Here is a 239448-nt window from a genome sequence, read left to right on the forward strand (position 1 = left end):
AGATTGAGCTTTATCTAGCCGTATGAAATTAAGCTTTGATAAGAAATAAAGCACAAAAGTACTTTGCTTAACATGTGATTTGCGAAACGAATTTTAGGGTTTTAAACAGAGAGCAAAGTAAAGAGACCAACTTTAAATTCACGAAAACGTTTGAATGAAAAAATCTGTATTTTATAGATACTAGTCAGAATAAGAACCACACTTCTTGTCTAAAAGCACCAAAGAAAAGAAGCACTTTTGACGAAATATCTATATGTGACGACACAAAATTAACTACTGTTCGGTTCAGTAGGCCATAGTCCGAAGAAGGGCATTGGGCATTTACCTCAAGAGCAGCGTAGCCTACTGTTCATAATCATGAGAGGAATTAAGGACTATGGTTAAAGGAACACTCTGCAATCGACCGCATGCTTTTAAATGTATTGCCAGGGACGCAACCATATGCTCTTGAGCGGTGTCGAAGCGGTGACCTTTCGATCGTCAAACTATGGCTCTCACCACTCGGCAATGCAGCCGAACTGACGAGCCAACTACTGAAGACAAAGAAATGCAGTTGTTGCCACAAAATTGTCATGAAGTCACATTAAATTTTATATAAAATTATCATTTTAGCTAAACTGAAACTGCTCAGTTACATCTCTTCAATACATAAAACTCCTACATCGTTGCTTTTCCTGACATCATGTGTCAAGAAAAATGTTGTTTATTGGTCTATACTCTATATCAAGTAAAACTAAATACTGAAAAGTTTGGGTGTTCATCAAGACAATTATCGTTTTTAGCACTAGTTGCAAAGTTCATCTGATAACAGTGAAAATAAAAGCAACGACAAATAGATTAAACATCAGTGAAGCTATAAATCAACCTGTTTTTCGTTGGGTTAATTTCACTTTCATCAGATGAACGTTGCATCAAATGAAACTGTTAAACTCTGAATCCCTTTTTGATAGCACTGATACATCAAAAATCTTTAGAAAAGAGTCGTTTGCTTCTGCAACTTGCGTATATTCTCTCACCCTTCTGTAGTTTTGAGAATTTAATATTAAAAGGACTTCGAAAATATCCTATTGCCATTATATTCAGACTGCATTTTTAATTCCGGTTGTATGTCAAAGCGCCAAAACATGTCAACTTTGTGCCAAAATGAAACTTCTCTATTTTTCAGCCAAACACGAAAACACTGCAGCCGCGTGAATTGCTGCATTGAGCTAAGAGAAAATTGACACAAATTAAATTCAATACCGTACAAAAAACGTTGAAACTACTTTCTTAAGTTGGAATGACTGCAAATAACTGAGAGGATTAAGCTATTTCAAATCGTAAACAGCAGCAAACATTAGCAAATCGGAAAAACTCCAATTCCAATAGGAAAACCAAAGAGAGAAGTGCTTCCAAGTTTAAACCTTGAATTTTTATCGCATGACCGTATATCGTGACAGGCAACAACAGATAACAACCATCCTTTAAGAAATATAGTTCTATTGCTAGAACGTTGATCTGACGTTACAAAATGACATCCTGAAAATAATGCTACATTGTTTTTCACTTGGGGAGCAACCAAAACTTACAACAACGTAATCATTGAGAAATTTATCATAAACAGTTATCTTCGACTTGTTTGCATATATTATCCAAATTTATAAATTATTTCTGTCTTACAAATGCTATACTGAACATGCAAAACAAATTGACAAAGCTAATTTCACTTTTCGATATGTTACTGAAATACCATAGCTATTGCAATACGACTTACACTCTATCACATTTCAAAGTTTTCTAGAAAAGGTGGTGTAAGAAATTTTGCACATCTAATTACTTGATCAGCCATTAAGAGCAACTCTTTATACTACAGCTATGGATTGATTGCAAAGTAACAGCGAGAGATCATTATAAGTAGATGAAGTTAATTCACACCGTTAATCAAAGCTAGACTATGTGTTGCGTTGAACAATAAAAGTGAGGAGGGGATTAACTTTCAAGAATGTTAAACTGTAAACACTTTAAAATGATGTAGCCGTGCTGCTCTCTTTTTCTTGCAGAGGATTAGTTTTAGCAACAGATTTTGTTTTTATCTTTTTCCAAAAACATAACTTTAGGACTTTGATTTAAATGGAAATCTATTCATTTGCATGTTTCTTATGGATCTGTTAGTATTAACTTAAAATCTATCGTAGTTCCCAACCCATTGTGAATTGGAAAGTGTGTAGAATATTGGAGGTAGGCCATGTCGGCAAGGAAACTATACAAGTCAATGCAAGTTAAGTTTCCTACTTGGCAGATGTAAATCTTCAACGGGACTTGACGAGATAAAAAAGACTTAACCCTACCTGGCAAAGGCATTGCTGTTTTTGTTTTAAGAATTTTCAATATTCCATACAATGATATAATGTTCCTCTTTTCGACATTTTATTTCTGAATATAACAAAGGAGAAAAATTATAAGACTAAAAGGCAAATCTGTTCAGGTAGCGTTGTCCTCTCCTTTATAAGTTTAACATTTCCTTGTTAGTTTTTATGTTAATGTTTCGCGCTCAAAATTTTAGCGAGAGAACGAGAATATCCTAAAATTATCAGTCGAACGAAAAACTTTTACTACGGATAAGCACATCCGAAGCAGGAATAGCGTCTGTTGATTGATTAATGCTTTATTGTTTCTGCCAAGACACGCTGCGAGAAGCAAAATTTTTTTAGTTTTAAACTACATGAGAGATTATATCCAAAACGTGATCCGATTTTAAGCAGCAAGACATAGTTGTGGGTCGTGGGCGAGATAAAATATTTATTTGCATGCTGGATAGCTCGTTGATGGGTTATTATATCATTAGCCTTATTAACATTTCAGACTTTCATGGACATTCTTTGTGTTATATAAATGCTAAACAAAGCTATTTTTCTTCCAATTGCAATGCCACATTAAATCCATTTGAATCTCCCTATTTCTACATGTTGAAACGTGTTGCAAAGCATTGGCATTTCAATTTTTGCTTTCAAGGGCTTGTTTTGGGAACTGGAGTAGCCTACTGTAGCCCTCAATCTTTAAATCATAAATATTAAAAACATAAACGTAAAAAATAACTCAGTGGGGTATAATAATAATGCTTGTTTTTATATATCCATTGCAGAACGGGTTGCTCCTCAGCACTTTACAAAGCAGACAGTGTCAAAGCAGCCTTATAGAGGCGCAACTGAGTACATTATTTCCAGAAACCATTCCGTTGCTCAGTGGCAAGCAAAAATTAGATTCAGACCATCTTTAAAAAGTCTTTGGTATGACCCGACAAGGTATTGAACTCATGCTTATCGATTCAGAGGCGGGCGCACTAACCATTCAGCCACGAGCCGGTATCAGAATAGAATGTACTGCATCAAAATTCCTTACCACCTACAATCCCTACATTGTGCTGTAGTTGTGAAATTCGCTCAAAGTTTCGTGTTATTGTACAAATGTATGAGACTCTGCTCGACGCACAAACAGACGTTGTTTCGACACCACAAGAGAGCAACATGCAGTTGTTTTTTGGTAAGACATATAAAAGAATGCCAAAAATGGGAGCAGCCGACTCAGTGAATGTATAATTGTATATTTGCTACTCCCGAGTTGATTTGTATCTGTAACTCACAACGTACAATAAGCCTGATACTGCGTGTTATTATTATAACAGTAAAATAAATATGATTGTTATTACAAGATATTCTCAACATGAATGCTTTCTGCTATACTGACGCTTTTGTCAAATCGTCGTAATTCAGTGGTGCTATGCGCAGTTTACTCATTGACAATTTGCCGCATCAGCACTGTCTGGTAATGACGTCATGGTGATGACTATGTTTTATGATGTAAATGTATTGTTGTTTTTTTATTTTGCATGTTTATTTGTAAACAGCATGAACTTATCAGTCTGATGCAAATAAATAATACGATAATCATAATAACTTTCAGGTTCTTTTTTTGTCTATGAAAAATTAGAAGCAGAACTTACTAAAATAAAGCGTTGACTTTCCAACAATGCGAACATGGTTCGATACTGGCCTAAGCTGGTTGTTGACAAACACCGCTTACCTCTAGCCAAAGTGTACTGATTAAAGTGGGCGTAGTTGCAGAAGGAAAGGCGGCCAAGAGAATTGAATTGGCCGCGATATTCTCGCTAGTTTCAAAGGCCTAGTGCAGGAGTCACCAAACTACGGCCCGCGGGCCGAAACCGGCCGCCACATGCTGGCTGCGGAAATATCAACTGCACTACAACTGCTCAGAAAAAAAGTTACCAAACTTTTTGTAAAGGACTGACGTTTCTGTTTATCATTAGGCCACCACAAATAGGGACAGCTTAGGCCAACTTTGGAAAGATGTAATGTTTTTTCAAGAGCATGATGCCCAGTAGTGTATCACAACAGGGGATAATTTTTCCAGCAACCTTTCGATTTTCATCACAACTTTGCTATTCCACCGCTGACTTTATTATTTATTGTGCTCAATTCAAGTCAATGGAGATTCTAAATAGTTGTATATCTTTTCGCACTTTGCATCCGGCCCGCAGCTGTTAATCTCGCAGCAATCAGGCCCTCAGAGAAAAACGTTTGGTGACCCCTGGCATAGTGTGATGAGAACCTTATTGTATTTTCTCATTTCCCGAGGCTTAGTAACCGAGTATGGAAACTATCGATCTACCAAAACGTTTCAGACTATGCAAGATTTTTTATTCAGTGGTGAACGCACCTATCCCTTACGTTGTGAGCTTGTTACGCGCCGCCTATAATCAATGTGTTGTGGCCACACGTCTTTAATCAAAACGAGTTTCTTAAGTTCAAACGTCTAGCCTAGCGTTTAGTTCCAGAGTTTTTTGTAGATCTATAATATATCAATTCATTATGTAATAGTATGGATGGGTAAAGGCAACCAGAAAGTATGCTTCCGTGTATCTACATGGCAGTAGAACTACTGTATATCACAGTATATCAGCATACTAGCCTGTCTTGGTATGGGAATCAGTTTAAGTGTGATTTCTATCAGCGTTTTGCAGTTCTGTTCTATTCTATTAGTACTTTAATTTTGGGCGTCAGACCGGTCATTCCCTTTTTGTTCTGATGATGTCAATTCTTCTTCTTATTGCAATAAACTCTTACGCAAGAGTATTGACGTTGTTCACAGGCCATCCCCACCACTATCGTGCTTGGAATGTTGTATTGTTGTACTAATCACAGACATATATGAGCGGATTACTGCTCACAATGCGGCCATATTTGCCTGTATGTTCTTAGGCTCTGTGATTTGTTCACTGTTCGTGCAAAACGTATCATCGTGTGCAAAACGCGTCATCGTCCTTGGGAGCTAGAAACCATACTTCTGGCTATTATTGTATTGTAGGTCCAAGTCTTTAAGCAATGGCACTAGTCCGCTGGTCAGCATGGCTGACAGATAACAGTGTCCGTTTTCTGTTTGTGATAAAAATGCTGTCATTATTAAAATCTTTCACTAAGGCCTACTGGCTGTCGCAATATACAAAGTTTTGTTGTTGTTGTTGTTGTTGTTGTTGTTGTTGTTGTTGTTGTTGTTGTTGTTGTTGTTGTTGTTGTTGTTGTTGTTGTTGTTGTTGTTGTTGTTGTTGTTGTTGTTGTTGTTGTTGTTGTTGTTGATAAATTATTAAGATAAAAAGCGTTTGATAAATTATTAAGATAAAAAGCCTTTGATAAATTAGATAACATAAAAAGCCTTTGATAAATTATTTCTGGCAGTTTTGCAAAGTTGTAGAGGCTTTTAGTCACCAACGCAGGGCCGATCACTGATATTGACAAAATGACGTTTTCTGATAATGATTTTTGAAGTGTTGTTGCTGGGGAATTATTCCGTCCACTAGATGGCGCTGAAAAGAAATCAACCCTGAAATGCTTTGCATAAGCGCCGCCTGACTTTAAGGTTCTTTGTGAAAAGCACTCAACCAACGTGGCTACCGTGGTGGACATTTTTTTATTTCACAGCTAACGGTCAAGCACAGTGCAGCCTAGGAGTTGAGCCAAAGTTATTTAGTTTTACCACTTGTTTATTCACAAAACCGGCTACCTTCATCCCAGTAGTTAATCACTAAAAAGTGAGGTGAATTTGCGTCTCAACAACTCAACACCAAGTGCGCCGGTGTTCACCTACTTGCTGTTGCATCAGCTTTGTTAATACTGGCCGTTTTATAAGTGGTTGCATTTGACGACTACATAGCTGAGTGGCAAGAACTCCAAAAGAGCGCTGGTTCAACGGTACTAAACTGCATAGCAGTGGTTTTCAAACTCCAGTCCGCAAAGTATCTTACATTCTTCAAACTAATTTTAATATGAAACAATATGCATTGCCAAAAATTGCAATCTTCTATAAAACTTATTTCTAGCTTGGCCGAATTACAGCAGTTACTGTATACTGAAGTATCTAGCTTTCGTTCACACAGCAAAATTGTTTCGCTATAAAGTAAGTGTAGCTTTCAAAAAGTTTTTAAGTAATATAATGTCGCTAGATGGTGAATGTTGTAAAGAAATTTCTACATCATTTTGGAAAAAAATATAAAGTTGGAGAAATTTTGAGGTTCCAGAAAGAAGAAGCGGAAAGTAAAACTTGTATGCTACTTCCTGCTAGATCTTGATTTTAAAAGGCCGATTTTATTAGAGATTAAGCAAGAAGTGGTGGGAAAACCGCACTTTGGAATGTAAAGTTTTTTAAAGATAATCCATGAGTTGGCAAATTTACACCAGAAGCCGATTTGTGATGAAAAAATGTTGATAAACTAGAATTGCAGCTGGTGACGAGTTACAGAGCATTCTAAGTCAACATTTGAAAGAGTTGACTAACAGTTTGAAAGATTAGTTTGGGAAGCATGATATTCCTCGTCACGGAAACGTTTGGATCGAATATTCCATTCATTGAAAATTTAAACACATGCGACCTTAATCTTTATAAAAAAAAAGTGTGAGGCACCTGCAGCTAATAAGGCCCGGTCAGTAATAAGGCCCACCCCCGGGATCTCCATTGTTACAAATATTTTAAACAAACGTGGAAGCTCTGGTTGGTGCTATATGATGAATTGAAATTGACTGGTAAATTTTTACAGCCTAAAGTTCATAACTTTTTGAGTTACGGAAAGTTGAAGTTTGTGGTGACTGAAATTGAGTGGTTTTATTAATTTTTACATATTTTAGACTGCTCTGCAGTTAACAAACCGCTTTGACTTCCTTTCTTTTGCATTTTATGTGAATAACATATGCATGTTGATGCAGTAAAACCAATAAATTTGAACTTTTTTTCTAATTAAAAAAAGACTGATAATGATGATCAGACTAGGCTAATGTTGATAATAAGGCCCATGGGCCTATGAGGTAGAAAAATTGTACCATTGTGCACCCCTGGTTAAGAAAGTGTATGGTTAAAGACTTGAGTGACCTAAACAATTCTTGTTACACCATTAATCCAATTTGTTATTGCAATGCAAATATCATAATTTCAGTATCAAAGTACTTTATCATCCCTAGCCTATACCATATCCAAAAACACCATACCGCTTTGAAAAAAATGGAGCATGGGGGAAGGGAATAGTTGTCTCTGTGTATTACCTATTAGTTATGTGCCTGTGTTGTCGACAAGAAGTTGTTTTGTGGTGTTGTTAGTGTGAAAATAAACCTTTTCGAGCAGTTTTGGTGCAAATTCAAACCGGGCTTTATTCACAACACATGCATCTAATAAGGCCCGTGTGAGATTTTTTTTAATATTTTACAACTTCTTTTACTTAGAAACTTGTTTTACAGATATGTTGTTTAGATAGACCCAAAGTATCATCATTTCAAGTTTCGTTCAAAATTATGCAGTATTTAGAAAAATATTGATGTTTGAAGATTAGTGGGCCTTATTAGCTGCAGGTATCTACAATTCAGAATATCTCTTCAAAATCAATGATTTGTGTCTAACTTTTACAACAATCCAACAATTCAAAGAAAATGAAAAGGTGTTCCATCAAACATCTATAGGATTGGCTCATTATACAAGAGAAGAATCCATAGAGGAAAAAAACTGATGTGCATAAATCAACAAGTGAATAAAAAAAAATAAGAGTAACCTCTCAAGTAGGCTACACGTAGCTCCACACAAATTGAAATCTACATGACTGATTGACACTTTTTAATAAGCCAATAAGAACTGATTTACTTTTTAATTTCGGACTTCAGTGAAACGTAATTAATAAAAATTTGCATAAAATTTAAAAAAAAGTCTTTAAATTTTTAGTTAAAAGTGTCTGTGTAGACATCATATCTAAAAAAATTAAAAGTGTCAATAAGTCATGTAATTTTTACTTTGTGTGGAACTACATGTACTTGAGAGGTTACTGACTTTTTCTATTCACTTGTTGATTTATGCATATCAGTTTGTATCATTTATGGATTCTTCTCTTCCCCCATGGGCCAATCCAATAGATGTTTACTGGAATATCTTTCATTTATTTTGAACTTTAATACATATCTGTGCTGCTAGTTTTCAATTTCTTGTATTTTGGATCCATCTCAGATGATTGTTATGTCCTAGTTTAGTGATAAGTTTTTGTATTTTTTTCAACTTTTTAATTTTAACAAATTCAGATCATTTCTTAGCAATACTTTCACAAAAAATCACACAACTGGTGGTAAAATTACGTTTCGTTGAAGTCCGAAATTAAAAATTTAATCAATTGGGCTTATTAATCATCACTCTTGGAAACCATCATCTCATCCTAAACTTCAAGACAACTCTCTACTTTCATTTTACTGCGCTGAAGAGATTCTTGTTAGTCTCTATGCAAAGTTAAAAATGTTTTATTAAACATTATCTTTTAAAAAAATATAAAAGTGTCAATCAGTCATGTAATTTTACTTTGTGTGGAGCTACATGTTCTTGAGAGGTTACTGATGTTTTTGATTCCCTCAAAATTGTTAGTGTTTTTTCAACCAGTTTCTTATTCGAGAAATCGTTTTTGTCTCTAGCTGAATCAAAGAAAACGATAGAATAGGCTACCAAAACAGTGTTGTATGTTTCAGAAACTTCTTTACGTCTTATTTTGCTTGCATCGCATAGTCTTTTGGCAGCAAAACAGCGAAAAATTCTCCACTGACAGTGATTTTGTATGTAAATGGAATGACATTTTGTTGTTAGAGTTGATTTGATTGCCGTTTTAATGTAATTCTTATTTTTAAATACAAAGCCGATGCCAAATCTTGCATTATGGCACGCAACGACAACTTTAGTCCACAAAAGATTACAAATGTTTGATCTATTCACTACGATCGTTTGTTACCGGTCTGCCAAGATTTTTTTTTAATTTTTATCTGCCCCAGGTGAAGAAAGGTTAAGAATTATTGGTCTAAAGAACACCTGTTTGACACTGCTCAAAGGCATAGGGAGTCTCTTTGCCAAGAAACTTGATAAAATGCTCTCGAAAGTGCACACGAAGATTTTATGGCTTTTCTGTCCACTCGGTCTAAGTTTTCAATAACCTTTTGTAAGTCCAGTCACGCTAAAACGAAAATAGTTAGCTCCGTATCTAATCCATGAACAACAGAAGGTGAAGATGCTCTTGAAGCAAAACACTTTAAATTGCAAGTTAATTTGTTACGTTCAATGAAGTTAGTTGCAGAATAACTTTGTTTGGCAAGATTTCGAAGACAAATTAACTGTGTTACCGATGTTTAGAAAAAACATCTTTCTGGCTTTATCACAGTGAGATCGCTCCATCTAAGCATTGTAGGCTATATAGCTTTATATCCCTGGCAACAACTGATTTAGCTGTTTACTTTGCACAAAGAAGCAGCGGCCGAAAACAGTGTTTCATGAATTAGTGCTGCGATATTGATGTGCCTAGCCTGATGGGAGAAAGACTTGTCCAATGCTATCAGTTCTATAGTCACACTTGACTGCCAAGAAACATGGCTAAGTCTACAGATTTTAATTTGATTTACTATCTGCTCAATGATGAACCAATAAATCACGTACTCAAACGTTTACGTTGAACATAAAAGGTCACAACACAGCAGCACAGGAATTATAAGGAGTGATTAAAAATATCACAACCAAGTATTTTCGAAAACTTAAGTTAGCCTATATTTAATTTAAGTCAAGAGTGAAAATGAAAGCGATTATATTTTTAATACAAAACTACTAAGAGTGTTGCGATATATGAAAATGCTAACATAACCGACAACATCTAAGTGAAGGGTTGCAAATGAAAACAAACAAAGAACATAATATGCAAAGAGCATAATTTCACAATACATCATTTTAGCTAAAGCTTATAGAAACTGAAATGCTAAATGTGATGGGTTAATTATTATTAAAATTTTGTAATAAAACGCGATAATAGATAGAGTTGCATTATATTGAATTTATTTATTTCGTGTGATAGACATACAAAATACTTTCTCTTCTCTACACACATAGCCAGTGGCGTAGCCAGGGGGGGTTGGGGGTTACAACCCCTCCCCCCCCTTTGGCACGCGTGTGACGTCAAGATATTGAGAATGATGCTTTCAGTCTAAAAATAAATTGCCTAAATTTATACAAACCTGCATTAAAAGAGCGAATTTTGCCAATACTAAACATCTCAGCCAGGAATTAGCAATAAGAAAACATAGAGACTAAGCTTTATTTCCGAAAAATGCCGAAGAAAACATGATCTTATCCTTTTGCTATGCCACCGGACAGCACCATTTTACAAGAATATTCATACCCACATTTTTGTTGAAAATGCTCTCAGAATGCACCAAATTCAAAGTAATTTTTCAAAGTTTTCTGGGGGATGCCCGCAGACCCCACGCCGCTGGGTCGTCAAAACCCTTCCCTTGCAAAATTCCTGGCTACACTACCGCACATAGCCTACTTTCCCTCGTTCATTAAACGTCTGAGGGATACCACATAAGCCTATGCTCAACCAAGCGATGCCACATCATTTGCCATATGTCGCAGACATATCACTTGTTAAGGAAAGCAGTGAAAGAAGAGAAAACGCAATTTGTAAATAAAACAATAAAAAGACATTAATAAGAAGAAGATTATTTGGTTTTAAATTGTGTATGGACTACACTGCCGGTGGTTTTTACACAGTTTACCAATGTAAAAACTAGCTACAAGACAACCTGCTTCACGCGTGAAACAAAACTGCTATCACCACATGTGAAAGGGTCATACAAGAATCATGTGGGCTAATGCCATATGAAACTACTAAAGACAAAAAAATATATTGTCACTTAATTATTACTTTGTCACTTTCATCATTTACTAACTTCAGGCACTTGCTCAAATGTTGCTAGCCCAGTTGTCACTTGCTCAGTTATCGCTTGCTCATTTCACAATTGCCAACTTGTAGGAAACTCATTGGTCAAGGAAATTTTATTTTAATTGCAATGATTGTAAGCTAGACAATACTTAGAAAATGAACAGTTACAATAAACAATAGCCATGCTTTCATAAAAAAGGCTTGAGATATTTTGCACCTCATGCAGTCTGTTTCATTGACTACATCAATGTGTTTATCAGCAATAAGCAATAGTAATTCGCTTGACCACATAAGAGCAGTGATTTCGATTGAACTTTGCTTCTTTTCAAGAGTTTTTTGCAGAATATTTCATTACTTGGCTGAGGTTGATGATATTCAAAGAATAGTGGAAGTGGCACTTCCACATCTCAAGATAACACGGCAATAAAGACACTGAACTGCGAATGAAACACAAAGAAATATCACTTAGGAAACAAGTAGGGTGTTTAAACTGAATATAGTATAATACTGTAGACCTCAATATTTTTACATCTTGCAAAATCTTATCGTTTATCAGATTCCTGGCCTAATGGATAGATTAATTATTAATACGATTATACATCGTCAAATCAAAAGTACAAATTTTGAAAATAATATTACTGAGTCACACAAAACACAAAAAGTGACAAGCTACCGTGACAAAGTAACATTTGTCAGAATTCAAAATAAACCAAGTCACAGGTCCTTACTGAAACTTTACTTTTTTTCGAGATTCATATTTAGATTTTTTACTCTGGCTTAGAATTTTTATTCTGTGGAAATTCTTGTGTTCTCTTCCATTTTTTTTTTTTTTCTAAATCTACACCTGACTCACGAGAACAGGATTACATCTTCCTATTTTCAAAAAGTAGTCTAAAAAGTTTGAGTGATTTTGACAAAAGTATTTTCGCAGGAAGCGTTTTCCTTTTTTTAGTGGAAGGTTTTTTAGAGCATTTACATCATATGATAGAGTTTCATCTATTTATTCTAGGAGATAAAATTATCAAACAACAAATGGCAGACTACGTGATATGTGCCCAAAATGTGCTATAACAAATCTTATGGCGATAAATTGATTCTTAGGCAGTCGTCAGAAAGTAAATTGGACCAAAAATGTTGAAAGTCTTTGGTATAAAGAATTCAAAATTACCACAGTGTATATAGTGAGCTAAAAACTGACAATTGTATTCTTGTAAAGAGTTAATTTTATACACTAGAAACTATTTTTTTGATAGCTGATCTGAATTGAATGCACAAAGCAAATTGTTCTTTTTGTGTTTACTTACATTTTTCTCTTGCCCTTGCACATTTGTCAATAATGTAGGTTCCAGATTTACTGTTCCAACTGCAAAACTGTTGGCATTTTAAGACTTGAGGAACCTGGAATATGTGAAACTAGATATGTCACCAATGTATTTCCTATTCATAAATTCAAGAAAAATTTTAAGTTGGCTACAGTAAGTTGATGTTTATGCTGATGCTAAATTGGTATAGCCTACACAGCAAGAAAATCTTTTTTATGGGGTTCAACGCTTGAAAAATTCTAGTCCGCCCCGTTAGCTCAGTGGTTACGCGCTCGTCTCAAGATCACGCGGCGCAAGTTCGATTCTCGAGGTGTGCGCTTGAGCAACGCATTTTCAGGACTGTTCTCCACTCAGCAGCACCTAGTGAATCGAATAATTCCCCGGCAACAACACTTCAACAATCGGAAAACTTCACTCTGCCAATCTCAGTAACCAGCCCTGTGTCAAGAGCCTCTACAAGTATGCGAAACTACCAGGAATAACCTATCAAGGCTTTGTCAGTCTGAGGGTAAAGATTCAAAACCAACCAACCAAAAAATGTTAAACTACTGTAAAAAAAAGGGGTGGTAGTTTTGTATTAGCTTGAAACTGCTTTTAAAACATCTCTGACAAGTTTATAAATTTATGTTTGGACCAACGTCTCATTTGTCTACTTTTCTCTCTTGCTTGCTAAAAATAGTCAAAATATGTGCAGAAAGTTGTTAGTATACTGTAAGATGGTTAAAAACGGTTAATTTTGCCAGTATATGAGCAACTGACATTTTTTATGGTTTACTTCCATAATTCAATTAACCTTGTTACGTTTAAGCAGTGGATGTATCAATCAACAACAACTCATTTTAATTTGTTCAATATGCAAAGTAACAAATGATTTATGTGTATAGAGGCGAATAGACAACCTTTTTTCATTTGCTGCAATCAAACTAATTGTTTTTTTATACGAACAAAGAAACGAAATGAAAGTTTTAAGTTGTTCTCAATAAACGTTCAGGGTAATTTTAAACTATTCTTTTGGAATTGAAAAGTTGTTTATTTATTATCATAAAATCATTACGAGTAATTTCACTTTAGAAACTAACATCTTTTTAGTCTTCAGATTTTTTACGTGATGCGATGCGAGCCCAGTTTTACAAATTATATTTAGTTGATATCTATAGTCTAATTAGATGTCAAGGTTATGATAGACTACAATGTTAAAATTTATCTTAAGAAGATCATTATTCTAGTGATGGCTTACCATCATAAAATAATAATTTATGGCAGGTACCAAAAAACAGCACTCCAATAGCTAATAAGCTATGCTTCGAAACTGGAAAACACTCCGTCATATCAACATGTCCTGAAGCAAGCTCCGATAGCTAACTTGGTTAGTGCCTGACTTCTGGAACGAAGAAGCTTCAAGATCAAGCGGCGCTGGTTCGACTCTCGGGGTGTGCGCTTGAGCAACGCACGTTAAGGATTGCTTTCCATTCAGCGGCATCTAATGAATGGAATAATTTCCCAACAACATGACTTCAACAATCGGAAACTTTACTCTGTCACTCTCGGTGACCGGGCCTGCGTCAGCGATTCAAAGCCTCTACAAGTATGCGAAACTGCCAGGATTAATCTTTGCAAGAAGCTTTCCCAGTCCGAGGATAAAGATTCAATCAATCAAGGATGGGTAATTATTGGTTTTCAGCCAACACGTATCCAACCACAATATTTTCTATGGTCTACGAAAGCATTCAAAACAATATTTCCATTTGAAAATGACTCCAACTTACAACGATTTAATATTATAGCTTACAACTAACTTAAACCAAGACTAATTTCTATCTACAATGTTTTTACTTTTAACAACGTTGCGCATATTTTGCTTGTTAATTAATTTGTGATTGTTTTTTTTATGACGCTGTCTCAAAATTCCCTCTCTAGCTCCATAAAGAGAAAGAGTTCTCAACCAGGGTTCACATTATTTATCGAAAGAGTTAAAAAAAATTACTTTAAATGATGGAATGTTTTTCATTGCATTTTACGTCATCAAAAGTTCTGCAGAATTGCATCAGATCTTGCAGGAAGAGTGGTATACAAGTGCTCAGAGCATATGCGATCAAATATTAACAGTTTTAATCTCTGCTTAAAGACACAGAAGTAAAGTACTGTATGCACATGTAATAGCCTACTGCATACCACAAACCCGCTCTTTGATTGGGAGTTAAAAAGTCTTTAAATAGGTTTTAGACTTCGAGAACGAAATTCCTGTTTTTTAAATATTAGAGAGATTTCTTATGATGTTGCCCATGTTGTTAAAAAAAGAAAAGAACATGAATAGTAATTGAAATACGAAATTTCCGCTTCTGATGTATCGAAAAATGAAGTACTGCGGCCTTGCAGGAAAAAAGATTCTTTACATAATATAAAATGTTGAGGCGTATGGAATGCTTCAAGAAAAATTAGAAAGAAATAGACTAAGTTTGACTTTTAGCAGCAATTACAGAAAATCGTGTAAATTGTCAGAAATTACAGTAAATCTCAAACCTAAAAATTATGAATAATTCTATGTTTTGCACTCTCTTACGTTTTTTGGTGTTGTGGATGGTACATTGGTCGCTAAAGTTATTGTTGACGGTGTTGTTGTTGTTGCTTTTGAAAGTGTTGTCGTCAGCACTGTTGTTGTTGTTGTTGTTTCGATGAAAGTGTCCGTCATATTCAAGTTTTTCAAAGCTTTGTGTTTGTTTAACACGGCTTTAAACGCTGCCAGGATTTTTTCTGCAAAAATCATAACTTTAAAGTGTTTGGAAAACAAAGCGATTAAAAAACATAGCCTACATTAAAAAAAACAAGACATAAGTAAAGATAAAACAATCAAAGTTGTAATTTCTTTATATCTTGTGAATACTAGTGAATGTAGCATTGCACTTGGAGTAATAGGCCAATTACTCACACAGTCAAGTTTCATCTTTATTTTAGAACAAACCGCTTGTAAACTTTGTAACTTAATTATTGACAATAGTTAAAACTAACTTACCATTTGCACGGATGCCATGGACATTGCCAGTGCAAAGAAGCAATAAGAAGCCAGTAAATAATAAAACTTTCATTTTAAAACTAAGGAAAATAAAATGATAAATCTAATTCAGAACAAAAATATAGTTTTTATGATATTTTTTAATAAAACGAATCAAATGAATCGTAAACGCTTCCTAAGTCACTTAAACAAATTCCCAATTTTTACATTATTTCAAAGTAGCAATTTATAATACAGTAGTTTGCTTTCATTGCGGATTAAATTTTAAATCTCTGATAATGAGACAATTCTCAGAACTATTCTGCTCGACTCGCTTTTGAATTTACATTTTCTCGTCTGATTCCGCAGAAACTCGATACAGAGCTGACAACAACTTTTGACTCACCTCTGATTTTTTTCAATATTTATACCCTGAAAACCGCTTTTTTTCTTTAAACGTGCTGCCAAGACATTAACTTCAACTAAACTTCCTATTTTACGTAACATTGATGGAACGGAAAAAGTACCTAAAACACATTAAATGCAGAGTGCAGGAAGAAAAACGTCTATGACGAACTTACGATATTTTTGTTGAGTTAATTAGAAAACCTTACACTTGATTTCAGATCCTTTTTTATGACAAATGCTTGTTTCATGACTGAAGTTCTATGATTGAAGTTTTATGACAGTTTATGACTGAAGCTTGTTTCCTGTACATTTTTATACGGTAATTAATTATTTTGTGTTCAGCATGTAAATAAAATTTAGCTTGTATTTTTTCGCTGTTAAGACGTTTTATTTTTTTTGCTTGTCCCACATCATGGCGATAAAAATTAACTGCTGCAAAAATGTCGTTGTTAAAAATTTTAAAAAAATTAACGAAAAAACTACATACCTCAACAACTAAATCAAACCTTTTTTGAAATTACCAAGACTGTGTTTGTGTGATTAGGCTCCTATATGTTTTGCAAAGTTTATTTGTCATCTGGTAGACGAAAATAAGTTATCACAAATAAATAATAATGTATTATTAACGGCTGCGAGGCTACGAGGTAAAAAGGTGTGTGCAACGTTAAAAATGGTGTCGGTTTGACTCCGCCCCAGAGCACGCGGCTGCATCTCGGCAAAGACCCTCATTACCATGTAAAAAAAAAGGAAGCCGCTGACGAAGACTATGTCTTTTTGCTGGTTCCTGTGGTCTGTTGTGTTAACAAATTATTGTTTGATGATGACAATAATTTTTATTATCATGCATATTTTTTTACCTCACTAACGACATGAAAGCCATAGTATGCATACCGACACCAATGCCCTTTGTTAGAATGAACAGGCCACGTTTTTTTGTACTGCATGAGTCAGCATATGATTCAACATTGTGCAACAAAAGCTATGACAGATACAGTGCCTACCATAAGTTTAAGACCATCACAGCTTTTGTTGTTGTTTAGTAAATATCATATCTGTGGTGCATTCAATGTTTTTATTTCAAAATAAATCAAATTCAACAAAAAGTTAAAGTTTGTAGAATTAATTTGAAGTAGATTTCATATAAATCAATTAATCTTTATCAAAATTCAGTACTTCTTACGTCTTGCTTTTTGATCCCTTTGTTCAGACGCCTTGACCTACTATTATAGTAGACTTAACTTTTTCAGTGGGCTAATTTTTTGACATTTCTTTTACTGATACTTCTTTTCTCACTCTTATTTGCTCTTTACCACTTGATGGTTACTCTTATGTAATTTTATCCTACATTTCCGCCCACAGATTCTCTATTCGGTTAAGGTCTGGGTTATTATCCAGCCATTCCAAGTCCTTGGCTTTGTTTTTAGGGAGCAAATTTGCCACAACTTTTAATGGGTAGAAAGAAACAACTTCCTTCACACCAAAACAAAAAATAAACTGAACTGAACTCAGGGATATCTATAACTACGGGATTGGAAACTCTGTGGAACTGAAAACTATTTTATACACCAGTAGGGTCACTTTTCTTTGTGCGCTGCTGTGATAAATAATCACGTAAATTGACCACAAAGGGCAGCAAGGAGTAGGCTAAACGAACAACCAAAAGTGTAACAATCAATTCACCTGCTGTAAATTGTAAGGTCTACGCTTGCCTGGTTTGTTTATTTGTTCGTATTCCATTAGCATAGTCATGTTGTATTTTGTTTGGTGCTTAAAAAAATTCCAGAATGACTATTGGTTATAGTTCTGATGACATCTTGAACCTATTGGTTTCGTACTAGATTGGTCTGTAAACAAGTTGATGATAGAACAGCATATTTCACTGATTGCTGAACACTCCTCGTTTATTTCAGATCCGATTTGTAGCACGCAAAAAGCTAAAGAACAACAGTAAGTGGTTTTTGGACTCGTTGCATTCATTCATTTTTTGTATTCGTCGTTTTTTTTTCTAGCAGCGTAAATGTACTTTTATAATCAATTAAGTTTTATGAGTGTACATATTGTATTATTATTGTAAAATCGAATATTGTATATCTTTTAGTCGGTATTTTGTTTTGTTAATCTTTCTGTAGTCGTAGTAATGTGATGACCCTACTGATGTATAGCACTGGATAGAGTTTCCAATCCCGTAGTTATAGATATCCCTGACTGAACTTCATAAAGACCGTGCATCTGTGGATATACAGTACATGTGCATTTTCAGCTTATTCGTTTACAGTCCGGGGACCGTTTATTGTCGTTCCAGAAGTCGAAAGACAGAGCCCAACAACACCATTTGCCAACATCAAAGCCCCAAATGATCTAACTTTGAAGAAGTTTCATTTTATAAATTATACAATATATATCTCTTATTGCAACGCTTTCAAAGTGGTCTTAGAATTTTACTTTTCCTCACTATAAATTGCTGAAAAGTGGACTCACCAGGAAGCATAACTTTCCTCCAATGAAGTCCAGTGCTGGTGGTTCTCGACGGAGGCCAAACGCTTGATTTTCATGGCCTGGTTCAGCACAGCTTTTTTGCCAAGTTTCTAAGGTTTCAAGCCCAAATTGTTCGAAAGGTGCTTGAAACAGTTCTATCTCTCACTCTAACCCCTCTAACAATCGACACAGATCGAATATTCCTGACAGAAGGCAGTGACAGCCTTCAGACTATACGTTTCTTTAGGTGGTTGTTTCAAGTTTTCTGCTCCTCTAGGTTTTTCTACGACCCGTACAGTTGAAAAATCTTAGTTGCCTGATGCATTATACTGTCTTGCTGATTTTGATTTTGGCTGATATTTGGCGTTCTGATAATCCTTGGCCATGTGGGATGACGATTTAGGTCTTTTAAACTTCACTTTGAGAGTTTTTGCACCCATTTTTACCATTTTACCATACCCATTTTTACATTTTGCACCCATTTTTACCGTCATTTTTACCATTGCCAAATCAAAAAAAAAGTCGATCAAAAATCAATTTAGGTGTTAACAACAGTGAAAGATTGCGTCTAATGAGTGTCAAAAGTCAGAATACCAAACATGATGCTATCACAAGAATGAGATGATGGCATAATGATGCAACAGTTCGAAATTCCGTTATATTCAAGGGTGGCTTTACACTTTTGGTAGACACTGTAAAAAACGTTTTCTTTTTTCGAAATATGACTAATAGACACAAGTTACATAATCATGCTGTAACCAATTTCATAATTTGAGTTACAAAGTCAAGTTGTTGACAAGCCAAAGTCTAGGTCTGTTATTCTTATAAACTTGATATTGCTTTGTATTTAAGTCTTTCGCTAATGTTTCTTTATCTTTTGAAAATCTCAATAAGCCCGAAGCGACAAACTTTTGTTCTAAGAAATCGAAGTGTGCCATCTAACCTTAAGGCTTAATCTACCCTACAAGTAAGAATTTTTGAAAGTTCAAAGTCCTATGGACCATGGCCACATACATGCATTGTATGGTTTTTCAATTCGCAATATTTTGCGGAGTTTTGTAAATTTTTCCACTATTGTAAATAGTCTTACTACTTTTTTTTCAAATTACTTTGTCTTTTTCTGCATTGATTCGTCATAGAAGGACATAAACTAGAATGACATTAACAGAAAGTAAAAAATCATCACCAGTGGTATTTATAAAAGTTCAGTCAGATTGTGAGAAACAGACTTCAAAATTCTCGTATCCTAGACATGTCATAAATTACGCTGCATCTTCAAGTCGCCGTCAGCAAATTAAAACTATTAAATCAATGCACAAGTATGACGGTACATCATGTAACTTTTCAACAAAAGTCTCAATGCTATAGGGTCTACAGTAAGACTATAGACTCTCATATTTTATCTCACTTTATTTCATAAACGTGTAAGACTGCAAGAAGTTGACAAGTTTTTTAAACGTTCATGGACAGTTGCTTGGACATCAGGGTACTAATGGCTACAGCTAGCAAAGCTTAATCAGGGGGTCCTGGGGGTACTGTACTCTGGACCCGTCTTGATTCGGGGCCCTAGGATTTCATTAGGACCCGACCCACATCAACCTCTTTAAGGTCTTTATAGCTAGCATTTGCATAGATTTCTTTGTAGGCCTTCCGTGATAGATGCTGAAGCAATGCTTGGTTATGGACTTCTAAATAGTAGAATCTGGACTGAAAACGCAGTGAACAACAGTAGGCCAAACAGTTGGTACAACAGTTGGCCAACAGGGTTAGTTACTTGGCTGTTGGCCAACTGTTGGCCAACTGTTGTACCAACTGTTTGGCCTACTGTTGGTCACTGCGTTTCCAGTCCAGATTCTACTATTTAGAAGTCCATGGCTTGGTTCATTCGGAATGCTATAGGCCTATCACAAAACAAATTTTCTAATAAAAGAAAAGTTAATAATTTTCAAAATTCGAAAATTAGAAACAATTCCACATATTTTGATGAAATTTATTACTTTGTAAAGCATTGCTGAGAATTTTTGTCATAACCCTTTTTTTTTTGAGTCTGACTCTGGCTTGTGGAAAAAATAGATAGACTATTTGGCCATTACCTTCAACATTATTTAATGCGATGGGAACACCAGACAGCCGTGGTCAATACCTAGTAAGCTTTACATTTGATGTAATCCACTTGGAATAATTATGTTTACGGCAATGTATCACTGTAAGTATCATTTTCACTGGAGTATGACATTGATTGTAATTGAATGTTGCTACCTTTTGGCCAAAAAAAAGTATTGAAACAAGTTGATTAATTTGATAAGCGACTCATGACCCACACAAAAATAACCCTTGAAGATGGAAGCATGTGCAAAGGCCGCTTAAAGTTTATATTGCTTTGTAAGGCTACATTTTTTAACATTCTTCTTTTGAAATGGTTTTACAGCCGGTACATTAAAGAAAAAGAACTTTTTAATGTCTTTCTCGCGAAGGTTAATTACTCAAACTAGGCAGGTAAGTTCTATTCGTGTCGTAATATGATTTGCATGTTCAATTCCCTACGCCAATAACATTCCATCTTGTCCTAGACCTAGATGAAAATATAGAACGTGTTGTATGCATAAGCGTGGTCTGGCCTAATTCGTTTTTAAATTAATTTCATTGTCTGCATGCTCATTCCTCTTTGTAGGCTACGTTATTAAAAACTGTATGAAATGCGGTTGCTGGCCTCTAAAAAACTTTACAAGTTGTTTCATCCTTAGTTGAGATCATCAAAAGGATCTTTTTCAAATAGAATCTGCTGTAAAAGATGACAACTGCCATGGAAAATGATAAAAAAAACGTGTACTTTGTAACTTTGCCGGTAACATAGGCTATAGGTACTCAAGTCATATTTGTTGAAGTAGATTGGCCTTTGGTGAATAAACAACTGAGAACAAGATTACTCAACGTTGGTTCAACTCTTGGGGAGAGCGCTTGAGCAACGCGTTTCAAGGACTGGTCTCCATTCAGCAGCATCTAATCCTGGTGGGTGGAATAGTTCACAGAGAACACCATTTCAATAACAAGCCGTAACTTCACTTTGTCAAGCTCGCTGATCTAGCCTACCGCAGTGTTTCAAAGCCTTTCCTGGTAGGACATGCAATACCGCTAGAATTAAGCTCCGAGAAAAATTTTCAATCTGCTGATGAAAGTTCCTCAAAATCAAAATCACTCAAGATGACTGCTACGAATGACTGCTTTTCAACTGTGGCCTTGTGGTCATTGCCTTTGGCTTTAGTGCTGGTCGATCTGAGGTCGATTCCAGGTCAGGTCATACCGCAGGCTTCAAAAACGGCACCGTTTGTGTTCTTTCTTGCATAACGCAGTAAGAATAAGTCGGGTAATAATGTGATGACATTTTAAATCTCATACAAAATCAAGAATGAGTCCTGTCGCTAAAAGACCTGCCCGATGTGAGGCGACAATCAATAAATCCATAATCATTAATTTATTAAGCCTAAGTTTAGGACGTAGAATAAATTTACCCAACAAAATCCGAAACAAGTTTTAAATCAGAGTATTGCTTCTGGCTTTCGCAAAAAAAATTTTACTTTGAAACTTAATGAAAACCAGAAAATAACGCGAAGTCAAAAATTAATGAAAAATAATCTTGTTTGAAATCAAAAAGCGCATTAATAAGGTGGGCCACAAGTGACAAGCCGTGGAATGAAGTCAAATGTTATTAACTGGCCGATTGTCGTGATTGTGAATTGGTTGTTCCTGTTTGGTTTAATGATGGTTTAAAACTTCAACAAAAAGTTATTTTTGATATTCGGCGAAAGAGCTGAAAATTGTCGTGTTATGATGTTAATTGTAGAACTGCATTTTACAAAAAGAGGAGCCCATTGTTATCTACTTGCTCTCGCATTTTTGCTAAAAACCTCCAAATGCAATAAAAACAATCAACTAGTGTTTTTATTAAGAGTTTAAGAACAAGATTACTGCAGTTTTAATCAATTGCCACAGGCGTCCCTTGATAAAAGGTACATCTGAGCATGATAATCTAATGATAAGGTAGCCTATTCCTGAAGATATCAAGTGGTCGAAAATGTTCGATGTGAAACTTGTTTTAATGTAGTTTTTATTTTCTGTAAATGATAAAAATAAACGTAGCCTAAATATGTTAAATTTGGTTGCATTACTCGACTTCGGTGCTTATGGTATAACAAGACAAACTCTCCACAGAAGCCCCATCGTATAGATTACATGAAGTCTTGAGATCAAGTCTTCTAATAAGATATCAAAATAACGTTTTCGAAGTTTTGAAATATCATCGAGCAGTTTTTTTTCACCTCATAGGAAACATCATCAAGTTGGTTACAATTTCTATTCTAAACTTCCAAGAAATATTTGGCAAATTGTTTTTTTTTCCTTGTATCACCGCACCAGCTATAAAGTCACCTGGCAGTTAAGCACAACCTAGAATCTTCATCAATGAAGATCAGGCCCACCACTCCGTGGTTTCCTGCACAAGAGTTAGCCTTGATAGTAGGCCTATGACCTAACTTTGACTAGGGAAAAGTGCAGATGGTACTCTTGCTCTTGGTAGTAATTTGTGATTACTACAGTCCTAATTCTTCAGCTGTTCTACTTTTATCATGCCCAGACAAGGTGAGGTGGCTAATGTGAATGACCTCAAGGAACCATTAATGCTGATAGCCTACATAAAAAATGTTAGAAGCGGAAAGAACATTTTATATTATTGTTGGCAACGAAAAATGAAAATATTGCAGCAATTGTCTACTCTAAAGGTTCGAGAGTCAATGCGGTCCAAAGGTTACCAGGGTTGCCAGTTATTTTATTTATATCCAGATTTACGTTAAGTCAGTTGTTCCGACATATCAAATAATAAATTAGAAATAGTTGATCATTTTTTATAAAAATAATGCATTACACTGAGAATATTAAGGTTTTGAATCTTAATTTAACAACCTTTCGTCATTTGATTGGTGCCACCGTAGATTACAAGCGCTACATAACTTTGGTACAGTTAGATGCAAGATGCTTACTAGACAAAAGACGCCAAACAACATGAGGTTTTTTGTACCATAAGCAACTGTGGTTAAGCAGTCAATTATTCCTAAAGCTATTCAATTTTTCTATTGTTATTTATTTTTTTATAGAATTAATTATGTCAATTGTTACTGAATGTGTAGGCCTAGTAGGCTACTGCTCATCTGAACTTTTGGTGGAGTTAATAATTGGTGCTTTTCGAGGGGAATTGATAAAACGTCAATTGGAAACTCTGTTCATTTTTGTATCTCAGTAAATTTTTTCGACCTTGTCACATACTTTGGTGCCTTATTCAGATGAAATAACTTTTATTCTATTTGAATAAGTGCAGAAATGTTTTAGAGACATGCACTGTTTTCTGAAAGATGTGTTTAATACATTTCTATTGAACTGGAAATAAAATGTTGCCATCGATATATCCTTTTGTTGACTTTCTTAGAGATTTCAACATCACGATTATGCATTAGAAAAATCAACTGCTTGAAAATTGAATTTTAATGAGAAAAATATTATAATTTTACTTCAACATTTTACCTGTGGTAGGTTAATGTCTGCTGTAATCATAATGCAATAGCGTGGCGCAAGCATTTGCTATTCACACATTCTTCAATCCAAACAGCAAAACTCATCATTTTTACATTGACTCAACGTCTGAAAACGTTGAATCAATGTAAAAATAATGTATTTGGCTGTTTGGGAATATAGATATTTTCGTAAATTAATATATAACCGGATGTCTAAAGCATAACCAAGTAAGCTACATCCTCAAGAAACAAGACAAAAGTTAATTCCATGCAGCTGCAATGAGCTACAATTTTACATGAAAAAAATTTCCAACCAAAATGACTTTAAAATTTTGTTTTTTCCATGAAAGTTAAATTTAATGCAAAAAAAGTAAAAAGGGTTGTAATTTGTTCTAGTTTAAGGATATGGCCAACTCAGACGAAATTAGAGAACAAATTTCCTTTCTGACAATGAAGAATAGGATTTTTTTATATTAAGTCGCAATCATGGCGTTGATATCTTAAATGCGGTTAATGGGTTCAATTTTAGATCTGTTTCCCATTTTTCAAAAAAAACTCCAAACAATATTCTCAGATTGTGTAGGCTATGCGTTGACGTCAGATCTAAGCAGCGTATAGTTTCCCGAGATAAGAGAGATTTTGCATTTAGGTTTCATGGATACAACCGTAGTTGAGACCGTTTTAAATTCTAAGCGTTATTTTTTTTTTTTTATAAAAAATGTAAAAATAGTAATTTAAACTGGTGTAAAATTTTAAAGTATTTTTGAGCTAAGAATCCCATTTGACCTCAGGTCAACTAATGACGCCATTCAAATCCAACACTGAGCTTTGAATTCAAATAAATGTTTGTACAGTTTGTTTGCATTGCATCTCTTGAGTTTCTTAAACTCCCAAAATTTATCTGACAATGTAATTTGTTTTCGAAACGATTTTAGCTACATAATGGGTTATCATTCGATCGCAAAAAACGACGAGCTACAGTTTTTGTGTTTAAAATCGAAGTTCACGCTAAATTTTTATTTTAATTGTCTAACAGCGGTTGCAATAGGCAACAACATAAATGTCTGAAACTTAACTTGGTGTAATAAAGTACTGACGTAGTAGCCTAGGCTATTTCCTATTCACATTTAGGCCTAGCAACTTAGTCTATTAGGCTACAGCTTAAAAGCTTTACTCAAATTTTTATTAACACTAGAAATATCAAGGTGTCCTATAGGCAGTGATGCCGAAGTAGGGGGAGATGGGGGGGATATATCCCCCCCAATATTTTGACAGCATCCCCCCCCAATAATTCAGAAAAAAAATAGTTGCTATGAAGTTGTACTTCGATTAGTTGTTTGCAAGCATCTCAAATTGCTGTTGTTTTTCTTTTATTGATGTTTGATCACAGTTCTAAATTGTCTTGGATTTGACGCTAGACAATGAAGGACCTTCATTGAAGGTATTAAGGACGAGTTGGACCAGGCCACGGCACTGCAGTAATGAAGAAACTGCAGAAACGTATTTGGGACTTGTGCTGATTTTGAAGCCTTTTGCCCTTATAGAGCAATTTAGTATCACGCTGCAAGGAAAAAAGCTCGACATTGACTCTTGTGAAGAGCTGTTTCAGACCCTGAAAATCACTCGAGAGAAATATTGTGATTTGGGGTTTGAGAACAATTACAAAAATGCAGTTTCACTTCCGGAAAAAATTGCTGCTAATTTTATCACGCCTTTGCAAGCACCACGGCAAAGAAGAGTCTCTAAAAGATTGGGTGGAGGCTCGATGGCAGCTACTGCAGACACTCAACTGAATTAAGTTATAAAATACTTTACAATCAGTTCATGGACAGAGTTATCTCTGAACTGACCGAACGGTTTGAAAGTAGCCTGAATTCCGATTCTGCAAAATATAAAGAACTTGCTCGAATTTTCAAGACCGGCTTAGTTTCTGAAATGGTCAAAAATTATCCAGCGCTGAATAGACAATCGATGAGTTATCAAACTGATTCATTCAGCAAGGCAACAGGAGCAAAATCTCTGTAGGCTACGATGCTAAAAGAGCTTACCAGGCATTGTCCGAGTTGGAAAAACCTCTCTCTATTCTCAAATACTCCAGCTGATTAAGATCCTCTTTTTGCCTCGTAAGCTCTGCTGCTTGTGAGAGGTCATTTTCCGATCTTCGTAGATTGAAAACCTGGCTGAGAAATACTTTGGGACATGAAAGGTTAAATGCTAGCATTGTTTGCAACATTCACCAATATATTTTTAATGACATCAGCATAAATGACAGTGCTGATGTATTTTCAACGCGCACTACCGTAAGACGCAATTCGGTTGTAACAAGTTCTTGTGATGTGTTTGAAAGTTATCATTTTTGTCATAAATTTGCAGATGTTCTTCTGTAGCTTCGATTGTTTTCAATCTCCTGACTAGTGACTTTGTCCTATAGCGCATTAAGTGTAGTGATTCTAGTGAAGGAGAGGGCAAGAAGAAAAGTATAACTTTTGTTTTTTTTGGAAAAACTAAGTATTCATTGGAAGTTCATAGGTTCGAATCCCGCTGGAGGTACCAATTTTTCTTTGCTTGTTTCTTAATGTTGCAGCGGTCATTTACAAGAGCACTGGTAGCGTTTTTATCTCCACGAATTCTTGGCTGTATATTATGCTGTTAGCAGCTAATTTACCGAGGTCCGGTAATTGTTTAATAAACTTAATACCAGAACCACTAAAATTGTGTATAAAAGTATGCATTTCCCCCCAATGTTTAAAATCGTCTAAAATTTGATAAAATTTTGGTTTATCCCCCCCAATCCTCCACTAACTTCGGCACCACTGCCTATAGGACAACGGGTCTTCTTCAATCTGCAATTGCCGCTTCGGAATAAGAGCTTTTGTTCTGAAATTGTTCGACTTTTACCAAAATTCAGTTGGCGTAATGTTACCGTGTTGCCCGAATTCCAAGAATATTTGTTCAAGAAATTATGTCACATTCTTGATTTTACACCCTAGAACTACCACGGTGTCCTATAGGACACCAGAAAGCATTTTACACTGTATTGGCTTAATAACCATATTTTAAATCTAAATCTCTTTTGCTATCAATAGCTGCCTGTCGAAACTCATTCATTATGACGCAACAGCAAGTCTTTGATTTGTAACACAGCAACAGCAAGGTTCTTACGTTTACATTTCAAACACTATAATACCTATGGAAAGTACCAACCAAAAGCTAAAAAACAGTCTGTCTGTTCTGTTATCCACTATGCATTCTACGCCAGATGTCGACACTACCACGGCTGCCAAAAAGCCATTTGTGATCGGTTTCTACAATGAGAACAAAGTTGGCATCGACGTTTTTGAACAAATGGCTCGTTTGTACAATAGCAATCAGTTTCCATGAGGTGGCCATTATGGGGTAACGTCCTCGATATAGCGGCAATCAACGCATGTGCCCTTTTTATAAAGTTGACTGGTAACCGTATATCACGAAGAGACTTTACCCTCGAGCTCATTGAATGTTTGTGCCACCAACTACAAAACAACACAACTATTGTCATGGCACCTGAGTTAAGAAAACGCAGGAAATGCTATAGAAGAGGCTGTAACAATGCAACGACATTTACGTGTTCCAATTGTCAGAATCCTACCTGTGGAAAGTGTTCGCAAAATGATTGAAAAGTTATTTTTGTGAGAGAGAGAGAGAGAGAGAGATATTGTTTATTTGCCTTTCTAATACGACTCGATATAAAGAAACACAATTACATACAAATCAAAATATGGCAATAGAAAGGTCTGGCAGCACCGAACAACCTTGCGGTTAACCAGTCAAGGTGCTGCCTGTCATCAGTCATCTTACATTGCAGCATCAGACATTATAACTGTATCAATAAAATATAATGATGGATGGAACAGTAGCTTCGAAATCGAATTGTATATATAAGGTTTTGTAGAATATTGAATCAAGACCAGCTGGGAAAACATGAGCATATAATGAATCATATCGTTTAAGAACACAAATACGAGGTTACATGAGATAAAATAATTTAACTGAACGATTTTAACGATTTAATAAGAACTTAACAAGGTAATTTTATAAAGTTTTTTAAACAAAGCTAGGTGTTTGCTTTTAATACATTCATCCAATTCACTCCACAATTTAGTACCCCGATGTGTCAGAAGATTGTGTGCCACGGATTTGTTTATTTGTGGAAGAAAATACTTCATTTTATTTAGTTGTCGAGTGTTGTGCGAGTGAATATTATCAAGTTTTATAAAACGATCTTGCAATACAGGCGGTAGATTATTATTGGAAACTTTATGCATAAATTTTGCAATTTCGAGTTTGTAAATATCTTCACGTTGTAAAATATTCAAAGATTTGTATAAGCTAGTGACGTGACTGAATTTTGTACTTCTAGTGATTGCGCGAATAATATTATTGTGTCTTACGTCAACTTCCTTGATTAGTGTTTTACCTGCAGTACCCCATATAGTAATACCGTATTGAACACGACTATATACTAGACTATAATATAACATAAGCAATGTTTCCTCTAACACATAGTTACGAAGGCGATAAAAAATTCCGGAATATCGAGCCAACTGCAGCGACAAATGTTTAATGTGTGAGGACCAGGTTAGATTTTCATCGACATGGATTCCCAGGTACTTAACTGTTTTCATTCTTTCAATCACTGTTTGGTTTATACACAACCTGAAATTAGTTTCAACAGTACGCTTAGGTACTTTGTTTATTAAAATGTAGCTTGTTTTAGAGTAGTTTAAAGAGAGTTTGTTTCTTCGTAGCCAAGCATCAATTTTTTGTAGTTCAGTATTGGTTTCTGTTTGTAAAGATTCCAAGTCTTCACCACGTAAAGCTAGATATGTGTCATCCGCAAAAAGCACGGTAGAAAATTTAGACATTAAAGGAAGATCGTTAATATACATTAGGAAGAGAAGGGGTCCCAATGTTGAACCCTGAGGGACTCCACAAAGGATTTTTTGCAAGCTTGAAGCAGAATTAGACACTTTGGTATATTGGTATCGATTAGTAAGATAACTTTTCATCAGCTCAAGAGCAGTGCCACGTATTCCGTAGCAATGTTGAAGTTTATTTGTCAGTATGTTGTGGTCAACTGTATCAAATGCCTTTGACAAGTCAAGGAATATGCAACAGGTATAGAAATTTTTGTTCACATTGTTTAACAGATCGTCATACAGCGTGCTTATTGCCATTGCAGTGGATGTATTTTGACGAAATCCAAATTGTTGAGCACTCAAAAGGTGGAATTTTTCTAGATATGTGTAAATTCTAGTGTGAAGAAGTTTTTCAAATATTTTACTAAATGGAGATAGCAGTGATATTGGTCGATAGTTGGTGGAATTATGAGGATCACCTTTTTTATAAACCGGAATAACCTCAGCAATTTTTAAGGCATCAGGGAACACTCCAGTAGTGACGCACAAATTAAATAGTTTACTTAGGAAGAAAGAGATCACAGGGCTGGCATATTTTATAAATTTAGTTTCACAGTCAGATTTCCTTGTTGACTTTTTGTCTTTCAAATTAGAGATTAACTTATATATTTCTTCTGGACTTGCGGGATCAAGAAAAAGAGAGTTTTTGACACTGTCTGGAGACGAAGTTATATTACGCTGGTCTTTTGATTGTTTAATTGTTTTTGCCATGTTTGGCCCGATGTTAACAAAAAAATTGTTTAGTTCCTCTGCTATGTCTTTTGGAGACGTCAGAGGTTTGCCATTTGTAGTAATTACTTTAGAGGGCATTGTTGTTTTTTTCTTTTTGATACTGGATAATTCATAAATACTTTTCCATATTTTGTTGAAATCGTTTTTGTTTTCTGTTAGGGTGTTGTGATAATATTTACGTTTAGCAGCCTCGATAGTACGGTTTAGTAGATTACGGTAAGTTTTATATCGTTCATGCATTGCATGCTCAAATTTTTTATGTAGACGCTTAAACATGGAATTTTTCGTTTTAATTGATTTTAGCAGTCCCCGACTGATCCACGGTTTAAGCTTGAGGCGCTTTTCTTTACGGGTAGCTTTTCTGTAAGGGGCATGATTGTTTACTACTTCAGAGAAAATGCTTTCAAATTTATCAAAGCATTCATGCACTGAAAGATCGTTGAGATTATTATTATAATTGAGTTTACGGTCTAATTCGTCAATGTAAAGTTCAAGATTAAAGTTATGCATGTCACGAACATAGTATACATAGTCATTATTCATTGTTTTTATTGGAGTCTGTATCAGGGTAAATACAGGAAAATGATCAGAGAGATCACTCACAAGGATGCCACTTAACATCTGGTTGTTTATGTCCGACGTATAAATATGATCAAGTAATGTTTTAGAGTTCGGCGTTAATCTAGTAGGTTGATTAATAAGGCACTTGCAAGAGAAACTTAAAAGCATATTTGCATACCTGCGATACGAATCGTTTGTTAATATTTGACACAAATCAATATTAAGATCACCTAATACATAAAATGGGCTTTTCTTACAAGTTAAAGTTTGAAAAATATCTGATAGAGCTTCGCAAAAGTTGTCTACATCTTGCACAGTGTACACAGGGTGACGATAAGTTACACCAATCGTTACGTGGTAATTTCCCGTTTCTACGTTTACCCACAAACTTTCAGAGTTTGGTAAGTTTGGATCAAATTGTTTCCAAATTGAAAATTCAAGAGTGTCCTTAATGTACAAACCCACTCCACCAGCTTTGGTTGAACTATCAGAGTGGATAAAAGCGTAACCGCTGATTCCAATATTGGTGCAAATTTGATCTTTAGTTAGTTTCGTTTCGGTGATAGCAATGATATCAGGTCGTTGTTTGAATTCAGATAAATAGTTAACCAGTTTATCAATATTTTTTTGTAGACTTCTAATATTGATGTGTAATAAAAATAAAGCATCGAATTTTTTTAGAACAAGGTTATTGTTTAATAAGTTGGTGTCCCAGTACTTGCTGTCATTGAAAAAAGCATCGAATTGCCCGAATTCGTTTGACGTATTGCCAGAGGAAGCAAGCGATGCGTTTAAATCGATTCTACATTCAGGATTAAGTGTGCCATCTTGACTTAGAGTTTCACACAAATCAAAGTTGTCGTTAGGATTGCAAATGAACGTGGCTGGTTGACTTGAACGCAAAAATTCAAGAGGATTATAATCAATCGAGCTAGACATGAGCAAGCAATTTCAGACGCATTCCTAGAACAACACATTAGTTCAGGGCTAGTCGCTTTCTATTTCGGTGTCAGAGGCAGTTTCCAATGAAGTATTTACGTTTAGTAGCAAAGGTTGATAATTTAGCTTATTAAAGTCAATGTCAATTCCAACCTTAAACAAATCATCATAACTATTAATATGCAGCCATTGTCCAGTACCTTCATCTTTTCCATCTTTTACCGGTCCTGCTTTTTTAGCCGATCTTTTCATACGAATTCTTCCATTGATGGTGTGCGCTAGAACAAATTTACCGTCGCAATGATTTTTTACATATGAAAGCAGTTTGGATTTTAAAGTGGTTAGGTCTTCTGTGATAAAGGCATTGTTGAAATCGTGGTTTGCCTTCAGGTTTTTCTTCGCTCTAATTATTTCATTCCGTTTTTTGCAGTTGGAGAAGCGAACGATGATCGCTCTAGGCTTGCCTCCTGAGCGCTGTTTCCCAAGGCGATGCGCTCGCTGAATTTCATTCTCGTTCAAACTAACGTGTAGTGTTTTTGCAATTTTTAATATTGTTTCTACTCCATCGTCACTGTTAGAATTGGTTTCAGTTACTCCATGGATTCGTAAGTTTTCACGTCTGCCGTATTGTTCTAATTCATCAGTCTTTGCAATGTTTAGGTTCAAGGCTTGTTTTAGTTTCAAATTTTCCTCATTCAGTAGTTTTAGATGGCTTTTGCTCTCTTTGAGTTCCTTTTTTATAATTTTAATTTCTTTAGCTAAACTTTTTACTGTATTGTTTATTTCTTTAAGTTCTTGTCGGTCTTCTTCGCTGAAATTGGTTGAAATTTTCTTGCCAGATGGCATCTTGATGGCGCACAAAAAAAAAAACACGTCCGTTCGCTGGAATGACAGATCGAGAATGAGACATTCAGCGTGTGTTGCAAATGATACTGTGATGCATTATATATATGGCTGTTCACAAGTGTGCTCATTTATGTTTCTTTTATATCTGTAGGCAAGTGTAAGATTGCAAAACCGTGTCCCATAAAGTGCTTATTTCTTATGCTTTTTTGTTCGAAATAGGTTTTCAACAATACAAGTTGCAAGCAAATGTGTTACCAGCTCAGTGGCCGAGTGGTTTCGCCTTCGGTTCTGGTGCTGGTAGATCTGAGATCGATTCCAGGTCGGGTCAAACCGAAGACTTTAAAAACGGTACCGATTGTGTTCTATCCTGCATAGCGCAGTGGGAATGAGTCGGGTAATAATGTAATAACATCGTAAACCTGATATAAATTAAAAATGAGCCCTGTCGCTAAAAGACCTTAGCTGTTGTAGAGCGACAATAAATAAAACCATAACATTATTATTATTATTAAGCAAATGTGTTTCTTGGGAAACTGCATTCATTTTGAATGCATAATAATAGTTAAAACACTAGTAGTTAGACAGAAAAACGCTGCATTACTGAAGGTGTCCTATATAGTATAGGACACCGTGGTAATTCTAGGGTGTAAAAAATCCTGGTAATTCTAGTGTTAAAGGCTTCATATTTTAAAATAATTTTGAACATCATCTTTACCTTAAGATATTTTTGTAAAATGAAATTTGTTTAACTGTCTCATTAATTTCAATAGATTCATTTTCCTTTTGCCTGGACTCTTTAGCGTTTGTTACAGTGAAAGGATTGAAATTCATTAAGAACACTCGAAAGATACGATTGCGTAAAAAGGCAAGACAGAAGGCTACGTTTTCAATTCATATTACTATGGGGTATAATATTCAATCAATTTCTTTGTGTACTATGCTACTACTTTCAACAAACGTACTCGACAACAAGTCAGCAAAGCATAAACAGTGCAAATTATATTTCTAAGCTTGTTTTTCCAAATAATTTATTTTTCAAGTTGTGTTTCATTGAAGTACAATTACATTATTTTAAATTGCCAAAGATTGCGTTTAAAACCGTAATATTTAATGCTCTAGTCCAGGGGTCACCAATCTTTTTTGCATGCGGGCCACTTTGGCACTTAGGAAAGCTGAGGCGGGCCGCACTAATAAAATTTTATGTAGGTTGACTCTTATGCTAGAAAAGAACGCATTTCGTACCCAGTCTTCAGCGTTATAATACGTATTGTTAATATTTATCTTAGAATACCGCAGCAACAAAATTAGTCGAACAACGCTACTGCCAGGCCAAGCTCCTTTAACAACACTTTTGACTTCTTTAACATTGCCTAATAAACGAGGCCACTTGTTTTGCGCACTATTAGCCAGGCGAGCGGTTTCATCAGAATATTCATCGCCAAGCAAGAGTGGTGTTGTCACTTCGTTTCACAAAAGATATCTTGCCATTGACATTTTCAGTAAACATAGAAGTGTTTGACACATCGCAATACAGGCAACAATAGTGACCTGCAAACATATCAGCGAAAAATCGGCTCCAATAACAGAGAGAAAGAAACCAGGCACCATGAAACAAACGCTTGTGGAAATCACCGAAAAAACGTTTCTATCGTAAGTCCCTCTAAAAAAGGGATGAGTTGGTTTTTCATCCTTTTTGTGAGAGTCTATAATACCGTCTTTCTTTGATTATTAGACAAATGTCACTTGCGGTGCTTATAAGCATGGCAAGAATTGTTGATTTAACAACATTTTGCAGTTTTAAGCTAATTATTTTCATAATACCAGAAAAAGTCTTTATTTATATATAATATTATTCCAATTTATAATAAATTGAGTAGGCACATCGACCTATTTTGCCAACAAAAACTTGCATAAAGGAACACTGCTCGTGAAACCCAATAACGGTGAAACGCACACTAGTGTTTACAGGACGTTTACAAACTTAAAATAAGCAACCTTATGCTCACAGACATTTTCGAAATTCGAAAACAAGACGTTTAAAACAACCACTGGAACAGTGTGGCTGGACATCGCATTGGAATAACTTTAAACTACCCCTACCTAGAACTAAGTTACAATTTGATTGGTCGGTCGGTGGAATCGTATGCAAAGCGAAAATATGCTTCCCGGAAAGTAATTTTTGCCTTCATGCTGTTTAACTCCTCAAGAAAAGTATTTTTGGTTATACTTGTGCGCTGATACCTTCCGCGGGCCGCACATAATCAGCGTGGCGGGCCGCCATTTGGTGACCCCTGCTCTAGTCTATTTTTACATTAACTTAGGCTAAGACCCTTCAAGTTTAAACTTTTCTTTTTTCAGCAGTCTAAAAGTAGCTTCGTTTTATACCATTGTTGAAGAAGGTAGCAGTGACGTTGGCTAAATTGACAACCAACGTTTGCCATCAAATGCATGCTCAGGCCCGGATTTAGGGGGGGGGCAGTTGCCCTGGGCCTCCCGACTTTTGAAGGGCCCCCCTATGTGAAAAAAAATGTGATTTTGTGTTATTTTTTACCTTTTGGCCTTTAAAGTTTCTGCAAAATGCTGTGCAGTACTGGACTGATGCTACTGTAGACGTAGAGACGGTTTTTCGCGCCGTAGGCGCAAAAAATTTTTTTGCACGGGGACCCCCCGATCTAAAAGTGCCCCGGGCCCCCCATCAGCTAAATCCGGCCCTGTACATGCTGGTTACATTCACCATCCATTAACAGGGAGGTAGATTCCGTTGCTTTTGTTGTGAAGCTCAGCTTGCTCCTTTAGCTCACCTGGCTCTTCCAGCTCCTTTAGCTTAACCAGTTCCTCCACCTCAGCCTACTCATCCAAATAAAACACTCACAAACCAGAGAAGGTGCAAGTCTAAATGGAAGGCACTGAGCACAGATGGGTTGCCCAATAGGGTGGCTCGTTTTTGAACTTTTTTTAAATTCTCTCGGGGCAGTAGGGAAATGGTGCCAATGAGTGAAAAAACGCTCATGACAAAATTTGAGATTTGTAACAAATTGTCTTTAGCTTCCTCATGGGGCTCAAAAATTGAAAAATGGGGTCAAAAACGCAATTTTTTCAAAAATATTTTTAGTTTGGGTAGATACAATATTGTTTAGATATATCTAATTAACTCAAAAAAACAAAATTGGAGTCATTTGAACTATTTCTTCAGCTTCCTCACAGCTTCTGAAAAATTTGTATTTTTGTTTGTGGTTACATAACTACAAACTTCGTCAGTGACGTAAATTCAAATAAAAAACGTCACTTTTTTCTACCAAATTAACCCAATTTCATTAAAAAATGACGCAACAGCTCAGGGCAGGTCTATAAAAAGAAATGCAATGACGTTTTATAGCTGGCAAAATGTCTAACGCAATTATGTATAATGTAACTACCCACAAAAGTGCGAAATTTTCAGCAAAATGGAAATTTTCAGAAGCTGTGAGGAAACTGAAGAAATAGTTTAAATGACTCCAATTTTTTTTGAGTTAATTAGATATATTTAACAACATTGTATCTACCCATACTAAAAATATTTTTGGAAAAAATTGCGTTTTTGACCCCATTTTTCAATTTTTGAGCCCCATAAGGAGGCTGAAAACAATTTGTTACGAATCTCAAATTTTGTCATGAGCGTTTTCTCACTCATTGGCACCATTTCTCCACTATTAAAAAAAAAAATCAAAAACGAGCCACCCTAATGGCCATGTCGGACGTAAACTCTTCATAGCTCCATTCCACAACAGAAGAGGAGATACGAGTAGCAATCTGTTCTTGCACGGGTTTAGGGGCGTCAAAGTGATTTTTATTTTTGAACCTATTGAATGTTTCGTTTTGTAGACGTGTAGTCGACTTTGGAGCGGACGCACTAATGAGCCAGATATCGATGTTCGGTTTGCAGGCTATGCAACAAAAACATATCAAACTTGAAAGGCGTTACTTCAGGTCATCGACCTTGAATAAACTCTGAGCGTTGCACAACAAATAAAAGGCGTTCTATCGCTATTAGTGATGCAACATCCATACAACTACCAAACACTACACTTAAGATCTTTTATCAAAAGCTTTCAAGTAATTATTGTCTTGTGGTAGATGAGACGAATAGAGTTTAAATCATCGTCTGTTTGAATCGATCAAGAAACCTCACAAGATCAAAGTGTAGCCTAATTGTTAAATATCCTAAGCACAGCTGAAGAAACAAAAATAGATTCTAAATCAACATTCTCAATTTGACAAATCTTTCCGTGAAAAAACATTGGCTCTGATCGCTCCAGGCATTGACTACTTTGCACCTACCACAACGTAGGCCTACATGTTTTACAATAGATTGAGTTAGGAGGAAGTGGCCCTTGATTGTATGTCGTGGTCAGTTTATGTGGCTGGTCCCTTTGTAGTCTTCCGTTTAATCTGTTTTTGTTAGCCTAGAGATAACGTCTCCGCCGCGCTAGCTCAGTGGTTACGCGCCCTGCTCAAGATCCTGCGGCGCTGGTTCGACTCTCGGGGTGTGCGCTTGAGCAACGCATTTCAGGACCGCTCTCCATTGAGCGGCACTTAATGAATGGAATAATTCCTCGGCAACAACATTTCAACAATCGGAAAACTTCACTCTGCCAATCTCGGTAACCGGCCGTGCGTCAAAAGCCTCTAGGCTACAAGTATGCGAAACTACCAGGAATAACCTATCAAGGCTTTTTCAGTCCGAGGATAAAGATTCACATCCATCCCACCAGTCTACGGCGGTACGGCCTTTAATGTCATGAAATAAGTTACCTATCTCTGGCTTTGGATTATTTTTGCTCCGCGTGGTCGAGTTCTTTGTTCTTGATTATATCGTTAAGACGTTAAGTGTGTAGCCTATAGTTCTTTTATTTGGTTGGCTGATATTCGTTATAGGGGACGAATCATTTTGGAGATGATGAGGCCTTTTATTTGCCGCCTTGCTGATTGCATCTTGCCTCACGGGTGCGCAAATATTCCTGGCAGCTTCAAATTTTCGATTGTTTTTGGGTATGCTTTAGCAATTATTATACCCAGCTAGGCCTAGCCTACTAGTTTTAGCATTAAAGTGCCTCTGACAGGAAAATAAATTTGCTAAATTTACCTAAGATACCAAAGAGATGACACTAACAAACTTCCCTGACCAGCAAATCGTAAAAAATATCAACAGGCTACTAAGTTACACGCTTGCAAACTTTCGTTCACTTTCGGCAAATCTGGCACTCATTCAATTGCGAAAACAAAAACGGCAACCTCGCTGTGACGTCACCATGGGTGGGAAGGATACATTCATTCTCTGTGGTCAGGTGGTAAGGTATGGTACGACTGCTCTAAAACGTCAATGTGTGGGGCTCTATTGGTCTAAAGCATGTGCAAAATGAGAATTACCGAAATGAAACAGTCAACTTATTATTACTATCAGGTTTAGATCAAATAGATTGAGTTTATTTTTATCAAACAGCATCTCAATTCAATTGAAATTGCAGTTTTTCTAAACTCTTGTAGGGCTACAATTTGGATAATTATTTATTTGTCCTAATCTGGCTATAGACATTTGCAGTGTAACAGGAGTATCTCACAGACAGTACACTTAATTTATGGTTGAGGTAGGCCTAATGCCTGGAAATTGCTGTTTATGTGACAGAGTCAGTGACAAAGACGTGTGCTATATTTTCATGCTTTCAAACAAAACAAGGTGCTGAGAAGAAAATGGTCAAAGTTTTCTTCAAGTGTTCGAAAGTGGGATGGACCATACAAAACTAGTCGTATATGTTCTCTTCACTTCACTGGAGATGATTTTGTTAACACCACCAGCCCGATTTGGATCTTCTCAGCAATGAGTGGCGTGCTGGGAACTGTAGGTGGTGCGTTTGCCACAAGTGCCAGTCTATGTCCCAGCCCAATGAATGTGTATGTTGCCATGAAGTGCCATAGACGAAAGAACTTTTGAAGAAAGACGCATCTAGCAGTGTTACCAATTTTGAGGCACACTTAAATCACACAGTTCTGAGGACTTTTTTTTATGAGGAGCAGGAAGAACTCGAGAAAAAGCAATAAACCGAAAGGAGAAAACGGAGACCTATCAAAAGAGTAAGGATGCTACATTAGGCTAAAAATACCCTAAACGCTAAAAAATGCACACTAAACGAAGTGATTTTATTTCTTTGCAGGCAGTATCGGTAATTAGACGCTTACAGGCATGTATTGGAGTGGATACTACAAGGTGGTGCTCTCGGAAGCCACAATCGGATTGTGCTGCCGTTATGCATTGTTTGGCGAATCCGAAACAATTTTCAAGTCCAGATGGCCGTTACACAGGATTTCAATGGCCAACTGAAGGCACATTATGAGAGAGAGAACTTTTATTTATTTATGAATAGTGATGAATGATGATGAATTAAATATGAATGATAATTCGTACGATTTCTTCATTTTTCACTTCAAGTATATTTTAGGTTTTGTAGGAACGAACGTACCCAGCTACAGTTTTATTAAACTGCAAAAAACAATAAATCTTTGAAAAAAGCAACCGCTTGTACCAACTCCGACCAAACTGTGATCCACCAATTACATCTAGAAAGCATTTGTTTCATCCGTCGCTAACGACGCCCACCCATGATGACGTAATACCACCAAAGTCGTCCCAGAGCAGTGAAATATGGAGTTTCGCCAGTGGTGGCGCTGCGGAACTGCCGTTTTGTATAAATTTCGCCCTAACCAGTCGAGCTTCGAGGTTAAGATTAAAAAGTTCGCTAAGCATAATTTTGCGCTAGAAAATGCTTAGAAAAGTTACTATACTTGGGTCCAACCTGTCAGGGGCACTTTAAGCAGAGAAGGTCGCCAAATTGAGCATATATGTTATCGAAACAATTGAAAAGTGTAGATGTAGACCTATAGCACAGCTAGTGTGCAAAATAAGTTATATGAAGCTTATGTGTGATTGTCATAAAACTGCATTCATAGACGTTTGCTAAAAATCTGTTAGATTTTGTTTCAAAGTTATGGTTATATAATTTATTTTCAAGTCAAGGAAGCAAGACACTATCATGCAACCCACCCTTGAATATTCGAAAAAACTACATAGAACAAGTTGCCTCAATAAAGTTTCTGGGAATAATTGTAAACGAGCATTTGCCATGGAAATCTCATATGGAAATCTTGCTTCAAAAAATAAGATCAACACTCTGCGTGACAAAAAAATTAAGCCTTTCCTAAACAAACAAGCACTTCTCTCCATTTACCATTCTCTAGTTGAGAGTCAGATATTATATTGTATCTCAACGTGGTGTCATGAAAACAAAACTACATTGCAAAAGCTACAACGTACATGCAATAACTTTCTTCGTAGCCTACTGTATTTGACATTGACCGCAGAGAAAGCATAAAAGGTGTAATGGAACTCAATAATTTAAAATCAATTAACCACATGAAAACTACAGAGATTGCAACTTTCATGTTTAAATATTCAAAAAAGCTACTTCCCACAACATTCAATGATATACTTATGTGTAAACAATCAAGTAGCCTAACAACAAGAAGTAATTCTCCTTATATTCCGATATATTGCAGAATTAACACTTGCAAACAATCAATACGGTACATGGGGCCAACAGTTTGGAACAAGCTTCCAACTAGGCTACTATAAGAAATGAATGTAAAACTGTAAAAGGCTTTAAGTCAAAAATAAACAAGCTAAATCCTCCTTGAAATAATCCCATCTAAGTATTACATCATGCACCAAACATACTAATATATATATATATATATTTTTTTTTATTGCCCAGCAATGATTAGCCAATGTGTGTAGATATATTAGCAAAATACCGGTAGTAAGATTGTAAGTACTCCTACTGGCTTTCTGGTTCTTGTGTTTTTTGTCCACAGAAGTTCTACAGAGTCTGCAGAAGTTTTTCCATCCTTTTTGACCAATCTCCATCTTTCGGTGAAGCGGTGGCCATGTGCTCCAACCAGTTGTTTTATTTCAATATCTTGGACTGGATCGTCATGCTATTGTCTGATTGTTTATCTATTTTTTTAACGTAATATGCCAAATTGGATATTTTTTGTCACTTTATTAACGTGTAAAACATACGGTAACCCAAATTTATCATATTACTGGGACATACCACTACTACATCCCAGCTGGCGATGACTGTCATTTTTGCATTAATTCAACGTTAGCCAACGTTGGATCGGTGTGGAAGTGGCGAGTTTAGCTGACAGGGGTCTAAAATTATCTCTTTATCAACGCAACTTTTATCAAAGCACGCTTGATATCTTTAAGACATAACTTCCCTGGGTATAATTGAATTTCCGCAAGATGATGATGTTGTTTTTTCTAGTTTGATTTATTTGTTTTTTGTCCTTGTTTCATGTCGTCAAGTTATAGCCTATCTATTTTGTGAGTCGTGCAAGGCCTGGTGCGTTGCGCTTGAAATGGCTTTGCCCGTGGTAGGATTTCTTTGTGGGGTTTTCTTTGCCTGCCTTGCTCTTTGCTATGAGCTAAACGCATCAAGACGTGTTCCCCTTACGACCATCAGCACTCTTGATAACGCACTGGTCACAGCGGTAAACCATAATCTCTTCGTGGGAAAATTGTAACGTAAGATTCCCAAATCCGTTCGTCTGCATGCAATGACCCAAAAATAAACACACTTTCGAAACGTCTATTCAAACAGTGTATTCCAGTAAAATTAGCCCGAGGCTATCGAAAATAGGTGTAACGCCTACACCTCTAAAAAAAACTGTCACTACAATACAGATTAATTGGATAAAAGACGGAACTTTTGTCCAGCTAGCAAGCACTAAGCCAACAGTTAAATGAGCGGCCAACTTTCAAGCAATCATTTTACGAATGACCAGAATAGATATCAATATCTCAAATTCACGTATGCAGTACTGTGACGCAATAATGAAAAAACAATTATGAAGTCATTCAACAGGTGTTCGAGCTAGTGAACCAATGCATTCATGTTTAAACAGGCCCAAACAGGTCCAAACAGATTTAAACAGGTCTGACACAAGTCTTATTAACGCTGGTGCAATTTTGGCTCATGTTTTAGGAATTTCCATGACGTAATATTCAGTAGACTTGAACGGTTTTTATATGACGTTTGATTTGGTGAAAATTGTCGGGAACACGCACCATGGCCGATCTTCATAGCAACTGTCCATGCAAATCTTCAATATATCAGCTAAAGTTATGTAGGCTAATAAAGTTATAGCCTATATATGTTTATTTGTTTTGTAACACTTTTTATTTTCCCTTTATATCTTAAATTTTTCTGAAGGTGTTGCGACCGTGCCAAATTTTTTTCAACTCACTAACTTACTTCGATCACAAGCACGTTTTAACGTTCGCGTTTTGTCGCTTCTACCTTTTTCTTGACCTTTGCTATGTTGACGTGTATTGTTTTGATATGATGGTCAGAAATAAAAAAAACAACTGAACTGAACAACTGAACTTAAAGTAGCCTATTTTAAAGGCAAGCACATCATTTTTCGTGGTCCTTAGTCGTTTTGTGCCATTTTTTTTTATTCATGTGAGCAAATCATGTTGGCTATTTTTTTTATGTAAATTGATTGTTTGTTATATCTTTATCCTGCATTGCGGGAAAGCGGACTTGAGCGCTATGCATCGGTATACGCCTTCCGACGTAGGCTACACCTGACCCACGCTGCAGCCGACGGCAATGTCTGTTTCCGGTTGTCTACTTTACTTATGACTTAAATTTGGTACTACCCATCACTCGAAATCGATCACTGGGTAGAGGCAATTATCGTAAAGTTTCTTGCCCAGAGAAACAACAGCAAGTGCGGGTGGCTGGAGTCGAACATGCAGGCTCTCGACTGTGAGCCCAACGCGCTAACCACTCGGCCACTGCTGCCGACTTTTTAGTATTTTTAAAATTAACTAAATATAACTTTTTGAAGTAAACGATCATGGTGCATGTTTTTTTCTAAAAAAACTCTAAATAAGTTAGTAATTATTGTAACCGCATACGTAAGGTCTTCCAAGACAAAGCTATTGCGAAAACAAAATTCAACCGTCCGCGTGATACTTTTACTTTGATTTCGAACCAACTTTTTTTGTGAAGAATTTCGTTTTGAACCGTCCAAGGGCCAGCAGCATTTAAACTAAATGTGAATGCAAAGGTGGCTTGATTATTTCGACAGGAGTGTTCCTTTGCTGTTGTATTGAATCACCTTCACTTTGAGCGCAATGACCACATCAACATTTTGCTGTTTCCAGCTGAATAGGGCATGACTTCAACATTTCGAACCTCTATCATGAATCGCTGTTTGAAAATCTTCTTACTTTGTAAAAATCACGTGGAAGATCTCCCAAGATCCTAGCCGCTGTCATTAAATAGACCTATATCTCATTCATTCATTTTATCAATAAACAAATAATATCTTTGTTTGAAGTTTTGGCGCTTGAAGGTCTAACTCATATTTTGCGCGTACAGTTTTAGTTCACAGAATCATTTCAATTATTCAAACAGACACCAAATTAGGCCATTTTTCTGCTCTGCAAGGACTTGGCATCGTGAATTTGGAGTGGCAAAAGGCCCAATAGATACTTTGTGCCCCGGCCAAAAAAGCTCATATGAAAAAGGCAACCAATTGCTTCTTCAAAGAATGGCAATACAATACATGCATGGACAAGGGTTAGTGCATTTCTTTACCTAACGTTACGATTTTTTACTTGATAAAACCTCAACCGTGACCTCAACTTGGGGTACGGTACCAAGAGAAAGAATATACATTCGACCTCAAACCAGACTATTTCAACAACTTGCACTTATGAAAGTGCAGATTGAAAAAACAATAAGCTGATAATTTTCAGTCCTGAGTAAAGCCTATATTGTTTTCAAATTATCGAAATTATTAATTCAAAAAAGTTTTGTAAAGGTTACAATGTCAGGTCCCAGGTCTGTTGTGCCCCTCTGCTCAGAAAACATCGGGTCGGCCATAGTCCCTCGGTATGAAGACCAGTCTTCTTTAATGCAAAACAGAGAAATAGCAAAACTTGAATGAAACTGTTGACCTGGCATTTAGTTCAATACCCGGTAACGTGAAATGCTCCTGTGATGTAAATGAAGTTAAACTGTTAGTTTTTGTCAAGCATCGATAACTATTTCCCAGACACGTGCAATAAAACCGAACATCTCTTTGTCCAGTTTCTCTTAGGCAAAGACTCTCATTTTTTTTCAGTTACGTGCCGTAACCCTTTGTTAACGTAGGCTGCATGTGACGTAATTCTTGAAAGGGATTCAGAGTGAACTCCATGCAATTGAGAATATTTAAAACATAAAAGTAGTTTAAATGTTTCAATCATCCCTTCATGTTTTTACATGATGGATGAGATTGGGGGTTGCTTGGCATGTGAATCATCCTGAGAAACACTTAAGAAAACGCAAACGCGTTTATAACTGGGTTTAGAACAAACAATTTTAAGGTGTTAATGCGATAAACTTACTCGGGTTCCCGAACAATTTCTCTCGCGTATCACTTGGGGTGCTTACCCAGGTGTGATAACCTAGGCCGAGTTGAAAATCTTTTATTTGGTATTGGAAGGTTTGATACTAGCTTTCAAAATGCATGCAAAGATAGACTTGCAGTTCAATGAAATGAAAGGCGTATTAGTCATGACAGTTGCCATCATCTGGCATCAACATTTACCAGAACAAGTAATAACATATCATAAGACACTTTAATACATTCCATAACTAATCACTTACCAATCATTTTGCTAAAAACAAAATTCCCATTTAGAAAAACCGTCTCTTTTTACATTTAAGGTTGAATAAGTGCAAAAAGAAAAGGTTTTGCCAGCTGTGGGATAATGGCAGCTAAGTAAAAAATGTACGCTAATTTAACTTAAACGAAGGCATGAAAAGAAATCTTTAGAAAAGAAGCTAGTTTGTCGAACTGCTATCGCAATCGTTCCTTCTTTTGAGTTCGTTTCTTTTCTTTATCTTTTCTTTCTGCTTTTTTAATTTTTTGAAGTTCACGATCAGCCTGCGCAAATTACAGTTGATTTTTATTGCATAAGGGTCAAGAAACATAAGGGTTTCAAGTTTCAAAATTGATTAGCATCATTTCAATAGTGCTATTGAAAATTAGGTTAAAACAATTCTAGCGAGAGAACTGTTTTTTTTCTTCATATAATCACTAAATAAATTCGTAAACACCGTTGCGAATACTACTTGACTGATATTAAGCAACTATTTTATATTATTTTATCTTACGTGCACTATGCAGACATACAGAAAACTTAGCAGATTCATTTCGTAACATAAGTGCTACTTGTTGACACTATTAGACATTTAATAAAGAAAACGTAGAACGTTTGAAAGACAGGTCACACACCTTGTCTACTTGTTGACACTATTAGACATTTAATTTAAAGAAAACGTAAAATATTTGAAAGACAGGTCACACACCTTGTCTTGTGCTTTCTTTTTGGCAGATTCTTCTTTTTGTTTTAGTCTTTCCGCTTTCTCGGCTTGGGCAATATCTTGGGCATTTGTGTTTTTCATAATGTCTAAGGCAGAATCTTAAAAAAATACACTACAGCTGTTTAAGGTCAGGAATGAAAACGACATTTGTTGAAGATCAAGCTATTTCTGTTGAATACAATACACTTAAAAAAATTTAAAAAAATCGAACTTAAAAATTGAAGATGGCAACGATAGAGAAATGATAAATGGAAATGTCACTGTCAGCCAACTGTTCGATCCTGATGTTTCCGAATGAAGACCAGGCTTTTTTAAAGCAAAAAGGAGAGAGATACACTTAAAATAACCCGACTTACCAACAGTGTTGTGATGAGGTAGTCTACTTTCCCTGCCAGCTGTTAAGAACTTGTTAAAGAATAATGCTTAAACGACATTTTTGGTGACAAAAGTGCAACATATGCCAAAACTATATATAAAACATTCTGCAATTAACCAAATTAATACTTACAAAAACAGCCTTACTACAACTTTAAACCTTGTAGAAAGAAATCAAGGTCGGTTGAATTATTGTTTTGATAAAAAAAAGATGTTTCAGGGTGTAATCAAACGAGCATGCGATGTGCTTTATCTCTTTTTGTTTAGTCCATGCTCTTGCATTTCATATTTCATTCACTGCAATGAATTTGTGAATCAGTTGTTGAGATACTTGACAAGTGATAACATAGGCCTACCGTATAGCAGAAAACGTTTTGCAATTTCGATCTATATATACGCAGATTATGTTAAATGCAGTATTGTTGCTTGGTTTTATCTGTTTATGGTAAAAAGGCTGTTTAATAAACTCGTATTTGTGCCAATACACTAATTAGAACAAAAGGATATTCAATAAAATTATCCTCTTCCTCATCTTGTACGGAGCTATACATAGCAATGACAGATTGCTTGACGGCATTGCCAGAAGCAGCATTTGATTTATTAGCTTGATCTGAAAAGAAAAACAACAAGTATAGGCCTATGTGCTTTGTTCGGAATGGCCCAATTCGGTGAGTCCGATTCGGTGAGTTCCCTATTCGGTGAGAGCCTTTTTCGGTGAGAGCCCTATTCGGTGATTTTTTTTTAAATTATTGGGTACCGTAGCCTAATTATCATTGCCGTTATAGGGTTAAGGGATAAGGGATAGGGGTTGGGGTTTTTTTGGAGGTGGGGGGGTTTTAGGGGTTGGTGGGTTTATGGGAGTTGGGGTTTTTTGGGGGTTGGGGTTTTTTTTGGGGGGTTGGGGCTTTTTTGGGGGGTTGGGTTTTTGGGGGTTTGGGGTTTTTTTGGGGGGTTGGGTTTTTGGGGGTTTAGGTTTTTGGGGGTTTGGGTCTTTGGGGGTTTGGGTTTTTGGTTTTTTTGGGGGGTTTTGGGGGTTTGGGTTTTTGGGGTTTGAGGTTTTGGGGTTAGGGGTTTTAATTAGGCTACGGTACCCGATAATTTTCCAAAAAAAATTCAAAAAAATCACCGAATAGGGCTCTCACCGAATAAAGCTTAAAACAGCACATTTCTAGTACCTACATAATCCATTATAATATGCTTTAGCAAATAATTATGGCTAATAATTTCACTTCAAGTAGAATCAGGTTATAAATGTATCTTCTTGGCTTCAACAAACTGCTCCAGCTCCAGAGCTTTCTTCTAGCCTATCAGAGCTTAGCTCGAGCTCCGGAGCTCTTTCATACCACTGCTCCAGCCATAGGCGCCGGGTTTTGAAAATCGCCGGGGGGGCAAACTTTCTAGCCGACGCCCGACTGATTGCTTACATTCAAAATGCTGATGTTTGTTTGTCAGCATTGATGTTTGTTGAGGGTCTATATGCCATTGTATATCGCCAAGCTTTATAATGTATGCTCAGGCCTCGAAATTCACGGCGGACATCGGACATGGCCGCCGTCACAGCATGTGATGTCCGCGGGAAGTACCATCTAGATCGGTCATATTTGTCCGCCGTGAAATAACACAGGAACTAGCGATACAAATCGTCATTGCATAGCACGAACAATTGTTGCAATAATATCATTTCCAGCGCATCTAGAAAATGTGAATACTGTATCCCTTAGCTTCCATTCAAGGAGAAAAACTTTCGATTTTTACATTGCTTCAACGATTGATGACATTGAACCAGCGTAACAAAGGTGAATTCTTCGCTAAGAACCGATAGAAGTACAGGTACTTCTACAGTGCACTAATCACACGCAATTTAGTTCAAGTTTTACGTCACAATGTCCGGCTTTGATCTCCGAGTAATAATGATGCGGCAAGGTTGGTTACTAAATTAGATTATATACTAGTAGGCTATTACAGTAAGATGCAACAAAATTTTTTAAGTTTTGGTATTACAGTAAGAAAGAAAAGACCCAGGGAAAATTCACTTTCGCTCACATGACACGCAAAAATAAACTTAAAGAAAAAAGCGTGTGAAGCTTTGCACAGCAGAAAATAGTAGCGTATGTGACGTCATGCTTAATCACTTTATCTTGATAATAATTCTTCGCCATTTCAGAACTATAACTACGGTGTTAGAAGGCTTTTTAAAAATTCAGTAAAGTCACTCTGAAAGGCTTTGATCAGACCAATGACTTGCGCTTGAAGAGTCAAAGCGCCGTGTAGCTGGTCATACGTCACATAACTGATTAACTTACACCGAACGAGGTCGTGTGGCTTATTGCGTCACATATGGCTAAACCTGGTGTGTCAGCCGTGAGACTTAATTTGTCCGCCGAGATAGCTGCTCAGTACGGACAGTCGGACACGTTTGTCCGCCGTCAACAAAAACGAATTTCGAGGCCTGTAGGCTACTTCGAATTATATGCTGGTCACTTTGAACTTTTGCTCTTAATACGCGTTGATACTAAACTGAGCAAACAGCAAACCGCACCTCGTTATTGACACTCCCAAGAAAAAACAAAGCAGAAGAAATCAAGAAAAACGTTTTTCAGTCATTGTTACTATGCTTCAACGGCACCATGCTGGCGTTTATCAGCTACCGTACTTCTGTATCTTTTGTGATCTAGGAGCAGCGCTCTTGTTGCAACAAGTAGATTTTTTAATTGAGATCGATCCGCAATGAAGGTCAAACTAACGCAAATCTGAACTTAGAAAGATTTGATTTAGGATGTTTTTAAATAATTTGCGGGGCGGCAGCCACCCGAGCTAAATTCACGGGGGGGCGCCGCCCTCCCGCCCCCTGGAGTCGGCGCCTATGGCTCCAGCTCCATTACCATATTTTCTCAAATAATATACGACTTCATTAATGGTCGCTTCCGACCAGTAATTATCCCAAATTTAAAGTCTTACAAAATAGCAGACGCACAACAATATTATCCAAAAATTAAAAATGCCAACCAACTATTATCAATTTTGTGATGGGTTGCTGTTAAATTATGTGAAATCAGATCAGCCTATAGCAATAGCATCTCATTCTCATATATATATATAATTAATTGGAGCTGTTTATCAAACAACTGGCTCAAGCTCAGGTATGTACCATTAGAAGTTTACATTCAGCTCCAGCTCTTTTTGAAAATACAAATCTCCAGGGTTCCAAAGCTCTGTTGTTGTACACATCGGAATGGCCCGTTTCGGTGAGTCCGATTCGGTGAGTCCGATTCGGTGAGTCCGATCCCTTAACAGGGGATTTTTTCAATTTTTTTTTTTAATTATCGGGTACCGTAGCCTAATTATCATTGCCGTTTTAGGGTTAGGGGTTAGCATTAGGGGTTAGAGGTTACGAACTCACCGAATCAGACTCACCGAATCGGACTCACCGAATAGTAGCAGACCCTGTACAGTGTACAAATAGGCTGCTCTTACTTTTTGTTTGAGTCTTTTTCGAAGTGGCGCCAACATGAGCTGCAATTATTCCTTCAATGTTAATTTCTTTATTCGGTTCTGAACATCAATTTAAGGTTTATGAAAGAATTAAAATACAGACAAAACTAGTGAACATCATAAACTGCTTTATTTTACAAAATTCCTAAATCTATAATAAAAAATAAGATACTCTGATGCGAAACAATCGCATATGGGTCAGATGCATCAATTTTGTACCTGTAGTCTCCAGAACGGAGAAAAAATTCAGAATGCTTGTTGCCATAAAATTTATACAGTATCACAAATCGCAAATCACAAATTCACAATCTATTCAAATTCACAATCTATTCAAATTCACAAATATCACAAATCGAAACAATCGCATATATACAGTATCACATTTTGTTCATTTTGGTCTACTTGTACTGATGACCCCTAATAGTTGAAAACCAGTTCTACAACATAAATTTTTATTAAAATACTGTTTTGAGTGATAAACTAGCAAATGATCAAAATTCGTAAGGTTTAGACTTTAGCCAAAAAATTATTGATTTGTTTTCTTTGTGATTGCTTCTAATTATTAGGTAGATCGCCCATTCAAAAGAAGTGTTTTGGTACTAGATCACTTTTTCCAGTTAGTTTTATATATTTATACCACTTTTGATCATATATCAGTTAAATGCTTTTAAAAAAGGCTGGGTAAATTGACTGTGTGATTAACCAGTTTCATTTATACAAAAAAAGATTCAATATTGAATGGAAATCGATAATTTTATTATATATATACATAGGCGTCGATTTTTTCTTAGAAGAGAGGAATTCTGGGTGGGCGAGAGTTTTCAAACAGATTTCATTGAATGTGTATGTTCGCAAATTCGCAATGGTTAGTCTTTTTCACGAAGACTGCGTGCAGCGTCGCTGCAGCAATTAAGCTTTCATAGGTTTGATGTTTACTTTCTTGCGCCTTGCGATCTTATGAGCGCTGCTAAACTAAACAAACTTCTTTTATGTTTTCCTTTGCGACCTAAAAAGCGCGTGACTCGTGACATGTTATCTTTAAAGTGGCGCCTTCGGATTTGCCGCAAAATGTTCGGACAGGTGACTACAGTAACAAATACCATCAGGGTTAAGACGCATCCACTGGAATTCGGAAAAAAGCTTTCTTTGCAACACACGACCTTCCCGAGCCAGAAGCTGATCCGGCAGCATGCTAACGTCAAATGGAGCAGGTAGAGATCTATGGCTCATGCTGTCTTCTACAACTACCGGTGCATTGCCTGAGACATTGACTTCACCACTGTCCAGTGTCCATCCTTGAAGCACTGCTTTCTTCATCAATTTCATCTCTACGTTCATTCGCGCTGGACGTGGCTTCTCCAGCGTTATCATCTCAACGCCTGTTGGAAGCTGGTTTTAAGAATGCGCGAATGTATGTTTGACTTTGCTTCACGTTTAACTTTTCAATAATGAAATGACAACATCGCGCGGTGCCCCAATTTATACCCAGCAACAAGTTTGTGAGGAAAGATTTGTAAAAAGCGATTGTTGCAGTACGTCTTTAGTTGTATCGGTTATTTTATTGTCACGTTCATTATGATGTCATATTCATATTCCCTTACGCTGACCCGGAACTGAAGTTTGATTGTGACACCATTCGGAAAAAAGATCAAAAGTGGCTTTCTCTCACCAGGAATTGCCAGCGTGTGGCAGTTGCCGTAGCAACAACAATGCAGTGAGTACCGCCTTTTTTCAACACAGCGTTGTTGCGAAATTGCTTTGTTCTGTCGGATACCTAGCGAGAGACATTGCGTAAAACAAGAAGTTGCGCTGCAGTTGGTTGGATAATTCAGCGTTTAACAAAAACATAAATAATTGTAACAAACACTTCATAAGTGTCATGAAAACAGGGTGGGTGAAACATCTTTTGCCCACCCTCGTTTCACGGCAGGGTGGGCGCCGCCCACCCGGCCCACCTTATTTCGACGCCTATGTATATATATATATCTATTGATATTCATACAACTACAGTTATAAACAGACATAACTAAGCAACAACACTACATTTAACATTATAAAAACAAAAAACAACAAGCGAACGTTTTTGGCTAGTCATATAGCCGAAAACGTTCGCTTGTTGTTTTTTGTTTTTATAATGTTAAATGTAGTGTTGTTGCTTAGTTATGTCTGTTTAAAGTGTTTATGGTTTAAAAGAGTTACCTCTCTACCCAAATTGTAACTAGAGTTATCATTGGCAATAAAAGCAAAACTAACATACAAATGAAACAACATATCATTCTTATGAAAAAGCAGTGGAAAAAGTAGTTACGGTATAATATATTGCCATCAGTAAGAGTATATACAGCATGTATGTATGTATATATAGATGCTTTTTGCATTACCTTTCTCAATGTAAATATTTACCTAACACACCATGTCCATGACATATATCTTCTACAAAAAAAACAACTGACAACTCAACTTACCATCTTTTGTCCCACAGTCATCATCACGAAAACTTTTCCAGGATATAATAAGGTCATCACACAAACTTTGACTATTTTCCTGCAATATGCAAATAAAAATGGCGAAAAAATTCTTAATCCTTTGAGAAGTTTCAACTTTGCTTTTTCCCAAACTAAAATTACAATTGACGTTATAATATAATACAATAAAATGGCATATCATACAATATTATAATCCACCTGATACCTCAAAAGAAGTAGGTCCACAGATTAACTTTGACCTTATAAAAAATATATAGCCTACAATTCAAAACTTTTACTTTTGATGATAACACAAATATGATTGGCTGCCGTAATAAATAATTTATATTAATTTTTCTTTTTGTTAAAAAATTTAACATAATTAGCAGACCGCTGTAACGCTGTTTCTGATACCGTATGTTAAACAAGCGTAAGGCGCGTCACTATCTGATTGATCAGTTTCACTCTGAGTAGTTTAAGCTTACAGTTAAGATATATTTATAAAACAAATGATTAAAAATTTCAACTAGAAAACAGCTTCAACTCACAACAATCGACTCTAAAACTTCGGACAAAGCTTCTATTTTTTCTTCATCTCCTTCAGTGTCTTCTAGTATTCCAGTAATATACGATCCATAAACATCATTATCAATATCTAAGGCTGTCAACTTCTTGCACAACCATCCTTCAAAATTGCTCTCCATCATGTTATCATAAAATAAGCTACAGATAAATAAACAACACCTTATTCAAGAAAAAACACCCAGTTTTGTTTTGACTTTTGATCATGCCGTTCTTTAAATTCTCCATACAATCGTCTATTACCAGGTAGTTGTTAGGGGACGAAAGCAAGTACCTCCACGTGGTCATCCCCGTACGAAAGCAAGTACCTCCACGTGGTCGTACAATCGTCTATTACCAGGTAGTTGTAGGGGACGAAAGCAAGTACCTCCACGTGGTCGTCCCCGCAAGTACCTACTTTGGGAAACTAAACTTGCTACAACTGTCGCTATAAAAGTCATCATGCGAAAGAACAATCATCAGAATGGTAACCCCAGACCAAGCACAGCGCCCTTGTCAGGGCGAACAGCTCCAGCTGTTGTAGGTCAAGGAGTGACCATGACCATTCTGCAACTAAATGTTGAAGGCATCACCAACGCTAAACTAGACATCATCACACAGCTTGCCCACAACAACGATGCAGCAGTGATCCTCATCCAGGAAACCCATTGCTTGACACCGGAGAAGCTTAAGATTCCACACTTTGATCTTGCTGCCTGCACCCTCAGCAATAAGCATGGAATAGCAACGTTCGTTAAAAAAGACCTTCACTGGATACTAGAGGCAACTTCCACAGCAGACGGTGATCTTGAATGGATCGCAGTACGAATACAGGATACGATTGTTGTAAATGTCTACAAACCTCCTTCAAGTAGACTTCTTTCGACATCATTACCACCATTTCCTGCACCCTGTATATATTATATGCAGGGGATTTTAATTGCCGTCACACTGATTGGGGTTATTGCAACAACAACACTGATGGTGAAACTTTAAATAAATGAGCTTCCAAAAACGATCTTTCCCTTTTATATAATCCTCGGGAACCAGATAGTTTTCTATCCGGACGCTGGAACACAGGAACCAATCCTGACCTTGCTTTTGCAGAAGTACTCCAAGGCGAATCCATCCCAGATCGTAAAATCATAGAAAAATTTCCCAAATCTCAGCACAGACCCTCTATAATCTTTCCTGCATCTATTGTGCAACCGCCACCAACCAACCCAGTCAGACGCTGGAACTTTAGGAAGGCTAGATGGAAGCAATTCTCTGAAATCACGAGTAAACTAGTTCATACCCTACCCCCACCCAATAATGCAGATGTCAATACCTCCTACGCAGCCTTCACAGATCTGCTTCGCCATGCAGCAAAACAGGCAATTCCCCGTGGCCAACGCAAGGAATATATACCATGCTGGGACGAAATGTGTTAAAGTATGTACTAAGACCTGAATGACTCCGAAACATCTGAAGACTTCCAAGAAAGGTCTGAAAGCCTGATGCAGCACTTCAACACCAAACGTCAGGAGCGATGGATTGAGACAGTCGAAGCTATAGACTTTACCCACTCCAGTCGTAAAGCATGGAACACGGTCAATCACCTGACTGGAAGAATTTCCAGAACTTGTTCGAAATGTCCTGTAACACCTAATGCCATTGCATCGCAGGTTGTGGAAAATAGACGACACCAACAAATAGACCGCAAATTTCAACGCAGACTCTCAAGCCTCACATCAGAAATGTGGAAGGATGACACGCGTAACAACGAACTAACTAAAGACTTTTCGACCGAAGAAATGAATGAAGGCTGAAGCCATAAAGTTACTGAAAGCAGGGAAGGCCCCAGGACCAGACCTGATGAGTCCGATTCGGTGAGTCCGATTCGGTGAGTCTGATTCGGTGAGTTTCTAACCTCTAACCCCTAACACTAACCCCAAACCCTAAAACGGCAATGATAATTAGGCTACGGTACCCGATAATTTAAAAAAAAATTGAAAAAACCCCCCGTTAAGGGATCAGACTCACCGAATCGGACTCACCGAAACGGGCCATTCCGGACCTGATTCACCCCGAATTCATACAAAACTTAGGAAAGGAAACGATTAATTGGCTACGAAATTTTTATTCTCAGTGCATGCGAACCCTAAAGATCCCTAAACTCTGGCGGAAAGCATTGATTGTTGCAGTCCCAAAACCAAACAAACCGGTAACTGACCCAAAGAGCTATCGCCCCATCTCCCTATTGTGCGTGCCATTCAAACTACTGGAGCGCGTCTTACACCGACGAATGGAACCCGTTATTGACCCCAAACTCCCACAAGAACAGGCGGGGTTTAGGAGAGGAAGATCAACAGTCGACCAAGTAACCTTGCTGACACAAACCATCGAAGATGGGTTTGAGGCCAACTTGAAGTCCGGAGCGGTCTTCCTCGACCTTACTACGGCATATGATACTGTTTGGCACAGGGGTCTCACTTACAAACTGCTGCAGATAATCCCAGATAGACACATGGTTAAGTTTATTGTAGAACTCATCTCCAACCGCAGCTTCATCCTTAAAACCAGCGACGGAAACAAAAGCCGACAGAGACGTTTAAGGAACGGAGTTCCGCAGGGATCTGTTCTCTCCCCAATGTTGTTCAACATCTACATTTATGACCTTCCAAATACTTCCTCTAATAAATACGCATACGCAGATGACCTGGCTATTCTTTATTCTCACCGCAAATGGGAAACAGTGCAGAACACCTTGACTAAGGATATGGACATTCTATCTTCCTATCTGTACCAATGGCGCCTCAAGTTGAGTGAAGCGAAGACGGTGACTTCTGTCTTCCACCTATGTAATAGAGACTCAAACAGGAAAATAAACATCCAAAATAACGGCCAAACACTTCCTTTCGAAGCCACACCCACATACCTTGGAGTTCGACTTGATCGGTCCCTTACATACCGCAAACACCTAGAACACTTACGCGGAAAAGTGACAGCTCGTACTGCTCTTATGAAACGTCTTGCTGGTACAAGGTGGGGTGCTAGCCCCTTCTTCGTCGTATGAGCTGTTCTTCTGGACTATATGTTTGGGCATGATGTCATCAGCCACTCGACAGTCTCGTCATCCAGGGCCTTCAGTCCAGGCGCTCCATGTGGTGGTTGATGGATTGGGCAGTCATGGACGACATGATCTACTGTCTGGTCTGTGGCGCCACACTCGCATCCCGGTGAGGAAGCCAGGCCCCATTTGCACATGTCTGAACGAAAGCGACCGACGCCGGTTGGTAGGCGGTTAAGCCGGACCCACGCAAGTCTTGCGAGGGACATTCCCGGAGGGTGGGGATCGACGTCGGGTAGGAAATCACGGAGTCGGGAGGTGTTGTTTTGCCACTCCATGTTCCATGTGTGCCGCACTTATTCCAAGATCTTCAACGTTGTTCAGAAGCTGTCGTGCGGCGGGCACAAATGGGCGTCTTGATTTCAGTCGCTGCTGTCCTCCAGGTAGCTAGCTAGCCCCTCAGTGCTGAGAACAAGTGGTTTAGCCTTAGTCTACTACGCCCCTGCTGAATACTGTGCTGCTACTTGGTGCAGAAGTGCCCATACTGACCTTGTCGATGTACCAATCAACAACTGCGTGTGAACTGTCACAGGTTGCCTCCGCCCAACTCTAACTGACTGTTTGCCTGTCCTTGCAAACATTGAGCCAGCTGCACTACGGCGCCAACGTGCTGTTCTTTCCTTGAGCCGTAAAGCCCTAAACCCTGGCCATTCGCTACACACAACCACGCTGAGATATCCACCAAAGCAGCGGCTAAAATCAAGAAAGCCACTTGTACGCGCTGCACAAGACCTTCTGGCAGCCTCTGGTGGAAGCCCTAGCAAACAGTGGTGCCACACGCCGTGGTGTGAACAATGGTCAAGCAGCACGTCCCCACTTCGCCAAGTATTCAGATCCCCGTCCGAAAACCAGCTGGGACATGGCCTCTCTAGACTTGCCTCATCAAGGCGTAACCGTTTGCTCACTGGTGTTGGACGCTATGGTGCAGACATGTTGCGCTGGGGCTTGGCAGAGAGTGCTGCTTGTGAGTGTGGCGAAATGCAGACGGCAGCCCACATTATCAAGGATTGCCGGCTATATAGACCACCCCATGGTATGGAAGGTCTAATTTCCATCGATGACGACACCAGGCAGTGGCTAACCAACGGATAGCCTGACATATAGCGACAATACGAGAGAAGAAGGTAGTTGTTAGAAAATATTAAATCCTAAATGTTAGAAATCTTAGGGTCGAATGCAGAAAGGTAGCTCAAAACTAGTTTTAAGCAAGCCGGGCTTAAATAGTGGCTTGAGCCGAGTTTTGCGCTGCAGAAACTATTCTTACTTTAAGCTTAGCTTAAAACTCGTTTCATTTCAGGTTTTGAGCCACCAATTTAAGTCGCCAAAAATGGCGACTTAACAGCGGCAGATCTTGACTTAAGCATTTTTGCAAACTGGATTTCAAAGGATTCCGGTGAAGTTGTGTGTTCGGTGGAAGTTCCTGGCCATGATGCGAAAATATTTGTAATGCGTAATTCTGCATCAACAATGCACTGGGTATTTATTGAGAAATAGCCTTTCCTGTTCCAGAAAATTTCAGCGTTTTCACCAATTGCATCTATCACACAAGGAAAATAGGCAATACCATAAAACTTCTGTTTGGTATTTAGAATTTCTGCTGGCGATGATGAAACCTTTTTTTATGTGTTTTTACTTGCAACAATATATGCTGAAAATTTTTTTACTATACGCAGGGCCGTAGTCAGACTGCAGAGCAAGGGGGGCCAAATTTTTTTTAGGGGGGGCGAAAAAATTTAAATGGGCAAAGTCATTATATTTGTAGCTGTTGCTCGAGAATGTTTGGATTTTGCCAGGGGGGAAAGGCCCCCATGGCCCCCGGCTGGCTACGGGCCTGACTGTACGGCATACAATCGTTTGGTGACATTGAATCAAGTCACCATCACTCCGTTTAAAATGTCCAGTTGCATAGAATCTTAAGGTAACAAGCAACTGTAGCATTGGTGAGAGGGATTGACTTCGCTCTGTGAAACTATCGGATAGTTGCTGGCACAGTTCTACTACAACAGCTTTGCTAAATCTGTAGCGTGCATGAAGCTGGTCATCATCGTAATAATCAAATGGATTTTGTGCATCCCTAATCATCCTGCGTGATAAGTTAACCGTTGGTTCTTCATCTTCAATGAATCTTTCAAGCAAGTCTAATGTATCCATAAAGTACCGTATGTTATTGCTAAAAAGTAAACCGTTTTCTGGTAAAAAATAAACAAACGTTTGTTATCCTCCTCTTGCTAGCAAACAAAATATTGGATGCATGATTAACCAATGCTTATCACTTCGGCAATTTTATGTTTTTGTTGTAAAAACTATTTCCAAAGTATACCTGCAGAGGCTGTAGTACAGCATGCAGGTAAGCTATTTTATGGCTATACATTCAGTAAGATGAGGCTCTGCCTTTCTACAACCATTTTTTATCAACGAAGTTCTGTAGATATAAAAGAAAAAACTCTACAGTACTTGTACAAGTTGCTGTTTGTTCATACTTACTAGTTGATTTTTTGGCTCTCATAAAGAATCATCTCTCTCTCGCCATTTTGTAGACTTCAATAATACTTTTAATTTTTATTAATAGCCTACCCCTCCCTATTTAGCCCCTTGACAAACCTCCAGATAGTTTTGGTTCACTGCTATTTTTCAGTTATAATGTTGTTAAAAAACAACTGCTACTTATTGTAGCCTACAAATTGTTGTCTACCACTACATGCTTGCTAGTTGCTGTCAACATGCTTTGTCAAAAATCACCATGGCAAGTCGAGTGACGTCACACTTTGCGTCAAAAACGTGGCTTAAAACCAGTTTTATTATGAAGCGCAGCTCAAAGAGTGGCTTGGCCAAGCGACCTTGCAAATTAGTTTCTGCATCGCGCTCAAGTTTTAAACCGAGCTTGACTAAAACTCCGCTTGCCTGAGAAGAGCTTGGCGTTAAGCTAGGCTTATTTTGAGCTACCTTTCTGCATTCGACCCTTAATGAAGCAATAATCCGTTTGCCTTATTGCAAAAAAAAAATCTATTTCTCCTCTTAAAGGTGTGACAGACTGGAGACTGGAGTTGGACGTTGGAGGCTGGAGCTGGACCGCTATCGGCGCTATGAATGGTCGTCACTCGTCAGTGCTCAGTGTTGAGGCTTGTCTCTGCCAAAGTTGCCAGATGTTTTTCTAAATTTCAAGCCCAATTTTTAATGAAAAGTAGCCCAATCGTCACAAGTGATAAAACGAGCATAAAAAAAACGAAATTGTCACAAGTGATAAAAATAGCACAAAATATGACAAATTTTTGTGAAATATACCGGTAGTCAAAATCGAAAAAATTTTTGTTAAACCGACATAAACAAAACAAAAAAAAAGCGACTGTCAAATTTTTCAGCAACTGCTAAAACTTTTTCCACTACTCTAAAACCAAACTAGCCTAATTCAACTAAAAAAAATTGTAAAACTGGCAATTCTGGTTACTGCCTGAACATGCTCACTCCTAAATCGATGCATTTCTAACTTTACTGCAGCAGAGAGTGTCTCAAAAGCGAAAGGTCTTAAATTGTTCAAAAAGGAATTTTTGCTAAAAAAAACTCATCAACAACTTTAAACCACCGAAAAAACTGTCGAATACAGCAACATTTACCACAATTTAATTCTCAACAACCTTCAAACTTATCTAAACGGAAAATTGTCCCATCTTGTTTGGCAACATTGATTAAAATCCTAAAGTTACAAGAGTTTCCAATACTATTTTATCAACTTCCACAATTAAAAATATTTTTAACTGCAAAAAAGGATTGCATTCACAATTTTGATCATTTTAAAATGTATCATCAAAAGCATTGCATTAAGAATTGTATTGATTCAAGAACCATAAATTGCTTGATTTGTAATGCAAAGATAAAGCATTTCAGGTACAGCAGATGCAGATTATAGGGTAGCCACTTTAACAAGTCGAAACTCTGCCACTGCGAATGACTACAATGCAACCGCCAACCAATCAGAACATGTTATAAGAGGCTACCGTCCAATTGTGACCCTTCTAGCACTCATCCAGAGAGTTAATGCTTGTTTTGAACTTTATTTGGTAATTACAGAAGAAAAAGAGCAATAGCAGTGGTGGGAATCGAACACGCGTCAATGAAATGACTACTTTCTAGCCCTAACCCAAACCCCTAAGCCAACCAGCTGACAAAAATCCATCACTTAATTTGCTTTCTATCATCTTCTTTTCGCCATTTTTTACGTCACTTAAACCGTAGCTTATGATTGGTTGGCGGTTTCATTCTAGTCAAGTTTACTGGCAGAATTTCGACTTGTTAAAGTGGCTACCAGATTAGAGGGTAGGCACTTTAACATGCAGATATCCAATCCAGCACGAACCAATCAGAACCTACGCTTTTCATGACGTCATCAAGATTGCGTTTGGGAAAACTAAAAAAGGATATTGGTTTTGGCAGCTTTTGCCTGCCTTTACCGTAGACTTGTGTCTGGGCGGTGCCTGTGCAAAAACGTTGACTTCATCAGTCTACTTGAGGATTAGTATTTTTGCAGAGTTTGCAATAAAACCAATAGCCTACAGTAGGCCCAGCTGACTAAATTCTTTACTTTGTACCGTAACAGAAGTTCTTTCACTTTTGTTATGGTTTAACGTGTAAAACATACGGTAGCCTAACCCAAATTTATCATATTACTGTGACACGCCACTACTACATCCCAGCTGGCGATGCCTGTCGTTTTTGCATTAATTCAACGTTTGCTAACGTTGGATCAGTGTGGAGGTGACGAGTTTAGCTGATTGGGGTCTAAAATTATCGCTTTATCAACGCAAGTTTTATCAAAGCACGCTTGATATCTTCAAGATATAACTTCCCTGGGTATAATTGAATTTCCGCAAGATGATGATATTGTTTTTGCTAGTTTGTTTTATTTGTTTTTGTCATTTTTTTCCTGTCGTCAAGTTATATTTCCTGTATTGTTTTCCTGTCGTCAAGCCTATCTATTTTATGAGTTGTGCAAGGCCTACGGTGCGTTGCGCTTGAAATGGCTTTGCCCGTGGTAGGATTTCTTTGTGGGGTTTTCTTTGCCTGCCTTGCTCTTCTTTGCTATGAGCTAAACGCATCAAGACGTGTTCCCCTTACGACCATCAGCACTCTTGATAACGCACCATGCCCGATCTTCATAGCAATTGTCCATACAAATCTTAAATATATCAGCTAAAGCTATGTAGGCTAATAAAGCTATAGCATAAATATATGTTGTTTATTTTTTTATTTTTTTTTTGTAACATTTTCTTTTTTTATTTTCCCTTTATATCTTAAATTTTTCTGAAGGTGTTGCGAACGTGCCAAATTTCTTTCAAATCAATAACTTACTTCGGTCTCAAGCACGTTTTAACGTTCGCGTTTTGTCGCTTCTACCCTTTTCTCGACCTTTGCTATGTTGACGTGTATTGTTTTGATATGATGGTCAGAAATAAAAACAACTGAACTGATAGTAGACTACTGAAGACAGATTTGTTTTTATTCCTGTGTCAGCCACAGCACTAGGCTGTAATTGAGAATCATTGCTGTAAAGTTTCTTCGAAACAGAAAAACTGGTTTATTGTCTTTAATGCTAAACAGTCTGCCCAGATAGCTCAGTAAAATCCCGACTTTATGATCAAGGAAACCACAAGATGAAGTGACTTTGGTTCTACTCTCTGGGTGCGCGCTTAATTGGAGGAACACATTTTACTTCAACCGCGCACAGCGAGAGCGACTAATTTGAATGACCGTAGTAGGCCTTTAACAGGCTTTGCGGTAGGCCACTACTTGGCGTTAAACCGTTGCCATAGGCCCATTAATTTAGGTTGATTTTGTTCTTTCTTTAGGCCTGCTTGGTGGTTAGTGCCACTCTTGTTAATATGGTGTGGCTATCGCAAAGTGAACTTATGGCCAATATAGGCTTATAATAAGATATATCTGAAACTATAGTTTCAAGAACAAAGAAAAGATGGAAATTTTCGGTGAAAAAGCTCACAACTTGCTTAAATCTAAGTCAATTTAACCTTTTCCAGTGTAGCTAAAGGTCAGGAAAGTGCTTCTTCCTTATATCAAGTAGCATGCGAACTACAGTAGCGTTGACAGGGGTGTTCTGGGGCCTGTGGGTGGGCTACTTGGACCCTGGCCGGAGTGATATATTCAGAAGTAACATTTCCAAGGACCCCAAACGAAAAAAAACACTTTGTATCCTTTGAATAGGCTATGTCCTTTTTCTAAGAAGTATCTTCATTAAGAGCCCAAAAATTTTGTTGCAACTGAACAAAAATTATCCTCTTAACAGATGTGGTGGACATGTAGACTAGGTGAGGCTATGCAATAATGCAAGCTTGTTTTAGTTATAAGAGGTAGGCTATAACTTCAATTCATGGCTGGGCCTATCATTGTTTTCTTTGACTAATTGCTTTGCTTTACATTTTCATTCAATGTTAATCTCCGCAACTAGCAGAGGATCTAAGAGACACCTCGTCAAGTCGAATAGCAATTAAGGTCAAACATGAAGTGAACGTCAAGAAGCTATAGGTGGTCACAGCGGTAAACCATAATCTCTTCGTGGGAAAATTGTAACATAAGATTCCCGAATCCGTTCGTCTGTATGTATCGACCGAAAAAGAAACACTCCTTGAAACGTCTATTCAATAAGTGTATTCCTGTAAAATTAGCCCGCGGCTATCGAAATCGAGATGCAACGCCGTACACCTCTAAAAACTGTCACTACGATACAGATTACTTGGATAAAAGACGGAACTTTTGTCCAGCTAGCAAGCACTAAGCCAACAGTTAAATGTGCGGCCAACTTTCAAACAATCATTTTACGAATGACCAGAATAGATAGCAATATCTCAAACTCACATATGCAGTAGGCTACTGTGACGCAATAATGAAAGACAATTATGAAGTTATTCAAACAGGTGTTTAAAGCTGATGTAATATTTCCTGTTTAAACAGGTTTCAAACTGAAACAGGCCCAAACAGGTCCAAACAGGTTTGACACAAGTCTTATGAACGATGGTGCAATTTTGGCACATTTTCTAGCAACTTCCATGACGTAATATTCAGTAGACTTAAACGGTTTTTTATATGACGTTTGATTAGGTGAACCATTGTCTGGAACAATAGGCTATTGACGCCAAAGAAAGAACAAAATCATCCAAAATAAGGCAGACTTGTAAAACTGTTCGATTTGTTACTTTTTTAGATTTGGTAAACAGATCTAATTTCCTCCCCCCCCCCCCCCCCCTTACCATTTCCTCCCCCATACTACAATTATTTTTCTTTTTACTTCAACTGTTATATTGGCCAATCTGTCTTAGACGTTTTTTTACAGAACTGTGAACTCCAAGAATTTTTTTCTAGATCTGACCAGGGATATCTGGAGAAGGGGGTGCGAAGGCTCACAGCGATTGCCTTAATCTTATGACACTACCAGGGCGGTAGTTTGTAGCGCGTTAAACATGCGGTTCTTTTCACAATTGCAGAAAGCTTTATAGTGCAGCTGGTAGCCTACAGTCAGCTACAGAAGACAGTTAGAAAATGTTAGACAGAGCATATTTAAAGATTACTTGTTTGGAAAGACAGTTGAAAAGTTACCAAAAAGCCGTTTTTCTTAACAAAGCCGTTTTTGTAGGCTAGATGTAAAGCAAGTACCGTATATGGGCAGTTGAATTAACAAGCAGGCTAACCATGAGCATGCAGTGAGTATCCAGGGCTGATGCTAATAGCGCAATGCAGGTTATCATAACAAGAGTTATTAAACTACTACCGGTGCTTATTGTTATTTTACGGTAAACAGAGATTATTTACGATAAACAGAAGCCCTTCTATTGTCAGACGTATTGAAAGCCTTCGTATCCCCTTCTTTAGATATAGGCCTACCTGGATCTCACATCAACTGCACCACACACCAAACTCTTGTTTATCCTGCGGTATTGTCTAGAATAAGTTTCTAAGCACAAAATATTTGCATCATACAAAACAACAAACCGATCTATCCTATTGTGAAGAGAAAATAACGTGACGAATTTATTTAGAGAAAAATTTATAGCATTTAAACAACGTAACCAACTCATCACCTTTCAAGCATACGAAAATTAGGCTAGCATTTCTATACGACAGGAAGCAGAGGATGTGACGTATTTTTTTTTGTCAATTTCAGCCAGACCCTTCAAAATATCAATTATGGCTTGTCAAGTATGCAGACGGCACTGTGCTAGAAACCTTAGGGCGTAAAATAATATTCTTATAGCTCACATTGTGACATGCTTCCTAGAGTAAGTTTGTCAAGTCACTTATTCTTATAAATTAAGCAAACAGTAAACCTATTAGAGAGAAAAAAGGTAGGCCTACAATTAACAGAAGATTAAGCTATTGCAACTGTAACAAATAGTTCATCTTGCAGTAGAAAAGTCAATATGCTTGAGGGAAACCACGGATCATTGCCATTTCTAAAAATTAGGTAACACAAGATGTGAAATCGAATACTTACGAATCAGGTACAGCAGTCTTAAATTTAGTTTTTGAAGTCATAAAACAACTTTAGGCCATTCATTTGGAAATGAAAAATTATCAGATAGCCTACTATAGCTGCTTGTAGATCTCTCTTGCATTTGATGACTCACTCTTGCTTGCAATTGTAGTGCAAAGAGAAACAATGGTTTACAGAAAAAGTATTTTTGAATATGCGGAAGTCTAGCTGTAACAATAGCAACACAGACCGAGAAAACCATAACCAAAACAAAACGAAAACAGTAAATAAAGAAAAGGCAGGACTTGCAAGCTACTTTAAAGAAGAAAAGCCAGAAAACTCAGTAGCTGTCGACAATCACATTTGCGATACTCCCAATCCGACCTCATACTCGACACCGAAAAAACGACACTTCACCGGTACAACAGCAAGCCGTTTTCAAGTTGAATCAACGGAGAGTACAGGCTCAATTACTGATCAAGAAATACTTCAAGAGCAGGTAACTCAAAGCTCACACCAAATGGCCGATGCCATAAGCACTGAGGAAAAAAATACAGTTGTCGTTTATCGTGTCTGTTTTGTAAAAGCAGCAAGTTGTACAGAATTCTATTCTATGTCTGAAGTATTTTATTCCCTGTTATCAATCAGTAGAAAGAGTACCCATAGATCTGCCTCATATAGCTGCAACATGAACATTAATAATAATTTTACAGACACTCACACCCGGAGAACCTCATCCAGAAGACTCGCGCTTTGAAGACACAATCAGGGCCGTTTTGTCCGTATCAAGGTAGGATAAATTGATAAATTAAATAGTCTTTAGTCTATGGCTTGGGCTATTGCTATTTTTGTCTGGAGAAATAAGTCTAAAATCAAGATACCGTTATTGGAACAGTATTCGTACCGGAAGAATGATGTTTCTGCTCAAATTAAGTGTCTTTCTTAAAGACACCTCAAAGACTCGGTCAAAACGGATCGAACTGCATCCAAAAATCAAGAAAAAAAATTTTGTGAATAGACAACAACAAAAAGTTGAACATTCCTGCTAAGCAGTGACATCAAAATAATATCATTCAGAAACAACTTATTCTCGAAAGAGCAACCAGTGGACACAAAAGTCAGCGGATTGCCTGACCAAATCGCTTTTAAGGTAAATCATTTTTTAGACTTAAATTTTGCTTTTGTTGTAAACTAGGCTAAAGCCCAAGAGCATGCTGATCATTTATTGTTTTGCGATAACGCAGTTATGTTTTAGGGTAGATTTTGGTCACAAGTCAATCATTCAGTAAAACATCTTTTTTTTACATTCATTCAACGTCTGAAGACATCGATAGCTTAGTTGGTGCAGTCCGCTTTGATGGCTCCGAAAAGCGCACGACTGTGCAGTCAACAAAACTACAAAATCGAGGAGTGTTGGTTTGACTCTCGGAATGTACGCTACAAAATCCAATGGCAATTGTACCGAGGATAGTGGGGGCAGACTTGGTACGGCCGGAAGCCTCGCCTAGTTCCATCCACTGGCCTAAGCCTATCGGCTACTTCTGTTATTCATATTTCTACATTTTGATATTTCTCTTCGCTAATTGTTGTGCTGGTACTGATCAGCCTATCGCTAAAAAAAACTTTGTTCCTGTTTAGTTCAGTAAACAGGTAACATGGTGGCTTATTGCGGAATAATTTTATTAAACTTTTATACCCTGCAGAAGCATTCACCCACATTAGACCCTGAGCTTTTGGAGGTTTCTAGACCCAAGAGCTTCTCTTTCCAAACAATCGCAGGCGAGAAATTACCGCAATACCAAGAAATGGGAACAAACGAGTCGAAATCACGCAGTTCCACCTTACCTAAAAATATAATGAGTGAAAGTATAGAGGTAAGATGTTCATAAGTTTTTACTTCTGTTTTTCTTTCATCTTGCTCTTTGCAATACCACAGTGCAGGTAATAAACAGCAAAGCATGGACCAATACAAGTTAACAATAAGACATAATTTTAAGTAGTTGAGCTGCAAAGCATACGACGACTAAACAAGCAAATCATAGTATAGACACGCATCGAAGTTTAAACTATCGAATCGAATAGTATTGTGTCGAAGTATCGACGTTCATAGACAAGTATCAAAGTTTATGAATTTATGCTCTTTTTTATGAAATGAGATTTTTCAACCTTGAACAGATTACGGTTGATCCTTAATCTTAAGACCTACCTATTACTTGATGCACTTGCATTGATTACAAATCATTGTATAGGCCGATCATGGAGGTGGTCAACCGTTTGGTCTGTGACCGAAGTGGTGTTTCACTTGCATGCAAGCTACTGTATACTGTACCACGCATTACAAGAATCCAACATTTCAAAAAAGTTAGGTTGTTTATGAAAAGAACTTGCATTTTGTCTTTCACGTATTGGTCAACAATACAAAATATCACTTTCACGTTACAAGATGGGATTTATAATAAACTTCGTCCATTTTTTTGTAGTTTTCAGGAAATCGCAAACGAATAGTTGAGTCGGAAGTAACAGGAAACTGCAGGCCATGGTCGGACCATGTTTTCTACAAACTATTTTTGGATATTGATGGAAGACAAGCTACACTTATGGTAATAAAATGCGAGATTACTTACATTGATGTCTTCACTGATGAAGAGCATACATTGTACAAGGGAAGATTTATTGGTGAGTTGATGTCCAAAGAGTTAAACACAAATCGGAGAAGTGTTACCACGTAATCTACTTTTAAAGAATTTGAGGATGTTTGCGCGTATGTGCTTGTGTTGTATGCTTTTGTTTGTATTTGAGTTTACCTGTGTGTGTGTGTGTGTTATAGTGAAAACAGCTTGTTTACGTAGTGTACAAGAATATAGTATTGTTGTTGTTGATGTACGTATAGCTCAGTCGATGCGGCCTTTGATAAACTAAATATTCAGAGTCGATTTTTCTATTTTCCAACTGTCGAGCGTGTCCTGAACTGTTCTTGTCTTGCGTGAAAGCGACCACTAATTAAGTCAATGCCGAGCGTAATACAAACCAGGGACCATTCAAATCAATAACAAAACAGTTACAGTATCAAAATAACCCCATACCTCATTTGGTTAGCGCGTGACTTCGTGAACAAAGAAGCTTCAAGATTAAGCGGCGCTGGTTCGAATCTCGAGTGTACTTGAGCAACGTACGCTATAAGGACTGCTTTTCATTCAGCGGCACCTAATGGATGGAATAATTCCCCGGCAACAAGACTTCAACAATCGGAAAACTTAACTCTGTCAATCTCAGTAACCGGCCCTGCGTCCATAGCCTCTACAAGAATGCGAAACTACCAGAAATAACTTATTAAGGCTTTGTCAGTCCGAGGATAAAGATTCAAAACCAACCAACATATCTATTCACTCTCAGTGGAATTTTCAGAAGTTTTAAAAAACATACAAAAAAAGAACCATCAGTTATAGGCTATTGAGCAACGTTAATTTGCATTGTATTGATCCCAGTAAAACCTCTGTATCAGCTCAGCATCCCAGCTAGCAAAACCCGTTTCATTTGCCTTGACTCAACGTCGTCGTCAACGACTCAACTTCAATGTAAAAAGGACGAATTTTGCTAATCTAATGAAACCTTCCTTTTTAATTGCAATCAACAAGGATGAGAAGAGCGTTTAAATACAAGTGAAAAATATGTTAAACAACTTTATTGGGATTGTTTATTGTTTTATTCTGCAGGGGGTAAAAAGGATGGTGTTGCCCAAATGTTTTCGTTTGATTTGATGAAATCGCGTTGGGAGGAGAAGATACCTCCATCACAAGCTATTGAGCTAAACGTTGATATTGTCATGAGTTCTTCGCCGATCTATCAATGCGCAGAAACCCTTCTTCATTTGCTGCAACTGGAAAAGGTATAAAGGCGTTTTTTAAATAGTTATCGCAATAATATATTTAACTCGAAATATCTTTATCGCAAATGACATGGAGCACAAAAAGTGTTTCCAATTATTCCCTTCCAAACCTGGTGCTGATAATGCAAGCTGGGAATAGCTATGAGATATTTTTTTACCAAAATACTTTAAATCGTTTTCAAACGAGAAAATCCTCAAAAGAAAAAAAACACTCAAAGCTAATATTGAACTTATTAGGCCTAATCGTTTAAGAATTAGACCTATTTCGTAAAATTAATGTGAAGATCGGAACGTCAAACAGGAATGATAGATACTGTATTATGATGGCTGGTTGCAGCTCCAATCAAACTCATGTGAGTATCTTGCATTGAAAGATACGCTAGCAGCTTTCAATCTTCTAAACAGTTATTAATATTAATTCAGGCTTACTTGAAACATCGGCAATTCGACGGACAATTAAATATTATGATACGATTTGCTCATTCTTGTGGATGGGATATAAAAGATGACACCACAAGAAATCGTACACACGACGGTCAGTGTTTACATAGTTTTATTGTTTTTATAACTGCTTTGCAAACAAGCAAGCTTATCTAGGCCATAAACATAGGCACGTCGAACAAGCTCCTGCAAAGTTTACTCTCAATATCGTTCAAATGCGGGGGAGGGTGACTAGTCCTCACACCCTTTGATCGGCGTTGTCTTACATGCGAGAGTGGGAGCTCCCGATATTGGGTTTCTCAGCAAAGGCAAGTCGACTCTTGTGTTCTACCAGAAACAACTTAGTTTTGTGGTACCGAAATAGAGCAAAATCCAGAAAGCGGATCAAGCTGTTTCTTGCCACACAAGCACTTTCTTCCAAAAGATCAAGCAACTTCCGTTCACAACGTACTCTTGAGCAACTCGTTTCAAGGACAGCTGCTTTCCACTCATAGATATCCAGTAGGCTAGATGAAATAATTCAAAGAAAACAACATTTCATCAACCCCGACGGTCGAGTCTACGTCATTGGTTCAAAGCCGTCACAAATATGCAAAAATATGAGGAGTGACATTTCAAAGAGGCTTTCTGAGTCCATAAAATAAAGATCGAACCAAGCAACGAACAAAACAATACCAATATAATAAATAATGCAGTTCAATCAATAACGCGAGAACAATGGAAAATAGCCTACAGAAACAGTAGGCTACATATTTTACCATTGTAGGTTAGAATGACAAAAGAGTTGTCTTGCTAAATATATTTTCAAAGGTTTTTAACCGAAAGTAAACTAAATCATATCTATGAGTTCTACTTTATGAATCAGAGTGACAGTCTGCATGATAATTTTTTGTAAGTTCTGACCAACAAAAATCATCTTTATCAAATTCAATAGCCTACACTCTGCAGTCAAAAGAAGGTGAGAGTAAAACTGATCGAAGCTTTTGTCTTACATCACATTGATCGTTATGTGCTATGGGTTTTCACAAATAATTTAGCTTGTAAGTTGGAACAAGAAAATTCTGTGTAGGACTGCGCAATCTATTTAAAGAAGGAGTTAATATGGAAGTGATGAGTGTTGATGTGATTTTGGAAGAAATGAGAGCAGACGGCATTTTAGCAATCAATGACGAAAGCATCAGACGCTACACGGCCAAACGGCAGGGCTGGGAAGGCACACATAGCAAATGGACTGTAAGTTGCAATTTTTGTTTATGGATGTAAAGTAAATAGCCTTTGTTTTGTTTGTCGTATCCAGGCTTACACCCGGTGGGTGAAGATTTAGATTAAGTGGACGGAAAGTCAAGGAAGCCAATCTTCGTGTCCACCTTCAAGCGTGCCTTTAAGTGTCCTGCCAGAGACACAGCCGCATGCTCTTGAACGGTGTCGACCCGGCGCCCTTTCGATTGCCGTTCCAGGGCTCTCACCACTCGGCTATGCAGCCGACACTTAGCCTTATATTCGGTAAATAGAACGATAAAATTCTAATTATCCTCATCAGTCTTAAAATGGAAAAACAAACAATGATTTTCACGTTCGCAAGAACGTTGGCTAACGTTTTATAATAATCTACAAAACTTTTTTCTTTGCATTAAACAAAATGACTTCTCGTCAAACCTTACCCAAAAATGCGAAGTAAAATTAATCGCTAAAACTCAAATTCAACACGCTTAGGCCTAAATAGTTTTGTCAATTATACAAAAATCTGCAAGAAATTTTAATTTAACGTATTGCTAAGGCTATAATAGCCTACTGAGAATTATCTTCGTGAAAAAGTTAACAACAGTGTTGCTTCTGCTTCGCATTAGCAAAAAGTCTCAAGCTCAGAAGACTTTGAGTACCGTCTACTGCTGAAGACGATAGCGTATAGGCTACTGTATATTGCGTTTTTAATGGAAAATGCTTAATCCAATTTCAGTCGTTTTGTACCTTAGTGATAACAAAGATTAAATTTAAAATCAAGAAGCTACAAAAAATACGTAGATAACTTATCTAAAGGTAGTATAACTTTTGACGTCAAGTACAGAAACTAAACTATAAATTTTTTTGCTTTTTTAATAGCCTCAAAATTGTCATTCTATTTATTTTTCTTTTGATGTTTGTACACTACTGTATTATTATTATCTTATTTTGTTTACAAACTGACTTGGCTTCTGTTTTGTCTACACTAGGTTACGTCGTGATGTTCACAATACCCAGCTTTGATTTCCGCCGTTTCGTCAGTCAGCACGACTGTCTTTATCAAGGGGGATGAAACAAATAAACACTAGGCCTCCTGTTCAGCAGCAAATGGCACAACACAAAAACATGCTGACAAAATCAATAACGTAGCAATCCACTCGGCAGCAGTGGCCGAGTGGTTAGCGCGTTGGGCATGCAGTCGAGAGCCTGCATGTTCGACTCCAGCCACCCGCAGTCCCGCACTTGCAGTTGTTTCTCTGGGCAAGAAACTTTACGATAATTGCCTCTACCCAGTGATCGATTTTGAGTAATGGGTAGTACCAAATTTAAGTCATAAGTAGACAACCGGAAACAGACATTGCCGTCGGCTGCAGCGTGGGTCAGGTGTACGTCGGAAGGCGTACACCGATGCATAGCGCTCAAGGCCGCTTTCCCGCAATGCAGGATATGAAAAAACAAACAAACACTTGGTAAAGTCAATCGAGCTGGCTGACGAAACGTCGCAAATATAGCTGGGTATCATTCTAAACATCAGGTGGTAATCTAGTATAGTCACCAGAAGTCTTTTTATTTATTTTTCAAATGCCATCTCTCTCTGTAGACCTATTTATTATTTATTTTATGTAATATGGCGTTTTGTTTCACATCCTACATTCCTGTTGAATCTATCTTCTGACGCTAATGTATTTGCATTATTTTGCTGTAGGATGGTTAAAAATAAATTCATAGCAATGTTTATAAATTTTTGTAAAAGCTTCATGACAACCGATTCAAGGAACAATTTAGATTTACATATTGATTTTGTAGCAATGCAGTTGGCGTCGTAGTTTTGTAAGTTTTTAAGCACTTGCAATGTTTTAGTCCCCTGAAACTTCGACTGAAAACAGCAACAACGATCATCAGACGGAAGGAGATTACAATTACGCCAAAGGTCAGAGAGAATCTACACGAAAAGCTGACAATTTGGTGTCAATGACTGACTTCTATTACGTCACTCTACATGATGAGTTGTGGAATATCATACAAGATTTAAGGAAAATAAAGGACAATCCGGAAGAAAAATCTAAAGACACAGCAGATTCCCTTTTCCGTGCAACCTAAGATAGACTTGTAGAGTCGGCCTAAACGTAAAGTCTTCACACTAAACTAATAGTTATGATTCTACAGTATGAACGTTTGAACAAGAATAAGACAAGCAATAAAACAACACTTTTCAGACAACTATAGGCCAGAGGTTCCCAAAACTATGTACAAGGAGACTGCATAGGCGCCTAAGCCGTGAGGGCGTGGGGGCCAGGCCCTCACGCATATTTCTGCGTGGGAGCAACTTTTTATGCTGTATTGATACATAAAACTATACATGAACTAGCGATCGGCAGCAGGAAAACATTTTTTAAATGCAAACCGCAACAGCTTTGCGATAAATAATCACTAGAACAAGTAGCGATGCTACAATCCCACCTCAGAAAAAAAAATCTGTCATTTTTACATTGATTTAGCGTCTGCAGACGTTGAAATCAATGTAAAAATGACTGATTTTGCTGCCTGGGACATAGCAAAATACTACCATTTTGCGTCGATTCAATGTCTATCAGATGTTGAATGCACCCAAAAACAACATAATTTGCTACGTAGACGCAGCGTGCGTTTAGCTTAATGCGCTTGCAAACAGACTCGATGTCGCTTTCGAAAGTCGAAACCTCTGCAGAGAATTGTCGCGGCAGTGAATCGCTCGCTGTGAAAATGAACTTGAAGTCTCGGCCCGAGGTAACCACCAACCAACGTAACAAGGGCTGGTACAAACCGCATTGCGCACACGGGGCATAATCAACGCGACAACGGACTCGCGCAAACTGCATGGCGCACATACGACCGTTGCCATAGAAACCCGATTAAAGGCGGGAATATGCGCTTCTTTTGTCTCATCTGCAGCTGCAACACGAAAACGGGCGTATTACAGTGAATTGAAAGCAGGTCAGTCATAAGTTGCGATATTGTAGTAAAAAGGGAGCAATGTCAAGTCATAAACTTAATCAAACGTCTCTCCGCAACTATTTTTCAAGGGCTGTTTATGGATGTCAGCAACTTTTAAATTTATTCAACGTGACGTGCTGTTGAATTGATGTAAACATGAATGATTTTGCTTTCAACAGGTATATTTTCAAGCGTATGATCAAGTTAGTATTTTCATTCCATTCACAGTATACCTTTTAGTAAACCTTTTCGTCTCTTGTTTCATGCTGATAAATCTAGTTCGTTGCTAAACTTTATGTTGTGCTTAGGCGCAGTCCATCAACCGCTAGCCAACGCAGACGCATAGCATGTCACTGTGTTTTGGTCAAGTTTTGTTTATAATAATTAATGGTAGGTCGAACGTAGCGATAACTCCGAGTGTGGCAATAAAAGCAATCCTAGTGTGACGACATAATTACGTCATCCATCTGCGTGACATTTTGCTGAATTTACGTTGCTGCTGATGAAACACGCTTTCGCCCCCACGGCCAAAAAAATAGTTAGGCGCCTATGAAGGAGAGGCTTGCAAGTGTGCCATGAAAGCTTGATGATTAGGATGTTGCAACCGTTAGTGCAAGCATGCGAAGTGTTAACTTTGTTCAGAAGGGAAGATATTTGGTTTCATGTTGCAGTGGGCTACGATAAATTGCCAACAAGTAGGGGAGATGTACTATCGATGGGACATCATCACCTATGGGACAGCTCATTACTTCTGAATATGTGTGAACATAAGAACTGAGATTTTTGTCATGGAATCGAGATTAACATTACATCATTACAGCGTGGTTTACTTACTGGTGTACTGTGTACTTAAGTGGTGAGATCAGTTAATTGGTTTTTTAGCTGAGAGTAAATTTGAATGGTTGACTGTTGTTAATCGTTTCTATACTAAAGCAGGGTTATAACAACTGGGGCCTGGCAATAAAGTTTGAGTCATATGATTAGCTTTAAAACTATAGCAACAAAAAACTACATATCCAACTGCGACAGATTTTCAAGCAAGTTGAACACAAAATGGTGGTTGGTTAAGCAATGGGACAATACAATCGATTATCTTTGGGACATGTCCCATACGATACTCGACGAGTCAGTTTACACTATTTCCCCAAGTTCTCAAGCATCTCTTTCTTTCCACCATACCTTAAGGCTTAAATGATCAGTTGATGTAGGCTAACCAGGAGGTAAATTTTTCAGAATTTCTTCTGTAAATGTTATCTTTTGTTTTGCTAAATATTTGTGTATTCGAATGTCTAATAAACATGTGATGTGACTTCCTTTATGTAGTGCTGTGAAGTGCTATTCCGTAAGCACTACGGTTAACAACATTGTTTCTCATTGCGATACGTCAGACACCGCGTTACTATATCTAACGAAGTGTCCCAAATGACGTACCCTCTTGTCCCATTGGTCAGTTATGCAACTAACTTATGAGACATTTGAGTGACATTTTTTAATGAGATAAAATGCAATAAACGAATATTAAATTTTTTACTGTTTTGATTTCATGTTATGAAACAATGACTAAACTTCACAACACAATTGCATTTAACTGTGTAACTTATAAACATTTTATATTAAGCTACTTCTGCAAGAAATTGAGTTCAGTTGTGGTGGTAGTTTAATTTTATGTTTCGAATCATAATTTGATTAAGTTCATCACATCCGGCTAGCTAGGCATTTTTTTTGGTTGCAGCTTTTATGAGTTAATGATGATGATGATGAGCAGTTGTTTTTTTATGCAATAAACTCATAGGCTACTTATACGACATCATTCTCAATTCATCCTCACCACCGACGTGCTCGGGATGTCGCTGCAATAATTACAGCTAGGTATGAGGGGATGCTCTGGACTACTCGACGTTCGCTACACCTGACAATCTACAACACCTATGATAATTGACTTAACTAGGCTATGTAGCATATTTAGTGTAATAAATTGAAGTTCTTGTTGCTGAACTTTACAATTTGTCAGCTTAAAATTTAACCACTTGTTCTGAATTACTACTATAGGCAGGACTTGTTGAAAAACCGTTTTAATCAACCAAACGAAAAAACTGCACCTAGTTAGTGACCTCTATGACCAAGCGAGAGTCAGTCGTTCAATGTCTCTACAAGTCTTCTCAGTCCGATGGTAACGATTCCCACAATCAATCAATGATAGGCCCTCGGCACCAGAGGCTTACACGAAGAAGACAAGAATCAATCAATATAGGCTATATCTACCGCAAAGTCGCATGAGCGTCATCTCACATCCCGGCAGGGGGGAGTAGCCTACTGGAAGCGGCACTGCGTCTACAATAGGCTACTACCAAACATGAGTACCCTAGGCTAGATAGCCTATAGTACAGCCTATAAATTTTGAGTAAATCTGGTTTCGAAATTATTTAATGTTGTTGGTTAATGTGATTTAAACTGATTGTGGTTAAGGAAGGCAAGCCGGTTAAGGAATGGTTAAAAAAATAACTGATTAATTTCATAACAATAGGCCTGATAACGCGTCTCTTACTAATAAATAAGTTTTCTTCATGTAGCCTAACGAGGCCTAATAGCTATTTTGGGCACTAAAATGTTCACCAGGATTTTTTTGGGATTAAATTAGCCTAGGCTATAGACTAGTCTACACTGCCTAAACTGGAGATAGAAAGCGTAGGCTACCATCAATAGCCTTGGCCAGGGCTTCCTAAACTTTTTTGCTCGCGACCCCTTTTAATCTCCTAAACATTTTCGCGACCCTTTGATTAAAACGACAAACAGTGCGAAATATACATTTGTGATATTTATTGAAAAGCTTAGATCAAGCGAAAACCAAAAACAATTTACCGGCACTCAGTTCAGTTTGTTTTTATTTTATTTTTTTCTTACAGTGACAACGATGCGTATGGGCAGCCTACTGGAAACAAAAGCAAACACATTTATTCAGTGTGATGGGTGTGACTGCTTTCTGCCACTAATCAAGTCCAGCCATGGCTCAATCAGTGTTTGTTAATAGCCTACCGGTCTCAAGGCGGTTTTAATGTTGCTTAGGCTGGAACGGTAGGCGAAGTGAGAACATTTCAGATAAATAATTTTGAAATTTTGGTATCCAGATGTTCAGTTTTTTGATGAACGCATCAATTTTAGATTTCAATGCAAAAGATTGATGTTTTCTCCTATAGGAGGAACAACTTAAATTCGTTCAGTTTTTCAAGCAAATCTGACATTTGGCATAATTTCAAAAGCTATATGTCATTGCTAAAATGGTGGACCAAGACTAAATTTTATTCTGTTGGAAAAATCACGATTTCGGTTTTCAACGTTAATTGGCTAGCCATTTTAAGCTTTGACTTTTGAAAGCCACCTCACTTCACGATGCAGTAAAAGATTTTTTAACCCTGATTCCATTCCACCTCATAAATTTTCAAAAATACCGGCAGCCTATTGAGTGCGCGACTCTTAATAAGGTTAATAACTGTCACAGCATCTCGCACAGAAGTGTTAATACGCAGTAGGCTACCTTGTGCAAATTGGTATACTTTCTGCGACCCCTGAAGTTTGTTACGCGACCCCTTGGGGGGTCGCGACTCCCAGTTTGGGAAGCCCTGGCCTAGGCTACTGTGTGCAACTGTGCATTTTAAAACAAATGGAAGTGATCAATTCAAGTAAAGTTTACGAGCAAGCAAAACGCAACGGTTGGAATGGTTTACTATTATCACTTAGCTAAAACGCTATAGCCTACAAGGGGTCTGTCTATGACTATCATGGAAACGTAGGCTATAGCCTACTGCAGCCAACTTATCATTTTAAATAAATACTCTTTAATCGCCATTTCTATTTTGCCATTCTTATCTTGCCATGTCAGCTTAATGCCAAAATTAAGTAGGCCTACAGCGCCGAGATGGGAGACACTGACATCCTACATGGTAAACTTTTCGCATACCGTAGGCTACCGGTATTATTAACTAAAGTAATACACAACATTTTTCAGTACCGCTTTTACCTTTGTTTCGACTTCTTTCCTTTCCGACGCTTGATTTTATGAGAAAACCACAAATGCAACCACATTGCATTTGTCGGCAGCAGTGGCCGAGTGGTTAGCGCGTTGGGCTCGCAGTCGAGAGCCTGCATGTTCGACTCCAGCCACCCGCACTTGCTGTTGTTTCTCTGGGCAAGAAACTTTACGATAACTGCCTCTACCCAGTGATCGATTTCGAGTAATGGGTAGTACCAAATTTAAGTCATAAGTAAAGTAGACAACCGGAAACAGACATTGCCGTCGGCTGCAGCGTGGGTCAGATGTAGCCTACGTCGGAAGGCGTATACCGATGCATAGCGCTCAAGTCCGCTTTCCCGCAATGCAGGATAAAGATAATAAACAAACAAACAAACAAACATTAAGGGCTATCAACATTGAGGATTATAGGCTATCAACGCTGTCAACTGAACTGAAGAGCAACGTGTCAAAAATCTAAAAACCTGCAAATTTGTAGTGATCAGTAAATCGAAGAAAATGTTTTGCGTTTTTGTTCAGCAGACAAAACTTCCACTTAATCTTCATGAGCAAAAAACTTGATCATGAGAGCGTTAATCACCAAGTCATGTGACACCGCAATGCGTGAAAAGCATATGACTTCCCCTCACAGAAAAGAGCGCATATTCTGACTGTTTTTTACTACGCCTGAATAATTTTTCTAATTACGTAGTTCCTCACAGTCACAGCAGGTAGGCAGGCTAGTCAAGTTTGTTTTGATTTGGTGTTTTGGTCAAATGCTTGAAAGATGGTTGAAGCATGAGTCGATTCGAACCAGAAATTGACCTTAGACACAGCTATGTCACACGTAAAACAACGTTCATATTCATTATGGCATTGATTGAAGTTTGTAAATAAGCAGTGTGTATTTTAAAACTTAATTTTGGAAATGTTACTAAACGGTTTTGTTAATTTGGCACAAAAGGTGAGAGTCGTTTTGGAGTATTTTAAGGCCCCTGATTCCGAAGATACACTTAGTTTTTTTTAATTGGCTCTAGTTTTTAAAATATTTGACAATGAAAGTATTGCATAGTGAAAAGTTTGGGTGTTCATCAGGACAACTGTGGTTTCTAGCTAGTTGCAACGTTCATCTGATAAAGTAAAAGCAACAACAAACAGGTTGGTTTATTGCTTCACTGACGTTTCCCGCACCATGACAATGTGCATCCTCAGTGAATAACATACAAAATAAAATTTACAAAGTAATATACTGCAGTGCGATTAACGGCAAGAAAAAATAAAACGCACAATATTTTAAAGATTGGCAAATGATGTGTGAGCGGTTACTTTCCACGTTAAATTACGTAAAAACTTCCAACATTAAACATAAATTCGAAGTAGTGAAGAACAACAGAAATTCGAGACAAAATCAAATTACTGGTACAATAACATTTCCAACTGTGTTCAAGTAGGCATGTACCTCATGCATTGAGTAGACATTGCGATTCTGCACAAACCACAACAACAATTGATGGGCCTAATAGCAACAGTCACTAACATATTCCAATTCTTAGGCCAGTAATTGAGCAGTTAAAAGCAACAGTTAGGAATACCAACTACTTTTAACCATGTTGATATGATATTGATATGATTACGGTACCCGTCTGATGCGCTTAATCAATTTGCTTAAAAAAAGATTTATTGTAAATGAGCGGTATCATATTGTTGGGAATGTGCATATGTGCTAACTATAGCCTGCAATTTACAACTGATACCGTACAATCCTACCAACTGTTTATAATTCTAGTTAAGCTTGAAAGAATTTATTGGTTCTGTGTAACACAACACCATATTGTCAGTGATCGTTGCAGAGCATGTTTGGTCAAAGCATTTTTTTGTAAGAGGCTGCAATCGGCCTTATTATTATCTTACCAATCCTATGTGACGTCACAGTGCGAAACTTGACCGCTGGCGTTTTTGGTTCAAGCATGCTCTTTTTTGCTCTGCAGCTGCTGCGTAGTTGAACATGGAACGGGGTCTACGAAAATAGAGGTATATCATCTATATTCGAAAAAAGGTTGTGCTCCCATGTTTGTTTTGAAGTCGTATCATAAAGGTTTTTTTATCATGTGTTTTTGAGCTGTCTCCTAAAAAATAATTAATTTGCAATGTTCTTCAACTAAACGAAACTGCACAATGAAATCATCCATTAAATTTCATTGCAGTACAGTAATTTTATTCAGTAATTCTAAAACAAATTTCAAAGTTTTCTGGTATGATATAAACTTTTGAACATGCTTTTCAACACTTCCCTCTCAAGCCTAAATAATCTGCCCATGTCCGCTTCTTGGAAGGTTAGTCACCAACGGATGACATCAAAAGCATTTAAAACTTTAGTGTTTGGAGGAGGTAGTTCATCGATTTCTTTCACACTTTATTTCATTTACGTAAGTTTGATTATTCCGTTTGTCTGCTCTTTTGCTCTAACGAAGCCCAGCTGTGCGAAAATTGTATGTTTGCAGTGTCTTGTCTTGCGCATAAGAATATGGCATGGGATTACAGACCTTTGTCTTATTTTTGATCGTACTCATCTGCTTCATTTCTACTTTGAACGTTGCAAACAATTATGCGAAATGAAATGAAGTATGCAAACGAGAAGCAAATCCTGATGCTATTATCCGACATCGTTGGTTTTACTTAACATTAAATAGAATTTGGATAACATTAAATAGATCAGATATTGATCCAAATAAACGGTTGACGCGTTAAAGCGGTATGTGCTTAACTGATTTTGTCTCGTAAAGTTTGTTGTTTTTTTGCAACATCATTGATTAGAAACTTCATTTTTTCTAGTACCGGTAGACAGAAAATGATCTTGATCTGCCAGATCACTGAAAATTGGTGATCTTGCTCAACTGATGAAGAGTGAATCTGACCTGAAATGAACACCACTTCTCAATGGCACAAGTTGAATTTCCAAAATAAGGGAGAAATGATGCACCCTAGCTTCCATGTAATCTCGATGTGTACGAGTATGCAGTCCTCGAAATTAGCGGCGGCCGCAAACGTCATAATGGCCATTCTGCTACGGCAATAAAAATGCCGTCGCAAAATGAGCATTTAATTCTGACAAAAATTGTTCAAAATTTCTTCCTGTTTGATTTACTCGCAGCGGGAGTTTAATCAGCAGAAACATCGCACCAAGACCTCACCTCGGACTATTTTACTTGCTGTGAACACTCACACAGTCTTCAAAAATAGCATATTTTTACTTTGCAAAAACGTTGACAAGGCCAAACGGCAAAAGTTGAAATTGCCACGGCAATTGCTGTGAACGTTTATTACGAAAAAAATTGTACCAAAACATGAAAAACGAGAAGAGAAAAAAATAATCGAATAGTCTATCACAACCGCACTGTTTGATTTGTTGTGATGTAATAATACCAAAAGTAACGATACGCACGCTGTTACGGTGATTCACGTTATAACTCATTGGGGGAGGGGGAAAGTAAGTTAATTTTGAGTTGATTCAACGTTCGAGTCAGCACAAATCGATTTAATTTTCCCGGCGAGTTACCGTATATCGCGTAACAACAATGCCCAATAAGAAATTTACGTTTGTTTTACATTAATTCGACATCTAGCGACGTTAAATTATCATGAAATAACGTTAATTGCTCAATCAGGTACCGAAAACAAATCAATAGCTCCCTGCGAGAAGATTGCCTCGATTTACGTATACAGTTGTACACTAACATAATTTCGGCACAATTAGGATACTGCGAGCAACACAAAGTCTGTTGGATAAAGAACTAGTCAGAATCGGAATCATCGGAGGATGAGGTTGTCGCGTCGTCACTGGAATACTTGAAGAGGCAAAACTGCCCGTTCATGAACGCGCGATGCCATATGATCAGAAGCATTACTTTTCTTTACTGCCGAAGAACCATTTATCCAATTTTGTAGGCTACCACTTTTTATATTCGCAACGATACCGGTCAAAAATAAGCATTCGATGAAAGAATAACGTTTGCGTAACAATTAAGCCAGCATTTATAAGGTTGCAAACTTTTTACAGTTTACAAGAGCATTGTCAGCGCTTAAAATAGCTTGCGTGATGTTCTGGGCTACTGCCGTGTGACTCACGATGAAGAAGAAGCGCATAAAGTTTCGTTTGATTAAAGCATACAGCAATTGCCGCCGCAATCCAAAGTTTGTTGATTTGGTGACGGCAATGTTTTTGCCATCGTAGGTGGAAGCTAATTTCGAGGGCTGAGTATGTAGGATTGCCAAGTCATACAAACGCTGTTGTGTTTATATAACATTTAGCTATACATGACATATGTGACGATGGCTTGTGTATCTGTTTTAGGCTTGGTTATTATATCCTTTGTAAACTAAAAGGATCTATATTAGAATGTCATATGAAGTAGTTGTTGAAAGATTTTTTACTATTCCTCTCAAGCGTTCAAGTGATGTCAATTTTGTCACATCAGTAGAAACCTTTGTCAAAAACACTTATGGCAAGGTATGTAAAGTTTCTGGTTGTACTTCGTGTTAAAAAATATCAATGGTAGAAGCTTCTTCATTCATTTGACTAAACAACCGATAAACTTTCATGGTTAATCTTTGCAAAAGAAGTTGATGCTGTTCTCTGATCAAAACATATTTAATGAAATTGTTGACTGTATATTGTCGACAATAGCCTAGCATTGTCTAGTGCTTATTAAACATATATAAAATATATTAGTGATTACTCAAGAAATGCTATTGATACAAAAAGTGCTCAGTGCCAAGCAAAAAAAGTCATGCAGAGTAAATTACATCAAATTCAGCTACTATACTCTAATAACCTTTACGTCCTGTTTCACTCTTGCTGGGTGAAGGACTGAAGGTCCTTGGTGGGATTTTCAGAAAGTTCATATTCTAATAGAATATTGACTTGATATCATCGCAGAACATGAGGTTTAGATTTAGTTTTGCCTCTTTTGATTTGGAAATTATGTAACGATCTAAGATGGTAGGCTACTGAGAATAGAATATTTGTATATAAGTGTTATGTGATTCTGCTTTATTTGTTTGTTATACATATTTTTCATTCTTGTTTTTTTTTTTTATTGTAAAAATTATATATTTATAATGCATTTTTATATTTTTACTTGTGCTGGCTGAAGATCCAACTATTATGGCAAAATCAATTCAAAAAAGATTTTATTTGCTATGAGGTTAGATTGTTGAGCAAATGCCAGTATATATTCGATGAATGCAAAATAGCCGTACCACATTATGTAGGCCATCTGATCAAATAGAACATCCAAAATAAAATGAAAATGTTTACAAGATTTATATATATGCATACAGTTTTGAACTTTCATCTTCAAGTGCAAACTGTTCATTTCTTATACTGTAGGCTACTTTATTTCACGTCGTGGATCAACTAAACTTTGTGCATTTTCCTTCAAAAGTATTAATTACTTTGTCCCGTGATATTTTTTGTTTTGATTTTTTTCATATATACTTTAATGATGTAATATTTATTTTTGTAGAATGATGAAGACTTAAAGAAGCATATTAGAGAATTTGATGAATTAAGAAAAACAGCTGTTTCCAAACCATTAGACAAATCTGTAGCATCTCTCCATAATCTATTTCAGTAAGTAGCTTGTCGGATTTCAATTTGGCATTCATTCAAGGTCAATCATGTTGGTTTGCAAAAATCAAAGAGTTAAGTTTGGGCCAAGAATAGTTCTACTCTGTGCAATTGTAGCACAATCGCAGACTACACACTGTGTAGTGCACAGTATATACACATTTACACAACTTAATCGTTCAATTAGTAACTTAACAGTCTACACAACTTTTGAAATTGTTTATCGTACATTTTCCTGTAGCAATCATTCTTGAGATATTCTGCAAATTGTGAAAATTTCAGATACTGGTACTATAGATGGGAAAAATAAAATTTCCAGTGTTTCTGACTTCTCATACCACAAAAGTTGTCCTCGTAGATCATATCAATATCACAGTTACTTGAAACCAGATGTTTCTGAATTGAGTAGGTTAATTTCTCAAACAATTTCCTCACAAAAAATAGAAATCGTCTATTGTAATTACTAACTTGTAACAATTGCGTAATGGTTAAACAGTAAAGAATGTGTGATGCATTGCTGGGGCATGCATTCATCTCTATATGCAAGCTGATTATGTCTGCATTTATTTATTTTCAGATACCATGATCAGTTGGTAGCAGCATTTTGTAAAATCCCTTTCAAAGAGAACAGCGGTGTGCCTGTCACTTTTACATGGAAAGACTCTTTGCAAAAGGGAAAATTTTTAAGCAGCACTCCCAAGTTGAGTAAGTTATTGTTATGCATATAATAATATATTGTACTAGAGGTTGTCTCATGCTCTTAGCTTTTTCAACAGGACACGCAGTCATTGACTTATGACGTGCATAGAGAGGTATAGCGATGTGGATATGCTGAAGTACAGTCGCCAACATTTGGATGTTTTGTTGTTTATTTGATTTCTTGTTTTTGTGTCATTGGTTCTTAGCTTAAACTGCTGAATGTACATTGTTCAGCATAGTTTGTTTCAGCTTTTTATACATCTATTTGCACATGGACAATAGTTTTCTATGTGCGTTCCAATATTTATAGCTGCACATCATATATAAACAGAAACTGTGCGTGTGCGTATAGAAATGCTATGTTTGTGCAGTTTTTTATTTCTAAAGATATGATTATTGTAATTCAGGAGTTGCTGATGGCGACTTTGAGAGATTATGTGTTTTGTTTAACATTGGGGCGTTGATGTCTCAGCTGGGCAATGAGGTGAATTTCAGTTCGGATGATGGCCTGAAGATAGCAGCCAAGTATTTCCAAGTAAGGGTTGCTCTGAGTTCAGTTACCTTTAAATGTATTATTTGCTAACACTATAATTATTGTGACTAATATTACAAGTATTGTGTGACGTAAAAATGACGTGGTATACTGCATGATACATGAATTGGCAATTGGCATGCAAGAAGTGTATACGCTATAAATATAGAAAGATAATCAACGGGCCATCACTCATCATAGTTGTTTCCGTGTATCATTGCGTTTTGCGGATTCACATTGAATGCAAAATGCAACTTTCATTTATCACACATATGCCTTTTTTCTCACGTAGATTATGGTGTTGGCTGAGGGTTCATGAACAATGGCGCATTGCCTTCAACCCTCAATACGAGGAAGGAACATGATGATGGTTTCCAAACATATTGTTTGTTTAATTTTCAAATGTGAAAATTATTTTTTTCAATTTGTAATTTATTTAGTTGTTTTAAGGGAGGCTAAGATATTTTAAAGACTAAAGTGGGGCCTGGGTCAAAATGGTTGAGAAACACTGTTTTAGACCAACTGTGAAAACATATAATATTCTAACAGGAATCTGCTGGCATGTTTGCGTACATCAAGGACCGCATAATGTCCGTTGTTGGTGGGAATGCTCTTACCTCCGATCTCACACCTGAAGTGTTGAATGCGTTTTCTTGCATCATGGTCGCACAAGCTCAGGAATGCTTTTACGACAAGGCAACCAGTGATCCCACTTGTGAGTTAGTATTAGAAACTATTTGGAGAGTATGGTATTATAATCATCTAATCAAAAAGCTCTTGATTGTGGGACGTGGGTAGACTTGTGAGTTTATTAAAAAGAAATTAGAGAGCTTGTTAATCTAAAACTTTTTAATGATGGGTGTCGTTCCATACTGTCATCTGTATTGCGCTGCCCATCTGGCACACGTGGTGAGGGCTTGCTTTTTCCATCAAAATAAACTAATACTACTGCTATACCTCAGCTTCTGTTTAAATGCTTAATGCCACTTCAGGAGCATTCGCTGTTTGTTTACATATCCATATTCGGAAGTTGATATTGTCGTTTCCAGTAAGGATAACTTGGACAATTACTGACATCCGTGTAAGTTTGCGATTACTTTTTGATGAGTTCTTTACAATAAACGACTAGAAAGCCAGTTCATTCCGAACTATGCTATTATATTTCTGTGCCATGTTGTAACCTTTTTATCCATTAACTTTTCCATTACAAAGCACATGGCTTTGTAGCTTGGTCATATTTTCGAGAGTAGAAATGGGTAATCATTCCAATTATGACATTGACAATGGCTAACACGGACGTTTTGTTATCAGTGCAAAGAAAACCAGCAGTGCTTGCAAAGATAGCCATGCAAGCTTCAAGTCTATATGGAGAATCTGCCAAAGCCTTCAACGTGGGGGAAATCAACCATTCACTTTCGTCTGTACTGGCTCAGTGTAATGCCAAGAAGGACTTGTTTGAGGTCAGCATTTGTTAAAAGCTCAATGTCACGAACTAGAACTGCCTTGACAAATGTCCAGTTCGGAAGCAGCACTTCAAATGTAGCCTACGGTACCGCAAAATACAAAAAATGTTCCTTGTGTAATGGAAACCTTGTAACGTTTTGATGTGTGATATGTGACGTATATATATATACGTTGTTTTATTTATGCTGTTTGGGAAAAATCATCTATTTCAGTGGCTTAGTGAAAGGTCCCTTCTCAACAACCGATTTTACATGTTTATGGCTCTTGCAGCTATCACAAGAGATTGAAGAGAAATGTTATAAAATTGGCATTTACCGCATTTTTCCGAGGATATTTTATTGTTTAAAACTCGTTTTAAAGTTTTTAATTTAGTAAAAAGTCGTTCTTGACTTAAAAGAAAAGCAATTTATTTGAAGATTTTTGAATTATCATCCAAGCTTCTAAAATAAGTCTTGAAAATACCATTTTTTTATTGTTGATCGTTAGAAAAACTAGTTTTTGGACGTTAAGCCGTGTTTTTGGAAACGCAGTATATATACATACTTTGTGCAATAACTGCTACAATTTTGTTAATTGTTTTTTTTACAATCTGTTCCAGTGCCGAGCACATCATCATCTTGCCAAGTTGGCTAACGATGGCAAGCAATTCGGCGAAGCTATTGCCCGCTATCATGTATGTTTTATCTTCTATGTCTGCTGTCTGAGACTCTGATGCAAACAATAACATAAATTGCCGGTTCATTATTATTTATCGAACCTGAAAATTTTAACTGCATCTACGAAACTTGCGTCAAATTTCTCTTATATCGGGTTGTATAATTGTTAAATCGATTAGGTACGTAACCAGTTTGTTCGTCTTTGTTTTATTTATCTCTAATAATCATTGCCGTCGTTATACTTAGCTTTTTGTGTATCTTTCAACGACAGAGCCTACAGTACATGGAGTATTGAAAGTAGGCTACTTTTTTTGTTGAAATTCGATCCAACATAGTTTTACTGTTGTCTTTTTGCAGCTTATTGAACCCATTCTGAAAGGCTTAATAAAATCCTCTTCCGATGTCTTATCGGATTTCAACGGGAAGCAATTGCTTGCTACAGTTGTTTCGGAGAAAGAGGTTTGTCAAAAAAACTAAGTTATTGATCCGATAAGCGATAACTAAGATTGTTTGCACTCCAATCCAAAGAAAAAGACCAATTTTTTACGCTGTTTGCCTGATCAAATAATGCTTAGGCTTTTATTTTGTTAGTTTTGCTGTATCTCGCTTGTAGTTAGAATGCACGCTTGAAAGTTGACACGAAATCTATCAGCAATTCAAACGAATTGTTTCAGGCTGCTGAAAAAGATAATAATTTCATTTACCATGACGTCATACCGAAGCCCTCTCAACTCACTCCTATAGACAAGGCTGTTATTGCCAAAGCAAAGCCTTACAACTCCGATCAACGTCTCAGCGTTCAGTTTACTGGTGAGTGGCCTTAATGTATTGCTGGTTAACAGAGAAAGCATTTTTTCAGAGAGAGAAGTTGACAGATCCAATCTGTTGTCAGTATTGGCGCGATGCTGATGTGTGATAAGACCCTAAAATAGCTACATGATATAGCTTCTTTCTTTCTATTTTCGGTTACTACGTATCCGGATTGTAAACTCCTGTATACGAACTCGACAAAATGACATCTTTTTTATTTAACATCTACCAAAGTTAGTCCAGACGTGAGTTTCCGGCTCAGCTAAATATAAGTTAGAAGTATTGCTTTAGTTTCATGCATGCTCTAGCATCACGCATGCGGCTTAAATGCAGCTTTGTCTACTATCAGGCTGTCTTGGTTTAACGTTTAATCATTAAGCAATTGTTACTAGTTAATTACATCGGTGATTTTAATTTTTTATTCGGATATTGTTTTGAAATTATCCTACTCAATTCAGAAACATCTGATTTTAAGTAGATGTGGTCTCTAAAATTCGATATTCTGTATTACTGTATATTGTGCATCCTTAGGTGTGATATCGAAATGACCTCAAAGAGCAACGATTGTGATCTGGGGGGTAGGGAGTTGTAAACGCTGGGAATTTTTTCCATCTTAATGGTATTTAGAGTTCTTATGAGGCACAAACTTTCAAGAATAATTGCTGAGATAAGTTGAATGAAACGGGAATTTTGTCGCAGTTTTCCATGTACACAGTACCCGTACACTTTGCAGACATGTTCTCTTCTCTCGTGCCTCTCACCAGTCACAGTGCGTTGGAAGCATTTGAAAACAGAAGGAAGGAACTTGTAGAGAAACAAATTGAAAGATTACGGGAACAAAACACTGTTTTGAACGGGTATGCTGCTTATCTGTGACGTGATATTATGCCCGTTTAGTAAATTTAGTTAAAGTGAACAAGTGATGACTACTTCTGTTGTATGAGTCCGGCATAAGTTTGCATCTTTATGGAGGCAAAATTGTCTTTGTATAAAGGAGAGCATTTGAAATTGCAGGGTTATGTCTTCGCTTAATCTTCCTGCTGCCTTGGAAGATATGTCCGGTGATGAAGTTCCTTCTTCCATCATGGAAAAATCAAAGCTTGTTATATCGAAAGGAGGAGTTACTTCCATCGAACAACTACTCCAAGAGCTTCCAGAAGCTCTTTCAAGAAACCAAGAATTGCTCACTGAGGTAATGTGGTGCTTATTTACCATTGAGGAAGTGTGGTTCCTAAAAGTATACCTGTGGTAACTATACTTAAATCGCGTAAGCGCATGTAAGGGTTGCATCGAAAAACTGATTGCCTTATTTTAGTTTTCTAAATACTATCGGTATGCCCCGCAACCCGCATGTAATTTGCTTTCTCAATATCGCTTTTACAAATAACTTGCCGTGCAAAACCTACCATAGTAAAAAGCTTCATATCTTGCAAGCGAACGGTGTTTGTGTGTTGGACCTTCGGTTAATGCAATTTCTGTTTAAATTTAAAAGGAAACATTTAATGCGTCTTTTGGGTGAGTTGCAACAACTTGTTCCCGCTTTTTTCACTTCACTTTGCTATGCACTTGCTGCAAGTTTTTGTTTTAATTTGATTTCGACTTTATACCAAACCAGACTCTCCACATATTGAACGAGGAACAAGCATCCGATGATGAACTCCGTGAAAAGTTTAACGATAAATGGAAACGAAAACCATCATTAGAGTTGACTTCTTTGCTCAGACAAGGTCGGTCTGTTGCTTGGCGAGCCATGTTGATTACAGAGTAGCGCTAAACGTCTTCCAGTAAGAGATGAAAAAGTGTTTGTATCGCAATTATTAGGACGTTTCATTTTTTCACGATTTTTGAAATAATTTCTTCTAGCCATGTTTACTACGTTACTTGTTGACCAAACTGGGATGAGAATACTTGAAATCTTTCGCTTTTATCATTGCTTTTGTCACTTTAGTCACACTCCAATAAGCTTAGAATTATCACCGATGCGCTTACAGAAATTACACGTTGCAGTGAAAGGCTTTTGTTAAGCTTTTTCCACTAAAAGTTATAATACCTGTTGAATAATTTATTCTGTAGAAATAACCTGTAATCTTTGTAGAGCGAATCTCAAAAATATCTTGAAATCGAAAACCTCTGAAAGAAGTTTTTACATTTTTTTTTTTTCAATGATAACGACGTCTTTTTGAAACTGTGCTAAATATTTCATGCATCAGAAGACATTGGGATAACTACTGTTCTCTCGACATTGTATCATCCTCATCTTCACACTTTTTCAGCACAAGCAACCACACTTCCATCTAAGTCTATTTATATTTTCTCTGCTGCAAGCTCGTTAGAACAAAATAACGCACTGCTCGCTGTTCTACAGTGAGTAGTCAGTCATGTGCTAACCAGGAAGATCGTTCCTTCAAAACAGACCGACTTTGTTAAGTTATTTTGTTTAGTCTTCGATATAAGCTGATTTAACGTCTAATCTACGTTTTTACCAACTCTGAGCCACAGTCTCCAAAATTTTTTTGGTCGTTTAGTAATTATTCTTTGCTTTAAGCGGCCGTTCGATTTCAGTTGTTGCTATGATTGTCAGTACCAGTAGAAATGAAAAGTAGTTAACACCATTCCTTGACTTCAAAATCGAAAGTTTCCTCAACTCAGCAGCTGAAAATCTTTTCTTTTTAATTTGTTGCTTTCAATCAATCCCCGTCCTACTGGAACGCAGCACAACAACAACATGGTGTTGTGTATCTTTGCAGAAGCTTCCAAATATCAGACAATTATTGAGAATGCTCAGAACGCAGACAAAGTGATCAAAGAAAAATACGAAGACAATTGTGAGGCCATCGCGATGCTTTGTTTACCTGAGGCCCAACTTAAGCAGGCTGTTCCGTCGGCCAGTCCCATTGGCGCGCTACAAGACCATGAAGTAAGTGCTTTCAAATGTTGCTTTTAAAACCTGACTTTTGGGCTGTTTTTGGCGAGCTGATCTGCGAAATGGGGAAGGGTATCAATCCAGCTCTGCTACTTTGAACTCGTATAGTCGTATAACACACAAACTACTAAAAATAGATCAATCAATTTTTTAGACATAACTACTAAAAATAGATCAATCAATTTTTTAGACATTGTAAATAAATTAGTAAAAATACAACTTTGAAAGCGTTCACCATTTTTTTCAAAAATGTCATTATTTAGAGCAAAAGATTTGAAGGTTGGTTGTATTTTTGAGTTTGACTTGAGAAATTGCTGCTAAAGCATGTTTATTGTTTAGCTAATTTCACCCATGTAATTGTGATTGATATTATTGCTGTTTATTCTACGTAGGTAGTAAAAGAATTGCGACAACTGTGTGAACAAGCTGCTGCTCTAAAGACTGAACGTGAAGTCATCGAAAACGAAATGAAGACAGCCCCGTGTGACATGACAGAGAAATTCACAAAGGTATCAATATAACAATTTTAGTCGTTTTTTTTTTTGTCTAACTATGTTTTGGATTGGTTAGATTTATATTTTCGGTTAAAATACGACCATCGATTAGAGACTTCGAATAAACATTTTTCATTATATAATATTTATCCTCCCTTTTGCACTTGCCGAAAGTAGCTTTAGTCACTCTTGCTTGGCCTTTTAATATGGTCTATTTGAGTTTCAAATGTTTTTTTTTTAATTTGCAAGTTGGATGTACAGTACATATTATACAGACGTTAGCAGATGATGAAGGTGCACTGCACGAGGATAACCTGTCTCCTACTGAACTCGATAGAGTCTACCAACCTCTCATTGAACAAATAAAAGAGTCATTTCAAAAGCAGGAGTCTATACTTGCTAATATCCAGGTAGAAATTTTGAGCTTATCATTCCAAATAGTTGCTACTGCTGTAACTGCAATATCAGCTACTGGAAGTTGGTTTTTGAATTTAATAAAAGAACGTTATTGTCCTCGACATAAGAAAGTTTTTTGGTGCTTAGTCCGGGCAGTTTCGCATTCTTGTTCAGTTCAGGCTTTAAAACACTATCGCAGGTCCTTTGACCTGTTCAAGGGACGTCGACCATTTAATATTATTTCATCCACAAATGATCGCTGACTGAAGGGCTGTCTTTGCCTTGCTCGACAGCACATGCTGAGAATTCAACCAGCCTTGCTTTAATGCTTTATCTTGTGGCTTTCTTGTTTCGTTTACCTGCTGAGCTATTAGGATTTACAGTGGAATTATTCCTTTTACGCTGTGTAGTTTTCAATTTGCTTTCCATATTTGATGTAGAAGTGATAAAGTTCAATGCTTTTAATATAAAACGACCAGGGATGAGACACATTTTTAGAAATAAATTTTACAGACCTTTTTTATATTGGTGAAAATATTAAACATAGACACAAAGATTTTGTTGAGATTCAACAATTCCACTGTCGTCTGTGCCGCAGGAGATTTATTGACATGCTTTGAGGCGGGCAGAAGATGTGTACTGTTACACGAAATCCTTGACATGTAATTATCTCTTGACGAACTGTCCATACGCTAACAGCTAGCTCCAATAGTTCTAGATGTGCTTCCGTGCCTTCCCGTTCACTTAATCAAAATTTTCAACCACCTGAAATGCGTCTGGATAAAAAAAAGGCTATTCCACTTTTTAAACTACGGCAACATAGCGTCGTCATAGTTATCGGGTTTCATTCCGTTTGTATCTTTTCTGCACCAGAGAGCAAATGACCAGTTCACGGAGCTGAAGCAGCAGACCACGGCTGCAACGACACGGGAAGATGTTCTTAAGAAGATGGCGGTTGCTTTTGATAGATTCCAGGAGTTGTCTGCTCATTTTCAGGTAGGCTAAGTGTGCAAGTATAAAAGGAAACAGCTGACCGGGTACGTAATGTCCAAGAAACCTATTGATTTGTGTAATATATTGACTGTATTTTTAACAAGCCGGTTTCTACCGTTTCTAGAAGAGCTACTTCAAAGATTAGAATCTGCAACAGTGCTGTTAAAAATTAAAATTGAAACATTTTTCTTGAATGGACTGGAAAATTCAGTGGATTTCAAAGTTTATCAAAGACGCGACTGAGCTTTGAAACCACTCTAAAAATATAAGCTAAACACACTAAACCATTACTTCACTCTGTGGCGATCTAAGATTGCTTAAACATTCGCAGGAAATTGGTCTTTAATTTTGTGTAACTTGTGTATCAGGAGTCTATAGCTACACAACCCTGTATCAACATATGGAGTGCTTTAAATCTAGACTGCATTTTCCAGTTAATGTTTTTATAGACGTAACAGCGTCATAACAGCCGTGTACTGTTTTCAGGAAGGGAATACTTTTTATGGTGATCTCACTGAGTTGTTGCTGAAATTACAAGGAAAATGTTCCGACTTGGCCTTCGCAAGGAAGACAGAGAAAGAAGAATTGCTTAAGTTAGTTGTGTGTAATGGTATCATGTCAACTTAAGGTTTGACTGAGAAACCATATCGCTTATTTTGAAATGATGTTTAATTTAATACTCAGCTTTGTGCTTACGCCCAGTAGATCGCTCCTTCAATGCAGGAATCTTATGCCATTTGTTTCTATTGATCACAACACTTAAATCTTTCGAAAACACCATCGCTTGTAGCATAAAAATGGTCTTGGCATCAAATGCTTTGTCAAATATTTTCAGGTGTTTTTGGTTACCGTATATAGTTTGTATGACAATCTGGATGCAGCATGAATGGTTTCATGTTTGAGCTTTTTAAAGCAGCAATCGTGTTTGTCGTAAATTTCTGTTTTAAGGGGACCTAGCCTTTAATTAGATGTCTTGTGGCAATGGGGGCTCCAAATGCCATGAATTAGAGGTGCGATACTGATGAGTTACCACACGTGGCCCAAACACGTTTTTGTTGCCGTCAGTTCTTGTCCTTATCACAGTATCTTGCTTGAAAGACTTAGCTAGCGTAGCCTAGAATCTGTACCGATGTGGTTGGTGGCTCGCTGTGCTGGTGAGCGCTCAGGTTAGTGTTGGTAGTCAGGAAGAACTCCTTCTTTAAAAAATGCAAGATCCCAGCTGCATGGCTGAGTGGTGACAGACCTGATGCGATGCTCGAAAAGTCACCGGTTCGACACCGCTATTTTTTATGCTATAGCATGCGGCTATTTTTTTGGCTGGACGCTTAAGGGCATGCCTGAAGGTGGACACGAAGATTGGCTTCCCTACCTTTCCGTCCACTTAATCTAAATGTTTAGTCGCCGGGCGTAAGCCAGGACACAACACATGCACAGTTATTGAATTAGGTGGTTCAACATTTGCAAGGCAAAAATGGCGGCATGATAAAGTAGAGTATTTTGGCAACCGACATCAGCAGCGTAATTATGACCTTCATCAGATCTGAGTGAGCTACAATTTCACGCTTCTTTGTCAAAAGGAAGCCATCCGTGACTTTGTTTTATGCCATGCATGGCATCATTTTAGTATGTCCTTGCACTTAGCATAGCTGTTTCAAAGTAAATATTGGTTTAGATAGGCATCTAATTTAAGAAAACCAACGGTTACAGGTAGTGCTTCGTAGCAATGGAGTCTCTTTGATAACGTAAAAAGCGGGAAAATGTCAGTAAATCGCAACGTTTCAGTTTCGTACGATCCTAAACGAAAGTTTTTCTGTTGCATAACTGTTTCTATTTGCTATTTGCTATCTATTTGCTATTAGTTCTGACGCCACTGTATAAGAACTCAAAATTTTACTGAAAAATTTCGGTTGTTTTTCATTAAAACGGATGGGAACGTGTTATTAACAACCAGTTTTAGAGTTTCGTTTAAATGACTTAGACGAAATTTAGTCTGAAAATGATATTCAGAGAGTTATCTTACATGTGAATTACAAAGTCTTTGATGTTGTTATTCAGAGATATTCAACAAGCCATTGCATCTCCATCTCCCCCAAGTGCCTCTACTTCAGCCCCATCTGATGAGAAACAAAGCATCCCCCCTTCACGGCCTCTTCTCCCCAAAGCGGAGGAAACTCTAAGCAGGCCCTATCCTGCTGAACCAGCACCGGCCCCGCAAGTACCTACGCTAGCTCCAAGGTATTAGATGTTTCCAATAACTTTGTTACTGTACTAAAGAACATTAATTTTTTTACATTACCTTAACAGATAAAAGTTTTTATGAGCTCCAGTACCTGTTTCAGAAATTAAATTCAAAGACACATTCTACTGGTGAATAACAATCTTTGCTCAACACTTTTCATAATATCTAGGCCTTGTAAGTTGTAACCACGGCTGCTTTGAAAAAAAAACTGAAAAATGAATTTTCATCTAAGGGATCTGGTAAATAGTCGAACGTAAACCTGTTTGCCGCATTAAGGCTTACAAAGTACATGTGACTTACAAAGTGTTATTCAGAGACATTCAACAAGCCATTGCATTCTCCTCTCTCCCAAGTGCCTCTACTTCAACCCCATCTGATGAAAAACAACTCCCCAAACGAAGCAACTCCTCTTCACGGCCTCCTCCCTCCAATGCGCAGGAAACTCCAAGCGGGCCCTCTCCTCCAACTGAATCAGCACCGGCCCCACAAACACCCACGCTGGTTTCAAGGTATTGGATGTTGTGCAATTTAACAAATCATTAAGGCCACGATTGAACGAAAATGGAAGACGCCATACTCGAGTTTCACTCTTGTATGATCAGTGGTACATATCCAATTGTCCATGTGTGTTGAACGGGAATCGAACTTCCGACTTGATTCAAATTGTGAACGTCCTTGACTTGAGTGGGAATCGAACACTGGGTAAAACCCAAGTACCCGTCTTCCAGTTTTGTTTGATCGTGGTCTTGTCGAGAGCTACAAATGGCCACATATCTACGATTTAGCAAAGTGTTTGCTGTAAAATATCGATTTTCTTCATATCACAGCCTCGGATGAAAGTTTTTATTAACCAGTTGTTTTAGAACTTAAATTCAAAGACGCATCCTACTGGTGAATAACAATGTCATCCCGACGCTTTTCTTGGTATCCAGGCCTTGTAACCACGGCTCCTTTAAAAAAAAAGTGAAAAATTATCTCTCATAGCCAAGGGATCTGGTGAATAGTCGAAAGTAAAGCAACTTACCGCCGTTAGGTTGTGCTTGTGACAAGAAAGTCTTTGTGTATGGCATTCAGAGATATTCAACAAGCCGTTGCATCTTCATCTCTTCTAAGTGCCTCTACTTCAACCCCACCTGATGAGCAACAACCCCCCAAACAAAGCAACCCCCCTTCACGGCCCCCTCCTCCCAAAGCACAAGAAGCTCCAAGCGAACCCTCCCCTCCTGCTGAATCAGCACCGGCCCCGCAAGCACCTACGCCGGCTCCAAGGTATTGGATGTTGTGCAATTTAGAAAATGTTTTCTGTTGTCTTGTCACTGTACTAGTGTACTACGCATGCAAATATTGTTGTTTGCTACCAGTGCGGTTTTCAAGTTAAATATAGCTCGGTCGCATGTATGTTGCGTATAGCACAAACCTATTTTGTCACCTCTTTTTTCTCTTTGCACTGGTAAAGATTTGTTTTTCACATTGCTTCTGAGCATGCTGTGACTGGCATGAATGTCACTATTCCCACAGGATTGTTTCTTTGTTAGGCAAATGTCTATCTGTGTGTTGTATTGTTTGTAACAGGCGGATGAATCCTCCGAGTAGCAACATTGCGTCGACTTCACCTATTTCTGAGTCTCCTGCACCCCCATCAGTAACAGCCCCGCCTACTTCTGCTTCAGCCCCGCCCACTACCGTGACAGCCCCGCCTACTTCTGATTCAGCCCCGCCCACTTCTGCTTCAGCCCCGCCCACTTTAGTGTCAGTTCCGCCCACCACTGCACCAACTTACTCCGCGCCAGCAGCTCAGCCCACACCAGGCCAATACATTGCCTACCAGCCACCTCCATACGGGTAGGCACTTTACGTCGTAACTGTGCTTGTTTTTGATAGTGTAGCAGTAGCACCGTAGTGTAGTTGAGCTTGTTCAAAGATAAAGCAATTAATAAAATTGTATTGAACTTTATTAATTTGTTTGTGTTTTTTAGCAAACCTATTTTACTCTTTTTTCAGATATGGACCTCCTCCGCCCCAAGGTTACGTTGCCCCTTACGCCGGTAGTTATGATGCTTCATTCCAGTCGGCTTACCCAACACAAGTACCTTACCCCGGCTACCCAACCCAGCAGTATGGTGTTGCACCATACCCAAGGCAAACTACCCCAAGTGGGGCTGCTTACCCCCAACAAAGTCATCCAGCTTACCCTCCCAACCCACAACAGGCTGGCTACCCGAATTATCCCCGACAGGGTTATGGCGCTTATGGACAGCAGCCCCCTTATTATTATCCCCCTCAACAGTGATGATTGGTGAAAAGTTCCTCACAAATTAGCTCCGTGTGGTGACTGAATTCTTCGCTGTTGTTGTAATAACTTAAGTGATTGGCCAATATTTGACCGACCGTGTATCTTTTGCTTCGGTTATATGTCACTTGAACGCCCAGTTTGCAAAATCGCTTCAAAACCGCCCTTATTATTTTTGTTTTGTGCAATTTCACACACGATACTTTCTTGTAGATATTAATGTTTTCAACACTTGTAAATCGCAGAAGCAATATATTCAATATTCATAGTATTAGTAGAGCATTATTCGCTGCATACTATTACGTGCTATTAACATTGCAATAGCGTACAAAGTCTAACTTTGGTAACGTTTATTATATTCTCCAAAGCGTTCTCACTTAAAGAGATAAATGCACTTTGAACCAAAGTGACGAATATAAACTGGTTGCAGTCTTACATGAAATGGATTTTTTACATTTTCCCACTTGCTGAGTTGAACCACAAAATTTCCATTGATCTGGTACCTTGAAAAGTTTATTCTTCAGTTTCAGTTTGTTTTTTCTGACCATCACAACGAAAAAAACAATATATGATAAACATAGCAGAGGTTTAGAAAAAGGTAGAAGCGACAAAACGCGGATGTTATAACGTGCAATCGTGCATGGTACCAAAGCAGGACAATAAGTTTAAAATGTGGCACGTTCAAATTCCTACGGTTGCAGGTCTACACCACACTACGGTTCTAGCCGTAGTCCATGCGTCTGTTGTATTAGGACATTAAATACTTTCAACATAAAGTGAACGACACATCGTAACTCGGTAGTTTGTATATTTCACGCTTAACTTTGGCCATGTTGCCGCGATACGAACACTATTCTATTAGACTCACCAAGTCGGAAATTTAGTTGTGTGAGGACTCGACGTCTGCACACAATGTAAAAAAGACTGATCTGCTTACTGGAACATTCTTAATTCAATTCGTCTTCATCCCATTTATCAAAAGTTTTTCAGTTTTACATCGTTTCAACGTCGCCAGGTGTTAGAACGATGTAAATAGAGCAATCCTTGTTTGCATAGATCGATTTCTTTATATTTTGGTCTTGACTTTCGTTGTGAACAATTTTTTTGCTTTTAAAGCAACACATCGAAGATCGCTCTTCGCTGTTTGTTGTGACTTCGATTGGCCGCACTTTGAACGTGAGAAACCAACGGTACGTAACTAAACTAAATCTGATCAGCAAAACCTTGATATTCTATTTTTTACTGCAATGAAACTTTGCATTTTGTTCTATTTTAATTCAGCATGCAATGCAGCAGCACTCTTGCCTTGTACTGCCGCGGCCTTTTGTTGTGTCATTTCTCGCCATGCCATCCTTCACTGCGATACTTCACTGCAATATATTGCTCTTTCGAACCATTTCTGTTTCAAATAAAGGACATACGCTTACGAGCTACGTTCAGCTGCAATAGGCTGCTTGCTTACTTCAAGTGTCGTTTTAATTAAGCTTGCTTACTAGGGTGTCAACCTATTGCTTACTTTTCTTCCTATTGTACATGAGTCGGTTAACGTTTGCAAACTTGCTCTCGAATAAAGGCTTTCATGTATTTTTCTCCATTATTCATGACCATCACAACTTGCTCACAGGAATTGCAGCTAGGGGGGGTTTCATTTGTTGCATTGAATAAATGTAAGAATATTTATCCTGGGACCGAGAAAGCTTCTGAGAGCTATTTGCAGTTTCGCATTTTGTAGAGGCTTTGAACCACAAGCGTAGGCCCAGTCATCACGTTTGATAGATGGAATGCAGTTTTTGATCTGTCAATTATTCCATCGGCTAGGTGCCACTGAATGAAAAGCAGTCCTTAAAATTCAATTTATTTTTCTTTGTCGGAAAACAACAGCAATGATAAAGTTACCAACAGTTTACGGGAATAAAACCAACAAAAGGAAACGGCGGCAAAACCAAAGAAGTTAAATAGGTAGGCCTACATGCGATGTAAATTCAAAAGATAGGTCGATGAAAGTAGATTTAAGCACGGCCACATACTTTGCTAAAGTGCAAACCCTTGGAACAGAACGAGCGCTGAATGATGTTGCGGTTTCTTCGTCTTCATAGCTCAGTTGGTTAGCGCCTGAGTTCGTGAACGAAGAAGCTTCAAGATCAAGCGGCGCTGGTTCGACTCTCGGGGTGTGCGCTTGAGCAACGCATTCTAAGGACTGCTCTCCATTCAGTGGCACCTAATGAGTGGAATAGTTTCCCGGCAACAACAATCGGAAACTTCACTCTGTCAAGCTCGGTAACCGGCCTTGGGTCAAAAGCCTCCACAAGTATGCGAAACTTCCAGGATAACCTATCTAGGCTTTGTCAGTCCGAGGATAAAGATTCCAAACCAAAGTCCGATCGTTAACTAATTGTGAGCTATCCGGACGAATTGGATTCATACCATCAGTGTAAGAAGCGATACTTCAAAAAAAATTCGTCTAAGTTTAGCGACCGATATGCCAGTGAATTAAAAACAGTGATAGTGTTAGCTAGCTGCCAGCAGGCCCCAATCGAGCGGAAATGGATGACGCCATAGGCCAACACAGTCTACCCAAGATAACGTATCGCAGTTTCAAAAGAGAGTGCTCAACTAGCCCAGTGATAGGGGAAAAATGCGCTGTTTTGCTCCTAGCTTAGGCCATGATATTTTTTGCATTAATATCCGTGGTACAGATAAGGATCGTAATTATAAAATATGAAATCGTCTTTATACAAGTCTCTTAATATTTGTACATGGTTCTCAGGTACTTGCTTATAATATTCAGTGGCCACAGGGTTGTTGCCTACATTAGTTTTCTGCGTTTCAATATGAATGTCTTCTTTAGAAACGTTAAACTTCTGATAGTCCACCACATAATCCCACATGCGATTGACATCTTTGGCGAGATCATCAAACCTCATAATATTGCTGTAGTTAAAGGCACAAGGCTGGCAAATATCAACTTGAGGTCTCCAGTGACGATCTATTTCATTGGCTTTCCCTTCAAGGTGATGGTCAACTAGATATCTGAAATGCATCCAACATTTTTTTCTTTACAAGTTTGCACACCGTGTTTATATTACCGAGACAGGGGGTGTAGGTGGTACTTTTGGACCTGGGCCCGGAATATTTAAGGGGCCACAGATTTAAAAAATTCCCCGCGACTTCAAACATTATCAAGATCTAAAGGAATTGCCATTAGAGGTTAAAACAGCCATCAGATGGTAAAGTACCGGGCCCAAGAAATCCTGTCAACGACCCTGTACCTAGAATATAGGACAGGCCTATATATATTTATGTTGTTTTACTTATAAAAGCACGACAGGCTACTTTAGTTTTCATTCTTTTATTTACGCTGATAGCAGTGGCGTAGCCAGGAAGGGGGGGGGTTGGGAGTTACAACCCCCCTTTGGCACGCGTGTGACGTCACAATATTGAGAATGATGCTTTCAGTCTCTTTATGCTTGAGAATGATGCTTTCAGTCTACAAAAAAAATTGCCTAATTTAAAAAAAAAACTGCATTAAAAGAGCGGGTTTTGCCAATACCAAACATCTCAGCCAGGAATTAGCAACAAGAAAACATGGAGACTTAGCTTTATTTCCGAAAAATGCCGAAGAAAACATGATTTTATCTTTTTGCTATGCCACCGGACAGCACCATTTTACACGCATATTCATACCCACATTTTTGTTGAAAATGTTCTCAGAATGCACCAAATTCAAAGTAATTTTTCAAAATTTTCTGGAGGTCCCCCTAGATCCCCCGCCGCTGGGTCGTAAACCCCTCCCCCCCCCCCTTTCAAAATTACTGGCTACGCTACTGGATGATAGAAAGTGTAGTTTCGCATATACTGCCTATAGCCTACGTTTAATGGAAAAGTATCTCAATAAACAAAATACAATAAATTTTATCAACAGACTGATCCCCCAACATTTATATAAAAATTTAATGCCGTGTCAAGACCTGTATGATTTTAGGTCACACTTAATATTCATGTGGTTGTATTTATTGTCGCTCTTCAACTGCTAGGTTTTTTTGACAAGGATCATTTTTAAGTTTGCATCATAATTACGATGTCATCACAATATTACCAGACTTATTCTTACTGCGTTATGCAAGAAAGAATACGATCGGTAGGCCTACTGCTTTTAAAGTATCGGTACTGCTTTCTTTGATATGACCCGACCTGGAATCGATCTCATATGTCCGAGCATTATAAAGCCAAAGACGATAATTACTCTGTCACTGAGCTAGTTGGTCCCTTGTTAGCAGGACCGTCTTGAAGCGGGAGCTGCAGCCCCATGCCAACTCGTCTTCTTCGTTGTATGAGCTTCTGGGGCCGAGGGTTTTTCCTTTTACCACCCCAGATTATCGATGTTTACTGATTACACTGGAAAGGTACTAGAGAGCAACCAGTCTTTGGTTTCATCACCAAGGATACGCAGACCTTCCACTCCGTTAGGTGGTTTGGTGCATGGTTGAGTGTAAAAGCCACAGCGACCTGGTGGCGCAAGTTCGACTCTCGGGGTGTGCGCATTAGCAATGCACATCAAGGACTGCTCTCCATTCAGCGGCACCTAGTGAATAGAATAACTCTCGGGCAACAACACTTCAACAATCGGAAAACTTCACTCTGCCAATCTCGGTAACTTGTCCTGCGTCAAGAGCCTCTACAAGTATGCGAAACTACCAGGAATGACCAATCAAGGCTTTGTCAGTCCGAGGATAAAGATTCAAAACCAGCCAGCCAACCTCACAGCTTCACATAAAAACAGGTCGTTAGCATCAGTGGCGGCTCGTCATAAGGGACTGCGGGACTGCAGCCCCCCAAACATTTGTTTGCATTTGTGAATTATATTACATATAGATAGTTTTGCCATGTTTTTTTAATTTATTTCGCTTGAAGAATTAAAAAAACTCTTGATATTAATTTTTTTTTGTAAAAAAAAAAAATTTGTGTTACAAAAATTAATTGGCAACTCTGGGTCTGCAAATTCTGCAGGTCCGGTGTTGCTTGTTTTTTTTTTTATGACGTAGGTTTTTCAGAAAAAAGTTTTCTAGCGTTACTGAACGGTAGACACTTTTACGTATTGCACTGCCCGAAAAGGTAACCGCAACCATGCGTGACATACGACATCGCTGACGTTGGTAGCGCTATCATGCGTGACATGACTCAACGCGTGATTAACTGGTCGTCTTTATCGAAAGATTTTGATACAAAGAAATTTAACTGCATGCATCGCCACAACCAACGTTGCCTAATGGTTAGGGCAGAGGAGTAATAATTTCGATTGCATGGGTTCGATTCCCACCCTCTGCTAATACTATTTTTTCTTCTTCAACTGAACTGAGTGCAAGAAGAATCGTAGTGACTGCAAACAATGGAGTTTATGAGAAAAGTTGTGACTAAAACACCAGTAATGTCATATACGATACGCATGGTTGCGGTTGCCTCTTCGGGCAGTGCAATACGTAAAAGTGCCTACCTTACTGAACAAGCGCTGTAGGGACTGCAAATAGAACAGACCCTGGTCAGGGATTCCAACTTTGGTTCTCGTAAATCTTTAGGGTAAGCGTGTGGAAGCTATCGGTGATTAGGTGAAGGGATCGTAGGTTACTTTACTTGGTCTGTGTTTTGAGAAGTCACTGAGACAGACTAGTTTTGATGTGAAGTAAAGCCAATTACTGTAATTATTATTGGTGCTCTTTCACAATTCGTCCTTTTGGAATGATGGCGTCATTATACGTCACACATGTTGGAATGGACTATTATAAAGGAGGAAGTACGGGGTGGAAATGCACTGAAAAACACCTGAAGAAAATTGTCTCCCATTTATTCATTTGTTGTTCAATTTCAACAAATTTGCTATCGTTGGAAAGCACAAGCATAGATCTAACCAACTAAGTTAATACCAAGTCCCAAAATAGTACTAGCTCCATCTGGTGACCACCTAAACTTGACTAAATTCAAGCCATTATCAAAAGTTTACTTTATGATAAAAACATTAAACGACAGCCAATTAAAAGATCATGTTACTGTGTTACTAACCCTAACCAGTGGCGTAGCCAAGGGGGGGTTTGGGGGTTACAACCCCCCCTTTGGCATGCGTGTGACGTAACGATATTGAGAATGATGCTTTCAGTCTAAAAAAAATTGCCTAATTTTAAACAAAATTGCATTAAAAGAGCAAGTTTTGCCAATACCAAACATCTCAGCCAGGAATTAGCAATAAGAAAACATAGAGACTTAGCTAATTTCCGAAAAATGCCGAAGAAAACATGATCTTACCCTTTTGCTATGCCACCAGACACCACCATTTTACAGGAGTATTGGTAACCACATTCTCGTTGAAAATGCTCTCAGAATGCACCAAATTCAAAGTAATTTTTCAAAATTTTCTGGAAAAGGCCCCCCAGACCCCCCGCCGCTGGGTCGTCAAAACCCTCCCTTTCAAAATTCCTGGCTACGCTACTGACCCTAACTCAGTGCATTTATAACTCAGTCCGGTACAGGTTTATAATTATTTGTACTAGGTTAGCCTACTGGTTGATGCAGCCCCCCCATGTTTTGAGACCACGAGCCGCCACTGGTTAGCATCTACATTGTGAAGTAGGCTACGCAAAGATCGTGCTGCTAAAAGCGAAACTCCGTCTATTGTATTACCTCACTAACTGTTCAAAAGATATTCCTCCAGTTCTCATCACGTCTACGTAATCGAGAACGTCATCTTGATGTGACGATGACAAATTTTTAAACGTTGCCAAGCTTTGATTTCTTCATGTTTCATCATCAGCAAATCTTCACTGAAATATCACAAATACAAACATGGCAGCCTATATAAGTTCACATAAAAATCCGATGTAAACCTAAAGAGTTAACAGGAGCAACGAAGTCGCTCAACTACAATTTTGTAACTGGTATCTTGGAATGAGAAATCCTGGAGTTATTCTAGTGGGTATGCAGCCATTGCCTGACTGATAGTGCTATTTGACCCATAGCTGTGGTCCTGTCAGGCAGGGGCTCCGAGAAGGAGGGAAGTCGGGCTACTTTTCCCCCTAGCATAACATTATAAAGAAAAAACGAGGAGTTTTTCGTTTTGTCACTTTTTTGCCACTAAAATAATAATTTACGGTATCAACTTAAAAATAAACAAATTTTTGAATAAAATGCGTAGTTACAAGTATTTTTCGATCATTGTAGATGCTACTTTAGGTGTTTCTGATCAAGAACAAACCATTCTCATATCGAGTCCGGCTATTTTAAACTGCTTCAATACGTAAAATCTGTAGCCTACGTTTTATCTTGTTCTAACTTGAAAAGTAGTGCTGCTTTGGCTAAGCGTGTATTATGTTTGCTTGACCAACTGTACCTTGACATGAAAAACTGCGTTTGTCTGGCATATGATAATGGATCCAACATATCTGGAAAAGTGTCCAAGCAAGATTGAAGGAAGTAAAACCTTCTTGCCTTTTTTCTGCTTACGGATGTCATTGCTTAAATGCACTAGAGTTGGAGTTCATGGTGTGCCTTGTTGTCCAAATATTATATCATGTTTGAGTAGTCTAATTGATCGACTAAGCATATGTCATTTTTCAATTGCAGCTAAGCCAGATAGGAAATTCTAAAGAAAGCTATCCCATTTCCAAGCAGCCTACTTGAGCAGTTTCAAACCTGTGCTTCTTTGCATTATGTAGATCACAGTCCTAAACGAGATTCACTCTACTGACCTATTTATGCAGCGATAAAGAACTGTGCAATATTTTTTGGCCCCAGACACTTAGCTTATGAATTTAATGTTAGTTTTAAGTTAAAGGAAGATGTAATCAAAGTTACAGAAAGCTGGAAAGTAGGCTACTCGCAAGCTTAAGTTGTTATATGAACTATGAATTTTAAAAAAGATATTATTTTTCTGGGGACGGAACGCTCCAACAACTCCGCTTCACCAGTTCATTCTTACAAACGAAATTTATTCTACCGTACGCTATGTTGCAAAGGATACACTATAGGTGTTGGCAGTTTATTCACAAATGTATCAACAAACTCAAAGATATCGAACAGTGAAGTCCTATGGAAATATCATTGTATGTCTGATGTGTAGTTGTAGCAGGCATGTGGAACAAGTTTAAACAAGTTGTAGCCTACAACAATGACATTTTGGATGAGTTGGTAGGCTACTTTTGAAAGAAAGCTACCCAGCAAACTTGAGCTGCAAACCGGAACGCATCACCCCATGATATCTATTCAAGGAAATCATTCATTGCAACTTTCGAAACATTTTTCCAAATATTTTTGTTGCTTTGAAAATGTGTTACGTAAACCAGTAGCCTACCTCCAACGGTTGCGAGTTGAAAACGTGGTTTTAGCAAACAGAATTTTGTAAGAATTGTTTACGCTCCACCACGACTCAAAACCGAGTGAACAGTTTATGCAAGTTGTGCATCAAATTAGACCTTGCAAAATCTTTATTATTTGATGCTGTGACCTGTAACTTTGCATTGCAAAAGGTTCGGAATGGATTGAATGCTTGTTGAGCTATTTTCATTGCCGCATTGTGTGTTTACAACTTTTCCTCTATCTAGCCTACTGCAGGTTAGGCCTATACTAAAATTACCACCTATAACAATTTCGATTCACAACATGACTGGAACCAACGCAGACGCAGTGATGCAGACTTGTCAAAGGAGGAGACGTTATCACCGACCCAAAAGCGGCTCGAAGAAGGCTAGAAGGCTATCTGGAATAAATCACCTTCCCTGATTTTGTTGACTCAAACACGAACATATAAAGACATTCCTTCCAAACAGTGGAGCAAATTCTACTTTCATAAATCATGTATATTGTCACTAACATACAAATCTTTTCGGTCAGAAAAAATATCTGGTGCAAATGTTGAAATAAAACAAGCGTGGGCTGTTTTTCTTGCGACGCTTTTGTATGCTGTAGTCTACACAATTTTGTGTTCTTGGCAAGGGCGCCGGAACGATTTTTGACTAGGGAGGCAAGATTACGAAAAAAGGGCACTTTTGTTTACTAAAAGGCCAATTTTTTTTCAAGTTTTAAAATAAAATATAGCGATAATGATAATCCGGTATACAAAGAAGGGCACCATGCTATGTTATAATGATGTAACCTACTGTCAAGCCTTAAAGCAGCCTGCGGCCATGGCCGCTAAGTAGTGCTTGAATGAGCCGCCGGTGCGACCTCCTCAATCGGCCAAGTTTGGCCGCCGGTCTCTTCTAGCCAATTATTTAATTTCGCAATAAAATGATCGTGGCTGTCGAAAATACGCAGTATCCAAGAGTGATGCAAAATTAGGTCAGCGCGTCATAATAGCCACTGTTGCATTGTGCGGGGAATATTTGTTATTGATGGAATATATCCATCTGCAATCGCCAGCGCTGTAAGTCTTGTTTGTAATTCCCGACGTTTTTTTTAACAAAGTCTTAATCCGAAGTGCTAATTTACATCGGCTGGCAATATTGTCGTTTTTATGTCGACTGTAGCTGTTAGCTGTTTTATGTTTTTATGTAGCTACTGTGTTGCAAAATTTTGTGCCGTAAATATTATTTTGAGGCAAAAATGAAAGATTATAATTAGGCTATAAGTGAATAGCAGAAATTGTTATATTGTAAAATGTGCAGTAGCTTACATGACTTTAAAAGGGCACCATTGCCCCCCCAGCCCCTCCATCTGCAGAAAATTCGAGGGCAGGGGGCATTCGCCCCCCCCCCCTGCCCCCCCCCCCCCCCCGCTTTCGGCGCCCCTGGTTCTTGGTACTGTGCACCTTCCCTTGAGGTAGCCTAAACGTAATAAATTCAATCATAGTTTTTTTCAAAACCTTGAGGCACTCTACCAAGGGCGCGGGAAGTAGGGGTGCTCAAGGGGCTGCAGCCCCCCTAGAGAAAATTCAGCCCCCCCTGGAATTTTTAATAATTGCTTCAGCCCCCCCTAGAAAATTCTGACAATTTAAGGTAGGCCTACATAACATAATTTCAGAAATTTTTTCGAACACTAATTGCTACGATGAATCGAGTTCCTGTTACGTGTCGCGCTCATCATTTGCAATAAAGAGTCGTCAATCACAGGGAGCTATACCTCTCAGTGGCGGTGCTAGCCACCTTCCCTACTAACACGGCAGTACATCGTTTATTGGACATCATTCTGCAATATTTAGCCTACATTTCATGCGTAGGCTACTTCTGGACATTACAATAATACATGATATTGCTTGTCAAGTCTGACCGACATGACAGAAGATACAGTAGTGCAATGAGAAGAGACACACGTGCAAACATATTCGGCTTGGTAAAACAAGCACGCACGACGCGGCTTTATTTTGCGATTACCTGCAGCGGGGAAGTTTTTCAGTGTGCAGAAGCCGTCGCAAGACAGCTCCAAAGATCTTTGCTTCTTCAGCTTTGGAATCAATCACCACTCTTCGTGAACGGATCAAAAATCTCAGAAAAGATGAATCCGTTTCCAAGCTTATGGAAGCAGCGAACGTCTTTGCGTCTGTCAATAACCTAAAGACGCCAAAGGATCCCCGAGTGAGAAAAACTCCAGCAAAATTTCGAAACACTGAGGAATCGGATGCTTTGTCGTTTGCGGGAGAAGGAGCGTAGAAACGGCAATACATCGAAGCCCTTGATTTGGTTCAAGCTGAGCTTGATCGAAGATTCGACCAGGCGGATCTGCTTGCAGCAGCCAACAGAGAGAAGGTCCTTTTGATCTGTGCAAACGGTGAGGAAAGATCTGATACTGAAATCAGATTACCCAATGCCATCAGAAAAGATCGCCTAAAAACGGAACTTACTTTGCTCAGCGATGTTGTAGCCTAAGTGGAAAAACCGCAAACTCCGTTCAAAAGGTTGCTGAGTTACTATTGCAACTAAACCCTCAAACACTAAATCTTTTCAAAGAATCGCAAAAATTCGTGGAGCTCTGCTTTTGCCTCTCGGTTTCGGTTGCATCATCACAACGTTCTTTTTCTGCTCTAAGACGCCTGAAAACGTGGTTGAGAAGCTCAATGACACAAAAACGACTTACGGTACTCATCTTGCGTTGATGCTTGTCCACCAAAACATTTTGGACACTGTGAATGTCAAAGAACTTATGACACAGTTTATAGAGAAAACACCTGAGCAAAAATCAATCTTCGGAAGCGTGTGAGAGCTCATTTCTACAAACTGTCGTTTTCATATAACTTTCTAATTTGTTCGTTTTCATTTTAATTTCCTGAACAGCTGCTTTGCTGTTTGCCGTTCTTCATTTGTTACAATTTTTGCAATGTGTGTGTTTTAGCGTCGTTTTTTTTTTTACACAGGAGGAGACCGCATGCCCAGTACCCAGTGGCTCCGAGAGGGGGGGGAAGTCGGGCCACTTTCCCCCCTAGCATAACATTGTAAAGGAAAAACGAGTAGTTTTTCGTTTTGTCACTTTTGAAGGGGGCCCATTTTTACTACTAAAATAAAAATTTATCAACTTAAAAATATTTGAATGAAATGCGTACTTACAAGTATTTTTCGATCATTGTAGATGCTACTTTAGATGTTTCTTATCAAGAACAAACCATTCTCGTATTGAGTCCGGCTATGTTAAACTGCTTCAACGCGTGAAATCTGTTGCTGTTAAGCCTGCTGATCTCTGTATCACTGAACGTTTTATCTTATTCTAACTTGAAAACTAGTGCTGCTTTGGCTAAGCGTGTATTATGTTTGCTTGACCAACTGTACCTTGACATGAAAAACTGCGTTTGCCAGGCATATGATAATGGATCCAACATATTTGGAAGGGTGTCCAAGCAAGATTGAAGGAAGTAAACCCTTCTTGCCTATTTTCTGCTTAAGGATGTCATTGCTTAAATGCACTAGAGTTGGAGTTCATGGTGTGCAGTGTTGTCCAAATATTATATTAGTTTTAAGGAGTCTAATTGATCGACTATAAGCTTATGTCATTTTCAATTGCAGCCAGGCCAGACAGGAAATTCTAAAGAAAGTTATCCCATTTCTAAGCATCCACGTTTCGTTTGTTTCATCGTTTGTTTATCTTTATCCTGCATTGCGGGAAAGCGGACTTGAGCGCTATGCATTGGTGTACGCCTGCCGACATACACCTGACCCACGCTGCAGCCGACTGCAATGTCTGTTTCCAGTTGTCTACTCTACTTATGACTTAAATTTGGTACTACCCATTACTTGAAATCGATCACTAGGTAGAGGCAATTATCGTAAAGTTTCTTGCCCAGAGAAACAACAGCAAGTGCGGGTGGCTGGAGTCGAACATGCAGGCTCTCGACTGCGAGCCCAACGCGCTAACCACTCGGCCACGGCTGCCGACGCATCCTACCTGAGCAGTTTCAAACCTGTGCTTCTCTGCATTATGTAGATCACTGTCCTAAGCGAGATTCATTCTACTAACCTATTTATGCAGAGATAAAGGGCTGTGCAATGTTTTTCGGCCCCAGAGGAGGCCCACACGACGACGACAAATGGACACTAAGCTGATGGATTTAATGGAGTTAAAGAAAGATGTAATCGAAGTTACAGAAAGCTGGAAAGAGTTGACTACTCGCAAGCTTAAGTTGTTATGGGAACTATGAATTAAAAAGAAGATTTTATTTTTTGGGGATGGAACGCTCCAACAACTCCGCTTCACCAGCTCAATCTTACAAACGAAATTTATTCTACTGTACGCTATGTTGCAAATGATTCGCTAGCTGTTGGTAGGTTATTCACAAATGTATCAACAAACTCAAAGGTATTGATAAGTTTGAAGTCCTATGGAAATATCGTTGTATGTCTGATGTGCAGTTGCAAGCATGTGGAACAAATTTAAACAAGTTGTAGCCTACAACAATGACATTTTGGATGAGTTTGTAGGCTACTTTTGAAAGAAAGCTACCTAGCAAACTTGAGCTGCAAATCGGAACGCATCACCTCAGGCTCATGATATCTGCTCAAGGAAATCATTGATTGTAACTTTCGAAACACTTTTCCAAATATTTTTGTTACTCTGAAAATTTGTTACGTAAACCAGTAGCCTACCTCCAACGGTTGCAAGTTGAAAACGTGGTTTTAACACACAGAAACTTGTAAGAATTGTTTACGCTCCACCACGGCTCAAAACCGAGTGAACAGTTTATGCAAGTTGTGCATTAAATTAGACCTTTCAAAATCTTTATTATTTGATGCTGTGATCCGTAACTTTGCATTGCAAAAGGTTCGGAATGGATTGAATGCTTTTTGAGCTATTTTCATTGCCGCACTGTGTCTGTGTGTTTACAACTCTTCCTCTATCTACTGTAAGTTATACTAAAATTACCACCTATAACAATTTCGATTCACAACATGACTGGAGCCAACGCAGATGCAGTGACGCAGACTTGTCAAAGGAGGAGACGCTATCACCGACCCAAAAGCGATTCTTCCAGGATTCCACACAACAAACAGACAAGAATTCATCAGCAAATACGCCCACACTGCCTAAACACCAGAGAGTTTGCACAAACTACTGCATTCTTTGGATATGGTGCATCACGGCCTACTAGAACACGGCCAAATATGTTGCTATTTGGGAAAATTTCTAAGAGTCTTAATTGTTACAATCGTAGCCATGACAAACCTGTCATTTTCCCACTTACAGAAGTACGTAAAATAAACAATATTTGCGTCTAGACATATTTTTGGCTTGTTTTGACGGAGATTAGATATGTACGTTTAGCACAATTTATGCAATAATCATGTAAGATATGTAAGACTTTTCAACTGCATCTTGGAGGTAGTCTCATCATACACAGTCGTTAGGTTTTTTGTATAGCAGGATCTTTCGCCAAAAGACATACTTTACTTGCAAAATTCAACTGGTCGAAAAACAAAACAAACTAATATTCAAATTAGCACATCAAATCAAATGAACAGCTTACCACATAGAATCCACAAAAAATCCTTAACATTTCAAATGGAATATGCAATTGCACCAAACGATACTACTTCCAGGGTGCAGTTGAAAAGTCTTACATATTACATTATTATTGTGTAAACTGTGCTCAACGCACATACCTAATCTCCGGTTAAACAAGCCAAACATATGTCTAGGTGCAAATATTGCTTATTTTACTTACTTCTGGAAATGGGAAGATGACAGGTTTGTCATAGCTATGATTGTAACAATTTAGACTCTTAGAAATTTACTCAAATAGCAACATATTTGGCCGTGTTCTAGTAGGTCATGGGTGCATTTTTCTTAGAAGTGTCTTTATTTGGGGATAGAGAATCGTTTTGGTACGGGACCTAAATTATCCTCTTAACGGCCATAGCCAAAGGCACTATGTATGAGATGTGCATGTAAACATCATATAACTTCACTGCGATTCTTTCAAGAGAAAATATTGAGCAACAATGGCAATTTTGTTGCAAGTGTAGTCGAGTGATTTTTGTTGAATTTCATATTGAAAGAAGTTTTTTCTTATAAGTTGTTTAAAATCGAAACTTTAAAGGAATTCAATTTCACGATGAGGAAAGTAGCCAAGTTCGGCTTAAGACACATGATGCAAGGCATTATACAAATTCGTTACTTGTATTTTTGCTGAACAATGTTTTTTTAGGGCCCACTTTTAGTATTGTTTCCCGACCAGTCATGATTTCTCTCGGAGGCCCTGCCAGTACCAGTTGTAAATGTTTCCCCAGGTAAGGGGGGTCTGGGGAGCAAGCCCCCCAGAAGCTGACAACACTATGACAGCTTCAGCCCACCCTAGAGAAAAATAGTTCCCGCGCCACTGCACTCTACCTTATACTATCAGCAGAGACGTAGCCAGCACAACATTTCCGGAGAGGAGACGAATAAGTATTGCTTGAACGTGTTATTGAGCCCGGCGTCGCATCAACGCAGGGACCCACGCAAAGGGGAGTCTGCTGGGAGGTCTCCTCCAGAAAAAATTGAAAGAAAAACCTTAACATTGCGCATTCTGAAACTACTTTTAGTCTAAATCAGCAGTAAAACTTTGTCAAATGATGCTGTAATACAAGGGTTCTTAACCGGGGGTAAATTTACCCCCTGGGGGTAAATTTCACCTACCGAGGGGGTAAATTTACTGAATCATAAATTAAAGTAAACTTCATTTTTTCAGTTATTAAAAAACTAGTAGTGTTGCACTCGATTTTGGTTCAAATTTATGCTTAAAGCTTTCGTCTTTTTCCTTTATCTCCACGCAAGTAGACTACCAGTTTCATTTCAGCAGCGTATGTGTGCTACATTTTTACTGTACACAACCTAATTAGGACTAAGTGGATTGCAACTCTGCTAAGATTGCAACTTCCTTTATTGCGCAATAAAGTGCATTGTTTTCGCAACGGTCAAAACGTGGCGTAGCTCAATTAGTCTCATACTTCATTAGACGACGTTGGACAGACTGCACACTGCACAGTGAACGTCTTTCGCAAATGAATTATTTTGAAGTGAGTAAATAAGTTAAACAATCTACAGTTATCATGTCGAAGAAACGAACTTATTTAAAGTCATATGTTGACTTTTGGTTCGACTTCATTACGAAAGATGACGTTCAAAAACCTCAGTGTATCTTTTGCTCGCAAATGCTTGGTAATGGTTCCATGAAGCCGTCAATTATAAATTAAAAGCTCATTTCACTTCATGCCATTCCACACATGTGCATGACGATCATGTCTTTGCTGGGTAAACGTGCTCGATTTCGTGCTGCAGGAACACTGCCTAAGTAGTTCTACTCTTCTGCAGAGTACTGTGCACCTGTCTGGTGCCGCAGTGCTCACTGCCACAACATCGACACTGCCATAAACAGCGCCCTGCGCACAGTTACCGGATGCCTGCGTCCCACACCATTGGACAATCTCCCCATTCTCGCTGGCATCCAACCTGCTGAGCTTCGTCGCGAAGAAGCCACTCTGTCTCTCGGTCGACGGGCACTGGAGCCTAACCATCTTCTCCACCACAAGATCTCTGCCTTCCCAAACGGGCACCCCCGCCGACTGAAATCAAGACACCCATTCGTGACAGCCGCTCGGCTTCTGATCAACGAAGCTGATGAACAAAACATCTCTGCGGCTACTTGGGCGGACCATAAATGGAATTCTGAATGGAGATCAAGCACCACCAGACTCCATTCATTCATCCCCGACGCCGACACACGCCCCATCGGCCTGACACTACAGAGACAGGCATGGGTGCGCCTCAACCGTCTCCGTACGGGCGTCCGGCTTTTCCGCTCAACCATGCACCAATGGGGAATGGCTTCTTTCTTCTCCTGTGAATGTGGTGCCGAGGAACAGACCGCAGACCACATCATCAATGACTGTACCATCTTCAAGCCACCTAACGGAGTGGAAGGTCTGCGTGTCATGGATGATGAAACTAAAGACTGGCTGCTCTCTAGCAGCCTTCCAGTGTAGTCCGGGAACATCGTGAATCTGGGCTGGTAAAAGGATAGACCCTCGGCCCCAGAAGCTCAGACGACGACAACGACTACATAAGTTAGGATTCTGTTCCGAAGACAAATCAGGATTGGAAGCATCGCATCGTGTTGCTTATAGAATAGCAAAAGAAAAGAAGCCACAAACAATTTGTGAACGACTTATAAAATCGTCCACTATTGACATGGTTGAACTTGTTTGTGGAGTAGAACAAAAAAAAAAAAAAACCTGAGAAAATTTCTTTGTCAAACGATACAGTACGTTGTCGTATAAGTGACATGTAGGCTACCAGGATATTTTAAATCAGGTATAGCAGACGAAATTCGAGCTAGTAAGGCAAGTAGGCCTATTGGTCTTCAGCTATACGAGTAAACTGACGTGTCGAACTGTTGCATATTTGTTGGTTTACTATCTATATGTGCATGCTGGTGAGTTGAATAAGGAATTCTTGATGTGTGAAAGTTTAAAGACGGCTACCAAAGCGGTTAATGTTCTGGAAAAAATGGATAGTTTCTTTCAATTCGACGCGATGACATCACAAGGGGCCACCAAAACAGTGGGGGTAAATTTTACTTTTTTCATTCGGCAAGGGGTAAACGAGACAAAAAAGGTTAAGAACCCCTGCTGTGATAGAAGGCGAAAAAGTTAAGTTTAGTTACCTAAAACGAAAACCAGATGTAAGAATGAACGGAGTAGGCCTATGGGCCTAATGGTTGGTTCAATGACAGGCTGTCAGTTTGTCAATAAATACATTTCGCACAAAAGACAACACAGTGTTTTTCTAATGCTTAACATTTGAGATGTAGGCTACTCCGTGCGTAGAAACAAACATTCGACATTAACCTACAGTAGACTATTGGTGAGCAAAACAAACAATAAAATGACTATTGTTTAATGGCTCTGACTAATGTTAGTAGCGAAAGTGTTACATGGCTAAATGCTGCAAAAAAATGATCAAAGAATCACATCTTCTTTCAATGAACTTTTCTACTTCTTTTCAATTGCTTACAAGTATGTTAGTCGGTTTCCAAACAGTCACTTTATCTGGTTCATATCTGGTAAAGATCTGGACTAGATAAAGTGGTTGTTTGAGTTGCACACACGAACATATTTCGAGGGAGTGCAATTGCTGTCTTTGCCTCGCCTTGATTACGCCCCTGATTATCTGAATAATATGGTTGCATGTGCACTTACTCTGTAAAACATTTGTTTCCCCAACGTCCACATTTGTGCTTGTTCGTCCACGAATCTCTATCCTTAAAGGAAGAATCCAACCGAACCATTACTTTCTGCAATGTGGTACTTGCGACCTTTAAAAGAAAACTAGGTTATGTCACAGTCATGCAACGGGGTATCTGTAACATACAGGATTGGTTTCAGATCCACAACATCTTGGACAGCGTGGACTACACTAGAGTTAGGCCTACTACATTTGCAGGAATCAAAGAAGAAAGAGGCTATCCAGCTATGCAGTATTTGTTAGGTGTAGACAATTTGATTCAGAAAACTTTAGTCAGATTGTTAGCCGTTGTCTTGTGTAACAGTCCGATTAAACGTTTTTTAACTTAAATTTACTCATTTTTTACAGCTTCCCTAGAACAACCAAAAGCTTTTATATCATTACGAGGGAGCAAATAGTAAAAAAAAAACTTAGAAAGTTTCAGTCAGACAGTAGCAGTTGCGGTATCAAAATCTTCAAACTGTCGGAAATCTGGCTGCACTTCCAAGTAGCCATGGTCTATCCTGTTTCCCTATTTTGTTGGCATCAAACATTCTTCTTATGGAGTTAATAATATGTAGCCTGTTGTAAAACTATAAAATGTAGGTTATGTTTAGCAACTTTTCAACTTAGGCCTACTCTTTATCACTTACGAGGGAGAAGATTAAAGATAATGTAACAACTTTAAAAACGATTTTATGATTGAGCAGTGATCAAGCACTTGTGACCTCCAAATCGTCCACGAAGATATCGATTGCAAATAAACGCTTTATTTGATAAGGTGTCATTACCTGTGAAGACCGGCTTGATTTTATGATCATAGGTTCGCATCATTAATCAAATACTGAAATTACAAACGTGAGTCGACTTTTTGTAGCTGCGATGTCAACTAACGTACGTCTGTATTATTTAAACAAACTAATCCTTTTACCAAATTGAAAGATGACAACAGAATGCCTTATGTCATATATACATTTAAGAAGCAAATGTACATAAGAACGGAAACTGCTGTCAAGCTACTTAATATGTTTTGTCAATATCAATCGCTCCTGAGTTAACAAACGCTGCCAGGTTTTTGTCTTTTTATCATTAACTTTGAGAAACGAGGTCTCCTTCTACCAAATACGATATTTTATCTTCACCAAAGCAGCTAGTAGATAGAAATTATTATGTCGCTGCTTGCTTTACGATTTCCACCGAACAATAACAACAAATCGTTTATTTTGTTATTCCTTAGTGTGGCTGTGAGGCAAGGTTAGTAGAACTACATCAAGACCCTACTAAAATAAAAAACTAACAAGACAGAAGATCTCTCTCTACCAATGTTCATTATGCAAAGTCATTTCGTATGCTGTGGTAGAATTTCAATTGGAAGATTTGATCAAAACGTTGACAACTGTTTTGTTGGGCGTTTTCAGTTGCTATAAAGTATTGTTCCTGATTTTCTTTTTTTTTTTTGGCATAATTACTTCAATGCCTTTTAATGACGGTTCTCGTTTTGGTGTTCATTCTTTAAACTAGCGATGCTAGCTGAAAACATTTGCAATTTAATTTATTTTAGTTTGATAGATGATGTTTGGTTTTCTGCGCTAGTGGCTCAACAATGTAATCTCTCCACCAAAGCAAGTTATTTTTAGATTAATAGTAGGTAACGTTGAACTCACTTTTGGGCTTTCACACATGATCAGTTTCAATTTATCGCTGAACTTGTAATGAAGAGACAGCAAACTATAATTTCGGGGAGGCCTTTTCTTGCATTCTTCTTGTACATGAAGCAATCGACTGAGGTAAGGCTCTTCATGTGATAAGTTATGAATTCCGATTAGATTTGTTTTATCTGGAATAAAACAAAAGCTTATCTACAGGAACTTAAAAATATATTTAGGGTGCCGTAGCCTATATTCTTTTGGTAAGTTATAACTTTCACCTGTAGTCCTTTGGGAGCAGCTGATTCGAAGACTGATATCTCACTTTGCTACTTCCGGTAGTCTGTTGTATCATAACTGTAGTGTACCACTGTATGTTGTCGCAATGGGCACAAAATAGGCTAAAACAGCGGTTCTTAACCTTTTGCCTTGTCGGCACCACCTTGAAATTACCAATCAATTCTCGCAACCCCTCCTATGATTGGCTGAAAAGTAATAGACGCCTACAGTTCGAAATTTTTGTTGAAACCTGGTAAAACAACTTTGCTTCTTACGTCATATTATAACAAACCTTGATAATTCAGCATCCCAGCACCACCTATAGCCTAGGCACAGGTGTCGCACCCTTTAAGTTAGTGGTGCGTGCACCCCTAGTTAAGAACCTCTGGGCTAAAACATGCTCATTATTATTAGCATTATTTTAATTAGGGATACCTTTTGCAGTCAAGGTGAAGACTAAATGTGTCATAGATGCTTACTAATGTGATGAACGAAAAGACCAAGTATTGGTTTGTCTTCCTTATTGCTTGTCCCAATTTTTTTTATTTTTTTTAATATTATTTCATGATGCGATCTCACTATGATTTTAGTCTCCCTCCAGCAACATCTCACCAGTCCTACATCCTAAGTGGCTCGAATATCCACTTCTGGGTGTTGATTGTCTGTTTTCTGACGCCATGTCCGTGTATGTTGGGTATGGTAGGCAGTTATTCGATGTCTGTTATACGGCTTATCCACGTGTTTGCACTAAATGATGCAAATAAATTTCTAAACAATCAAATTATCTTGTCATTACCTGCAGTTTTGCATGGAATTACTTATACTCCTGTACAGACAATGGCAAAAAAGCTGATGTCGTCATCATTATGCTATATTTTGCACCCATTGCAGCAACGTACAATACAAAACGATTCACGAGTGCAGCACAACACATAGGCCTAAACCAGGGAACACTTACATCAAGGCAGTTGCTTTCAATTATTTTTGGCGTGGCATTATGTGTCTTGCCAAGACAAAGTCGCATGTTCTGAAGCGGTGTCGAACCGGTGTCCTTTTGAGTCTCACGCAGGCGCTCTCACCACTCAGCCATTTAAAAAATTCGAAAAGCATTTAAAATTCAAAAATTCAAAAAAAAATTCATCAATAAAAAAATTCATCAAAGAAAATTCAAAAAAATTCGAAAGCATACCTGACAAGTTAATTTGTGGTGCATCTTTGTTGGATTTCGTTTTCACTGCTATGTTTTCGCTGATCGGTAACTGAAAAACTCCAAATGTTTTTGTAACAACTCTTCTGCTTGACCACCAGCTGCAGTAGTTGCTCTCATCTATGAGTGACATCGCAATAAACAAGGAACAAGCGAATACCAAACAAATGAATACCTTAATGTAACCTTTCATGATCGTTGAATTGATACGTGTGATTATAAAACTTTGCTTGAATTTTAAAGATTCTGCAAATAACAGATATAAATGAGCTAGCCTACTACTAGGTGTTGTAAGAGACAGTGGAGGATCCAGGGGAGGAGGTCTATCGGGGCGATCATCTCTCTAAACCACAGAAAGCACTTTATGTATTTGCAAAGTCGTATTTATCTTGACTTACTTATCATTGTGTTTTGTTGAAATCGCCACTCTTAAAATTCTTTTTCTGGAAATCTTTAACCATTTTTCATTTTCAAGTAAATGCTATTTCTTTCATTTGGAAGTGTAGACTGATAGCTTCCACAACTTTCAATTCTTTTTTATTAAAGTTTGCATTGATGAGATTTTTTTTGTAACATCGATGTAACAGCTATTCTATAGTTAGTTTGTTTAGTATTATGTTACCACCTGTAAATACTAAACGGTCTTTTCGACTGCTGTTACATTATGTACATCGGCGAATGCAATTTGCTTTAATAACATTTTTTGTGTGACTTTTACAAAAAATAAGTTATTTTACTTTTGAATGCGACAGGGTCAATCCTTAGATGAATAAAGCAATTATTTGTTGCTTCTTGCTGTCGTCCCAAATTTGTTTGAAAATTACAGAAGAAGAAAGGCAGAGGTTAAAAACGTCGTTTAAATACTTTACCCAGAGGAGCATTGCTTTTTTCAATTAACTTATAATTTTTACAGTAACAACAACACTATTTAGTGTATTTATTTTTGGCTTTTGATGGCTTTTCAGCATAAGCTAATGTACTCAAAGAAAAACACATCCACTGGCTTGCTGGTTCTTGTAGGCTATTCTTTTGCAGGAACCTTCATCTAAGCAGGTCTAACTATCACAACGCAATCGGAGCAGATGTTATTTCATCAATCAATGTTTTCGGTGATTGGCTGACCCTCGTGTCATTTCTTAGCATGTTTTACTTGCCTACATACTGTAAGTTATTTTGATAGTTTTTTATGGACTACATTCAAAAACACTAACTGCACATAGCCTACTGTATGAGCTTACGTGTATGCCAGCTCACGATCTACGCTACGACTAAGCGGAACACAATTCACTGATTATTATATCTGTGACGTATACTGTGACGTATATATCTGATTATTCAAAAGAAAGTCTGCATACAGATCTAAAGTTTACAAAGATCAGTTTATATCTTCATGCCATTTTGACTGGTAGCCTATTTCCACAAGACGGGTTTTGTTGGTCTCGCAAGGCTTGGTGTGTTTTGAAATGGCTTTGTTTGTGGTATGATTTGTTTGTATTGGATTTTCTTTGCTTGTCTTGCTATTGTTCATGATGAGCTGAACTCATGCAGGGCGTTCCTTTACGACCATCAGCATCCTTAACAACGCACCAAATCCGAGCAACAGCAATAGATTTAAAATCACATCAAGAAAATCAATTTCAATAAGACCAGTTTCAGCAGTAATACTGAAGCAATGTTGTTTGAATGATTAAACATCATTTTTTTAGCAAACGGTCTACTTTTGAGCTAGATAACTTCAGTAATATAGCCAAACCATCATAACAATACAACCCAAGCATCTGTCTGTCAACAATAGCAGAAAGTTTGTTCAAAAGCAAACAACCAACTCGCAAACCTCAGCACCAATGAAGGATACCATAGTAACATCAAATATAAACCATTCTTCGCCTAATTATCACCATCATCAAAAAGCAACGATTTCCTAGCATGGAAAATTGTTTGTATAATATTAATCATGTATATTTATAAATGATTTGGCTTTTAACAAATTGTTTTGTCATCGGAGCAAATGCATAGAGTTTGAAAAGCATTTTGAATTCCAAGCTTAAAAAACCCATGCTAACTGCTATAACATTTTGTACGCAATAAATGAAATCGGTATTTTGAAACAGCGGCCATAAGTGATCGCTTGATTGTTTTAAGTTGTGTACCTCATACGAGCTTTGCACACGTCGTTTTTACGTTCTCTGATGTTACTTACTATTAGTTCTGGAGTCTGTGTAACCCTGCAGGCTCTTATACAGGCCTGTATGAGAGAATTATTTACTAACTTTGCCGTTACAGTTGTAAAAAATCTTGGTAGTTCTTGCATGAAGTTGAATACTGTGTCGAATGATGTTCGTATGGCGACGTATAGCGGAGAATAGCGTATTGCGTAGGGTGTTCAGATTACAATTATTCCCTAACAAAACTAGCATAGTTTTGAAACACACCAGTTTCGGAGCACTGGCTCTTTCATGCAGGCGATTGCTTAGACATGCGAAATCAATACAACCACTGTCGGCTGCATAGCCGAGTGGTGAGAGCGCTAAAACGGCAATCGAAAGGGCGCCGGTTCGACTCCGTTCATGAACATGCAGCTGTGTCTTTGGCAGGACACTTAAAGGCATGCCTGAAGGTGGACATGAAGATTGGCTTCCGAGCCTTCCCGTCCACTTAATCTAAATCTTCAACCACCAGCCTGGATACGACAAAAAATACAGCCACTGAGTATTCTAACATTATTACCAAATATCTTACCATTTAAAACACACAGGTTTGCCAACAAGCTTCACAAAAACTGTGACAATTTTTAATTAGACAATACTATTGCCATATGGGACTGAAACATTTCGGAAGGCAGAAAAAATACCCAAATTTATGAGATTTTTGAAATTGCCCAAATTAAGTCGAGACAGCTACATACAGCTTAAAAACATATACTGCACAGTATGGTCTTTATTATAATTGCAGAGATGGTCATTCTGAAATTGGGAAACAGAAGAACGACGCTTTTCGCTGATTTCATCTTTTATTCATTAGACTACTAAGTCTAAGCCCTAGATATAAAGCCTACTTTCAGATCCTACAATACCAGTGAAATAACTTCAGTCATTATATTTTCTGTGATAGAATTTATTTTCTATAATAAAATTCTACTTGCATAAGGATCTTCTGATGATCCCAGTTCCCAAGTTAGGGTGAAGCAGGCTATAGAAACTTTTAGAGAGTAGAGTAGTTGAATTTGATGTAGCCTATTTTCTCTGCCATATTGCTTTGCATAAATTTTAATAGCAAAGAAAGCTAATATCACTTTTGTTTACAAAAGGCCTTTTAATATTGACTATACTTACAGTATAAAATAAAACATAAGCACCCATAAAAGAGTAAATACAAATTTTCAATCATCCTTAAATAAGTGGCCTTTTAGCTGAATAGAGAAGAACAGAAATTGCAACCAGTGTTTTTTTAGAGATTATTGTACTGTACTACTCACTACTTCTATTTTGTGGATTTGTACAATATAAAAGTTTGCAAATAACTTCATGTCTGTGGTATAGCCTAGTGACAAATATTAGTAGGCTACCAGGTGGCCTACTACAAAAGTTGTAGACGAAAAACAATAAATGAACGCGTACTCTCCTACAGTCGTTCTTATAAACTGGGGGCTCCCCCTTAAGGGGCGTAAATAATTTTCAAGGGAGACGTAAAAGTGGTAGGATGTTGCACCATAGTATACTACTGCTTTGTACAAGTCGTGAACACAAATGTTAGTAACACAGTTAACACCTCACCGTGTCCTACCTTGTGTCACGATCAGAGTTGGACCAATTACATGTAATTAATCACACATTTTCATGTACTGTAACTGCAGTTATAATTGAAATAGAGACTCTTTGTTGTTGAATGTTGTGTAATAATTGTAATTTCAAAACAATTTAATCTAAATTACAATTGCATTTACAATTACATTTTAGGCTAAATTAAACATCAGCCCCAGCAGAAAGACTTTTTTCCACAGCTGGTTACTTTTATACCGCAAAAGAACATACTGAACATAAACAATTTTCGCTATCTAATTTTTTCAAATGCAATTTTACTGTCCTTGATATGATCAAACTTTATAATACCGATGTACATAAATATTGAAATACTTAATCTTTGTAATCGAAACTTGTAATTAATTACATTTGAAAGTAGTTGCAATTTTAAAATGTCAGAACAATGTATTTGTAAGGTAATTATTGAACTGAAACTATGTAATTGATCCAAATCTGGTCACCATCATTCCAGTAAGGTGACTTAGATTCAGTTTTAGTTTGCATCGTTTATTTTTGCATTGTTTGTATAGTCCAGTGTTTGGTAACAATGGTTGTCAACCAGCTGAACATATCTGAAAACATTGAAGCATGTTATGTAGAAGTATTGCTTATGTTGAAGTGGATAGCAACATATACAAGCGGATAACCAAAATTTGAAGTCGCGTCAAGATTGCTTCATCAAAATGGTGCTACGGAGAAACAGGGCAACACTGGTTAAAAGTTTAACGCCACACAACGACACTGCTACATGTGTTTGGAAACTCAAAAACTTCACATTTATTCAAATATTATTCTCTCCTTGTTGTTATTTTCCGTTTGCTTCAAGGTTGTTAATGTTGTTGTTGTTGTTGACCCAACTACCGTATCTTGGCTGCACGAGGAGGCATTGCTAATCTAAGCTACTACAAGTCAAACGAGAGAAGTTAATATTTCTATATTATGCTCTTGACCTTGCGTAATAAAATTAACCCGTAAAGGCTTATTCGAAAAACTTTTATCAGTAATTGAAATTTTCCCCTTTTTGGACTTCTTTGACTTGGACTTTTTTGGACTTTGGCTTTTTGAACAAGTGTCGCGTGAACCCTTTGTGGTTTTATGGCCTATAAAACCATGTTGTAGATTATTGAGTTTCAAACTGTTAGTAGACTTCATTTCGTTTGGCTTTGCTTCTTTTTTCCTTCATCATTTCATTTGTGCTGGATGAAGAATCGACATCACTCGTGGATTCCATTAAATCATCACCTTCGGGAAAAGATAAACTCAGCTTGCGTCTAATTGTTGCTATTGCTCTTGGTATCTGTAACAAATTTGCTATGATAGGCTTTTTTAAATAGCAGTTTTTTCATGTTTTAAAGTTATGTTTATAACTTTAACAATTTAGGTAAATTACGTTTTTTCATTTCATCAATGTTTAAATCTTTTAGAATTGAACCTTTTTTCTTCTATTATTGCAACTTTATGGCTTCGGTGTTTGCCTGGTATTAATTGCTTTGTTACATTAAAAGGCCATTACAAAGCCATAATAAATCTCTGATCCCGACTGGAAGTTGCCCGGGAAAATTATATGGTTTGATCAAAGTACATAAGCCAGGCAATCACACGAGACTGGTCGTTTCGATGGTTGGCACTCCGGAATATCAACTGGCAAAATTTCTGGACAATGTCATAAAGCCGTATATTTCCAACACTTACATGCTAAATTCGACTAAACAATTCATGGAAAAACTGAAGGATTTTAAATGTAGGCCTACTCTAAGTGTTATGGTGAGTTTCGATGTGACATTGCTAGTTACTGACGTGTCGCTACGAGAAACCATCAATATTATTTCTGATCACATTTTTCATGACAACCAACCGCATCGACCACTCATTGAAAAAAAGGATTTCATAAAATTGTTAAATCTGGCCACTGAAGATATGTTTATGTTTAATAATCGCTTGTTTAAACAGATCGATGGCTTCACCATAGGTTCTCCACTTGGTCCAACTTATTTTTAGCGCACTTTGAAACGAAAATGTTTGAAGTGCTTTGTGACTTTTACCCAAAATTGTATGTACGTTATGTTGACGATATTTTTGCAATTTTTGACAACGATCAGTCTTGTTCGCAGTTTTAAACCTTTTTACTGCTCAACATCAAAATATCAAATTTACGGTTGAAAAATCTGATAGCACTATTGCCTTTTTAGATGTTGAAGTAAAAATAAATCATGATTCGTTTGACACACAAATCTGGCGAAAACCCACCAACACTGGCTTACTTATTACAACACATTTTTCCCAAATAAGTGGAAATCTGGATTAAATTTATGTCTTTTATCTCGTGTCCGTTTGGTTTGTTCGAGGGACTTATTGTTCCACAATGAAACTAATAAGTTGAAAAATATGCTACATTTAAATGGATAGCTGTCATATTTTTTTGATAAAATGTTGAAAACTTTTTTTAATACAAAACCGGAAGATATACCCGAAGAAGACGATTGTAGCAACTTTTTGATGTACCATTTTTAAGAAAAGATTCGGTCAGATTTTTAAAAAATTTAGCAAAAATTGTTAAAAAGAAATTCGATTGTAACATTTACCCTGTATATAGAAAATTCAAAGTAGGCAGATATTTCCAACTAAAGTCGCCTACGCCCTTTGCTCTATGTTCTAATGTCGTGTATAAATTCAGTTGTTTGCGTAATGCAAGCCAGACACACATCAGCATGTCAACAAGACATTTATCGACTAGAGCTGGGGAACACCTGAACTGTCTTGATTAATTTTGAACAAAACCAAGAAAAAGATAAAATGTGAAATAATGTTGAGTTGAAAGGTTACAAAATCAGTGGGAGCCAAAGAGTTGTGAAATAGCAAAAATTAAACCCTGGTTTCACTAGGGGCGATATTCTATTTAATTTAAAAATAACCTTTCACTCCCCTTTCCTCTCCAAATTTTATACATGCATGAACAGTATTATTACTATTATAACTTATTATTGTACAAATGTTTTGCGCTATAATAACTTTAAAACGTTAAGCGCGGTTGTCCCAACGATCCTACCCGTCATCTATCAAACCAAAAACTAGTTTTTGGTTTGTTTAAATAACATTTTGCTTCAACTGAAATTTTTTCATGGAAAAGTTCTTTGAATAGCCCCATTAAAAGTATTTTAAAAGTAACCACTTCCATGAATTAACTTACCATCCCTGTGTTGGTATGGAGAACAGCTTTCAATCCGTCTCGTTCCATGTACAGACGTAGTTGCTCTAGCGCCGCCATGCGAGTGCCTACAACTATGCTGAGAAGACCAATGGCGACACCTATTGATGCGAACACAATGCAAGAAAGATATCTGCAAAAGCAACGTTGGAAGTATCATCTCAGGAGCAAAATGGTTGGAACGCCAGAATAACCTGATTTAAAAATAAACTAGAATGCAAGCTACATACCATATTCATGTTTAGCAAGTATTTCGAAAACTATACTGTCTTTATCGTAATTTTTAAATGTATTTTTAATGTAATTTTACACATTTACAGTATAGCACTAAAGATGAAGACAGTATAGTTTTCGAAACGTTTGCTCGGTATAAGTTTAGTATCTACATTTTGGGCTCTTCATTATGTGAAATATTATCTCAGGTTGAAATATTTGGGATTGAAAATTTAGGCCTATCAGTAAACAATACTTCAAAAGTCTCTATTCTAAAACTGACGTTAACGTGCTTGATTATTTGTTTTTGCATGATCAATGATCATGTATTACTTCAGGTATTTTGCTTGTTTGTCGGCTGCATAGCGGAGTGGCGAGAGCCCTGGAACGGCAATCGAAAGGGCGCCGGTTCGACACCGTTCAAGAGCATGTGGCTGTGTGTTTGGCAGAAACCTTAAAGGCATGTCTGAAGTTGGACGCGAAGATTGGCTTCCTTGCCTTTCCGTCCACTTAATCTAAATCATCAACTGCCGGACGTAAGCTAGAATACGACAAAAAAGGTATTATTCATTCTCATAATTTTCAATGGCAACACAATTGGAGAACTGCTTCTGTTATTTGAAATGCTTTTGTGAACTTTTGAGAACTGCTTTTGAAATTTGAAATTTGTTTGTGTCATTACAACCTCGTTTATCGGCCTAAAAAAGCCCGACGTTGAAACGTTTATAATAAAGATAGGTGAAATGTAAAAGTCACTAGCCTATGTTGCCAAACAAAACGTTTATGGAAAGCAAAGTCAAGAAAGATCCTGTGGACCTTGTGCTTGATGACTGAAGGATATTGAGGAATCAACATCAATGCACTTTTCAGCGAAAGAAAGTTGTGGCCGCCACTACATCACAATATGACTCCTGATTAAAATAACTGTAGTTTTTTGTTTTCTTTTTTATCTACGTTTTGTTTTGCATCCGAATAAGAACAATGACTGACTGAAAGCATACAACATTGTTTTTGTGTCTCCTTGGTAGAGAAATAAAGGACACATACGTTAAAAAATGTCTCAATAGAAATTAAAAACCAATTTTGAAAAATACTTTACTTAATGCTTTGATAAGGCTACACGCTAACCAGTTTACTTTTTGATTTTGGACTTTGCTTTATGATTTACTATTGATTTTGTTTCTTTTACTAGACGCCTGATAGATGTGTGGGTAAGTAAGCTATGACGCCCGTCATATAAGCGTAAGTTCGTTGTTGATATTGATCGTCCTCAACCTCATTGTTTTTTGATGAAGTTGCTTTTAAATAATTTATGGAATAGATGCTTTAGTTACCGTACGCACAACAGCTAACTAGCAATGTTTCAAACAAGCGTTAGCCTAAACTTGCATCGTGTCTTCAGTTTTGCAAGAAACCTTTCAGTAACCTGAAAATTTATTCAGGTTGTCGTCTGACCAGTGGCCGTTTATGGATACACACCCAAACAGCAAATTAACCGTTTTTTACATTGATTCAACGTCGGCAGACGTTAAATCAATGTAAAAAACGATTGATTTAGTCTTTGTTCACTTGCCCATAACAAGTGAACTAATGTATTTGTTTGACGTATACTGGAATGTAGTCCAGCTAGAAAGATATTTTTGATTACAGTATAAACTGCATACCTATCTTTGTTCAAAAACTACACAATGGAATCAGATTTTTTACAACAGCAAGTTAGAATTTTCCAAAAAGTTCCTTGAAGTGTAGAAGATGCCACAACGATTAAACCTATACACTGAGCTTGCTAGAGAAGCATATTTTTTACAAAATAAGCCTAATATACAACAGTATGTACAATAAAAGTTAATGTTCGATTTTAGCTTAATTGAGCTTTTCTTTGTAGTTTGTCCACATGATAATGCAAAAAAGTGAAACATTTTTTGTTCTTAACGTTTAAATCTAGCAACTTTGGAGAAAATATGCTTTGTTTCAGAGAGTTACTTACAAATTGTAGTGAAGTTCGAGAAACTCATTGGCTATTGGCAAACTGCTAATGTTATTTATTTCCAGTCTGTCGTACTCGATGCACAGAATGCATGACACGAATGCAAACGTAGAGGCTAGCATGTACCCCACAATCTGCAGACAAATATAAATAAGTCATCAGAAGTCTTGTGGTTGGATGTTTGCAATCTGATTTTTGTTGGTTGGTTGGTTTTGAATCTTTATCCTTGGACTGACAACGCCTTGATAGGTTATTCCTGGTAGTTTCGCATACTTGTGTAGACTGTAGAGGCTCTTGACGCAGGGCTGGTTACCGAGATTGACAGAGTGAAGTTTCCGATTGTTAAAGTCTTTTTGCCGGGGAATTATTCCATCCATTAGGTGCCGCTGAATGGAGATCAGTCCTAAATATGCGTTGCTCAAGCGCATACCCCGAGAGTCGAACCAGCGCCGCTTGATGTTGAAGCTGCTTTGTTCACGAAGTCACGCGCTAACCAGCTGAGCTATCGAGGCGTACATATGTTAAAATTTATATCTGCTATGCTATGATGCTGTACATTTCAAAGTTGCATTTATTTTCAAATTGAATTGACTATGTTGGAAGAAACAAAAGTTTTAGTTTCGAAAATAACAACTTAAGATGGTAATTTCAAATGGCAGTTGCATAAAGATTTTCATAGAATTTCTAGCACCTTACCGTGTTCGCCTGCCTACCAAACGATGCAAAGAAATCCATTCCTCCAGACAGAGCAAGCTGCAATTAGCGTTTAACATTTCAAATTGAAATAGTGTTATTTTAAATGTTAGTACTGTTCACATAATGATTTCAAAGTTTAACACATCGGCCACTTGCGGCTATTACACTGCGGTTTGACAGTTAAACCATTGTAACTCATATTGAATGGCGTTAGTAGACCAACAGTTGCTTTTACTCCCTTAAAATTTTGTTACGGCTTGCATCGACCTAGGGTTGACCTTGTTTAACTAAAAATGAACAAAAACAATCATGTTTGATCGACTTATTCGTCTTTCACTTTTGAAAATAATTTTTGTTGAAAACAGTTTGCTTCAAGTAACTTTGTACATTTCAATCTTAATAGGCTACTTGTTTTATCAATGCTTCCTAAGGTTTAATTGCATCAACGCAGCTTTGCCCTTTCCATTTTTGCCTTTGCCACCTTTTTCCGTTCACATTACGTGCTGGTATATTGCCAGATGCACTGTAGATAGTAGCCTACTATCTTTTTTATCCCCCACACGTTTATCACAAAAAATGAAAGAGCTGAAAAGCACACCCAAAAACTCGCATGAAAAGAAGTAGCGTACTCACCACCGCTGCTGTCCACAGTGGTGCCATACTGTCGTTTCCTTGATAAAACAATCTCGCGTCCTTGGAGGGATATGTGGTCCCACTACATAAAAATCAGTGTGTGACAAAATATCATAAAACATGATTTTAAGATATGCACTAAGGGTTGGTGGCACCAACATTGAATTATTTAAGCAAAAGATGAAGTTAATCGTCAGATTAATTAATTGAAAATCGGTTTGTGCAAAGTTCATCTGCGGATCAGTAATCGATGTTTTTAACGAATAGACTACGGTTGGTTTATACAAATACACAACCTGCAGCACAAGTTAGTTAATCCGAAGATTAGCCTAATCTGAAAATAATCCTCGGTTGGTGCATCCAACGGTGGATAATATCATGGACTTCTAAATAGTAGCATCTGGACTGGAAACTCAGTGGGCAACAGTAGGCCAAACAGTTGGTACAACAGTTGGCCAACACTGGGCCAACAGGGTTAGTTACTTGGCTGTTGGCCCACTGTTGGTCAACTGTTGTACCAACTGTTTTGCCTACTGTTGCCCACTGAGTTTCCAGTTCAGATGCTACTATTTAGAAGTCCATGATAATATCTTGGCGGCAACAATCCAATCTAAGATTTTTTGTCGCATTCCACTTCATCTAACTCCTTTGCTACCAAACACAAGCCTAGATTCAATCAGAAATTTTTACAGATGATACTTAATATGATAATAGACTGATAGGGCTTCATTCCAGTTTCACATTTTTTTTTATGAAACTTAACCAAGAAATCTTCATCCTTCATTGGATCTGGTTGAAGCTAACCTATCAGGTGTTGTTGTTGAGTTTGTGTAGCTTGTTGCTAATGTTGTTGTGCCTTCAGCTATGGAGGAATCCTCTGTGCTGAGTAACTCTTGTTTTCCAGAAGATTTCATTGATACAAGGATCATCCCAAGAATAAACAATGGAACAATAAGGAAAAGCTGTAAAACAGAATGAGTGTCAACTACGAGCAAAAGAAGACCAGGTCGCTTATGATGCAATTAACCATCAAAACTCTCACGGTAGCCTACCATTAGGCTTACTACTACAGTACCACAAATTGGCTCAAAAACAAAGGGCACACTTTAGAAAGTGGAACTAAAGCCAAACTGTAAACCAAACAATATAACCTAGTTATTTGCTGGAAATTCCGCTAATGTTTACATGAAATAAGTGACTCCCATATTACAGTGGTTATTGTTGTGAACCTTGCCAACACAAAAGAAAATTTCAATTTGCTAAGCTTATGATCAACTTTGCCAGAATTGTTGGTTACATGTTTTAGCAATGTATGGACTCTACTCTTTCTTTTTGGGTTGACAAAGAAATCATAAAAAAAAATTAAATATTTCAACAATACATAAGTATGCGTTTATTGTATTTTAATTGTTTTTGTAAATTCACCTTCAAAAGTCCAATCATAACCAACAGAAAGCTGGTGTTGATACCGAACACTGTGTCTTCCAGATTTTGATTCTCATCAGGCACTCTGTTCATTGATGACTTCTTCCTTCGTTCTAGTAGTTGTGATTTTGCACGGCTTGGCCTGTTTATACATATCATTTGTCATGTTTTTTTTGTTTTTTCTTTTTAATAAAGGTCCAATAAATCTTTGAATAAACTCAAAAACTGCTTTTTAATTGAATCTATAGACGAAGAAAGTATAATTGTTCCTTTTTTAAGCCTGTGAGTGAAAATAAGAATCTATTTCTTATTACACCAGTGGTGATAAATCAACACAAGTACTGACAAAATGTTCTCAAAATAATCAGCAGCCAACTTATTTTTCTTACCGCCTTCTATTTGATTTGTCATTGGCTTCTTTTTGATGTGTGATCTCTCCGTTCAGTGGCTGCAAACTGAAAATTCAAAAATTGTGAAATTTAAATCAAACGATTTAAATATGCAAATATCTTTTTTAACACTTTGAATATTTGTATGCTGCAACATTAGAGTTAAACGACCAACGCTGGCATTACGTCTGGCCGATGTTGGAACATACCTTTGGCCAACGTCGACCAGAATTTGGCCACCAACGTTGGTCAGGTAAAGAAAATGATGTATAACACGTCTGCGCGACAGTGGCCACAACGTATAGCCGATGCTGCAGCCAATTTCCAATGTTGGCCCAAAATTCCTTGTTTACTGCGGTATTATATGTACTTTAGAAGCACAAATTAAAAAAGAACCATACCCATAAGCTACTTCTAAACTTACTCTGGCGGAGTCGTAACAACAGTTAGACTTTGTTGCATTTTCTTTATTCAGATGGGAATTTATCGAATATTTTAAATAACTTTCTAATTTCTTCTAAAAAAATCTGTGTTTTCTATAAAAGCACCTGGTAATATCGAAACTTTGTAAAAATTATAATTTTACCTGTTTGAACAAAAACTACAGTCCAAACGTTGTACGAAATATAAATCTAATATGCAAATCATCATTTAAAAGGTAATCAATTTTTATTTACACTGAGTATGAGTAAACAAAATGTTGTGACCCCAGATGGTGACTAATAAAACATGCCTACTTGAAAATTATATTCCAGATTTATTATATGCATTAGCTCAAAAATGCAATAGCATATGGAACTTTCGTTACAAAATATCAAACTTCATTTCAATTTTACAACCACCAAACGTTTTAAGGAAATTAAACACTTTGCAAGTGACGTATTTCCTTTTCAATACCCTTCTACGGTAGTGTGTGACATTCAATTTTAACAACAAACTTGAAACAGCACGAACATCTAAACTGCTACCATCTTGGGTCCATTCAATTTATTTAACCCATGATCTTCATAACAAGTAAAACATAGGCCTAAATCTTTTATAATTTTTGTAAAAATCTATGTTAAAACCTGTCTGCAGAAACATCTTGGCTGTCTATGCCTATCCAAGCGAAATTAGTAGCAACAAAGTGTTTGCAACTGTGTTTAGACATGAGATACATAATTTATGCTCACGCATCGTGAGGTATTACAGCATGATAGCTATCAGTTAACACCACTGTTGTACTGCCATAAAGCGGTCAACAAAACAACGGTGATGAACTGTTTTATTTTGATCAACAACGCACGAGTACAAAATAATTGACACGGCGAGAAGAACACAATAAACATAGCCAGGTCAAAGACTTTAAAGAACCGGCCTTTAATTCTGCTTCATGTGCATGTTATTTTTCTCCAGCTATTTTTATCAGCTGATGTTTTTTAATGTAGTGGTACGCTTTTCAATCATGCAATCTTGGTTCGACTCCTGGTAGAAGCTGGTTGTTGAAAACACACCGCTCATCTCTTTCCATGGTGTAATAATTTGGATGGTCGAAAATCCAAGTATACAGTCGTGGCCAAAAGTTTAAGACCAGACTTGATTTATGACGTTTTTTGTATAACGCCATAATTCTGCATCAGATATTGTTTAAGTTGCACCATCTTTATTCTTGGTCGAAATCTGATGTAATCAGTCGTTATAGAGCAAATATCAATTGAATATTAGCCAGTGGAGATCACTTTTTTGTATTACTTATCTGCCCAAAATGGGCAAAATGTGCTCCCTTTCGGAGGTTCAGCGATGTCAAATTGTTGTTCTCCGCAGGAAAGGCTACACAGAACATCAAATTGGTGATCAGCTTGAATTTAGAAAAACTTTTGTGCATCAGGCAATTGTGAAATTTAAGAAATCAGGAACTTATGCTGATGCAAAACGCAGTGGTTGTCCTTGAAAAACAACTCCTAGATCTGACATCTTCATGAAAAGGCAAGTGGTGAAGTCTCCAACATGTTTAACCAAACAAATCAGAGCCGATTTGAATGAAGCCGGTATTCCAGTCAGCAGGAGGACTGTTAGCCGCCGATTAGTTGTAGAGTTTGGTCTGAAGTCACGAAAACCAGCAAGAAAACCGAGGCTTACACCGGCGATGAAGAAGAAGGGCCTCCTGTTTGCGTTGCAGCACAAAGGCTGGACTTCTGCCCAATGGTCTAAAGTTTAATTTTCGAACGAATCAAGTGTCCAACAGTTTGGTGCAAGAAAAAGAAATGTTCGTCGACCCTCAGGAACACAATATGATGAAAAGTATACCCGGCAAACGATGAACATCCACCAGGTGTGATGATATGGGGAGCCATTTCGACCAAAAGTACAGCCAAACTCATTTTTCTAAAACCAGGAACCACGATGAACGGCCAGAAATACTTGAACTTAATGAAAGAGAAGCTACAACTGCACAATAGTGCACATGTCGGTGCACGAGTGTACAATTTTGGTGCAAGATGGAGCCCTATGCCATCGTTTAAAGACAGTAGCAGAGTTTTTTAGGTCTAAGAAAATCACTCTTCTGCAGTGGCCGGGGAACAGTCCCAATCTTAACCCTATTGAAAACTTTTGGACTTTTCTCAAGAGTAATGTTGCTGAAAAACATCTCTCGAGTAATCCTCCCTACTTGAAGTAACCAAATTAGTCTGGATCCGTGAAATTCCTGAGGAACTTTGCAAAAATTTAATTGAAAGTATGCCCAGACGAATCAAGGCCGTCATCAAAGCGAAAGGAGGACACACCAAATGTTAAAAATTTGAGACTTTGATGCAAAATACAATATAAATGCTTATTACTTTGTCATATATACAGTTAGCAAGAAATAAGTGAAAAAACGACAAGAAATAGGACGGAGAACTGATTTTCTCGAAATTTGCGGTTTGGTCTTAAACTTTTGGCCACGACTGTAATGCAAACCTTATCTTTTCATCTCCGAACTCTTGGAATCAAGTTTTAGACCACCTTTTTTTACCTTATCCTCGGAAAGGCTGTCCATACCGTCATATTGCGTAATAAAACTTAGCAAAAACGTCACATTTGTTGTCACATGGAGGGAGTGAAGAAAGGCAAGCAGAATATCTGAATGTGCCTTTCTTGACGAAAGTTTTTCTGGAATGAAGTCCCCCAAATATTTTTCTATATACTTTTCATGCTTTGTTTTTTACCGGTTCAATGGCTTTTTATGTTATTTGACAGATATAGTTCCCTTAGATCAGTGGTTCCCAACCTTTTTGTTTTCACGGACTCCTTTAGACAAATTATTAATTCTGCGGACCCCTACCTAAATTTTGCATGAAACTCACTTAACATACTATTGACTATTGTAATAATTATGCTATTCAACTACTGTACTATGTCACATTGCATTGCCGCTATGACTCCTGCGGCAAATATCAGGATAAACAGTAGCTCAAATAAGAAAATAAATGAATTGTTTAAGAAATGTCTTCAGTATTTGAATATTAAGGTGACCCAAAGCGCAATGCAGAAACTTTTTCAACGTAAGCAAATTTAATGAGCGAAATAAAAGTGAAAAGATAGCTTTTCATTTTTTTTCTCCAAAATTCATCAAGGTAATCACGGACTCCCAAATGCTTTCTCACGGACCCCCAAGAGGTCCGCGGACCCTAGGTTGGGAACCACTGCCTTAGATAAAAATGATGTCGTTAGCGTTGATTAGTATGCTCAAGTTTTGCAGGTTGATATGTGTCTGATTGGCAGCATATTTTGCGTAGCCTATATAGCCAACGAACTTGTTAAAGATAGCCTATAATCAAGTGTCCATCGAATTCCCTGATGACCTCGTGGTGTGAGTAGTTCCTTGGATAAGCACCAATCGACGCTGAAGAGAAAACCACAAATATTAAGTATTTGTTACCTTGTACAATACTCGGTATCATACTTTTTTACCGTAGCCTATTTTAAATCGCAAACAAAATTTGGAAAAGTCAAAAGTGCAGTAGAACACGTAGCACACTGTTGTCATTTACAAACTGATAACTCGTTTTTAACTATTCCCGCTTAAATAGTAGTGCATTTAGTGTTTACTTCTTGGTATTGCAAAGTCTGAAATAATAGAAGTTTTGATCTTAAAATATTTCCAGCCTGAAGGGTCATACGTATACCAAAAACAGCTTTTGCCTAAAGGGCAGAAGATAACAAACAGCAGAAAAAATGTATAGTTAGCACAGAATAATTAGCTTCGATTCACAGATTATACTGAAGAGTGATTAGACCTGTGTTCACAACGTCTTGGTTTACCATAAAATGGAACCACATTAGCTGTAGCATGGTTATAGAGCACGGATGTTAATAGTGTATGTGACTGTGAAGAAGAAGCGTGCTTCCCGGCCGTCAGCACAAGGCTGAGAAGATGGTGACTGTATGTGACTTTTGTAAAATTCCTGTACAGTATATGTGATATGTCTCGTTAAATTTTTTGTTAGTTCAGTTCAGTTTATTTTTTTGTTTTGTTGGCGAAAACGAAAGACACAAAAAGCAAAAAGACAATAAACACAAATAATTCGCACAACAAGGATGGCAGCGAAAGACCAAAAGGTCACCAAAGTCAGCTGCCACCCAAACATTTAAACAAAAGACCCAAAATTAAGAACATTAACACCATACGGTATATAATATATAGCAGGGCTTCCCAAACTGGGGGTCGCGACCCCTTGAGGGGTCGTGTAACGAACTTTGGGGGTCGCAGAAAGTATACAAATTTTGCACAAAGCACTGCATATTAACACTTATGTGCAAGATGCTTTAAAAGTTATTAACTTTATTAAGAGTCGTGCACTCAATAGGCTACCCGTATTATGTAAATTTATATAGTGAAATATGGAATAGGAGTTTAAATCCTTCTTTGCTGCATTGTAAACGTGGATTTCAAAACTAAAGCCAATGCTTTAAAAAGTTATTAGTGTTAAAATATTAAGTCGTGATTTTTCCAACCGAAAAAAGTTTGACTTTGTCCGCCGTTTTGATAAAGACGTTTTTAAAAAGGCTTTTCAAATTATGCTATTTGTCAAGTTTGCTTGAAATAGGGGAACGAATTTAATTTGTCTTTCCAAGGAGAAAACATTTATGTTTTTACATTAAAATCTAAAGTTGGAGCGTTCATCAAAAAATTAAATACCTAGAAACAAAAGATTGAAAATGATTTATATGAAATATTCTCATTTACTGAAAAGTTTTTGGCTAACAATGGCGTGGAATCATACGTTATTAAGCTTCTGGTTACCGACACTTATCAAGACTGAATTGAAAGAGTTTAAAAAGTATTTTTATCTAGAATTGGACAATACTAATTTAGATTGGATCCAGAACCCATTTGCAATGCAAAAATAGTACCGAGCACCTCTCTTGCAAATCTCAGAAAAAAATTGTAGATCTATCTTTTGACTCTAAGTCAGTAGTTCCCAACCTGGGGTCCGCGGACCTAGCTCCTTTGCTTTTTTGATATTAAGTAAATTAAAGTAATTATCGCTTAACTGATGATATTCTTACGGTATTGAATCTACAACTTAGCTTGTTTAGGCATCTAGCACATCGTCCTACAGTGGTTTTATTTTCTACAGACCTAGATTGTATGTTTAGCTGTAATGGTAAATCTTAACCGAGTTGTAACTTGTAGACTTTAAACATCAGGAAAGAAAGTCAATAAAATCCCAGGTTAGAAAACTAGTGTGGTCAGAATTTTTCTGAAACTTTCCATGATACAAAAAGCTCTTGGTTAAAGCTTCAGCATGTCTTGTAAGGTCTACGCTTGATGGACATGATAGCCTACATACTGTATTCTGTATCTTCACATAAGCTAGTCAGAAAATTTTCTATAGTCGCTATAACTTAGCCTTTAGTAGGCCTAGTTGATACAACAGGTAAAACAGATAACTAAAGTAAATTTTCTGTCTTGTGGCCGAAGGTTGTTTTTTTTTGTGTTTTTTTTTTTGTTTGGTTTTTTTAATTTGCAGCTTGGTGTAGTCGTAAAAAATGATACAGAAAAATTTCATTCTTTTATTGATGGTTGCATGGCCACAAGCGAAATGTTCCAGGCAAGTCACTTTGACTTGTGGCTCTGGCCCTGATGATGACGATTTCGTTAGGGGGTATCCTGGGCCCCCTGGAAAACGAGGTGTGGCGGGGCCTAAAGGTAAGGTATTTAATAATAAAAGTGTAGCTTTTACCTTTCGAAAATGGTGAAATAGTTCGTAAAATAATTCTTATTTCATATTGCTGGATGTGAACATCCTCCATAACAAACAAGCAAGTAGGCCACCGTGCAAAACATGCCCTGATGTCTGCAACACAGCATCATAAAAGTTATCATCACTTTTCTTATGTACAGTATACAATTTAAAATATGCGATTCCGCTTAATGAATCTAAATTAGTCACAAGAGATTGTAGATTAGATGAGAGTTGGAATATCAAATGCATGTTGTTTGCCTGCAATCACATTTCTAAGCCACCACAACAAACCAGCTCTGTGATCAACGTGATAAAGTATAGAATGACTAATGTATGACAATTGTTGATGTATAACGGGCAGAGGTTTTGTGCACCTTTTTTGGTAAAAAACAAACAAACTGTACGACTTTGTACGTGCCGTTTGATTTCTCCTGTGGTGTTTCCTTTCGAAAAATATTTATCCTAAACGTCTCTGCCATTAGCTTAGCCAGACAGTTGTAAAAGTAAAAAAAAATTCAGTCAAAGTAAAATCTTTCAAAATGCTTTTCACTTTACACAGTCCTTTATAGGGTGTGAAATGCATTGCTTTTCGGAGAAGCAGCATCTTTCATAAAGGTGCTGCTGTTCGTGAACCTCCACCGTAGTTGAGTCCCTAGTTTCTGCTTGTAGGCTATATGTACGATCTACAGTATTTGCAGCACAACTCCCAGATAGCAAATCAGGCGTTTTTTTACAGGCGTTTTTATACAAAAAACGCCTGATTTGTTATATGGGACTTTTAACAACAAAAACCGTATTTACAATTGTCAGTAGGCTAAACTGCAATGTGTTGTGGCAGCATGTTTTTCTTCAGTAAATTTACTTTATTAAGATTAAACTTGATATTCAGGTGACGTAGGAGAGAAGGGAGAAAGGGGTCAAAATGAAAATAACTCAATTGTGATATCCGGATTGGAACGGAAGGTGACCCGCTTGGAAAACCAAGTCACTGGCCTCCAACGCGGTATTCAGCACGTAACATCAAATTGTAGGCTGCATAAACAAGTTAATAGATTGTACACTGAATATTGTTATTTTTATCTGTTGTGAAAGTTATAAACTGCACCGGAATTGTTGTTCTTTTGTGCATGCCTTGGCATTTATCTATTCTTCTGTTTATCGATTCTCTCAACTTTCAACTCTCCACTTATCAACATTTCATTGAATACTGAAAAGTTTTGGTGTTCATCAGGACAATTACCATTTCTAGCCCTGGTTCATAACGTCACTGAAGCAATAAACCATCCTGTTTGTTGTTGCTTTTACTTTCAATTTCATCAAATGAACGTTGCAACCAGTGCTAGAAACGAACATTTCCTTGTTTGAACAGTTATGTTTGGTGGCGTGGCTAATTGTGTTCTCAGACATATACACCTTAGATCTTCATCGTATTGTTTCTGTATTCTATTTTTACACCATCGTTTCTTTCGAATTCAGATGAAGAAAGTCAAATTAAATTGAATGATAAATGTCCGTCCCGTTTGTTCAGTGGATACGCGCTCGACTCAAGATCACGAGGCGCTGGTTCGGCTCTCGGGGTGTGCGCTTGAGCAAAGCATTTCAGGACTGCTCTCCATTCAGCGGCTCCTAGTGAATGGAATAATTCCCCGGCAAAAACACTTCCACTTCACTCTGTTAATCTCGGTAACCGGCCTTGCGTCAAGAGCCTCTACAAATAAGCGAAACTACCAGGAATAACCGATCAAGGCTTTGTCAGTCCAAGGATAAAATTTAAAACCAAACCAACCAAATATATGACAACTATTCTGATACTTGGCCATCCCGTGAAAGAGCCAGCACGACGTTAGAATGGACATCAGTTCGACAATTACCCAAAGCGCTTGCCTGCTTTTATAAAAGGCATGTTTGAAGGTCAACACGAAGATGTGCTTCCTTGCATTCCCATCCACTTAATCTAAATTAAAAACATCAAACATGAGCTTAAATGTGGCGAAAATAATTATATATTTTCATCTGAGAATCCATATTGCTAATAGATTTAATCATATCCCGCTATCGCTGGCAGCCAACGAAATCGTAGATAATGCTTTTATGTTGTTTTTATAACAAAGCAAAGTTGTTTATTTTATGAGCATTTCAGAGCTCCGTGAGGAAAAAACAAAGCGAAGGAGAAATGGGAACCAAGTTTTACAACTCAGGGTACAAACTGCACAAATAATAGATCGACTTGCCAACTTGGACGGTAAATCTTTATGCCAAATGCAGTCTACGAATGTTTAGACAAGGAGACTGTACTGTAACATAATGTTTACTTTCTTCTTGCATCCAGGCGAAGTCTAGACATTAATATAATGATTGAGTGATTAAATTTTTATCTTTAGACTAAAAAAAGCTTCTTTTGAAGCTTATTTCTAGCATTTTACATACTTGTAGAGTCTTTGAACCAGTGACGCAATCTAGATCACTAAGATTGACAGAGTGAAGTTTCCGATTGTTAAAGTGTTGTTGTTTGTAAATTATGTCATTCACTGGATGCCGTTGAATAGAATACCTGTCTTTAAAATGCCTTGCTCAAGCGCACACCTCGAGAGACGAACCAGCGCTGGTTGATGATCATGAGTTTTCTTTGTGCATAAAATCAGGCTAAAACTTTTGCATGTTTGCATGCGCAAGCAACAATCTAGCCTAGGTTTGTCCAAAATTGAGAACTCCATAAACGAGAATTGAGAGTCATAAGTTTGTAAGGCGCTTCAGCTTTGTTTTACCAAGCACACGTGACATTATCCTCGGACTTCTACCAACATTTTTCTCAACTTATTTTGTTTCATAATCTCAATTCAGGATACCTTCATTATCGCTCATGATGTAGCATTTGAAATATTTTTAGGCATTTTATCTCAAGTCCAAAACAACATTTCCATGATTAGAGTAGTAGATGGAAACGAGATGCAAGGTAAGATAAATTAATGTTGCAAGTACACAACACCTGCATCAGATGATGAATAGAGTATAATTCTTGTTTTGCAAAGCTTGTTCAAGCAAGCCTTCACGCTTGCAATACAGAACGGTTTAACCTATTTCAAATTTTGCAATTTGCTTCTGAGTTGAACATTCAAACCACTTTCTTTGTCGGTTTATGCAATAGTTATATTCCTTGCCTTGATTACTCAGAAAGCTTTTGTGCAATATTGTCAAATCTTTGCCTGGATTTTTGCCTCCACCCATAGTTATTTTCCGGTGACGGATAACAATGCGGATGAGGAGCACAATGTTTAATCATGCAATTTTTGTTCGACACCTGGATTAAGTTGGTTGTTGCAAGATACCTTTCACCTCACATCAGGGTGTAATAACCTGGATGTTTATAATTCCTAATGAGAAGATGGTCGAAAAAACAGCACTTTACCACGACTCTCGCTTGTGCGAAAGCCGAATACAAAGAGTTGGTTGTGTGTGCAGTTATGCAGTAAAACGTAACTCATCTGCACCGAAACGACCCATACATCAGTAAGCAGGCTTTGAGATTTTCTACCTCACCATGTTCCACATCTGCCGCATGAGACCACTGTGTACTAGAGCATCCAACAAAGATTGCCAGGAGATCGTGGGCAGTGTGTGCAAATGACTTTCTTGGTTTCATTTGCTGCTTTAGTTTTCTCAATGCTGGAGCCGCTTTTGTTGCGATAGTTGTAGCAAATTTTGTTACCAAACCCAAAATTTAGTCGAGCATAGGACTTTGCCTACAGTATACTCTGTTTCATTGTTATTCTAGCATCAGTTGCCTACTGTAGCAATGCAGGCTGGTTCTGTTTCTTTGTGTGTGTTAAACACATAAATGTTTAACTTTAACAATTTAAAATATAACATTGAGCTATCACAGCATCAGCCTCAAAAGAACAATATGCTACCGATTGTCTGTTACTTTTACCAGATCTCAATCCATCCAGAGATTCCTCAGATAGAGATTGTCATGACCTCAACGCAGCCGGAGTATCTAGAGATGGCGTTTATAACGTAACAATCGACGGAAGCATAGTTCCTGTATATTGTGACATGGAAGGGTCAGAGGGATGGACTGTGAGTAGTTAGAGATTGCTCATGTAATTTGCAGATATTTTGAGGGGTTTACGTTATTGCTACTAACCGTGGGATGTCGCAGGGTGTAATGAATTGGGTGGGCGTAATTCCTGAAAAAAAGGCGCCGAGATAAAGGAATCGGCCATCCTATACTCACTAGTGTTGAATGTCTGCCCTATAGTGTGATGAGAACCTAACCTTTTCATACCCTGAAGCTTAGCAACTGAGTATGGGACCACCACCACCGCTTGATTAACTGGTTGTTGAAGTAAAATAAAACCATTTTTCTGCTTGTAAGAGTTTTCTTACCAGTTTTACATTGTTTCAACGTCGCTAGACGTTTCAACACAAGCCATATCGGCGCTTCAAACCATTTCTTTTTCACCTGATTAAATACTTTCAGTAAACACTTTAATTTCACCTACAGAAATATTAATCAAATACTTTGTGTCTAGGTGTTCCAAAAGCGTTCAAGTACCAGAGAAAACTTCAATCGAAATTGGGCCATGTATCGGCGTGGGTTTGGGAACTTGAATGGGAGTTTCTGGCTCGGTAAAACAAAAAAAAACTAACATTTTTGGAATCCGTTATAATAACGGTATCCCATAACTCAGCAGTTGTGAACTTAGCACATTGCAGTTGAGTAACTGACAACTGGGCTAGCAACATGTCAGCAAGTGGCTGAAATAGGTAAATGATGAACCTAAGCAAGTACAAACTGCAAGCCGATAGTTGGCATGTAACAAGTCAGCAAATTAAGTTTAGCAAGCGATGACCAAGCAAGTTCGATTCTACATGAAAATTTCATTTAGGCTACTGACTTGGGCAGTAGCTGAAATGTACATGCTGACCTGAAGCACTTGCTGAGTTGTCGCATGCCGAGTGGTCCGACTACCGTAATGCTATTTCAGCACTTTGCACATTAAAACATAATCACGTAGACGGTCAGGGAGGGTGAGCCTCCTACAAGTCAGCAATTGTGAACTGAGCAAGTGACAACTGAGCAAGTGACAGCTGAGCTCACAACATTTCAGCCATCGGCTGAAGTTGGTAAATGATAAAACTGAGCAAGTAACAATTGAGTAAGCCATAACTTGGAATATCACGAGTCAGATAAATGAGTTTGACAAGCGATGACCAAGCACATCCGATTCTACTGTAGATGAAAATTTTTTTTGCTGACTTGGGCAGTTGCTGAAACGTACATGCTGAGTTGAAGCACTTGCTGAGTTGTCCGACTACCTGATTTCAAACCCAATTGGTCACCTGAGGAAAACAGTGACAAAAACGTTAAAACATTGTTTTTAGAAAATTTCATTCAGATAGTTGTCAAAATTTGGCAAAATCTGGAAACGTTTGCAGGATAGGCCTATAAAAATCCAGCCGTATCTCTTTGTAGCCATGGGTAAGTTATAAATATTTTACATGCCCTCACATACTAAAAAAAAACTTTCTAATATTTCAAAATAAACACATCACTCATCTGCTTAGATTGACATATCTCGCCATAAGTGTAGAAATATGAAGAGAAATGTGCTTTGTCAACTATGGAGGAATGAAAAAACCCTCTCGTCAGATTTTTGAAATTTTAATTAAAAACAACATTAAAAGTTAAAAAAAAAATTAAGAAAAATTATTTAAAATATAACTTGAATTGGAAACAAAAATTGTAACTCAAACGTCTACAGAAGCTCAATGCAAAGTTGATAAATTTGGTCAAACACAAAAGTGTGTGCCTTGATCAAAAACTCATAATTGGACCTAAACATGCACAAACAGCGACCAAAACAATGCGAACGATGTCAAATCTTTTTGGGCGTGAGATATTCTATCAATTTAGCTGGAAAATTTAGCAATTTAGCAATCGACCTCGTTTCAATTCAACATTCAATTTAACCCCATCCTTTACCTTGTTCAATTTGTCTTGCAATTTTTCTTCGTTGAATCTCTGGTGCCCCTCCAATTTTTCTCCTAAATTCGCTACTAGATATCGCATAGGCTATTTGCGGTATGTACAACTTTACATAATGGTTTTGCAATAAATATTTTGTGCATGGTATAAATGTGGCTGAGTAGCATGGTGGTGAAAAGGTAGCCTATGACCGATGCTTAAAAACGCTTTCGATCAACTGTTATCAGAAGCACAGAGGTCTTGGTAGAGAACTTATTGTTGACACACTTTCAGGCAAACACGTGAATCGGCTGCATTCTCACTATTAATTTTTGTGGCAAGAACTGCGTAGCTAAGTGGTGCGAACGTCTGCGCAACGATCGAGAGGCTGTGGGTTCGACACCGCTCAAGAGCACACGGCTGCGTCTCGGCAAAGACATTTAATGATATGCTGAAATAATGGGAGCAGCTGACTAGAAGACTACTACGTCACCTTGTCTGTTGTATCGCATCTGTGGTCGCAATGGACGCAAATTAAAATATGATTATTATTGTTATTAAGGGCTTGAACACATTCACCAACTAACAAAGAATCGGAACTGTAAACTGCGTGTTGATGTTTGGACTTCATTAACAAGTAAACAATATGCGGTGTACAGGTAATAAACACTTCAAGGCTCTTGCATTGCACTGTACACTTATAAAGATATAACGCTCTCAAGCTATGCGGTTGGTTTGAGTTTTTGTTTTGTTTTTAAAGAATGTTTGTTAACGGTTAATTTGTTTTTAAAGAATCTGTCACTTAAAATTTTATTTTGAGATTTTGTGGAAACGTTTAGTGGTTGGATATAACTTTAACTTTTCTAAAAATAACACCAACTAAGTTTTTCTTTTTTAAAACCCAATCAACTGTAGGCTACCATTAGTCATATAGTTATACAGTGTTGATGATTATAAGGCTTCACAGTTTATCGTTAGGCATTGCAGCTTAACCTAAGCCTATCTAATTTAGGACATTCAGTATCCAGGGTGAGAACGACAATTACAGGCTGCATGTGAGAGGATACAGTGGTACAGCCGGCGATGGACTAATTGAAAGTGCTGTCCCAGGAACTCCCCATAACAACATGCTGTTTACCACCAAAGACAGAGACAACGATAACCAGTAAGACATTTTATAATTTGCCACTTTTTTTGTCAAAACGTTTCTTTTTTTGTTTTAGTAACAATTTCGACATGATATTTTGCTTTGTACAATACTTTCATAGGCTCTAATAATGGTGTTTATACATTTGTATGAGCTATGTCATAGTTATAACACACATGACATGGCTAGTCTATGTATAACGTTGGAGCTTCTTGAATACAATTAATAGACCCATTGTTCTATTTTTTCTTCTTCTTTCAACCATATGCGACTGAGTGTCAATCCTTTTTACCACTCTAGATTGAGGCGTCTACCCAACTATATTGACAGGCTATTAGAAAGCAGTCGGTCTTGGTTTTATTTTAAGGTGTTGCAACCGTTCCGAATCCCTGTATTTAAGTAAATCATTTCTGTTTTATGTTTTTATTTTGTTTTCAGTACGCTTTAAGGTTTGTGTTCGGTTTAGTTTGTTTTTTATTTCTGACCATCACAATGAAACAAAAAAACAATATGTGCCAAACATAGCAGAGGTCTAGAACGTATTCGGTCTTGGTGTTTGCCGTTTTCATCTTTTTGTGCAATGTTCTGGCAAATAATACTTTGCCTTTGAAGGTCGGAAACAAAACATAAAACTGAACTAAAAAGAACATTTAAGGCTTGCGGGTCTTCCCCTCCATTCGTTGACGAAATGATTTGCGGTCTGTTTCTCAAAACACGGAACAAGGAGTTGCCATCACTGTCACCATCATCAGCCAGTCATGCCACTGCTGGCAGATGGTCTCCACATACGCTTCCATCCAGACGATACCAATCTTTTCTTCAATATCATCCCGTCATCTTCTTTGCAGTCATCCTTCAGTTGTTTTCGCATCTTTTAGTGTCCACTCTGTGGTTATTTTGGCCCACCTGTTGTCAGTTATTCTTGCTACATGTCCCGCTTATTGCTATTTTAGATTTGTTGCTGTTTCAATAACATCTTTGATATGTGTTTTGGTGATGTTCTCATCTAGGTGATACCAATCTTTTATTCAATGTCATCCCGTCATCTTCTTTTCGGTCTCTCTCTAGCTCTAATTCATCGCTATATCATCATGATAAGAAATAAATTCTTCAGTCAATGATTTTGCTATTTTTACAGCAGAAGAAATTGCGCTACAACTAACGAAGGAGGCTGGTGGTTCAATGCTTGCCGGAAATCTTGCTTAAACTGTAAACTCGGTTCAATCGTCTGGAACTTTTCCAGAAAAATGTCCTCTACGATGAAACTTCTGTGTGATTAAACAATTTATAACAAAACGACAGCTTTTACCTTGCAAAGTTTTTACATTTGGACAACGATCGACATGGACTTTTCTTGTTTTTAAAGGTAAAAAAATCAATGCACTTTCAGACATTGTGGATTTGAAAATAAATCATTGTTGTATGTCAGGCAACTAGACAATTCCATTTAATCGAATGGACAGTTTATTCAAAGCGATCTCTGTCTAATGACGCTAATGCGATGTAAACATGGTTTGGTTTGATTTTGAATCTTTATCCTTCGACTGACAAAGCCTTGGTAGATTATTCCTGGTGGTTTCGCATACTTGTAGAGGCTCTTGACACAGGGCCGGTTACCGAGATTGACAGAGTGAAGTTTTCCGATTGTTGAAGTGTTGCTTCCGGAGAATTATTCCATCCACTAGGTGCCGCTGAATGGAGAGCAGTCCTGAAATGCGTTGCTCAAGCGCACACCCCGAGAGTCGAACCAGCGCCGCGTGATGTTGAGCCGGGCGCGTAACCACTGAGCTAACGGGGTGGACTAACATAACTAAGTTACGTTAGCTTTGTGTAAATATAAAAGACACTTGGTCTGGTAAAGTATAGCCTACCATCCAGTACACGCAGACCGATGAAAGCTAAGATAATTTATTTACATTCTATCGATTCCTTCTAAAAGTTCAGTAAAGAAATCTCAAAGATTGCCAAAACTTTAATGATAACTTTAAAAAAAAGCAATATGGCAACCTTTTATTCAGTCAGCCTCGACGGCCGAATCTGCATTGGCAGTTGCAAACCTTTGCAAAATGGTTTTCAGTCAGAGAATAAATCGAAATTTTGTACATCTTTTGTACCTTCAAGTTCACTTCAATTCTGCACTCATAATTTGGCCTTTTTTATATTGAAAATTTCAAACACTACCAGCGCCACAGAGCAGTAAGAACTTCAATGCACTTCTTTGACACTGAAATTACCAACTTATCTAAAATTATCGCTAGCAGTCAAAATAACCGTTTTTCTAATAATGAAGAAAATTAGTTATAAGTTAGCTTTATTTTATAGTAAAACTTTCTTTCAACCTTTGTAGTAGGCTTATACCTAGTATGCTAGTAATGACTTAAATCTGAATGGGTGTAAGCTTCATGTGCTGTAGGCTCCACTATAATATTATATCTTGGAATATACCGCATAGACCTTATCTCCGAATTGCATTGTAAGCCTTCAACTTCCAGCTTTTGATAGAAAAACAAGGTAGGCTACTCCCAGATTTTTATCCCAAACTCAAGGATTGATCAGTTCTTTCCATATAATCTTCTTCGCACGTACAGCAAAGAAATAAAAGCTTTCAGTTTACTTACTGGGAGTTTCCAGTTTCCACTCATGACTGCTTTTTACGTTATGGGCTTAGAGAAGCTCTGCTCTGGTTGCAAAAATTGGGAGATGTTACCTGAATTGCTGCCTCATAAGCAAGAAGAAGAAGAAGCTTAAAAGAAAAAATATTCAAGATCAAGCGGCGCTGGTTCGACTCTCGGGGTGTGCGCTTGAGCAATGCATTTCAAGTACTGTTCGCCATTCAGCGGCATCTGGTGGATGGAATAATTCACAGATAACAACAATCGGAAACCTCGTTCAATCTCGGTAACCTGCCCGGCTTGAGCGTTTGACAAAACGTCAGAATAAATGCGGATTGTCACCTGAAACACCTTTGTGATAGTTTATCTTCTTTCACACCAAAGGAGCAGGTTATGTCATTGATTCATCAAAGTGAATCAGAAATTTAAAATAAAAACGTCCTTACTTTTACCAAACCAAGCTTATTCAAAAGAACACAAAACTCTCAATGTTATTGGAAAGATAAATTTCGAGCTTATACATCTAAAAATGGGGAAGATCGTTACCTCTCATACAAGACAATGGGTATTATCCAGTTAGAAGTCGACCGCAATGTGTCGATTTTCAACTTCTCAAACAACTACAAAAAATTAACCGGAATAATTTTTATTTTTGCATTTTAATACAAATATTGGATGGGGTGGCGTTTGAGTTTGACTTAATGACGTAATGACTATATGACGTGTTAAGACTGTAAAGAACTTTTTTAAACTAATTTCCTCATTACTGGCCCAAACAAGATATGCATTGCCTGTAGTAGGCTATTATTTTTATGTTGCTGTTTTTTAAACTCCAGAGATCGTGGGATCATCATTTTACCATACAACGTGTCACTGATACTTCAGACTTCACTATGATGTTATTAGAAAGCATCCAATCTTTGGTTTTAACCAAGACATCCAGGGACCTTCAAAACTCTTTGAATCTTTATTTGGCTGCGTATTGAAATCAATATTTGTACCAGGGCTGCGGAACCAAAGTCGTGTAGTCGGAGTCGTGTATTCGGAGTCATGTAGTCGGAGTCAGAGTCGTGTAGTTGGAGTCGTGTATTCGGAGTCGTGTAGTCGGAGTCAGAGTCGTGTAATCGGAGTAGGAGTCGTGTAGTTGGAGTCGGAGTCGTGTAATTGGAGTAGGAGTCGTGTAGTCGGAGTCGGAGTCGTGTATTCGGAGTAGGAGTCGTGTAGTCGGAGTCGTGTAATCGGAGTCGGAGTCGTGTAGTCGGAGTCGTGTAATTGGAGTCGTAATTAGAGGGATTTTAGCGCGTCCGAAGTAGGAGTCGTTAATAAAGACCGACTCCGGCTTCATACAAAACAATGAACAAATAAAAGATGGGCCAATCCTATAGATGTTTGCTGGTACACCCCTTCATTTTCTTTGAATAAAAGATTTGTTTACAATTTTAAACTGCTTGCAATATGACAAAAAGACCAAAACTCTATTACTTACAACGCCACAACTTTAATACAATACTTTTCCTAAAACTATTGGTTACTCTTTTTGAATAATCAAAAAATTAAATAAAACCTGTAAACCTTCAAAATATGGCAACACTGAAGCTAAGGTCGGTGTCGACCAGTCATAAATCAAGGAGTCGGAGCCGTATATTTTTCACCCGGCTCTTTAGACCTGAATTTTGTATAGAATAAGAAGCGTCGAAAGTTGCAATGTTCTGCTGGGTTAGTAAACACAACAATGTGACATTGAATAACTTGCCAAGACTGATTTGAGCACGATTGTATGCACGTAGAGCAAGCCTGTGGTTTTTATGGAGTGTAGTTTAGCGTTTAGTGGTAGAGACTCATGTTTTAATCATCGAATACAATTGCGACTTATAACTCGTCCAAAAGGGCTCGGCATCTCTCAAGCGAACCTATGTGTTGGCACACACACGTTAGGCAGATAATATTTGTTTCTGTTGTTTGTTTCAGCAAGGCTATTGCTTAAAACTCGACTTTCATCTTTGAAAAGCCTCTAAATCTATGTGACGCTAAGCTCTTTGATTAATTTGACTTGATAGCTTCATCAAGTCGTATTAGATTTAAAGTAACCAAATCTGGTTTAAAATAACGAAGTATTTAAGAAATCAGTGTAAGAAAACACAGATGAAAGATTGGATAAACAATTTCAAGCCTAGCCATTATTGTATGTCAATCTTTTTTTTTATGTTTAAGTCACAAGTCAGTATTGAAGAACGATTTTAATTTAATGAACAGAAAATCCGACTCATTAACGCATCAAAGCAGCGAAAAATTAGCTTTTCGGCGAAATCAAGCAGCCAGATTGTAGATACAAGTTTACATAAGTTAACCCATAGTTTATCAATAAATCAATTAAAGGTAAATAATCGACTCCTTACAAGTTCTGCCGAAGCCATGCTTGAGCTTTGCAATCCTGACTTGGTATTTCAAAGCGTAACGTTTAAACAGCCGGTTTTGTCAAAGGTAGAGTGTAAAGCGTGTATTGAAAACAACAAAGTAAATGATGAACGTTTATTACGTCACCAAATCATTAACATAAAATGTATGAAAAATAAAGAGTTTATTGGATATTGCAGCTTATTAGGCCCACAGAATGAATAAAATGTGCATTTGACAGCAGCGGCGTAGCGAGGAGAGCAAGAGAGAACGTCTATCCCGAGCGCAGTGTCGGGCCCATCAGATTAATTATAATAAAATTCAAAATTTTCCATAATGCGTCGTATTTTTGAGTCACTCATCATTGTCCTGAGGGAACAGAAACTGCAACTTTGCAACCGGACAGTTGGACACAGATGTAAAGTAAGAACTTTCTTAAAAATAACTTAACGCAGGAAGTAATTTTTGTGTTGGGTTGACTTTCTGATACTCAGTGATGTTTTTGCTGCAGCTTTACCCATCGTCACTGATGACGTCAGTATGAGGAGTTAGGAACATCTGGATGGCAAGTTAGTTATGTAGCTGATGTTGTGCAAAATAGATAAAGAAGACAGAGGATGAAAAAGTTTATATTATGTCAATGTTGCGTGGCAGTAATGAGCGATGATTTTGACTAATATGTTTAGATTCGAACTAATTGAGCTTTAACTTTAAAAACATTAACCATTCGCCAGTGAACATACGATGATGTACATCATTTGGTCTGGTCGCGATTTCAGGGCTGGACAATTAATCAGGATTTATTTGACAGGAAAAATGTCGGACCTTTTCTGAAAACAGAGATGAAAAAAACTGTTTCAATTGTTTACTGTGTAAGTTGGCTTATACCTGCAAATGCCATGTATGAATGAAAAGATTAGTTAATCTGTTTTAAGAGACCGCACACTTCGCTTCTATTCGTAGATTGCTGTCTAACATGGATGGTTGTGTGGCAGCAAACGCTTTTAGCAAACAAACACTTAAGACCAAAATAAAAGTGTATTGAAAAATTTGTGAGAACAACGTTAGCCAAAAAATTATGTAAGATTACTTGTATTTCTAAAAAAAATTCATGTTTTAAAGATAGAAATAAAGTTTAAGCATTAAATAAGGTTCAATACTTTTCTTTTTTAGATTCAAATTATGAGGCAATCATGATATTTCAATTTCTCACAGTTGGTTGATGGTAGTTCGGTAGGCTATAAGCTTAGTCATTATTTGATGACAACCAATAAAAATTGCATCTCTTGATCTATTGTAGCTTAAGTACAGGAAACTGTATGAAGTTCATAAATCATAAAATATCGCATAGTATTAAAATGAAAACTCCAAGAAGCGTTTAATTTCATAATAAGAATAATTCTTTAACCTATGATGGGCTGTGTATATTTTATTACAGGCTTGGGAGGTCTAAAAAATTTCACGTTAAAATTTTCGACAACAGATTTATCTTTCAAACAGCATTGATGATCTCTTTAGCCCACTAGCAGACAAGCCATCATGAATTATCACAAACTACATAAAATCTAACGTGCTGCATTGGTTAAACTTTTGTTGGTTAAACTAACGAATACTAAATAAACAAAACAAATTTTAATCTCACTTTTGTACTTTAGTAGCAAGATTTCATAGCAATAATTGCTCTAATCGCTAAGACTTTGAGATCACATTTGCAACATGTACTCTGTTATATATAGAGATGCATACCTTATTAAACAGTCCTTTACAATGGCTTTATTCCATTTAGCAATAACAATGTCTTAAAACCGCAAAAACATAGTTGTGCGTTATAGAATAATAAATTAAAAAATAGCTGCCTCACGGCCATGATTTCTTCTACAAATTCATATAATGTTTTACTTAAGCTCCAATAAATCCTTGACATGCTTCGCTTTATCTGGTCATATTTAAAGCCACAAGGCAGAGATAAGCTCAAATAGATAATTTATAAAAATCAAGCAACTTTTAAACAAACATCTGTTACAGTGTATGGTATCTTAATAAAGCTGTCATCTTTCTTTTGCTTAGCATCTCCACCTCGATGAAGGAGCTGAGAGTGTTTACAAATTTAGTAACAAAAAATGTTTTAACTTTTGAAGATGAATCCCAGCACATTTTTTCAACATTTGGTTAAATTAATTGATGTGACACAGCATTAGCTTGTACGTTTTGTAGTTGCATTTTCTTCACTTTATTCTTTTAATTAAGAAGAGTTAATTAACTTTCAAACAGCTGGCTATTGAAAGTCAAACCACATCCTTCTTTCAAAATAATTCCCAATACTTTAAATAATTCACAATTTTTGTGATAAACTTTTTAAACAAACTTTACTTTACCAAGTAGCCTAAATCATAAAGACGTTTTTTTTTATCGATACCGTAACACTGAACTAAATGATTTTATTAGAAAACAATAGCAATGAAAATGTGCAAGAAAACAATAAAAATTACATGAGATATCATCAACGCGAGTACGAAAAAAAGTCTAAACCCTTTGCCATGTCGAATGGTCGTGGTATTGTGCGTTAGTTCAGCGAATAGGAAAACTACAAAAAAATGATCAATATAAAAATTTATTGCCATAGTTTTGTTCACCATGACAACAGGCATCCTTATAAAGAATAAATTTAAATTAGAAACCTTTCATTCTTAGGGTCTAGGGAGACTTTTAGATCCGGGTCCGGGTTGGTTATAGGGGCTCGGAATTTCTGTAAGGATTGCAGGGACTCCAAAAAGCGTCGCGTAGGCTATTATTTTGCTATGGTGCAACTGCATCGAATTGATTTTGTGTTAGAGACTACCTTTGCTTTTTGGTCCAAAACTAGCTTTGTAATGATTTTACTAGTATTTTCTAGTAATTTTATACTTGTTTCCTCCCATGAAAGGTGTTTCCCTTTTTTTTTTGTAGAGATATCTTGTTACTTTTTTTGGGGGCCCGAAAATATCATTGATGTCCAAAATGTCTTCTCAACGGCCCTCCTTGAGTTTGCACTATACCACAACGACAAAACACATAATTTTGTGTTAGCTCGTGTTGTTAACTAAATATGCTACAACGAATTATTTTAATTACACCACGTTACTTCAATAAACTACAGAGACACTTTACGTCAAACTTGACTTCTCAGAAATAGAAACGTTTAAACTGTCGTGACAACATCGCCTATCTTCCACTGGTCATGCTGCATAGCCAAGTAGTGAGAGCGCTGAAATCGCAATCGAAAGGGCGCCGGTTCGACACCGCTCATGAGCATGCGACTGTGTTTTTGGCACGACACTTAAAGGCATGCCTGAAGGTGGACATGAAGATTGGCTTCCTTGCCTTCCCGTCCACTTAATCTAAATCTTCAACCACCTCCTGGATACGACAAACAAAAACATCACAGAGTTTCAGTCTACTGTAGATAACTAACCGATTTTAACATTTTTTTTAAGGTGCGGCTGAAAGATAATTTGAATTGAATCTAAATAACTTTTTCACTCAGTAACTTAATTTGAAACAAAAACAAAAAAAAATTCTTTGCGAAAGAAAATTTTCATTTTCAAAATTAAAAAACATTTATTTAAAAATGTTTAAAGACACATTTCCAAGCAAAAGAATTTAGAATTGAAACGAAAAACCTCGCAATATATTTATTTTGAAGCAACTCATTATCTGTAGTAAGCCTAAGAACTCAGTTTCATGTTCTATTTTTGAACTTTCAGTAGTTCCATGCCACCAAGATTCGTATAGATTGAGACTATAAAATACGGAAGTGTTTTCAGCTTTTAAGAATGTGAGTTAAGAAAATGGCGTTAACTAAATTTAGTTTGCAAATGGCGATGCGTGCAGCAAGATAAGTTGCTGAAGAAAACGCGATGCTACAAAATTGTTTTGTTCAAACTTAAACTAAATTTTTACAAAACAACAAAAACTTTGAAAATTTGCTGCAAATTGAAAACAGACGTTTTTGGCAGTGTATGATTTTATTTGAAAGCCTAAAAGATGTTTTCTGTTTATTGCAGATAGGCCTATAATCCTATATAGGCTAAAATCCTTTCATAAACTAAACTTTTATGTATTAATACTTGAATAATGCTGTTCACCAGGCAATTGATTCAACAATATGATACGTTTGTCTGATGTAAACTAACCTAAACTATCACAAGATGTATGAGGTGACAATCTGCTTTTATTTCAACATTTCGTCAATTACACATTTTGCGATAGTTTAGCTTAGTTTACATTAGACAAACGTATCATGATGTTGAACTTCAAATATGAGCTTCTAGCAACAGATCTAAACGTTGGAACATTTTTGTGTAAAAATCAAGTAAGCCAGCTGAAGAAATATTTCAAGAAATTTGTAAGCACTGTTAGTATCTTTCTGTTGTAGCCCATAGCCGCGTTCGGTCAAATTCGTTTGTTTAGTCTGGTCTTAAACATGAATCATAGATTGAAACTCACTATGCTACAATGAACATTTTAGGAGGGGTGAAACGTAAGCCATTTTTTTAGGTTCCAAAAAATACAGTTTTCTGGATAAAGAACATTGGCATTTTAAAACACAAATTTGTGTCATTGTGGGAAAGTTAAGATAACGATCTTCACAAACACTATCAAAAATATTTGAACGCGTAACATTTTGTGTTTTACCGTTATTTATTCGTCTTCCAAACAGGGCCGGGTTCAGCTGATAGGGGGCCCGGGGCACTTTTAATCGGGGGGCCCGCGTGTAAAAACGCTTTTTAATGTAACTTGAAAGTCACCCACACCGCTAATGCCTTTACGCCAAGCTCAGTCGCCACTTTGTGACTAAAAATTAACCTTGAAAGAAAGAGAAGGCATTTTGCCGAAACTTCAAAGACTGAAAGAAAATAATAATATTAACACAAAATCACATTTTTCCACGTCGGGGGGCCCTTCAAAAGGGGGCCCGGAGCAACTGCACCCTCTGCTCTTCCTTAAATCCGGGCCTGCCTCCAAACTTGTGCATTTTTTCAAAAACAAAAATGCACCATTTTGACGAAAAGCATTTTCATGGCAGTTTGTGATGCGAGGAATCCCCGCACATCTTCAAACCATCATTTCCGCTTTCGACTGCATCGTAGTATTTGGTTGTTGCAGGTGTAATCATTTGCGAATGTCGCAAAGTTTGAACTACTTAGCTTCAAACAAGTTGCGGAATTCATTGCGCTTTCTGTTGAGCATGCCAGAAAAGGTATGACTGGTCAACTATAGACACCATGCTCTGCAATAAAGCGGCTAAGATTTCATCCATATCTAATTTACATTAAAAAAATTAACAATACATTTTTGAAACAAAATCGTCTACATTATAATTCAGTTCAGTTGTTTTTATTTCTGACCATCACAGCGATAACAATAGCAAAGGTCCAAAAAAGGTAGGAACGGCAAAAGTCAAATGTTAAAATCATTGATGATTCATGTGTTCCAGTGGCAGCAGCTTTTTTTGAAAATACACCTTACTGAAGTATATTACAATTTAATCTCGTGTGCAAAAGTCAAGAAAAACTTCACAAAGCTTTCTGTCGCGGCTTCTGAGTTCCACAACACTCCATGAGTTTGTGAGTTCCACAACACTCCATGAGTTTCTCAGTGCCACAACACTCCTGAACAGCAGCACGTTCTTTCCCTTTTCAATTGAGAGAAATACATTTTGTATGCTCACATTGCTCACGCTGCTTCCATTGTGTATAGAAATGCACCATTTGTTGGGTTGGGCACGCGATAAGATTTCTTTCAATGAACCTCCTTTACAATGATATATTAGACTTTTCTTAGATCTACAAAGAACCTACAAACTTCTGCAATTGTTTTTTTATTTCATAACGAAAATCGTAATTGTCTTTTACCTTTTGTTTCATCTTGGTTGGAAGTTGCTCGGAGAATAATCGATTAACATGATAACATGACACATCAAATAAGTTTGGACATGTAACCGTCTTGGTGGTATTGTTTACTCATAATAACCAATCTAACGAAACACTACAACCTCATAATTGGGTGAACGCCTTCAATTACGACGTCATCTTTAAGAGAACGTAATGATATATTTCCGAAGCGAATTGCTTCTTAATATGCCCCCTAAGTGCGCAATTTGGCGTCAGCTCACTCGTAAAAGAACAAACTTGTCTTGGTGACTAGTGAAATTTCGTAAGTTCACTAATGTGTCACACAGTAAAGCAAACGCTGATAAAAGTCAAATTTAATCGCTTAAAATCAATTTTAAACATAACTTTAATTTGTATGTGCTCTGGTCTGTTAATTTTTCTCAATCAATCATTTTTGACAGGGATAATCACTCATTGCTACAAATCTAACCAGGCTAGATGTGATATCAATGCTTTACAAGAAGCAAAGTCGTGACTGTCACATTATCACAGGCTCAGTGCCATTTATCCCTCTTGTACATGAAACAGAAAATCCTTGGCTTGTTAGCTAACTGCTAACTGACTAAAATACGTAAAGTGCTTCTAAATGTAGTCATCAACAGAGGGTAACGATACATTAAGACAATCGCCCACCTCCGCATCCGTTGGCAATTTAGCTTGCTTCCAACAACGAGTAAATAAAATTGAGCTCATGAGTATTGATAGAAAGCAAGCACCAAAATCAGTAACAGAAATTTGAAATGGACATTTTGAGGAAATATTTTCAGATTTATTTTTTTAAATAAGAAATACTTTGCAAATGTTAAGTCTCAAAGTTAGGTAGGAGGGTCAGTGCTATCAAACCCAATATAATGTGTTATCTACCTTTTCAAATAAAAACAGCCAAATGATTTTTCAAGCCATCCAAAAGATTTATAAAAAAAGTTCTTATACCTTCGTATGAGACAGATATGTTTGGGGCATGTGGTAGAAAACCCTGTCAGGGAGTTTCGTTAATGACCATACATTTTATTTGGTGGCTTATTTTTTGTCTTGCCAATGAAAAACAATGTTTGTTTCATTTCAAAGGATGCTGAATGACACAGTCCTCAAAATAAGGTTCAATCAGTGAAGAGTTGCTCAGCAGTGTCAAGCCATGTTTAAAGGTAGAGCTATTCCTGCGCAAGTTTTGCGCTAAGCTATTATTCGATGGAAATCATACATGTTCATCACAACAGCCTACCTACAAAGCAATTTGTATTGCACACACATGACAATCAAGTTATTATTGCCTTGCGCTTCAGTTGACTTGCTATTCCTTAGCAAAGAAAACTACAAGCAAAGTAAAATTAAAAGCTAAACAAATTTTGTGATTATCGCAAGGCACAGTGGGATGCCTTATGATAAATGGATGAGGCAGCTTAAAGCTATTTGTTCGAACCGATTCAGATTGCCTTATTTACAGTTCTTGTTTACTATTGTTCTATTATTTATAAATTTCGTACGTGATCGTTTACATATTCCTGTAAACGCCGTACAGTAGCCTCTATTCGAACAAATGGTGGCAAATCTAAAAAAGCGTTAGAAAGAGTATATCAAGAGACATACAATATCTCAATGCCATAGCTTGAATGGGCGTATCAGAAGTTGAATGATCACAAGCGGTTCAACGCATTCCCACTTTTGAAGCTTTTTCTGGTCACTTTTCTATCTTGAGTGAACTCTTTATCTTCAGGGAGCTTTCAAGACTTCATAACTTGCCCAACCAACCATTGAATGGTCACCAGTCCCTTGGTTGTGAAGTGTTGTTTGAACTTCTGTTACTACCATTTCTGTGTATCCACAGTTCGGTTAAATCCAGGCTTAACTTTTGTCGTTTCAAAGCTCATATAGACCTACGCCCTGGTTGAAGATTCATAGAAGGCAAGGAAGCCTATGATCTTGTCTACCTGCAAGTCACCAATGTCACATAGCTACGTTCGTCCATTGGGAAACGAACCGATATCCATTTTGGTCGTGGAGATGATGCTCTTACATCTTTAGAGCACACAGTCGACACAGTCTAGAGTGGATCATAACTGTATCAAAAAGCCACTAACGTTTTCATTTTTACATAGATTGCCAACATCTGACGTTTGCTTTTAAATTGTACCGGTAATTAAAATTTTTTAAAAAATTATGATTTAAGAAATTATAATTTAAGAAATTCTATTGTATAAGTTAGAGGGGGTGCTACCTATACATTTATCTTGAAAATTGTGTAGAATTATAGGATAGGCTATAGTCTCTTTATAGTGTTACGGTATTGACAGTTTTTATACGTTTCGTCTTCAAAAACGTTTTCGAACTTACAGTGGTTTATAAAGTGTATCTGATTAATAAACCTCCATTTTTGATACGTGTTCGTCTGGGCATGAACCCTTCTTCGTCACTTCAAGAGTCAGAGATTCCCCTTACAAATCGATGACGGTGGCTTGGACCAAATTTCAGAGGGGCATCTAACAGCAGCTATTGTGTTGTTTTATTTCGAAATCACACAAACCACGAGTAGTGAAGACAGTGAGGCTAGGGGAAGTTTTTAGACCAAGGCCCGGTACAAATGAGATCTCAGGGTCCCAAATTAAAATCCTTGTAAGAAAAACACAATATACCCAAAGAATACGAGGGACTTTTTTGAGTTCCCCTGCTCCTTGGAAAGGCTACAGACCCCTAACAACACCCCGGCCCAGGTCAACAAGTATCTTCTGTACCCCTTCTGTCAACGGCTCAACGCTATACTGTCTAGTGTCTACAACTGGAATCATTTACAGCTTATCACGACAGTGCCTGAGCCAGGTGTGAGCATTGTTGTTAACATTTTTTAGATGATAGTTGCTGCAAGACAGGCCAAGGAGGCAGTTTACACAGTTGGAATGAAAGCACTGAATATAAGTTATACGAGAGGTGCTCAAAATTGTGTAGCCCAATGCGGCATTTCACTTTTTGCAAGTCTTAGCGAGCCGTATTAAAAATTTTACTCAATTTTTCCGTGAAAGTCATCTAAAGCTTCCCAGATGGAGGCCTCAGATATTGTTCCTCGGGCCGCACTTTGGGCATCGTTGAGCTGTACAGTAGGCTAGTTTAGTTACTTAGTTACTTTGTGCAGGTAAACTGATGACAAATAAAACACCGAAAAATACCTCCAATTATTATTCGAATGTTGCATATCAACAAGACAATATAAGTATATCATCTTTCATAACATTTTTGTATTAAATAATTTTGTGTATTTGAAGTAGTGAAAAGCAGAGAAATGTGCCCACGCTAAATTAAATTGAATTGATACAAATTTTATTTAAGTGAAGTTTTGGATTACAATACGTTTATGCGACATTTTGTGAATTGTCTAATTAAAGTATTACTAACCTTATTTCAAAGAAGCAAGCTTGACATTTCTGTTTGATAGTTGAACTAACGACCTATTTATACCTCACGTCGCTGTCTGTGACATCACAAATGATCAAGATACAATCTCTGCCTATCTTAGCTGCGTTTCTGGTTACAAGCAGCATTAACTGTATAAAATTGCTTACATCAGCGCCGAAGATACCTCTTTTACCAGCAACTATAGATATCTGAGCTTATCTGTATAACATTTTCCGGATTTTTTAACCTGCTCTCTGTAAGGCGTTAATTTCTATAGTGCGTAGGAGACCCTATGAGGATCATACCATCTGGTATAAATTTTTGAAAAACAGCACTAGGAAATAAGCCCAAGTGTTTTGTATTTCTATTAACCTGAGGCAACTTTTTAATTAATTTTCTGTTCTAAAATTTTGTTCAAAACAGAAACAGGCTATTTCGTTTGGACGCAAACGTTTTTGTCTTGATTTTACTTTTTATTTTGTTTTCTTTCGAAAAAAAAAAAAACAATTTTGTTGCAAATTGAAACCAAAACAACACAAACGAGTCGGCATCTGCATCAAACAAAGATATAAGTTTAGTAAAAACGAAACAGGGCACTCATATAATCAATTGCTTTCATAGAACTGTTTGAATGAGAGGGTGCAAACTCGACGACCTTCTGCGCCTTTTTAGGGCTACGGTCTTTGGCACTCTCTCATTGGATGCACACAGTAGGTTATCGTTTTATGTACGTTTTGTTTTACATTCAAACAAAAGTAAATGACCACTCATCCTCTCCAAAGCCATTCTTTGTTTTAAATTTGCATCTTTTGTTTCGACCCGAAGAATCTGCGAAGAGTTTTGTTTAGATCAAGAAAATATAGCAGAAATAAAAAACAAAATACAAGACTTACTGACACAGAAAAAAAGTAAGCTATACTTTTACAAAACATACTATTGAAACAAAAAATGGCCTATCCCCAACAAAACACCACATGGCAGGTTAATTTCAAACGCTGGCAAGATTGGCAGGAAGTGGAAATTCATGTAGCCTACAATACTTTGAGCTTAACATACAAATTTTGAATTTCCGTTTATTATAACTTTCATTCAATTAGCATACACGATATTTAATATTATCTCGACAAACTCTTAAACTTTTAATACATCAAGGTGTTTAAAATAAAAATGTAGAAGTCTGTTTTCACCGTTTCTTTTAAAAAGTATTCACCAAGTCACTTGCACTTTCAGATTAAAATCAGGTTGACCTTGCTGTAGATTGAAATTAGATTTACGTAACAGTTAAGCCACAACATAAACTGCCTTAAGTGGTTGTTAAACAAAGTAGATAACTGATAAAATGGCATAAAATTACAAGCCAGCAAACAAGATGGTGTCTGCCATTTATTACAGTATAATTGAGCTTTGATCGTCGCAATATCGCGTCATAGTACACCAACTATCAAACAAGACTTAGCCGGTCAAAGAGTTGGAAACGGATACATTTTCATTTTGAAACAATTTAGAAAGATATAATTTTTTACTTTTTGTAATCTAAACCTTCAGACAGGTGTAATGTCCAATTTGTAAGGACAATTTCTCTTGATAGCGATGCCCTTTGGTTTCAGCATGTCTGAAGTGCCTGGCATTGCTTTCAGAAGCAGTTAAATACATTACGCCCGCTGTTAACCCATGCCATAGCATAAGTAACCTAATTTTTTTTGTATCTTAGAAAGAATGCGTATTTTATGTCGATACATTGCTGTACAAACACGCTCATTATCTTTTGTTACTTATGCTACCACCAGTGTGTCACATAATATAATATGATCTTATTACCAATATATGTTTAGCTCTATCAGCGTTTTTAACCAGCTTCGAATTATTTATTTTAACTATGTGATTAGTCACTAAATTATTTTATCATGCAAATGTACCTTTTACGCAACAAATCTTCTTAACAAATCACAAAATGCTTACTTAACAAAATTTCAAATTGTTGCAGAACTGCTTGATGACTGCGCTTTCCTCCATTACCAATCTTACTTTTAAATAATCTGAAACTTTCTAAATTGAGTCAGACTTCGACAACTGGAATTTCCAGCTATTAGACACAAAATTTTAAAATCAGATTTTTTCATCAATTTATTTCTCTACTTTTTTGTTCAATCACGGTAGTCGTGCAACCTCTCTGAACAAACCGCATTTGACAAAAAGAGTAAGTCGCATCACCAACGGATGGCTGCAATATGACGTCCTGTTGCAATTAAGGCTTGAAAAAATACTTCTACTGTTAACCGAAAACTACACCAGATAAAATTGGTTCCAAACTAGAGCTGCCAATTTCATGTGGCAGTGTGGCACAGTTCAACATTTGGAAATTATTTGGGCATCATTTTGCTTTTATGTATATTTTGTAGGTGTGTTTCGGATAGCTTTGCATCAAAGACCAAACCAATGTTACTAACTTAAAATGAAACATTTCCAAAAGGGTCAATTATTTTTATGCTAATTTCATAGCCTTAGTCTTTGTGAGCAACCCCTAAGCAAAAGCTCTTGCTGCTTTTTTATAAAAGCATCTTCACTTAATTGCAAACCTTGTAGCCACTATTGAAAAACAGTTCAGAGAAAGTTCAGCAAGCAAATACAAGAGTAAGATATGTTCTTGACACGTTCTGTAACAACCCGTTTGAAAGTTCGTCACAAAAAAATTTGCTTGTTTGTTTAGATTTATTTGTAAACAAATTATAAACCAGCCACTTCAAAAGTAGACAAGCAGTCTCAGACCTAACAGTGTTTTGATCAACCCACTGCATGCCAAACGCCCTTTAATTGCCACAACTTAGACTAATGCATCATCATAACATTATAACATTCTACAAACAAAGAGTCACGGACACTATTATCAGGGCGGCAAATCAGTTACCCAGTTCAGTATTCAGTTAAGAAGTTTTTGTTTGTAGTTTTGCTAATGAAAGCTGGTTATTTGCAAGAGTAATAAGTTTTGTTTAACTTTGTTGCAAAGCAACAGCAGTAGCTTTATCATTTTCATAAATTAGCTTGTCCTAAATAAATATCACCTATGGCTGTCACCACAATCAGAGGGGACAAATTAATGCCTTAGTTTTCTAGTCTTATACTTTTACCACTACAACAATGAGACCGCAAGTTTTCTCAGCCCAATAACCCTACACCTACAGTTGCTAGTGGGCTACTTCTTTTTAACACTGATAAGAATTAGTGATTCCGAAATATTACACCATAAACAAAAGCTACATAAGTTACATAAAATTGCGACGTAAACGAATTTATTACATATAAGTAATGAATAACCGCCACCAGTTTTTCCAATTCAAAAGCTACAATATCAGTGGTCTGTTTTGTAAAAAGACAGTCAGTTGTTTTGGATTTTCAAACTACTTAACTGTACATCAAAAGCTCGTAGCTATTTCACAAAAGCAATAACGATTTTTCTTTTTTTTCGTCTCTGGTAACTTTGAAAAGTACTGAAAAAATATTCATGTCAGTGGCATCACATCAGAATTTCAAATGTAAATTTTGAAAGATGGAATATGCTTTGATAGAATTTTTTTCATTTCCAATTCATATTGGTAGCTATTCAAGAAAAACCTTCAAAATGTGTTAGCGTCCAGAAGAACAGAAATAAATGAAAAACTTTGTTGCAAACTGGTATGGACAGTTTCAACGTTATAATACACCATGAGAGATAATTAAGATTAGAATCTAGTCAAACAACTTCCTGGCTTTGTATAATTACTGCTTTGGTTGTTACACCAAGATGACAAGATAATAGAGATCGTAATGTGGTTGTTTAGTCACAATAGATCTCATTTTAATCGCGTTATTCTCAAATAATTATCTTGAAAACAGACACAGTTGCAACAGTTATGTCATAAAGGAACGGGGGGGTCGTAAAAGTTAAAAGGTAATTATTGCAGGTAATGGCGTAGCTGCAATATATTAGAAGCATTGATAGTAATGGAATTGTCCACAGTTTTAGCTGTCAAGCAGCACTTAGAAATCGCTTTAAGACAATGTAAAAGCTATTTTATAAAAATTAAATTCAAGAAAAACTAAAAATGTGCATCACCCGGAAAATTCAAATAACGAAGAAGTTTCGTTTTGCCTTTTATCAGAACTATTTCAACGGAGCAAGAAATATAAAAACAAAATTTGCGCCTTTCTTTCAGAACTTGCCATCGAGAAACTTAGTAGCACTGGCTCGATTTAATTTAAATTGCAGCAATCTGAGCATTGCAAATTGTTTCCAGTTTTTAGGTTAACTTGGTGCTCTTCTATCTATTTTATTTTACTAAATTCTTGTAGGCCTAAGCGTTTATTTACAGACAAATTTTTAGTAACCCACAAATTGCACGGCTTGTAATCTTGAAGTAAGAAATAAAATACATAAAGGAAAAATATTGTCATAAGTGAATTTATTTATTTTTCATTAGACACTGTGCCAAGACATTTCAACCGAACATTATCAATTATTGTAGCTTTAAAATAAATCAATGAAAACAATCGCTGTTGTATCTATATCCTCTGTGAGAGATCGCCTTTGATATATCCTCAGTGTTACGTATGTTGCGAGATATGACAAAAAACAGATGTACAATGAAGAGCTTTGTCATATAGATACGTCCGCTTGACATGTGTGGACCTTCTTTAAATTTGCCTCGTAAAAACGTGGACTTTAGCAATTACCTGCCTTGGTGAAGAAATCGCTGAAAAAAGCGACGGCAACCTTTTTCATTCGCGCGTCTATCGGTGCGGTCAACAGTCTTAATCATACCTGAAAGCGAGGCGGACAAGTGAAAACAATTTCTTTGGTAAAATCAATGTCGTTGTTATCAATGGAAAAACGTAGCGTTTTAGGGACAACAAACGCGTTTGAGCCCGGAATAGGACATCGAAAAAGCTTAACCCAGATTACAGAAGAAAAGGAAGAAAACATCCAGTGGAAAGAAAAGTTATTTTCACCAGCTAGAGATCTTCAAAGAGGAAGCAGTTCTGAGCAGCCAGGACGAGATTCAACGACCAAACATATGGATGATCTTAGATTTCATCCTTATTTTGGCAATCGTGGCTCAAACGCAGAAGTATTCCGTCATTTAATGCCATATTTTCCGCAAAGTATTATATCCGGTCCTGGCCATCCTACACAAGATTCAAGTAACAGAAATACAACCCAGCATCCAGTTTCAAGGCATGGGGCTTTCCAAAAATCTAACCACAGCCTAGAATGCCATTCTGATAACGATGCAAATCATTCTGAAAAAGCAGGACAAATGAATAAGCTAGCCGGCGCAGACCTCGCGATCGCCCCCGAACAAACCCCAGATCGGCAGTGGGAGTCGGAAGTAGACAAAATGGCGGAAAGGCCTGGAAGGCAAACTCATGAAGAGATAACTGATAAAAGACATTCCAAAGTTCAAGGTAAGTTACTATTGAATTACTTTACAAGTAACACACGTTTAGATATACGAGTTATATGTAATCACAACAATACGTTTTGTAAGTTCACAATCATTTTTAACTCAAATTTATAATATTACCTATTGGCCAATAATGATTTCTCTATAAAGAATGTGAATATTCTTTTCAATCAAGGAAACTTTGTTTCACCCCAAAGTAACAAAAGTTGGTCTTAGAAAGTTGAAGTTGAATAAACAACATGAATTAAAGCCTTGCTCTTGATGCTGTGCAGCGTGCATTAAGAAGATACTTATACTGTATGCTTGTTTGCAAAGACTAGTGTGCTTGCTTACATCCGATGAGTCTTGCTGATGTTCAACGACTAGTTTTGTCACAGTTTTATAGGCTAGGTGTTATGAATATGTTAAATGAAATCAAAATATAAAGAACCCAAAATGTAGATGCTATACTCATGTTCAGCAAGTAAACTTCAGTGCTATAAATGTCATCATTCATCTTCAGTGCTATAAATGTGCCAGAAAGTTGAATCATTTTTGTAAGTTTTGAAAATTAAAGGAGTTTACTTTAAATAATATCTAAATCAACAAACAAGTTTTCTAAAAAAAAATAAAGAGCCCAAAATGTAGATACTAAACTCATGTTCAGCAAACAAACGTTTCGACAACTATACTGTCTTCATCTTCAGTGCTATAAATGTTTAGATGTATGTATTCTATGTATGTATTGTATGTATGTCTTGTACGTATATGTTTGTATGTATGTTATGTATATTTTGTTTGTATGTACGTTTATAATACTGAAGATGAAGACAGTATAGTTTTCGAAACGTTTGTTTGCTGAACATTACTTTAGTATCTACTGTACATTTTGGGCTCTATATTTTTTGATTAGAGCAAACAAGTTTCTCTTTGAACTTATACAACTGCAAAGTATTACAAGGTATAAGAATATCTGATCAATTGGTTATATCAAAATATAAGTTGCAGAACAGTATAAATACGCTTATCACTTTACTCTGCAACACCAACTTAAAAGAAACAGATGAATATCATATTTACAAAACAAATAACTTGGCGATTCAATTCGTCATTAGCGTTTTTCAAATTCTTAGAGAGATGATTAAATTTAAACAGAGAAATATGAGTAATACGTACAAGTGAAATGCTATTTAATTTAAACTGATTGTACTATCAACTATGTCCCACATCAAACGAATTATCCATCAGTAACACTTCTGAAACACTTACCCAAATAAAATACTTTTTGCCATTTTTTTAATTAAAATTGTAAAACTCAAACGCGATACATAAGACCATTGTTTTGGCTAATGGACATTAACCAATCAGTATTTATTTTTTTCTACCAAAGAATTTGTTTTGCTTTGAAACTTTGCCTGATATTTGGCGAATATGTTATTTGCTGTTCATTGTGGGGTCAGTAGTTTTTCGAATTTTCTGCTTGTGGTGAACTAAAAGATAAGAAAGATCTGGGAACGCTTATCATAAGACAAAGTTGCTTAAAAAAGTTTATTCTGCAAATTTTTATACTATTGATGTGCCTGCTTGAGAAAGTGACAATCACCCTTACTGCATATGTACAATTGTACACATGGAAGGCCATAGAGGAAAACCATAGTATTATCAGCCATTTATGGATAGTAATGTGTATTGTAGATGAAGTGCGCTCAAGTCTCGCATGTTTCCCTGCGTGTGTAGGCTATTCGTAAAATAAAGTTATTTTCAAAATTTCAAAAAGTTCCGCGGCACATTTGAAAATCTCTCACGACACAATCGTCTGGCGCGGCACGTCTTGCGGGAACATACTGTAGTTGAAAGCTAATTAAAAATTGACAGTTTAAAAATTAATTCAATAAAATAAGATCAATACTCCATTTTTTATGATTACCTCTATTAAAATATTTGTGGTAATTTGGTTAATTTTGTTTAATTCTCTTAATTTGGTAATGTTGTAAATTTAATTTGGTATGTTATTCGCTCTGAGGATGCGCATTGTCATGGCGCGCAAAACGTCAGTAAAGCAATAAACCAACCTGTTTGTTGTTACTTTTACTTTCAATTTCATCAGATAGACGTTGCAACTAGTGCTAGAAACGTAATTTAGTTGCTCCAATTATTCCGAAATACCTTGAAACAAAACTCTGAGAAATTCAGATCATTATTTTGTTGCTTTCCATATTTTAGGGTTATTTGTTAATTATCAAAATCAAACCTTTTCAAATTCGTGTCAAAACTTCATTTGTTCGAGTTGGGAGAAATACAACGGTAGCCTATTTGAAGATAGTTGGCATTCATTAATGCTCATGATTTCACACAAATAAGCTAAATACAAAGCAAAAACTACGCAATCAACTTATTTGATCGCATCAAATTTGCACCAATGATTCAAAAGATTGTAGGCTATCAAAGGACCAGATAATAATTAACATTTCACCTGTTTCACGTTTAATATTATTTGTTGTACTCGTCAGAACTTCATTAATTAACTCACATACAGTAATCACATGATGCCTTTGAAGAAGTGTCTTCGCGTTAATACGGTTAGCTTTACTACAATTAACACGTTGCTAAATATCACTTTTATTGCCATTAGACTAGGAATTAATGTTTAGGATAGGAATACTTTCTAATTTTAGATAAACTGGTAATGTTTCATGATGGAATAAAACGGTGATGTGTTGGCGACCTGAGTTGCTGGTACCTTTTGCCACAACTGACTTAAATACAAAATTAGACGCACTGACTTGTTGTCAAAAACGATCTCGTTCAAGAAACGTTCAGCTTGTAAAAAATATTTGTTATTGTCTGATAGAATTCGTATTCTGGACTTACTTTCTGTTAAGCTATGCCTTAATTTATAAATAAACAAAAAAGTGAAGTGTTAATAAAAAGGAAAGATGTATTTTATCGTTGTAATAGTACTGTATTACGAAAATTTCAGACTAATAAAATGAAAAGCATTTATTGTGTAAACGATTTGCAAAAGGTTGGAAAAATCGCAGTTTTCATATTGCTCGCTTAGGTATAAAAAGCACAGCAAGTTGTATTGTGAAAAATAGTTTTCTTTTGGCGTTCGATATTTTACATTCCAACTTTTTCTCATGAACATCGAGATAAGTTTTATTGCCAGGTGGGCACTAAGTTAACAATAGACACACCCAGTAACCGGTTAGGAGTAACAAGAAAATGGTTCTTCTTCAACTGCATATAATCAAATTTATTTTTCAATAAACTAATATTTTTCCAATATAGGCAAAAAATAATTGGAAAGCTCTTTACTATTAAAAATATCCCCTAAACAAAAATATATCAGTAACCTCATAAAAACTCGCAACGTTTTTACCTTTTATTACTAATTTATTACTTTGTAGGCTTCTTTTGGCAACTATGCCTTCTTTTCTTGACCCTTGTTCAATTTTGTCCTCTTGTGTTATAAGCTTTGCAAGAATATCATTAGTTACTATTATTATTGCACATTGCTCTCTTGAAACTGGTGCCGCTGATTTAATTATTTTAAAGTCGATGCTGATGAAATGAAAGTTATCTTTACTGCTGCTGTTTCTGAAAAGTGTGATCAATATTGATGTTTGCTAAATTAGGCAATCGTTAGTTTTTTATGAGCAAATTTGGAATAAACCGAAGGCTTGCGTCCTAGTAGTGACTGAAAGCAAGAGAGCGAATTGTGCAGTAAAGCAAAAGTTCTATCAAATTTAGCAAAGCTCTCAAAAGGTTTTAGATTTGTTAGCGAATCAGATTTTGTCTGATTTTGCTGAGAGCAAAAAACGTTTCCAACAAGCACTTGAAAGAAAAGACTTTGATATTACATCTTAATGAATTTAAACTTTTTCCAAACTTTTACTTCTGTGTTCCCCATTCTTTCTACGTCTTTTTTGAAAAAGAAATCACTTTTCTAATAATTATGTCTTCTGCAATCGGCAAAATTAAGTTCGATTCCAGACCTGGTCATTCAGAAAACCTTTTAAACCTTACCACTTGCGGCTTTTTTTACACTAAGCAACCAGAACACGTCTGGTAATATTGTAATTATTTTAATATTATGGTAATATTGTAATTAATTATTTTAAATGATGCAAAATTTCAGAAAGGTTTTAACTGTAACATGGAAAGAATTTTTAACTGAACCATTGTTGGTAGATGACTTTTTCTCATGAATCCAACTGCCCGGTTGCTCACAGCTGTACCGCTACCTGTGAACTGTAAAGGGCCAGACTGTCAATTCCAGTCTGTTCACTACAAATTTTAGAGGATGTATCTACCTTGCTTTTGTGTAAAAATTGAGGGTATGAGATGGACATAATGCAATAAAGATAGTGAATGACAAACATATGCAGATGAAAATGTTCAAAGACAGTCATTGCAGACCTACAGACACTAACCTATGGCATAATCATATATCTTTTTCGGTAGTGAAAACGATATTCCCTGGTTTTGAAAATAAGCTTCAAGCTCTAATCCGAGTCTACAGGGTTTACAACCAGTAGCGTTGATGGAGAGATCAGCACGGGCACTTTTAGAGAGAGAGAAAATAACTTAATTTGCCAATCAGATTCTATTATAGCAAACAATAAGCGCTTAAACATTCTACGTCATGGCTGTTAGTGTTAAATAATTCAGTCTTATTAGCTTGGAGCAGCAAAAAGGCCATTTGGTCATTCTGTTTTCTGCTCCACAGACTCGGAGCCGCCGGAATGATTTTAGGGACTCGAAACTTCTCTAAGGGGGCTAGGAAAGTTGAGGAAAACGTTAGATACTTTTACAAATTGTGCTTTCCGTCAACCACTTTATTGTAGAGACAACTCTTGCTTTTTAGGAGCAAACAACGCTTCTTTTTTCGATGATTGTATTGTTTTCTTCCAGTATTTCTGGAGCCATGACTTGTTTTTTGTTTATTTTAACATTGTTTTGTTTTTTGAACTGGTGATGCCTATGGTACAGGACCTAAATTACTCCCTCAACAGCCCTGTGCTACCATGCTACCAACTGTGCGTTGTTATATGAGTGAGTCGGTTCTTCTGTAGCTTTGGCCTGGCTAATGCTTTTTTAACTTAATAATGCTTAATGGGTTTATATCAACTAGTCAATGGGTTAACAAAGACTAGATTGATAGTTGAACTTGTCCATCAACATGTACAGATGTGAACAACTAACTACCGGAATTTTTTAATCAATCTTATTAAGAACAAGTGGTTTTTCGACAGGTGGCATGCATAGCAAAGAGTATCGTCGTCAACTACTTAAGCGAAACGTTATGATTAACAGCCACTTGAAAGCTATTGTTCAGTGGCCTATCTAGCAATTATTTCACCAATGAATGTTGAAACGTGCTTTCAAATTTGTTTATCTGAAATAGTGAGAATCTTGTCACACATCAGCCAGGAAAATTTGCCATTTTTATAAATTTCAAGGCATGGCAATTTTTTCTCGTTATGTCAGGGCATCACGTCAACCAGCAAACCACTTCTTTGTCACATTGATTCAACGTCTGCGAACTGAAAAATTACTGATTTGTTGATTCGAGTAACTTGTATTGGTGAACTAAAACGTTGCTTGGGTTTGGAAGAATTGACTTGTGTTTATCAGCTCGGTTGCCGAGTGGTTTCGTCTTTGACTTTGGTGCTGGTAGATCTGAGATCGATTCCAGCTGAGGTCACACCGAAGACTTTGAAAACGGTATCGATTGTGTTCTTGCATAACGCAGTGAGGGTGAGTCGGGTAATAAGAGTGACAACAAATAAAACCATAACATAATGAAATAATTTTTGAGTTATGGCACTTGGCCATTTAGACGTTTTAATAAAAATGTTGGTTTAAGTAAAGTTGTCTTGATTTCAATATTTTTGTCAAAACTACAATTGTTAATGATGTTTTAGCTTCTTGGAAAATGTATAGTTAGATGCAGCCACATAATTTAAAGCCAGGTTCCAGTGTTTTTGTATTTTCTATCCCAACAGGCAAAGTTGTTAAACTAGCAAGTGCTTTCTGGTGGCAGCTATTTCTTTAAAACTACACTTCACGTGTAAAAGTGAGGATCAAGAAATAAATGATGTGACCACTGACCAGTAGCGGATCTGTAAAATAATTTTGAGAGGGCTTCAGAGTTTCAATTGAGAAAATTTGATAATAGTAGACATGGCCACCTTAATGTAAAAGTTGGGGTCTGAAAAACTAAATAGTTTGGTACCAAGAAAAATTTGACGAGTTTAACTTTTTTTTGTTGCGTTTTGTGCGCTTTTGGGCTAAATAATGTGTTTTTGATCAAAACCAAAACTTCGTGGCCTATTTGCCCAAATTTATCAAATTAAAATTGGATTTCCACAAAAGTATGAGTGACACATTTTGGTTTAAAATTGAAATTATTTTTAAATCACCTTTTTTGATGACCAGAGAAGGATTTCAATAATTTATTTGTTGAAGGTTTATACAGCGTTGTGTAGTCTTTCAGAAAAATTGCGAAAGTCCGTCTGAGATGTTCTGGCCTATACTCTCATTGTGCAAGACACATTTCACCTCATTCCTTGTATAAAGCTCCAATCATTTTCTCTGTTAGCTCGTTAAATGAGTAATGGTTCTACTTTGGAATATTGCAATATCTTTTTAACTGCGTATTCATGCCACTGGTTACGTTAATAAACTGAACTTGAGCGAGCGCAGACAGAACTAAAAATATCACATATTTTTTCTCGTTTTGTTGGGGAACAAAGCCAAGCTCCTCCCCTGGAGCCGCTACTGGGTCTGATAACATTTCATTGGTAAATACATTATCTCTACTGAATTTTAATATTCCAGTGTCCATGATACTGAAGCAGTAACTTCATTGATATGAAAGTATTAATGCTGACTCATAATGTTAAAAAAGCGTAGCATGTGATGACCAGAATCACTAACTTACTCCAATAGCTAGCCTACGCATGTCAAAAAAGAAGATGGCTATAGTTGCTTTTAGAATCAATTGCCCACAGTAGGCGGCTTAAGGAAATAGCAGAAACTAAATTGTATTGAAAAATTAGGTAAGAAAAGGTTTTACTTGTTAATATTATATAAATCTATGAGATTTGGTCAAGGTAAGATCAGGTGGCTCTTAAGCATTTCATACGGTACGTAATATGGAAATAAGCAAATTTTTATTTATGAAGTGCATTTCTCAACAAGCATTTGTAGAGAGCTTTTGTTTTCATAGAAATCGTCTTCAATTGACAACCAGCGAGCTTTGTTATTATGTTGATTTTGCAGAAAAATATTAAGTGCATGATACGAATGAATTTACAAAATGGCAGCACTCGATGAGAAACAAAAATATTCCAGTCAGTGCTGATGGTTATAATATTTTCTTTATTCTTTGACTGTTTAATTGTAATTTTTTCATTAGTTTGACCTACATATCAAGCTTGCAATTGAGTGATCAGTGTGTTATGTAAACTGTAAACTACTGTAATTATTCACAGATTGATGATTCATACAAAAAATGCGGTGTAACTTTCTAATAAAGCCGTTTACATATAAATATTTATTTCAGCTGAAAATTCTATACAAAGTGTCATTGGATTTTTTGATAAACACTCTTCACAATTGTGCAATCCAGTCAGGTGCAAAGCGGTGTCTATAAAGCAGTTTGCAGAGCACATGACGAGCCTTTTGTCTTCTGTCGATCAATACATGGACTGACAATGTTCAATTGTTAATCTGTCTGATAGACGTGTTAGCGAACTGTTTATATCTGCGATAAAGATATTTTTCCGATTACGACGATTGGGCCTGATCTATTTAGCTTTTAATATTTCATAACAGCTATGCAAAATCAATTTGATGCTGCACAAGTTTGGCCAGGTGCTTTTCTATGCTGCTTGACAATTGACGCTGACTCTTTTCAAGACACGTCAACAAAAAAGGTGATAAACTGTACTTTGGAGATCGCAAAACGAATCGCTTACTTTGGATTTACCATCACCATAGAAAAATCTAATTAACATTGGTTAAAGCAATATCGTTAAAACTTCTTAGCCAGCAAATTAGGCATTTTTTTCTTCGCTTTAACGTTCACAGACGTTGAATTAATGTAAAAAAGAGTGATTTGTGGGCTTGGCTCTGTGTCACACACCCGGACAAAATAGAAGAAGGACCACCTCGATTATAGCGCACGAAATCAATTATCGCGGTAGCAGATTTTTCAATGGCCAGTTAGTGAGTTTCAAGGAGAAAACGGGTGAAGAAATTAAGATCAATCTTACGGTTTGTGTGCGGTAACATATGAGCGATTTTTTGCTTAAATTTGTATTCATAAACATAATACGATCGTCCATAAATCACGGAATTTATCCCATGTCAAGTATTCAAAAATCGGTGTAATTTTACCAGGTGGCATCCCACGGCCACCCACCTGTTGCTAATCAGCTGCGACATGATATTACCTGTTGAGAATCAAATTAAAAGGCTTGGTTTAAAGTTGAAGCACTTTTACCGCAAATACGGTGTAATAAATACAGTATGCTTTAAAGTTGTAGCTTTGACTGTCACCAGTAAACAAGCACAATCAAAAAAGAATCTGTAACACTGATTTCTTTTCGGAAAAAGAGATAACGCCTTCTAGCTATCGATTGTGCAAGCAATTATACGGCCAGACCGACTCACCACCCGCTAATATGAAAGCAACTACTTCCATACTAGTCTTGATTCAAGCAACTCAATCAAACTAAAATCATGTTTTATATTTAGCATTGAATAATTAGTTGGCTCTTTCGATAAATTCTTAACTGGTTGTTCAGTCACTTTCGATGCACAGTAGATAACTAAATTAGCAGAAATACATGTGTTAGTAATAATTGCTTGATGATTAGAAGTTGACTGAAAATTTTTGAAGCCATATCAGTGATTTTAAAACAGACACTCAACAGTTAGCTTATAATAGTTCAGCAAAGAAGCTTAGTTGTGTTGATTCTGCGGCTCGTCAAATATAGTTTACTCGCTATGGATATAAACAAAAAGCCAACATATGTGAAACGAGAAGTTGTTTTCAAGACTTGCATTTAACTCAAAATTATTTAAACCTTAAACTTTAAAATCTATTTGCTTTTCCCCGAAAACCTTCGGACCGTCAAACCACTAGTGTGGTCTTGTTTACCCTTGCAATCGCAGTGCTGAGCAGACGAGTGCCTTGTTCTATTGACAAACAAAATGGCTGCCAAACTTCGTGTGCAACCAGCCAAACTAGTCTAAGAGATTACTTGCGGAATGCCAACCGTAAAGTGAAAATTTGCAGCAGTAAATTCTAGCAACTTAATAAATGAGCATCATCCCATTCAAATCGGATTTAAATTTACACATCCAGGGCAGTTTAATTTACTTTCAAGAATTCTTTTCTGAAAAGTAGCCTACGCCTTACAGATATTTTTTTTCTCCTGTTTTCAACAGCATAATGAAATAGATTACACGTTTGATAGATGCACTAAATTCTAAAACACAAATGACTTGTACGTCTATGTCAAGTGCATAGGCTAAACTTTACATCGTTCAGTGCATCCATAGCATCTCATGCCATAGCCCTTGCAGTGAATGCAGTATTCCTCAAGCCTTCCGTAAGTCATGGCACTTCACAATTGCATAAACATTTAAAATACCGCTACAATTGCTGTAAGTTTTTCTTCTGCTCGACGTCGTCGTCGTCGACGATGAGTTTTAGTATAAACGCATAAACCAAAAAAGCTGTGAGAATTTTGATGACGTTTCTAGAAAATTTAAGTTGAACAAAGTCCAAGTTAATAGTCAGGATCAGGATGCTTAGGAAAATAATTTGGGTCGGTATCAAGGAAAAGCCCAAGACCCGCAAAGAAAACACTTCTAAAACTAGACACTTCCCTTGACAAAGAAAAAACTATCACTGAGTTTATCAAAGAAACATGCAGTTTTCCACTTAATAGAAGTTATTGACAGAAAAAAAATATATCCTGAAAGAGAAGCAAACGTATTGTACCACAATAGGATTTCAATGAATGCGCGGTGTTTTCTTCTAGTTCTCGGGAAGGGCAGGGAGGTGCTCTTGGAAAAACTGAAAAACTCCTAAAATTGCTCTGACTAGGTGTGTTTATCAGGGTTTAAGCCACACTTTAACATTTGCGAGCAATTTTTTCACTTTGCGTTTCATTCACGGCACAACAAAAGAGATATATTGTGTTTCGTAAATGTCGTTTCAGTCTTCCAGAAGCATTTTTTGATCAGTCAGAGCTGTCTTCAGATGCAACAGATGTATGACCTTCCATGTAAAGAGAAAAATTAAAGTTTTCATGCACTCGTTCACAGATGAAGAGGATAATTTTTACCCTTGTGATGTGGCACTACGGCATTTTGAACTAAGAAATGTTTCTTGTTTTCACTGAAGTCACAAAGTCGCTGAAGATGTCTAATGTGATAGAAATCGTAACATCAAGAGTAAATTGGATTCGTGCAAATGCGCTTGATCATGGCAAGTTTAACCAATTTCTGGCCGATATTGATGTTGACTATAGAGACGTGCTCATGTTCACTGCCGTTCTGTGGTCAAGCCATGCCAGTGTTAAGCCAGAGCACCAAGTCAACAGATCATTCGAAAGTACACACCGCTCATCAGCGATATGATTGATGAGTTTGAAAACCGCATTATCAGTACCAATTCTTTCTTGCCCCTGAAAAAATATCTGCAACACCTATGGCAATAGACGCAACTACCCCCCGATAATTTTCAGCTGAAGCTGCTAGATTTGCAGTCAGATGTGAAGCTGACACAAGCATTGAAATGTGGTCAATTGCTTTAATTTTGGAGTCGAGTGCCAGAGAGAAAGTATCTTAACGTGATAGCCAATGTATCGAAAAGTGCCTCTGTTCAACATAACTTGCCTGTGTGATAAGCACTATTTTGCAAAATAATTTGGAATGAAGTCCGATTATCATAACCGATTGACGAACATCATTCTAAGCAGCTTTTGAGTTGGCCTACTACATCTTTTAAAATTACCCTCATTTTGGAAAACTTCTTCAAAATCGAAGTCAACATCAAGATTCACATTAAATTGCTTTCTGTTTTGCTGCGGCCCTTTACAAAATTTAGGTTTTAAATTTGGTCCCCGTGCTGAAAAAGATTGAGAACTATTGGTTCAAAGGCTTAATCATATCATCTTTCAAAAACAAAGAAAAGTTTCTTTTCCGATCAGTTGGTGATAAACAAAACAAGGATGTTTCCATGGTCAGCTATCTTTATTACTACAAGAGAGTTACTGACGTGGTCAAGATATCCTGTCTGCATTGCCGAAACAAAACTAAACGAAACAAAAAGCTCTGTGATGTTATCTGAAAATCAAATCAACATTAGTGAAACCCTATAAGCTAGATTCATAAATATTGAATAAGTTTTTTTATTCTTATTTCTTGACTCCAATCTTGCTCGTGGCTTTATTTTAAAATGACCTTTTTAAACTTTTAATGAAATTGTCTTGTGCCTCGTCTTGGGAAGAGAGTTTGGTGTCAGGTTATGGTTGCCGATTTTATCGCATGCTTTAGTCGTTTCTCGATTAACCTGTTACTAGAGTGGTATTTTCTAACGTTTAGGAAAAAGCAAATTAACGGCAACATAGCTAAGCAGACCGAGTTTTAAAAGTGCTTTGTATTTGAACAACACTGGTGGTTGGGTTTCAAGCCTCGTCTGCAGCAAATTTGCTTATTTCTCAACCGTCTCGTATAAGCCTCGCAGTTTCAATAGTTTCTTTGTTTTGAGCCCTCACGTTGATATTTCTAAGTGGGCAAAGTCTCTGTTGTGACCATATATCGCTAACTAGCAACAAAACACAAAATTTTGCTGTATTGTCTACAAATAAGGGACAACCAAGTGCATCTTTGTTGTGCCGTTTGTCTACGTATGATACAGAAAATAATAATAAATGAAAAGTTCAGTTTCCATTTAAATCACGTCACAAAGCTAGCACGAATAAGCGGTGCTGGATTGCTGGAAATGTTTTTGTCACTCTCAAATTAATCGGGTTTTCCTTTTTTCAGAATCGAACTCCAGCGATTACAAACATGACAAACAAGATGTGCCCTGTTCGCTGCACTCTTCAAATCACAGCATTGTGACGTCAGAAAAGCGCTCGAGCAAAGACAATGACGACAGCACAACAAGCGACAACGAAGACGAACAAATGATTGACGTGATGGGCTCATCTCACTCTGTTACGTCGCCAACAACTGTCTGTGAAAAAGCGGCCAGGTCTTCTCATTCAATGGAGAAAGGTGACTTTTAACAAATTACAGCTTTCGCTAATTTGTTAACTTTACTGGCTACTAATTACACATAATTTGATAAAACATGTCTGCGTGATGAAAGTTTCAATTCAATGTAAATAAATTTTGAAGAATAAATAACTTGAAATTTCGCTGATGTAGTTCTTTGTTGTTTAATTATTGAATATTTTCTTGAACCTTTTCATACCCCAGGCAAAAATTTTTTTACGCATAAATGAAAGTCGCTGCGTCACTAATTGAATTACGCCAAACTACATCAAGACTTTGATTAAAGATCACTTGGTGTACTTTAAATTAGCATTTGATACTTGACTTTGAGCTTTGAAAAAACAGGTTTTTACTGATTGACACCGCTTATGGAATTAACACTCTTTGTGAAATGCCACTGTTCTCCATTGTAAGTAAAACAAAAACCTTTTTTTTCTATTCTTATCTCACAAGGAAGTGGTAGATCATTGTGAAAGATTTTCAGTTCCTGTTTTTTGTTGTAGAATCATCCGCTGCCTATTCTCCTCCTGGTGAAGTGAAGAAACGACCACGGACTGCATTTACACCTGAACAGATCAAACGCTTGGAAGCAGAATTCCATAGGAATAAATACCTGTCGGTCGGCAAAAGAATGGAGTTATCCAAGGCTTTGAAATTAACTGAAACACAGGTGAATGAAACACTAAGTATACAATTATGATTTTAAAAATGTTGCCGACACTGTCAGAATATGATACAACTCAGAGTTGCATGGGGCCTTGAACTTTAAACCAAAACTATTCCGACAATTTTTTGAGGTCCAACATAGGCCCAAAAGTTAAATTTTCTGATATGGGCGGCTACTCAAGTCACCGTACACATAGTTTATACGTTACCTGTTATGGTAATTTTGAAGCTTCGTTTTAATTGTTCAGTAAATCTGCAAGCCATTTGAATAATGCGTTTTCTAACTTTTGCATTTTTTTCAGATAAAAATTTGGTTTCAAAATCGACGGACAAAATGGAAACGAGAATACTTGAGCGAATGGGAAGTTTGGGCGCATCAAAACTACTTTGCAATGCATGGACTGTACGGAGCGGCAGCAGCAGCAAATGCCCTTGCCACTCAATCAAATATTGTAGGTAGCCAATTTCAACCACCTCCAGGTAGCGTAGTGGAGCGTCCGTATCCTTCTCATTCAGCCACTATGACATCATTTGCAGCAAGGACTCCTCCGCCAAATCCTTCGTTTACCCCTCAGCACTTTGCAATGCTCAGAGGACATTTGACAGCCGAAGCTTCCCGAATTGAAGCTCAAAAAGGTGATTTTCAAAAACAAATGCATCAACAACAAATGAACTTTCCTCGACTTCTTCCACCTTTCCAAAGTTACCATCATCACTTTAACCCCAGTTTACCTCCGATTTCGTATTATATGCCAAACATGCTGGAGAGGGGATCAAGGCCGCATGTTGATTTATCCCCCAGACCAACCAGCAACAGTCCTGCTTCTTCAGACAGGAGCCGCAACGAGTCATCACCAAGAGCGGCGTCTTCTCCTGTGTTATCTTCCAGCCCGCAGGAGTTTAAAAAGCTCCCTGAAAGGTTTCCTCCTCAAAAACAATGCGTAGAATTACCCAGCTTTTCAAACCATCCTGTTCTTCCTCATCCTTTGCAAATCCCTGGAGCACTTCATCCACCATCATCAGGGTTTTTACCTAATTTGGTAGCAACTGGATCTTTTTTCAGACCGTACGGTCTTCCCCAAAGCTTGACTGCGAATGCACCACATGGGATGCCAAGACCTGTAGACCATCTTAACCCAACTTCACTGATGGCACAAATGAGTGCTCCATCTATTGTTCCAGTTTCTCCAACCTCTTTACGAAGGTGAAAATTAATTTTAAATCTATTTTTATAACGTAATATAACATGATTTCAAAAACGTTGTAGCCGCAATAACTTATTGATGAACTCACTTTCTATAGAAAGAAATCTAGAAAATTAGAGGTAGCTTATATTGGATATGATGCAATCTTTATCTTTTATGACCAGAAATGAAGCCAACGTCTTGTCATTTCAATTTGTTTCAAAACTGTGTTTTCAAGTTTTAGCAGAAAGCTATGTAGTATGCCCCTTGTTTTCCTAGTATCGCAATTAATGTTAGATTATGAACTACCAAGTTTCTTTGAATCCTGTAGCCATTTTAACAAGATTAGAAATCTGCCTCACAGTTTCTGCAGTAGTGTAGTACGGTATGTTATGATTATTTGTCCGACATATTGGTCGTATTGTAATAAATAAAAACAAAACAACACTTTGTGATGTGTTGCAGTAACGTATTTCAACTACTGTATACGTAGGCTAACATTTCCAAACTTGTAGGTTGGTTGACATGTTCTTAGCCTTCGATTAAGTACAGGCAAATGAGAACAAATTAGAGAAATAAATTTTCCCAAGACTTGAAGCTCTATTCAGAAGTTAATATGAGCTGAGTCATTATGTTGCTTAATTCAAAGGATGACTAATCAGAATGTTGATTGTGATGGTTGACGGGATACAAGAACATGTTTTCTGACGAAGCCAAATAATATCAAATTCAAGCTCGCATCAAAAATAAAATTTCATTTCTAATATGAACAACGATTGATAGTATGCATACAAATAAAGCAGGTAGTCGGATGGCGGTGGGATGGCGCAGCGGCAGCGGATATGGCACGCTTGATCGTCCTAAATATTATTTTTGATAAGGGATCAGGAGACTTAGCACCCTGAGTCCTGACAAGTTTAGTATAAAGATGACTCCTTTGACCATACTTCGTCTCCATATAGCTCTTAGGGCCCGAGGATCTATGTCATTGACCGCCCCATGTTGGCGATGTCTGCCGAGCCACGATAAGCTATTGAAGAGCAGCCAGCTTTTTTGTCTTGTCACTCAAAACGTGCAATTCTTCTTGTCCAATTGGTGAACGTAATTAAAAATGACACTGATTCTGTAACATGGCAGAGAAATTAGTTTGTTATACGAGTTTATTACAGCGTTTGATTCAAAAGTGTAAGCAACGAGTTCTTTTCTACCACTTTCCTTTTAAGCAAACACATTGTGACTTTACAACAAACCTATTGTGACAAAAGCACTGTTACACCACTTGATATGCTATTATGAACGACTGCGTGTATCAATTCTACAACCCTATCACTTAAAAACTCAAAACATTAGCAACAGCTTTAAAAAAAAAAAAATTCTTTCCACTCAAGATTGAAGAAATTGAAGGAAAATGCAAAAGCTCCCACTCAACAGCAATTGTTTCGTGTGCATTGTGCTTTTATCAACAAACAAATATATGTAAAAGGATAGTTTCTATCAAAAATACATCTTTCGATAAAATGCTCAAATTTCAAGCAACTACTTCAATTGAGATCAAAGAAGTAGTGTAATGTTACTAACAACTTAAGTGTGATACTATCTGTAACAACTGGCAATAATTCCAACTCTCAACTACAAAATGATGTTATTGTAATAACACTTCCAGGCTTCGTTGCATTTGAGGTTTAAGCCTGTAAGTTATCACGATATCAGGAAATGCGTGCGCAATTCCAATTTGTGGGTTAGTGGCTATTTTCGATAGGTAGTAAATTGGGCTTGAACAAACGAGACCTACCTAATGCACTATTTCAAACATTTCTCAGCCAGTAAGCTTTTTCCTGTAAATTAATAAAATCTAAACACCAGAAAAGAAAACAGCTGCATGGGAATGAAACAAAACAGAAATTGGGGATCGACTTCTGTGCAATGTTATTTTAACCTTCAAACAATATTATTCTGTGTTCAAAGCAGTGACAAAGGCTATAATTTTTCTATCATTACATGTTCGATTAAGAGTATGTCTCATAAAAACTAGCCCACTTATCTCACGTAGGCCATCACTTACCGCTTTTACAAGGGACGATAAAAAAAGAAAACGATTAAATAAAGGCTATGAGGCTATAAATGTTTAGTTTGAATTTCCTAATTCTCAAGCAGTAACGACGTGAAAGGAAAGCTTAAACGTCTCTTTTACAAATGTCTACTATTTTCAATGTCCTCTACAATTTTGAAGTTCTTCGAATGCTTCAACTCAACCCTAGCAATTGTGAATGCTTTTTGCAAGGAAAATTGCACTCTTGAAGTTCGAAAAAGGGAATTAAGATAGCTTTTGATTTTGATGGCCACTCGGGTAACGTGCGCTTATAAAAATGGCTGGCAAAAGAGACAAAGTGCCAAGAATCTTCTTGTGGGCTGAGTCTCTGGCTGAGCTATAACACCAATCATTATAAACCGTTAGAAAATCCGCAACAACACTTGAAGATCGACTTAGCTTCGGCCGCACACACTCAGGCCTTGTTTGTTATGTTTAAACCATGTTCTCATGTCTTATGACAAGAACGACACATAATCGTATTAAAACGCAAACAAACAACGGAACATGAAGCAAGGTTTACTTGATAATGTAATCGATCCATAAAATATCTTTTGATTTCTTAAAGGCGCAGCTCAATCGCATTTAGCGTTTAAGTGTTTAGCCTAAACAATAACTCTTTCAAAGAAGTATTTTTCGCTCCTAATTTGCAGGTCTAGTGTGTGCTTTGGTTACATTTTTTACATATTTTAACTTTAATTCTTTAAATCAGTAAAAAATCAGCTTTTAAATCGAAAAACGAAAATTTAGATTGTCTAAAAAACGTTGTTTTTATGTCCATCTTTTAACACTTAACATCTTAATGAGATGCATTTTCCAAAAATATAACTTTTCAAGTTTAAGCGAAATAGAGTATACGTAGCATATTTTTTTGTTTTGTAGCCTATTAGATTTTCAAAACTTTCAAAAAGAATATGAGAATCACGTTGGTTAAGCTCGGTCTAAGCAGAAGTTTTCGTTTCGAAATAAGAAGCAAAAAGTTATTTTTTACCATTTTTGAGGAACTTTATTTCCCGCAATAATTTGTCTGTTCTAAAATTTTATCAACAAACAATAATGAGAATGGAATCAACTGGGGCTCAGGTTATTAGTAGGCTATGCGGTTCTTAAATAAGTTTTTGATAAAATCCAGTAGTTGTTTCTAGAGCATCAATAATTTTTTGCAAATTAAAGAAAAGATGCTATGCAGCTATAATGCTATATGTTAGTTAGTCGCATTTTTTTCATAGGAAAGTCGATTTGAAGACTCCATTCCAATTTTTGAATGTCAGCGCAAAATACAACTGTTAGTTTACGTGATCTTAAAGTTTTGTTTATTTTTGAAATAAAATTGTGTGTGAACTGCTGATATTAGGTTTCATCTTGAGCTTTCGCAGCCTATGCAATCGGTTAAAATGTAAGACAATTGGCATATTGCATAGCCTAAATTACACCGGAGATTTTTCATGTAATTTAGTGTAATTTATTATTTTCATAACCTTTGTGAGTATAACTGGAAAGGGCCACTTTTATCTATCCGCACCATAACATGTTCTTGTGTTACATGATGGCTATAACTCAGAGATTACATTTCAATCTCTTTGATAAGTCAAATCCATGGCAAATTGCCAGCTTGTTAGAACAAGGATTAGTGCTGGAGAGAATGTGGGAAGATATTTATCAATTTTACAGTCAATTATGCTAACGAGGTAGAATATAGAAGTGTTGGAAAAAATGATATTTAAAAATCTCGAAATATGGAAACATTTTTTTTTCCTTTAAAATTAAATTTTTTGTGAAGAATTTCTTTTAGTTACCGGTACGACAAAAGTGTCAACTATACGAAAATGTAACCTTGTCCGGATTGGTTTGGCTATTAAGTGATATATTCTAGTTGAAGAAATAGTTCATGCATTTATTGTAAGTTTACTATTTAAAAGACTAAAGAAACGACCGTGATATTCTCTGTATCTTGAAACATCTTAACCTCTTAGTTATCTCAATTTTCCTAAAGGAAACATCACAAACACCTGTTCTTGGCATTTGGATTAAACATTATAAAGTTTTTTTCTGTTCTTCTGCTTTTTTTGACTTGTGAATATTTGTCTTTCAAAGCCTTCACTTTACGTTTCTGCAACAGAACAAACATGAAGAAGAAGAGGCGCCAATGTGAGCAAATACTTAACGTAAGTTTCAAAACTTTAAAGAAAAAAATGCATCTGTAAAAATAATTCCCAAAACAGATTTTCATACCTGTTGAATAAAAGTTCTTTTTGAAAATTAAAGTGATCATGTTCTCTCTAATTTCACGACAATAAAATTAAAGCGGGGTGAGCAGAAAATGTGTGAGGTTTGACAATAGCCGTACGAGCCAGGGGGGCAGGGGGCAATCGCCCCCCCTGTTGTTTCAAAACGTCGCAAGTTCGGGCAAAATCTTACAATTATTAGGGCAAAAATGGCAGTATAAAAAGCTACAAAATTGCATGAATTAAGAAAAACTATAAATTAATATCTTTTACCTATCAAACTAAGTACAGCCTCTTATTTGCACAAGAAATGTACCGCAAATTTTCATTTAGCACACCGGTATTGGTGTATTGTATTGTATTGCATAGTGATCAAACTATAGTACGAAATGCATTTAACCAACTGCATCATGCAAATTTGGGCAGCCACCAAAATATGTCTCTAATAGCCTACTTTTGTGAAACTACTCAAATCAAAATGCAAAATTTTCTATATAGCTAATTTTATTAATTTTTACAAATGCATCGTGTTGAGTTAAGCAGCTGAAAACATGAAATTATCTTGATGAAACTGATTAGTCTGTTCATGCAACTGCCCAAATTAGTGTGAGGCATTTTCCCCAAAATGAACAAATTCATTAATTTTTTCCATTTACATAACTGTACCATTTAGATTTGGGCAACAAAAAATATGAAATTACCTGATCATAGTCTATTTATAAAACTGCCCAAATTGGCATGATGCAGTTGCCTCGGCATCAAAAATTACTAAGTCTTTAATTTTTTCATAATATCCATAAATGCATTATCTTGATTTGGGCAACTACAAAATATGAATTTATATAAATCTGGTGAATACTTTTATAAAACGATTCGGGTGGAGAGGTTACAGTATAGCCTACTTTTTCAACCATAAACGGACATAGCCTAACTAAGCAACACCACAACATTTAACAAAAAAATGTTATACCTGTTAAATGTAATGTTGTGGTGTTGCTTAGCTTTGTTTGGTTACTTTTATAAAACTACCCAAATTAAAATGATGCAGTTGCGCCCAAAAATAAAACTAAAATATTTAGTTTGTTTATGCAACTGTGTCATGTTAATTTCACCAACATTTAATATGCTACTGCTGAAATATATAATCTCAAACCAATCATAATATATTCATTTATTTCAAAGCTTTCCAAACTCAAAACCTGCCATGCAAGCTGGCAAAATATTTGCTTTGCAAGATCTTGTATAAAACATGGCAGCTCCACTTTTTTTCATTAATATCTTGACTTCTGTTCTGTGGATACAGATCCAGTTGTTTGCAGTGTTTCTAGTGATGATGTAGAAAGCATATTTTTATAGTTTTTAGCTCAAGCATTCAGCAGTTACTGCTGCACGATGGCATGCATTAGTTATGTGTACCGTACTATAGTTTACTGCAAATGTATAACCCTTGGTTCTGATGTCAGCAGTTAGCAAGCGGCTGCAATACTGCAGAAATTTGACTATGAGAGCAACATACCTAAAACATTATATCTGGATGTGTATGCCTATCTTAATTTATCTTTTTTCATTCAAAGAGATGCTTAATTAGGGTGAGACATCCTAGAATCTAAAGTAAAAATGTGCAAACTTGGGTTTTATTATATTATCATGAGTGCATTTATATTGTCCAATTACAAATATACTCAATTTCATAATTTCCTTTCAGAGAATGCTGGGTGTAATATTAGAAAATTAGGTGAGTATATTTTCTTGCCTGTAAGTGTAATTCTCATTAAAGGATTCTTGTATGTATTCCTGCAGTAAATACAAACAACAATACAGTACATTTTAGTAAGTAGCCTACTAATATATTTCCTATTGCTGATTTTCCTGATATGATTTGTGTAATCATATAACTGCAGACGGCTCCATTGTTTCAACTTCAAGGTATATTATTCAGTGCACTTGGTCTATAGGCTATAGGTATAATTTTAACCAGTAGCCTACCATATACTTTTTATACAGAATATTTAAGTGGGGTTGTTTTTTTATTTGTGATGTGTAAAACAATATTTGTTACTCCTACCTACCATGCCAAAGTGCAGAAGCATCGAGCAATGCACAAGCAAGGTATCTTCAAAAATGAATTCAGTTGTTCTATCTTGATTACTTTGGTAACAAATTCTAGCTAGCTGGTGATCTTGTTATGTTAGTTTTTCACTATTATCATGCACCGCATACATTATATTTGGGCATTTTCTGTAAGAGCGTGCAGATTTGGGCAAATTTACGTTCTACCCCCCCAAAATGGTTTAGTCTCGTACGGCTATGGGTTTGACGCGCCCACTGCTCAGTGCTCAACCTAGTAGTATTTTTGAGGTACCCGTATGCAATATGCTGAGTGTAGTTTTGTTTAGACCGGTACTAATTTGGGAAAGACACAAGAACTATTTTTGCAAAATTTCTCTGAAAGTTGCATTAATTACGAATTAATACGAAACGGATTCTTTGATTACTATTCATTCTGAAAAAAATCTTAATCCTAATTCCCGTTTAATTTTAAGTATCATTTACCACGCACTGCTGTGTGCCGCTTATTAAATCATTTGATGACGTCATCAAGCACTTTGGTTACGTATGAAAGAGATCCACTACGCTTGATTTAACTTGAGCGTGAAAATGGCATAAAGCTAGAGCTGCAGGAAATTTTAATTGAAGATGTCAAAGTAACATTAGTTTGTGCAATGATTATAGAATTTGCATTGAAAAGATATAATTGCTTGACTCAGCATTTCCCCAACTTCTACCTGTCAAACTTTAGAGAAATGGTAAATATTTTCTCACTTAATAGCACCTCAACGTTGAAAATTTCGCTGCCACCAATGCTTGGTTTGGCAAACCACCTATGTGGAAAGAAGTTTTCTATACACAAATGCATGAATAGTGACATCATTGCCCTAAGAGCAAAATTCTTTATTTTTACGTTGATTCAACGTCTGCATATATAAAATCAACGTAAAAATAACGGATTTTGCTATCAGGGAGGGTGAGCAACTGTAGTGAGCTACAAAAAAATTAAGTTGCTGTTTTTCTTCTTTTTTTTTCGAACATATTGGGTGCATTTTCAAAAAATTGAAAACAACGTTGCATTCCAAGCCCTTTATGGTTCTTTAAAAAGTGTAAAGCGGTCTTTGTGAAAGTATTTAAACTGGTCTTTGCAGCTGGGACAGTCATTTATTTACCCAATCACGACCTTTGTCGGCTATGCAAAGTATCCATTTTGAATTCAAAGCATTTAGCAACCTTAGCTTCGCCAGAGCAAATAGCAGAGCAATTATAGGGCTAGCTCAAATAATTTTTAGTTATAGCCACTCAAAATATTATTCGCAACAGTCTGAAGACAATTCTTTGAGTTACAACTGCCAATAGAAAACTTCACACTGTGTTTTATGAGTAACAACAACCCAATGTTGCCAGTTGTCATTATGCAAACACACCGCTGCGTGCCATTCCTCAATATCCTCATTTTTCAAAATGATTGACGTTTATGTCAAGTTTCCATTTTACTATTGCAAAATAATTAAACCAAAGAGCATAAAATGTTTATATTTACGTTTATTTTTATTTATTTTATTGTGAAACTACGTTTAATGGAGTTTATTGTTTACTGTGCGCATCATTAGATGATTATTAAACCAATAAATTGTTAAGCAATTTTTTGAAATCCAGCAGACAGCATCAACATTGATGCATTAAAATAGCATTGTAATTACATCAGTTGATGTGAAATATTTATAATCGCGTCGAGACTCATACCTCATACTGGTAGTCAATTTTAGTTCATACTGTAAACACTAAACAGTAGCCCAAGAAGGAGATAACGTTGTATGAGCGGCTGAAAACTTGCCACCAAGTAAAGATTTTTTTGTATCTAAGCTTACGCCCAGTCGTTGAAGATTCAGAAAGTCGACGGAAAAGTAAGAAACTGAAACTTCGTACCCACCTTCAGGTGGTAACGAACCGGCGCCTTCCGACCGTCGTTACAGGGTTCTCACCATACGGCTATGTCGTTTTGATTAGGCCTATCTTGCTTAGTTTTATGTCCAATGGACTGTTTTTCCGATCCCAAAAAAAGTCCCATGCATGTTTTTTTTTTTCTTTGTAATAGGTGTTTTTTTTTCAGTGCCATTTCTTCTTTCCACAATTTTGAGTTCAACGCTGAGCTCTTTCCAAGTTTCTATTAAAATACTCACAGCACTCCTAGTGACAAAATTAACTGGAATAAGCAAACGCTAAAAGCAGCAAAAAGTTGCTTTTTGCTCGCAGAGGAAGCAACAAATAGTGATATCAACTCTTGACTTTAAACGCCATGGAGAACTGTTTAGCCTAATACTTGTACTATTCATACGACATAATCCGTGGTATTAAAGTGGGCTACTACGCCACGGTGTGTAATTCAAATTTACACCACCTCAAGATGAGACTACCTTATGTTTATTGCAATTATGTTCTACTCGATAGTGCAGTGGTTTTCGAACTTTTCTAAATGCCACACAAATCTGAGTTTTGTGAACATCTCGCAACCAAGACACAGAAAACCTACATGAGCAGTTTCAAAACTCTAATGTTTTTAGTGTATAGTTGTGTTAGTTGGTTTTGAATCTTTATTCTCGGACTGCCAAAGCCTCTGATAGGTTATTCCTGGTAGTTTCGCATAACTTACTTGTTGAAGTTTGTCACGACGGGCCGGTTGCTAAGATTGGCTAAGTGAAGTTTCCGATTGTTGAAGTGTTGTTTCGGAGGAATTATTCCATTCACTTGGTGCCACTGAACGGAGAGCGCTCTTGCTCAAGCGCACACCCCGAGAGCCGAACCAGGGCCGCTTGATCTTGAATCGGGCGCTTAACCACTTGTCTATTCCATTTTGGCAGATTTGAATCGTTCCTGTACATCCAATGTTTTTACCCTTTGCGACCAATAGTTTGGTAGACTACAGCTTTAAGTGATAACAATAAGCACGTGAATAACCCACGGTGGCAGTTAAACAGGAGACAAATATCTTCTCCAATGTAGCACAGGCCTATCTTATCAATAAGATTTTATCAAAAGTAGATTAAAAATTGGTTGTGCGCTCAAGCATATTGTAGCACTTCAGTGGAGTTTGAAAATATGTTCTGAATGACCACCATCAAAGCAAAACAACATTATCTTGTTAGAGCTTTGCTGTCAAGTGGGAGAATGAAACACGTGGAAGCATTTGCCATAACCCTTATTGCTCAGTTGAGTTGGCGCCGGAGCCTTGTGAATAAATGGCAAGGCCAAGCAATGGCTCAACTCTCGACGTATGTGCTTGAGCAATGCACTTCAAGAACAGCTCTCTGTTCGGCGGCATCTAATGAATAAAATAACTTACAGGCAACCTGATTTTCAACTAATTTTAGTGTCAATATCAGTGACCAGCAGACCTGAGCCAGTGGTTCAAATCCTCTACAAATATCGGAAACAGTCGAGAAAGCTTCCAAAAAGGCTTCATCAATCCGAAGTTCTAAAGACTTCGAAAAGCCGACTCCAATCCTTGCGAAACTAGACGAGTTTTCCTCCGCTCCAATAGCTCAGTTGGTTAGCGTGTGATTTCGTGGACGAAGAAGCTTCAAGATCAAGCGGCTCTGGTTCGACTCTCGGTGCCTTTAAGTCTCTTGCCAACGACAGAGCCACAAGTTCTTGAGCGACGTCGAACCAATGTCCATTCGAACGTCCAATCAGGGCCCTTATCACTCGGCTACGCAGACGAATGTGATCACACTTTGCAGTTTTACTACTTCAAGAAAAAAAAACAAAAAAAAAACACTGAACTTTAAGCATTTATTGGCTAAACTATGAACTCTACAAAAATGCCTTTTCCATCAAATTACTCTGGCACTACCTGATGGATGAGACAACATTGACCAGAATGCGACGACAAAGCAATAATTGTTGTTTATTGTCAACAGATAGTTTGGCCACAAGCTGTCCAGATATTGACCAGAAGCCGAGTCTTCTGCGGAATAGTTGCTTCAAGTGAGATACAGTACAACAAAACACGTTAGATCATGCAAGAATTTTAAGCGATACAACTTTCTATGTGAAGCACACCGTCGTACAGCTTAATGTTAGCAGGTTAACGGTTAAGGTAGAATGAAGTTATTAGTTCAAAAAATTATTAAATATACAAACTAAATCAAGTTTCAAGTTTACTAATTGGGATAGAGCAGCAGAAAAATTCTAAGAATGAATGTTTTTTTTTCGGAAATCCACGACAAAATCTGTGATGTACAAATGCAAGTAGTTTAGAATCTGGGAGGTTTTTACAGTATGGTACAAAACAAAATATAGGAAATGCATTGATAAGAGCGACATATAAAAACTAGCTGACAACTTTTATAGGTTCTTCATTTGGGCTTGTCATGGAATTTTTCCACGAGATATTTTCTTACTAGGCTGATTCCTCGTGGTACCTTGCTGGCAGTCTGCCAAGGTACTTGAAATGAAAGAAACGTTTGTTCGTTTGTCGTATCCAGGCTTACACTGGGTGGTTGAAGATTTAGATTAAGTGGACGGAAAGGTAAGGAAGCCAATCTTCGTGTCCACCTTCAGGCATGTCTTTAAGTGTCTTGCCACAGACACAGCCGCATGCTCTTGATGCGGTGTCGAAACCGGCGCCCTTTCGATTGCCGTTCCAGGGTTCTCACCACTCGGCTATGCGGCCAACAACTAAACCTGACGTTTTGTAATAAAACTGATTGTTCAACAAAATCAAAACGTATAAATGATGCTTCGAAAACAAATTTTCTTTCAAAGTTTTTTTTCCTTTAAGCAACGGTATTAACCTATCAAAGTAGCAAACCAAAAACCATGGCAATAAAAGCAATTACGTCATTAGGTGTTGCCAGACCCATAACGTAGAGCTATTATGTTGACGACAGTTTTGCATCTAGCCTCATTCGGATAAGGTGACGCAAAGCAAAAAGGCGTCGTGTAACATGTATACAGTCTCTTACCTGAATACACGTTTGTTCTATGGCACGTGTGAGCTTGCTGCGGTGAGCACTGATTTTTTGTGTACCAAACAATTACTCACTCAGCAACAAATTGCCATAAGGTTGTGTATGACGTTAGGTGGTCTAAATTGTGGATGATTTTGGCAACTGCATTATACACAGGGATGGTAGGAGTACAGTCTTTGAAGCGATATGTGCCTTGTTGGTATGAAAAAAAACGCATCTTTTCTAAATTTTAAAATTCTCAAAATAAAATCCTGTGAGGTTGCAATAGAAAGTGGAGCTAACACTTTTTCCTATCGAAATCTTAGCTTTTCCAAAATCTTAAACGTTAAAGTGCCCGAATAGTTGAAAACCACAATCATTCTTAATTTTTATAAACTGAAAAACCTCGTTTAAAATTATGAAAACTAAAGGACAACTTGTCAGGGATGGAAGTGAAAAGTAAAACATAAACTAATCACTCCTCTGGCAAGGCAAATACAAAAAGAAGGGCTTTGTTTGCTTATTACGGCATCTGCCTCATAATTGTGGCCAATGGGCTAATTGTAGCAATGTCCATCCCCTTGGTACAAGCCTCCGGTTAGGTAAATATCAAGTGTCTGTCTAGATGCAAAACTCACGACATGTCATCATGATAAAATGATGACGTCACACAACAAGGTTATTCAGGTTCAGTTTAGTAGACAGATCGGAAGCATGATCCACTATAACGGTTCTTTTGAAAATATTGTTTAAGCAACCAAAAAGTCAACTGAGCTCAGATTTGTCCGCAATATTTTAGTGCAGCACTTCATTTTAAGATTGTGGCCACTCCTTGGCAGGACTGTATACTGGAAATGCTTCATTTTTTTCATGCAATGCAATAAAATACTTTTCGATGAAAGCAGTTACATAATGATATATATATATTTACATTGATTTAGATATTAGCCAAATGTACATGTGTACTTCTTCTCAACACATTCAAAAACGATGAATAAAGTTGCATGAAGCGTTATTGAATAAGAAAACAATCGTTGGGTCTATGATGTTCTTTGCATTTGTCAAAACATCAGAGCTTGATTGGATGTTGCAAAGTGGTGTTGGAATGGTCATCTTGGAATGCAATTGAGTTTTAAAAAATCCTCAAGGGTAAAAGTTAGTTTGATTTAAATGCTATTGCAAGTTGCAACCAATGCTATGTACTGTATATTATTCTAAAGCGTAAAAGCTTTATGGTGCTGCTAGTAGTGTAAGCGACATGACCGTTTGTGAGGTGGTTTAATATCACGTGACCATGACCTGGCCTTTTGCAGCATTCCTTTAGACTGCCTGCACGTAATTGCTGGGGAACATTCCATATTTTCCAGAACTTGTGTTCATTCCTTCCATCCATCCCTCGTCGATGATTGTGACGTCAGACACTCTGTCTCCTTCTTTGATTGACAACTCATCGTCATCAGCAGCCACGTAATCGTAAATCGCGACGTAAACCTATAAAAGGATATAAAAGTTAAGCCAATACAGAGCGAGCGAGGCAGGAGTGTTGATGAAGGATCCGTAAAAAAAATACTTTTGTACCTACGCTAGGAATTATTTGACAAGCCTGGAACCTTTCCATTGGGCTCAGAAAGTAGAAAAAATAATTCTGCATCCGATTCTTTTTTAAAAATACCTTATGCTGTTTGGGAGCTTCCTCTTTCCCTGATGATTTATTGTCATTTTTCTCCTAAAGGTAAGGTCTTGTTTTTCTCACAAGTGTCTAATGTTAGGGAACCGAGCATTGTTACAGAATCTAAATTTATCTCAACGGGTTTGAATACAAAGTTAATTCATAACAATTATTTATCCCTGTTTACCAAGAAATATGCAAGTCATCAGTAGAGATATATAAGACAAGACAGATATTGGGTTTTTTCTCACTCCAAAAATGTTCAACACTGGACCAGAGTGGTACTGCTTAATCAAAACCTTCATTCGGTCTACAACAGCGAATCGATTACCATTCCCATTGTTTGTGGGAAAACAAAGCATTATAACATGACAAAAATAAAATGTAAAACTATTGACAGGCCCTAGGTTTAAAAAAAAATTGACATTTGCTACGATAGGGAGCCAACGTCAACAGGCAAGTCAACTTGCATTGATGACAAAATTGCAAACCTGGTGAGGTCAAAACCAGATAATTATAGGACGGCCTAATAGCTCAGTCGGTTCAGCACCAGACTTTGTGAAGCAACTTTACAGGCAAATCACAATAACAAGAAACTTTAAGATCAACCAGCGCTGTTTCGTCTTCCAAAGATTGCTCTCCATTCACTGACGAAAACTCTACTCTGTCAATCTCGGTGACCGGGCCTGCGTCAGTGGTTCAAAGCCTTTACAAGTATGCGAAACTGAAAGATTAAGCTCTCAAAAGAGCTTTCTCACTCCGAGGATAGAGATTCAATCAATCGATCGACCACACTACACGACACACGAGTTGCTAACCCTGGTATCGTTTAACAATATTGACAATTGTTTCCATAGTTACTCACCGGTTTTGTAGGAGTCGCTTTCGTGGGAGGGGGTGCGACAGCCTGAAAATAAAAATAAAAAATTGTTTGTTTATTGTTTTCAAATGACGCAATACAGTTCCATTCGACAACAGGCAATTTTCTTTGACATCATCAATTTTTGAGAGGATCGGTAGGCCAGCCAAGTCAATTAGTTGTTGAAGGTATGGTGGAAGGAAAGACATGGGGAAGGAGAGAAACTTGGAGGGATAATGTAAAACCGTGGGCTGACTTTTCAGGCATCGAACAAGCAAAAAGAATAGCAGAGGAACGTGACGTATGGAGGCAAATGATAACCAACCTTCGGCTCGGAGACGGTACATGATGATGATGATCGGAAATTATTTAAATAAAAAGTGTTTGAAAAATAATAATCCAATAATTCAATAATGAATGGAATATTCTGCATAGTGACTGTCTTCGTGACTCACAACTGACTAGGATAACACCGTGGCTATTTGGACATGGGGCCCGATTTATTACAATTTGCAGATTTTGATTACCGTTACTGCTACTGTTTGATTAAAATTTTCTATGTGTTTTTTTTACTTTTGCTGACTAGTAATGTATTGATACAAAAGTATTGATAAGTAAATACAAAAGTACTAGTATTGATATAAAAGCTTTTTGATGCCTTGGAGAAGCAGTGGAAAAAAGAGAAAAATTAAATTAAAAAACATCCAATCGTATTATTAGCGAGTATATAGACACAGTTAACAGCTTGACTTAATTTTATGAATACTGTACAATTGTCCTTGTTTTTCAACGCCTTATGATATTAAAACCCATTTTGCTATTTGGGGAAGACAGTGAATAAGACGTTACCATATAAGTTTCAGTAAATTTCATTCAGGCTGTTACCAAAACTTGGCAAAATCTAGAAAATTCTGTAAAATGTGAGAAATCAGGCCGTATCTATAGGTAGCCACGACAACATTCACAATAAACACTAAACGCAGCAAGAGACAAGAGTAAGGTAAAACCATATAAAACAACGACACACTGACTCCAACACCTTTCGACACAGCACATTACTGGGGAACTCACTCCGTTCCAAAAGCTAGTGCAAATCGTTACTACCATAGGGAGACCACAGCATCGGGCTAAACCAGGTCGTTTGCATCTACACTTGTGAAGTAGGCTAAACAACTATCAGGCTGTTAAAAGCAAAACTCAATATATTTTAAAAGGAAAAATTGCCAAACACGAACGTTCTAGCTTGCTTAAGAATAAAATGGCTTGAAGAAAACCTAGCCAGCAACATCGCAACTCCTATCATTGTCACAAAAATATGGAACACACCTAAAACACGTTGACTTGAACGAAACCAAACTTAAATATTGACGATAAGCAAACGAAACCAAGCAATGGGGATTGAGAATAGGGCGTTTATCACGACATAAAGAATGAGAACGTTTTTCGCTATAATGTCATTTGTCAGACATTGTCATTTGTCAGACATTGGAACTGATTTCCATTACAAATTAACCTCTCTGCCACAATTGAATTATTGACTAGGACCACTCTTGCACTTCATAAAATACTTGCTATAAAAATGATCATAAACAGTGAGCTACGTATAAATAGTCAAATCAACCACAACAATCAGCCAATATAAAAACTAATAATTGAAACTTATATGTGACATTGTCTTGGGGGCAAATTATTGAGTGAGGACAGTGTTGGTACAACACCTACCTGTGGGGGAGGCTGGGCTGCGCGTTGAGTATGAGCGCCACCTGGTGCTTGTCTGGCATTTACAATTTGTTCCGCTGCAGGTCGCCCTTCACTTTCGTGGCCAACTTGATGAGGAGCAACCTGGAAAAGTTGTAAGATGAATACTTCTTTTTTCCTTATATCATATGTACAAGCATTTAAGCTATATCATGCTATTAAGATTTCTAATACGACCCAGGACCCAGTATATCGAGCCAACCATTTCTTATCACAATTCTGAAATATCATACAAGTATCTGAAAACTGATGTGAGAACGAAATCATTTTGAGAAGAATATTTTTTTTTACAAGTTGTAAGTTAAAATCACTGGTACGAATTTTCAAATTTTGTCTTCAGTATGCAGGCTAAGAATATTGAAAGGTGTCATCCATAACATGAGCGATTCACAAGAGAAAAATGATACGTTGTACAATATACTGTAAATTGCGCTATGGCAGGTATTCGTACAATACCTATAACCCAGAAGGATTTTGCTGTCTGCGAAGCAGTTGGCAGTCATTTATCTGAGTAAGGTGAGACTAACAAATTGCCACTTACATGGTATCCAATTGTGGAGGCTAGTTTGTTTGCTTGTGAAGCTGAATATAAATTCAAATCGTCAAAAAAACAGACTAAAGTAATTTTGATTAGTTTTCAAACGAAACTACATAACATATCGCAATAACTGCATTCAATTGCTATCTCCGCTTGAAGCAGATTGCGTATCAACATGGGTTATCTGTTTCCACAAGTCACGATTTTGAACTAGCCCGCCCAGTGTCATCAAATCGAGTTCACTCAGTAACTTATAACAGCGCAAATACAAAAATAATTGAAGTTTTTATGCTTTAATTTGTTCATTTTAAAATTTAATTAATTTTTAAATTGGTTAAAGAATTAAAATAAGCATACAATCATTTTCGCGTTAGCTTTGTTTAGATGAGGGTAAACTACAATAAATTAATTAAATTACGACAATGAAAAAAGTAACATGACAATAGGCTATAACGGAACGATCAATGTAGTTGGTTGTATTTTAAATAACCTACAAAAATATAACACTATTACCTGTTTTGTTGGAGACACTGTCAGCGACCTGAGTGAATTCCTATGCCCAAAATATGTTCAAGTTAGCAACACATACCAGATACACCTACTGTACCGTACATATAATGCTTAAGCAAGGTTGTATTTTAAGTTGGAAAATTTTCTTAACGTTTTCAAACGCAGAATCAATTTAGAAAGGTTGGATTTTGCAATGCTGCTTTATGACTGTGTTGACAGTAAATAGGTTAACAAAGGCATAAGTAAATACAACAAAAAACAAAACATGAAATTATGCACACAATTAATCTTTCTATAGTTGAAAATTGTTTAGCTATATCGTAAACAAAAGGAAGGCAATAAAATCATAATAACACTGCACAAATGCTGTCACTCTAAACGTTTAATCTGAAACGTGTTAAAGAATGCATCGGGCTAAATTTGGAACATAATACAATGCGTAGTGCTGTATGTGTAAATGAAAGCACAACGTACTGGAAAGCATGTCATGAGAAAACTGAAACGATGGTAAAATTATTTGCCAGTTTTGCATATGCAAAAGCTTTACTAGGCTGCTAAAGGTTTTAAAAGAAGACTTATCTGAACAGTGTGAACACTCGCATGGAAAACACATACTTTAATTAAGTTCTATTTAACGGCTTTTCGTTATTTAAATAGCTTAGCTCTCTCTGAAACAGCAAATCTTGTAAGTGGGATAATCCTTTTAAAATGGTCAAAGTTGCGCCTTACGCCGCTTTGCTGCTGTTTATGTAAAATTTAATTATGCTGGCTAGTTGCAACCGTTGTTCAGATTTCAGTGATTGCCAGGCAACTTGGAGACCAACTGTTCGGCTATGTATTGACACATGATCATGAGCGTAATATTGGATTGACAACATGGATTTAAGAACCCCAAGTTGTCTGAACAAAGCTTCAACAAAGTCAGAACCAAGCAAACAAAAGTCAAGATTTTCAAATTACCCTTAGATGGTCCATTTTGTCCTAAAAACATGAAAATAAACAACGATTAGTGAGTTCTATCAAAAGTAGAAATTTGCAAAAGCTAATTTAAAATCAAAAGCCAAGTGCTTAAACTTCTGCAACCACGTGGAAAAATGCAGAATTTTTGCAACGCTTGATACAATTGCAGCGATTGGTGGAATATGAAAGCAATTTTAAACGTGAGTTACAGTAGCCTACTACTGCACGTTTAAATATCAGAAAATTGGAGAATCTATCGATATTGAAGTGGGCTGATGAGGTATAGGCCTAGTTACGTTGCAAGAAACAGACGCAAACGGAGAAAAACATATGTTTAAAAACAGAGTTAAAGAGTAACCTAGATGAATACTTTTGGTTGCCATAATTAACACAAATTATGTTACAAAATGAATCTTTCGTGTACTTAAAATAAACTTACCTTGCGGTACTCCACCTCAGAAATATTCTTTTGTTGCTTTGCCTAGAAAATACCGTCATTTCGTTTACAACAGGTCTCTATTGTGTTGGCATCATAGCTCAGTATGTTTTAATTAGTCTTCATCACTCAGCAGCAAAGTCTAATCATCTACAGTACGTAACCAAGTAGTGAGTGTGCAATGCCAAATTGTGCATGCGCAGCGTTCTTTTAAAGATCGGCAAAACACCTAATGTAATGCTTGAAGGTAGATATGAAGATTGGCTTTTTGCCTTTCTATCCACTTTATTAAAATCTTTAACAACTGGGCATAAACCTGGATACCACAATACAAGATCTTGTTTAGTTCTCTAATGTAGGAATACTACACTACATCAATTTTTAACAGCAAACTTTTCCCTCATTGGACGTCTACATGAAAATGCCTTATTCAAGCAGAATAAACTTTTTCTTTCAAATGCATGGAAACGAGTTGACATCAGCAGAAACAAAATTTATGATACGTTGCTTCTCAAACTACTGAAATGAGGATTGAGAAATTAATTACTAAAAACTGATACAATCGACCATACATTTAAGTTAACAGTTTTATACAACTTGGCTTTTAAACAACTCACCAGTCTCAGTGCCTCAGGAGTGTCGGCGACAGCTGTAAACTTGGTTGCTGTAAAGAGAAAAGTTGAAAAATGAAAGAACTTGGCAAATCAACAACTAACATTCAAACAACTGTACAACACAAGTGTCGATGATAACTATAAAAAGAAGATTTTATTTACAAATTGTTTTCAGGTTGCACGTGGCCCTGGTCTGCACTAAAATACGCTTCAAAAACCATTGGATTCAAAATTTGTAATTTAGCCAACGGTTATTGACTGATAAAAATGTTAGGCAAGAGTGAGATAGCTTTGGACATACAATAAGTAGCTGGGTTGCTGGATTAAATGTTTCATATTTTTCCCTTTGGCTGGACTCACACCTACTTTGTTGTTTGTGTTTAGAGAAAAAGATGATTGATTTAGTGCATCATAAATTTGTTGTTTTATATTGTTTGTTTGTCGCATCCAGGCTTACACCTGGTGGTTGAAAATTTAGATTAAGTGGACGGGAAGGCAAGGAAGCCAATCTTCATGTCCACCTTCAGGCATGTCTTTAAGTGTCCTGCTAAAGACACAGCCGCATGCTCTTGAGCGGTGTCGAACCGACGCCCTTTCGATTGCCGTTCCAGCGCTCTCACCACTCGGTTATGCAGCCGTTTTATATTCGCAACTACTATATTTAAAGAATACACGGTGGTTTCTTTAAAATATCGCGCCCCTTGGAAAGGTTCCCGGGCCGGGTCCAAAAGCATCTTCTAAACTCCTTGTCCACGCTGCTAATTGGACCTTTTTGGTTGTGTTTTCTCATATGGCTCAAACCTCAAGTGATGCCAGTAGGCTATGGGCAATTGCATGCATTGATATTGTAGCCTATACACAAATCTGGTAGCTTACGACAAGGGACGTCTGTTTTGAACCAGCAGCTAAAATAACTAACGGAAAGCCAAACGCTCATTCTGGGTAAATATGATTACCTGGAAAACAGCACAACATGAACAAACAACACAAACATTTCTACAATCACTCAACTTTCAGACTTTGGCAAATCTTGTTACATAAAAACCCTGCAAAAAATTGAACGCAAGGCATATCCTTCATTGGTTCAATTAGGGGCAGGGGATTAGGGGTTGTCAATTTTTTCTTTGAATGTTTGAAAGGTACGGTAAATAAAGCAAAAGATGAAGCAAAGAATTATTCGAGAGTAAATTTACTGTAATACAAAATGATCTGAAATGTATACCAAAAGTGGCTTAATCTTTTTGTACAAACAAATAGCAAATTCCTTGTGCACCTGTCCTAGGCCACGGCCCGGTTGTTGATGGCCCCTGGTTTAAATGTGCTTGCCATGTGCGTTGTACATTAATTGATCAATCAAGCGATTAGTATGCAGTGAAGAGTAACAACAGTGTGTCCAGCAAGCTATCACACTCAAGGCAAAACCCAAACAGCAAGTTGTCATATTTACGTTGTTTCAACGTCTTCTCAACAAGGGAACCGATTTTTTAGTGTCACTTTAGCATGGCATACCATCTGCTGAGGTCAGCAAAATCGGTCTCTTTACTTTATAAAATGGAGCAATTTTGTTAGCTGAGTTGCACATCAGTAGTTGTTGTTTTGTATGGCGCTATTTTTTTTCAAGTCTTAGCAGTTTTTGTTAAATTTAACCAATCCATGACGACGTTGTTGCATTGAGGGTCTGCGAGGTATCCTCCTTAGAGCTACTTTACCATGCATTCTAACATAAGATGGTCTGTGGACTGATTTGGAGCGTTGCATTTTGCAAGTAGCCTAGTTAACATAACCTCATAACAGAAGTGGGGATATAGCGACGTGCTAACGTTGTTTGGCACCCAAGAAGGATTGCTCATCCAGGACTGCAGCAACAATGGAACTGTTAATACACCGATTAGGAAAACTAAGCGTCTGATTAGACATTCAACGATCAGTTTGCGGGAAATTAATGGGGGCTCAGTAATCAGTGATTTTAATCAGCAAATTACAGTTGGCGCATACAAAAAGCTGGTCAATCAACAGATTTGCTTTATCAGTAAATTGTCCTCTATTGGTGATTTCAACCCTTCCACTTACAAAGCGGTCTGTTTAGCGTTTTACTTTCTCCTTTGACAGTAGAACAGAAAGATGAAACCAAATCCCACCAGTAGGCTATAACTTGAGTCAAGCACGCTATATGCTTTAAAAAAATCCAATGAAGTCTTTTAGATATGTTCATTATTTCAAAACACAATGCTACCTGGGCCACGGTTTGATGAAATATTGTGCAATGTGCATACTCACTTGGGTAATGAGTCTTGCAGTACGGAAGCTTGTTGTACTGTAACATAAAACAATTGATTTATTACTGTATTCATAATGTATGATTACCTTTTATAAAACAATATAACTTACCAGTAGCCTAATTCTTAACATCATGATAAACTACATGACTTAAAAAATACCCCAGAGCCTCCACACACTTAAACTCTATTGGCACCCTCCTCTAAAACTCTACAATTTATTTTTGTGTAATCAGTGATAAAAAGTTATTTTGCACAACCAGAAAACAGGCCTTTTGACTACTGTGTAGAACAACTTGAAAAATAGTCTGCGCTTTTGTGGCAATTTAGGTAACAAGTTATATTCAACACCAATTTATGAGAGAAAAAGAGAACATTGCATAGACTGATTTTTCTTTGCTTATTGTTGTTGTAGGCTACCTGGAAAAAAAATTATTACTAGTTTTATTTTGCCACATAATACCACAACTTTGAAAATGAATAGGTGTAATGTTGAAAGTGTTTCTTTCGAGTGTTTCATTTCAATGTATAAGATCTTGGGTAGTAAATAATAATGTGCTGAAAAATAGACAATAAATAAAATAAATAAATAAACGAGCGACTGTGTAGGATAGCTATCATCAAAACGAGACAACTTTGCAAAAAATAAAGTAAACTGTTACAATGTCAAAGTTAAAAATTGATCAATTTACGTATATACTGTACAACGACCATAAGCCATTGTTTATTTGGCTATCTAGCTAAAAGTTACTGACCAGCTCAAATCCAAATTACGTCATAGCAACAACGATCACAATCAGCAAACGGGAAACACGTCATTAATTGAAATAATCCATGGCGTGCAGCAATGGCCCTTGATTAATTATTTGCAAACACAATATGCAAAGTGTAAAGCTGCTTAAAAGCTTCATTGAAATGAGTTATTTTTAGATCATAAGTTAGCTATCAGTCAGTCAACATTGATTGAGTTCCCATGCATTGTGTTTACAAAATCACTCAGTCTGATCACGATAACTTACCCCTTTGTAAGTATTCATCGTCAGTTTTAAATTGCAGGTCTCGCATGTGAAGCAGGATTTGTGCCAAATCTTGTCCAGGCAGTTGAATTTCTCCACTACAAAGTAAAAACAGAAATATAACACAAGCTAGATCAACATGAAACTTGTTGAATTTTACTCAGTTCTTGTAACAGTTCAAACGTTTGCAAACGTTAAATCGATGTGAAAAAAGTAGTAAATTTCAAGCTGCGGTGCATATAGTAAAACTATCACCACACATATGTGAAATGTACATAACAGTCTTCAACAGCCACTTGACCTGCCCACAACCTGTCAATGCAAAGTCATACGACTCATACCCATGTTCAAGCCAACGTGCTTTGAAAGTGAGCTGGCGGTTGTGCAAAAATTAGCTTTTACAAATTTCCAGTCAAGTTCTTTTCCCAGACAGCAAATCAGACGTTTTCTTACATTTTAAAAAACGACTGATTTGCTGTCTGGCTATCCCAGTATCTTAGCGATATTGATAGCAATTATACTGTACACTAATGTGGCGGTGTTCAAATAAACACATTCACTTTAAGCACTAAATTAAAATTAAGTTGATGTTTCTTGGGAACGGTATAAACAATTTGCAGATGTTTCGTGCATTCTTTTTGAATTGATTCAACATCTGTTCACATTAACTCAACGTGAAAAGGACAGATTGTATTAGTTAATAGTAAACAAACTATTGATTTTGTAATGCAGTTTGCAAAGTGGCTATTTTACGCATTGTTTCTACGTCCAACAGATGTTAAATTAACGTAACTGTTCAAAGAATTCAATTGCTTGTACACAGGAAAAGATTCTGTTAATTGCTGGTGGATTGGCAATGCTGTGACATATTTCGTACGTTTGATGTAAATGTAATGTAATTTGATGTAAATGAATGTAACTTGATGTAAATGTAATGTAATTTGATGTAATGCTAAAAACGCCCGAAACAAACTGAAAAATTTATGTTGTTGTCAACGTGACTGGAAGAAGTTGTTTTGAAAAGTTCAACTGCCTGAAATGGCGCATCAAAATGAAAAGTTGAAACACAAGTGAACGAAACATGGGGCGAATTTGGGGGTTGAGGTTAGCCACCATTGTCAAACGTTTCACCTCTTTTTTTGTGCAAACTATTTTCCAACAACAAGAGTAATGTGCATTTTCTTTGGGGGGCAAAAACAACAACTTATTACAAACAAAAGATGATGTTACATTGTGGTTTCTGTTTGAATCATCAATATTAAACAGCAAATTGAAATACAACAAAAGCCTGCAGCACTGCTCGTTGCAGTATAATGTATACTCGATGCAAATAAATTATTTATTCAACAACAACAATCCAAAATTACCTGGATAGACGGTTTTCTTGCATCTTGCACAAGGTGGATTCATTGTGAAAAAAATTACACACCAACAAATTTAAAACGTTTCTGGAACATAAAATAAATCGTAACATGTGGACAATGGTAATCATTTAACTCACTTATACACTTGACAGGAAGTTAAAAATTCAGGTTTATCAGAGAAGCTCTGGGGTAATTTACGAAAGTGGAACCATCTAATCTTTCTACTCTGGCCATGCATTGCAAAGTTTGCCTAGCAAACTAACAGGTTTGCATACGTCGTGGCTAGAGATGTATGGTAGTTAATTTTCAACCTCTTGACATGTCCACTGCTCTTCTTCCATATATCTTCCACTCTGCCACCTGCTCCCCTCTTCATTCATCATACAACCAATTATACACTACATTTCACTAAGCCAAACCGGATCCCTTAACAAAACCCAACGTTTTCTTCTTTTTTCTTCCTTTTCCAGCAATAGTTACTAGAAAACGGAAAAAGATGTTTTTTATAAGCGCTAGACGGCTAGAATATATAAGAATCATGATGAACAGGCAAATTTTCAGTATTTACTTTTCTTTCCTTTTCGCCTTCTACCTTCTTTCCACATCGCTATCGTTTGCGTCTTTTAGTAAATTTTTAAGCAGAAGACCCTACCTTATCTATGCATCCTAAGACCAGTTGTTCATGACGTATTTGGAATAACTACTGTAACGAATTTTTTGTTGCAAATAATCCAGCAAACGTGACGCATCTCGATAAGCAAAAAGTAATTTGAGCTATTAGCATGCTTATCTTGCTACTCTAGCAAAACGAGCATGCAAATAGCTCAAGTATTGTTTGCTAAAGTATTGGGGTAATTATTTCTCTTTTAGCAGCATGTTTCAACGGGGCCTCGCCGACACCATCTTGTGTATGTGGTTCAGATTTTCAAACTTCATAGCACATTATCTACCAATGTCCAATAAACGCTCGATGAACACACAATCCATTGGCTGCTGTACCTGGATTTAACAACGTGACCTGCGGCAGCCTCAAACGCAAGGAGAAACCACACAAACATACCACGGCTAGCCTTACAACGGCATGACATCATAGACGTTGACGATATATCGCTATATATGGCAAATGTTACGCTATTTGTGATTGTGGCAAAGTCATGGTTGGATTTAACTTAACAATATTACCTAAACTCGATATAAGGATACGGTTTGTTTTGTAAATATTTCAAGTGTGACTCATTTTTATAATGGTAACTACTTGAAACCCTCCCCAAGTACAACGTCTGTAGACGTTGAATCAATGTAAAAATGGTGGATTTTGCTGTCTGGGTCACGACAATAAGTGTTCTGTCGGTTCAAAACAATTTGCTGTGGCTAGTTTTCAAACCACATTCTTCATACCAATGCAACGATTCAAATGTGTCTTCATTTTTAAACAAACTAACCCAATCTCATTAGCTGATAAAATTGAAATACAATCAAGTGTCACAAAATTTACAAGAGTTTGGGTTCATGGCAGTCTGGCTATTGAGACAAAGTGGGTAGCCTACTGAACTGCTAGACCAGTGTTAGGCTCTCAGTCTGTACACATTAGAAATTCTTACTCAAACTTGTAAACGCATCAGTACATGAGCGTATTATGAGACAAAGATAGTGCTTCTATAGCTGCATTCAATAGATCCGGTATGAAGATATTGGCTCCTTGACGACAAAACGTTGGACAATAGAGGAATTTTGGGATAAAAGATGGAAAAATTACTCTGATATAGGGTAGTGTCAGATTAGGATCAGCACATTCTGATGCAACTGACTTGGCGCGAGACAATTCACCGCGCCGACGTCGCAAGGACATTTCACCGCAGAGTACATCTCATCGCAAGACTACTTGCCGCGTTAATTCTATTTCATCCATTGAGCACATCTTGCCTTGAGCAGATATTTTTGTGTACTAGTATTGAATTCCCAGCACATTTTTACACTGGACAGTTCTTGTGACGTAGCCAATATATATATTATATATTTAAAACATGACAATACGAGTTACCAACAAACAAAAAACTTAAACTACAACTAGGAATCATCGGTAGCCATAGCATAGTCAATGGGTGCATCAACAGACAGGTTGGAAACCCTAATCTTTGTTTACATCATCGCGATAACAAAGTAACGATTATTTTGTGTCAGTGATATAACTGCTAAGCTTTTTAGCGACTATTTGAAACATTTTCAATTTTGTGTTATTTACTGTGTGTCCTCATTCTTTTCAGGAGTCATTCGCACGAGGGCACAAAACAATCAAACCTGGAATCGATCTGAGGTCTTCCGAAAGCAAAAGGGCTAACAAAATCAAACCTTCCACTCTTGCAAAACAGATAAATGGCAAAAATGCAAAATGATAAACCCACGTAACGATGGCCAAAGTCAAACAATTGCTCTCAAAGGAAGAAACCCCATACAACAAACCAACCGTTTTTTACATTGATTCAACGTTTGGATGTTGAATAAATGTAAAAAACGATTGATTTGCTGTCTAGAACGCAACGCAACCGATACATTTTTCTGTCAGAAATAATTGTTGTCTCGCTACATTTCTAAAAGTAATCAATCTCAGGTAACGTGGCAAGTCAAAGAGCAAGATAGAGCACCGCTCGATAATAATGCAAAGTTATTCTGCCACCACAGAAAGTGGTTTGATGAGTCAATCAATAATCTCTCCAAGCACGCGCCCCTGCCACGCCTTTTCCGAGCTTGCGCAGAAGTCTAAAGCGCAGAAAACAGGTCCATTGAATTACTGTATCTCATCAGTCAATTGATACAATTTGTTACAGTATCTGATGCACAACAGAGCCAAAAGTGACCTTTTTAGATAATTCCATTTCTAACTAAGAAAAGTTTAAATGATATTCAAGTGAAGTTTCAGATGTAGGGCAACCTCAATAGGTAAAAATCGTTTTACTTTCAGTAGGTTTCTTACTGTTTCTTTTCCAAATTTGTTGTTTTTGACGATGTGTGTGTGTTGTTTTTGACGGAATAGAAAACTTTCGGTGGCTGATTTGATACAAGGCATGTAGCAACTTCAGAAAAAACGTAATTATTCGGGGGTGGCCCAGTTATAGTTTAAAGCTAAGCTATAGGCTTTTTACCGATCATGACCTGCATTCATTACAATAGTTCCAAATGCCTACATTGTCACAAGCTGATTGCTTAACATATTTATTGAGAATCGATTTCCTTATAGTAATAGCATTTTCAACTTATTTAAATAAAAACGTACAAATACGATAAAACAATCAACAAATAGAAACTAATCCATAACAGAATAATTGCCTGTCTCACATCGCGTCAACGTCCAACTACGTTATAAATCGTTAGCGGAACTAGTCAGTAGCAAGCAGACGCATAACTACAAGCTTCTCGTTGATCAAGTTGCAGTTTCATGCCAGAAGCTTACGTTTGTGGGGCTTCCGGAAGTATCTTCGAGACGTGATCGACATCAGCTCAATAATTCATGACGAAATTAAGCAATTGTGCGCTTGCCCAAGACAACTAGTTGCTGCAGCAAGCCTGTTAATAAAATTTTCTTTTTTCTTTCCACAAAGTCATTTAATACTGGACCACTGCTAGGCTGCTGAGTTACTGCTCAGTGCCTTGGATTTTAGTACACCCAGGTTCGAAACCGCCTCTGGTCAAGGACTTTAATAACAGCACAAAATTTGTACTTTCTTGCTTGAAGCAGTTCAGATATGAATGGAATGATAATAATGTGGTCTCGTCAATCACAACACCAATTGAAAAATCTTCAGTTCTTGTTGAACGACACCGTGGCATAATTCTTTCTAGTAAATACCTATCAGTGGTTGAAATTGCGTTTGATTTTAAAGTTGAGCACAGTTTGAACTGTGATGACATCTAGGGCTGTAAAAGATAAAATACATTTACGCGGTTAAGCGGGGTATTTAAAGCACATTTTAGTTGGTCAAAACTAAATTTTCATGCGAACCGAAACAAAGTCAATAAACAAGGGACAAAGGACTACTCTCTCTCTCTCTCTTAGTGTACCATGTCTGTTCCAAGCTTAGGCGTTCTTACTCAGTTCTTTTCCTTTATCTTTGTATTTAACTGTGATGAAAATTGTTCTTAAAGTTGTATATAAAGTTATTTAAAAATTATTCAATTAAAGACGAAAGTCTACTCATTTTTAATGCGGCCGCACTTTGATATTCTTAAGCGTTTTCGTTTCGAAACCAAAGCGGAAAGAAAAACTTAAATGTCAAAACAAAGCGAAATAAGCTCCGAAATAATATTTCGTTTCGATCGTTTCCAGCAAGAAATATAACAACCGGTCATATTTCGTTTGTTTGCTCAACCAGCGTTCACCGAAATGTTATCAATATTATGACAACAATAAATCGTTGTGACTTATTGGTTTCTCTGCTACAGCAACAGATGAACATTACTCATCATAAAATTATTGATCCAGTCGAAAGCTAACTATTCACGACTGTGAGAGTTTTTTTTTTTTCATAGTGTCCAACTCTGAAAGCATTGTTTATTTTAAAAAGCTTTACTTTCAATGATGGGGCAGTCATGTTCGAACAAAATATTCTGTTAAGTACAAATAAAACTACTTCTGATGAAAACTGCCTCGACAAAGCAAACACAATCATTCTTCACACTGCTTTGCTGTAAGTCTTGATTGCCCAGAAAGCAAAATCAGTCGTTGAGTCAGACGTTGAATCAACGTAAAAATCACTGATTTTGCGGTATGGTTTAGCAAAAGTGCTTGCCAGCGCATGACCTGAGCAATCTAACCAAACTCAACGCTGCTGCTCAGTTGTTAAATCTGACAATTTTGCGTTTAAACTAATCGAGCAAAACGTGCATACTTTTTTTCTGAAAACCTGCACAGGATTAGGATGAATTATTTATTTTAAATTTGAACGAGACTTCAAATGAACGCTAAAAACGTGTCCAAGACTATGGAGGCACGTGAAGAAACAAATATATGACATGTCTTATGGAATTTCATTTCTTTTCGCACGACAATTTTTTTTGTACACTAACCACTGTGCACACATTGTCCTGTCCTTGTAAAACTTACACAAAGTGCCTGTGTTTGATGATAATTTCTCAAATATCGGGCGCGGCTAAATATGACGTCATCTACAAGTCAAGTAGTGTCGCTTTTAATGATCTTTAAGGCTCAGTCATCATCTCAAAAATAAAATACAACTGCTATGAACATGCAGGTTTGATTTGCAAACAGAGCTGGTTAGAATCCAGCGACACCATAATCCCCACAATGCCTACGCAATATTCTCACTGTGGCATGTACAAGATAGACTACCGTTTGAGCCAGGGGTGTAACCACTTCAGTTTTGAAAGCAAACATTACTAAAAAAAAAAACAGCTTCGAAGTGTAATCAAGACTAAGTTTCAATCTTTCTATCCCGGCAACTTCATTTCAAAACATCTCGTGTCGCCCGATTGATCCCAATGGTTTGGTGGGGGGAAAGACCACAGAAGCACTGAAAGAGTGAAAGAGTCACAATACTTTTGCTTCAAACGCAGCATTTCAGTCACAAACTCTCTTCTATCCCACAATTAATCTCTGTGTGTTCTGGCTTTGAATGAATATGAAAAGGACCGGTTTTTCTGGTTCAAAGTACATCAGTACTGGCTGCATTTGTTTAACGCTGTCACTGCATTTACTTCAACATAATCAGATAATAGTTTTACACTAAATTGTGTACTTTATGTCTGAAACATAAAACTACGTTGGATGTAGCAACTTTTCACATAAAAAAACAGCAAATTAGAACTTCGTTGGTAGCATGATGCAGTTACAGTATTTGCACAAAGTTAGTTTCAGGTATGACTGCAGTGGTCACTGGTCATAGCAAACAAAGCGGTTGGTGTTTATTTAAAATAAAAAGGTAGTTCCATATTCAGTTACCGAGCTTTGGGGACTGAGAAGATGTGGTTCTCAATCATACTAGGCCTTCGGCACTAACGAAAGTAGGATGGCCAGTTTGCTTCTCTCGGCCGCCTTTCCTTTAGCAATTACAACCTCAACAACCAGCATAAGACGAGAGGCGAACTATTATTTTGAATAAGATACCAGCTCAGTGGCCGAGTGGTTTCGCCTTCGGCTCTGGTGCTGGTAGATCTGAGATCGATTCCAGGTCGGGTCAAACCGAAGACTTTAAAAACGGTACCGATTGTGTTCTATCCTGCATAGCGCAGTGAGAGTGAGTCGGGTAATAATGTGATAACATCGTAAACCTGATATAAATTGAAAATGAGCCCTGTCGCTAAAAGACCTTAGCTGTTGTAGAGCGACAATAAATAAAACCATAACATTATTATTATTATTATTTTGAATAAGATACTACAAAAGCCGCCTTTACGGGGGCGAACGCTATATCAATAACTTGTACAAGTTTAACTTCCTGGTTTTATTTACTTAACGAGCTCAACCGTTAGGTTACATATTAGTTGATCAATTCTTAAATAACTTATACTTGATGTTTAATTATTATACTTATACTGTAAGTGTTGTAATATTGGAAACGTGCCTTTAAACTTTTAATTTATTTGAGAACTTGCCCTTTAAGTTTGTACCTTGTGTTTCACATTTTGCCTTACGCGTTTTCCATGACCTCTTGATTGGCCGCTGTTAAATACGCTTCCCTGACAGCGATGCGGTATTCTCCAACTCGAGTTCAACTAGTTGTCAAAGTCAATCGTTAGTGCCGCAGCTATGTGGGCGTGTACATTGCCAATTTATGTTTGAGATTCAAGCAAAGTTATCTGCATGTTTGAGAGTTCGCCCGAAACAAGTCAGACGTCACGAATCCCGCGAAACATTACAAGTGTATCACGATGTAAATAACGCTTGTGCAACAAACAAAAAACCAATACCACACACAGCAACCTAAGAAATTCCATCTTGTCTTGCCGTAGTTTTCTAAACAACCAAACGTCACACTGTTTGTTGGATCTAATTAAAAAAAAAACTATGTACATATTACCCGGAATAATTTACAACCTTTTTTATAATTTTACGGCTCAGTTTCATTGTTTGCTAAACTGATGATTGACGATTGAAAGTAATTGCTGTTGCTTGACATATGAACTGTGCGTGAGAAGAAATTCAAGACGTTTGAAGGGACGTCGGTTCAAAAACAACCCCAAACGTGTGTCTGTGTGTCAATGGCGAGATACTCAATTGCATGCTTTGAAGGTGAATATGGAAGTTGGGATCCCAGCCTGTGAACGTCGCTCTAATAGCATCTGGACTGGAAGTCAAATGCTGCCGTCTAAGATAAGACCGGAAAGGATTGCCATAATATTGGCGGTTTCACGCTAAATTTCTTAACTTTGAAGTTTAAACCGCCAATATGACAATCCTTTTCAGGCCTCATCTTGGACGGCTGCGTTTGGCTTTCAGTCCAGATGCTACTATGGCAACGTCCACGCCCAGCCTTGCCATCTAAATCTTCAATCGTGGCATAAACCTAGATTTGACAAAACTGTACTTTGTGAAATGCGCAAAACTCAGTTTGACCTACAGACTAGAGCTTCCAATTGGATTTGTAACTGTGCTGGCTGCCTACGTGGTTCACATTAGCAGCGGTTGCCGTTCCATATTTGTTACCAAACCACGTTCTCAGCGTTTTTATTCTTCTCTATTGCGGAGCAATATTGGCGGTGGGATGTCGCGGCGGGTATTTGGCTTTGATTTTGTTCCCGAGCTTTTGTGCTAATCACTCGCTTCGTGGAAGTATGTCACAAGTGTAGGTAAAATTTGCCAAAGCAAACAATAAATTCAATGACAGAACTCCTTGAATGTCCGCTTTAACCATTTACTGAATGAAATACAATCGTTCATAGCAATACAAATTAGATTTTAATGGATATATATAATTAGTCTTTTTTATGTATTTTGACGTCAAGTGACGAAAAACTGTAGGGTAGCTGACCTATAGGTTATCATAACCATACGACCATCACACCACAACTCAACTTGCAAAATTCCATTTCGTTAACAGGAAAGCGCTTTGCTTAAATAGTTCACTTGCGGATGCTTCAATCATCATTCATTAGTATAAGCTTGGCAGGTATGCAGATATCTGCGCTACACCGGACATCAAAAGGGTGGCACAAGTTACAGTCTCAACATGGCTTGCTATCAATGTCACCTTCGAACGGTGAATGGCGCTACATAATACCATAAACATTGATCAAATAGTAAAGTTTGTTTATTGATAACAGCACTCTTGTAAGCAATCTATGTCTAGAAAAGAGTAGGCCTACTCAATTTAGAATGAGCAATGAAGTCATATATATAAATTTTGCCAATCATAAATGCAACAAATGGTATGCTAATATTAATAAGCATGAAACACGAGTTGAAGATATTAAGAAATTGTCAAACAAAATGTAAAGTACAAAGAAACTTAGCCGACAATTCCCACGAATAAATCCAGTTGTTCATACCCAGACCACAAAATCCCCCTGCAGAGTGCAGACGTTGAATCAATGTAAAAATGACGAATTTTGCTGTCTGGAATATTCCTGTCATTTTAGGATAGACGTTGCATAACTAGTAGGCTATAGGCCACGAATGCAGAAATTGTGTACATAATTCATAATTGTGTACATAACAATGTGCAACAGTACAACCATAAAAAGTTGACATATGTGTTATTGTGTATCTGCACATCTTACGCAGCGTTTGGTGAAAACGTCAAAGCAACGCGCGGCAACATTAAGAGTTGGATGCACCCACAGTAGAGCATTCACTAATTAAGAAAATCGTCAAGCTTAATCCACGGACTAATACCATCATGCACCAACCTTAATCCGCTGATTGCAATTGCCGATTATTGAACTACCGATGAATTTCGTGCAATTTGATCGGCCGGTTAGGATTCGTTATTGGAGCAATGGTGTGTCACATCCTTTATAGCAAAGGTCTCAAACATGTGCCGGCGGCCGCATCCAAAATTCAGTTGGTTCTCAGAGCAATTCGAGTTTGAGACCCCTGCTTTATAGTCTGACATGCAAGTGCTGCTGGTCGTGATTTCGTCTATTTGCGCTAAATCAGCAATATTTTTTGCTATGTGTGAAGCCACCAGTACAACATTGTGTTAAATACTGGCTAGTTTTTTGCTGCACAGCTCATAACTAACCTGACATTTACCATTTTCCTCATTGATGTTAAAATTTTCAGTAAGATACACCGACAGTCACGCTGCACAAATAACTTTACCGGTGGCTGTAAAATTTTAACAAGACTACGCACAAAACAGGAGTAGCAGGCATAGCAACAAAATCAATACAGAATCTCACACGCGCATGGTTTACAAGCTAAAGGTTAGCCTCCAACGACAAGTGAGCTTATTCGTCCGTACCATGTGTCTGCTGTGGAAGAGACAGGCACTTCCTGTGGCATTAATTCATTCAACTGTGTAAACTGCCGCTAAAAACAAGCAAGCGAAACCAACAGCTTTCGCTATCTAACACTTTGACAACATAAGTTTTGCATTTTTGCTGACTGCTGCATTCTGAAACAGCTTTCCATTGGTTAGGCCTATCTGACTTGTGTAAAATACATGCTATTAAGGATTTCCTGAATAAAGCCATACCGAATCAGAAAATACATATTAAAAAAAACTACAATGAGTTTTATCTTCTTACTTAAGCTGTACAGTGTACATAACCGAAGTAGGAGTCGTATTTTCGACTATACTGTTGGTCTTTGTATCACAGATTTTAACGTTTACACCAATGCGGTGGCAGATTCCCATTACACATTTTTGTTTTTTACAAGCTACTCAGGGGCTACTAAGCTACTGCATCTCTTTCGAAATCATGTCTTCTTTGATGAACTTCGATGATTCAAAACTTAAATCACACAACTCAAGGAGTAGGTTACTTGCTCAAGTGCTGAACGCACTAATGACTTGACACAAGTCAGGAAAATGAGATTATTTTTGTTTGGACGCAAATAGGTTGCTTTTGAATTGGTTAACAGCGGCACATAGAATCAATAACAGTCTTAACTATTTATCCGAGTCACTGATTTAAATCCTAGACAATGGGGCAACATTTGCGTCTAATCATTGTCTAATAATGTTGCAGCCACACTTAAAAGTTCATGAAATGGTCAGTAGCAAGAGACGAGTCCAGCCGGAAAATCAGTCCTTTTACATTGAAACTACATCTGCAGACGTAAAATAATGTAAAAAAGTACTGATTTGCTGGCTGGAAGCATATTTGCTCCACTCTGCTATTCCACTTGACAATCTTTCTATATAATGTTGCTAGGCCACGACAGTAGTCTGTATAGTCACCGCTTTCGACACAATAAGTATCGATGGCTGTATTTTTTTTATTGAAACGTTGCTGAACATGATTGATTGATTGTTATGGTTTGTTTTATGTCGCTTTACAACATCTAAGGTCTTTTAGCGACATTCATTATTATAATAGCTATTTAGCACAGTTAGAGCACAGCAGGGCATAGTGAAGGGTGCAATACGACACAACACAACATAATACGATACAGTAGTTTAAATACATCATTAGTGGAAAAGAAATTCTTGTAGGAGGTTAGGCCCACGAAAGGCAGGTACTTCTTTGGAATTGCACGCTTGGTGTTACAAACTGAAACAAAATAAGGAAAGCCCAGCCAGCAAATCAATCGCCTTCCACACCAATTCAATGTCCAAAGACGCTGAATCAATGTAAAAAACGATCGATCTCTGGCTGGGAGCAGACACGACACGGGTGCACTACAGTACAACATGGACGATTACAGTGATTAAAATAATAATTTAAATAAGCTTATTGCAGGAGTTTATAAAAGCCAGCAGATGTGTAGTAGTTGGACGATTTTCAGCAAAATTTTTCACCGATATGTTTATTCCATACGTGCTCAGATTTTGTTCAAGACACTTCCTTTGAGTTGCATATTTACTGCAATGAGATAGAAAATGATTCACAGTCTCAGGGCTCATACATGTGTCGCATAGTCCAGAAGTGTGGCATCCGATCTTGAAGAGGTGTTGGTTTAAACGGCAGTGACCGGTGATGAGTCTAAAGACGGTTGGATGGTCAGGTACTTTGTTTGTTCCTGCACTTTTGATGTCAGGATATATAGATTTGTAGAGTTGGCCTGTGGTACTGTTTATATAGTGATTATTCCATTTTTGCAGAGCTAGATCTTTGGTGAGGTTTTTGACTTCACTTAGGCTGAGTTTTGTGTTTGCGGAGATGGGGGTAATGGCTGATGTTGGTATTGCTGGTATGGCTCCTGAAGCAAGTTTTGCTAAGAAATCAGCAGTTTCGTTTCCAGGAATGCCTACATGACTAGGAACCCATAAAAACTTTACTTTTGTTGTATTTGATATAATGCTGGAATGAAGCAGAAGTATGTCATTGATTAAGCTGTGTTTTGTCCAGGTTGGATTTGAAATCGTCCGTAGTGCACTTAAGCAGTCGCTAATGATGACCGACTTACTTTGTTTGGTCTCTTTTATCCAAATAAGTGCAGCCTTTATTGCAAACAGTTCGGCACTGAACACAGATGCGGATCTATTAATTGTGAAACAGCGTTTTATTCCATAGCGGTTTACAAAAAAGGAAGATCCGGTTTTCGTGTTGGTCTTGGATCCGTCTGTATATATGTTGAGAAATTCTGAGTAATTTTTTGTGAGGTGCTCAGCGACTATTCCAGAGATGGCATTTGGATGGTCAAGCTGGGAGGTTTCAGTTACAAGGGTGTAGTCAGTTATGGGTATATAGACTTCCCAGGGTGGGATAGATGGTTCTTGGATGAGGTTTACGGTAATATTCGTGTCTATTGTCTCGGTGAGGGAATGGAATGGTTGGTAGTTACTTGTGCTGATCAAATTTCTTGGCAAACTTTCCTCGAGGATGTCATGTGCTGGGTGGCGTAAAAATGTCAGAATGTGGGCTTTGTAGTTTAGACAAAGTTGCTCGTATCTAAGTGACAAGGGTAATTCATTGCAGTAGTGTTGTAGGTTTGAAATTGGGGTACTTTTCATTGCTCTGGAGCATATTCTTAGAGCTTCATTTTGTAATGTCAGAATTGGTTGGAGTGTGGTTTTGTTTGTGGCAAAATATGCTTCCATACCATATTCAATAACCGATCGTATTATGGCTCTGTAGATGCAAAGCAGTGCTGATTTTCCTGCTCCCCAGTTTGTGCCCTTCAGTACACGGAGGACATTTAGTCTTGATTTGGATTTTTCTGCAACATGTTTAGCATGGATGCTATACTTTCCATTTGACTGAAATGTGATTCCAAGGTATTTGTAGTCTTTTTTGATGGGGATTAACGAATTTTTTATTTCGAGTGTACACGGATCATATTTACGTTTGTTTGTAAACAGCACAACCGCTGATTTGTTTGCGGAGATCTTGAAGCCCCATTTATCACACCAGTCTTTGGTTTTTGAAAAGTCAGATTTGATTATATTAGTCAAAGTTGAGATGTCTTCTCCAGTTTTCCAAAAACAGAAGTCATCTGCAAAAAGTGCTGTAGAAGAGGTAATTAAGTTTGGTAGATCGTTGATCGCTACGTTGAATAGTAATGGACTAATAACGCTGCCTTGAGGAATTCCGTTTTCTAGTTTTCTTGTGGTAGATAAAGCTTTGACAACCTTGACTTGAAAAGTACGATTTGACAGGAAAGATTTGATCCAAGATAGCATGGCTCCTTTGATCCCTAGGTCATATAGTTTTAGGAGGACTGCGTCGTGATAGACCATATCATAAGCTTTCTCAAGGTCAAGAAATACTGTTTGTACTGATTCACCGTAAGATAAGGATTTTTGGATGGTGTCGTGGAGTCTGATAATATGATCTGTCGTTCGACGTCTTTTTCTGAATCCAGACTGTTGAAGATGAAGTAGATTGTTTTGTTCTAGAAACCATCTGAGGCGATTAGTTACTATTTTCTCCATAGTTTTGCAAAGGGTGCTGGTTAAAGAAATTGGTCTGTAGGAGGAGGGTATACCCGTTGGTTTGTTTGGCTTATGAATTGGAATGATGATTGAATGTTTCCATTTGAGTGGCAGTGTACCTGTCGACCAGACGTAGTTAAACAAGTCGAGGAGGATATTCAAACTGCAAGGGGGTAGATGACACAACATTTGATAATAAATGCCGTCCGCACCTGCAGCAGTGTTTTTATTACCTTTAAGGACTGTCTTCAACTCGTTCATTTGCAGGGGTGAATTGTAAGATTTATTGTAGAAATGAGTTGCCAGTTTTGATTGTAGATTGTTCGAAATTGAAAGACTGGAATTTTCACGGAATTTTTTTGAATAGTTGGTTGAGCTGCTAACTGAGAGAAATTGATCTGCAAGGATGTTGGCTTTGTTGATATCACTTTCTGCTTTAGTGGCAAGAGTGGGAATTCTTTTGGTTTCCTTTATGCCTGAAAATTTTTTAATAATTTTCCACACTTTGTCAAGCTTTGTTTTACTATCGAGGGAACAGCAGAAATTGTTCCAGCTTTCTTTTTTTGCTTGGATGATGGTTTTTCTGGCAATTGCCCGGAGGCGCTTAAAGGCTTGGATGTCTGTTGGGTGTCTGGTACGATGAAGACGTTGTAGTGCTATTTTTTTTGTTCCTTACTGCTCGTTTACAATTGTCATTCCACCATGGAACGCCACTTGATTTGAATGGTTTGGTTTTAGGAATTGCTATAGACGCGCAGAGTTGGATAGTTTCGGAGAGGTTTTGGTTAAATGTATTTATATCATTTGAGACAACAGAAGAATTTAGCTTTTCTTGGCATAATTTGGAATACTTTGCCCAATCAGCTCTTTGGAATGCCCATGATGGTACAAACTCTGCATTATCTGGGGAAGAAACATTGACTGTAGTAGCGACTATGCAGTGGTCACTACCCAAAAATTCATTGGTGACATCGGTGATGCATTTGTGACCAAGGGAAGTAGAAGCAATAGTGAGGTCTAGAGTGTTCCATCGGATTTCTGGCTTATTTAAAGACATGTGGGTGGGAACAGTGGTGTTGAGGATTACTGCGTCATGATTTTCAACTACTTCAAGTAGAGCATTCCCTCTATTATTATTGTTGTTGCACCCCCACATGACATGGTGGGCATTGAAATCACCGCAAATTAATAATTTATTATGGTTAGTAAAAATACAGTTTATTTGGTCACCTGCAAATGAGTTTGTGGGTGGGTTATATATACTGCATACAGTTAGGTGTTCGATTTTTATTGCAATAATTTCCAGCCGTGGGTCTGCATCCGGGATGGGTAGCTCTGTAAAGGAGATATTTCTTTTAATGCAGATTCCGACACCACCTCCTTTTCCCAAGTGAGCAGGTCTGTCTTTTCTGTAGAGATGATATCCATTAATATTAGGGGAGTATTTAGGAGTTAGGTGTGTTTCTTGTAAGCAAATGATATCCGGTGGGGTTTGTGAGCTTGCTATTAGTTGGTTCAATTCCGGGATTTTCCTATAAATTGACCGACAGTTCCACTGCCACACTGTGAAGAACATTAAATTATTAGTGATTTTAGCATGTCCGAGTTTGTTAGAAATCCCATTCTAGAACCTGCTGCATCGGCGATAATTTGAAAAATGTTAATTTCTTTATTTTGGCTTTGAGCGAACGTTGTCTTTGTAATCACTTCTGCTAAAAATGCAAGAAATAGGATTGGGTTATTTATAAAGTGGCCGCTCTCGTCTCCTACGTTGGTTGGTTTCGAGGGTCCGGGTTTTTCCATTGTGACTGGAGTTATATTTATATTGTCATTAGTTTGGTTAGAGGATAGATTTTTATTCAATTGGCTTGTTTGAGTTGTGCTTGCTACAAGAGGAGGGAAGTCCAGATCGTAACTTGGCATTTCTGTATTTACAGCTCTTTGCTGCTTGCAGGCTTCAGCATATGTTAGGTTCTTAGTGGTTTTCATTTTCTGAATGGCTTTTTCTTTCAAGTACTTGGGGCAGTTTTTAGAAATAGCGACGTGATTTCCACCACAATTTGAGCATTTTACTGCTATACTTGGGCATTCGTCATGCTTGTGTTGATCACCGCATCGGAGACATTTGGTTTTAGATCTGCAGAATTTTGCTATGTGTCCAAATCGATTGCAGTTGTAACATCTTAAGGGTTTTGGAATGTATTGCGAGACTCTAAATCGTTGATAACCTATTTTTATTGAGTCTGGTAGTGATTTGCTATTGAAGATTAATAATACAGTAGTAGATGCAATTAGTTCAGCCGATTCAGAATTTCTTTTATTAAACCTTTTAACCGACCTTATGTTCGCATCCTTCAGCGCCGCAAGAATATCTCCATCCTCCATGCCGAGAATATCTCCACTTGCTCCAGGTGGTCTTTTGGCGTAGGCGGTGATCGGAATGTTGATGGTGTTTCCATCCGTCAGTGTCTTTGTTTTGAGGATAACCTCTATCTGGCTTGGGTTTGCATTTATCTGAAGTCCTCCATCTTGTCTTGCTGAGCAGGATTTGTATTCGCCTATTAGATATTGCAGACATCGGTCGATCAGTATCGGCGAATACATTTTTAATGTTTTTTTTTGCTCTCCCGGCTGGTTCAATTTCAATATGACTGTAGTAGTATTGTTGCCATTTTCGTCTGGGTTGTTTTCCGTTTGGTACTCCTCTTCGGAATGCATTCGTTTTCTTTTTAGAGACGGCGTCTCCTTTTTGTTTTCTGGGTCGTCTGTCTCCAGTTTGGTTGAGTTGTTTAAAATTGAGAGCTCAGATTTGTATTTCAAACTGCACCTTCCTTCTTGTTCTGCACCGCGCAAAACACTTGCTTCTCTGGGCAATTCGCAAGCAAAAAATCGGCTATGCTTACTAGAAGAAATCTCACAACCTTCCTCTAGCTTGAAAAGTCATCTCTTGCTGAACATGAGTTGAGTATCTATATTTTTGGGCTCTTTATTTTAGTATTAGATTGACCTGGCGCTTCAACTGTTTTGCTCCTGACTAACTGCACCTCCTGATTTGAAGTATTTCTATAGCTCCTTGCTTTTGTTGTAATCCAATCCTGTTTATTGCTAAAGGCGGCATCGAAAACAAACAGATTTCGTCACTGACACCTTCAAATAAACTTTAATCCAGGTCTTAAACTGTTCAATTAGTGGAAAAGCCAATAAACACACAAGTGGCTTGCCTTGTATAGCTTTCAGTTATCAGCCTACCTTGATCAATAATAAAATGCAACAGCTTTGATAAAGGAGAACCCTTTTTCTGTACTTTGCCATTTGCAGTGCGACTAACTTTATAAATATCTTAAGGTTCTTGAAGACTGCAGTTTTGAAACGTTTTTTCTGGGTCTACACGCAATTGCATTTTATTCACTCATACAATCACAAGATTGAATTTTTAATTGAATTGTTCAATCAAAATAAATGTCAAATGAACAGAACAAGAATCTAACACCATTGTTTTGTTTTAAACACCCCGCAAAATAATTACTGGTTATACCAAAGCGTTAGGTTAGTACAACTTTTAACGACACTCAATTTTGTAGCTGACAAAATTAAGCTGCTTTATAATTTCCGTTTTGAACATGCTGATAAGGCAAAGAGTCTACATTTCTAAAAGCATGCACGTACCCGTCACTGCAATCTTTTGACAATTCAATTAATCACATTTTCTGACACGTAGAATTTAAAACAGAAAACATCTCCAATGAATGCAATTTTAGCTCACCACCACGAAGTTAGGCTATAATTATCGCCATGCTAAACTTTGCATTTGGGCTGCGGTACTCTGGTCTAGGTGAAAGCTACCAGCCAGCAAATCAGTCCTTTTCACATCGATTTAACGTTTCCAGTTGTTAAACCGATGTTAAACGGGACGCATTTGCTGACTGGGAGTTTTCACTCGCCTTCGGCAACAAATTTATTGCTTCGTTGCGTTTCTTTTATTCCAAAAATGGACAGAACGTCTGAACGATTTCGTTTGTTTAAGTTTACTCAACCGTAAACACAACATACGGTTGGAGTAGTTACGCTATCTACCGGCAGAATATACGCAATCCTTGAGTTGCTGAGTTCGACAATTCTTCATCTGGTTGGTTGGTTTTGAATCTTTATCCTCGGACTGACAAAGCCGTGATTGGTTATTCCTGATAGTTTCGCATACTTGAAGAAAACTTTTAACACAAGGTCGGTTACCGAGATTGACAGAGTGCAGTTTCCGATAGTTGAAAAGTTGTTGCAGGGGAGTTATTCCATCCATTAGTTGCCGCTGAATTGAGAGCAGTCCTTAGAATGTGTTGCTCAAACGCACACCCCGAAAGTCGAACCAACGCCGCTTGATCTTGAAGCTTTTTCGACCACGAAGTCACGCGCTAACCAATTGAGCTATCGGGGCAGACATGGAACATACAGCTATTTGTATGTTCCAGGTTGATCATTATTTGGTAGTTTTGAAACTTTATCCTCGGATTGAACAAGTCTCTGAATTTTTATTGTTCTTATTCCTTGCGGGACCCCCTCCGGCCGGAGGGGGGCCCGCAAGAGGAGGAGGGCCTCCGGAGAGGAGAGGAGGAGGAGAGAAGAGAGAAGGAGAGAAGAAGAAAGAAAAATAAAAAAGAAAAAGAAGAAAAAAAAGAAAAAAAAAAAAAAAAAATAAAGAAGAAAAAGAAGAAGAAGAGAGAAGAAGAAAGAAGGAGAGAAGGAGAGGAGAGGAGGAGGGCGCTTGCTGCGCCTCTGATCACTGGTCCCTACATATTTATGGGCCAATCCTACAGATCAGTGGTTCTCAACCGGGGGTCCGCTGACCCCAAGGGGTCCGTGAAGCGATTTCAGGCAGGGGTCCGTGAAAGTTTCTGAGTTTGCAGCATGATTGATACATTACGAAATTTAAAAATTGGCACAAATAAAGCACAAATTGTACTTCTCAACGAACTGGTGCGATGTCCTTTGAACTTTCAAAGGACATTGAATAAAGGTTTGGTTTCCTAACTGAAAAAATATCATATAAATGAATTCATTTTTTAATAAGGCTATGTTCAACTTAATTCTTTTGAGGCAGCAGTCTATTGATCAATGCTTAACTTAGAAATGCAAACGTTAGTCAGGAGTCTATCATCACTCACAGTTTTGCAATGACAAAGATTATAACGAATTAATATTGTAGCGATCCATTATTTCATCATATAAATTCCCTTTCTTTAACTAAATGAACCATTTCAAACCATGCGTAATTTCCTAAAGAATTGTAATTTTCCATTTAAACTGCTCCCGAAGTAAATAGAAAAAAAGGGAACAGAAAATAAAAGGGTTTGTTCGCCCTTTGACGAGAGCTCTATCAAATCGGACTAGCTCACATCAAACCAGCTCAGTTTGACCAGTTCAGCTCTCAGAAAAACATTAAATTGATTGTTTAATTAAAATGTAATAACTCGTGATAATGTTTCACTATCCTGTAATTTCATTATTCTGTAATGTATAAATTCAAATTGTGTTAGAGACCTACAATATTATATGAACACCTTCTGATAACTTAAAATTATAATTCGAATAACAATTGTGTGGAAATCAGTTCATGGAGTCAGATAGCCAAACTAGATAAATTAGATAGATAGAAATTTCACCAAGCAGTTAGACAGCCTTAATATTAATTCAAGACATAAACAAACATTAGACCTTAAATAACAATAGACCTAAATAAATATTACCACAATATTGATTAGAAATCAAAATAAAAAAATTGAAAAATTACTTTGAATTTGATGCATTCTGAGAGCATTTTCAAACAAAAATGTGGGTATGAATATTCCTGTAAAATGGTGCTGTCCGGTGGCATAGCAAAAGGATAAGATCATGTTTTTTTCGACCTTTTTCGGAAATAAACTAAGTCTCTATGTTTTCTTGTTGCTAATTCCTGGCTGAGATATTTGAATGTTTGGAATTGGCAAAACTCGCACTTTTAACGCAGTTTCGTTTAAAATTAGGTAAACTTTGTTTTAGAGACATAAAGGGACTGAAAGCATCATTCTCAATATCGTGAGGTCACACGCGTGCCAAAGGGGGGTTGAAAGCAGTGGAAATGAAGACGCATAAATAATTTTCTTGGTGGCTGGAGGTTTCAAATATCTCAATGTGCAACAAGGTGCTGAAGCCAATGAAACCATACCGTAGCAAAAACCAACAAATCATTAAAGCAATGAGTTTATGCACAACATTTGGGTGCGAAGTTGCTTGCAAAGTGATAGAAAATGTGTTAACTAAAAGTGTTGCCAGATGTTCTTGAAATTTTAAGACCAAGTTTTATTTTTAACTGAAATGATATTAAAAATTTTAAAAACCAGATTGATTGTGAGAACATTTATCTTCGGACTGCAAAAACTTAATCTTGGCAGTTTCGCACACTTGTGCATACCCCGAGAGTCGTACCGGTATTTCTTGATCTTTCCGTTTCTTCATGCACAAAGTCGGGGGGTTCGCTGATTGAGGAAATTAATCTTACCAGTTATTCCCTGTATATTAGTAATGCATAATCTTACAGCATTACTTATAGAGGCTTTGAACCATTGACGCAGGCGGGTAATAGTGTGATGTTTTCGCTGGTTGAGGTGTTGTTGTCTTCAAACTAGCCTACTTCATCCACTCGATGCCGCTGAATTAAATGCTGTTCGTGAAGAGCGTTGCTCATGCGCATACCCCGAGAGTTGAACTTGTGTCTCTTGATTTTTCCGTTTCTTCATGCACAAAGTCGGGGTTTTCGCTGACTGAGCTATCGGAGCGGACATAGGAAAATAAACTTACCAGTTATGCCCTGTATATTAGTAAGATAGGTACTTTAACGTAGGCCCACATCACTGTCCGAAGGACATAACACAATCACGCGTGACGTATATGACGTCACTGGTGTTTGTCCCAATTTTCTTTATAAACTCAATTGGTTGCAGTCATTAAGATCCTTCTTGCACTCAGTTCAGTTGCAGAAGAAAAAAGAATATTAGCAGAGGGTGGGAATCGAACCCACGCAGTCGAAACAACTACTCCTTTGCCCTAACCCATTAAGCCACGCTGGTTGTGGCGATACATTGACTTAAATTTCTTTGTACAGTATCGAAAATCTTTCGAGAAGAACGATCAGAATATCACGTGCTGGGTCACATGACTGAAATCAGCTGAGTCGCATATACGTTACGCAGGACTGCTTTATTGTTTTCGAAGAGTGGAATACGTAAAGTGCCCATAGGCGTAGCCAGGGGGGGGGCGAACGGGGCCATAGCCCCCCCCCAAATTTTCAAAGTTTGGATTCCGAAGTTGAACCCTTTGTTGAAAATATAATATAATTTGTATAAATTTATATTGTTTTCCAAGACATCTGGCTATTAACACCCCCCAGGACTTGTTTTAGACACACAAAAAGACACCAATAAATTTTGCAAATCGTAAATCGCGCAAAGTTTACGCGATTTACGCTTCTTTTAACTAATCTGTGGAAGCAATTTCAGAATCGCTTACTCTATAGGGTTTTTGTGTAGCTGAGTTTTTTGTGTTCTCTAATTTTAGCCGCAGTTTTTGCCCGTTTGTGTGTAGATAAGAGCTACCTTTAATAAGTTAATAGCTGTTTATCTGCTAATAAGTTTCATACAAATATTACCCTGAAAGTGTTTCCAGAAAGCGTTATAATCCATTATTTAAGTGTAATTTTGCAAAAATTTTCCGGGGAGCATGCCCCCGGACCCCCCTGGAATACGCGTGCCTTCGGCACGCTCTAACCCCCACCAGCTTTATTGCTTCCCTTGATTAACCCACCAGGATGCGCCACTGCACATCAGGTGGTGATGTCTTAAATCAAACATTTTGTCGTTCTCTTCAATTCATCAAATATTTGGCCCCCCCCAAAATTTTTTTCTGGCTACGCCACTGAAAGTGCCTACTTATTAGTAACGCGTAATCCACGTGGACGACCAAAGAAGAGTTGGTGCGATAGATTGCGGAGCGACATCCGAAAGGGGAACTTTGTGGCGGTCTACGTTTAAAATATGATTAAGTTACGTGGAAAGCCGCCATCAAGCCGGATCGAAATTTACTGACGTCCAACCCTCGCAATACGGGAAACAAAAGACGTAAAACCGTGCACTAACTAACTTATATTCAATCACTTGCCTCACTTACTGTATCGCTAATTGACTTCAGTGCAACCAGGCCACACTCTAACACGCAGACAGGAGCTTTATTCATCACTTTGTTCATTAACACCAGTAAAGGAAGCTCTTTAAACGCCGTGCTCTTCATACGAAAATGAAAGAGAAAAGTGTGACACTTTGGCATGTGACTGGAAATTCCTGATCTCATTCAAATAAGATCATCTTTGACAGTGTATAATAGCCCAGTCAGTAAAATCCGCCTTTCTACGTTGATTCAACGTAGAACAGACGAATTTTGTAGCTAGGGGCATATCAGAGACGAAAAACAAGCACAATGTAAGGAATAAATTGCAAGGCAAGAAACAGGCGCAGATTTAAGTTAAAAAAGTGCAAACGATGGTTCAACTTAAAAGGTTATTTATCTAATCAAAGCTGAATTGTTAAACAGTTTTCAACTACCAACACTCGTTGAAGATCACACTAGTGCCACCTATCCACAAGTTAAGACTGAAACGAACAACAAAACCCTCAATTCATAAAACAACCAAACTCATGCTCTGTGGTTAAAGGATTAGATCAGGGGTCTCAAACTCAAATTGCTCTGAGGACCAAACAAATGCCGCGTGTTTGAGACCTTTGAGTTAAAGTGATAATGAAAGCAAACAGTCAATCGTCGTGTCCATCTTCACTCATGTCATAACTTTGTGTTCCTGATAGGTTTGATTGATTGATTGAATCGTTATCATCGGACTGGGAAAGCTTTTTGCAGAGCTTAATCCTGGCAGTTTCGCATACTTGTAGAGGCTTTGAATCACTGACGCAGACCCGGTCACAGAGATTGACAGAGTGAAGTTTCCGATTGTTGAAGTCTTGTTGCCGGGGAATTATTCCATCCATTAGATGATGAATGGAGAGCAGTCCTTAACGTGTGGTGCTCAAGCGCACACCCCGAAAGTCGAACCAGCGCCGCTATTGATGTTGAAGTTTCTTCGTTGTAGAAGTGACGCGCTAACCAATTGAGCTATCGGGGCGGACTGGTGTCGGAATGACGTCATTTCGTGTGTGCACTCTCACCACTCGGCTAAAGCAATGGAAGTAATGACAGGAAACGAATGAATTGGCTGAAGTTGGCCCACAACTGCTGCACGAGTTTGCTATTGAAGGAGCTCTCATCCACAGTGAAGCACGGTTTCGAATGTTTTCCATGGGTTGTGGGGATGGCAGCTACATTCGGCTCCCAACACCAACCTTTACTTTGACAGTGCGTCAGCTTTCGCAACCAATACGGAAGAGTGCAAAATTGTGACACATTCGGTGATTCAGTTAAACAATTTGTCTCTGGCGGCAAGTAACACACCAGTGTAGAACATGGAATTATACAAGTAAATGAAAAATTTTTGAACCAAACAAAGGGGTTTGAACCCAAGGTAGCCTAACCATGAAAAAATAAAATCAAACATGAGTACTGGACTACTACTAAACATGAGTGTAAATGTGACGGAACAGTGCAAACTGTACTCAATGAATAAGCACTTTAGCACTTCACACAAAGCAATACTATTCAGTCCAAGATAACGACATTCTTTGCATTTGCGACCGATCAAAAAATGTCCACCTTGTAATTCAGTCGACCTCCCACCAAACCAAAGGAACAGTTCACGCAACGGGCGCAATAGTCGATCTGTCTTTAATAGTCGTTAGGGACACTAATCTAAAGGGATGATGATTATACATCAGGGTTGGTATCTCCAGAGACAGTGGGATAAGTTATTTTATTACGTAATGACAATTGATAATTGCTTAAGTCGCAAAGAAACGTATTCAGAATAGTTTGAAAAATTGAACCTGCTGTCACTGAAAATATCATTCGAGAAGCCTCGTCAAATCACGTAGATGTCGCCTTTGCAGTGAGGACAGCAGTTGATTGTGGCACTGAGACAAGACGAGTGTAGATGCAAGCGGCTGACTGTCCTGTCCAAGCGCGCTTCATGCCAAGCGGCGCGTGGTAACGCAGTCCTTGTTTCTGCTTCTGATGACAGCGATCCCGATGAGGTTTGTTGCATTTCGTTGAGCAACTGCAACACAAACGTCATAGAGTGAGCTGTATGACGGAACAATGCTACAATGATGATCAACGATATCAAGTGAACAAAACAATCAGGTACCAAGATGATCAAACTATTCTTCATCTTCGGATGAGCCACTTGGGCTAAAGGTATATCCTTTCACCATCCCACATTGCCGATGCTTCCCGGATTACGCTGAAAGGCTATTAAAGAACAGCCAGTAGCCACTCTTTTGGGTTAGCCGTTCAGGACAGACACAAATTCAGCAACAATTGGCGGTAAGAAAGATGACACAGTCGATGTTATGATTTGTTCCTCAGCACCACACCGACAAAAAGGGGAAGATGCAACTCTGTATTTGTGCGTGGTAGAGCTAAAAACCTATTGATTCTAATAAAATCAAATAATTATTTCCAGGTCCAGCCTGTGAAAGCAAGCTAGGCGTCGTTAATTTATGCAACAAACGTTGGGCATGAAGCAAGTCGCAGTCATTGTCAAGCATTGAGTTAGCTGTACGCCGAGAAGTGTATGTAACAGAAGTGACTTATTTTAGAAATGCGACTTATTTTATGTAACCATCACTTTAAAATTCTTAGATAAACTATATCTTATGCCGTTGAATTTAGCCCTGTTATATCACTCTAGATTTTCATAGTAAGCTTGACTAAGCATTCATACTTTCTTCTGCAACACAAACCGCTTCTATGGGTTCCATTGAGTTCTCTTAACCAGTCCGCTAAACTACTTAGTTAGCTTTAATACATCAACACATAAACCAGAACGACGTGATTGTGATAGATTAGAACAATAAAAATGACTTCAGGTATGGTCATGTTTCGTTGGTAGGTAATGGCCGCCTGTGACATAAATCCGCTGTAACAGATTTCCACAATGTGGTCAGCATGTGATTGTGGTCAGCATGTGATTTACCGACTGCGTAGCCGAGTGGTGAGAACGTCTGCGCGACGTTCGAAAGGACGTGCGTTCGACACCGCTCCAGAGCAAGCGGTTGTGTCTCGGCAAAGACACTTAATGTCAAGCCAAAATAAGGGGAGCAGCTGACTCGAAGACTGTTTATGTCACTTCACTGCTTCCTGTCGTATTGCATTTGTGAGCGCAATAGGCGCAAATAAAAGGATGATTATTGATTATTATTATTATTCTGCTAATGTGACTTGATAGATTAATAATATGATCACAGTGTGTTTTGAACCATGTCGTTCCGGCATATTTCTAACTTCGGTCTTTAACCGTGGCTGGCATTATAGTTTTTACTCTTCTAGTTATTTATTCTTTCACACGATGTTCTGGTATATCTCTCATCATATTTCTGCTTCAGTACTTCACCGCTTCATCCTATGCAGATATAATCGGACAACCTCATTGAGACTGACCTTCCTTCAGGAAATGGGGTAGGTCGCATTAAGGAGGTTTGGCTGTAGTACACTCATGACAGTGTTTAGGTAGTTGTACACTTAACAGTCATGGCCTATATAATGAAAATTGGTTGATGGTTATGATGATATATCCACCTACCTGCAGTACATATTTCTCTGCGGGGGTAGGGCTTGGTACAAAATCAACCGCATCACATGTATGCGGCTTCAGAGACGTCCCTAGAAGCTTCGTGGAAAGTGAATTAGCCAACGTCCGACACTTTTCCGCCACAGTGGAAACATCTTTATTCAAAGACATTCGGGATGCAGCTTCTTTATTCAAGCTCGCGTTCATTCGAAGCAGAGTTCTAAAGAAACAAAATTTTATGTGAAACCATGTTTTCGACGTTTTTGTTTTGTTTGTATTCAGCCTACCACCCCGTGATAAAGACTTAGAATACAAAAAAGAAGACAAATCCTCGTGTCCACCTTTAAGCATGTGATTAAATGTCGCTGAGACATTCCCACGTTCGTTCGATGGGTGTCGAACCCACGTCCATCTGAACGTCGTGCCAGCGTTCTCACCACTCGGCTATGACGTATTTGAGGTATAAAATATACACCAAAAAAACACCTCATTCTCCACCACAATGACGCGTATTCAGTTAACCAATCAACATCAAAGGGACGACAAACGCACAGTTACGTCACAAACTACTTATTGAAAGATCATTTCCTAAGACAACAACTGGCTATAACATTAGATTTTGCTGTCTGGGTGTATGCTACAAAAAAAAAACAATGATAAAGAAAAAACTACGTTCTTCTTCGATAGCTGGGGGCATCAGAACATACGTAGCTAATGCAAGACTGAAGTACTTAAAGCAGAAGCGCACTTGCCTGGTAGATTTTATGGTTTCATTATAAGTCAAGAGACTACCAGCATGGTAGCTCCGCTCGTTGCTGTGAGTTGAAAACTTCAACATAATGAGAAAAAGCAGTGTGGTTTTAATTTAAACTTCTCAATTTCAAAATATAGTGTTTTGTGCAGATGAAATTTTCCGCTTTGAAATCGATATAAGCAAAGCACAGGAAAGGCATGTGAAAAACGCCCTTATCACAGTATTTAACTGATTTCTAGCGCTATACTGCAGTCATACTTGTACAAATCATCAAGATGTTCACTTCTGTCCCAGTGCTCACGGAGCAGGCCTCGCAGTGCACTTTCCAATTCTCTGCCTTGTCGCTCCTGAACAAATTGCATGTAACCAATATTTAGCAACGTCTTTCAAAGGTACATAATTGTTGAAATGGGTTGGATAGCAATTATTACGTCATACAGACTAATACACAGCATGAAGTATACAAACACATTGCAACGACACAAATTCATAATCTTCAGTAATTTGAGAAGGTTATAGGAAAGTGCAAGCACTCAGCCAGAAAATTAGTCCTTTTTTGCATTGATTCAACATTTACAGACGTTGTCGTTGTTACAGACGTCAACATCAATGATTGATATTAGCACCTGAAGGCGACGGAAAGTGGATAGATCGTCGCACTGCACTCGACTGGCCAGGAACTTGCTTCTCCAAATATCGCAGGAAATTTCGAGTCTCTCCATTTCTTCCCTTCTAGCTTCCATGTTCCTTTTCAATTCATCCACCTGAGAAACACAATGTTGAAAGGACAATATTTTAAACACGCAACATCGCTTAAGAATAAACAGTAAACACATGAGATGGTGCATTGCACAGTTCGAATATGTGATTAAAGCACAAAGAGGGGATAACATTCCTGTGTGATGCTGACAAGAAGTCAGAGAATATCATCGTTAGTCAGTAGTCTGCGGTATGACCATGCAAAGAAGCATTGCAACTGTTCAATAAAGGAACGAATTACAAGCAAGGCTAAACTTACAGTTAAACTCGATCTTTTGCGCAAAACTAACGTTTCCTTTGATTACGAGTAACAAAGTTGTCTGTGGCGGTCAAAGGATGGCGTGATCGAATATTTCATTCATCTTAAAGTGTTCTCCGAAACTGACTGAAAGACCTAACTTTCGCTCCCGCTGGATGTTGTTGGCAAGACTCTGCCTCGTATAACACCTAAGTTTTACACTTAGAAAGGAAGCGCTGAACTTTGTTCTTACCTCAAGAGCCAATTGAGCTTTTTCAGTCGAAAGCCTTTCGTAATGAAAGCCCATGTCCTCACCAACGGAAGCAACCAACAAACGTTTCAACTCTTGGTTGACCTACATCAAACACAACATTATCTACCCAGGAAAATGTTAATAAAAGTAACAAGGGTATTTTCTGTTTGCAAGCTCAATCGAAAAACATAATGGAAAAATAAAGTAGCAATTCAGACAGCAAACCAGTCGTTTTGTTAGAATGAGTCAACAATAAACGCTAAATCAATATAAAAAACAACTGATTTGCTGTATGGGAATGGTGCTACTTCTAACCTCCCTAGCTGAGTAACACACTTCAAGAAAAGCACTTCCTTCAACCGCACATAGCCGGTTCAATAGTTTACAGGCAACAACTCTTTACAAACTGCTAAACACCACAAACGAAGTTGTGTAAGTTATTCAACGCTGATATAAGTATCATAGACCATCAGCAATAAGCCTTTGAAATACAACTTCCAATTTAAAAATAAAAGTTTCCTTAATTGACAAAAAATCAAGCTGTAGTAAAAGATGGCACATTTAAAAAATAACCTGAATTTGGATCTGTAGATGGTCTTTCAGGGCAGATTTTTCTTCCATCAAGCACTTTTCGGTGTTGTTCAATACCACAGCTGAAGTGCTCAAACTAGTGTTGGATGGGTGGGACGACACAGGTGACCTGCTCAAGAGGGGAGAGCTATGACGTTGAGTTTCCGCGTCATACAAGTGAGTATATGAAAATGCTGGTGGCGAAGAGCTTCTTGAACAAGCCTTTGAGTTCGGTGGGCTTGGAACATCTAAAAAAATCGCATGTTTCAAATCTAATCTTGTTACAAATCTTAACAACTTTCAATAAAAACTTTAATTAAAACCAATATTTTATCTTTGATGTAGCTAAAACATGCTTTCAATAAGTTTGTGGACAATATGTAGGCTATGTAGTTTATTATATGCCCATTGCCCATCTTGCCCAACCTTTATGGAGTCATATTAAACCATATTTGATTGGGATCTTCTTTAACCTTAAGTTATTACAAACAGAATCCTGTGTATAACAATTAAAAACCAGGGCTTCACTGCTTAAAGTGAGCTGAAGACGATCAGTCATGCAGAATGTGGCAAGATAGCATTCTTTACGAAAAACAGAGAAAACATTGTAACCTCTTGATTTAAACCCCCATAATTCTTATAGAAGGTTGCAGTTCACATTACGATTATGTGCAGTAAATCTTACTTTGATGTGGATTTGCTTGCACTGGGATGATGGGGACTCCATGAGAAGGATGGGCTTCCATTCCATCTCCAACCTCTCTTGGAGTGTTTTGCCATGAAGGATCTGCACAAAAAAGCCCCCCTTTGCATATGTATACTTTGAAAATTTAAAGTGTTAGCACACATACCACACATACCCACAAAGACATGTTGATTCGATCACAAAGCACAAAAAGAGAAACCTCTGTCAGGACCAAAACACCCTTTTTTGGAAAGTAATTCTAAAAAGTTTCATGCTTGCAAAAGCTATCAATCAGTTTGTCCAATTATTTACTTCACCAAATCTGCATCCCTGCTCAACACAGCCAAGTTTTTTTGTTTTTTTTATCAGTGTCAGTATCATTAATTTCTAAAACTGTTAAGTTGTTAATCGTATTTATAGACAATTCCAGGGGCATCATATATTCAATGTATGGATGAAAAGAAATGTATCATCGGTGCCTTTTGCTGCTGAGCAAACCACATTCTAGCCACAGTTGAAGAACGATCAATCTCACACATATGTGCTCAGCTAACCACAAAATAAAATACCACTGTCTGCAATAATCACTCCATACCTCTGTCAATAGATAGGTCCATTGGCTTAAGACTGATTGCTGACAAAGACATGATTACAATTAAATAAATGTTTATGAATAGTGTTTAATCTAGAAAGAGTAAGCAGTATGTAACGAATAAGAAAATGGCAGTATAGCATCATTTTGCTTTGCTTTTAGTGTAGAATGATGATTGGTTTTACCATTTTTCAAGAAAAAATCAATAAAATTATAATATATATATATTATATAAATCAACAAGTTATAACTTATAATTGGTGACACCAAGTACACTTTATCAAAAATAAACGCAAGATTTCATGACTTAATTTTCTTGACAAACTGATAAGCTGGTGGGTCATAAACCCTACACACAATCATAGTGTTACAAAGTTATAAAACGTTCTAGCATTGTATTCGTACAACTAAAATGATATGTATCAAATCTCTAAATACAGAAAAAAAAGTTTAGTAAATTAATAATTGAAATAGTAAATCATGCTAATTGAACTGTGATAAACACTGGCTATTTCTTCAACAAAATTCATACAACTAACACATATAGAGTATCATTGTTAGCCCCCAGCACATAAACTAGAAACGTATTCAGAAACACAGATATTAAAATAAATTTCTAAGAGATAAATTCAAATTAATAGAAAACGTTTTTTTCCACTCAGCTACAGTCTGGCAGATGACGAAAATGAAAGTTAAAAACATAGTCACTGTTAATTCTTTGTACAGAGATGGCAAACGGCTCGTGGGGATGAAACGTGAAAGCCACTAATTTACGTGGAGTTGAACTTGTGGGCGCCATCATCATTCCAACTTGAATTTGAAATTTTAGTATTCCAGATTCTCTGGAATAAAAACGTATTGGATAATCTGCACAGGGCTTTGGTCGTTCTATGGGAGAAATCCACTTGTCATCATAACTAAACAATGCAAGATCTAAATATGGACTGGCACTGTGGGATTGCGAAGAGACAGGCAGTTGTGCCAACAGTCTTTTAGTGGCCTCTGTGGTACCACCATATTTAGCATGAACAATAGTTTCTTTGTGCCTTTGCTGTATTTGATTAGCATAAACATTTGAACATGCAGCTTGTAACTGGCCTCTGATGACATCAGCATTTCTAAAAAGGCCAGGGTTTTGTTCAAAAATATTCAAAAGATAGGTTGATGTATTTTCATATATCGAAAGTACTTTCCCTTCTCGAAAATTATATACCACAAAAAACGAAGGTTGTGCACTTGGATCATTGATTCGTAAGCCAACAACATCTTGACTAGAGTATTTAATCAACAAATGATCCTCATCTAAAAGCTGCATTCTCCACATGCGCAAATCTTCTAAGAATCCAAACTGCTGGTAAAATCGAAGGAGACTTTCTTTGCCTTCTTGCAATGCTTGCTTAAATAAATAAGATAAAATTCTATGTTTGAGTGAATTAATGGTAACGTCATGGTAAGGTTCTGTTCTTGTGTCTTGTGAGCCTTGTCTGACTTGCTGAAATATATCAAGATCACCTTCAAAACAAAATCGCCCAATTGAGTGTGTTTTTAACAATGTTCCATTTTCAATATGAAATATGTGAATTGTTTGATGTTGAACTGACATAACTGAAAGAACATTCTTGTACAAATACAAACCTTGATGATGAGAAGAATAAATTTTATCACATTTGAAATGCACCGTACTTTGAAGAACTCCATTGATTATGTCAACAGAATGCAAAGAGTAGTCTTCAAGAGGATATTTTGGATTTGGACTCATGGCCTCATTGTGTGTGTAAATGTCATAAAAGTCAGTCTGAGAATCTTGTGGTAAAAATGTTGCAGAGACAACCAAAACATAATGCCCATCATCTGTAAACAAACTGCATTCTCTGTTAAGATTTTGACCTTCACATGCAACTGGTATTCGATGCTTCAAAACAAAAAACTTTGAAAAAAGTTGCTCTTTGACTTTGGTATAAAAGTTTCTGAATTCACTGGAGTGCTTAGAATGGTCATGCAAAACTTCCCCAGAAACTGACGACAGTAGATTCTCAGCAGCATGACAACCTTGAAACTCATATATTTCAACAGAAGTCTGGTCTGAAGAAAATGCAATAAAATGTTTACCGTCAGGGGAAAACTTTCGCAAAAAGAAATGTGGTTTTTCTACATTGACAACAGTGAAATTGGGGATAATGCTCTGACAAAAACTCCTTGTGTTTGTCCACAACGTACCACATTTAGAAATACGAGTTTCTCTGTTTTTCAATCTATAAACAATGTTTTGGTTTTGAACTTGGCGGGTTGAAAACTGTTTTTTTTCATTTTGTATTGTCAAAGAACGGCTGGTAAAATCAGGAACTTCCATTTACCTTTCCCAAGTATACATATAAATTATTATTAAGCTTACCAATTGCCTAGCATGGCATCTACATTATATATATGAAGTTAAATTTCATACAGTAGAAACAAATTGTTTAATAATATATATATTATATTATAAATATATTATAAAATAATATATTATTAATAATTAATTTATTAATAAATAATATAATAATAATAAATAATAAAATAATGTATTATTAATAAATATATATATTATACATATTATAAAACCATGAAAACTACTGTATGTATATAATGGTTTTCTGTGGTGTCACATTAAACCACTACACAGATAGTAATAATAATTTATTTCACACCAGTTGGGAGCACAATAACGTCTTAAAGATAGGCTACAGAATTTTAATCTAAATTGAACAGGTATTATATTTGATACTATGAGGGCTCCTGCAGTCGCTACATGCTAGTTATCTATGTGTTACAGAATTGTGAAAATTTGTTCTTAGGTTAGTCTAAGCAAGCCTCAAATGTTTTAAGCCGTCATTGTTAGAGATGGGACCTTATTTCATTGTGGAAAGATTAAAACTCAAGTTTTCTAGCACACCTTCTCCAATCTCCATATAATACATTCTACTATTCATTCTATTATAAATAAATAGGATAGAAAACAGAATTGATTAAATATCTATTTTTCCAATTCATAAAAGCTATAGGCTACTGTACCGTATATTTTTGCACAATTTTCAACCACAAATCAAAAACCCTACTAAAATTTGTCAAGACGCACGAGATCGATCAAACTGGAACATCATTGTACATCGAGGGCTGTATCAGCCATGATACCTACAGAGAGAGAGAGATAGGCTATATAACTGTCAATTTGTCATAACTTACACTTTTTCCACAAGTTTGTCAGTTAGTAAGAGTCAACAGGTCAGTGAGTAAAGCACCTGAATTTATAAGCTAAAAATGCGATTACAACACTCTGGTTCAACTCTCGGAGTGTGCGCTTTAGAAATGCACTTTAAGGACAGCTCATATACAGACAACAACATTTCAATAAGAAACAATACTGTGCCAATCTCATATTTCAGTGGAAAACTGCATCAGTGAATCAAAGGCACTATAAGCATATGAAACTACCAAATTTAACTTTCAAAAAGCTTATCAAACTCTCAGTACAATAATAATAATAATTGTAGGTTGTGTAGCGGAGTGGTGAGAATGTCTGTGCGACGTTCGAAAGGATGTGGGTTCGACACCGCTCCAGAGCACGCGGCTGTGTCTCGGCAAAGACACATAATGGCAAGCCAAAATAAGGAGAGCAGCTGACTCGAAGACTACCGGTACCGGTATATGTCACTTCGCTGCTTCCTGTCGTCTGTTGTATTGCATCTGTGATCGCAGTGTACTGTACCGTATGTTATCGTAATGGGCGCAAATAAAAACAGGATTATTATTATTATTAAACTCTTGTGACAGTAATACCACTCTGGTACCGTAACACCTGCCACCAATTTATCACAAACCTATCTCTAATTTAGATTTTAGAGTGACACTAAATTCACCCCAGAACGATTAGTTCACTCATATTGCCCTTTATTTGATAAGATCGAACAGAACTAAACTCAGTGATATCAGAGATTACAGTTATAATATCAGAGTCACCTATGATGGTAAATATCCTAGAAGCTTCAGTGAAAAAAAAAGGTACGGTATTTCTTCCACCAAGTGTACTGCAGAACTCCAGATTTATTGGGAAGTTAAGATTTGTAATCTTTCCAATTTAGAGAGTCTGTTTTTGAAATATCGTCTGAAACTTCGAGCATTGGCAAAAGTAATCACCAGTTGCTTAATTTTTCACCTTCCCTCGACACTATTAAAAAATTGCTTGTTGCGAGTGTGGATAAATTGCATGAAGCGGCCAATACAGAAATGCAAGAAGTTGTCAAATGGCTTGTAGCAAATAAGTTATCACTCAATGTAAACAAAACAAAATACATGGTATTTGATACTAACAGTTTACGTGCGAATAAGTGTAAGCAAATCTTAAGTATAAATGATCAACCAATTGAGAGAGTACAAAATATCAGTTTCCTTGGCCTGACTCTGAATGAAAATCTTTCATGGAAACCACACATGCAACATTTGCTGCAAAAGCTTCGAAGAAATTTTGGCATAATTACCAAGATTAGACCCTGTCTTAATTTGTCAAATTTGATCTGCTTATACCATTCTTTAATTGAAAGTAACCTGAGGTATTGCATTACGACTTGGAAATATGGCAACGAAGGACTTATACAAAAACTTCAAAAAATCTGTGACAAATTTCATCGTATTTTCCGTCCTAACAATGATAGTTGTAGCAAGATCCCGATATCAATTGAGCAATTGTTCAAACTGGAAATTGATGTTTTCGTGTTTAAATTTCACAACAATTTACTACCAGATTGCTTCACCAACCTTTTTAAATATGTCAAAGAGGTTCACAGCTTGTCTACAAGAAACCATGATAATGATTCTCTAAACATTCCATACTTCTCAAAAACGCTTACTCAACATTCAATAGAATTCACAGGTGTGAAAACATGGAACGAATTTCCTTCTTCAATTAGAAAGACTGATACAAAGTCACTTTTTATTCACAAACTAAAACAACATTTAAGCAAAACGGACACGCAATAGTATAGATTGAATAGAAAGATAACGTAGAAAGGCTTCTTGTGAAGATTTTAGTAGAAATCTGAAATTATTTACAAAAGACTAGGCTTACCTAACAATACCAGTAATATCGATTGCTTGTGCTGTACTTTTCTGTTTGTAGATATTAACAGCAAACGCAATACTCCATAATCAACACGACACGTTGCAAAAGGGGATGAGAGCTTCATCAACACCATCAGGACATCATCATCCATCATCAACATCATTATCTACCAGCTCATCCATTTCATCACCCACCAGGACAAGAAACAATAACTTAAACTGGATATCAAACCTCAATCGTCTTAGGCTACTGTGTGATGTGCAGTCTAACCGTAGAAAGAGCTCAACACCTGCTCTGCTGGGCCACATTGAAACGGGCTTTTGCCTGAGGATGGGTTTCTTTTATGTCCGGTTTTCTTTCTCCATCTTATTATTATTATTATGACTGCTCATACACATCAATATTGGAACTGGCAAATTCAATCCACAACACTTTTCATTAGGCTGTCATTCATTACTACATGTGTGCTTCTCTCTGTATTTGTTTTATTTTTTGCTATTTGTTTTTTGGGTTTTGTGTCCGTGCTAACTACTGATATATAGCCTACTACTTAATTTTTCATTCAGGCACGTTTTAAACCTTTCAAGGTTTTGCCACCTTTTCCCGTTCGTTAACGTGCTGGTAGGTTTATATCGATTTTTGTAGTTAGTATCTTTTTCGTCCCGGACGCGTTAATGAAGAAAAATAAAATGATTGATTGATTTATTGATTGCTTGGAAGCTTTTTTTTAGAAAAACAAAAACTTTTCCAATCAAATCGTTGGATTTATTGCGGAAACACTGATCAGTTCATTCACTGTTGCCAGTTACGCGGTTTTCTTGCTAAATTGAGCTAATTTTGTTTCAAGTCGCAGAAAAATTTTAACAATGACGTTTTTTTCGTTTGGTTTTATTCAATTTTTAACAATTACTTTCCGTTTTGACTACATTTTTTTCAAATTTGTTGTTTTAAAGGCTACTTTTGGGTTTGTTTCATCACTTGTGAGTTATGACGATTGGGCTACCTTTTAGTAGCAATTGGGCTGGTAGTTTTAAAAAGATCTGGCAACTTTGTGTTTAGCGGCCTTGACAAGCTGACACTGACATCTCAACTTTCGTTTTGGAGTTTTTGTAAGTGTAACTTTTGTCCAGTGGCAGTTCCAGGCCTCGAAATATCCGGCGGACATGACCTCGAATGTCTGCCGAAGCCGACTCATTGGTCGGTCATAAATGACCGCCGCAAAATTCTTGACAAAAATAGAGCGAATGCAGCAAAAATATATTTAAATTGTTACAATTGTTTGTTTAACGTGAACAAATACAAAGCTGAAACAAGTAACAATAATAGTACAGGCATTTGCTTTAAAGATCTCATAAGAGTGGCATCGTTAACAAGCTGATGGCAAAAGTAGCCATTTTTACATCATTTCAATGCCTTGCAATGTTGCCTTAAAATAAAGTTGTCTGAACTTTTCGACAGGATATGTATTCTAATTTTAACAATGAGGATCATTGCGTTACATTGATCGTTTGTTAAAAAGAAACGTCACAGAGAAGCAAGTCTCAGCTGGGTTCTGCACGTGCTTAGGCGAATGTGGCGACCTTATTCATGCTGATACTGATAGAAATACTGTAGAATTTCTGCACAGAAGGGAGGGTGTTGGACACATTTGTCTGTTGTAATCGCTTGGCACGACAATTCTATAACACGAAAACCACAGAATAAGTGACCGTAGGTGCTTTTGTAATAAGGAAACTTGGATTGTTGTTTTCAATTGTGTTTATTGCGTCATTACACGACTGTTATTAACGCACTGATTTATCTGCAAGCAATCTGCTCCAGTATACTTCAGGGTCGGTTAATTAAGCCATCAACCATTGCAGAGTTATTCTGTTGTAGAAAATCTTCTTCTACAAACACGACTACACAATACTATTAGTGTGATTTTGTGCAAAATCTACATGCAAAAAATATGTTCTTTTGAGATAATAAATGTCTGCTGAAAAGGCCAGTCCGGTAAGACATGCTTTACTGCCGGAAAAAAGTACAAATTTTGAGGCCTGCAGTTCAGTTAGTTTTTATTTCTGATCATCAAAAGGAAAAAACTATATAATTCATGCCAAACTTAGCAGAGATGTAAAAGCGACAAAAGGCGGACATCATCATAATGTGCATGATACCAAAGTAAGACAATCATTTTAAAATATGTCATGGTAGTAACACCTTAAAAGTTACCGTAATCCTTTGGCTGCTTGGTTTTTTTCTCTATGTTCCCTTGCGATGAAAGTCAGAAAGTTTAATTTTGGGTGCAAATATATCAATATAGACGAATGTACAGCATACACAACATGACGAGCAGAGGTGGGCAGTAGCGCGCTACTTTTGTAGCGGCACTACTTTTTTGGTAAAAGTAGCGGTAGCGGCGCTACTTTTTAATTGGAGTAGCGGCTGCAGTAGCGACGCTATTTTTATTCCAAAGTAGCGGGAGAGGCTAGGGGTGTTCAATTTCGATTATTTGAATATTCGAAATTCAATTTATTTTCGATTTCCGAATTTCGATTTCGAATATCACAACTATTCACCAAACTGCAAAATGTGATTTTATTGAAAGAAACGACATGAAAATTCGCTAGAAAACGCGAAAAAAAAAGCCATGAATATTTGCGAAAAAAGAACACAAAATAACGTCTACAGCTCCAGGCCCATGTTGGTGTTTATGAACACAAGCTGATCGACATCGTCACCCGTCAGTCGGGATCTCTGCTTCATGACAGTCAGGCCAGCTTTTGAAAACGATCGCTCCGCTGGAGCCGAGGTTGCTGGGATCCCAAACACTTCAAGTTCATTTTCACAGCGAGAGATTCACTGCCGCGACATTTCACTGCAGAGTGCAGAGGTTTCGACTTGAAAGCGACATCGAGTATGTTTGCAAGCGCATAACGCACGCTCCGTCTACGTAAGCAAATTATGTTGTTTTTGGGTGCATTCAACATCTGATGACAATGAATCGACACAAAATGGTAGATTTTTGCTATGTCCCAGGAAGCAAAATCAGTCATTTTTACTTTGATTCAACGTCTGCAGACATTAAATCAATATAAAAATGACAGATTTTGTTGTCTGGTGTTGGATTGTAGCATCGCAACTCGTTCTAGTGATTATTATATATCGCGAAGCTGTTGCGGTTTGCATTCAAAAAGTGTTTTCCTGCTGCCGATCGCTAGTTCATCTATTGTCTTATTTATCAATACAGCATAAAAAGTTGCCCCCACACAGAAATATGCGCAGGCCCGTAGCCAGCCGGGGGGCCTCGCCCCCCTGAAAAAATTTTGCCCCCCCTTGGCAAAATCTCAACATTCTCGGGCAACAGCTACTATAATGATTTTGCCCATTTAAATTTTTTCAGCCCTCCCTAAAAAAAGTTGCCCCCCCCCTTGCTCTGCGGTCTGGCTACGGCCCTGCCCCCACGGCTTAGGCGCCTATGGATTCGGTAAAAAATGGATAAAACTGCGATAAAGCTCAGCCTACGCTTTCTGCTATTGCACAACCTAGCTATCTTCATTCTTGAGAGAAATTTGTGAAATTTGGCATTAAAAATGCCAACCTGGCATCCCTGCACTGCAGGACTGGCCGTTGGACCCGCGAGAGCGTGTGATAGTCACGTGATCGACGATGCGCATGCGGCAAAGTATTTTTTCGCTTGCAAAATGCGACAAGACAGATTTCGCGCCACTCGCGTTACTTTCAACCGCGTTCAGCCGAAAGGGCGGCTATAATTTCGAATATGGCCGATACGAAAAACGAATTTCGAATATCACCTTAATCGAAATTGAACACCCCTAGGAGAGGCACTACTTTTTTTCAGTCGCACTCCGCTACCCGCTACTTTTTAATTTAAATTGAAGAAAATGCTTGTTTTTTTGCAATACTGGCGTGGTCAAGCAGCTATATAATCGGCTCGGTTGCAAAGTTTTGGTCTTTTCTAGCTGACGTCAACTTCTTCGGCGAATATCTCCGTGTGATGAAGCCTATTTGCCAGGCTTTAGACATTCTCCAGGGCGAGTCCAAGGCATATTACGGAGTCTTGCTTCCAACCATCACAATTTGCGGGAAGAAGTTGACCGAGATCAGTGATCTTGTGACCTGTGAGGAGTTGAAAGTGAAAGCCTTTGAAGGGGTGAAGAAACGATTCAACAAGTGCTTCAACAACATGAAATGCGTTATGGCATCATGTCTTCTTCCCTCCTTCAAGACGTCGTGGCTACAATTTCTGCACTACGTTTCCACGCATGATGCTGACGCACTGCGAGAAAAAGTCAAGACAGATGTAATTCGACTGTTGCTGGAGACATCAAGCCAGGTTGATAGGCTATCGAGAAGAGTGACACCAACACCAGTCATGACTCCAAGGATGTATTTTTTGGAGTGTTTGCGCCATCCCGTGAAACGTCGGTGCAGAAGGAAGCAACAATTGTGGATGCCTTTTTTTCGGACAAGAGCAAGTCTTAGAGGTTTTCGAATACCGAGTTAAAACATCTGTTCATTAAATACAACACCCCCATTCCTTCCAGTGCTGCGGTGGAGAGACTTTTCTCTGTTGGAAAAGATGTGCTTAAGCGAAAACGGGCAGAACTAAGTGACTCTCATTTTGAAATGCTCGTGTTTTTGAAAGATGCGTAACAATAAATTTCCCTTAGAATGTGTTTTCTATAACGACGTCAAAATGACTGCGTAAACGAATGATAACATTCGTTTTCAAGGTCATTTTTGCGTCACTAGGGACTTGAGTGTTTCCCAGGGACAAAAGTAGCGGAAGAAGTAGCGGTAGCGCGTGCTACTTTGGCCCGAGTAGCGGGTAGCGCGCTACTTTTTGTAAATTGGTAGCGGGTAACTGTAGCGCGTGCTACTTTGGCCCAAGTAGCGGTAGCGGGTAGCGCGCTACTTTAAAAGTAGCGGGTGCCCACCTCTGATGACGAGACAGTGCACCAGTAAGCCTCGAAAAAAATACAAGGATATTATGGAGCAGAAGCACCCTTTGGCATTCTTTCAAGGATCAGCATCACTTAGTGACAGTGAAAATACAGTAAACTGTAACAAATATGTAAAATACATACAGAAAAAATATACTTGGAAAACTAAAACACACACATGTTATGTGCACTTGTGCAGAGTAATCATTATTGTGGTGAAGGATGTAAAACTTCATTGCCATCTGGTACCGAAGTGTCAGGTTTGTTTTCCAGATGAAGATGCATTTGATCATATGAAAAGTCTCTTCTGGTGGCCTGCCTGTTCCCGGGTTGTGAATTTGCTGAACATTTTTGTAGTGACAGCTTATCCGAGTTTGTAGCAGAGCATCATCATTTTTTAATATAAATTTGTTTAGTTTAATTGAGTAAAATCATTTAATTTCAATATCTGAAGTTGTTGATATGGAGGATCAAGACTCAGGAGCTGGGGGGGTTTTCGGTCATTCATTGGTCATTGACCGATTTTTTAGCAAAATGTCCGAAAAAAAAAATATAGTCAACTCGGTCAAAATGTCCAAGAAAGCGTTTTTTCAGATAAAACATGACAACGTTTCTCAGCGAAACTTAATGTTATAGCTAGTCTGGAAGTGCAAATTTGGGTTTGTATCAGCTACTTGAATAGAAATATTTTCATCAGAAAAAATAACCAAAATATATAAAAAATGACCGAGTTTTTTCAAGTCATTTCGGACAAATGACCGAAAAATCTCAGCAAAAAAAAAAACAGCAGTCAAGAGTGCAAGGTACATTCACTGTCTCAATAATAAATCCATATTATAATTGTTTGTAATTACTGAGTAGGGTAAAGATTTTTTTTTTATACCAACAAACCAGATGTCTTCAAAGTGGCGTTTAGGCATAAAAACAACTTTCAAAGTGATTTGGGTCATTTGCACCCAGAGATTTTCGAAATGAGAAAAAAATCATAACTTGAGAACAAATTAAGCTAGAAAGCATGCTTAGAAGGGGGTGGCGATGATGTCGTACCCCCGATGTCGTCCCCTCATACATTGTGACGCGCAATTATTTACACTGCCAGAAAAAGCTTCATAATGCGACGGGTGGTTGGATAAAACAAACTGCCTAAAACACATTTTACCTGAAATATCAGTGTCAACAAAAAGAAACAAATTATAGGGGTGAATATCCCAGGTAAATCGTGTTTATATATGCTTATTTGTGATCAATATGGCACTGGGTACATTTACAAGCAACTGGCAGATATATTTACATTGTGACAGATATAAACATGGGTTTTCTGAGCATTTTTAGTCAAAACCAGCTTTTCTACCTAAACCGGTTCTCAAGTTATAAAGTTTTTGCCGATTTTAAAGGTTGCATATGATCTTTCAGACCATTTAGCCACCTGGATGCAGGTGGCAGATGACCAAAATCACTTTGAAAGTTGTTTTTTGGTGTATACTTTTAAGACAATTGTATTTTTTATATAAAAAAAAAAAATTACGTTGCTTTATTATATATACAGTATATGATATAACTATATACATAATATTAAATGATATAAGATGTTCTACTGGTGCAAATTAAGCTAAACTATCACAAGATGTATACAGTGACAATCTGCTTTAATTCCGACGTTTCGTCAATCAGACACGACTGACTTCTTCAGGGGGCTAGACCAGGTAGTGACTACCTGTCTAGCATGGCAAAACACAGGACATATTGCTGAAAACAACTAAACATGCAAAATGAAAATTTAACTTCTGGACAAAAACTTATCGCGCGCAAAGTTTGAAATAAGTTAGAAAAAAGGGGGACTTAATTGCGGTCAACAAGAAACTTAAATAACAACAAGATAGGAGAGTGAACGGCATGAGTCATGAATCGAGTTTTGTACGCACTACTGCACAGTTTTACAATCAGCATGAAACCAATTTAAAAAAACGTCAAATCAGCACTTACAATAGTTTTTTGTAGATAGCGGGAAAAGAGATGCCATCATTGCGATTCATTACATGAGGCTTTTGATTGATGAACCAACTTTCAGAAAACATTCGCTTTTTATAATCACTTTCAACTTTTAGAATTGCTCCAAGTTATTTTATGATCTGAAGTTGGTTTGGTTGGATTTTTCTGAAAGTTGGTTCATCAATCAAAAGCCTCATGTAATGAATCGCAATGATGGCATCTCTTTTCCCGCTATCTACAAAAAACTATTGTAAGTGCTGATTTGACGTTTTTTTAAATTGGTTTCATGCTGATTGTAAAACTGTGCAGTAGTGGGTACAAAACTCGATTCATGACTCATGCCGTTCACTCTCCTATCTTGTTGTTATTTAAGTTTCTTGTTGACCGCAATTAAGTCCCCCTTTTTTCTAACTTATTTCAAACTTTGCGCGCGATAAGTTTTTGTCCAGAAGTTGAATTTTCA

General features: G+C 37.3%; 10 protein-coding genes across 10 annotated transcripts; 4 read left to right on the top strand and 6 right to left on the bottom strand.

Moving 5' to 3' along the window:
- Positions 1-10018: 10018 nt before the first annotated feature.
- LOC145777736 (uncharacterized) lies at positions 10019-15700 on the bottom strand. Its single transcript, XM_082589178.1, has 4 exons — positions 15599-15700; positions 15149-15339; positions 12571-12664; positions 10019-11703 (listed from the first exon to the last, which is right to left on the bottom strand). The coding sequence occupies exons 1-4, from the start codon at positions 15669-15671 to the stop codon at positions 11642-11644; spliced, it is 420 nt and encodes a 139-aa protein (XP_082445304.1). The 5' UTR covers positions 15672-15700; the 3' UTR covers positions 10019-11641.
- A 27923-nt stretch (positions 15701-43623) lies between these two features.
- LOC145777571 (coiled-coil domain-containing protein 43-like) lies at positions 43624-51664 on the bottom strand. The gene is made up of 7 exons (XM_082588985.1): positions 51420-51664; positions 50872-50950; positions 48389-48466; positions 45421-45524; positions 44896-44935; positions 44525-44637; positions 43624-44099 (listed from the first exon to the last, which is right to left on the bottom strand). The coding sequence occupies exons 1-7, from the start codon at positions 51576-51578 to the stop codon at positions 44013-44015; spliced, it is 660 nt and encodes a 219-aa protein (XP_082445111.1). The 5' UTR covers positions 51579-51664; the 3' UTR covers positions 43624-44012.
- An 11652-nt stretch (positions 51665-63316) lies between these two features.
- On the top strand, positions 63317-73439 carry LOC145777241 (uncharacterized). Its single transcript, XM_082588570.1, has 9 exons — positions 63317-63516; positions 63731-63807; positions 64095-64167; positions 64721-64891; positions 65498-65693; positions 66731-66903; positions 67327-67438; positions 68414-68577; positions 70426-73439. Exons 4-9 carry the CDS (start codon positions 64823-64825, stop codon positions 70663-70665), a joined length of 954 nt encoding a protein of 317 aa, XP_082444696.1. The 5' UTR covers positions 63317-63516; positions 63731-63807; positions 64095-64167; positions 64721-64822; the 3' UTR covers positions 70666-73439.
- Positions 73440-79935: 6496 nt separating this feature from the next.
- LOC145777130 (programmed cell death 6-interacting protein-like) lies at positions 79936-96208 on the top strand. The gene is made up of 22 exons (XM_082588427.1): positions 79936-80051; positions 81070-81176; positions 81751-81878; positions 82280-82407; positions 82954-83119; positions 83716-83864; positions 84467-84541; positions 84882-84983; positions 85199-85334; positions 86068-86191; positions 86349-86526; positions 86950-87061; positions 88082-88251; positions 88650-88766; positions 89027-89161; positions 90021-90143; positions 90627-90733; positions 92196-92375; positions 92694-92888; positions 93454-93648; positions 93952-94221; positions 94381-96208. Exons 1-22 carry the CDS (start codon positions 79941-79943, stop codon positions 94667-94669), a joined length of 3297 nt encoding a protein of 1098 aa, XP_082444553.1. The 5' UTR covers positions 79936-79940; the 3' UTR covers positions 94670-96208.
- Positions 96209-97347: 1139 nt separating this feature from the next.
- Positions 97348-114937, bottom strand: LOC145776811 (uncharacterized). The gene is made up of 4 exons (XM_082588031.1): positions 114871-114937; positions 113998-114170; positions 112309-112424; positions 97348-97699 (listed from the first exon to the last, which is right to left on the bottom strand). Exons 1-4 carry the CDS (start codon positions 114935-114937, stop codon positions 97348-97350), a joined length of 708 nt encoding a protein of 235 aa, XP_082444157.1.
- Positions 114938-120403: 5466 nt separating this feature from the next.
- LOC145776812 (uncharacterized) lies at positions 120404-130146 on the bottom strand. The gene is made up of 9 exons (XM_082588032.1): positions 130100-130146; positions 127814-127879; positions 127425-127566; positions 126804-126961; positions 126000-126081; positions 125367-125423; positions 124671-124804; positions 122453-122603; positions 120404-120562 (listed from the first exon to the last, which is right to left on the bottom strand). Exons 1-9 carry the CDS (start codon positions 130144-130146, stop codon positions 120404-120406), a joined length of 996 nt encoding a protein of 331 aa, XP_082444158.1.
- A 3680-nt stretch (positions 130147-133826) lies between these two features.
- LOC145777747 (fibrinogen-like protein 1) lies at positions 133827-142618 on the top strand. Its single transcript, XM_082589192.1, has 9 exons — positions 133827-133985; positions 134912-135025; positions 136163-136264; positions 136910-136975; positions 137954-138099; positions 138555-138651; positions 140553-140649; positions 141003-141155; positions 142276-142618. Exons 1-9 carry the CDS (start codon positions 133856-133858, stop codon positions 142415-142417), a joined length of 1047 nt encoding a protein of 348 aa, XP_082445318.1. The 5' UTR covers positions 133827-133855; the 3' UTR covers positions 142418-142618.
- A 17698-nt stretch (positions 142619-160316) lies between these two features.
- On the top strand, positions 160317-175460 carry LOC145776813 (uncharacterized). Its single transcript, XM_082588035.1, has 4 exons — positions 160317-160899; positions 172953-173186; positions 173690-173856; positions 174155-175460. Exons 1-4 carry the CDS (start codon positions 160317-160319, stop codon positions 175058-175060), a joined length of 1890 nt encoding a protein of 629 aa, XP_082444161.1. The 3' UTR covers positions 175061-175460.
- Positions 175461-185291: 9831 nt separating this feature from the next.
- Positions 185292-198437, bottom strand: LOC145777439 (LIM and SH3 domain protein 1-like). Its single transcript, XM_082588810.1, has 11 exons — positions 198355-198437; positions 196991-197085; positions 195973-196009; positions 193699-193745; positions 193085-193126; positions 192646-192666; positions 191689-191728; positions 191179-191219; positions 190602-190721; positions 188886-188927; positions 185292-187842 (listed from the first exon to the last, which is right to left on the bottom strand). The coding sequence occupies exons 1-11, from the start codon at positions 198395-198397 to the stop codon at positions 187672-187674; spliced, it is 699 nt and encodes a 232-aa protein (XP_082444936.1). The 5' UTR covers positions 198398-198437; the 3' UTR covers positions 185292-187671.
- Positions 198438-219586: 21149 nt separating this feature from the next.
- Positions 219587-228833, bottom strand: LOC145777572 (uncharacterized). Its single transcript, XM_082588986.1, has 9 exons — positions 227727-228833; positions 226956-226994; positions 226361-226462; positions 225679-225923; positions 225106-225207; positions 224482-224619; positions 224114-224202; positions 223114-223321; positions 219587-221586 (listed from the first exon to the last, which is right to left on the bottom strand). Exons 1-9 carry the CDS (start codon positions 228709-228711, stop codon positions 221392-221394), a joined length of 2103 nt encoding a protein of 700 aa, XP_082445112.1. The 5' UTR covers positions 228712-228833; the 3' UTR covers positions 219587-221391.
- Between the last annotated feature and the right edge of the window lie 10615 nt (positions 228834-239448).

This window comes from Aplidium turbinatum, chromosome 9, assembly GCF_918807975.1.
Source record: "Aplidium turbinatum chromosome 9, kaAplTurb1.1, whole genome shotgun sequence".
Lineage (NCBI taxonomy): Eukaryota > Metazoa > Chordata > Ascidiacea > Aplousobranchia > Polyclinidae > Aplidium > Aplidium turbinatum.

Excerpts from the sequence above, each read along its gene's own strand:
- LOC145777736 (XM_082589178.1), bottom strand. The coding sequence starts at position 15,671 with ATGAAAGTTTTATTATTTACTGGCTTCTTATTGCTTCTTTGCACTGGC. Across the intron at positions 15,340-15,598 it reads CCATGGCATCCGTGCAAATG|AAAAAATCCTGGCAGCGTTT; the intron begins GTAAGTTAGTTT and ends TGATTTTTGCAG. Across the intron at positions 12,665-15,148 it reads CATCCACAACACCAAAAAAC|GTTCCTCAAGTCTTAAAATG; the intron begins GTAAGAGAGTGC and ends CACATATTCCAG.
- LOC145777571 (XM_082588985.1), bottom strand. The coding sequence starts at position 51,578 with ATGATGGAGAGCAATTTTGAAGGATGGTTGTGCAAGAAGTTGACAGCC. Across the intron at positions 48,467-50,871 it reads TGACTGTGGGACAAAAGATG|AACCGAATAAAGAAATTAAC; the intron begins GTAAGTTGAGTT and ends ATTGATGTTCAG. Across the intron at positions 44,936-45,420 it reads AAGAGGATAATTTTATTGAA|GCTGGCAGGGAAAGTAGACT; the intron begins TATCCTTTTGTT and ends AAGTTCTTAACA.
- LOC145777241 (XM_082588570.1), top strand. The coding sequence starts at position 64,823 with ATGGGAACAAACGAGTCGAAATCACGCAGTTCCACCTTACCTAAAAAT. Across the intron at positions 64,892-65,497 it reads TAATGAGTGAAAGTATAGAG|TTTTCAGGAAATCGCAAACG; the intron begins GTAAGATGTTCA and ends ATTTTTTTGTAG. Across the intron at positions 67,439-68,413 it reads AAGAAATCGTACACACGACG|GACTGCGCAATCTATTTAAA; the intron begins GTCAGTGTTTAC and ends AATTCTGTGTAG.
- LOC145777130 (XM_082588427.1), top strand. The coding sequence starts at position 79,941 with ATGTCATATGAAGTAGTTGTTGAAAGATTTTTTACTATTCCTCTCAAG. Across the intron at positions 90,144-90,626 it reads AGTTGTCTGCTCATTTTCAG|GAAGGGAATACTTTTTATGG; the intron begins GTAGGCTAAGTG and ends TACTGTTTTCAG. Across the intron at positions 90,734-92,195 it reads GAGAAAGAAGAATTGCTTAA|AGATATTCAACAAGCCATTG; the intron begins GTTAGTTGTGTG and ends GTTGTTATTCAG.
- LOC145776811 (XM_082588031.1), bottom strand. The coding sequence starts at position 114,937 with ATGGCGTCAGAAAACAGACAATCAACACCCAGAAGTGGATATTCGAGC. Across the intron at positions 114,171-114,870 it reads CCACTTAGGATGTAGGACTG|ATAAAACAAATCTAATCGGA; the intron begins GTGAGATGTTGC and ends GTTTTATTCCAG. Across the intron at positions 97,700-112,308 it reads GGAAACAAATGTTTTACAGA|ATATCTAGTTGACCATCACC; the intron begins GTAAGTGCACAT and ends GATGCATTTCAG.
- LOC145776812 (XM_082588032.1), bottom strand. The coding sequence starts at position 130,146 with ATGGCTCCCCATATCATCACACCTGGTGGATGTTCATCGTTTGCCGG. Across the intron at positions 126,962-127,424 it reads TTATGATTGGACTTTTGAAG|CTTTTCCTTATTGTTCCATT; the intron begins GTGAATTTACAA and ends TCTGTTTTACAG. Across the intron at positions 120,563-122,452 it reads TCCATACCAACACAGGGATG|ATACCAAGAGCAATAGCAAC; the intron begins GTAAGTTAATTC and ends AATTTGTTACAG.
- LOC145777747 (XM_082589192.1), top strand. The coding sequence starts at position 133,856 with ATGGTTGCATGGCCACAAGCGAAATGTTCCAGGCAAGTCACTTTGACT. Across the intron at positions 136,976-137,953 it reads AGATGGAAACGAGATGCAAG|ATCTCAATCCATCCAGAGAT; the intron begins GTAAGATAAATT and ends TACTTTTACCAG. Across the intron at positions 140,650-141,002 it reads AAACAATATGCGGTGTACAG|GACATTCAGTATCCAGGGTG; the intron begins GTAATAAACACT and ends TATCTAATTTAG.
- LOC145776813 (XM_082588035.1), top strand. The coding sequence starts at position 160,317 with ATGGAAAAACGTAGCGTTTTAGGGACAACAAACGCGTTTGAGCCCGGA. Across the intron at positions 173,187-173,689 it reads TTCTCATTCAATGGAGAAAG|AATCATCCGCTGCCTATTCT; the intron begins GTGACTTTTAAC and ends TTTTTGTTGTAG. Across the intron at positions 173,857-174,154 it reads TGAAATTAACTGAAACACAG|ATAAAAATTTGGTTTCAAAA; the intron begins GTGAATGAAACA and ends CATTTTTTTCAG.
- LOC145777439 (XM_082588810.1), bottom strand. The coding sequence starts at position 198,397 with ATGAATCCACCTTGTGCAAGATGCAAGAAAACCGTCTATCCAG. Across the intron at positions 196,010-196,990 it reads CGATGAATACTTACAAAGGG|TACAACAAGCTTCCGTACTG; the intron begins GTAAGTTATCGT and ends TTTATGTTACAG. Across the intron at positions 188,928-190,601 it reads CAGCCCAGCCTCCCCCACAG|GCTGTCGCACCCCCTCCCAC; the intron begins GTAGGTGTTGTA and ends TTTTATTTTCAG.
- LOC145777572 (XM_082588986.1), bottom strand. The coding sequence starts at position 228,711 with ATGAGTCCAAATCCAAAATATCCTCTTGAAGACTACTCTTTGCATTCT. Across the intron at positions 225,924-226,360 it reads GCAAGCAAATCCACATCAAA|ATGTTCCAAGCCCACCGAAC; the intron begins GTAAGATTTACT and ends CGATTTTTTTAG. Across the intron at positions 224,203-224,481 it reads CCACTTTCCGTCGCCTTCAG|GAGCGACAAGGCAGAGAATT; the intron begins GTGCTAATATCA and ends CAATTTGTTCAG.